Source organism: Amblyomma americanum, chromosome 5, assembly GCF_052857255.1.
Source record: "Amblyomma americanum isolate KBUSLIRL-KWMA chromosome 5, ASM5285725v1, whole genome shotgun sequence".
NCBI classification, from domain to species: Eukaryota; Metazoa; Arthropoda; class Arachnida; order Ixodida; family Ixodidae; genus Amblyomma; species Amblyomma americanum.
Window position 1 is genome coordinate 166,605,010 of NC_135501.1, and position 280,074 is coordinate 166,885,083.

Consider the following 280,074-nt stretch of genomic DNA (forward strand, 5'->3'; position numbering starts at 1 on the left):
AATGATGGTGGTTGTGACAAATACAGTAAAGAATATGCTAAAGAGATTATTCAGAGAAGGCTGTAGTGAAAAACAAGAGTGCTGTGGAATTAGTAGGCATTGAATTTGTGTCGCTTTTCTGCATTGCCTGTGTTCTTGATTCTGTTGTTGCGCTTCAACTTTCCTCAGCTACTTGGCCTTGCTTGTTCATTATGGTTCTACCACCGTGTAAAGCAATGCACATATCTTGTTATTTTGTTAATGTTAACCTTTTAGTTGCACATACAGCTGAAGGTAGCAAAACAGTAGCAATAGTTTTTCTCGCAGTGCAATCAGCTATTTGGAAATGACTTGCAAAAAAATAATTTTTCTGCTGTTGACTTAGGCTCATGGTTCAATTGTGCGCAATTAGTGGCATTTTCTAACAGAGTGTGCAGTACCATGTAATCTGGTTTGTCATAGTTTCACATGAAGGATTGATGTTCAAGTTGATTAACTTGTACAGCATTATGAACTCTGCCTAAGCAGTATTCGTTGCTGTGTTTGCATAGTTTTCACTGCAAAGGTCTTTTTTTCCACTATTACTTTTCTCATAACTGCAGGCTACACACTGCTGAATGAAGTATAAATGTGTTAATATATGCATTTTGTTTTTCTGTCATGTTCATTGCAATCTGATGTGGTAGTGTAAACTCTGAGCCAACTTGTGATCCAAGGGATTCTCTCATTGTAAAGCTGTTTGAAAGAAAAAAAATGGCGAGTGGGGGGGGGGGGGTACTTAAGCTCTGCCTTTAAGGGTATGATGCGATAGTGTTAATATGTCTCTTCAGTGACTCCACTTGATTTCATTAGTATATTACAAAATTACATGCTTTACTAATGACCAGATCAGATGACTCGCCAATGTCACGTGACACAAGCACACCATCGTTCGCACGCACTCTCCCCTCACCGATATGCACATTGCTGTTCACTTAATCACTACTCCCTTAATTAGTTCATCTCTATTAATACACACACTCATTAGCATACAGCTACCACACTATGCGAAAGACTACACGACATACTTGTAATATCCTGCTTTAACCAAGCCTTACGAATGTGCCTACATGGCCTAGGAGTAGCGTGTCTGACTCGCAATCCAAGGGTCAGGGGTTTGGTTCCCCACTAATTACCCACTAATTTTCAGCACGTTCATATGCTTATATACTTACATGTCGTAATGGCGTTTGAGCCATGTTGTGATGTTGTAATCACTTTTTGTGTGATGTTATGACCACTTTTCAATTCCACCGCTCCACGTACGCCGTCAAACTCTTTCGACCAATCCAGAGCCTCGCGACACAACGCTGGACATTGATGGTACGACGCCGAGTTTTCCACTGAGTGGGAGCCTTGAAGCTTTCTCAAGGTTTGTGTAGGTTTGTTAGGGCTGTTTGCTTCGTTGACACGGTCAACAGTTGGTCAGGACAGCATTGTTTGCAAGTCTGAACAAATGGTGATAGGGACATGCAAGAGCAAATACAGTGGCCTGGGGCAAAGAGCCTTGAGGGTTGCTTATGAGTATAGGAAAGGCACAGTTAATGTCTCACTAGGTAAATGTGTTAACTACTCCACGAGAGGAGGGAGTGAAAGGATAGAGAGAGAAGTGCCGACAATAATGGATACGGTAACATAATCTGGGGAATGGCTTCAGGCTACATTTCTGGGTTGTAAGCTGGCTACAGAGATATGTCTTTTTGAAAGAAGGAAATCTTTTTCATTGTCAATTCCCAGGTGGGCTCCTATGAATGTTTGCTTTCAGTGCTGAACATGATGTGCGGTGTGGAGGGGACGAGGGGCTTTTGTAGAGACAAGGAGTGCTGCTCAGGACAGTTTAAAGCAGGCCATTAGGTACTTCCTGCCACGGGTTCTCAAGAATCACTCTTTGCCTAAGCAGACTTACAAGGTCCCCATGCTGAAGTTGGTGATGGCACGAGGGCACTGTTCAAGCAAGCTGTTGATTTTAATTTGCTTACAATATTCGCCTATTTGCCTTGGTATTCACCGAGTTTGACATGGCTGTTACTTGAGACTGCCTTCAGCATTCTTTAGCTCATGACTACAGCGCACCAATGGGCAGACTATGGGTACCTGGGACACTGTGGTTGATTGAAACTGTTTTCGTGTCGCAGACTTGACCAGCGCATATCACGGCGATGGCACACCTCTTGGGCAAAGTTTGCCTGCTGCTTGGTGGCCTACACCCCACTGTGAGACAACTAGTCAAGCAAGTGTGGGATGTCACCAGGATGAGCATGCAGGCAGGCACCAGTGTTCCCTGTGCAGCAAGGACTTCACACAGAAGAGCAGTCTGCTGAGGCACCTGAGCATCCACAGTGGCGACCGTCCACACCGTTGCGACTACTGCAACAGCAGATTTGTGCGAAGGAGCCACCTTGTGAGGCACCTTTTCACCCACACCGGTGATCGTCCATACCATTGCAGTTACTGCAACAGCAGCTTTGGGCGAAGAGAAATCCTGGATAAACACATCCAAACCCACACGGGCGAAAGGCCGTACCAGTGCCAACTGTGCCCCATGACCTTTGCTCAAAACCACCACCTCGTCAGGCATGTTCAAGCCCATAAGGGTGAAAAACCATACCATTGTCGCTACTGCCAAGCAGCATTTCACGAGAAGTGCCGCTTGGAATGCCATGAAAAGCAGAAGCATGAAATGGAAACTGTAACTTTTTGATGCTCTGGCACTCCCCGCCGACATTCAGCACTGGCAAGCATTGCCAACAACACTGTGCCGGTACCTAAATTTGTATTTTGCCGCACATCGGCTACCTCGTTCCTCAAAAACAATGCAATGAACATGTCCATTCTTTATGGTACTCTCAGGTCCATACATTAACGCGATAGCGTTAAAGGCACCATTGTCCAGAAAATCCGGCATCAGCGTCGGCGCTGTGAGTGAAAAATCACGAGCATAACTCTGGCGGTGGTGCCCAGAGAGCAACTTAGGAGGCAGGTGGGCCACCCAGGCCACGCGAGTTTATGGTGTCATCAAAACCTGCCCACTAGATAGTGAGAAAAACCACCCAACATGGCAGGTAGTAGTGAAATTTATGATTGGTCACTCCGGAAGAGCAACCTGGGTCACATAAGGCCCACCATTGGAAGCACCTACCATCACAGACCAGTGCCAGGAGGGTTATGAGGACCCCCAGGGATCTATGAATGTAAACTCTAGAATGAACAATTCTGCATACATGGGAATTGACCCATTACACTATCACGTCATACCCTTAAGGCAGCACTTAAGTGTCCCCTCCAATTTTTCTTATGGCTGTGGGTACTCTGACACTGAGGTCATCTTTAAGAGCGTGCTGTTATGCCTCTTCTGCCCATTTACGCACATGCATATGCATGGACTGATAAGCTGATAAGCTACTAGAATGGGCAGTACCCAGTGCAGTGGCTTGGCACGTATCGCATTCCTACCCACGTACCGCTTCATCAATCCCGATACTGTAGTCCTTTCAATGCCCCTTCTTCCCCACACTGCATTTGCACCCCTGTCAGCACTGCACCCCCTTGGTGACGCCTCTGTGTATGCATATGCAAGGCTGGAAGTTGTAGTCACGGCAAAAATTTGATTTATTGCCACGTTGCTCCTATGTTGAGTCTTTTTTTTTTTTTTCAAAAAGAATGGAATTTATTTCCTTTGCACAACCACTTACTACTGTGACCACGTGTCAGTTACATAGCAGGAGCGCCGTGAATACAGCCAGGGCTGACCATCGCACTCGGGACACTGCATTTATGTGGGAAGCCGGAGCCACAAATGTGCAGCGGGTCAAACAGAAGATGAACACGCTCAGGTACTGCCCACGTATGAACTGCAGGACAAGATCCTAAGGTCCAAGTCTGCACATTTCTTGCACCAAAAGAACTCATTGCAACCTTCTGATAACATATAAACACCAATCGTCGTACTGCCATGTGTGCCGTCATCATTTCGCTAGTCACTTTGCAGAGCAGCTGGCAAAGATCGTAATACACTTTTGATTAGCAGCTGTAATTTTTATTTTTCAAAGATGCTGTTGTTCTACTGACCCATTTTTACACTAAAGCTAGTTATGAATTTAGATTTTTGTTTTATCATTTTCATGGTACCTGAAGTGCATATTATTATTGCTGAAGCATAGCTGTCCACTAGTGCATTTGTTTACCACTCGATATGCAGGCTGTGCACTTTGAAAGCATGCAATTAAGATTGCTACATTTGATCAGTTTGCAGTATTGCAGTGTGTTAAACATGAATGTTTGTGCTTTCAGAAAATTCTGATGCATCAGGGCAATTCAGCAATGCTTAAAAAGAATCACTTTTTCATCTGCAGTTCTACAGCATTGGCAGATATGTTCTTGTATGCATTATGACACATAATAATAAAGTTGCATATTCTGACTGCTCGCCTTTCATCATGATTTAGGATCTACATATTAGGGCACTGTTCATGTAGCGCTATGGCTCAGCAACAAGGTGTGCTTCAAAGTAACTGTATGCAGTTTTGAAGCCATGATGACTCTAACTATTAAAGTTACAGCATGCACATGTGACCTACCAGGAGCCACAAATGTCCACGTAGTATTGGTGGACGTGAATGGGTTGAACTTGTACATTGTTCATTCCTCCTCATAGTTTACAGAGCTTAAATTTAATAGTGGGTTTTGGTTGTTGAGTGCTACATATTTGTTTTATCCCAGCAAGTCTGAATATGCAATGTCAGACCAGAGGCTCAGAATTTCTTGATGAAAGTAGTGGCAGTGCCATCCATTTCTTAAAGCAGAACATCCCCCAGGACATGGTGGAAAAGCACAATTCCTAGCAGCACATTACAACACTGTTACTTTCCAATAGATAGTGTGGTCTCTTGTCTCACTACTGCAGCCGACATTATACTTCAAAGTGTCCACAACTGCTGGTAAGTTATCTCGTTAAAAAGTGATAATTGAGGTGCTAGAACTGCACCTTGAAGGACACTGGGTGTTTGAAACTCCACCCTAAAGTATGTATTGGTATAAGCTGAATCGAAAGGCAGGTTATGAAAGTTCACAAAGCACATATATGATCAGCACAAAAGTTAGTCTGTTATCCAGTTCACCCAGAATGTCTGAGTTGGGAGCAAAGTTTGACACAGCCACGGTGGTCACATTTCAATGGGACAAAATATAAAAATGCCCGTGTGCTGCACAATGTCGGCATGCATTTAAAAAGTCCAGAAAGGTCTAAAATAACCCGAAGCCCTCAACTGCGGTGCCCCTCATAGCCTGCGTCACTTTGGGATGTGAAAACCCCACAATCTGAAATCGTGCGTTCCTTATCCTTGTTCTTTAATTCGACAGCATTAGGAAAGCCATGAAGGCGTAAACTGTGTAGCGTCGGAATGTGTGAAGCTCCTGGCCGCCAACCGTGGCAGATGGTTTTTAGGGAGACCCTCTCTCCACCTTCCACTGGTGGAATTCCTCACTCACTTTTAGGGGTGAGGGTAAACTCACCAAAACTAAAATGGCTAAGCACGACTCAACAAATGCAAAAGAAACTAAATAAGAATAGAATCACAATTTACAATAGATTGGAGAGTGAAAGAAAAATCTAGAAGCGGTTTAAGTATGTTGCACAGAATACTAGAGCGATAGGCGTTCTTGTTAGTCTACCACACTAATGTTGTTAAACGACATGCTTTGGTTTCCAATTAAATATCAAGGCCCAGGTCAAATTTGGAGGCTACCATCATATTGAGCACATTCAAATTAGCCTGAACATAAATTCTGGTCCAAATTTTGCGAGCAGCCTGTGTCAAATTTGGAGACGGCCATCGTATTGAGCACATTCAAATTGCACAGACGTCAATTTTCGTTCAAATCAATGGTAAAATTTCAGGGGTAGACCAAATTTAGAGGCTACCATTGCATCGAACACATTCAAATTAGCCTGGACGTCGATTTTGGTCCAAATCGATGAAGATCAAATTTCGGGGGTGGGATGGGCAACACTTTCAAAGTCAAAGTATGCTTCAGCATCTGACCAATGGCTGTTGCTATGAAATTGCCAAGTCTGATGGGCATTTGAAGGTTATACGGACACACGAACTGAAACTAGAGTTTTGCATTGAGTAGAGCTATGGCTCTAAAATGCCATCACATTTCCTCTGCACCAATTCAACTGATCTCTCCTAAATATTTTTGTGTGCTAGTTTGTGAGGGGTGATGGGAACTGTACAGTACACGAGAATCTATAGAAGTTAGGACAGAATACTGAACATGTCTTCTTTACTGTGCTGCTCCTTGCAGTTTCTGGTTTGACCGCAGCAGTGGTCTAGTGGTCTGGGCACATGCCTCACATGTGGGAGACGCGAGGTTCGATCCCCAGTGCCGCCATGTACCCGCTGGTGATACAATGAGTAAAAGCTTTCCCCTGGTTTGATGCTCAGGTTCTTTAGGGAGAAATGCCTCTGAAATGGATCTTTGCCCCTAACTTGAGTAGACGAGAACATCTTTTGCCATGGTGCTCTTTTTTGCCAAAGATGCCCTTGTGCCATAAACAATTCACCAGTTTACGGTCTGACTGCGACTGCTCACCAAGCAGTCTTTGCTCACTCGTTGAATGACAAAATGACAATGCTCCTTGATTAAAAAAAGACATGCAACTGGGCTGTGTCAAGTTTTTGCACTGTATTAAGTCTCAGAAGAAAAAATACTAAAGGAATCAAATATGAAGGAACAGCTTTTGACAACATTAGTATCAGTAACTTTGAAGAAATTCTCCTGTCCGCGAAACTGTTCACTCTTAACAAGCATAACATTAAAAACTTTTCACCCTAAAATTTCAACACATCTCCCTCCCCTTCAGTGGCAAATAGCCCCACAAAACACACAACTAGAATTTGGACCTTAACAAAATGCTTCTCTCCCCCATCCCCATGAAGCCCCCTTTAAAAATGGAACCGAATAATAAAAAGAGTGCAGTCAAACTCGCAGATCGATGCAATGAAGCAGTTGCCTGCAGGTGCTCCAGCGAATGCTGGCAGAACAAGCTTACAAGTTTCAGAGAACAGCACACACCCTTGGGCAAAAATTCTGTCGACAGCATTCCAACCACTGGTTACATGCAATGCCCCGAAGAAGTGGCACTAGAGTGGTTTGGCACGCTGGTGGCTTTTCACATGTCTGAGTAAGCTCGACTTGGCTGTGAAGACCATGGGGCACAGTTGGCACTGGTGTGGCTTCTCCCCTGTGTGGCTGTGAAGATGGCGTCTCCAGTTGCCACAGGTTACAAACTTCCTGCCACACTGAATGCACTGGTATGGCTTCTCCCCCGTGTGAGTTCGAAGGTGGTCTGTCAGGTGGCCCCTCTGCGAGAAGTTCTGGGTACAATGAATGCATTGGTAGGGCTTCTCGCCTGTGTGCATGCGGATGTGGCTATTCAAGCCATGATTTGTTGAGAAGCGCTTGCGGCAATGACTGCAGCGGTATGGCTTTTCGCCAGTATGAATGCGGAGGTGGACAGTCATGTTGCGCTTACATGAGAACCTCTTGCCACACTGCTTGCACTTGTAGGGCTTCTCTCCTGTGTGGATGCAAACGTGGCTCATGATTTCAGTGTGATCATTTGTGTCATAGCCGCACTCGGAACACATAAACTGCCGCTTTCTTCCTTGCAGTTCCTGGCGAGGCGATGAGTCATGGCTGCGGCCAGTGATGTCCTTGCCTGCACAGCGCAAGCAAGCATGTTTATTAAAACATGTTCTCTATGCAGGCTTCAAAAATTAACGCATACACGAGAGCTGTATCACATCACATGAAGAGGTAATGAATAGTGAAACAGCTTTTGCTTAGCCACTGTGCTTACAGGTGTAAAGGGAGCCATATAAGCCAACATTTAAAACAACCTGGCCTCAAAGTAAAGGTTTCCTTTAATGGAGGCATGCGGGCGGCATTGCCATGGAAGGTCACGAACAGCTTATCATCACAAAATTGATAAAAAGTGCATGCAACCTTAAAACCTAGTGTGTGTGTCACATCATCATTTTGTCAATATCTGAATCCTGCACAGCAACCAAAAACGGAAAAAAGCGTCAAATCTCATCTGTGCTCTAATGCTTTCTTTCTTCCCCATGTAATGATGCTCGTAGCACTGTAGTGTCTGAATAAATAAGTAGATAAATAGATATAGACATAAAAAGAAACAAAAATAGAACACATTTTATAGGTTTCAATGGAAGTTTTCAATGTTTCCCGTCCATTTCAAAGGCATCTGTTAGATCTAAGCAATATTACAGGATGTGAAGAAGACACTGCCCAATTAATGAACATAAAGTTTTGTGTCAAGAGGGCCTCATTAGTAGTGCACATTATTTTTGCTGTGGGTACTGGGAATAGTTGATGTAATTATAAATGGGGTATGATGGAATTTGCAACACTGGCAGTCAGACCAGCATTGCTCTCGTAAGAAAGGAACATGGGCTGTAAAAGCAACAGAAGGAAGAATGGACACATCCAGCAGCTGAAATAGAAGCACTGGAGAAAATATCGGGGAGGAGCAAAGGTTGCTAAGGGCCCTAAAGAAAGAGGTAAAGGAAAGGCAGACAGTTTACATGGACATAGCAAGCACTTCGGACACTGCTACAGGCAAACAGACACAAGAAAAGCACAAACAGATCCCTCTTGAGAATGAACTGCACAGAGCACAATGCAGGTGAGAAGGGGACAATGACTGGAGAGTAGTCTGAAGAACGTCCCATATGCTCAAGTGCATGGGTTATCAAGCAATAAAAAACCTCAAGTGACAAGAATGGAGGCCACGCCAACTGCAGCAGTCGCAACCAACGTTACTGAGCCTTCCTTTAAAAAGCCAGGACCAGCAACCGAGAATATTCCCAATGCGACCAAAAAAGAAAACAGTACTGTTCTGCTTATGGAAACGACTGTGCTCTCCAACTGGAATGCTCAGTTCTTTATGTAGTCTAATGGAACAGATTCGTGCAGTTCAGAATGAAGAAAGAGGCTACTTTTTGGTAGTGGGAGAGGTGGTGGATGAGCCAGTTAACCTATCGAGCACTCCATTGGCCATGCAACCATCAATGATGTACACAAGGGTGTGTCAACAGCTGACTCCAGCCGCTCTTAAAAAACTGGTGACATGGCACAAACGGGACACGCAGCACCAGTTCCAATCTAAGCAGTGCCAGAAAAGCAGCTTCAGAGTTAAACAGTGCTCTCCCACTGCAAATGTAAATGATGGAATGAAGATTTGTCATGTGTTAGTGGATGCCTGGGAACACAGGAGGGGTTAATAAGCATGCACAGTGTACTAGATGGTGAACTAGAGGGCATACAATGCAGTCAAAAAGGCTGTGGAGATGCTGGGTCTGTCACTGGGACAACAGCTGTGCACTTTCTCTTAACATCACTAATCCACAAGCCCCCAGCAAGGGCATGAGGCAGCCTGCTTGACCCCCCCCCCCCCCCCCCCCTCTTTACGAAGGCATTGGGAGACACTTTTTTGCAAATTGTAAGAACATCACACCAACCGAGGAATGTAAGAAAGTAACATGCACACCGGCAGCAGCCCACTGAAATCTGCAATATACAAGAGGAGGTGGAGAGTGTGTGGGTAGGGCCAAGAGAGGACGCAGGCTATGAAGACAGGAATGACATGGAGTGCAATGGTGAAAAAGTTGGCTGCACCTTGGGAAAAAGTGATGTTACTTCTGACTTCTTTGTAAAAACCGATTCACACAATGCAGACAGAGTTACCATGTTGGCAATATGCACAGCCGCATATCAGGAGCACTTCAAGGTGCAGCTGCAAGGAAGCTAAACAAGAACTGGCAGCAAAGCAATTGCTTGTATGAACATGATGTGTGAGTGAGGGGCTAATCTGCACAAATATGGGAAGTTGGCAGGAGGTCATGCAAATCTCAAAGTAAAAAAAAAATAAGCGGGCACAGTTTTGTTGCAGCAGTGCTTAAAATAACAGCGCACATGATACAAAACGCTGACAATTTTCAAGAAGGTGGTAAGGACGGCTTTCCCACGACTAATCTGCAGATTGGAGCAATGGAGGCACACTCATCCAAAGTGTGAGATGACAGCTTCCAACCTGTAAAAACAACAAATGAAAAAAGGAACTATACATCATCTCTGACCTGAATTTCCTTCATCTCTTCTCGTGCATTCTTTTTTTTCACTTTTTCTGTACAAACACTGATCGCAATGTGACAGAGCTAAGTTGTTTGGTGCAACAGCTGAACGAAAACAAAAAGCAACAATGAAAAATGCAGCACAACGAACAAGGACAAAGGAATGGTCAAAATGATCCAGACTACTGCCCTAGGGCACTCGTGTTGTCCTTCCTTGAGCTGTTTTTTCCATACCTGCAAATGAACTAACTAGCCCAGATCTTGGCACTCTCAGCTGGATTGGTAACGTAAGAAAAGAGAGACTAAATCTAGCGTTTGCCCGGTAATTCAGCTAGATCTGATGGATTTGGCCACTAAGAAAAAGGGAAAAAAGTGGTTCATTCTAGTGCTTGCTAAAAGAATTAAGATCCTTGACCAGTGCAGACAAGCTTCCAGGGACTGCATTTACTTGAAAACTGCTTATCCCTGAAAAAAAAAAAAAAAGTGCTTTCATTAAGGGCAAACTCCACACTCTTATCATATACAAAATAACACAGAATACCAAAAAGAGAAAAGTTTAATTTCTCACTCCCAAATGCAGAGCATATATACTGTATATGCAAATTGTTTGCCTGCCTGGCTTTGTTACTGGAAAGTATTAAAACTTTGGTCACTGTTAATAAACATGACCATAAATTCATGACGGAAGTGTGTTGGAAAAGAGCCAGAAGAGTCTTATTTCATCAGGTTGGTATCGGGATTATGCAAACAAGAAGCTTTCACATTGCATTCTTCCCACTAAAGCTCCCATCTAAACAAAATTAAAAGTTTAATGTCGGATTATCTCACATTCCCCCTTGCAGGCCCTCTCGTCTCGTGCACAAGGCGCCGCATTGAGTCTTTTTTGTCACACAGCTGACTGCACCAGGTCAGCAAATGCTAATTGACCGCCTACGGCCCAACCGTACGTCAGACTGGCAATGTACTACAACCGCTTCTGGCACACACTGTATGCAATGAATCTCCGTGGCTCCTCCATAAGCCATCTCTCTGTGGCGACGTTTGCCTGTCACCATTGCCTGGCCCTCCACCCTCATGCCTCTCAAGTCCCAGATATTATGAAGGCTGCACAATGACTATCATATAGTCTTTCATGTTCCTCTCGCTCCTCATATCCCACATTTCATCATCCTGTATACATCCAGCTGGATGTGTATACAAAATGATGAGACGTCCTCTCCAGGTCATTGTCAGCAAATCTTCGTGGCATGGGCAGCCCATGCTAGCTTGGGCCACCTACAAAGCATTAACCAGACTGATTACACACGCTAAAATCCACGTTTCCATGATCAAGTTGTGAGCATAAGACAGGGAAAAAAAATACAGGGCAACTTATTGATGAGAAAAGAACTTGACCAAGGGCAGGTGAACCACAGTGATTACGAAAACGTAAGTAGCAACGGTCCGAGCAAAACAGAACGCTCAGGCACGGCCTGAGTGTTCTCACGGCCTTATAACACTGCCTTGTAACAAACATCATGAACAAAACAACATAGTACTGATCTAGGTGCACGTATACGCAGGACCATGGAGGAACACTAGGTTGTAGTACAATGTCCAGCTGGTTCAGTGCACAGTGAACAGATCGAGCAGCTAAAACTTCGGACCCGTCTAGACGCACGTTAAAGACAGCCTGCGACGTCTGTCATCGTGCGCACAACGGAACACGTTTTTAGGTTCAAAACAACAGGCGCTGAGGGACTTGTCAAGTGTGCTGCGGTCTGCGGTGTTTTCAAGGTAGCGGCGGGAACGGGATAAAGGCGTAAAGGCAGGTTTTAAAAGAGCGAGGAGAGGAGCCGAAGATGGCGAGGACTCGCTAACCTCACGTGACTCTACGTCACTCGCCACCGCTTGGCCGCCGAGGCAGCGCTGCCAGTGGAGAACGGGCGTCGTCTGCTTCCATGCTGCGCGCTACAATGAAGCCTTTCTGTTTTTGCGGAGGCTATGCTAAAGTTCAGCTTTTCTGAAACAACGAGTATGTTTTTGCAGGCTAGTTGGTGCCTAAGCATTCTGGGTTTTTTGCGCAAAAGACACGACACAAAAGAAACGAGGTAGACAGGACAAGCGCTTGTCCTACGAGAGATCGGCGAGCCAAAACCCGCAGAAGACGCTTTTTCGCTGAGAACCGGCAGTGGCGCTATCTGTTTTCGGCAGCGGAAAGCGTCCCGACTCGGCCGCCGAGGCGAGCATTGCAAACAATATTCTTTAAAATGTAAAGCCTCGTTAAATCATTTGTTCTGACATTTTTCCGCTTAATTAGTCGAAAATGTTGTAAGCGCTTCAGTAGAAGCAGACGAAACGACAGGAACGGCATATTCAAACGGCCCGCGCTCCTTGCAACGCTCTCGACGGCCTTGTCGTGACGCTTTGCTCTACCGCAAATAGATAGCGCCACTGCCGCCTTTCAGCGAAAAAGCGTCGTCTGCGGGTTTTGGCTCGCCGATCTCTCGTAAACGCTTACGTTTTCGCATCATGTGCGCCTGAACTAAGTAAGTACCATTGTTAAACTTGCTACGATACAAAAGTTACCATAATACGCAAGCTCTGTGTGCAGTTTCACCGCAAACGAGCCAGCGGTTGAGGCGGGGAAATTTTTGAAAGTGTCAGCGATAAAAACGCACAATACTGTATATATATATATATATATATATATATATATATATATATATATATATATATATATATATATATATATATATATATATATATATATATATATATATATATTATAAAATCTAATCTAAAATATAATATATAATATAAAATCACCAAAAATTGAAGAAACATAACAGGATTTAATTCACGACGTTTCGGCTGGAGGACCAGCCTTTTCGAGTGTGTGTATACAGTATTGTGGGTTTTATCGTGAATACTTTCAAAAGTTTCCCCGCCTTAACCGCTCGCTCATTTGCGATGAAACTGCACACAGAGCTTGCGTATTATAGTAACTTTTGTATCGTAGCAAGTTTGACAACGGTACTTGCTTAGTTGAGCCGTGCATAATGCGAAAACGCAATAGTCTACGAAGAGATCGGCGAACCAAAACCCGCAAACGACGTTTTTTTTCTCTGAATGGCGGCAGTGGCGCCATCTGTTTTTGGCAGTCGAAAGCGTCACAACAAGACCGCCGAGGCGAGTGTTGAATATGCCGTTCCGGCCGTTTCGTCTGCTTCAGTTGAAGCGCTTACAATATTTTCGGCTAATTGAGCGGGAACAAATATTAGAACGACTGATTTCACCTTTCAAAGAATATTGTTTGCAATGCTCGCCTCGGTGGCCTTGTCGTGACGTTTTCCGCTAGAAAAACAGATGGCGCCACTGCCGCTCTTTAGCGAAAAAAAGGTCGCCTGCGGGCTCTGGTTCGCCGATCTCTACGTAGACTGTTACGTTTTCGCATCATGCACGGCTCAACTAAGTAAGTACCATAGTCAAACTTGCTACGATACAGAAGTTACCATAATACGCAAGCTCTGCGTGCAGTTTCACCGCAAATGAGCCAGCGGTTGAGGCGGAGAAATTTTTGAAAGTATTCACGATAAAAACGCACAATACTGTATATATATATATGAACAGATCTGTCATGGAGGCAAAAAAACTTCCTTCCTCCATGCCGCGAGCCACTTACCTTAAAGTTCGAGCATCTAAAGGAATAAATGCACAAATAGGTAATGATGGGGCCCAACTGCATGTTTCCTAGCAGATATGGGATCACGAATTCCCTGAGATGTAAAATTGTGAAATGATTCTTCAGCTTCACTGCTTCAGCACGAAAGCTGCTTGTTGGACAGAAAATGATTCCATTTCGAGCAGTAATCTGACAGTCTCCGCAGAAGCAAATCAAAAGTAGCGCGCTGCCCAGTCGGGTGCCGTAACGAAACCAAACCTTTCTCACGCACAGTTTCGTTTTCGCGATTTTCGCGTGGCCCGCCGCGGTGGCTCAGTGGTTAGGGCGCTCGACTACTGATCCGGAGTTCCCGGGTTCGAACCCGACCACGGCGGCTGCGTTTTTATAGAGGAAAAACGCTAAGGCGCCCGTGTGCTGTGCGATGTCAGTGCACGTTAAAGATCCCCAGGTGGTCGAAATTATTCCGGAGCCCTCCACTACGGCACCTATTCTTTCTTTCTTTCCCTCTTTTATCCCTTCCCTTACGGCGCGGTTCAGGTGTCCAACGATATATGAGACAGATACTGCGCCATTTCCTTTCCCCCAAAACCAATTATTATTATTATTATTATTTTCGCGTGAGGTTTACAACCTGAACATGCAATTTTACTTATTTGCGGCTAAAACGTTCCTACATCATAATTTGCACTACATAATATGCACCATCTCTCAGCGTAGTACCAACGCAACTGCGACAGCGCTAACAGAACCAAGTTCAAGCTGCCCAAGCTGCATCGATCTTTGCATCAACGATGGCGAGCTGCTTCGAGTTGCAAATTTGAAGGGAAGTTCACACTTTTGCAACCTCATATTTGATACATTCGTATTTGTTTGCGTGTATCTGAGGCACAGTTCTGTACAGGGAAACTATTGTGTGCTCACAATACAGATACGGCTGCAGGCAGCCCGACGCTGTGCCTGCGTTTTTGTGCGCACTTTGTGAGCCCTGCGTTGCTGCTGTCTGCGTTTTTCACTCGTTCGTGCTCTTTTGGAATAAATAGCTGATGGAAGCGTTTGACACTGTAATCGAAACGCAAGGACAGTTACGTTTTATGCAATTTAGAGTGTTCATTTTAAGACTCCGCCATATCTGCGTGCGCAATTTGAGAAGCAGCTGTTCATAACCACGCAGTGAGATTCATCTACTGTGCTTATTTCCACCACACTGGTGTTGAAATACTGAGGTAAAACACAATTCTGACCTTGTAAATCTAACAGATCGTAATAGATTACCTACACTGCGACTTTTCTGCTTCCCCAAAACTTGCGCGCCAGTCTTTATTTTTATTGGAATGCATATCGAACTGAAATGCCTTGCCCGGCGGCGTACGTCGTGCTCCATCGGACGTCTCATACCGCATTTTTTCGCCCAGCCACATGCGCCCAACACCCTCATCTTATCCACCTCTTGTACTTCGCGCCCGTAAACCCTGCTGCGCATGTCATATCCTTGTAGCAGGGTGCCTTCAGTCTTCTGAGGAGCTCTGACTTTCCTGGAGCGCACTTCAGCCTTGCGTTCCTCGCGTACCCCTCCACGCACGAGGCCGCATGCTGAAGTGGTTCTTTTCGCCGAGGGATGGTTGGGTGGTCCAGATCATTAACTCATCCGCGTATGTATGGAGTGCCCGACTCACGGGATTTAGCTATAGTTTTGTCGCTAAACCCATGCTGGCTTTATGTTGAATAAAAGCGGCGAGGCTATCGATCCTTGAGGAGTTCCTTTACCCATAGCATCCAAATCCTACGAAACGAGGTAGCGCAAATATCCAGAATGATCAGAAGAATCACGAGCAAAAACGGGTGAGAGAAGAGGACGCTATGCGACTTGTAAAATCTCTCGTCAAATCTAGAGTAACCTACAGCTTCCCCTACCACGAGCTAAGGAAAGCGGAGGATGACCATGTGGGTGTGCTCATACGGAAATCGCTTAAGGTAGCGTTAAACCTACCCGACTACGCACCCACAGCAAAAACTACTAAAGGCAGAGGTGCTATCAGCAAGATATGAAACACGAACAAGACAGTTGAACCATGGACAGCGAATTACGTAGCTCCTAGCCAGGGGAAGCTCAATGCTAGTGCCTGTTTAACTTCGAAGGCGCAAAGACTCTTCTTCAAAAGTGTTATTCAACCTCGCTTGTAGTATTTCCACTCCAGGAACTAATATCTTCATGTTTTTGTGTGGCCAGCACAGTTTTCTTGTTCGCGTTTCATTCATTGCTGATAGTACATAATATCTATTCCGATTATAGGGAAGCCCTTTTGTGTACATGGAACACAAAACTCAGAAGAAGCACCACGGGCAGGTAAATCTTGTATAGGATCAGCATGCTGGCTGACCTAGACGTTATATAGTCCAAGGGCAGCATCCCAAGCACAATGCTCAAGACGATCCATGCCAGCCCCTTGCCCAAAGAATGCATCCCGAATGCGAAGCAAGACGCAGAAAAGACAGGTTTAGACGCTTTATTCAAATGAATAGAGACAAAAATGACTTCTTGTACACCGACTCGTCCCCGTATTACAGGAAGGGGTCGGTAGCAGTGGCGGTGGAACACTTACAGCATCAGATAGTGAGCGCATTCATTGCCTGAGAAAAACCATCAACAGCCGAGTCAGCCGCAATAGCTCCAGCGATTGTACACAGCTGGAGGACCAATAAAAGCCTGATAATTGTTACGGGCTCGCAGGAAGCCTGCAGGGACTTCATGAATGGCAGGATCAACATGAATGCCCTCAGAATTTTGACAAAAGTAGAAAATCCAAATTCTACACTGGTATACGTTCTTTAGATGCTGGTGCACGAAGGATTACCCGGAAACAAAGGAGCAAATAGGCTAGCTCGAGCTTACACTAACTGTGCAACACCTATGCTACCCTCAACACTGTGAGTGACGTCCTTTACTAAGTGCCTAGAACATTATCGTACCCTTAGGTCCTGTTATGATCCTTCGCACAAGGACCTAAACAAAAAGCAATTCCAGTACTGGCGAAAAATCCAAATGGGGGTTTACCCAAACCTTTTCTTATATAACCGCATGTATCCAACTAGGTACAAGGAGGATTGTCCCTGGTGCGAAGACACGCATCTCTCGCTAGACCACATTACATGGGGGTATATGGGCAACAAGCAGCTTAAGCTGATTGAACTGGTTGAGAAGGCTGCAAGAGACAGTGGGGTCCTGGACTAAGGACCCAACCCTGCTCTGCAATGAATACTTTTTGTGGTTTACAATAAATTCTTTTTCAGTCAGTCAGCCAGCCAGCGGCAACTAGCCACTCGGGAGCAGGGAAGGGAACTGCTGCCTCTGGTCCTATTTGGCGTCTACGCCGTGACCTCGAAGAGGCACGTTGGCAATTCACTCAACAGGGAAGGGGCCTGCCATGCCTTTGAGCCAACAGCGACACGACAGAAGCGGAAAGCAGACATAGACGAATCCAGTTCTTAGGGGATAATAGGGCAGTTGCTCAGGAAGACAGGCACCCTGTATCCTCCTACTACGGGTGTTCTTCCCATCAACATAGCGGACGCCTGCTTGGAACAAAAAACCACCAGCTGCGGGACTACCGACGACGTGGGAGCCTTCCATCCATCAAGTGCACATTCTTCTGCTGAGTACCTGTTTCCTTTTGTTAGATTAATGAATGCCTTCCAAGTGTGCTGCATCAGATTTTCCAAACGTGCCTTCTGAATTTTCCGCAACTGCCACTTCACAGTTGGGGGACCTGTGCTTTGAATGTGTATTGCTAGTGCGTGGCTGGTACGAAAGTTAGCCTGCTTCCCTGCTACACACAGTGACCCCCGTAACTTGAACCTGTGGAAATTCAGGTCACCTCTTGAAAAAACGATTTCTGAGTAACCCATCCCGCGTGCATGATAGCAATAGTTGCTTATGTCCCATAAAACCCAACACAATAATCCCTCATTCCTCTAGTGTTAATAAGTATTCTTTTTTGTTAATAAATATGAGCAATGCTGCTTGTGGCTGTGTATTTTCCTTGTAACCAGGGAGCTCTGCTTTCATTTCGTAGACAACAGAAGAGGCTGTAAGACACAGCCCAGCAAAAGAAGCAAGCATTTTTATACGAACTTGCTATGCTTTCTCCACCTGCTTGCACTCATAGGTGTGAGCTTTCACTCGATGTTGAAGCCACTCATGGCGTGCTTCAGCTAGTTGGCCTACGTTGACAGAAGCTAGGCAAGGAATGCTGTCAGCCAAACATGGGCCTCGAGTCGTGTTCAAAATGTCGTCTTTCGTTTATTATGGCCCAAGCGGTTGACGACAACAGCTTTTAGATGCACAGTGGAACAATTGCAGTGCTGCCCAGGATTTGCAGGTTACCTATAGAGGACATACATTCTTTGGAGTAAGCAGCATCGCTATCTTCAAAGCAGCGTCAGTGTTAGAAACCCAAGAGTTTCTAAAACTGAAAGTCTCTAGTGTGTGTGTAACCTTTAAGTTCGGTTTTTCTGTGTCCAAGCATTGCCTTCTTTTTTTTCAGGTGTGAAGATAGTGCTGTCTCTTTGGTATGCTTATTTTATTAGAATATGCTGCTGGAGTATTTTGAGCAACAATAATGCATGTATTGTTTGTTTGCAGTTTTTTTCTTAAGTGGTGTTCAGTCTTTTCATTTACATGAGAAAAAAATGTTGCCATTGCAATGCTTTCCTCTTGTACAAATGAACTGTGTTTGAACAACTCCTACTTGCAGCCTTTTCAAAGGGTAGCAGCATTGCATAAAAAGTAATAAATAAAGAAATTAGATGAATTTATGGAAAGCTAAATTTTACATTAAAAGCTTAATTTAACATTGTTGCCTTTTTTTATTGACACAATCAGCTCGCAAAAATGCTCACAGGTGCTTGCAATGAGAACAGAGCATCATATAGTAAAAACTTTATTACAACAAAAATGGTCAATGAAACTAATGGCACGGTTTCAAAGGTTTGCTTTATTGTGCTTAGCTAATTTGCCCTCAGAATCTGCAGGGGGCCACCACATTGCGATCGTTGAATTCACAAAGCACATGAGCACCATTGGGATTTTTCTTCTACTCACACTGGTTCCTGTGTTTCATTTGGCAGGCTTTGGAACTAACAGTGACAATGACAAGCTCCCCAGGCTCCCAGGCTCCCAGAGGCTCCCAGACAGGCTCCCAGAGGAAGACTGTCAGAAAAATGCTGCGAGCGCCAACAAACTGAATGGCTTTGTGTTCATCACCTGCAGCATGGCGTGTTTTGTGATCTGTATGTCTAGTGTCTCTGCACGAAGTGGGATCTACAAGATTCATTGCCTTACCAGGCTTCAATGATATCTTGACAGATTTAATGTGTGATATTCTGTGGAGTGCATAGGAAACAGTGTGCTTAAAGGAGTATAGAAACCTAATTTTTGGTTCCGTGTTTTAGTTCGAAAGCACTCATACAATCGTCAAAGCCGAGCAAAAGTCTTGGCTGTGCATCTTGATTGTGCATCGCTTGTTGCCATAGCAAATGTGACGCCAAGCGGCAAGAATTTGGCTCTGGCCACCCCCGAAATTTGACCTCGGCCAATTTGGACCAAAATTGATGCCCAACCATAATTGGGCATGTGCGACACAATGGCAACTTCCAAATTTGGCCTGAGTAATTTCCAAAAATGTTGCCCGTGCGGCCCTCGAAATGTCCAACCATAATTGACCATGCCTGACCTGATGGCGGCATGCAAATTTGACTCCGCTCATTTCCGAAAATTTGGTCCGGGCCACACACGAAAAATTAGTTCTCAGCTTTGTGATTTGCGCCATCTTGTTGCTATGGTGTCGCTTGTGGTGTCATTATTTACTTCACCGCGCTTTCGCACATCACACATCGGTTTAAGCGGAGTTAAACCCTGGCTAATTATGTTTTTCTTCTTAATGTTGTGTATGTGCATAATCATGCGATCACAACGTGGTAGTTGCCTACGACTGCTATATAATTTATATTTTAATTTCTCTTGTGCTCTTTCGGTTTTAGTTCCATCAGGCGAACAATGCATGGCTGTGACTTTAAAGGTCACCATTGGTCAGTACTGGTCACGTAAGGCATGAAAAAACTGATATAATCGCTGCTTTGTTATTTTAATTCACTACAACACTAAAGGTAGCCTGCCTTAAGAGCTGGAATGACAACAAATGAAAAGGCGGTGATTATATTGTAGTTTTTTATACCGCAGGCAGCCTACACTCGCCTTGGAAACTGAAACAGCATGAGAGAAAAAATTCTATTATAAATTAATTCGCGGTCTTAGGCTAACCTCATGGTTATCCGTGGCCTTAGTCATCATTGCAAAGAAAAAAACATGCAGCCAAATCTAGGTTTCAATACTTCTTTAAGTAACTGACCATTGGTGGAAAAAAAAAAAAAAAAGCCTGAAATAAGCCATCGTTGTGTGCCTGTGACTTTTGTGCATCATTCATGGTGTTAATACTTCTGCAGTTTCACCAGTTTTCACAAGTGCCGTGCCTTGCTCAGTCAATGCGGTTCTGCCGCCTTGTAATTTGAAATGCTTTTTAACCGATTCTTTTATTGATTTTTTTTGCTTTTTATTTGTTGCTTTTTACCTTTGCATGGAAGTTCACGGTGAATGTACTCCTGAAAAATCAGTAACAGTAGGAGCTCCAGTGGTGTCAGATATTCAGGAATGGCTTTTTTCCTGTTTCTCTTATAGCTACTGGTGTCCTAACCTTCTAATTAATGTGTGTTTAATTGCATATTTTTTCATAAAATAAAGCTTTGTAAACTAAACATTTTGACAGATTTGCCTGTCTGGTTGGGTTTAAAGACTTATAATAAACTGCACATCTCCAACCAAAATTTTAACTTTAACCCAACATTTCGAAGCCCACTCGGCTCCTTCATCAGGGGTGGCTGAGGGCAGTAGCTAGGGTATTTTAAGTATGGAAGGGAGGGGGGGGGGGGGGGGGGGAACGACAGTTGTGTCACAGAAGGGGTGGGGGAAGGGGGGTTTAGGCTGTTAGTCACGCTGGCCCACTGCAGGGAGGTGCTGAATGGGGACTTTTTTTCGTTGGGTTGAAGAGCAAAGCCCCTGGGCATATACTGGGGGCAGGTTTCCTTTTGTGTGGTTTGGATATTCCAGGATTCCTGGCATATCCTGTCGTTTTAGCTACGGCCCTCAGTCACCCCTGATGAAGGAGCCAAGTGGGCTTCGAAATGTTGGGTTAAAGTTAAAATTTTGGTTGGAGATGTGCAGTTAAAGCTTTGTAGTATGGTTCACTCTTGATTAGCATATACCATATATACATGAAAGTAACAAGAACTTATTACGCGATAGCATGTACAGCTCATTCGGTCGAAAAGCTGTCGGCTTAGTAGGAGTTGGCACAGCATGTCAGAAATAATGGGGGCTGCATAAAAAAAATCGTGTTATGCTAATTTGTGGTTCTAGTGATTGGCAATTTATTGGTCTGTGATAGGCGATGACGATTTAATGAAATCATTGTAAGTAACTGATTAATTAAAGATGAAAAAAATTGGAAAAGGGAGGTTCAAAAGTGTCGTCAAAATTCTCGAAACGAGAAGCCAATGATGCTAATTATGCTTATTATTATGCAATGATGCTTGACGATGCTGAATAAAAAAAATTAGAGTGTGTAATCGATCAGTCAATTGAAACAATTCGGAAAAATTAAAAATGTGTTCAAAGGTGTTAAACTGCTCAGAATGGAAAGGCAATATTTGCTGATGCTAAGTATTGGTGTATATTGCCATCCTAATAAAAGGATCTTGTTAAAAAAAATTTAAAGAGTCGCGTCAGCATCAGATGACGCACCAAATGGTGTATGCTATCGCATCAACTCATAAGCGCGGCGTAGGTGTCCTCCAGGTGCCAGGGTAGGGTGCCAGGTGTGTACACCTGGCAGGCCTTCACCTGGGTGAAGGCCTTCAGGTTAAAGACATTCATGGTAAATACCTTCCGGGTGAAGGCCTTCAGGTAGAAGGCCTTTATGCTAAAGGCATCTAGGTCAAATGCCTTAATTAGCATGTAAGGACTTCAAGTGACCACTGTAACTAGTGCTACTGCACGATATCCCGCACTTAGCCACGCTAAACTGTTTGCTCACTTTTTTTTGACAAACACTCATTTGAGAACTCGCCTCGCATTATATTTGGAACCAAGGTATGAACAAAACATGATTATTTCTCCAGCTGCTCTTTAAGGTAGCTGCAGTGGCCATCACCACCAGACTTGAGAGCTCCTAAGAATAACTTTATCTTAGGGCAAAGGAGAGTGTGGCATTGAACATAGAAAGAAAGCAGCACAGGCCATTAGAAAGAGACGGCACTGAAAGAGTTAAGTGCAGCAGGAAGAGGAAAGAATGGTGAACAAGTGCAGGGCTAGGCTGCACTTCGCTTTCATATTTTGTGTGCATTCTTTTTTCTTTTCGCTTTGGCTGCTGTTGGTTTTGACAGGTTCAGATCATGTTATGATCTTGGTTTTTATGGTGATGAGTTTTTTCTTTATTGTTTTCTTGAGATCTCAAACTTTTGCCACACGTTACATTCCTGTAAATATGGTGTTATTCGTGTTCATTGTTAATAGTGCACAAAATGGGACAGTGTAGAACACAGGCACATGTTTTGGGGACAGTGTAGTGCAAGCTTGATAATGAACCTTTGTTAGACAACATGAATGCAGTCATTTGGAGTGTGCTTTGTCACAAGTCATAACTCTGCCACTCAGTTCTTGAGAAATCGCGTTAGTAACTTTGATAACCCTTTTGTTTAAGCCAGTCATGGTGCAAGTACTAGAGTTAAAGCAGCTGTAGGTTTTTAGGTAAGTAGCTGTGTTCATTTTGATCACTGACTCTGTGCCTCAACTGTGTGCAGACCTAAAATAGAAAATCATATACTTTCATATACATACTTCTATTTATGGTGGGCCTATTAAATTCCACATATGCGTGTTGGCACAACCATTGTTCAAGACTGCGTTTTGCATTCACTACCTCATGGCTGTACCACTAATTGATCCGTAGTATGACTTAGGGGTGCTGTGTTTGGTTGAAAATTAAATCTCTTCCCATGCAGGCTTCGATGCCGTACTTAGGGGTCATGGCTCACCTCCTGGCGAATTCCCTACATTGCACAGTGTCACAGCAGATCAAACCAAAGAAAATGGCCCGGGTAAACATTCAAGCACATGAGTGAAAACCACTCTATGTTCTATAGTTGCAATGTTTGTTCATTTCTATCGTTGACTGTCAGTTATTTGCAAGCTGAAATGTTGGCATGAACTATCTAAAGACTTAAAACAAATTTTGTTTAAAGCAGTGTGTTTGTGGTGGGCCTGTTGAATCTAACATAGATATCCTAGTACGACCATTGTTCTAGATTGCGTTACCATCAAGTAAGCTGCGAATAGGGACGCTGTGTCTGAAAATAAAATATTTCGCAATGCAGGATTGGTTGCCGCAGATTGCAGCCACGGCTCGTCTCCTGGCAAATTCCCTATATCACGGACTGTGGCAGCTGATCAAACTGAGGTGGAATTCTGTCGAGGTGAAGACGGAGGCAGCCAGCTGCACCAGTGCACCCATTGCAGCAGGGGCTTCAAGCACAAGTGTAACCTGCTGAGGCACCTTCACAACCACAGCAGCAACCGCCCACACCATTGTAACTACTGTGAGAGCAGCTTTGCACGAAGGGACGTTTTGGTGAACCACCTCCGCACACACACGGGCGACCGTCCATACCGTTGCGACTACTGCGGTAGCACATTTTCACAAAGGGCCAACCTGTTGACCCACCTCCGTACCCACACGGGACAGAAGCCGTACCATTGCCAGCTGTGCCCCATGAAATTTTCAGTATATAGAGGCCTCCTAAGGCATATCCGCTCCCATAAGGTTGGAAGACTGCACTAGTGTCACTTCTGCCCAAAGGTGTTTGCAGAGCAGAATAGTGTAAGCTCTATGAAGCGAGAAAGTAGTCTCGGAAAGCCACAGTTTGACGAAGTGACGGTGCCTTGTGATGTGTGTTGGTCAGGTTGCTAGCTAAAGGTGTTGCTTTCTGACGTTAAACCCCGTAAACCAAACCAGTTGCCTAAATGTTGGAAGAACAGCACAGCCTTAAGCACAGCCCTAAACTGCCACAGGCACATAGATTTATCTCCTACCAACAAAGGAGAAGGAAAACAACACTAAGAGTTTTAGGCCCAGTTCCCCATCAAGGGATCTGACTGGCTACGAGAGTTTTTTAGGTGTCGCCTGTCCTGGGTCTCTATGCGGAATCAAATTAACGGCTACTTGATAAGCACAAGTTTTTCTTTGGTGCAGTCTTTTTTAAGACTTTGAACCCACAGAATTTTTATTCGGAGATCAATGATTTAATGGAGATCAACTCTGTGTGAAGAAGCACATTCTTGAATGTCCGGTAGCCTTGTATAAAATTGAGGACAGTGAACTTCATCGCATTAAGATATGCCTACGTTTTTCAAGCTGTCGTGGCCTCTGAGCTGAAATTATCTCCTCCCATAGAATCACCATTCAATTCCCTGTGTTCCCACTTTGTCATTACAACATTTGCTCTTTGACTCCTGTTCGTTGTTTTATTAATGCGAAAGCATTACTAGGCTATGTCGGCACCGGAAGTGTCCGGAAAATGTGTCTGCAAAACTTGGAAGCAAGTGTGATGTGTTGAAGTGTATAAAGTCAGTGATTATATAATATAGAGTCAGAGGCATCAACATTAGTCATTGATTAATTATCTTAGTTAATTATCATGATTGATAACACTAATCAATGATATAATTAACTAGTTATTAAATGAGATGGTTAATGGTGTTAGTGAGATTAATTTAGACCATGTGATGCCATAGGGGTGTGACATCATCCCATACATCTGATGATGTCACGCCTACAACCAATTAGTCTAAAGCAAAAAAACGGAGCCCTGAATGTCGGTGTCTGAGAAGTAAAATGATATGCAAGTTTTCAAATAGTTCTAGAACATTCCATATTACGTCATGTGGACAAGAGCTACCAGAGTCAACTAGGAGCCACCAAAGTGGCGGAAAACATGAGTGCTTTCAGATTTCTTTAGTCCAGTCTCTGCAGTGCTCTCTTAAGTTTTTTGTATAGAGTTTGGTAGTTCGTTTTCATTTTTGAAAGGTGAAGTGTTCACAATCCCTCTTGAAATTTTGACTTGTTAGCTTATTGTGAAAATGTTTGTACTGCTCACTGTTTCCTGGAAAGGAGGAGTTTACCTCTTTAATTTTTGAATCGTTAGCTCATTGTGGAAATGTTTCTATTGTGCAGTGGTTTTTACAAACTGAGAGTTTGTGATGAGTTTGTAATATTTGAATTGTTAGCTTGTTGTCGAAATGTTTGTGTTGGCCGGTGTTCGACTGAGGACGTTATGAATGTCTATACCAAGAGTTTACGTAATTATCAGTTTATTTTGTTTATTTATTTATTATCAGAAGAACCATGGTATCATTCTTTTTAGTATATTTGCTTTTCTAGAGACAAATAAAACTGATGAAATTTACATATGCAGCCTCTCCGTTTGTATCCAACGAGCATACTGGGGAGGGGGGGGGGACGAAGCAGGAAGATGGTGCTAATTGGGCTCTATCCCACCTAATTGGAGACACTGCAGTGCAAACTCGGGAGCAAACTTTTGGTTGCATTTGTGGACAGTTTCTGCAAGGTACTGATCCCCAACAGTGATTTTCTAGAAGATTATTTCATATGTACAGGTTTGTGGGTACAGATCTAAGCTTCACTAGTCAAAATCAAAAATATAGCTCGCATGCCACTTAATTTGTTTCTGAAAAGTGTTGTTGCCTCGTCAGACTTGCACAGTCGTGGAGGAAATTGGTTTGGTTGGTTTATGGGTTTTACGTCCCAAAGCGACTCGTGGAGGAAGTGGTGTTGTGTTGTGAACACATTGACTTCGGAATGACGAGGCTGCTTTAAAAAAGAAAAAAAGAATGACTGGCTGCGCGTAGGTGAGTTCGGTGGGCTCGCGAATGCGCTGCCGACTGCCGCCATCACCGTAGGTGGCAGCGGAACCATAAAGTAAGTATGACGAAGGTCGGAAACCGTAACTACGCGGCCAGGCCATTTTTTGGCTTGGCGACTGGAACTGGCTATTGTCGCCTGATATTGCGCTCACGTCAGAAGTTCGCGGGCTAATATCGTATGTGCACCATATGCGATAGGTGGATTTATACTCGATCGCATAACGTGCTAGTGACACCTCGGTTTAGGCCATGCCTGTATCGATCGTAGTTGACCAGAACGAAATGACTGAGCTCACGCTACAAGAGTTTTGAAGGTCACAGGACGAGTGTGGGAATTAAGTATGAAGCTTATTTGGTAGGATTAAACAAGAAACCTTTCGCCTTCGCGTTGTTCAAAGCAAGAGCCTGGTAAGCCTTGTTTTCTTCATGTGTGATATGTGGCGACCGGTCCACTCTATAAATTACGGACAGAAGAGCGAAGAGGGCTCATTCCTACTGTTTTCAACACAAATTTAAACACTCTCTGTGCTGTGTTGCAAAAGCCGTTCAAATTACGCGCGCCGGCTTTAGCTCCGCCCTCCTTGATTTTGTTCCGACTCGCGGAGGCCCTTGTAGGTCCTGTCTCCACGATCACGCTAGCAAACCTATGGTTGTCATATTCGTTTCTCTTGTAAGGCGAAGCTTTGGAGAAAGAAACGCATGCGCTTATTGCAGGGCTGAGTGCGGGCGGTTTGACGCATGCAAAACTCGCAGCGTGGGAGCGCATCTCTAGGCAACTCCGGTCGCTCCGGGTTTGTGCGCGCTTGGTGCGCTCGGTCAGTCAGCTTATTGTATCTCATTTGCGTTAATTGTTATAGCCTCGGTAAAGTGAACTAGAGCCGCGGTTTGTGCAAACGTCGGCTACAACAGCAGGATGAAGACACGTAACGTGTGAGCAGTTTTAAGAGAGAAATCTCGAGCCTTGCCGTCCAAGGCGACTCCTTGAACGCGTACTTGTGCACCCGCGGGCAAGTAAACGCTGCAGCCTGTAACTAAGGTTCTAGCTGCACTGACGCATGTATGTTGAATGGGTGTCTACTCATGACAGACATGCTGACACATGCTGACATGCTGACATGCTTACTACATGTAATTTCTGCTGCAGCGCCCGCTAGTAGAGTGCGCGCGGTCGAGCACGTAGTGTGCGCGCACGAGTATGTTTTAGGAGACTGCATTAATTTCCACCTGCCTTTCCTGTGAAAGCATCATTATTTCGAGAAGAGAAATATTACTGAACCAAAACGTGTTGTTCCTCTAGCAAGCTTAACAATTCATCGTGGTATATATACCTATGCTTTGTATTTTGTATGAATTCTATCATATATCACTCGATCGTTTGGTGACTGTGCCATATACATGTCCTGAAACCTGCGCAATGTCAATTGTTTGTTTGTTTGTTTGTTTGTTTGTTTGTTTGTTTGTTTGTTTGTTTGTTTGTTTGTTTGTTTGTACTATAAGAAACCGGATTGAAAGGCATTTTGGTTCTCTCTGTTCTTTCAAACTCCAGGTCATCAATCACTTGAACAGATGAGGAATTCGCCCTTTATGTAATAACCAACCATATATATATAGTGCTTTTGAGGCAGTGATAAAAAAATTAATATAAACGATGTTGCTTGTGGCTTTGGGTTTCTTCCTGTATGCAGGCTGATTTTCTCTCTTCTACCTCACAGGCGTAGGAGTCACTGCTGGCAGGACAAGCCCATAGCTTGATGCCCATATGAAGTACGCACAAGGACGAGAGAACAAGTATTGTTTGTTCTTCTCGTCTCCTTGTGCTTGTGTACCGTTTCACCTTGATATGTCAAACCAACTCGCCCATCATTTTGTGTTGTTGATGCTCATGTGCTCGAAGGCAGAATATGGATTGATATGAATGTTTGGCATTTGTGCTCAAAGTTGAGTGAATCAGATGTTAACTGTTGTGTCAAGAGCTCGGGCTGCAATGTCTGGCATTGTGAAAGATTTCATGCATTGCGTTGTAGCCGCCACGGTGGCCCAGTGGTTATAAATGGTGGTGCTTTTGCAAAACATGTTTTGCTCCATTGTGCTTAGCTAATTTGCCTTCAGAATTTACAGGGGGCCACCACATTGTGATTGTTGAATGCACGAAGCACATGAGCACCATTGGGATTTTTCTTGTACTCGCATTGGTTTCTGTGTTTTATTTTGCAGGCTTTGGAACCGGTAATGGCAAGCCAATTAAGGTGTATATGTGCCCAGAAGAAGACTGTCAGAAAAATGTTGCAAGCCGTCACAAACTGAATGGCTTGGTTTTCACTACCTGCAGCATGGCATATTTTGTGATCTGAACATCTAGTGTCTCCCCACAAAGTGGGATACACAAGATTCATTGCGAGACTTCAATGATATCATGAGAGATTTAATGTGTGACATTCTGTGGAGTGCATAGGAAACAATGTGCTTAAAGGAGTATAGAAACTTATTTTTTGGTTTTGTGTTTTTTTTCTTCATAATGATGTGTATGGTGCATATAATGATGCCATCACCATGTGGCAGTTGCCTACGACCGCTATATAATTTATATTTGAATTTCTTTCATGCTGTTTCAGTTTCATCAGGCGAATGATGGCTGTGATGTCAAAGGTCACCGTCAGTCAGCATAGGTCACGCAAGGCATGAAAAAACAGTGATATAATCACTGCTTTGTCTTTTTAATTCACTACAAAACTAAAGCTAGCCTGCCATAAAAGCTGGAATGACAACAAATGAAAAAATAATGATTATATTGGAGTTATTTTATGCCTGATATGACCTACACTGACCTTTGATGTCATAACACTGTCGAAACCGAAATAGCATTAGAGAAAATTTTGGTTATAAGTTATTTAGCGGTCTTAGGCAAATATAGCGTGGTTATCTATGGCCTTTCACACCAATTCAAAGAGAAAAACATCCAGCCAACTCTAGGTCTCTGTACTCCTTAAGTAACTGATCATCGGTGGAAGAAAAAAATAAATAAGCCGTCATTGTGTGCCTATGCCTTTTGTACATCATCCACGGTCATGATTCTTCTGCACTGGCTCCAATTCTCACAAGTGTTGCACATTGCTCAGTCACTGCGGTTTTGCCACCCTGTAATTTGAATTTCTTTGACCAAATCTTTATTGATTTTTCTCAATTTTTATTTGTTGCTTTTTACCTTCACATGGAAGTTCGTGGTGAAGGTAGCTCTGAATGTTCATTAAGAGTAGCAGCTTCAATGTTGTGAGATATTCAGGAATGTTTTTTTTTCTGTTTTTCTCATACAACTGTTGCTCTAACTTTCTAGTTAATATGCATTTAATTGCATATTCTTTCAGAAAATAAGGCTGTGTAGTATGGTTCGCTCTCAGTTAGCATATACCATATTTACACGAACATAATAAGAGCCTTTTTTCTTTCTTGAGGTCTGCACATTTGAGTACTCTCGTTGCATTATATCCGAAACCATGGTATGAATAAAACATGATTATTTTATCGCTGCTCTAATCCACTGCTCTTAGAGTAGCTTTGTCTTGGGGCAAAGAAAAGGGTGGCTTTGAGCATGGAAAGAAAGCAACACAGCCTATTAGAAAAAGACAGTACCAAAAGAGTTAGGTTGAGCAGGGTGAACAGGTACAGGCCTAGGCAGCACCTAGCATTCATATTTTTTGTGGTGTCTTTTTTTTTTTTTGCCGTTGGCTGCAGTTGGTTTTAACAGGTTGAGGTCACCTTATGGTCTTCATTTTTATGATGATTTTTTTTTTGTTTCTTTGTTGTTTTGATGAGGTCTCAAACTCATAACCATACATTGCATTCCTGTGAATATGGTGTTATTCATGGTCATCGTTAATAGGAACACGGGCGCATGTTTTGGGGACAGTGTAGTGCAAGCTTTGAATGAGACGTTGTGGACATTTGTGGGTTCGCTTGCAAAGATAATCGTATTTATGTAGGTTGGTAATTCCAATCATTTTGTCCAGTGACTCTGTTCCTCATCTGTGTTCACACCTCAAAACAGAAAATCATATTGAAAGCATATTTCTGTTTATGGTGGACCTATTAAATTTCACATACGCATGTTGGCACGACCATTATTCAAGACTGTATTTTGCATTCACTATCTCTTACATTTCTTATTGCATAAATAGTTTGTGTATATTACTTCTCCCCCTATCCTCTCTCCCTGTCCCTCACCTCTTTCATTTCATTTCTCCATTCTGCCTGCTATCCTTTATTTCCGCCGCCCCAGCTCAGGTGCTTCAGTATCATTGGCAGATGCATGCCGGGCCTAGCAAAAAATCTTTTCCTTCCTTTTTATAGCTATTTTAATAAAAACTGCCTACTATTACTACACTATCTCATGGCTGTACACTAAGTGATCTGCGGTATAACTTAGGGGCGCTGTGTTTGATTGAAAATGAAATCTCTTCCAATGCAGGCTTGGATGCCACACTTTGGGGTCATGGCTCACCTCCTGGACAAAATTCACCTCCTGGCGAATTCCTTATGCTGCACAGTGTCACTGCTGATCAAATTAAGGACAACGGCCCAGGTAAACATGCAAGCACATCGGTGAAAACCACTCTATGTTCTTTAATTGCGATGTGTCAATTTGTGTTGGCCACTGTCAGTTATTTGCAAGCTGAAATGTTGGCCTCAACATACGAATACTTCAAAATAAGTCTTGCCTTAAGTGGAAGGGGTTCTTAGAAAAAAAATTTTATTGAACAAGTCACAATTACGAAGTCTTCTGGGAACATATATTTTTGCTTGCTGATTCTAAATATGTAATTTAATCTTATGTAAAACAAGCCCTTGTGCAGAAATTTTGCTTAAGAGAACTTGTTAGATTGCATGCCACTGGTTTCTCTTGATGCCAAGCTATGCAATAAGGGTAAAATTATCATCCTGCCTGTCATAGATTGAGTTATACGATTATGAAGTTGCCACTTAAGAAACAAGAATACAAATTTTTTTTTTTTTCCCATTTGTGAAGTAGCAACTTCAAAAGCCTGTAAATCAACTCCTATAATAGACAGGATAATAATTTTATCCTTATTGCATAGCTTGCTGCCAAGAGAAGCTAATGGCAAGCATTCTAGCAAGTTCCCTCTAGCAAAATTTTGTGAAAGCTCTCTGCAAATAATTGCAAGACATATTACATAAGGACACAAGGAGCTTGGTGTACATAAAATTAAATGACAAATTTGGAATCAGCATGAAGAAATACGTACATATTCCCTGGTGTTTTAATAAATCTGACTTCATTAATAATTTTTTTTTTTTTCCCTGTGACCAGCTTCCTTACTTAAAACAGTGTGTTTGTGGTGGACATATTGAATCTGACATACACATACTGGTACGGCCATTGTTCAAGATTGCGTGATGTGTTCACTTGCTTGTGTCCATACCAGCAAGTAAGCTGTGACCAGGGATGCTGTGTCTGAAAATAAAATCTTCAACAATGCAGGATTGGCTGCCACAGATTGCTGGTCTACTGGAAAGTGGCCTATGTCACGGACTATGGCAGCTGATCAAACTGAAATGGAAAACTGTCGAGGTGAAGACAGAGGCGGCCGGCTGCACCAGTGCACCCATTGCAGCAGGAGCTTCAAACACAGGACGAACCTGGTGAGGCACCTTCACAACCACAGCAGCAGCCGCCCACACCGTTGTGACTACTGTGAGAGTGCCTTCACACGAAGGGACGTCCTGGTGAAGCACCTCCGCACCCACACCCTGCACATAACGGAGAAGCCGTACTGTTGCCATCTGTGCCCCATGCAATTTGCAAGACATGAAGGCCTCCTAAGGCATGCCCGATCCCATGAGGGCGGAAGACTGCACTAGTGTCACTTGTGCCCAAAGGTGCAGAGAAGAATCGTATAAGTATGAAGTGAGAAAGCACTCTCGGAAAGCCACAGTTTGACGAAGTTATGGTACCTTGTGATGTGTGTTAGTCGAGTTGCTAGTCAATCTTTGCTACGAAATATTCCTAGTTTCCTCCATGTTGATAGGCTGCTCGTTCCTGGTTAGACAGCATTGGCGCTCCACTTCCCTGCAGTGTTTGTTGTCAAGACAGGCAAATGATTGGCCGTTTTTATTTAGAGCCATGCGAGTTTTGCTCATTTCAGTTCATTGCACTAATTGCTTGGTGAAAATACTGAAAGGCATAGCAAGGGCAACAAGCCACACAACTGTGCGTAATATATGCACCACTCTTGCACTCTTTCCCCCCACATTGCAGTGGCACTGAGCCACACTGATGCCTTCTTTCGGAATAAAGCTCAAGCACACTAAGTTCCAACAGTTGTGGGGCCAAGAATAAAGTATTGGTATGTGCAAATTGCATCACTTGCCATTTGAACAAGGCTTTCAACAGCAGGAACAAAGAATTACACATTTGATATGTATGGTCCGCACATCTTATGCACCCCCTTCCAGCAAATGTTTGCAGGGAACAAATGAGGCCCTGACTATTCTTTGAATTGGTGAATTCTGAATATGCATCTATTTGAAACTGATTACAAGAGTCTCACATTAATGTCATTAGGCCTGTCTCGTTTCATTGTGTTGACTTGGAGGGAACACCTCCTGCTTTAAAGTTCTTTTGACTTTAGTACCCTAGCAGTGCTGCTGGAAGGTAAGAGAATGGGCAAAAGTCCTGCTTCGAAACGATATGGCTGTTTTTTGCGTGCTTGTTTGCAGGCTTCAAGGATAGTCTGTGGACTGGTAAACAGAAAAAAACGATAGCATGACAGTCTGTGCATTACTTTATTAAATCACTGTCTCCTCCATGACTGCAATTGGCATATTTCTGTGTTTCACTGTGTGACATTAGTGTTCTTGATCTCTTTTCCTGAGATGATGTACTAGTTAGATTGCTCTGTTTCATATTCTCAGCATAACAATAGTTGCTATCTCAGCATGCCACTTTGTGTGTGCATTCTGTGGAATTTTAATTTCACTGTCACCCAAGCACCTTTCTTAGATTTCTACAGAGCATTTGCCTGCAAAACAGAAATTATCATAGTGACTAAGGCTGTCGGGTATGCCCCCAGAGATGAAGATTTCTCTACTTCATCTCAGCTTGTGCAGTTGATGCTGTGAAAAACCAACAGAATGACTCGTTGGACCTTTTCCTCTTACAGAGTGAGAAATTCAGTAATGTAAACTTCCATGTATGTCTTAATGCGTGTTGTCGGCCGCTTCTCATGAGTATTTGACTGCATTTGTGTTCACAAAATGTTTGCTACAGCCTAGCTCTTTACGGTGCTCATTTCCTGCCATGAATGTCACTGTAGTTGCAACACCTGAGACTACAGGGCAGAAACAAGCACGTTTGTTTCCATGTTCTACCATGAGTGGCGTAATATTGTGTGCTTTTCCATCTGGGTGTCATGATGTCTGGTTACTGTTCATGTGGTGTAAAGCATATTACTGTTGACTTTACCTTCAGTATTTTTCCTGTTTGTCTCGGATGAAATTATGGCACTCTATGTTCATGTAGAGCAGGATGTGGTACGAATGCATTCCATTTATGCTCAGGTTTTCACTCTGTTTAGGGTGATGACTTTCTGTGTGGTAACTGAAGAAAGACAGCTTTCAGCTACTTGCAGAATAGAATATTTACTGCAGTTCAGGCAAAAAAGTGGATGCACCTAATATTTTTCCACCTGTGATGATGCAATCCATACAGGCTTGGTGTTGCAAGCTCTCATGAGAGCTGAATTCTCAAGGGGAGTAAAAGAGTAAAGGACCTCTGCTTTGGCTTTTCAGTGTACTTCAGCTTGAAGAATTATTGCTCACTATTTTAGTGACGAGAAGAAAGCAACACTTAATAAATATTTTTTGCGACATATGCAGTCAAAGAGCCCAACTACTCCAGTCTAACACACATGTGCACAAAGTTTTGCCCGTGTGCTAATTCTCCTGTGTTCCGTTCATCCTTTACACTTGCAAGGCATGAAGCTTCTTTGGTATGCTGGCAGTTCATGCAGGAAGGGAAATCTATCTAGGGAGGTCTGCTTTTGAGCAAGAACTGGCCAAGACAGTATGTACCGTATTTGCCCTCCTACTTCTAATGTATGGTAGCTGTTCTCCACTTTTTGCTATTGCGCATCACATGTGTTTGAATCAAAACCCCTTTGAGGGAGGGCTTTAGTAGTGAATTCAAGAAGAGGGCTTAGACTGGTTGGTGCACGTTGATGGAAGCAACTGAACAGCACAAGTAGACAGGACGGAAGAGTCCTGTCTGTTAGCGCTATTCATTTGCTTCAGGTTGTTTCAGTTTGCTGTTCAGGCTATAGTCTCAACATAACACTGAGCCAAAGGCACTATTTGTTTCAACTAGCCAATCCATTTACACATTTTAGTTGCGACTGCTTTGCCGTGAAAAACCTTTAGTGTCATTTCTAGTGCACCTAACTAATCTGCTTTCCATGCACTTGGGATCGCCAAATTCTAATTGTTGAGTGCATAAATCGTACAAGGAGTACTGCTTGTGGCATTATTTTTCTTTTATTATCATATTTGCAATGCCTTAATTGTTCCAATTCCATTTTCAGCCATCAGAACAGATGGCATCAGCTCAAGGAGTACAATTTGCCAGAGCAACAATTTTGCTAAGCAACTGCTAATAACCTTCACAGTCACAATGGGTTGAAGTTCATTGTCTGTAAAATGTATCTGGTGATCTGAATATCGTGCTGTATGCAAAGTGAGGCTCATAATATATTTGCTGGAACATGAATGATGGTTGTCGTTAACTACATCTCTGCTCTCTGTGTACAAAATGCAGTTTGTGATATTTATTGTTGGACCTTTGAAATATGAATTATGGTTGTCATGAGTGATCTCATCTGGTATAACATTGTGTCTGAATGTACAGAAAACCCCATTCTAAAGAGACATTGATATTTCAGGACAATCCTGATAAATAAAAATAAATAAGAGATAAATAAAAAAAGATGCAATGCGGACGTTTTACGTTTTCCATTAACTCGCTGTTCTACGTACATTTCTGCCTCAGGCTCTTTTTCTCGCAACTGCCTGTGTGCTTCTACTTAACATTCACCAGCAACGCCCAGCCAGTCCCCTTCTTGTGTATGTACGTGTCATGGCTTCTGAGGTCAACAACAGCAGAAGCCTTATAACGATCGAAGCAAGGGCTCGCACAGCCATCCTGTTTTCATCAAGTGTGGTATCGGCAACCAGTCTACGACGACGGCGAGAGCGGAGAGGGCTCCTTTGTACGGTTGTTCCTGACACAAATTTAAGCTCGACCTCAGTAAAGAAGGCGCCTGCCTCCAACACCTCGCGACCGTGGCTTTGAGTTGCATAAGCTGTTCAGTTACGTGCACCGGCTTAAGCTCCGCCCTCCGTGGACTTTTTACATGAATTCTTTGTTGCACCAGTAGACCCCAGCACAAAACCAGCAGCACACCAAAAGGCTTCCTTCTGGGACCAGATGAAACCATTAGAAACATTCCCATTAACAAATTTCCATCTGGGGATACTCGTGGAGGCCCTGCAGGACCTGCATCCTTAAAGAGCGGGCACTCGGAGAAAACTGGCGCCGAAAAAGAGTTCGCGGCTGAGCTTGCCCACCCTCCGTTTGATGGCGCCATCAGCTTTGGCGCATTCACGGGCTGCATGGGCTACATACATTTATAGATAGGGCTATAAACATTGTGGGTGACAGGGCAGACAATAGGGCAAAAGGAGAACGACAGAATGCAGCTAGGATAAAGCGTTCTTAACACTTTCCTGCCCATGGGAAAAGTAGTGGTTTTTGGGTGGTATAGGAAATATTTTTGTTCCTTTAACTGATCATGCTTCATACTCAAGTAAATAGTATCATTTTTGCGAGGAAGAAATTCTCTTTTCATTGGTATCAGTCTCAATGAACATGTTCATTGGAAAAAATATAGAAAAAAATTTATACAATTTCCAACAACACTGGACAAAATATACAAAAACATCATTTCTCCATACACACAAAACATTTTAAAAATTTCAGTGTGTACATTTTGTTTAGGAGACATCTGTACAAGGTTTCACAAAATTACAGCTTTCTATGTGCAGAACTTATTGAGGGGCAAAAAAAAACGGGTATGGCGTGTATCAAGCCAACGATCAAAACAGTTTCTCGATGTAGTGACACAAATTGGTAGCACAGGTCTCGCAGAAGACATTTGTTTTTTGTTCAACTTTTCTGTCTTCGTAGCACAGCTTACAGTTCCTATAACGCTCCATTTTTTTGGCTTGTGCTGAAGACATTGGGGTGCACCACCTGGAGGAACAATGGAGGAACTGCGGGGTCTACAGAATGTGGCTCATCAAATCCCAGCAGCTGCTCAATCAGTTCTAGACTGGAGGCGAACTGGTCGAAGTGTGAAATCTTGACAATTCTGCCACCTCTGGATGCTGTCAGCAGTGCTCATCAAACAGTATAAAACTGTTGACTACAGCAATGTAAGAACAGAGCCTTCCACCAGCACACGCACTTCATGAGGACGTAGGAACCGATGAACTGTTCCGATTTGTCGACTCCCAACCTGCCCACATTGTAGTCATTTATGAGTTGCGGCTTTCTGATTGAGAGTTCGGTCCATTTGTTCTAAACTTTTTTCTTCGTTTCGCAAGAACATAGTCATTTGCTGTGTGGACTGTCGACATCACGTGCACAACCCGCCATTGCAGATACAACACATCTTTGTCCCGCAGCCATCGAACACCTCTTCCTACATTTTTTTTTCCCCATCTTGTGTCCTTCAGTTCACTATAAGAAAACCACAGCGATGTTTTCGTGTCGTTCCGCAATCTCTAGTGTCTTGAATTCGAGTAGATGGATGAACAAAGATGTTGAAGTGTAAAAGTTGTCCAAACAAAATTAAGTATCCCTGATCAAGGCAGTTCTCACACAGCCGCGTCACAACATCAAATGCCAAACCACATGCACTGGGCTCTTTGCAATTTTCGGTATATGCACTGAACTGATCCGTGTATAAGCCAGTTTTTGAATCAGCCAGAGCCCACAATTTATACCCCCATTTTATTACTTTATCCCTCATATACTGCTGAATTCCAGAACGACCTTTGGACTTCACCATCCTCTCGTCAACGGACAGGTACCGATGCGGGTGAAAAAATTGCAGTGACGAAACGTTCATGTGTTGTATCAGAGAAGATCTGCCTCCCGAGGGTTGCGGCAGTGGTCTTCTCTGGGTCCGTCACGCTCAAGAATGTGAGTAGCGCCTTGAATCGCCTTCTCAGTATTACTTTCGGTGGTACAAGGCCTGAGAACAACCTCCCCGTGTTCCCGTATGAGTGCAAACGCGGGACTTGCACGATACCCATGTATATTATTAGTCCGATGAACTTAGCATTTCATCCGGAGTGACTTCTCTCCATGATCCGTCTCTCTCACTGTAAGTCGGTTTTTCAAAAATATGCATCCAGGCGTACTTATTTGTGTTGCTGCATATCTCCCTGATGACTTCAGCAGTGAAGAACAGCAGAAAGAAATCAACGGTGAACCGCCTCGCGGAACATCCGGAGCGCTATGCCGAGGCCTGGTTGTACAGGGGAAAACACGACACTCTGCGCGGCCGCCGGCAAATGGTCCCTCCCGAAAGACGTTGCTATCCTGCAGATAAGAAATCTGACCTTCAGCACATGGAGGATATCTACAGACCAGCGAGCGAGCGCAGCGAAACGATTCGAAGAAAGTGAAACTTACCAATAATAATAATAATTGGTTTTAGGGGAAAGGAAATGGCGCAGGATCTGTCTCGCATAGACGGTATGCGAGTGTCTAAAGAGCACTTCCTCCACCGCCGGAATGCCGGCAATGCCGGTAAGGCGAGGTACCGTGTTTGGCTCGGCTTGGCTGGTGCTGGGCCGAAAACGTGGATTTTACCTCGAAATAGGCAGTTGCACAGCGATGCTACTGATCCGGAGTTCCCGGGTTCGAACCCGACCGCGGCGGCTGCGTTTGTATGGAGGAAAAACGCTAAGGCGCCCGTGTGCTGTGCGATGTCAGTGCACGTTAAAGATCCCCAGGTGGTCTAAATTATTCCGGAGCCCTCCACTACGGCACCTCTTCCTTCCTTTCTTCTTTCACTCCCTCCTTTATCCCTTCCCTTACGGCGCGGTTCAGGTGTCCAACGATATTTGAGACAGATACTGCGCCATTTCCTTTCCCCAAAAACCAATTATTATTATTAACAAACAGAAAGTGAAAGAATAGTTCTCATACTACTTACTAGATGGCGCCGGATGCCCAAGCAAGGGGAATTGATTAAACAGACATTACCGGGACTAATATATGCGGACGATATAGTGATAATGGCTGACAACAAGGAAGACCTGCAGAAGTTGTTAGACATATGCAGTACAGAGGGAGATAGATTAGGCTTCAAGTATAGTAAGGAAAAATCTGCAGTCATGACATTTAATGAAGAGGGCGGCGAGCATAGAATACAGGAGTTCGTGCTAAAGGTAGTGAATGAGTACAAGTATCTTGGGGTGTGGATAAATAACAGTGTTGAGTATCTGACAGAGCATGAAAAATATGTAATGAATAAAGCTAGTACGAATGCAGCTGTCATGAAAAATAGGGCACTGTGGAATTACAATAGGTATGAGGTGGTAAGAGGGATCTGGAATGGGGTGATGGTCCCTAGCCTGACCTTCGGGAATGCGGTCCTGTGTATGAGGCCAGATGTTCAAGCAAGGCTGGAAATTAGGCAACGGGGAGTAGGGAGGTTAGCTTTGGGAGCACATGGCAATACACCAAATCAGGGGGTACAGGGTGATATGGGATGGGCGTCTTTCGAGAGCAGAGAGGCTAGCAGTAAGATAGCATTTGAGGAACGATTGAGAAGGATGGAGGAAAAGCGGTGGGCTAGGAAAGTTTTCAGATACCTGTATATAAAGAATGTTGACACGAAATGGAGAAAGCGAACTAGAAAATTGACAAGCAAATATCTGGACAGCAGTAAGGGGGCAAATCAGCAATTATCGGTTAAGAAAAAGGTTAAAGGAACAGAGAGAGCTTTGTGGAAAACAGGGATGCTGACGAAATCGGCACTAGAAACATACCGGACCTTTAAACAGGAAATTGTCAAAGAAAATATCTATGATAATTGTAGGGGAAGTTCTTTGTTGTTTGAGGCCAGGACTGGAGTTTTGCGGACTAAGAAGTATAGAGTCAGGTACCAGGAGATAGACACTTTGTGCATTGCGTGCGGAGAGGAGGAGGAAACGGCTGAACACTTGATACTTTTCTGTAAAGGGCTTCACCCTACAGTGGAAGGCAGCGGGGCTGACTTACCGAAGGCATTGGGGTTTAGGGATAGTGAAGGGAAAGTGGATTTTAAGAGGTTAGAAGTAACCAAGCGAAGGTTATCTGATTGGTGGCTAAAAGCAAGACAGGAGTAAAATTTCACAAGATATGGCTAGGTGGCTTGAGCCACCGCCCGATGTAAAGGGTTCAGCCGTATACATCCATCCATCCATCCATCCATCCAGGAAATTGTCAAAGAAAGTATCTATGATAATTGTAGGGGAAGTTCTTTGTTGTTTGAGGCCAGGACTGGAGTTTTGCGGACTAAGACGTATAGAGTCAGGTACCAGGAGATAGACACTTTGTGCATTGCGTGCGGAGAGGAGGAGGAAACGGCTGAACACTTGATACTTTTCTGTAAAGGGCTTCACCCTACAGTGGAAGGCGGCGGGGCGGACTTACCCAAGGCATTGGGGTTTAGGGATAGTGAAGGGAAAGTGGATTTTAAGAGGTTAGAAGTAACCAAGCGAAGGTTATCTGATTGGTGGCTAAAAGCAAGACAGGAGTAAAATTTCACAAGACATGGCTAGGTGGCTTGAGCCACCGCCCGATGTAAAGGGTTCAGCCGTATCCATCCATCCATCCATCCATCCATCCATCCATCCATCCATCCATCCATCCATCCATTCATCCGCTTGGAAAGCGCATAATTACGAACTTGCAACCATCGATAGTGGGATAGTGGGCTACCGATGGAAATAGGCGTGGGCAGGAAAGTGTTAACTAGGAGGCGGTCGTCTGCTCGCGTGAGCGTGCGGCGTCTTTGTTAGTGCGCGCAGGCTCTGCTTGTTCTCAACGCGAAAGCACTTCTAGCTTATCCCCAGCGATTACGACGATGTCTCACGCGAAGAAAATGCATAAATTTAGCATGCCGTGTTACCGGAGTACCAGGAGCCCGCGCGCCGTCAGTGCGCATGCGCAGACCGCTTTGAGGCTGTAAAGCGCATTCAAACTGCGCGCGTCTGAAACCGAAACCGAAAGTTGTTTTTAGTTTATTGGTTGTTTGGTGCAGTGTACGCTCCACGTCCGCTCTGAAATTGAAGTACTATAGCTTACAACATGAAATATAGCCTTGAATTAAACAATGAACAGAGCAAGGTTTAAAGCTTAAGAAAGGAGGGAGGCAGGTACAAAAGAAATGAGACAATTAACCCCTTTATTTTCCAGGCAAAGTGGCGAGTGCAACCGCCCCGATTCAAAGAGATGTCAATATTTATGTATCTATCTACCTTTATGAAATTTGTTTTCTGTGGAGGAAGGAAAGACAAGGCGGATGTGCTTCTTTTCTACCTTGGGAAATATTCTCTGTGGTCACGCCAGCAAACCTAATATTTTCGTTTTTGAAGAAGAAAATTCGTGCGCTTATGCTGGGCTGAGTGCGGGCGGCTTGATGCATGCCAACTTGCAGCGAGTGACTGGCGGGTGCGTGCTCCGACTTTGTGCGGGCTTGGTGAGCTCGGTCGGTGAGCTTGGTGCACGTGTAGATGTTCAAACGTCGGCTACAGCTGCAGGATGAAGACACGTAACATGTGAGCAGTTTGAAGAGAGAAATCTGGAGCCTTGTGGTCCGAAGCGGCTCCTTGAACGCGTACACCAGTGGGCAAGTAAACGGTACAGTCTGTAAGGTTCTAGCTGCCCTGATCATGTACTATGTTCAATGGGTGTTTGCTGATGACTGGCACGCTGACGCAATGAGCTTACCGCATTAAATTTCTGCTGTAGTGCCCGCTACTAGTCAGCAAATGGCGGAGAGTGCGCAACTTACGTTTGTCCTCGGGTTTATGCGGTCCCTTGTGCCATCGGACGTTGAGTGAACGCACCCTCGAGTTTATCGGAGGTTTCGTTTCCGCCTGCCTTTTCTTCTGCGAGAGGCAAGATGTGATCGCGGCCTCTGCGACATGGTATCCGGCCACAACTGATACGACTTCTAAATCCAGTGGCATGGTCAAAATAATGAATCCTTTAAAACTAACTACTTGTGCTGGTGTCGACGGTATTAACGTAGGAGTATCAAATGGGGCATTCGGTGGGAAACACACTGACTCAGATTTTCCAACAAGCTGTTTTGTATCAGTTTAGTGCATGGCTGTAAAGCAGGCAAAGCCTTTCCACTTAAAAAAAAAGGGGGGGGGGGGAGGGGAGGGGGGGCTTGTCATAATTTCTAGGCATTTGCATTGCTGATGTCTTTTCGAAATTAATTTATGGGACTTGTATATATGTTGTTACATATTGTACAGCTACATGTTTGCTAACCTGGTGGCATGCTGTGCAACGTTAATTACATCACAGCTCACCCAGCAGGTTGGAAATACAGAGACGAAGTCTCGATGGATACCTCGGGTTTATCCTTGAAAATGTCGCTCTCCAAATCCCAGTCCAGTGACCATGTTATGAACCCAATCTGCCTTTTTCAGACGGCTGCCCTACACATGCGCATCTCTCCTCCTCCAGCTCCACTGGTTGAATACAAATCGCCAGCTTCTACTGTGCATGTGTAGTTCATGTTAGTGACAGATGCAAGTAACAGATGGCAGCAGCTGCCAACCATCCAGTTGCTTCCACTTCGGAAGCGTAGCTGGCACCTCGTGGAACTGGATCGCACTTGCATAGCCCACTTGCGTTACAGACCGAGGGAAGTATTAGATACTAAGGTAATTGCAAATAGAATCAGAACAATCTTAGTCTTCAATTAATAAAATGATCAGGCAGGCTTTTATAAGGGATACTCAAAAATAGACCATATTCACACTATCAATCAGGTTACAGAGAAACGCACAGAATATAGCCAAGCACTGTATATAGCCTTCATTTATGAGAAAGCATTCGACTCGCCGGAAACCTCAGCAGTCGTACAGGCATTGCGTAATCAGGGTGTGGAAGAGCCTTATGTGAAAATACTGGAAGATATCTATAATGACTGCACAGCTGTCATAGTCATCCATAAAGTCAGCAATAAAATTCCAGTAAGGAAGGGCGTAGAGCACAATCTTACCAATGCTGTTCACTACCTGTTTACAGGAGGTGTTCTGAGGCCTGCAGATTAGGAACAGTAATTTGCAATTCGCTGATGACATTGCCTTGCTAAGTCACTAAGGAGAAAAACCTCAAAGCATGATCAGTGAGACAGGTAGAGTAGAACGGTGGATATAAAAATTAACATGCAGAAAACGAAAGTAATGTTCAGCAGTCTCGTAAGGGAGTAGCTGTTCACAATTGGTAGTAAGGTGCTGGAAGTGGTAAGGGAATACGTCTACTTAGGGCAGGTACTGACCGCTGATCCGGATCATGAAAGGGAAATAACTAGAAAAATAAGAATGTCGTGGGGCGCACATGGCAGGCTCTCTCAGTTCATGAATGGCAGATTGCCAATATCTCTCAAGAGAAGAATATGCAACAGCTGTAACTTACTGGTACTCACCTATGGGGCAGAAACGTGAAGGCTAACGAAAAGAGTTCAGCTTAAGTTAAGGACAAAGTAGCGAGATGGAAAGAAAAATGACAGGTGTAACGTTAAAAGACTGGAAGTGGGCAAAGTGTGTGAGGGACATCCTAGTCGAAATCAAGAAGAAGAAATGGGCTTGAGCAGGGCATGTAATGCAAAGGCAAGATAACCGCTGGTCCTTAAGGGTAACTGAGTGGATTCCAAGAGAAGAAAAGCGTAGCAGGGGGCAGCAGAAAGTTAGGTGGTCGGATGAGGTTAAGAAGTTTGCGGGGATACGGTGGCCTCAGCTGGCAAAGGACAGGGTTGATTGGAGAGACATGGGAGAGGCCTTTGCCCTGCAATGGGCATAGCCAGACTGATCATAATTGGTTTAAACAGCGCAAAAGACGCAGACGCAGAAGGAACACACAAGACACACACAGCGCTGACTCTCCACTATGTTTATTCATGAAATTTACATGTATATATACAGATGGCTTGATGCGCAACAGGTGGAAAACAAATACAGTGCGCGAAAGAGAGGGAAGAAAGAATGAACACTGATCGCGTTTCGCGTGCTAACGCAAAGGTCACCCAGAAGTGTGCTAACGCAAAAGTCACCCAGAGCTAAAATCCTTTGAGCTTCAATTATTTCTCTCATGGTTCGGTCCTTGCTTCTTTTGAGGGTTCGGCACTTATCAAACATGGGTTTGAAGACTTTCTTATTTTCCTTTGTGCAATCGAAGCAGTGAAGCGCCAAGTTGCGGTTATTAGTGTTAGTCAAATCCCTTTTGTGTTCTATTAATCTGTCATTCAGGCAACGCCCTGTTTGTCCCACATATATTTTGCCGCAAAATAGTGGAAGTTCATGAACGAGCCCTTCAATACAACCTGCAAACCTGCTTTGATGCTTTATCGTACATGCATCCCTTGGCTTAGTCACAGGACTGCTGATGCGGCTAAGCATAGACAACTTGCACGGAGCGGAAAAGGCTACACAAACATCTAAATGTTGCTCTCTTTAGGTTGTGGGAAAATGCATGCATCTAAGGGATTACTGCAGTCTTTTTCTGCTTCCTTTATGATTCACTCTCTCTGCCATGTTCGCGTTTTTGTTCGTGCTTGAGCAAACCCTCTGCAACAGATACCTGTGTATGCTTCGTGTAGCCTGCTGCGGATAGTCTGGACGATTGCTGAGTAAAACTGAAATCAAGTAGGTGCTCACATGATTTCTTGAGGGCATTCTTGAAACATGAACTCACAATAGCTCTCTTAACTAGTTTGGAATGCACCAAATGAAATTGAAGTAGTGGCTTGTTAGAGCGGGGTTCATATGCCCAACAAACATGGTTGTCAGTAAATACTATCTTTATATTTAAAAAACGAATTGTTTCATCTTCCAGAAGTTTGTGCTTCAGGGTTAGTGGTTTAAGACCCTCACGAAATATGGTGAGCGTATTAAAAATATCGTGCTCATAAAACCCAGAGCCGATGTTAAAAATCACTAAAAACTCTACATATCTAAAAACTCTAAAAACGTTGGTCCCCTCAAGATCGCTTGCAGTAGTTGGTCGTATTTAGCTAAAAGTAAATCGCAAATAATGGGAGCAGTGCAGGAACCAATGCAAATTCCTTCTTTTCGGAGATAAAAGCAATGTTCCCACTTAGCAAAAGTTGAAGTTAGATAAAAGGATGAAAGTTCTAGAAGCCCACCAACAGATATTCCTGCCGAATTCTGAAAACCCACCACTCCAAGTTCATCAATGCATTCCTCAATGCACTCTAACAGCTTCGCCCTCTTCCCAGAAGGCTGCCACTTGTGAAGTAGGCTGATTAAAGTTTGTGACTGTAGTTCCATGAATGGTCACATTGTTCTTAGACCCTGTGACAGTATTATAAAATTTGCAATCTCCGTTAACTTCTTTAACAGTAAGCAACAAGTCTTTCTTGAAGGCTTATCTTGCGATAGTCAGTTAGCCTCTTTTATTAACGACTTAAGCTCCAGCTCTGACCTCTTCGAATTCTTGCTGAAGGCTTTTTATGCCTTCAGCCAACTGGTTGGAAGAATCGGCGGTGTGATCTCGCATGCCTTATCCACAGTGCCACCGAGTTTTTGTGGCAGCAACAACTTCCCATTATTTGGAGCCTCGTCCCAAAGAATTCTCCTGTGTTCGTCAACCAGGCTCACAAGATAAGCGGCGCTTCACTTTCAGACCATGTGAATCTTGGCCCCAAATTCGCCATAGAGCCCCAAAAAGGTGCACCAGAGCTACGGGCTATGGTAAGGAGTATCTCCGGACGTTCCCCTGGACCTGAGGCCAGTAGATGAATCTCAGAAGGTGTTGACGTTCTGACACGATCTTGGACTCTGCCCAAGCACTTACCTATCAATAAGGCTACTGCTTGACAAGTTCCTAGCCCTTTTGACTACAGACAAGGAAACAGGTTTCGTTTTCTTGCCTAAGGATAATTTAAACCAAAAAGCATTTGATGCTGTCAAATCGGTATGTAGGGAGTGCAGAATAACAAGTCTTGCAAAGTCTACATGCAAGGTTAAAAAATTGTGAAAGCAGTATAACTTAGTTAGGCGAAAAGCCACTCAAAAAGATGAGGGACAATAAGGAGGAATGCACAGTTGAGAAAAACTAACAGCTACAAGTTGGCAACCCTTTTCAGGTTAAGTGCTTTTTCTAAAAGCTTGCCTGTGACCGTGAAGCTTGCAGCTTGGAAGTATCTCAAGCTCGCTCTATTTTCTCCGATGTTCTTGCTCCTCCAGATATAGCAAAGTTCCTGTAAATGACACTATCAGATTCCTGTACATTAGCTTGCAGTTTTCTCCTTGCTATAAACCGTTGCTCCCGTACAGTTCCTTGAACTCGAAGCTTGTAAAAAGAGGAATTATTATCTCACTCTTCTAGACTGCCCTCACTAAATCCTGTGTGCAACAAACTGAACGAAGTTTTAGCAATCAGTTGGATAGGCTAATTGGTTCGGGCTATACATTTCACATACTTTCATCTGTGGCCGATGTGCTGCTGAAAAGATTGAAATGTTCCCGAAATATCTCCTCCAGCCCTGAATGTCAAACAAGAAAGCAGGTGGCAGTCATTCCATACATTCATAAAATCACTTGATTTGAAAAAAGTTAGAAAATTGTCGGAGTGGATGTTTTTTTTTTTTTTTGGCTCGGGAAAAGCTAGCTAGTTTGTGTATATGTGTCAACGACCTTGGGAATACAATCCCTGAGTGCATGAAAAAGTGAAAAGAAATTTGTGAAGTGTCAAAAAAATCTTGTGTATTCGATTCCTTTCCCATGTAACAGTTTTTATATTGGCCAGATGGGGAAGTGTCTAAATGATAGGCTCAGGCAGCGTTGCAACAATGTTGATAATGCAGATTCTCGTAGCCTTAGCTTCCATTGTCGTGATTGCAAGTGCACCCCACAGTTAATATTGCCAAGTTGTTTCAGGAAACAAAGATCAGCTTTGTTGAGAAATAATTGAGGCCACAGAGATCAAGAAGCATTATGATAGCTGTGTAAGTGCCACGTCGATATCTTTATCGGGAAAAGAATTTCATTTCTTGAACTGTATGAGTTGGCCATTGTTATCTTGTGGGGATCCTGGTGCATGAGTGTGCTCATTGCAGTGGTTTTCATTCACTCTATTGGTTGTCGTATGTGTATTTATATGCGCAGCGCACAGAATAAATGCCATTTGTTCAGCGCTGTGTTATGTCCGTTTTTACTCTTCCCTCTGCTCTCTTTTTAGGCTGTGTGCTATTGCGCGGCTTCACATCCATCCTTTGACCAAGTTCCCCGCATTTGGCTTCTCTTAAACCTTTTGTGGCTAAGCCATAATTGCTCAGCCAGAATCTGTGCCCTTTTGACTAATTGGGTAAGAATAGTTTTCTAATGTCTGCAATACCTCAGGGTACCAGCGCTCGGACCCTTCTTTTAGTTTATATGAATGACTTGCTACTAACATATGTTTCGGTGTACGGTTGTTAGCAGACAACTATGCTATTCACTGCCATTTCAGTAATTGGAACACAAAGTGCTTCAATCTGACATGCAACAATCGCTAATTTGTTCAAAATTTAAAATTGTTACTCTTATTCCACCAGAATCATTCGCAGCCACATTCTCCGCTGCTGCTTAAACCTGCTTTTTATGCTAAGAAATCGCATGAATAAGGACTAGTTACAATACACCACGGAGCTATTTTTTAGGCAGATTTTCCCTTTGGCTTCCGGATCCATTATTTTGTTTTATTTTTGGTATCACACCATAAAGGACCATTACTGCACTCTTCCCTTATATGTAAATAATTTAATCTCCCCTTCGAAGGCTCTCGGGAGCCTATGTTATGACTCAAAGCACTCGAACAGTCGTAGCACTTGTGCCGTTGCTGTTGGGACTTCTTTTTTTTTTTCATTTAGGCTATTTTGCTGTTTTTTCTTGCAGGTATCTGAACTCGTATTGTCAGGACAGGGAGTACAAGCTACCAGTGGAAGGCTGCTAAAAAATCTGCTGCCAGCATTCATTGACTCAATGGACTGATGTTCACAGCTTGTGAAATAGTGCATCAAGCAATGTGAAATGTGGTGTTTGTGTACAAAATTTACACCGGCAAACCCTGTCTCATTGCACCAAGAGCTTGGCAGACTACAACTGGAACTATGCGCATTGTGAAATATTTCATGTGTGGCTTTGTGTCAAGAAAACTGCATGCTAAAGGAACTGTGATTATTTGTGGAATGCCCTAGTAAACCATTCCTGGTCGGGGCTTCATCCGCTTTAGTGCCTCCATTTTTCACAAGCTTTTTGCCTCTCTTGTTTACTGTGGTTTTGCCGACTTATAATGCATTTCATTGTGATTTCTTTTCTTTATACCAATGCATTGGAAACTGGTGAAAGCAGCTCAGGAGAAGCAGAAACAATAACTTGTTTTTACTGTTAAATCATATATTCAAATATGAATTGCAGGGAGTATTGTTTTAACTAGTGTCAACTAAATGTTGTAATTCATGCAAATTTAATCGCATTTGTTGAGAGAAAATCTAGTGTGTGGTCTTACCCATTCCAAGTTTGGCATGACTGTTCATGTTTTAATTACACGAATAAGATTACTGATACTACCTAAACAGTGTCTATTGTTCTCAGCATGTCGTTTCCAGCCTGAGGATGTTCTGTATTCAGGCTTCTCATAGCAGCAGGCTGTACTTTGCTGTATTACGTACAGAAGTCTTCATCTTTGAATTTAGCTGTTCATTTTTTTTTTCGTCAGAAATTTGAAAGCTCTTGTGTATGTCTGTCAGTATTCATGTATAGCAAAAGTTTAACAGGATGCAACAGACAGCCGCTGCTTTGCTCTCAGAAAAGTGCCTTATGAGGCTTATAAGGTTCCTGGGATTCAAAACGTGTTGTTTTTAACTTGGTTAAACTACATCTGCGCATTTCTCAAGGTAACCTTCATATATTTGCAACCCTAATTATTGGCCTCAGCCATAAGCAGACTTCGAGGGAGAAAATCTTGTTTCAAAGCTGACTCCTCTTTGAAGTCAAGCCATTAAATCTAATGTTGCACGTTTCTATGGCTACTGTTCTAAGAGCACCTTCCATGTTAACTAGTTTTTGGCCATAGCACCAATTAAGCTGCAACATGTGAGGTCATGTGGTTGATAGATATCAAGGCTTTTGGTTTTCCTTGTGCGCTCTTGTTTTGATGGTATTGTTGCAGACCTCAGTAGAAACAACATAACAGTGAGGACGTGAATAATTTTATCTTTACTCTCTTGAAAGCGAGAATCTGATAAAGAGCGAAGTTATGCTAATGCCTTGATTTGCTTGCCCGTAAATCTGCTCAAGCAAGCTAGCATGTCAAATGCAGTGTTTGTGTCAGCAATATGTTCACATTCTTCTATGGTGAGAGTCACTATGCTGGAGTGTTCGAAAAGGAATATTATTAGTAGTGGCAAAACTTATACTTTTGAATTAGGCTTGGCATGCATTCTCCTCATGTTGTGGTACCATGTTGTCCAGAGATGAGAGTTACAGGAGGGTGCCAAAGTTTTGTGAGGCTCCATCGTGCTTACATAAACAGTCACAACAGCAGGTGTGGGATTGTGCACCACATCTTCAGAGAAATAATTCGGTTGCTGTGGGGCATTGTGTCAAACAAGCACCAATCTTAAAGTGAAGAGAATACCATGCACTACTCGACACTGAACTGCTACAGCCACATTAGATTTTAATGAGCGTGCATTTGGAGTATGCGAGCCATGTTTCAAAAATAAAGCTGTATCATAATATGCCTCGCACACTCCTAATGCAGCGTCATTAAAATTTATAAGGCTGCTATAATTATTTGTTTTATTTATGTGATGTTTTCCGCAGAATATTGCAGATTTCCTGCTGTGAATTCACAAAGCTTTCAGTTTTACAGTGCAGAAAATTAGGGGCCTTATTAATTGCATTCTTGTTTACATTATGCAGGCTTAATCAGCACGCATCGCCAGGGCAGTGGATGTCCAGGACAAAGTTTACATGTTGGCATGTGCTCTACGGACAACTCTGTGTCACAGCACACACACAAGCAGCTCCACCAGCACAGCCCCTGCACGAAAAGGTTTGCAAATAAAAGTCACCTGGATGCACACGTGATCACCCATACCGGCAATCGCCCACACCAGTGTGAGCACTGTGGCAGCAGATTTGTACGGGCAAGCCATCTTGTTAGTCATATCCGCACCCACACAGGCGAGAAGCCGTTCCAGTGCCAGCTGTGTTCAAAGTCCTTTGCTCAGAGTCATCACCTTTCTAGGCATATGCAATCCCACAAGGGTGAGAAAGCATTTCAGTGTCACTTTTGCCCACAGGTGTTTGCAGACAGCATCACGTTAACAATCCACGAGATGAGAAAGCACACTTTGGAGATCTAGCTCCATAGAGTTGTAATGCATGTTTCCAACATTTGCTGCGACCAAGGATTTGAGCTAAGGTGGCCAAGTGCCTATAGATTTGCCTTGTTGCGCTTGTAGTAACAGGCTCCTTGTGTGAGAAGGGCATTTACAAGCTCACAAAGCACACTGGTGCTAAGCAGCACTCTGGGTACCTTCCCTACTGATGCTCAAGCCTACTTAACTCTTACGTGTATGATTGGGACTGTAGTCATGGTGTGTGCGAACTCTTTTTTTTTTCTTTTTGGAACAGGGCTGCCAGATTCAAGGTGAATATTTGCATTAGTGATTGGTTTTAACATGGAACAGAGCTGGATGAGTTGGTAGACTGGTCGCTTTGTGTACGGAAGCACAATATCTGGAAGATAACAAGCTATGTAGAGAAGTGCTTTGCCCTCGTTACTCTATTTGCCCATTCTAAATGAATGCTGCTTTTGCAGTGGTGCAAACCCACACAGATTTACTCCACTGCGAGAGCAGCATGGATGTATTGAATTTTGTTTTCTTATGTATGCAGTTAAAGTTGTAATGATTTTTTAAGTGTCGGAAAGTGCAAGAGGGTGCTTCCGGAGGCAAAAAATAAGTACAGGTGTGAACATGTTTATGAAATAGATACAGAAGCATAACATAGTGACTAGTTTCTAGTGAGTGCGGATCATGATCATATTTAAGTTGGGTTACACTGGTGTAATAACTGTAATTGTAATAAGGGAGTGTTTACTCATTGGCATCCACCCGACCACAGCCATACGGATACAAAGGAAAGCTTTACAGCTTTCTCAGAAACTTCACAGTTAAAGAAAAATTCGTCCTGGCCCGGGGTTCGAACCTAGGACGGCAGGGCTATCATAGGGTGGGAGTGAATTGATCAATAACTTGAAGTGGGAACAGTGGGAACGAACTGTAATTGTACGAAATTTGTCGAGCAGCTCTGCTTTGGCTTGACTTGAACAGTGTGGTAAAGTGTTTTTGATGAGACGATATAGGTCAAAAGAATTCCAGCTCTGGACAAAAAAATTAAACTAATTTTGGAGCACATCAACGTGGAACCAATGTGCTTGAAGTTCTCATCCTTTTGCCAAAAATAAAAGTTTAGAAAACTGAAAAGGCATCTATCTGCTTTTCGAAGCGGCGCATTTTGGGTGTGTGTTTTTGCCACTGGTTGGATAAGTCACATATTAAACTGGTTGTGGCTCGCTTAGGTTGCATTGTAACTTGGAAAGTCTCTCTGCGATGTTATTTCAATGTAGGTGTTCAAGCGTGTTAGTGGAATAAATAATATAATATCATGACTGGCTTTGTAGAGAGCGACCTGATCATTAACCACTATGCAAGAGGCTGTCAAGCAGATTTTGAAATCCGCAAGGGACGTATGAACATGAAATTTAAAAACGGAACGAGTCCATGCAACAGAGGTCTGATCAAGGGAACCTTGTTTAATTCATTTTTATTTCGTACTCTCAAATTACCATCATTGACATTCGTTTTGTTTATTGATAAGTAAGAATAGGTGAATGAACAAACGCGGGTTAATAACATCTTAGTTAAAATCAAGGGGAAGAAATTGGCTTGGGCAGTGCATCTGAGGCGAACGCAAGATAATCGCTGGTCCTTAAGGGTAACAGAGTGGTTTCCAAGAGAAGGCAAGCGGTGCAGGGGGCAGGAGAAATTTAGGTGGGCAGATCAGATTAAAAAGTTTGCGGAGATACGGTGGCTGCAGCTGGCACTGACATGGGAGAGGCCTTTGCCCTGCAGTGGGCATTGTCAGGCTGATGTCTAAGCTTACCGGCTTAGTGCATTAATCAGCGATAGCTGTTATAGCTTTGGTTTAGTTAATTCCACCCTCTCTCTTTCTCTCTTCTCTTGCACTTTTCCTCTCTCCTTCCTAAATCATGGAGAGGGGGATTTTCTTCTTTCCACTTATCTACCTGCCAACTATGGCATGTGGTGGCCATTGAATTTTATTAACTGAAATTAATTCCCAGAGTAATTAAGGTTTTACGGCTGACGCTATAGATTCCCCGATAGAATTCAGGACTATATAGCTAAATTGCTGTAATTTTCTTTTCCTGAAACCTGGGTGTCGCAGTAAAAGATAATTTTGACTCGATATGTACTTACTTGGCTGACCTACCTTCCAGTGCAAATTTTTTAGCTGCATTCTTAAGCTGCTCTATGGCAACACATTAAAGACTCCAAATGTGGGACTTCAGGCTAGTTGGTTGCACACACATTGGAAAATGTAATGCAAGAAAGACGAAGTTGGGAAAACACAGATACTCTGTGTCTTGTCGTCCTGGTCTTTCTTGCAGCGCTGTTTTTTCTAGTAAAGAGTTTAGCCCACACGCTTTCCCTGGTGTAGTGGAAACCGCCAACAGTGCTGCCAGTTTCAATAGAAGTCGACTTTTATGCCCCTTAGCCTTCTCTGTGGAAGCTGCTGACTTGTGTGCAAGTTTCAGTGACATCTAACGAGATGGCCAGTCCCTGCGGAGCAGTCGCATAATATTCCCTGGGACATGCACCACCATAGAAGATGGCAGGTTGAGCAGGTCGCCCGCTGTAAAGCTGGTCATGAATGAGGTGAAATGTCCAACCTCAATATAATGTAGTGTGTGTTTGTTTGCAGGTATGAGTGTTTGTTTTCATGGCAAAAAAAAATTAAATTGCACAAATCTGCGCATTCCACTTTGTTCATCCACTGTCTCTTTGTTAAATGCATTTCTTCTGTTGCTAAATGGATCCCCATTAACTTCTTTTTTTTTTTCCAAAAATGCTGTTGTTTAGAAAAGGTAGTTGTCTGCTGTCAACAGAATAGCAGTTTTTACTTTGACATTCCCCCATCCACTAGCCTCTGTGAAATTTGCAAGAAGCATTTTTACATTTATGTGAAGTTTGTCTGTAGTCACATAACTTGCCATGCTGTTGGGTTCATGGCCAGTGAGATGAACTTTGCTTCCATTCATTATCGTGCATGAAGTTTCAGTTGTGAAAAATCAACCGACATTTTTTTCGCGGACACTTTTGCTTGAGTACTGCGAGAAAGTGGGCTGTGTGATGCAAGCTTCATTTTTCTGTCTCCTTTTTGCGTGATGTTGCTTAGTTCTTGCAAGTATATTTTGTTGCATTTGCTGTTGTGAAATGCTGTGCATTCTGGCTCTTGGTGACGTGCATTTCTTGGATGGATGACCTTCATTAAAATTCCAAAGCTGCACAGTACTTACAAAGGCTACCAACTGTCGTGCGGAAAATAAGTGCGCTAGAATTAATTTAAGGTGAACTTAAATGAACTGCAAAAGTTGGTTCATCTTATAGGCAGTTTGTCTTCTCAGAAGTGCCCCTAAAAAGAATGTGTGAGTAGCCAGGTGTGTCCAAATATTTTTGCACAAAAGCAAGACGAGATGGCTTTGAAGCAAGATGATAAATGAGAAAACTGTTTATTGCACTACACATATTTATGAACATGTTATGAACATATTTATGTACATGATATAATCCCTGCGCATCGTTGCATGACATAATCTTGCTAAGAAACACGATTAGCAAGTTTGTTTGTTTCTTTTTTGCCATCTCTCTCTGTTCCACAGTGGCGGCTCCCACAGTGGTGGGTGTTCTGGTACTTGTGCTTGTGGAGTTTTATGTGAATGAATTTCTTAGTTATCTGATTTGTTCCTCCTAATGCCCTGACATTGTGTGTTTTGCTCTTTGGGTGTTATGGCACCTGGTTGCTGTTCATATCTGATATTAAGTTTATTAGAGTTGATTGAACATTCACTGTCTTTCTAGTCTACTTCTGGTGAAGCATTGACATGTTGAGTGTTTATGTGGAGCTACTCACAAGTACCGCATGCTGTAAACATCTAGTTATTCAGAAGCCTTGACTGCACTTTTTTCTTTGCTCTTGATGTATTCTTTGATGTACTTTGTTTTCTTTATATAATTCTGGCATAAATAATTTCTGTTCATGTTTATTCATGCACACAACTTTACTGACACTGCCCTAGCTGTATCTGTTTCTGAGTTGATGTAGTTTCCACCTGGAGGTTTTTTTTATCAACTTCTAAGTATCTCATAACAGCAGGGCATTCCATTTTATGGCATATAAAAAGATGACATTTGCTTTTTTTGTTTTGTGAATTTGTGTACCTGGTTTATATTGTTGCAGGTGCAAAACCTTTACTCAAGGTCGGCTCACGTCATGCATACCAGGCATACCGTATCAGCTCCTAGTAGCGTCTAGCTGACCCAGTTTCCACCTCTTTTCACTTCTATTACTTTGTCTTCGCTCCTCTGTGTCAATATATTCTTTTATAAACCAAGTTGGTGGAATCAATCCTAACCCAATTATATGTTAGCAAGTCTAATTTTATCATGAAGTTTTTTGTAAAGAGATGCTTTTTCTTAGGATTCTGTAAAGCTGCCTGCTTTATTGGCACAATCAATTGCTGATCAGAATAGCCCCAAACCTAATCCCAAACAAGTTGTGCTAAAACAGGACATGGTAACTGGTGCAAAAACACAAAGGACGAGGAAGAAAGGTTCTTGCAGGACATGTAGTGCTAGTAGGTCTAGCGCTGTGTCCAATGAGAGCCTTTTTTTCTTCCCCTTAGTGTTTTCACATCAGTCGTCATGTAGGAGCTAGTCAGCAAGCACCAACTGGACCGTCAGCTGTGCACAGGAGGAGTTGCCAGGCTAACAAATTGGGTAATTCCAGTTGTACATAAAGTACAGTGGAAAATAAAAAATGAACACTTGAACTGCATGTATAGACTCTGGATAGTTGGTTTGTTAGGCTTCATTAGACCAAAAGGGTGTATTTTGATGCAGTGTGAAGTGTTATTGGCCATAGCACATTGTCACTGATTTGTTTTTTTGGAAAGTTGGCTAGCCTGGGATATTTATAAGGTCCCTGTTATCATGAAGCCATTGATGGGGTAAGGACATGATCAAGGCGTGCACATTTTAACGTTGTTACATTTTTTAACTTGGTCTGCCCATTTCAATTGGCAATCATCATTTGCAGTAAAACACCTATACAGCAAACACCACTACTACGAAATTACCTGTTTAACATAGGAGTTAACGTGCTGTGGTCGGTTGCGGATTGTAGTAATGTGTTGCAGACTCCACTACAATGAAGACTTTACAATGAATTTGTCTATATAACGAAGTAATTGAGTGTTCCAGGTCACATGTCATCTTATAAAGAACATGCATGTCAAGGCATGATGGTTCCTTTGGTAAGCTAGGGATACGCCACTATTCTGGAGCCACAGGACACCGCAGCGTTGCGAAGTAAAAGCAGCCTGCACTAACAGTATCCCCACAAACATCGCTCTTTTTCATGTGCAATGTGAAAACCACTTCCTGCAGTCAAGGTTGGGATCAGTGGCATCATCTTGCACCATGGCGAACAGGCCATGTGCAACCATGTTCATGGCCACATGCAGTGCCCGTGCCTGCTATTTTCGGTGCTCAGCAGCCCATGTCTCTCTTCTTGTCACGGTTTTCCTCTCTCATCTTGTGCTTCAGCCGTGTGAGGGCAGGGTACCAACTTACTTCGACTAGCGTTTGGTTTGAATGAGGTTTGTGGCGATGTTTATTCCAAAATTTTTGACCCTAGCGCATTCGAATACTCACGGAGAGGACATAAAAATACCGAAATTATTAGCAGCGAGAGCAACGCTGCGGCTGGCGGGTAGTGTGTGAGTGCCATTCAGCAGCCCCTTGCACGAACCCTGCAAGCGGGCAGTGAGGATGAGCTGCCTGTAGATCCAAGAAAGGTAATGACCTGTGAAGTCATAGAAGCATATGACACTTGGCAAATGTTTCTTGCATCGTGCCTGTGTCTTCCGACAATGTACGCTGACAGGCTTGACAGGATTAGGTCACCGATATTTGCTTATTCTGTGAGTTGCACTATTTTAAAAAATTACCCCAGCTTCTTCCACTAATTATATGCTTTACCTGACTGAAATAAAGCCTGGTTTCTATCAAAATAGTGTTCTTGATTTATTGGAGGACATAGGGGTGTGTGATTGTTATAATGCACTGACCTCTATATGAAGCGATTTTGCAGTTTCATCCATTTCATTATAGAGGCATGTGAATGTTTTGAGTTGAAGTACAGGTCTCAACTGCATGCAGGCCTGAAAATAGGAGTTCTTGATTTGAAACTGTGTTCTCGTTAAGGTTGACCAGTCAGATGTGATTTCACATATTCCTTTGCTTAAAGGGATACTGAGGACAACTTTATCCAATTATTTCACTGTAAAAATTTATTCTCTGGCTCTTTCTGTCTATGCAACAAAACATGCATTTATCGCTGAAAATTTTTATTTAAAAGCCTTTCCCACCAGTCGATTGAAACTCTTGACATCTAACGAAAATGACAAGTTGCCGTCGTTTTAAAGTGAACTGCAGTGTAACCTAGCTTCTGGGATCGAAGCCAGAAATATCTATATACGTAATATTTTACTTGTGAAGTCGGCCAGTGATGGCAACACTTGCATTTCATATTTGGTTTTTTTCTAGCTTATGAGAGCACGTTTTTCAGTTAAAGGGACCTTTAAATGATTTCGTTGGGCATATTCTAGTGCAACAGATGTGTAGTGGTGGTCTTTGTGGGTATTCAAGTCAAATTTGAAATCTCTGCATGCACCCTGCAAATTAGAAATAATTTTTAAAAATCGCTGCTCGCACTAGCTCGCAACCAATTAGGGCGACACACCCCCGATGACGTCAGCGGGCAGAAGCACCAGCCTTTAAGTTTGCCCCCGTCTTCCCTCTGACGTCATTGGGGAAGGGGACGCGCGGTGAGGTGTGTCGCCCTAATCAGTCGCGAGCTACTGTGAGCAGCGATTTTAAAAGATTATTTCTAAATTATAGGATGCACGCAGGGCTTTCAAATTTGACTTGAATACCCACAAAGACCACCTCTACCGATATGGGTTTGGTTTATGGGGGCTTAATGTCTCAAAGTGGCTTAGGCTATGAGGGACGCTGTAGCGAAAGGCTCCGGAAATTCCGACCGCCGCGGCCGGGATTGAACCCGCCTCTTCTGGGTCAACAGCCGAGCACCATAGCCACTGAGCCACCGCGGCAGCTGTACTAGAATATGCCCATTGAAATCATTTCAGGGTTCCTTTGAAGTAGATCTTTTGTCATTAGAATGCAGTAATCTATTGATTCAAGGCAACATCAATCTGTCCTCGGCGTCCCTTTAAGGTTGCCATCCACCTCCCCTAACTGATCGCCACTGTGCCACACGAGCTGCTGCACATGGTTCCTGTGTTTTTCTTAATATATTTGCATTCATGATGCAGGCTTGTCCGTCACATATTGCAAGCAGGAATCGCCTCCTGAAGAAATCAACCAGGGACGTCAACGCGCAGGCAAGGTGGTGCATGTGTGCCGCTACTGCAGCAGGGTCTTCAAACAAAAAACTGACATGTTGAGGCATCAGCGCACCCACACTGGCGAGCGTCCGTTTCGTTGCGACATCTGCAACAGTAGATTTGGACGAAAGAGCCACCTGGTGGCACATATCCGCACACACACGGGCGACCGTCCTTACCAGTGCAACTACTGCAGCAGCAGGTTTGTAGAAAAGAGAGGCCTTACTTTGCACCTACGCACGCACACAGGCGAGCGTCCATACCAGTGTGACTACTGCAGCAGGAGGTTTACGCAAAAGACAGCCCTGAATGATCACCTTTGCACCCATACAGGCGAGAGGCGGTTCAAGTGCCAGCTGTGTCCTATGGCCTTTATACGACGTCAGTGTCTCGAAAGGCATCTACGAGCACACAAGGGCGAAAAACCATATCAGTGTCAATTTTGCCCTGAGGTGTTTGCAGACAACTGCACATTAAAATGCCATGAGCGAAAAAAGCACCCTTTGAGCCTCTAGTTACATGGAAGTCCTGCTTGCCGCCAGCATTTGCTTTCACAGGCGTGGTTAGCTAACCTGACTTGTGTCTCAGTGCTCACATTTCTATATTGCCACCATAATCACCAGCTCTTCTTGGAAAGAGTTGCATACTTTCAAAGCACCCTTTAGGTGCTTCCCTCTTGAATTCAAACGAGCCTGTTAAGCTCTCACGCAGGCTTGACTGGAATTGAAGTCAAAGTCATGTCTCAACCTGACATTTCTCTCAGGTATTACAAGACCCCAGACTCTTTGCTATTTCTGATGAAACTTTAACACTTTGTTTGCCCATGTGTAATGGGACCTGCGACCAGCATTCGTGGGCATTTAAAATGTAGTGTCCTTGTCATGCGTCATGATCAAAAGCTCTGGGGTTCGCCTGCTGCTAAACAGCAAAAGTTCTCCAGGTCGCCTCAACTGTGGGGGGCTATGCGAACCAATGTATGCGTACACTTGAGAATGCACAGTCTTTGTTCTCATGATTCGGGTGGGCTAAACAATGGATGCTATCGTGGAGTTTGTACAGCTTTCACTGCCACTTGTGCCGAGTGGTTGGGAAAGCTACAGGAGTTCAGGCTTATTCGGAGCTTCAGTTTCTGAGCTGCTCATAGCCAGAGCTAATCTGCAGCCAGTACAATAAAGAAATCTTTTTTCCTGGTTCAGCTCTAGGATATGGACCTCACTGTGTTAATTTCTTTATGTTGATATGCCAGTAGAGAAAAGCACGCATGAACCATAGCACTTATCCAGACACAGTTGTATTAAGTGCCTTTATTTCCTAAAACAATGACTATAGAATAACTTAGCTGATGTTGTTTTGCAACCAAACCTGATGCTTTTTTCCTCAGACTTCACTTAATCATACTTGTGAATAAATATCTTTATTGTCTTAACGTGTATCTTCATTGTGCATCTTTGTACATGTGTATTTTTTGTGCTTTGTATGTTTTATTGTTTATATTTTGTGCTTTCTATTTTCATTGCTTCAACTTGTATGTTTAGTTTGTACTTTTTTTCATTGTGTTCCTGTGTACGTATTCTTGCACTCTGATGTACATCATGGCAAATGACTCCTTATTCTTAATAATACTGTACGACATTTAGCCGATAAAATTCAAATTCTCCATTTTATCATCCACTTAAGAGCACATCAACCTGCACATCTTATATTTAGGTTTTCTTGTGACTTCCAATCTTCGTGATCGACACACATTAAAAACCTAACTGCCAAAGTATTGCGCATGCTTGGCCATCTGAAGTTAAATCTTTGTAGCGCACTTATTTCTAAATGCAATCTGCATGCTTAACTTTTGTCTGACTGCAGCGGTGGCCTAGTGGTCTGAGCATCCGCCTCACATGCGGGAGGTGCGGGGTTTGATCCCCAGTGCCGACGGGTGCCCACAGGTGATACAATGGGTACAAGCTTTCCTTTGGTCTGGTGCTCAACTTATTTAGGTGAAATACTTGGGAAACAGGTCTTTGACCCCACCTTGAGTAGAAGAAAAATACCTTGTGCCATGGCACTCTTTGGCCACAGATGCCCTTGTGCCATAAAAATCCATCATCTTTTGTCCGTCTTCAGCTAGAATGTGTTTCTGCTATCCGGTCACTGCTTCAGGCATATCTAATCCAATCCCTCAAAGCAGTTCAGAATTGTGCTGCACATTTCATATCTTGTGATTGCAGGTGCCATTTCATCATAACTAACATCTAGTTATCATCTTCACTTACAAATTTGCTGTCGCATAGGGATATGGCACTTACTACACAAACTGACCTAGTGGCATCATGCATCTACATTGCCACTCGCCTCACTGATTTCGCATTGTCACATGCTTTAAAGTGTTGGAATATAGTCTTCTGGAGTACATTGCTAATATTTGCAAACCACTAAAATTTATTAACAGATTTGGCACCATTTTGCAGTATAAATATCTCATGGATAAAGCATTATCCATGTGCAGGTTGATTACGTACAATGCTGCTAACTATTGTTTAATTTTCTAATTACTTGTGTGTCAGTATAGAGTTTTCTTGCTTGCTTTTCTATTTGTTTAGAGTTGAATTTTTATATTATTGTTTACTTGTGCATTTTTAGACCTTGTACCATTTCTTGACCAGAATTCTCAGGAACTCCTCCCCCTCACGCCATGTTTCATGTTTGGAACCTGTGAGGTACATGAATAAAATAAATTCTGAAAATGGAATTGCACTGTCAATAGAAATGTATGCAGATACTTTTGTCAAGTTCCGAATTCTATTTGTTTAATGCTAGTTGATGCCGTCTGTTTCATATAGTTGAGGTTGGTGCACACACGCAGTTTAGTGCAGAGCACAGGAGGGTTTATATTCCCTAAAAGTAAAGCTCGAGAGCAGATGAACAAAACGTCTTGGCTTAAAGAGGTTATGGTTATGACATGGTCTACCCCTGACAGCGGCGGCCATATTGAAGCAGCCTGAGTGACGTCTGCTGCAAAACTGCCGCACGCACAGTCGATGCTGAGCAGAGTGCGCGCCTATCCGAGCACAATCGGGTCACATTGTGATAATGTCGCCGAGACCCACAACAGGGAAAGACAAAGGCCTTTGTCGCCTTTGCCCCCCTCCCCTTACGAACTTCCTCTCTTCACCCCACCGCAACCCAACGATTGATATGATTGAAAACTTTGTTTCTACCAATATAGGAGGATTCCCTACTCGGGTACGCAGGCCCGAGCAGGGGGCTGGGACTCCGCAACTAAAAGCGCGCTAGAAGAATACATTGATTCTTCGCGGCCTCAGCCGCCAGGCGGATGGTTTCTTTTTGGTCTTCAGGGTTTGCACTTTGAAGGAGGGACTCCCAAGCTTCTGCGTCTAGGATGTTGGCCATAGTCCCAGGTGAAAAGGGGCATTCCCATATGATGTGGTCTAGTGTGCCTCTCTGTCCACAATGTTTACATTTATCGTGGTCCCTGTCATCGATCTTGAGGTGGTGTAGCCATACGGGGTTGGGGTAGCTTCCAGCCTGCAGCCTTTGAAGGCTTTTGGCCTCTCCTTTGTTTAATTTGTGTGGTGTTGGGAATATTTTCCTGCTGAGCTTGTAATATTCGCAGATGTCGTATGTGTTTAGCGTGTTCTCGGTTGTCGAGCCTTTCTGCGCTCGTCCGGTAGTAAATATCTCGGGCAAGCGCGTGAGCGGCTTCGTTTCCAGACACCGATTCGTGGCCTGGGGTCCATTTGATTGTGATCTTGCGCGTGATCTCTCTTGATTTGAGATTTTTCCTTGACAGAGACTCTTCCTTTCACTAGGTTCCATATAGCCATTTTGCTGTCACTAATTATTGTATTTGCCTTCGTGCTGACGCAGGCTAATGCGATCGCCACTTCCTCAGCGACGCCTGCATCTCTTGTCTTTACCGATGCCGTGATCAAGGGGGTGCCATTGCCGTTTACTACTGCCGCGACTGCAGGTCCTGACTTGCCAGTGGCTGCCAGTGGCTGCATCTGTGTATGCTACAGTGTTCGGCTCTAATCCATTCATTTCTCTTTCGTTGGCCTTGGCCGTGTCTTTTCTTCTTTCTTCGTTGTGGGTGGGACTCATATTTCTTGGCATGGCTGAGATGCGCAAGTTGGCTCTGCAACCTTGGCTTAGGCTGGTTTTGGGATTTGGCCCTTCTAGGATTGGCCCTTCTAGGCCGACCCATTCTAGGATTTGTTGCCCTGTTTCGGACTGGCTGAGTCTTTCTACTTATGCGACTCGCGTGGCTTCCGCCACTTCCTCCCACGTGTTTTATACTCCCATTCCCATTAATCTGGCTGTAGATGTACTGTTGGCTAAAAAGTGCGCTTTTTATGCTTTTTCTTATTACGGCATCGATTTGTTCTCTTTCTCTTGCTCTTAAGTTCAGGTAGGGTGCGCAACCCAACGAACAACTCGCTGCCGTATGCTTTGGTCGTCCATTGGCGAGCAAACACGGGACTAAGTTTATGTCATCACCACTGTGATCGTCACCATGGTCGGTGTTGCCTGACTGCCAAATGACTGAGGTGAACTTTTAAAAATTCAAATACAAATTACTCACTGCACCAAATGAGCTCATATTTTGTCCACTTGTTCCAAGATATATAGTGAACAACATGCAATAAACAGCTTGAGTCTGCAAAATATGGTATAATGACTCCTAGCTTTAAGTGAAATCTGATAACAGTTGATCACATCGCATTCAGTCTGCCTTCTCGCATTTACTGCAAAAGCAAGCCAGTAAAGTGCAATATTTTTCAGGGCGGCAGTAAACGTCTGTCGTTCTCCAAGACATAGACCTTGACCAATTAGTCTCGGAAATACGACCGTTGCGCGTTAAAGGGGCTCCGAATAAAGTTGCGGTATAAGAGAACTTCATGTTGGGCTAGTTGGTAATTGATCATTGTACTTTTAAGGCGCCAAAACCACACAAGACGAAGAGTATGGGAGAGTGCCACTCACAACCGGTTTAATTTGCAGAAACCACATACATGCATATATATACAGTCAGCCAGCGCCTGCTCAAGGAACATATTCACACATCGAAGTTGTACACGGTAAGCATATTTCAAAAAAACTGTTTTTCCGCCTTGTACAAAGATATTGATGTTTCACTGACGGACAAACTGCCTTTCTTGCTGATATAAAACGCTTCGATCAGTTCTCTTGCTTTTACATTCCTGCTCCTGTTGCTATCCTCCAGCAAGAACTTTTATAATGCGTTTTGTGGAAGCTGAGTTATCTGTAGTCACAATTTGAATTTACGCGTCATCGCGCCTTCCTCTCGTCACTTTTTGCACGCTGAAATGGCGCTCCTGCGCCGGTCCCACCCACTTGGTACCTCCGCCGGTTTCCGACGCGCGCGGGAGGAGGGGAGAAGGGGGGCGGAGCTTCTGTACCGCGGCCATGGAAGGTGCGTGACGTCAGAAAGACCACGGCGAACCAATGAAAGCCCTTCGCTACTGAGTTAACGAGCGCGGATTTCGGGCAAACTCTCGGCACCGCAGGTCGCCGCGAGGCACGGAAGCGCGAATTTTTAAAAATATATTGTAAATAATCGGCTCGCTTTTTAGTACTGTACGCGACATGAACACTCGGTGGCCTGTACTCGACACAATGCAAGGCCATTATAAGCAAACTCGGACACCATTTTCAGGGACTGCGCGATAGCCGTGCATGTGGGGAAAGCAAGATTAGTGATCACTGCGGCTATCCGCATTGGAAGGATACGAAAGCGTTGCCGCCTCCTCGGCACTGGTCGCCTTTCTAATTTGGCGCCATGGTTGTTTTCTCATTCATTTGATTGATTATCGATTAACTCTGATTATACCCTCGTTTCATCCCGGCAACCATTTCGAGTTTTCAAATTTTCCGACACGCTTCGTTCCCGCCCAGTCACTATGTATCCGTCCATTACCTTTTGCTTCTCATTAATTATTTAATTGCCTCTAATTTATGTTTTTCCTGTCCTGGTTACGTATCGATCACTGATCACGTGGTTGCTCATTTCAAGTTTTCAAACTTGGCGCCACGCTTTGGCTCCGTCCTGACTTCCGGCGTTTTCAAATTTCGCGGCACTTTTGCTCTGGCCTCACCTACTTTCTTCACATTTTTGGCCCTAATTAATTAACCATTCATCAGATTCATAAAAAAATTTTCGGCCAGCATCCTCACATCATCCTCTTTCGATTGCAACCACTCGTTTGACGCTACCTCTTCTGAGTTGCCGACAAATTGAAAATTGGTTTTTGGGGAAATGAAATGCTGCAGTATCTGTCTCATATCGGCGGACACCTGAACCGCGCCGTAAGGGAAGGGATAAAGGAGGGAGTGGAAGAAAAAATGAAGAGGTGCCTTAGTGGAGGGGTCTGGAATAATTTCCACCATCTAGAAATCTTTAATGAGCAGTGATATCGCACAGCGCACGGGCTCCTTAGCGTTTCGCCTCCATCGAAACGCAGCCTCCGCGGTCGGGTTCGAACCCGGGAACTTCGGATCAGTTGCCGAGCGCCCTAACCACTGAGCCACCACGGCGGGTTTTTTGCAGTACCCACTTTATGACCTGCGCATGCCATGCCGGCAGACGCTTGACCGAAAGTCGGAGGTCAAGGTCAGGAGTAAAAGGTCAAATGCCAAATTCGAGATGTTGGTGTAACAGCCGCTGGTGTCGCTGCTGTAGGTGACGTCATGTGCCGAACCTGACCACCGGCAGCTATGTTCATGGTTTGACCTCTAGCTACATTCAAGGTCACGCTTGCTGCCCTGCTGACATCTACCTACATTCAATGTAGCTGGCGTAGTGAAGCTTTTCGCTTCAAAAAACTTTCCATACTACGATCATAGCCCAGAGGGGAAGGAAGGCGCATAACTGGCTCCCTGGGTCAGTGGACGCTTCAATCGCGCTTTGATGTACGTGGCGGTGGTGAGAGAGATGTGGGCTGCATGCATCAGCACTGACAACGTTGTGGCAGACACGCGGCACTACAGCAATAGGCCGCAGCGTTCATGGGGTGAGCAACCAGTCACGATTTAATTTAACTGCCACCTGGCGGGTAGCAGGGTGGGCGCGCTTCCTATACAGTGTGCGGAACGCACTCAGCGTTACAGACGCCAAGCCGCGCCTGCTCTGCTCGGTCACGTGGTCTGGCAGCAGCCGCTCCGCGGCTGTGGAGCCCCTGCGCAGCCACAGTGAAGACGGCGCAGCGAAGTCACGTGAGGCGTCGCTATGGCAGCAGCGCAGCAATTATGTTCAAGGTCAAACGTACGGCGACAGCGAAATCGCTCCGACGAAAGTAGTGAAAAAAGCTTTCTCTTTTAAAAGTTTTTGCTACTGCTACTCAGTGATGTGAGGCAGGATAGTAGCGCTTCCGTAAGAGCCGAAACTCCAGCGGCCGCGGAGACCACCGCCGTGGCCAATTCCATTAGGCATTGCGAGTCCCAAGGCCAAAGCGCTCATGTGACTCGCAACACGCGTGTCGAAACTTCCTGAGAGGCCGAGTTCCCAAGCACGTCAGTCGGCTCATGGGCACTACACCCCTCACCAAGCACCACCAAATCACCTGGACCCCTGGCCACGAGGGGTTTGAGGGAAATGAGAGGGCACATGCTCTAGCTCGACGCATCATCAACCGAGCGGGGCCATAAACCGTGCTCGCTTTTACCCCTCTACCTTCTAGGTATAACGAACGCCCCGATTTTCAGCGTCTTCAAGGGAGACACTTCCCTCCACCTCATAGGAAATTAGACACCCCAGGCGCGGTCTCTTGGCGGCAGATACAGACGAACACATTTCCAAACCTCCATAGACTGCATCTCACACACCCAACATCATACTCCGACACCTGTCCTTGGTGCTAGGCCCGCCCTACACTTTTCCACATTTCGCGGGGATGTGGGGCCAAACCGAACACCCTGCAGACGGAAAACACGTCTTCTGAGCGGTGGGAGGCACGGCTGACCAGCGATAACCTACAGGACCAACGGGCCCTCATCCAACAGGTCCGCAGGGCAGCTCAAGCCAGTGGAGCCCTGGAATGAGGGCCCCACCCGTACGCTCGCCCACCTCCCATTCACTTTAATAATATTTTTCCTTCTCCTTCCTCCTTTTCCTAACGTCTTCCAGCAATGCGCACGCTTTTTCGATTTTACTTAAACCGATACTGAACCGTAGACTACAGGTATGAAATTTCATGCGTTAACCCTGTAAACTTCGTTGTGCTTCTTATTAAGGATCTCTTAATTTGTAATGATTAACTTGAAGACGCAGCATGTGACATGCAACCAGAATTCAAGACAACTGTGCCAAGCAAAAGGAAACTAGAAAAAGAAATGAATACGCTTTCTTAGAGCACCAGTGCATCTTCGAGCGTCGAGAATAGAGGCAAGGACTGTATGCAGCCTTGTAGCCTGGCTTTATTGGCGTTAAGTTGCGGGTCTCCATTTTCAAACTCTAACTGTGCGCACGAAAAACAAAACAAAAAAAACCCCTGCGGTTTGTAGTCTGGCTTTATTGGCGGTGAGCTGCCGGTCTTCGTTTTCAAACTCTAACTGTGCGCTCGAAAAAAAAAATGGCCAGGCTTAGTTAAGCCGAGAATGCGTTGCATATCTCGATGGAGTTCCGTGCTGCTCCGTTGACTCGATAGGCTATTGACTCGATCGCCATTGAAACTGCCCGTGTAGCAGCGCTCGATCGCCTTTGAGTCGACAGACTATCGGTTCGAGGGCCCTCGAAATGCCCGTGTGACAGGGGTATAATACCCCTGTCACACGGACACTGTAAAGGTACTTTGAACTAATGCTCCATTACTCTAAGGACGAACGCGCGCTGCCACACGGACGCGCCAAAGGACACCTAGCTCAAAGGAGCTTCGAAACAAGGCAGCTCGAGTTCGTCCTTTGAGGCTTCAAGGGAGTACTCTCTCTCCCAGCGAGTTAACAGCATAAATAAATTGAGAAAAGAAACGTTAAATTTTCATTTTATAAATTCACTTCATAAGATTAGTGGTGTTTTAAAATATAAGATCATTTGTTTTGTGGCAGTCTCACCACGCCATACTCTCGTTCCAGATATACGAGCCATTTGGGCTCAGTGTGGCCAGCACTGTGATGTTATGCTCTGTACTTGGAAAATCATGTCATTATTGCAGTTAAAATTGCATTGCTTTAACTAGAGTCACTAAATAAAGACTTAGAGTACCGGCACTCTTTTCTCTTATTGTTCTGTGCCGCCGCCACGATCATTGGTCAGTTTGCATCACGTGATATTTGTTTACACTGCGACGGTTCATGGGGGCTGCCATTTTGTGGCTTATGCGTTTTCAGTCGGGCAACTGTGGTAGTCCTAGTGCTGCGAGTGCTGCCGGTGACCGACTCAGTGACCAGGGATTCCGCGCCTCGCAGCATTTCAGCTGCACAAGAGCATACGAGGATGCCGTTTTGCTGCGTTGTTGGCTGTTTCAACTCGCAGAATGATGGAAAACGCTTCATGCGCTTTCCGCTTTCCATGCCGTACGGCTACGATCCCCGCCGCAGCGCAGGGTGGCTAACAGCGTTGTTTACAAAATGGCCGGGCCAAAGTTAGCGGCGAGGTCGCCGAAGCGGCAATCTGGCAACAATGATAAACAACAAAATGGCCGCCCCTGCTTACCGCCGTGCTGCAGTGACGGTACTCTAAGTCTTTATTTAGTGACTCTAGCTTTAACATAATACGGTTATAAAACTAATTTACTAAAAAAATGTGACATTTATGTATTTATATGTGCAGTGAGGTTTGCAATTTAAATAACGCTTTTCGCCGATGAGGGCGCTAAAAAGTTCTTGCGAAGGTCGTTCCGCGACCGTGTAGCACGGACGAACTCCCTTGAAGTAGTGCTCCTTTGGGAGCGTAAAGGAGCATTAGTTCAAAGTGCCTTTAGAGTGCCCGTGTGACAGGGGTATAAGACTGTCCCGGCGAAGGAGCGCAGCTCTTTTATACATATGCCGTGACGTAAATCATAGCGCAGCGCCCCTAGCGGGAGTCAGGTGGTGGCTGCGGCCACGTGCGACCGCGCCAGTTGGGGCCCAGCTTTTCCTCCGTGACGTCACGCGCCGGCGCAGCGCCCCTAGCGGGAGGAGCGGGAGTCAGGTGGTGGCTGCGGCCGCGCGCGACCGCGTGAGTTGGCGCCCAGCTTTTCCTCCGGCTGTCGTGACGTCACGTCACGTGGTTTGGTGGCTGCCCGGCCGCGCCCAAGGGCTGAACTGAGTGATTGCAATATGCAACGCATAAAAAAAAAAGCCTGCGGCATACCCTGGATATCTCGAAACGAAAAGGTTCGGTGATGCTTATGGTTTAGCTTATGGTTATGCTTTATGATTTAGCCTATGGTTATGCTTACGGTTTAGCTTATGTTTATGCTTTATGATTTTGCCTATGGATATGCTTACGGTTTAACTTTGCTGCGTCGTTTAGCGAGACGTTCATCTCGTTGTTCGGGTGTCTCGGACGCTCGTTGAGCTTTCAGCCTTCCATTTCTTCGCTCCTTTTCAGCCAACTCCCGTGGTAGCACATCTGTATCGGTAGTATCTCTTCTCCTTCCATGTTGAATGCGCACGCCTATTCTCTGGTAAGCGGTTATATAGTCGGCCTCCGCGATAAATGCGCGCTTGCGGCGAACGTCAAACGCGCGTGACGTCACGCGCGGCAGCGGCGAAAGGTCAGGCGACGGAGTCGGCGGCGGCCACCTGCGCCATGCGTGACGTCACTCGTGCTCTTTCAAACGCCGGCTCGCGCGAATCGCGGTGTTGACTAGCGTAGTGGAGCTTTTCGCTTCAAAACTGTTTGGAGAGCGATAGCTGTGGTATTTCGGTAAAACAGAGGTAGGTAGGTAAAAACTCTATTGGTGAACCGAGTACGGGAAGGCGTTAGGGGAGGTTTGATTGACTTGGTTCTTAATCTCGGTTGGCGGCCATCAGTCCATGACTTCCGGCGACCTTTTTTTTTCTTTCTTTCTTTATTCTTTCTTTATTCTCAGAAACAGTACACAAACTGTTGGTTGGACCCATAGCCTTTACGGCTAGTGAGGGGTCCAAATACAACACAAGCACAATACTACCGCAGACCGTGTAAAATAAAAAACTTCAAGATTAACACACACAATTGATTCCTACATTTCCATGGAATTTAAATAGTGTTTTAAAGATGTTGAAAAGTTATTTTTTTCTTTAACTTCATTCGGGATTTCATTCCACACATGGGCTCCACTGTATTCTAGGAGTCTCCGGCCGTACATATTGTAACAAGGTGGTAAATTAAATAGATTGTTAGTTGCAGCTCTTGTTTGTTTCATTGGTAATCTAAATAAACTAAGGGGCAGGGGGTTGTTAGATTTTATTACATTGTTTACTATTTCAGCTATCTTCAGTTTATATGCCATTGATAGGGGTAAGATACGAAGCTGCTGAAAGAGTGGCCTGCTGGGGTGTGTATTATTTGAATAAGTTATCATACGAATAGCTCGTTTTTGAAGGCGAGAAACAGGATCTCGGTATGTTTTATATGTACCACCCCACGTTTCCAGGCAATAAGATAATTGACTGTGCACAAAGGCGAAATACAGAACGCGCAGAATTGGAAGATCAAAGCAGTCCCTGGCCTTTAGTAAAACATGACAACCATAGGCTAATTTGGAGCAAACATTATTAATTTGTTCTTTCCAGTGCATATCAGACGCGAACAGGACACCAAGATACTTGTATTGAGGCACCCTCAGCAGAGTCGTGTTGTCGATAGTTACAGATATACGTTCGTAGTTCATGTTCTTCCTGCGCGAGTGAAACACGGTGTACTTTATTTTCTCAGTATTAAGGGTCAACCGATTACTTTTAAACCACTGCGAAACTTCACCAAGCTCTTCACGCCCATTCCACCAGCCTCTTCTGTGAGGCCGGCTCTGAGCTGGAGACCGCGATCCCCCACCTTCTAGGTCTGTGAGGTTCCAGCGAGATGGTGGTTGGAGTTCTGGGCATATGAAGAGCACGTGTTCGAAGTTTGCTCTCGGAGCCCCACAAAGAGAGCATTCGGGCTTGTATTGACCCGGGTGAATTAGTGCCAGATAGGCCGGTGAAGGAAACGTTCTGTACTGGAGTGTCCTCCATATAGTGTGTTGTTCCTTCGTGAGGGTGTGGTGTGGTTCGTGCTGGACGTTGTCAAACGCTTTCGTGAGGTCTAGGGCTAGTAGTGCTCTCTTGCGCTTGCCGTGTCTGGGGGGTAGAATTTCTTCAGAGATTTGAAGCACCACGTCCCGCGTGGACAGGTTGCTTCTAAATTCCAGCATCGTATGGGGGAAGAGGTCCTGTTCGTGCATGTGGGTTTGGAGACGGCCGAGAATAACGTGTTCGAAGAGTTTTCCTAGTCATGAGGTGAGCGAGATGGGACGGAGGTTCGCCAATTGAAGTGGTTTTCCGTACTTTGTAATAAAGGTGACCTTAGCGTGGGTCCATTCCGGGGGGAGGGTGCCCTCCTTCCAGTGTATGTCGAACAGTTTGGTTAAGCGTCCTGAATCGGGTTTTCGTCCAGGTTCTGTAATGTTTTGTTGGTAATTTTATCTACGCCAGGCGCCTACGTGATGCACAGTTTGTGCATGGCTGGCTGCTCTCACTTCGTCGAGCTCGATCGGGGTTCGGAGGGCCTGAGTATTGGGGTATTGGGTTTAGCTAAACCGCCGTAGTCCGCGTGCCGGCCGGTCGGGATCTTTAACAAAACTAACGAAACCAGCACCCGCCAAACAGCTCCGTTATTTCCGTTTCACGTTTTGCCCGTGAAGTCTGCACAATCTGCATTACAGTGCTCTCTGCATGTCAGCGGTTTGTGCGCCACTACAGCGTCGCTGAATCGTACGCCGAGTCAGATATGATTTGCATCCGAAGTTATTTATCTATTGTGGCCAGCTTTATGCATAAGAAGCGCATCTGCAGGGCGGCCGCGCGTGGCAGATAGCCTGGAACCCCACTTCTGGCGATACCAAGACCTACTTGGGTGATTAGCGTTTTTTTTTTCTTTCAGAAAGTGGAAAGGGAGGTGAGACCCTCCATTGCCAGGAGCAGCTAGACAATGCAGCGGAATCCTTTTCACCGCGTTGCGAAAAGCGGCCGCCGCGTATCGCCACAAGTAGGTCACGCGCTTGATCCCGCGTTGTGTTTTTCCATAAAGCTGACGGCAGTACATAACCACGGAATTTTTAAAGCGAAAGCTTAACTACGCCAGCCAGCGAGCCGTTTCGGCTCGTCGTATGCCGTGGCCAAACTTGAGCCGCCGTTGCCTAGCAACACCGCAGCCGCGCTCCCACAGATGGCGCCGCCGTCGATGCCGCTGCCGTCGCCGCTCGCTCCACCAGCCGCAGCCAATTTTTAGCATACCAGAGACGTATCAGTGGAGACGTATACCGGTTTACCGGACGCCTCCTGCGCACGCGCAGTGGCATAGTAGGGTGAAGCGGGATCACTGCGCAGGAGGCGTCCGGGAGACCGCGGTATACGTCTTCGCTGATACGTCTCCGGAATGCTAAAAGCGTACTGGCATCGTGCCCCGCCGCGGTGGCTCAGTGGTTAGGGCGCTCGACTACTGATCCGGAGTACCCGGGTTCGAACCCGACCGCGGCGGCTGCGTTTTTATGGAGGAAAAACGCTAAGGCGCCCGTGTGCTGTGCGATGTCAGTGCACGTTAAAGATCCCCAGGTGGTCGAAATTATTCCGGAGCCCTCCACTACGGCACCTCTCTCTTCCTTTCTTCTTTCACTCCCTCCTTTACCCTTCCCTTAGGGTGCGGTTCAGGTGTCCAACGATATATGAGACAGATACTGCGCCATTTCCTTTCCCCCCAAAACCAATTATTATTATTACTGGCATCGCCGACAGTAGTGTTCCTGTATATTCTCCCGCAGGGAGCAGAGTTGCGCGAAGGTCCGCCATTTTGTTCCAAGCTGTGCGGGAAAGCAATTCCTCGAGCGCACAGGCGCTGGGGTTATGACGGGGCTGGCGTACGGTGCTGGCGTTGTAGAGCAGTTCGCTTTTTTTTAAAAAGCTTACAAACGGTGCTCGATTGCGGGCATCCCTTTTTCCTTTTACTGTCTCAGGGATCGATACTAAGCCCATCATACTTCGTTGAAAAAACGTCGAAAAATAATCTGATTTGCCGAAAATATCATACAGCATGACAAAGATCGCGGAATGACAGCGATAGCTCGCAGTACGGACAATAATGGCGCAGAAATGCTTGGAAATGAAAAACCTGCGTGAGTTGTGCGATGAAGAGAAGTGCGGTAATGCATCTCCCTGCAGAACCACATTGAAATACATTATTCTATAGGGTTGCGACCGCCGATGTGGTACGAAGCTTGTGAAACCAAGCTGCATGCGATGTGAATGCGCGCAGTCGAAAGCTATGCATTTTGCACGCAAGTAAATCTGACCAACCAAAGGCACAGATATCGCAAGCTCGCGCGCTTATCTTTCACAAAATATATGTATCATTTGTCGCTCTGACTTCGGGCCCTCCATTGCATTTTTCCTATGCCATGGTCATCTTTTCAAGCCAAACACATCACGTGCCGTACTTCTTTAATATCCAAAAGTTAGAGAAGCCTGCCTTAAGTCACTGCAGCTGAATTGTGGTATACGAGTTTCCAAGGATCTCGAAAAGTGATCTCTTTCTGATGCTGTTATTTAATTGCTCGTTTTTCCCTAAGCACTATTGCGTTTTCTCTTGACCTACTTGAATTATATGTACCTTCACTGCATTCTGAAATATGTTTGGCTTGGACTGCTCAATGCTTTCACTCAAAGTAAAATAATTATGTGAATATCCAATTTTGCTTTTTCAAATTTCATGCTATTTTTGTTCCCCTCTCCTCCAGTTTTAAAATCCTTTTCAGTGAAACCTTAAGGGTATTAACAAATAAAATAGTTAAAAAGTCTAGGCAAAGCTTGTTCTCATGCTGAGAGACTGGCCTCCCACTTCTGTGTAGTGAACTGGGACTAGAACAAAATTTCACATACAGTTTGCTTGACAAACATTCTGTATTTCACAAAACAAACCATTTCTGCAAAATGATGGAGGTGGCAGCAGAATAAGCAAAAGGGCTGGCAGCGGTTGCACATGAGAAATGCTCTGTCACGTGCAGCCAGGTTAGGAACAGAACCTGTGTTCACATTTTCATTTGGAACTTGTAGCGTTGCAGGAAAAATGAAGATAATTTGTTGGCGACAAACATGAGTCGCCGCATAGAGTTTGAGCGTGCCTGCTGAACAATTTATAATTTATATTGAACTAATTTTTATCAGACAAGGCACATAGCCAAATGATGGTTGCAACGCCGGAGGGAGGTATGAGACAATGGAGGTTATGTGGCTAAGTGAGTCATGCAAATACGGTAAAGTTGTGCTGTTCATTCTCTTACCTCGCATATTCGAGTTCCTTTCGGAGCTGCTTTCACGCGTCCCATACGCAAAAGCCAGCGCAATCGCTGACGTACAACTGACCGTCCGGACGACACTGCGTAAAAAGCTTTGCCGCTTCGGTACGGTTCTCGCAGTTTGGCGCACTGCACCCCGTCATAGTTTGAGGCTGCCGTCACTGCACACTATCAAAATATATACAACTGGAGCGCACGGAAAAGGCGGGAACACACCGCACCGGACGCGTCCGATCACGATGGCAGCCGAGAGGGTACTGGGGGTAGCGAGGAACCGGCGTTGCGCCTGGAAAGTCGGCTCTTCCACTTCAAAATGGAACAATTAAACGTCGTCTGCGCAATCACGTGACGGCCGCTTGGCGAATGGCGTCAAGAGCGGCGCGAGGAATACAGTCGCGCAACTCTGCTCCCTGCGGGAGCATATACAGGAACACTAGCCGACAGCTGACTGTAACGCCGTATCGCGGTAAGTATCGAAGATGGCGAATTTCGAGGCCCGAACTTTGTGGTGAGTTCGCACTTTTGCACACTTGAGCTTTGGCATTTTCATTCTTGTCGTCGTGCGTCTAATTCGAAGCTTTGCGCTAGAAAGCCGGCGTTACGACAGTGCGGGCGGCTCAGCTCATGCCAAACAGCTGTGTGTGACTAGATAAGCGTCGGCCGTCTTTGTGCGCGTTTGCGAGTCTTTCGTTGGCCATCGAGGTTGGTTTCAAACTCGTTCACCATTTAACCAGTAACTGCAGTGTGTTACATGCGGAGCCGCAATTGTAGATAGGCAATTAAGGATCTAAACTTTTCCCAGGCCCGGGTTTATGTGGACTTTGCTGCCGTTTGATGCTGGACGCGTAGGCTGCACGCGCGCTTTGGGGGAATAAACTCGACAGCTGCTAGCTGCAATGTTCTATAGCTCATTCTGACGCATAACGTACCCATGAAAGTTAATTGAATATGTGTGAACTGCCTTTGATAATCGCGCTGACACTGTCGCCATGAGCCGGCCGACGCTTGATTTCCACTTTAGCGGCCTCAAGTGTGGTCTGCTCTGTAATTAATATTTTGGTTTAATTCTCAACGCCCTTGGCCTTAGCTGTAATGCCTGCATATCTTGTACAGCCTTCCTAATTTTTAATAACAGCGCGAGCGTCGACCAAACTGCTGGTCAGCGCCTTATAACGGCGATAAGCATGCAACACGGCGAGAGTTGGCGCACGCGCAAGAAAGGAAGAGCGTCGTCTGCTACGCTGTTCCGATCACGAGGACACACGCCCTGCCACAATTTATTTATTTTACCCTCAGGGCAAAGCATTACAGAGGGGAGTGGGTAATACATAATAACACTGAAAATACAAACAACAGCAGAGAACAATAAATTATCACCACATAGATAAGTCAGAACAAGTGATCAACACAATATATCATTCAATAGAAGCGGTAACAGCAGACCTAAACAATACAGGGTCAGGAATTGTGGCAACTGAGGAACGAAGGTGGTTCCAGTCATATGACGTGCGAGGAATAAAAGAATCCGAGAATGTTTTAGTTTTGCATATAGAAATGCCTACCTTATGTATGTGATCTGTGCGGCGTGAAATATATGAAGGGGGAAGAAGTAACGCGTAGCGAAAAGACTCATGATGAAATATTTTGTGAAAAAGGCACACGCGTGCAATTTTGCGTCGTGATGCAAGTGAAGATAGGCCTAGGGTAGTTTTCATAGCGGTTACGCTTGATGTACGCCGAAAGTCAGAGAGAATAAACCGCGCTGATTTGTGTTGTACCATCTCCAGTAGGTCGCTCAAACTCTTAACACCAGGGTCCCAGATTGATGAAGCATATTCTAGTTGTGAACGTACGAGTGTCGTATAGAGTAGAAGTTTGATTTTAGTTGGGGCTGCGTGAAAGTTACGTCTCAGATATCCGAGCATGCGATTAGCTTTATTAGTGATGTGCTCAATGTGCGCATGCCAGCTAAGGTCAGACGTGATATGAATTTCGAGGTACTTATATCTTGTAACTGGATCAAGCAACACATCATTAAAAGTATATACGGGCAATTCACTATTAACGCGAGAAATGCGCAATAGTTTGCACTTTTCAGCATTTAAAGTCATATTCCAAGTTTTACACCATGTTGAGATAGCGTTAAGGTCAGACTGAATCATGTGCTTGTCACTATCATTTGTTATTTCCCGAAAAAGGACGCAGTCATCGGCAAAAAGATGTACAGAAGAAGAAAGGTTACTGGGTAAGTCGTTGATAAATATAAGAAAAAGCAGGGGCCCCAAGACGGTGCCTGGGGGCACACCGGAAAGGACAGGGTGAACGGCGGAATTAACGTTGTTGACGACAACAAATTGCTGACGATGGGTAAGAAAAACTTCGAGCCATTTTAGAATGTTAGTTTCTAATCCCACCATGCGCAGTTTTAGTAACAATAGATGATGGGAAACCTTATCAGATGCCTTCGCGACATCTAGGAAGATGCAGTCGGCGATTGAGCGGCAATCTAAAATTTCGCGGAGTTTGTGCGTGAATAAGAGTAACTGTGTTTCGCATGAATAGGATTTCCTAAAACCGTGCTGAGAAGGATGGAAAAACGAGTTTGGTTCAAGGAAAGTGACAATATGTGTAAAGAGTATGTGCTCTAAGATTTTGCATGGGATGCTGGTAATAGATATGGGCCGGTAGTTAAAAGGCAAATGTTTATTACCAGGTTTATGCACAGGAACCACCTTACCTATCTTCCAATCGGCCGGTAGTTCACCGTTTTCCAAAGATTGCTGAAATATTTTAGTTAAGGCAAGCGATGAATACATTTTAGTACTTTTCAGAATCTTTGTAGTAATGCAATCAACACCAGCACTGGAGGATATCTTAAGATTATCAATTATTTTAACTATACCGTCAGGATGGATGACGACAGGGTGCATTGGGAGGAAGTTATTATGACACAGTTGCGGGAAATCCGTAGTTTCACCACTTGAAAAAAAGCTCGAAAATACATCATTCAGTACATTTGCACAGGCAGTGTCAGATATAGGTTCGTCACTTGAATTCGTTAGTATTATTCTAGACGTTTCAGAGGGGTTAATGACGCTCCAAAATTTTCTTGGGTTATTGAGCAACATACCCGGTAGAGTGCTATTCTGGTAATTTGCTTTAGCGTTCTTGACCGCAGAATTGTAAGTGTAAGCTGCAGAGCGATAACGGGACCAATTATGTTCAGTGCGTGATTCTTTAGCTGAACGGAAGAAGCGTTTCTCTTACGGTTAGACAAGCGCTTAAGATACGCGTTATACCATGGCGCATGCTGCTAATATTACGCGAGTGGGTATGAAACGGCTGGTGAGATATAAGATTTTGTTCTTGAATAAGAGCCAGTTTGCGTTCACCGATCGCGAGTCGAATTCGTCGAGAAAAGTGGCCAGGAAAGAACATAGTTCATTATTAACTTTGTTCAAATCAGCGCGATGATACATGCGTATTATTTTAGTGTGACCAGCCGACTTTGCGGTATTCTAATTGCGGTATCCTGACTTTGTGAGTTTTGCTTTCGGAGTGTGTGTGACGCCTGTTTGCTCTCCATATGCGACTTAAAGGTATTAGCATTGAACTTACATTTATCCTCTTAAATGTTTGTGATGAACGCTTGACACCGTATATGTTCATGTGGAATAGGGTTTCCTACAAGCATTGTGTGGGTATATGCAAGTTGAGGTGTCTTCCAGTGACTACTGCTTTGTGGACTTTTTCTGTGGTAAGCAATGTTCCTATCATGTTTCTGCAGGCAAGACAGAAGATTGTCGAGGTGCACTCAGCTCAGGGAAGCAGTTTTTTTCTTCCAGTGTACGTGTTTATCGTTTGGTGACATCTCGTGATAATTAGTGTTTTTTTTTTATTCGAGAAGTGTGCCATGAGGCATAAGTTGAAAAAGGAAAGGGGGGAAGGAATGCACGGGATTGAAAGTTAAAAGAAGGAGTGAAGAACCGTTGCGCTGAGGTAGTCGCAGAGGTTGTTAATGAAACGGTTGTCCATTGTCCACTTCACGAAGTCACTTTCGCGGTTCCACCGCAGGCCCACCTCCCTGAGGAGCCGTTTTCTGATAGCAGCCGTCGCTGGGCACGTCCACAACAAGTGCCGCACATCACAAATGTCCGGTGCAGCGTCACAGTGAGGGCACCTGTCAGGTAGTGGCAGATCTTTGGCACGCCACCGATGACGGACAGATGGTGTCAGAGCCGCCCCTGCCCGAATCCGGCGCACGGATACTTCCTCCTGCCGAGTAAGACGACGGGGGAGAGGGTGCGAACACGGAGGAATTAGAGCGCGTGTTCGCTGGCGCAGAACTTCGGAATCGGAAACGTGGGACAGGAACGGATCTGGGGGAAGAGGGGAAGGTGGCGGATCGTCTAATGTATGAAGATGAGTCATAGCATCCGCTTGAATGTTATGTGGATCCTGGGCATGGCCGCGAATCCAGTGTATGCGCACAGGACATGGATACTTTGCGCAGAGCACATGAATAGATTGTGAAATCTGGAACGTTCGTCGAACAGCCTTCAGCTGTTTAAGGGCGGCGCGGGAGTCGGTGTAAATGTGAACTGTATTGAATGTTGGAACGAGCGGAAGGGAAGCAATGGCATTGTAAATGGCTTGAAGTTCCAATGCCAGGGGAGTGCACGTATCCGCAGTATACGTCGCGCGAGAGTTGAGATGCGGATGAGATGGACTATACACAGCAGTAACTCCCCTCTCTGCAGAATGAGATGCATCCGTGTATAATATGCACCCTTCAGGCAGATACGCTGCTGATACCGACGGGGAAACAGTGGGGCGATTGTCAGTGAGCTGGCAATAGGACCACGGTGGAAGTGTCTTTAAACGATGAAGTTTGAGAGACTGTTTTCGAGCTCTATTTGCCACCCGTTGGTCGATGATCTCACTGAGTGTATTAAGTTGGGCGAACTCCTGTAGCACAGGTATGGGTGTTAAACGAGGCAGATATGTTATGACGCGCATAGCCTCACGATTGATAGCTTCAAGGGAGTCCCACTGTCTGCGGGTGAGACGTTGAAATTGAGCCTGATATACTATCCGTGGCTGAAGGATAGAGCGCACAAGCTGGCGGGCCGTATGAGCACGTGCGCCACCAGAGCGCATAGCTATGCGACGAATCAGACCTAGAGTAGCGTGAGCCGATTTACGGGTGGCTGTCAGCCACGGGGTGCCAGTCCCAGATGTATGGAGGAGAAGACCAAGAATACGAACAGTTTCTACCTGAGGAATCAGAGAATTATGTACCGTAAAATTTAAAGGGGGAGCTTTCCGTAAGGCGGCTTTATTTCCAATTCGAATGAAACATGATTTAGTAGGAGAGAGTGTTAGACCCAAAGGTGGGAGGCGAGATGTCAATACATCCAGCGCGTGTTGAAGGACCGACTGATGAATAGACGCATCTGGATGACAGCACCACAAGGTGATATCATCGGCATATGCAAGCACGCGGATAGAAGGGATGGTCTCTAGGGCTCGAACCAGAGGAATTAAAGCCACATTAAATAATGTGGGGGCGAGAACGGAGCCCTGCGGCACTCCTCTATTGGAAGTGAAATTACCAAAGGGCTTTCCGTGGACACGCACGCTGAAGGTTCGATTTGCTAAAAAGGCGTGAATGGAGAGGAGGAACCGGTGAGGGAGACCAAGAGTTTGAAGGGAGGCAAGAATGGCGGAGTGAAGGATGTTATCATATGCCTTTGTTATGTCTGTAGCGATTACGGTTCGTACAAGGTGACTCTGTGGAGAGTGGTCAAGCACGTCAGCAGCCAAAGTAGCAAGGCCGTCCTCCGTTCCAATATGTGGGCGGAAACCAATTTGGGAATCTGGGTAACAATCATGGGATTCCAGCCACCATGATAAGCGTGCGGCTAGAATGTTTTCATAAAGCTTGCAGATGGTAGGGGTAAGGGAAATTGGACGAAGGGCCGAGAGAGATACTGGAGGCTGACCTGACTTGGGGATTGGAACCACAATAGAATGCTTCCAGTCTCCCGGCATGACGCCAGAAAGCCACACTTCGTTAAAAGTATCAAGTAGGGTTTCCAAAGCCCTCCCTTCCAAGTTACGGAATAAGGAGTTAGGTATGCCGTCGTGCCCGGGAGTAGTAGTAGTTTTTAAACGGTCAATGGAGGCCAGCAGCTCTGCCATGGTGAGGTCAGAAGTAATCCCATCGTGGGGCTCTGTTACCGATAAGTCAGGTGGAGACGTAGCGGTGCAGTCATGGTTTGGAAAAAATTGACGGGCCGCTTGTTGTGCAAATGTGTCCTCATCCACATTTAGCGCGAGGCGAATGCTCTCTGTGTAATCTGCAACCTGAGAAGGGCGCTCCATGGCGTGAAACACTCTCCAAAGATGTCGATTGCCCTGCGTAGAGGACAGGCGGGCACACCATGCAGCCCAGCGTTGCCTGCCTAGCCGCTTTGCATAGCGCCGCGCCCGTGCGGTAGCGCGGTGAAGAGTAGGAAGAGCCGAAGGGTCATCGGGGTGACGAGTAGCGTAAAGATCCGCCTGGCGACGAAGAGCCCACAGATTCAAGAGATGTATGTCCGGGTTTGGGTCATCTTCATTTACAGTAGTGGTAATAGTGTGAGTAGCGAGAACATCAGATAGAGTAGACAATGCTGAAGAGGGGTTGAATGTAGATAAATGATTGTCTGCGCGTACAGAATCCCATGATGTTATTCGTACAGTGCGGCGTATTTTCGTAGACGCGTAGGCGTGAGGGAGATAAAAATAGGGCTGTGATCGCTACCCCAAGTATCAGAATCAACAGCCCAACGAGGGTTACCGGGGCCTAACCACCAAGTCAAATCAGGTGAATACGGGCCACCTCGTGGGCGGGTAGAAGTATTCGGGTGGTTTAAAAGTTGAAAGGAATGATCTGAAAAGCTCCCTTGGATGTGTGAACCCCTTGAGGAATCCGATGGGTAACCCCACGCAGTGTGTGCGCCGTTGAAGTCACCGCCAACTAGAATAGGGATACCCGAGTTGGTAGAACGTAGAAAACGAACCCATCCCAGATTGGGAGATGCGGAGCCAGGACGACTATAAAAAGAAACTAGAATAAGGGGTGTGCGTGCAGGTTTTACGAGAAGGGCGACAACCTCTTGACGTGTGTTGCACCACCGTGAAAGGTCGAGCGGTGTGTGCGGAACTGAACTGTGAATATAAATTGCAGATTTACCTGGGCTGAGGGAGGAGGCGGTGCAACGGCGATCAGGGATAGATGGTGAATGGTATGCGCAGAAACCTGAAAGGCGTGGGAGTGCATTATGCTCTTGCAGTAGGAACGCCCATGCCCTCAGCTTTCCGTCGCGAAGGCGGATGTTCACTTCAGAGGCCTTATTAGCGAAACCGCGACAGTTCCACTGCACCACCACCGATGATGATGCGCTAACCATGACGAGGCCGAAGAGCTTCCACGATGAGGGATGTCACCTGCTTCATCAGCGCTAATATCTTGTCCACTGTCGGGGTAGTCACGGCTAACAGGTGGTCGGCACCTGATTGTGGGCCAGTGCTTACCCTAGGTGATTCCTCTGATGATTGCTCCCGAGTTATGAGAATTCTTCGAGAGGATTGAGAACGACGCTGTTCCCGGCGCTGGGTGAGTTCGTCTAGTCGGCGGCGAGCCTCCGCGATTGCATTGTCTAAAGCTGTGTCTTCATCTGTAGTATCCACATGTGATGGATGCACTGGACGTTTGGGCGTACCATTTGATCCGGGAAGGTGAGCCGCTTGTGCATATGTACGCTGGCGAGGAGACATATGGTGAGCAGCAGGCTCAGATAAAGGAAGTTCAGGGAAGTCGTTGTCGTCACATGCGAGAGCTGCAAAGCGATTACTTGTAGGAACATCCATTTTTGCAGGCGACTTGTGAAACTTCTTCGCTTGCTTCTTCTTTGGGCAAGCAGGGGAGCGAATGTCATGGTCCGGCGATTTGCACAGGGCACAATGAGCTGTTGGTTCATTCATGTCGGCCACAGCTGCTGGATTAGGGCAGGTATTTTGCATATGTCCTTCTTTGTGGCAGTGATAGCAAAAAATACGACGAGGTCGGAAGGGCTGTGGTTTGACGATCGCACCGTAGTAGGTAAGGTACTTCGGGAGAGTCAACGGGCCTTGCAGGATGAGCAGGTATGAGCCCCGGCGACCCATAGGCCGTGCTTGCAGTACAACATGAGTTGAGCAGCGAATATTTGCGCGCACCTCCTCGGGAGGGCTCGTGCTGTCGACATGATAAACCATGCAGCGGAGTGTGTCAGGACCAGATGCAAAATATATTTGCACCGGGACATGCTTGCTGTCATCCAGGGGGATCCGCGTAATTAGTGTTTTGTTGTTGGTACTTACTCATGTGGAGATTTATCATTTGTTGTTTATTTGATTTCTTTGCTGTACCTTAACATTGCATTTTACTTTGAGTGTGTATGATGTCAGCTTGCTCGCATGTGTGATATTGATATATGGCAGCAAGGCAAAGAATACCGCGCCATGAGAGATGGTGGAGACATGATTTAATCACTGACAACCTTAGCATGAGAGCTTCATCCCGCACCACTGCTCATATAGTCATCTTTCTCTAGAATGCCAAGAGATCATCCTGATCGACAATGAATAGATTGGCAGAAACAATGGCACTGAGCACAGTGGGCATGACATGATGGGCGAACAGGGAAGAGGAGGGAGTGAAGGGCTTCAACCACCATTTCGATGGCACTGCCATAAATTTTTGCGGAGTGCCTTAATGTGCCAAAAAGAGTGCCTTTTTTAGCACCTTCACAACTCTACACATTGGCGTGCCAGTTAGTGTGATGGGCGCTTTCTCATGTAGAGCTTCACATGATTTCCCTTGTTGATTTGTTCTGCGTGTATACTGCCCTACATTGCGTGTCTTATTCTTTTAGTGTTTATGACATTTTGTTGCTGCTCATGTGTGTGATGTGCATGTTATTAAATGATTTAGACTCAATCTCTTATGTGTCTGCCTTGGTGAAATCTTGGCACCCTCTCTATTCATATTAATTGGCATGATTTAGTTATATGTAATCTCGGAGTGTGTTTTACCACGAAAGCTGTAAATGTGGATTTTTGGGGAGAAGTTGCATTGTGTCACCATCATATGTCATAGAAGAAAACTACAAGCTTCATCAGCTGGTTAAAGAGAACGTTGTTAGCTTGGGCTGCTTCCACTATTTTCTGTTCGTATTTCATTACTTGCATGAGTTAAGCTGACACTGTGCAGTTAGGGCACGATATTATGGGCCAACGTTAGACAGAAATCCACATAAGAGAAAGAACAGCCTGCAATAGTGTGCCACATGTATTCCTAGTTCTGTTTTATTGTACTTAAAGGGGCTCTGTGACATTAAACAAGCATAAGGTCTTTATTAGTATTATGCAATGTATAGGACGTACATTGACGATTGATGCCTGAAAGGTCAAAGGATCACCGAAATTGTAATATTTAGTATTTGAACCGCTAAATGCTCATTTCGAGCTGACAGCGTCGAAATGCAGCAGCGATTTTAGGCAGCGGAAATCAGCTCATGACAGCCAGATTGGGTGCTGCCTTTCTGATTATAATTGTTTGGGAATCTTTGAACAAGTAGGATGTCTCCGAGTGCCTTAAGCTTTTCGCATGCCACAAAAACTGAAAAAGCAGTAAAAGTAGACGAAAACTAATATTAACGTTTTTCTGATCACAAGCTCAACGACTTACCGCGCACGTACCGCGCCCCAGCAACGAGAGCAGCGCGACTGCGAAATCTAGATTACATTGGACTAGATGGTACTCTGGCTGATTTTTTTTCCTTCGAGATGCAACTTTACGGAGTCGCTGAGAGAAAACCCTACACAGAAGCAGCCGATAAATTTTCAATTTAAGGCGCGCGCACCGGCCTGTCAAACGCAGTAAAGAATCGGAACTGACCAAACATCTAAAGAAGCTTCCAAACGCAGTTTCGTTTCTCGTTTTGCGCGCGAAATTAAAATTATTAACTGCCATAAAGTTACTTTTTATTGGTGTCTGCGCAACTGAAGCTATGCTGATAAGTTAGCTGATAATTTTCACTTTACATTTGTTTCTTTTACGCCAGATCGATGTGAATTGGGGCAAACCGCATTGCGGCCCGCATCAACGATGGCGATCTGCGCAATATGCCAAGTTGGCGGCCAAGACGGATTGAATATGCGTGTTGCGTGTGTATGAGATATAGCGGTTGTGGCATCGAGAGAGAAATTATGTTTATGGTTCATTGCTATGGCGGCTGTGGTTTGTGTCGCTCAAGTCATGTTCACACTTTTCCGACCTCACGTTTGACGCGCTGGATTTTTCTGTGTGTCTAAAAGGCAGATTCGCAGAAGAAAATGTGTTTAGTGCTTGACTGCAGGCAGTTCAGCGCTTGCCAACCAGCTGCGTAGTACAGTACGACTGGGGAAGCTCGCCGAGCTCTGCTTCGGCGCTCAGTGAACGTGGTTTCATATTCGCAGCGCTGTGCAACCGTTCAGCTACACAATTGCAGGGTAACTTGTAAGCAGTTTGAAGAGCTGCAGGACGTAAGCTTTCTAATCCATTGGCGCATAACTTATAAAGAGCATTGAATGAGGAAATGAGTCCCATACCGCGTTCGCCATTGCGGTGCGTGCTCAAATCAATGACGGCATATTTTTATTCCTTTCAGTGTTTTTTTTTTTAATTTCCACACTTTCCCAAACCTCATGCCCAACGCACAGTAGCATCTCTGCCTTTCATTAAATATCTTCTGCCACTTTATTACATAAAACACTAATAACCTGTCGTGTTGCAAGGAAGCGCTGCTGTTGCTATAAAGTTGAACGGGTTATAATAATATGGTGATACGCACAAGAACGAAAACACTAGTAACACAGCACCTTTGAAACATATTAAGTGACAGCTAGTGCCATGCGTCCAAGGGCTACAAGTAAATAATTTGGTCTGTGCACGAGCCTGTAAAGGAGCTTAAAAACTGTGATGACGGTGACACCTATTTGCAAACATTAACTTGAATGCATCGCTATATCCCAGAACACATCCAGTGGCCACAGTGAGCACAGTGCATAGGTATGATATGACATGCATTGTTTTTTATGTGAAGGATATGTGAGCATTCGGAATGGAAACACCAGTGAGGAAGAAACGGATTATTCACAACTGCTCCATGCATGTGCGAATAAATTTCTCGGAGGATGCGTTATGTGGTGCAAACGGTAAGCACCTTGGCTGCTTCTCAATTGTACTGGGTTGCAGTGATCATAATGCACTGTGAAAGGCTGATCTGTGGTTATTTTAAGGTGCACTAAGACTTCACTGTAGATTCTCAAACACACTTTTGCTGGTGTTGACTACAAGTCTCCTTTGTGGTACATACAAACTAATGGCTGCATATTTTTATTTGGTTTAATGATTTTTTTCTTCAATTTTACTTTCCAATACCCCTCTCCAACGCAGAGTAGCATGTCAAAAAGCAGCATGTGAAAAGAGTAGCATGTGTTGTCTACAGAATCAAACATGCATTTCCCCGAGCTTCAGCTCTTCAGTGCTGCTGAGGTTGAGTTTGGGGCAATAGTGGCAGTTCCACTTCGTGGCGCGAGGAGGGGGTCGAAAACTAGTTCGCTTTATGTAGCAAGTGCTGTAGACCGGTGGGTGGGTGGTGGTGGGAGCTACCTCAGTTACATTTTTCTGCTGGAGCACGTGCCGATTAGGCAGGCAGGAAAAACCCTCTGCTGCGTGCCTGATCTAGGTGGCCGTGATCTTGCTACATTTGTCATTTTCTCTATCTCTTGTGAGTGTAATGCACTGATGATATGCATTTTGCTTTTTTGTTTGGTTGTGCTTTATATCCTTTCACTGTTCATCTTTTGCGTAGTATAAGCATACTTGGATTAACTGTGCATTCAGTCTTGTCTGTTAGAAATTAACTTTTTGCTCCTTGTGGGTCCACGTAGAGGAGGATCTAGTGCTAGTGTTGTGATTTAGTCTTAAGCGTGAAGCTTTTTTTTTAACTGTGATAAAACAGAGGGCTTTTTCTCCAGGGTAAACGCTGTGGCAGTCGTATACAAAAATTTAATGCTCTAGTTTTCGCCTTCTGGTAAATGAGGATGTTCACATGGGCTTTAACAATGAGTGCCGTTTGGTGCAGGCAGTGGTTGCTCGTGGGAATGTGCCGTATACTCTAAACACAAATATGCCTATATGGGAGTAAAAAGGGAGTAATCTGTCCTATAGCGCATTCCCTTTTATAAAAGAGAATGCACCAGAGGACAGTTTACTCCCTTTTTTACTCCTTTCTGTTAAGAGTGCACACGACTGAGTGGTTTGTGCTAGCCAAGGGCAGGAAACTCTGGTTAGTTTCGGTTTAAACTTCTTCAGCACACCTGGTGAATTGAGCTTATGCTCCAAAGTGAATGATTCCTGTGCACGCACGATAGGCAGTGGCCGTGGTTACGAAGCTGCTGTATTTTCGTCGGCTTTTCTGTTGGACGACGATGCGATGCTCCAGTTGCCTCCTCTCCTGCTACTATGGGAACAATTCGGTCTGACGTCTGTAATGGCTGGACAATGGTGTATATCGAAGTTTTCTACCCCAGTGTGGGCTGCGAAGGTGGCTGTTTTTTGGGGTGTGTGGTGCACCTGTATGGTCACTTTTTCCTATGTATGGGAAAATTTTGGGAAATATTTCTGCGCCTTTTCATTGCTTTTGGACAGACGAATTGCTCACATATGTTACGAATGAGAACTAAGCTGAACTCTATTAAAAGGCTTTAATCTTGTCAGCCGCAGTCAAGCAGATTAATTGCACTGTTTAAACTTTAAAAGACGTCCATGTTTGTAGATTTTAGCTTTGACTGATTCTGTGGTGTTCCTCCTAAGACAAAGTTTAAATTGTGGTGCCATTTTTTAAAGCCCAGGTTAAAAAATATAGATACAAAAACAGTGTTGAAGTATGTTTCGCTATATAAAAAACTTTTGACTGTGGGTTAGGTGACGTCCAGTTCATATAAAATCGGTACATTTCTGAGGCATATGGGATAAGTGCAGGCCTAATCTCTACAATTTCAGTTTTTTTTTTTTTTTGGTGGCGCATGTAATGGATGATACGATGTGCTTCAAAATGCTTTGCTGCATGTTAAAATGCGTGCGAATCTCCTAACTTTTCGACTGCTGTTGTTAACCATACTTGCGTTTTGGTAGCAGAAGTTGTAAAAGTGCACGAGAAAGTTTTCTATGGGACGATACCTCCATGGCTCCTGCATCTCTTAGTCTGTTGTCCGAAAGATTACGTACATGCTGTGAATGCGAGAGGTCTCATCGTGGGCTACTAAACTATATTTGTTCACTAGTTAGTACTCATTAGTACTAGTTAGCAGCTTGTGGTAGTGCCTCAAAGGCCTTTGGGGTAAAGGCCTCTAGGTTAAAGGCCTTTGCAGTAAAAGCATTTAGGGTGAAGGCCTTTATGTCAAAGGCTTAAGTGTCTTTACCCTAAGTGCCTTTGATTTAAAGGCCATTGAGTGCCTAGTATGTATTGGGTCCTTTGTTGACACTCTTACGATTGCTATGGCGGCTGTTTTGGACCGTTTCGTCTGGACAACAATTGCGGGTTTCATTGGCGATAAGCCATATAGTGCCTTGTTGCTTTGGTGTGAGAACTTACTCGGGTGGAGCTTCATGTAAATCAACCTGTTTTTTTTTTACCAGTGCAGTGCACTTAACGCAGCGTTTTTTTCTTTTTCAGAGTTTATGACATCTGGTTTCTCTTCATGTGCAATGAAAAGTATATTAGATACTTTTTTGTATTTATTTATGGTGTTTTGCTTTGTTTTACTTTGCAGGCCTCTGGGACAGTATCGTCAAGGCATGGAGTACAAGCTGCCAGATGAAGAATCTTTTAGTAGAGTTGCTATTGTCCCTCGACCCAGTGGCTTGTTGTTAATAGTTTGTGGTAGTGCTTGAAGTTGTATGGTTTATGTTTGTGCACAAAATGGGGCCGCATCAGACCCTGTCTGATCATGCCAACAGCTCAGAAAGTGATGTGTGATGTAAATGTCTGCTTGTGACATTTTGCGTGAAGGTAGAGAAAAACCAGATGCTAAAGGAACTTTGTGATTGTTTGAGCAAGGCTGTGATATAAAGGGTACACTAATGCATACAAAGCTTTAGTGCGCCATCTGTGATCTTGCTTTCATTGCTGTATTGATGATTTTGACAGAATTGGCACCATTCTTTGGCAGTCCTGCAAACTAGTCTAAGAACGACTAGCACATGCAGAACCACATTGTTTGGTTCGTTGCCTAAGTTGTTTGCCAGCACACAGAGACATTGTTATCAAAGTTTTCCAGTAAACGTATATTGTAAAAGGGCTGTTACATAGATGCTTCCACAGTCTTCAATGTGAGGCACTATAGACAACGGAAAGAGCATTACTTTTCATGAAAGGGTGCACTAGAGAAATTGTGGACTAAAATTATGACACATTCCTAAAAGAAAAAATGCTGCACTTGACAGCAAATGAGTAATGTTTTACCTAGATGTCACGGAGTGGTATGCAACAATAATAACGAGTTTCACTGCATTTTATGCGATTCTCAGTGCCAAATTAAAGTTGTAAATCATTTCTTCGATATGACTGTGCTCAATTTTTACAATATAAGGCTAAAATTTTTCCCACCATAATCTCGTGATGCATTTTGGTTGGTGGTCGGTTCTTTTAAGAGCCTTCCTAGTGCAGTCTGCGTTTGAGGGAAAAAATTTCTTGAGGAGTATTTTGTGGCTGATGGTAGATGGATTGTGAGCCTCAAATGGACGACAGTGCTAGCCATTGAGAGAAGAGAAGGCAGTGAAAGAGCCATGAGGTACGTGTAAGGAAAGGAAAAGGAATCGAAAGGTTTGCCTTCCATTTTCACAAGTTTGTGGCTTTATCCTGTCATAAGCTGTGACATATGTGGAGTGCTGTTTTGCACAATGCAGGTTTGGACACCAGACATCCCATGGACAGCCCCTCTCCTGAAGAAAGTTCACTTGCTGGCATGCTCTCTCCAGCCTGCTCTCTGTCAACTGTTCAGATCAAAGTGGAAAGTCAGCCAGGTAAACATAAAGGCAGTTGGCTGCATCAGTGCGGTCATTGCAACAAAAGCTTTGCATAGAAAGGCTACCTGGATGAACACCTTCGCAACTTAAACTCTCGCACTGTGCAATATTCATCATCGTCATCTCCTAATATGCATGTGCTGTGCATTGGACATAGTCGTCGTCTTCAGCTAATACTGCTATCAAACTAATATCATTTCCAGACGTGCCGACAACCCAGTGAAGCAAAACAGTAAACCTACAGAGCCCGAGACACTGACAGAGCTGCCCTCAACTTTCACGTTAAAGAGAATTGTAATTGTCCTTAGAATTTTTTTCTCATCTATAGACTTTTAGCATGAGAGCTTCACTATACAGTACAAGTATGCATTCAGTAACAGCCTAACATGTTCCAGGCCATAACACACTACCAAGGGTTTTGTCCATAAAGTAATCTTGGTGTCAGAAGGTTTGCAAGGCTTTGTCAAGAATCCACTGACGGACGAGTGCAAGAGACAGAACATGTACCTGTTACTGTGGTTGCAGCTTAAAACTTTGTCAGAGCATTTCTCAGGGTGATCGTTTGTTTTCTAGCTGAATTGTTGACATAAACTGCAAGAGGCTTCTATATACGAGATCTTGTCTCCAAGCTGACTTCTGTGCGACCAAACTATTGAATGCGATACTGCATGTGTTTGTAGGGCTGTTCTTTAAGATCTGTTTTCCATTTTCACAAGCTTGTGGCCACAGCATAACGAGGTGTTACACTTTTGCTGTGCTCCGATTGATGGAAAGTGTTGTTTTTCACATTACAGATTTGGAAGCCACACATTGCAGGGACAGCCCCTCTCCTGGAGGAAGTTCACATCCTGGCGTGCACTCTCCAGGCCCCTCTGTGTCAGGCGTTCATGTCAAAGGGGAAAGTCAGCCGGATAAACATAAAGGCAAACAGCTGCAACAGTGCAAATACTGCTACAAAAGCTTTACAAAGAGAGGCTACCTGGTTGGACACCTTCGCACCCATACCGGCGAGCGTCCATACCAGTGTGATCACTGTGGCACCAGATTTACTTGGAAGAGTGCTCTAGTGCAACACATCCGCACTCACACGGGCGAGCGTCCATATAAATGCGACTCTTGTGACAGCAGCTTTGTTGTCCAAAGTGCCCTGAATGCTCATCTGCGCACCCACACTGGTGAGCGTCCTTACCAGTGTGACCACTGCAGCAAAAGGTTTGTACACGTGAGTGCCCTGAATGATCACATGCGAAATCACACAACCGAAAAACCATATAAGTGCGAGCTGTGCCCCATGGCCTTTGCACGAAATAGCCAACTTGTCAGGCATGTGCGAGCTCACAAGGGCGAGAAACCATTTCAGTGTCAGTTTTGCCCTAAGGCATTCAGAGGCAACTACGAATTAAAATGCCATGAAAAGCTAAAGCACAATTAAGAAACCTTTTTTCCATCATTTGCTGGTGTAGGTTTGCGAATTGTCTCTATGTTGACAAATTTCTTGTGTGTGGGAAAGATGTTCAAATTACTTCAAAGCATACTAGACCGCCGAAGCGAGCCTGTCAAACATGTAATTTGTTTTACTCTAGCTTTCTCTTGAGGCGTTTTACAGCGAACTTTCAGGAATGAACTAATGAAGAGGGGCAGTTAGGGCTAGTTTTTTCATTGATTACGAAGGGGCAGGCAAGCGGTGCAGCGAACAAAGATGACAAAGAATGACAGCACAAGCACCTTATGCAACAAGATGCTCCTTTGCACTCGGGCATGGGCAGTATCGAAGATGCATCTCCGATGCTATCTTTTGATACATTTTGTGTATTGGTATTAAAGGAGCTGTGTAAGGGGGTCTCAACAAAGGTGCGATGTGCCTAGGATGCTAAAGGACGTCGCTTCACAAATGTGCTCCAGCAAGAATTTTTTAGATTTTTTTTGTGGAAGCTGTTATCTGTAGTCAAAATTTGATTTTCCGTGTCTTTGCGCCTTTCCCTCTCCTCTCGTCACTTTTTGCACGCTGAAATGTTGGCGCTCCACCGCCGGTCCCTCGCACTCGCCCCCTCCGCCAGCTGCCGGCGCACGCGAACCAATGCTGACAGTCCGCTGCTGACGTAACGAGTGCTACTTGAGGCAACAAGCATGGATGCTGACGTAACGAGCGCGGATTTGGGTAAAAGCCCACCACTGCAGGTCGCCACTAGGCGCTGAAGCGGGAGTTTTTAAAAATTGTATTGTAAATTATCGGCTCACTTTTGAGATCTTGTACGTGGCATGAATGCTTGTTGGCCTGTACTCCACATAATGCGAGCATTGTGTAGACAACCTCAAACTTAAGTATCGCTTGCTAAATATGAGCCTATCGATGTGTCAGTAATGCATTTTTAGTGTATCGTTTATTTTAACGATACTTTATTCTCGACATAAGAATGTGCCGCAGAATTTGAGACAGCTGTAGGCCTGACTTTGGGTCGTTGGCGCTTGCTCTGGTGGTAGCATCGTAAAAAATGGAAAGAATTAGGAAGAGGCAATGTCAATGCTGTTAATTCGGTCAGTCGTCTTTCTTCCTACATTCGTTGTTTGGCAGACAGACGACATATCTGTTGCGTTTCTGCACACTCGGTGACAGAAAGGACAAGGAAACAGGCTCACCGTTGCAGTAGGAACAACACTGTCTTACCTCTATATTTCAGGTTGCGGTGATTGTGAACAGAAATGGGAGAGTTTCGCCTTCATGCTCAGGAGCTTACTGAACATTTGTTTACTCTGTGAGGACGATAAAGGTCACGCACTTTTCCACACAGGGGTCAATGGGGTGATCAGCGCCGGCAGTGTCAAATTCATCAGCTGAGGGATTCCTTTCATTTGGACCAACAACGCTACAACAAGCTGTAGTTCTCTAGGGAAGCTAGTGAAACTTCAGTTTCTTAACTTTACTACGTCGAGGATCCTTGAGTCGATGTGGCTGTGCTTAGCTCTGATGCATTGATAAAAGGCACCATCATAAAATAAAACACGGCAGCATACTCATGTGATCCTGCAGAGATTCTTTCTTTAATTTGCTGCGATCGTTTCAACATCACCATGGCTTCACTCCAATCTAAAGTTTTAACAAAACCAGCTGTGCTGACACTGGAGCTTGAAAGAAATAAGATCGCAAAGAAATCTGTGTTGCCAGATTCATTTAAACCCTGTCAAATACAGTGCTCTATATCAAATGCACTACAAGTTCTAGAAACCATGGTGAAATTTCTCAACTTAGCAAACCATATTACCACCTTTATTAATATTGGATATTTCAGTGGAGTACCGAATTATTGATGCTACAGAGTATCTATATCGGGAGCCAGATTTGGTTTGGCAGTTTGTATCGGTATCGCAAATACAATATTGAAGTGTATCGATTTCGCAGATACCTTTTTCAAGTATTGTGCCCAGCTCTGTTTGCACTGCTTGACTGTTCTAATGCGAAAGCATTGTATGGTTATGTCGCGTCAGCATAAAGTGTTCGCAAATTTTGTCCACACGATTATGTTGTTCTGTGGAGATAAATGTGCAAAAGTTTGATTTTGCTAGATAGTGCGTGAGTAGATCTTGAAATGGGAAAAGTTTGACTGATAGGTAGTGCATGAGTAGATCTTGAAATTGGGAAATGTCGGGTTGATGAATTGTAATTAGTTAAGAATTAAATTGAATTAATGAAAATAAATGCTGTGTTTGAAGCAGCTTTTGTGACTGATTCAATGAAAAACGATGTAAATGCATGAGAAGGCTTACTTAGTATAAAAAATTACAAAAAGACTGGGAAAATGAAATAAAAATAACAGAAAAAGAAAATTTCAAGAAATATAAGATAATAATAAAATGACAAATGGAAGGAGAAAGTGAGGAGAGGAAAAGGCTTTCGCATTTGCGCTCTTAAGCAGACCTAAGCGCAATCCTGTAATTTTTTTATTTAAAAGATTTCCATTTAAATCCTTATGGAAGTTGGTTTTTGGCAATTGAGAATGATGATGTTGTTGCATATAATATGCTAATGGTAAAGTGGTAATGGGTTTGCATAGCATATGGAAACGTTGATTGACTGTTTGCGATGCTGATTCTCACTGTCAAAGGTATTACCTAGTATTTTGGGTTCTGTTCACCATATCATAGAGGTCTCGAAAACTCAGTCATTAGTACCAAGTGTGTAAGTGTACTGGAGAAAGTGAAAAACTTTAACCATTTATAGGTAGCGCCACTGCCTGTAAACTGGCTCACTTTTCCGATTCAATCTGTATTTTATTTTGTGAAAATAAAGGCAAATAAAAACCGTGATGGTCTAGTAGTTTAATAATACGCCATACATTCGGGAAGTCTGCTGGGTTCGATCCCCAGTGCTGCCGGGTACAAGATTTTCCCCTGCCTTGGCTCTTCTGGGCAGAAATGCCTAGAGAAAGCTTTTGGGCCAACCCCTCTCCCTGTCGACAGATCATCGATCCTTGAGTGACTGAAATCCCTTGTGTGGTAAAGACCATTGTGGTCCCTTTTTTTTGTGGCAGCGGCTGCTAATTCTGCTGCAGCAAAGAACTAGTGTGTGCGCACACACTGCCTATGCATGTCGCGTGAGGAATCACCTTTGCAAGGTAGGAGGTCGTTTGAAGCTGTGCTTTGTCGGCGAAGGGCGTATTGTGTTTCCCGCAGAATTTTGTGAATTCTTTGTTCTAATTTTCCAGGATACAAATTCTCCAACACGGAAAGTTAGGGTCATTAAGCACGTTCTGTGACTGCACAGAAATAGCACAAATGAGACAGCCTGCCTCGCAGTAGAATCACTTTAAAATAGTGCATCCTGACTGATTTCTCCATTGGAAAGATCGCTCCGTTGGCTTGCAGCTACCAAGCAAACATTTCCACTGTCAGCTTGCTTCAAATAATACGAAGCTCGCAAAGTTTGAAAATTTGTTACATTTTGCCAAGAAGTTAGGCCATAGTATATTACGGGTCAACTGGCAGATGAAGAAGATAAGGGATGTTTCCTGTCTACTTAATCTCTCTCTTGTCCCCAAAGTGATTAATTTAGTGGTGCAAGGGCAGCTTAGCCAAACAGTGTCTTGGCACAAGATGTTCTTGTTTTCATATCGTGGGGTTGAAGATCCATCTTCCAAAGATTTCACCCCAGGGAACCCGAGCACAAGGCCAGCCTGAAGCTCAAATACAGTGTTGTGCGTTTTTATCGTGAAGACTTTAAAAAGTTTCCCCGCCTCAACCGCTGGCTCATTTGCGGTGAAACTGCTCACAGACCTTGCGTATTATGGTAACTTTTGTATCGTAGCAAGTCTGACAACGGTACTTACTTAGTTGAACCGTGCATGATGTGAAAACGTAATCGTCTACGAAGAGATCGGCGACCCAAACCCCGCAGACGTTTTTTCGCTGAGCTGCGGCAGTGGCGCCACCTGTTTTTAGCAGTCGAAAGCGTCACGACAAATCGAGGCGAGCGTTTCGAGAAGTGCGGCTCTTTGAATATGCCGTTTCGTCTGCTTCAACTGAAGCGCTTGCAACATTTTCGGCTAATTGAGCGGAAAAAATATCAGAACAACAGATGTAAAGAGGCTTTACCTTTCAAAGAATATTGTTTGCAACGCTCGTCTCGGCGGCCTTGTCGAGACGCTTTACACTGTCGAAAACAGATGGCGCCACTGCCGCCTTTCAGCGAAAAAGCGTCGTCTGCGGGTTTTGGTTGCCGATCTCTACGTAGACGATTATGTTTTCGCATCATGCACAGCTCAACTAAGTAAGTACCGTTGTCAAACTTGCTACGATACAAAAGTTGCCATAATACGCAAGCTCTGTGTGCAGTTTCACGGCAAATGAGCCAGCGGTTGACGCGGGGAAATTTTTTAAAATGTCCACGATAAAAAATTTGTACAGACAGGCCTAGTCTCACATAACTACAATTTATGAATATTTTCTGGATGCAACAACCTAATGGGTCCAGTTGGTTCCAAGTGGTCGGGAAATTAACTGGTTCACAAAAACACGGCCGGAACCAATCGGAATATCAATTCGTTCCAAACGTTTTTTTTTTTTTTTATCAGGCGTATATATTGGTTCGGTGGAATCGACCAGTACACCAGCCTACGCTCATGTACTGTACGTTCGCGCCATATATGCCCGCCTATTTCCTCCCTTGGCCCGTGGCGTGGTGACGAGCGCTGTGCGATGTAACCTTCTGCGCACTCGCATGACTATGTAGTCGTATATAGTTCCGAACTCGAATGCGTGCCATCTGCCCCTTCGGCGCTCCAGGCAGCCGCGGCACACAAGTGTTAATGAAGGTGCATTATTTCAAAGGGCTAGAGTAAACGCCTTTCGTTTTTCAACGCACAAGTTCGAAACAAGGAATTGCAGAAATTTATGCGTGGTGTGCATGCTAACATCGGGAGCTTCTGATACTGCTGATTCTGCTCCTGCGCGATCGCTGCGTACGCGTGGGAAAAACTTGCCGGCAACGCACGCGGGAGCGAAATTTAGGTTAACTAGAGTCTTGTCGGCCCGATTTTCCTTCGAGAAACAATTTGACGCAGTCGCTGAGGGCAAACCTTCACACAAAAGGCACAAGTTGTGGCCGATAAGATTACAATCCGCGCGCACCGGCCAGCTGGGTGCGGTAACGAAACCTGTTTCGTTTCGCGTTTTGAGCGTAAAATGTCCATTTTTTAGCCAATTTTCTGTTTACTGACGTACGCGCAGTTTGTTTAGGCATTACTGCATTGTTGGCCAGCTTAAGTGGCTGAAAATTTTCATTTTTCTTTAGGAGGAAACCGCAGTGGCAAACGGGCAAACCGTATTGCGGTATGCATCAACGATGGCGATAATTTGGAGCAAGAGAGATTGTAAAAACTTCGTGTCGCAGGCTGCGTTTGAGTCAGGTTTGGTCACACTTTTCCAACACTGCGGTTTAGGCGCTGGTTTTTGTTGTGTGTCTAAGCCAAAGCTTCGCAGAAAAAAATGTGTGTGTTTGCGATGAAGGCTTGAGCTGCGTGCGACTGGTGAAGGAAGCCCGCCGAGCTCTGTAGCATTCAGTCAAAAGCCTCCTCTATTGCTCAGTGAGCGTGGTTTCGTATTCGTTTGCACTGTTACCAGTAGCACCAGCGCTGTGCAGCCGTCCAGCTACAGTCGCAGGCTAACACATAAGCATAAGTAAAGCAGCACGAATGTAGGTGCCCGAAGGCCTGTCCCATTTTCGTTACGCCTTCCGGCACTTTCATTCGTTCAAATTTACTTATGTCAGAATGGAACTAGCCCCAGCAAAAGGTGCTGTTTATGACTTCGCCGCCGTTATATGGTCCATATAGTTTCGCGCTATGGCTTTAATGCGTGCACCAGGTATGATTACAGGATGTAAGGTTCCTACTGCACTGACGCAGAAGTAATGGGCGTTGAATGGGTGTTTGTGCGCAGCTGTGGCAGCTACGTTGACGCGGTTGACAGTGAACCTCCAACGCCCAGCTTTTACTGTACCTGCATGATCGAGTATCAGTAGTATGCATTCTACTGTGTCATTAACCGCTGAGCAAATTCCGCTGTTCAGTTTTATCATGCTGTTCACTTCCATGCGGGCACCCATTGCAATGAAGCATGATTTCATTGCATCAATGAGCCATGCATGGTGCAGGATGATGATATAAGGGATCCAGTGCAGGAGGTACCGTTGCCAGTACTGGCAGCCAGCAGTTTACGTCGGGAAGCCTCAAGGACAGCCACCATTTTTCGTGCACATCCAGGTCTTCCACTGCATTAGGTAATATGTTGTACAAATATACAAGTGGTTGCCATATCATGTTTGTTGAATACCTGTTGAGAAAAATCCCTGGTGCTTATGACATTAAAGCTCATCTTATTGCACTGCTTTGCTTTCTTGCAGGCACGAGGGTCAGTATTTGCAGGACAAGGAGTACAAGCTGCCAGAGGAATGCTGCCACACTACGAAGGCTCATAGCCTGGTGCTCGTGCTCTGAGAAAGGATTCGCAAAGTATTCATATATGTATCCCTTTTTGGGCAACATTTATACTGATGCAACTGCCGCAGCACCATTTGCTCGCAATCTAGCACCTTGTGATGCTTCTGTACGCCATCACATGGGTGAAAAACCATTTCAGCTGACATTTATTTAAGCACTTACAATGAAAAATGAGAGGAAAGGAAAGAGATAGAAAAACTTGCTTAGCTGTAAAGCACTGATTAACTCTTAACGCAGACACGAGAGGGAGCATGACGTGTGATCTTGTTTTCCCGTCCTGTCCTGTGTTGGTGCCAAAAGTGGCATATGTGCATAACGAACTTGCTCAAACCATCACACTTAAGTGAAGGCACATGGTCTAAAGAGTGCTAGGCAATCTTGTCACATGTCTAAAAAGGTAATTTCATCACTGAAGAGCATTAGAGATGGGGAGTTGTCTTTACGTATGAGACAAACAAAGGCAGAACTAATTTGATTCTTATAAAAAGAGCTGTCAGCAGCTTAACCTAGCTGCTAAACTGCATTCATCATTTGCACAATCGCTGCGATTGAAATTATATGAAATGACTGTACTGGGCAAGTGTCACTCACCCAGGGTGTCTAACAACCGTGAAAACTGGGAATTCTCAGGGAATTTGGATAATCTGGAAAAACTCCGGGGATTTGTGCTTATATCAGGGAAAATTAGCTGCAGTTCTACATAAAAGGAACCAAAGTCATGATAATGCTGCCTCGTGTGAAAAATGCGGACTGGCATTGCACAGATTGTCCATTGCGGCGTTACGCGTCCTCTCCTCAGGGACCACTGGCCTCCAACATTGCGCTGTCAAGTGGAGCATTCCAGCAAGGCGGCAAAAAGCTTTGTGGCGCCAGCAGCGCTTCCAATTTCGAAGCGTACTATGTCGAAAGCAGACACTTTCCTGCGCTTCCATGGCACTGTGGCTGATGGCAGAGCGCGCACTTCCTACGGTTCGCACGTGCGCTGTTCGGTGGCCCGAGGCCTCCCCTTGTTTTCCTGTGTTTCTGAGTGGACAGCTCCAAGAAGGTGGCAGAAAACGTTGTGAGAACTTACAATGGTCCCAGATGAACGCTTCCTCCCTGCGCATCTCCTTGATGGAAGCGTCCATTTCTGTCGCAGGGGGTGCATGCACACGATGCAGGCAGTGCAGCTTTGGGAGAAAGGGAAATAGTTTTGCGCCTTTTCGGGATCAGCCGACGCTAGCAAAGGAACGAATTCTGTCCGTACTTAGCTGCGCTATTTTGGACCGACTTAGTTTTAACGACTGCTGTGGTGCCCCAGGCAATCCGTGTCCAACATGTCAAGCACAACGTCCTACAAGTTCACTTTCATCCAGGGCTGGACGAATGCGAAACATTGCAAGATTGCAGCCTGGATTAGGCCCGTCAAAAGTAACCCGAACGCAGTGTACTGTGTGCTGTGCAGAAAGCAGTTTTCGCTCAGCAACATGGGAAGAAGAGCGGTGACAAGTCACGCTGAAAGTAAGAAGCACCGACTGGCCATTACCGGAGCCGGCGCACCGTCTGTAGCCTCACTTTTTGACACCTCCGGCCACCGTTGTGACCAATGCTGGGCCAGTGCTTTCAGTTTCTGCGCATCCTCCGAGTGCTTCAACTACTGCAACAGACATCCAACCCGATCATAGAGCAAAGGATATCTTTCAGTGTGACTTAGAGGTCATAAATGCTAAAGTGATGTGGTGCCTCAACGCTGGTATGACGCACGCATCACTCCGTGCTGCCGCGGCATCGGCTTCTCTGTTCCCTTTGATGTTCCCATCATCAGCTACAGCCAAGAAAATGCAGCTTGGCAAAGGCAAGGAAGGATATACTATTATCTATGGCCTTGCACCTTTCTTCTAGGAGAACCTCACGTCGGAAGTAAGCCAACCCTCCCACCTCGTCGTGGCGTTTGACGAATCGTTAAACAAAGTTGCACAAAAAGAGCAAATGGATGTGATGGTTCGCTTTTGGTCGGACGCAGAGCAGAGCATGAAAACGCGCTATTTGACGTCATGCATTCTGGGGCGCACGCGGGCAGAAGAATTGGTTTCTGCTTTTAAAACTTCCACAGATGGACTCTCCCGATCAAAAATTCTTCAGATCTCAATGGATGGGCCAAATGTAAATATAAAATTTCTCCATGAGGTCAAACAAGAACTTTGTGAATCCAGCGATGGCCGTCGTATTCTCAAAGCTGGTAGCTGTGGCCTTCATGTTGTGAACGGTGCTTTCAAAACCGGACACGCGGCAACAGGTTGGCAACTCGTGGAACTTCTTCGTGCTTTGTACAACTTATTCAAATGTATACCTGCCCGACGCGCTGAATATGCACGCAGAACCGGGACCAACATTTACCCTATGAAGTTGTGCACTGTGCGGTGGCTAGAAAATGTTCGTTTAATTTCAAGACCTATTGAGATTCTGTCGTACATAAAAGTGTGCGTCGAGTCGTGTGGAAACGAGAACAACCGACCGACCAGCTCCAGTTACTGCGTGGTTGAAACAGCCATTCGTGATCCTCTGCTGTCTGCAAAGCTAACCTTTATGCTTGGCATCGCAGAGGAACTGGAGCCGTTCCTGGCTCAGTTGCAGACCGATTCGCCTATGCTTCCATTTCTTGGCGCAGCATTAGAGAACCTTCTATTGTCACTAATAAGTAGAATAGTAACGAAAGAAGTAATAATGGCGGCGGACAGTCGGTTGAAGTTGATCAAGATGGACATGGACCTTACTGCGAACATAGTTGCAACGCCCAAGGTTGACCTTGGATTTGCTACGAAGAATGCACTCCGAAAGGCCCCGAAATTTTCAGATTTGGCTATCCTAGGGTTCAGAAGGGACTGCGCCACTTTCGTGAAGAACTGTGCTAAAAAGATCGTGGAAAGGTTGCCATTGAGGTTCAAGCTGGTGAGGGGATCGTCATCTCTGGATTCCGCTTGCGCGCTGATTCCCGATCTCGGGGAACGGCGTCTAAATGATGCACTTGAAGTTCTAACGGAGCACCAATGGATGACAGGAAGAGAAGCTGACCGGGCGATGCGGTCCTACAAGCATGTGTGCTCCCTAGCCTTGGCGCAAGCAGCATTGAAAAATTTAGTAGGAGCACACATCGGCTGGATGCCCTTTGGGCAGGCATCTGTGGTTCGAACAAAGAACTGTTCACATTTGTGAAGGTGATTCTGTATCTTGCACACGGAAATGCGTCTGTCGAGCAGGGATTTTCTATTAACAAGGAATGCCTTGTTAAAAATCAGGAGGAGCAATCTTTGGTCGCCCAGCGAATCGTGTGTGACGCCGTAATGTCGGCAGGAGGAGTTGCCAACGTTCAGCTGACCAAGAGGGTGCTCCAAATAGTCTGTGGGGCGAACACACGGTGGAAAGAGGAGCTGGAGTGGACAAGAGCAGAAAGGGCCGATGCAGTGAGGAAGGAACAGGAAAGGAAGCGTGCCGCCGCTTCTGTGAAAAAGCTTGAGCTGAAAAAACAGTGTTGGCTGACTCCGAGATGCAAGTGTCCCTCATCCAAACGAAAATATGCTTTAGTGAAACAACACTGAAGCGTTGTGGACAAACTTGAGGTTGACTTTCCAGTGTTAGTTTGAGGTTTGTCGTTCTTTCACTTTTACAAACTAAGGTTTCTATAATCTGCAGTTCGTCTGAATAGACTTGCTGAGAGACAATCACACTTGTGATGCTAAACTTCAGGTCCCACACCATTGCGGTTGCTATCAGTAGATAGAAATATCTAACATTTGAAAATATTTGCTTCCGCATGCATCTTCCTTTTAGTTCGTATTTGAAAATGTTCAATTCGATTCTCAGTTTGTTTTAGCATTTTTCAAAGATATTCAATTTGTTATGCATTTTGCTAATCTCTCCCCCTTTTTTTTAAATGAAGTAAACACTACTCTTTACTTTTCAAATAGGATTAAAGCGTTTTTATTTTTTAACATGCTTACTGGAGAGTGATACCATCAGGCGGCTTTGTGTCAGCTTGTTTTCACATAAAACAAAATACTCTGTTACTCAGGAAATTTTACAAATGCACTCGGGGAAAAATTTGGGAACTTCAACTTCGTAGACACCCTGTCAGGCCCCAGTGTGAGTGTCTCATGAATGGGGTAAGTACATGGGAGCAGAACTGTGTTCTGTGGATGTATATACTGAGCTAATGTTATTCGTGTTATGTGTTTCTTGTGTGTGATGTGTCGTGATTTCCGTAACTGCATGTGCAATTCTCACAATTTAAATTCTCCTGTAAAAATGATGCCACCAGGCTGAGCGTTGCCTTGAAGTCCTCACAAATGAATTTTTCTTTTGCACCTGAATAATATCTACGTTGATTAAAGACACTATTGGAGTCAGTTTCAGAACCAATTGGAACCAACTGAAATATCCAATTGGTTTCACTTTGAATTTTCAATGTCTTTTTCAAAGCGGGAAGTTCCAAAAGGTTCCTTTTGTCAGGTGGTCCATCTTTGCTAAATGGTCCCACTTGCAAGAGTTCCCTGTCCAGTAATCCATTTTAAGTGGTCCCATGTTCGAAATATACAATGGATTCATTCATTGGCTTTGGCGTTGGGCTGCACTTATCCAAGGCCTTGAAACTGAATTCCGGCCAAGGTGGCTGTATTTAGGTGGAGGCAAAAAAAAAAAAAAGCCTCATGTGCTGTGCGATGTCAGTGCACCATGAGGAACCCCAGTTGGTCTAAATTAATTTGGAACCCTGCACCAGGGTGTCCCTCATAACCCGTGTGCTGCTTCGGGACATTCAACCTGACTTAACCAACCAAGGCATGGGTGCAGCCAAGGCCAAACATATCAGACCCAGATATTTCAAATTATTTCTTATATCAAACACACACATTATCTCTAGAAAATTGTGTGTAAAAGTACAGGAAAGGTGCACAGTATATCGAACTCCTGTTTCGCCAGTTTGATACATTGAACTGCACGCCGTCCTGCAAGTGGCGCTTCTCCTAGTGGCACTGTGAAACGTGTTCAGATATATCCACGTGTGTCGATTTCAGCTTTGATTGATTCTGCCACATCTCCTGAGACCCGGAGAGTAAATTATGTCGACGTATTTTTTTTTTTTTTCAAACATTCAGGTTATAACAATTTTTCGATGCAAAAACAGTGTTAAACTATTTTTCACTGCGTTAAAACTCTTTTACTGTCTTCGGTGATGTCCGGTACATAGAAAACTGGGACAGTTCCAATGCGCATAGGAAAAGTATAGCACTCATTCTCTACACTTTGGGTTTTTGCTTTTTGTTAGCACTCTTGTGCTGTTGGGCCATTTCTTTTTAACTTGTTGTTTTGCTTTATTTAATTTTGCAGGTACTGGAGCCAGTATTAACAAAGGTGTGCAAACTTCCCGAGGAAGAATGCTTGAAGAAAACTTCTGCATGCCTTCATTGCCCAAATGGATCGATGTTCAGGGCCTGTAAATATTTTGTCCATATCCAGTGATCTAAACGACTGGTGTCTGCGCACAGCGTAGGGCGTGTCAAGGCCAATCTTGTTGCGCCATGAGCAGCTGATATTTCTAAACTGCCATCACAGTTAGGTTTTGGTTGTCGGTTTGTTTCGCAGCATTTTTATTTATAAGCTATGTTTTTTGAAGCACTTTGTAGCATACACAATCAAGTGTGACATACCAGGCTGTATAAAATGCATGAGAGGTGTCTGCTCTTCTAATTGGGTTATATCATTGCCATCGTTACTTCGCTTCCTTTTAATTAATTCACGTGACAGGAGCTGAGTTCTTAGCTATCAAAAGTGCCAGCTTTAGTCATCACCTGGGCCACATCGATGATCATCCTATAACTTTTGCTCCAGTTGAAAATTTCAGGGGCAGCTCTGTATAGTCTTAATACGTTAAAAAGCAGAATTCCTCTTCCAACACTTCTACCTCATGCATGAACCCACATAGTGCTTATTTGATTTTATGTGAGTACTCGTTCAAGAAGAGCTTCGTGCAATTCCACCTGTGATTTAATAAAACAACCTAAATTTTACCAGCATATGTTTCATGAAATGTGTTTTGTTTGTCTAGAGTTTGTGACATCTGGTTTCTGTTCATGTGCAATATGAAGGATATTAGAGATTCTTTTTTGTATTTATTTAAGGGGATTTCTTTTTAACTTGTGTTGTTTTGCTCTATTTAATTTTGCAGGAGTCAGTATTAACAAAGGTGTGCAAACTTCTTGAGGAAGCTTTGTGCAATTCCACCTCTGATTTAAAAAACAATTTTACCAGCATAGGTTTCATTAATTGTGTTTTGCTTTTTCAGAGTTTTTGACATCTGGTTTCTCTTGTGCAATGTAAAGTATATTAGAGATTCTTTTTTTGTATTTAGGAATTGCTCTGCTTTACTTTTCAGGCTTCTGGGGCTGTCATCAAGGCATGGAATAGAAGCTGACAGATGAAGAACCTTTTAGCAGAGTTGCTACTGTCCTTCGACCCAGTGGCTTGATGTTAATAGTTTGTGGAATAATGCATCAAGTGATGTGGTTTATGTTTGTGCACAAAATGGGGCTGCCTCAGACCCTACCTGATTGTGCCAACAGCTCAGCTGGATGACAAATACGAATGATGCATGGTGTGAAATTTCCATGTGTGAAATTTTGTGTGAAGGCAGAGAAAAACCAGATGCTAAAGGAACTTTTTGATCGTTTGGGCAAGGCTGTGATATGAAGGGTACACTAATGCATACGCAGCTTTAGTGTGCCATCTGTAATCTTGCTTTGCTTGCTATATTGATGACCTTGACAAACTTGGCACCATGCTGCAGCAGTTCTGTAAACTAGTCAAAGGATTGGCACGTGCAGAACCACATTGTTTGCTTTGTTGTCTAAGTTCACCAGCACATCCAGATGCATTGTTGTCAGAGTTTTACAGTAAAAATATATAGTAAAGGGGCTGTTACATAGATTCTTCCGCAGTCATGAATTGGAAAAGTCACTGTCATCATGGGAGCTTGCTAATGCTGGCAGTACGCAGAAAAAATGGGAATAGCAACTTTCCTCTCTAATGGAATGATTGCAGAATCGTGATGATGCATTTGAGATCAGTGATGGCAGCTAGGATGATGATTTACCAAAGTGCTTATATAAATGTGAGGCACTATAAATAACGAGAAGAGCATTACTTTTCAACGGAGGGTGCACTAGAGAAATTGTGAACTAAAATTAAGATGAACACTCCTGCCCACTGCACTTAACAGCAAATGAGCAACATTTTATCTAGATATGGCCATGTGGTGGCGTACAACAATAATGGCAAGCGTTTCACTGTAAAATGGCACTTCAGTTTATTTTGTGTGATTTTCAGTGCCAAATTAAAATCATAAATAATTTCTTCGATATTGCTGTGCACAGTTTTTAATATATGAGGCACAATTTTTTCTTTTCCACCAATATCTCTTGACATGTTTTGGTCAGTGGTCAATTCCTTTATGAGTTTTCTTAGCGCAGTCTATGTTTGAGGAAAAAAAATATCTCGATTTTCACAAGTTTGTGACTCTAGCCTGTTTTGAGCTGTAATAAATGAGGAGAGTTGTGATCAATGGAAACTACTGTGTTTCACAATGCAGGTTTGGACACCATACATTGCATGGACAGCCCCTCTCCTGGAGAAAGTTCACATCCTGGCGTGCACTCTCCAGGCCGCTCTGTGTCAGGCGTTCATATCAAAGTGGAAAGTCAGCCGGATGAACACAAAGGCAAGCAGCTGCAACAGTGCAAATACTGCAGCAAAAGCTTTACAAAGAGAGGCCACCTGGATGAACACCTTCGCATCCATGCCGGCGAGCGTCCGTACCAGTGTGCCCACTGTGGCAATAGATTTGCACGGAAGGGCAACCTGAATCAACACATCCGCACCCACACGGGCGAGCGTCCGTATAAATGCGACTCTTGCGACAGCAGCTTTGTTGTCCAAAGTGCCCTGAATGCTCATCTGCACACCCACACTGGCAAGCGTCCTTACCAGTGTGACCACTGCAGCAAAAGTTTTGTGCGCGTGGGTGCCCTGAATGATCACATGCGCAATCACACGACCGAAAAACCATATAAGTGCGAGCTGTGCCCCATGGCTTTTGCACAAAATAGCCAGCTTGTTAATCATGTGCGAGCTCACAAGGGCAAGAAACCATTTCAGTGTCGGTTTTGCCCTAAGGCATTCAGAGGCAACTACGAGTTAATATACCATGAGAAGCTAAGGCACAATTAAGAATTACGTTTCCTAGTTCTGCCTTTTTCCATCATTTGCTATGCTTAGGTTTGCTTGCCATTTTTCCTCTGTATTGAGAAGTTTCTTACGTGAGAAAGATGTTCAGATTACTTCAAAGCACACTAGGCCGTCGAAGCGAGACTATTGAACATCTATTTGTAAGTTTTTATACTATAGCTTTATTTTTGGGCATCTTGCAGCAAATTTTCTAGAATGAACTAATGAACAGGAACAATTTGGGCTAGTTTGTTCATTGATTAAGATGAGGCAAGCGGTGCTACGAACAAAGACTGTATAGAGAATGAGAGCACTAGCACGTTGTGCAACAAGACACTCCTTTGAGCTCAGGCATGGGTAGTATCGAAGATACATGTATCTTCGATACTATGTTTTGATAAATTTTGTGTATCAGTATTATGCATCGCTAGCCAAATATGAAACTATCATAGTATTGATCCTTGAGTGATCGAAATCCCATGTGTGGTAAAGACCATTGTGTCTCATTTTTTTTTGTGACAGCTGCTGCTAATGCTGCTGCATCAAAGAACCAGTGTGTGGGCACACACTGCATGTGCGTGTCGCGTGAGAGGCCTCCTTTGCAAGGTTAGAGGTCGCCTGAAGCTGGGCTTTGTTGGCAGGGAGCACAGTGAGGCTTGCAGGCATTGTGTTTCTCTCAGAATTTTCTCTCGAAATTCTCTAGTACAGGAAGTTGGGGGCATTAGGCATGTTCTGTGACTGCATAAGAATGGTGAAAATGAGACTGCCTGCCTCACATTGGAATCAGTTTAAAATAGTGCGTCCTGACATCTCTCTCCTAGTTCCGGGACGAGGCTTGCAGCTATGAAGCTGACATTCTCACTGTCGACTTGTTTCAGATGGTACGAAGTTTGCGGATTTGTTACATTTTGCTAAGCTTTTAGGGCCCTAGTATATGGGAGTCAATTGAATGCAGTAGATAAGGGATGTGTCCTGTCTACTTCACCTCTCTTGTCCCCAAAGCCCCAAAGTGATTATGAATTTTAATGGTGCAAAGGCAGCTTAGCCAAAGATTGTCATGGCACAAGGTGTTCTTGTTTTCACAAGGTGAGGTTGAAGACCCATCTTCCAAGTATTTCACCCCAGGGAGCCCAAGCACCAGGCCAGTCTAAAGCAGCTTGTGCCCTTTGGAAAGCCAGTGGGTACTTAGCAGCACTTGTGATTGGGCCCTATATGTGTCGCATATGAAGCTGATGTTCAAATCACTTGACCACTGATGTGGTTTGTCCTCAAAATACTACGTTTCAGTCTGCAATGAAATGAATTATTTGTAAGGCAACCTCTCATCCTTTCACTCAAAATAGCTTTGACAAAACAAAAAGGTGCTTAACCATTGCTCGAATTGGCCCATTCTGAGGACATGCCTACGTGTTGGCATTGGTGAAATGCTTTTAAAGTAGGTAGCTCTCGCCTGCCACATAGTACCCAAGGAAAAACCTGCTTCTGTGATGTTCTTGAAAGAAGGCCGAGGTCTTCATGTTGTGCATTCTCTTGTTCGCTGTCTTTAAGGGTGATCAAATGTTGTGTGCAAATAAAAAAAAAGAACTTGTGCACGCCGCTCTCTGTGCTGCACTTTTAAATCACTGCATGCTGTAAATTATGTCCATCTTTTACGGTCTCTTTTTTATTGTTGCTGTAGTTTAGCTGATGCTGCTTCTAATTAGCATCAGAACAGCGGCTGTTGTTGCAGTATGCAGCTTTATGGTTTCAATATTGGGGTACTGTAAATGCATCACTGTGTTGAATTTTTTTTTCTGTAATCAGAGAACATGTAACACCGACAGAGCTGTTCAGTTTGTGGTTGCAAAATCAACATTTCTCTAATTACTTGCAGCATGTGCATTTTCACTTATGACAAACCAACTGATAAGCTCTTGATCAAATGCTGTGAGGAAGTGACCAGTGTATATTTTTATTTCCATTTCATGTCTGCTTGCTGCATGACACTGCTGAGATCATTTTGATTGGAAAATCCTCTGTACACTCTTGGTATTTCTGATGTACTCATATTTTAATTGATTTGCAGTACAGTTCCAGACCTGTGCAGTGTTTATGAACATAACGCTTGGCTTCCAACTCTCTTGCATTGTGCCGAACCATGTGGCAATAGTATTTCAGCAATATGCGGCGCCAAGTTGGCACTTGTCACAATTAATGTACTCTCGATTCAAAGTAACAACGAAAGGCCCATGAAAGTTTGTTTGTTCAGTCAGAAGTTATTCTCATCAGAACCCCACCAAAAAGTGTGTGTGAGCATGCTACGTGTGCCGAGACTTCTGTTGCGCTGAAACAGTGAAAGAAGGATTTTTTCATCAAGAAGACTGTTGCAAAATAGAGCAATTTCTTCAGTGTGCATGTTGACCAAACGCCTTTGAGTTAAGGCATATGATATAAGCTCACCTAATCTCGTTTGGAAATGGCCTTGGTCAAGCATTTTTTTTGGAAACTCTTATCCTTTCATCCACATTGGATGCCTTTTGTTCTTTTTTCCCCCCCTCTGTCTCCAAAAGTCGCTCGAGTTCTGGTGTGGGTACTTAATTGCATTTGTAAATGATTTGTTCTACCTGTACTTGCCCGACATTGCATTATAAATTTTGCTTTCTGGATGTCGTGACATCTGCTTGCTGTTTGTGTCTGATATAAAGGGTGCTACAGCTGGCTATACATTCAGCGTCTTGTCTGTTTTTAATGAAATCTTAACTCCATATTTGTTAATAATGTATAGAGGGATCTTCCCTAGCCTCAGTTGTGTGCATGTTATGAGAGGACGGCAGAGAATTAAATGGGCGCATAAAAGGAAGAAATTTCCTTGAGTAATGTGGCCACAGTTTTTGAAGATTAATGGTAGAGGCCTTTGTATTGCAGTGCATATAGTGCATTTTTACATGATAGCTTTGCAGGAGATTTCATCTTGTCTAAACAGTGTTGCCGTCATTGTTTCAAGCAAAAGCTCATGTGTTCGCCTGTGCTGACAAGCGAAAATGTTTTCTCGTTATCTCCGAGCTAGGAGGGCCACATGTTGGCCAGACATTAGATTGGTCACACTAGGAAATTTTCCATCTGTGGTCATGTGGCACAGCGGCTCTCTGGAATCGGTGCCGTTACAAAGGGTGCAGTAAGGTTTTTAAAGGTTCTTATCCTACACCTCTTCTCTGAAGTGCAGGTCATTTGGCGGGTGACGTGTAGCACGAAGTGCAGACGATGGGCACATGGAAGACGGGGCAGGTACATTGAAGTTCAACGTTATCAAACGTTTAAACACATGACAGGCACACACACACAGAATAAAACTGAAAAAGCACACTTGCCACTACAAACACATGAGCTCCAAGCTCTCTTCTCACCGCTTATGGAAGCCGGGGCTTGCCACTTGGCTCGTTTGAAGCCTAACGCATAAAATGAATGAAAACATGCAGCGCGCACTCTTATAGCGTCATCCGAATGTTCGAGAGATGAGCGAGGGCACTGACACTGTTGTTCCCCTCTGCGTCCATCTTCAGGAAGCTGCTCGCGGCTTCTAGAATCCCCCAGCCGCGCGCCGCTAGGTCAAGGTCGTGAGAGAGGAGGACCCGGGCCGTGCGCTGGAATGCGATCGGGAGCGCACGTGCACACGAGAGACTTCCAGAGAGTTCCACACTTTCTCTTTCGGCGGCGGGCGCGCTGAAAGCACTCGGCGCTAGCCGCGGCGGCCTTACACGCCCCACCATAAGAAGATTGCTGGGCTTTTTTGTCCGGCCAATCTGAACACAAACTCAAGGCCGCTACTCGTCAGCTGTACATATGAAGTTCACATGCACAGTTCTAATGTACTGTCGATTTCCGACTTGCACTGCTTTTGCGGCAAGTCCAATATCTTGCTGTTTTCAGTCTTACGAACAATGTCTTCGGGCGGTTTGCAAATCATCCACGCACACAATCGCAAGCATATGCATACAGGTGAGCGGGAACGTTCACGCCCACCAGCGTGCGCGACTCACGCTTACATAATGGACTAATTTCGCCAAGTAGAATTCGGGAGCCGGGAAAGCGCGTCGGCGTTTCCGTTGGACGACCCTTTTCTGTGGCTGACTGTGACATTATACCGCTGCAACGCCAGTGGCCACCTGGCGAGTTTGGTGCCATGTGCCGTACTCATGTTCAGATAGGAAAGATGGTTATGGTCTGACACTATGTGAACCTGCACTCCGAATACCCAGTGCTCAAATTTTCCTAGTGACCAAATAATTGGAAATGCTTCTCGTTCTATTGTGGACCAACGTGCCCGAGTTGGGGTGAAGCAGTGGCTGGCAAATGTGATAGGCTTCTCCCGGCCATCTTTTCCCATCTGCGCGAGACAAGCACCAGCCGAGATTTCGGAGGAATCTGTAGAAAGCCAGAACGGCTGTTTTAGGTCTGGCGTGCTCAGAGACGTCGTGTGGCAAAGTGAATTTTTCGAGCGCCCCAGCGCCCGCTGTGCCTTGGCCGACCATGGAATCGAGTTGGGTACCCCCCGCTTCGTCAAGGCTGTTAAAGGGACTATGCAATAAATTAATTGAGATTACGCAAAGCAGACGAGAGATAGGCATTTCATCACTCGTCACCCCAATGCAAGAATTTTTAAGCTAGCATCAATAACAACGAAGATATGGACGATTAAAAATTGCGCTCCTCTTCTGGGACTGAGCCCCGCCCATGATTACGTCATCCGCTGACGTTCCTTTTGCAACTTCCGGTTGTCGCTCCTAGCACCCAGCCAGCAGCAGCGTCGGCGGCGTGATTGCGGCGCGCGTCGGGTCTCTTTGCTTGTCGTCTGTTATAGTTAGCAGTAATGGACCCGGACCTCGAGGTGTGACTGCTCGCTCTCACGGCCGCGATGGGTATCGAGCCCTATGCGTTCACGCCGTACCGGCTGAACGCCAGCGACGACAGTAGCGACTCGGCGAGCCACTGCGAGTGGCTCCGGAACTCCGGGGAGTCCTGACAGAAGGAGTAATTGATAATTGGTTTTTTGGGGGAAAGGAAATGGCGCAGTATCTGTCTCATATATCGTTGGACACCTGAACCGCGTCGTAAGGGCAGGGATAAAGGAGGAGTGAAAGAAGAAAGGGAGAAATAGGTGCCGTAGTGGAGGGCTCCGGAATAATTTCGACCACCTGGGGATCTTTAACGTGCACTGACATCGCACAGCACACGGGCGCCTTAGCGTTTTTCCTCCATAAAAACGCAGCCGCCGCAGTCGGGTTCGAACCCGGGAACTCCGGATCAGTAGTCGAGCGCCCTAACCATGCACTGAGCCACCGCGGCGGGGCAACGAACAACGACGCCTCCTCAGCGTGCAAAAAGTGACGAGGGGAGGGAAAGGCGCGAAGACGCGGAAATTCAAAGTTTGAGTACAGATAACTCAGCTTCCACAAAGCGCACCTAAATAAATTCTTGCTGGAAGATATTTATGAAGCGGCATCCTTTAGCATCCTAGGCACATCGCATATTTGTTGAGGCGCCCTTTCACGGCCCCTTTAAGGAGACAGGAACCAGTCTATTTTCTGACCGCGGTCGCCCTCACCACGGAAACCGATTACCAGCTCGCTGCTTCAGAAATGGACCGCGTCAGTACAGTTGTACTTTAGAACCAGCAGTGTTTGCCTTTGGGTGCACGCGTTCGGGTACGTACGGAGAACGGAGCACTTTTGGAAGACATCGCCTCACGCTCGACGCTTCCATTCCACGACTCCACTGCGAACAACCGGAACACGCCACTACGCCGGCCGAGAGCAGACGCGCGCCGGGCAGCTGCCCGCACTCAAGCCCTGCAATGTAAGCATTTATTGCTGCAGTGCTCTGGTAGGGCACATCGTATGTAACTGCACGAGTGCTAACAAACTTTCCACAAACGCAGCTTTGAACGTTTCAACTCGTTATCAGATCGATCTCATCACGCATCATCAGCTTTTCCTTCATTGTTGTTGTTGACCTCACACATCTCTGAATGTTGACTCCTCGCAGTTGCGTACTACACTTAAAAAAAAAAGCAAGGTAAATGTAGAAATATATTTTAGCTGTCGTATAAACTAGCAGTTCTTCAGCTGTTCATGAAATACTAAAATTTAGCCGTGAATCACAGATTTCACTCAAAAGTCGCGAAAACGTAACTGCAAACGTAAATTTTGGTTTCGTTATTACACTCGACTGGACAGTGTGCATTCAGCTGTTATCTGCCACGTTTTCTGCTTTTTTCAATGAAAATTTGCACCCAGTGACTGTTTAAAATTAATGTTTGAACTAAAACTAGCGCCACCTAGTTATGACTCGTAATGGGGAGCGCTCGGAACCACTGCCGGTCTCAGCGTGGAACGCTTTGGAACGACTGTACTGCTGAGTGCGAATGAAATTCCACTCTTGCTTTGATTTTAGCCATCAATCACATAACCTTCGTTAATTTCTACCCGTTTAAAATCAATTTTTCTTTTCTCCGCTGTCCTTAAACCCCAATGCTTTGAATAAATCCAGCGAACCAGCACCGTTGCTTTAGTGTGAAGCAGTGGCGCCTAACCGGTGAAACAGGCTAGCAGTGCTTGACAGCTGGCATCTTGGCTGGCATTATTGTTGTGTTGTTGTGGCCGTCGAAATGGGAACTCAAAAGAAAACATTTGACAGAAGTCTGTCTGGCTTGGAAACTTAATTTAGGAGAAAGATGACTGACGGCAACCAAGTTAATTTTGCAGAAAAAACGCGACGTTTCGGACCGGCTCGGTCCCTTCTTTGCAGAGAAAACACGACGTTTCGGACTGGCTCGGTCCCTTCTTCATGGTGTGACGGCGAGGCGCAGCTTGGCTATGATGGCTAGTTTGGCTTTTTAAGCCCTGCCGGAGGTCAGTGGCCGCAAACCATGGATGTAAGAAGAGGGAAGTGTCCCAGGGAGCAATTCACGTTAACGCGCCCGTTCTCGAGGAAGAAGTTGTCAAGCGGGATTGGCTAAGTATTGGGCGGCTGATCCTGTTTTCCTTTTCCCTGTGCGTCTTTTATCTTGTGTGGATAACGCACGCGGTGAGTTTGTAAATCTGAGGTAATGTCTACGCAGTCTCCCGGCCAGGGGAGGTCCCCCTGTTCGGCTTCCCTGTTGCCTCATGAGATGCCTCTGGAAGCTTTTCAACGCTCTGGCGTCCGCAGTATTCCTGTGGCGCTGGTGCCAAAGGATGGTGGTTCTATCAAAATCAACAATCCGGGGCCTGTTCGAGCTGCTCTCCAGGTGGCCACTTCCCTTTATGAGGCAATCACTGAGGTAAGGCAGTTTGGACGTGGCGGGATTCTGTGCCGTTCACCAGACCTGTCGTGCGTTAAGCATCTTCTCAGCTGCTTTTCTTTTGGATCTCTTCCGGTAAACAACTTCATTCTGTCTCAGCTGGCTTCCACAAAAGGTTTGCTTTGCGGTGTGGACTCTTGCTTGTCTCCAGTTGAGACCCTCGACCGTCTCTCTGCAGCGGGTGTTGTTGCTGTGTATCGCTGTAGCCGGGAGGTGAACAATGAGCGGGTGCCAACGGAAACGGTTTTTGTCACTTGTGGGTACTGCCTGCCCCTCAGAAATGAAAGCATGGCCTTTAATCTTTCGTGTAGATCCCCTTCCGTCTAAGCCACTGCAGTGCAGCAATTGCTGGCGATATGGCCATACTGCTCGTGGCTGCAAGTCCACCTTGTGGTGTTGCAAATGGGGCAGTGACCATCCATCAAATTTATATGCTCCGATCAAAACGAGAAGTGTTGCTTTTGCGATGAATCTCACGCTGCAAATTCCACGGATTGTCCTTCTCGGGATCATGAATGACAAATTCTAGACATAACCGACTGCAAACGCTGTTCGCAGTGCTAGTCAATATCAGAAATTAAAGAGAGAGCTCGCGGCTATGCAGGTGTGTCAGCCCGTTCAAGAGTGACACTAGATTCGTCTATCTGTCAGGCAATAATGGCTGCTGTGGAAGCCTCTACGGCTAAGATGGTTGATAGGATAGTCTCCACTGTCACAGAGTGCATATCTAATGCTCTGGCAATGCAGATTACCCAGGCCATGCAAATTGGAACGGCTTCTGCCATGTCAGCCATGCCTTCGTTAATGACCCAACATTCCTTGCTTGCGCTGTCTCAGCCCCAGGAACAGGTTACTGCTGTTTTACCACTTCCTCAGTCTGCTAATTCAGATAGTGCTCACATTATTCATGATGCAGAGATGGTGGATTCGGATACGCGAATCCTCAAACGCAGCGGATCCGCCATGTCTAACCCTTCTTCACATCCTCAGCCGAAATCAAAGAAGCAACAGATTGACCCTAAGCCGAAAGGAACTATTTTGGTGCAGGCAGTTGCTGCTGCGCGGATTTCTCAACCATAGGGGTGTTAAGAGTTCTCCAATGGAACTGTCGGTCACTTCTTCCAGCTTCAACAGACTTGCCGTACCTTATATCCCAACATAATCCAGACACAATTATTTTACAAGAAACTTGGCTTACATCTGAAAAACATTTCCATTTGCAAAATTATTCTTCATTTCGACAAGATCGACTGTCAAGAGGAGGAGGCTTACTCTTTCTAGTTTCTTCTAAATTTTGCATATGGCTAACATTACTTTTCAGTCCTCTACTATAGACTGTGAGTTATTGGCTTTAGACTGAATTTCTAGGGTGCTATCCCTTTTCATTAGTAAATGTGCTTTCCTTGCGGTGTGCTGGATACCAGGCTTCTAGATCTCCTGCTACTTAATTGTCAGAAGTTAGTTCTCTTGGCTGGTGACTTCAATTCTCATCATGTGTCGTGTGGCTTTAAGACAGATTTATGTGGTAAGCGCCTTTGGGATTGGGTTACCTTTCATGCATGAATTCAGGTTCGGCCACATTTCTCTGCGCACAAATCCAATCTGTGTTAGATTTAACTTTCACCAGCCCTTGTCTTCCTGTACTCAATTGGTCGACTGTGGATCGTGGAACATCTAGTGATCACTTACCTGTCATTTCTGATGTTAACTGCTGCTTAACTCCGGCGTGCTCTCAGTTGAGGTCTCAGTTGAGGTTATGACCAATTTCATGGTCCAACTTCAGTCCACTTTGCGCTCCACTCTTGCTTCAGCGGTTGATTCTGCTGAAGAGCATGCAGCAAGAGGCATATCCTTGGCTATTGAGGAATGCCGAAAGAAGTCAGAATTTTTGATACGTACATCAAGAGGGAACACTTCAGCTAGATGATGGAATGCAGATTGTTCGCTGGATTACAGACGCAGAAAGGCTGCATGGAAGAAGCTCCTACACAATTAGTGCCCGAAAAATTGTCATGATTATAAGTTCATTGTGGCTATTTTTAAACGCGCAATCTCACAAACGAAAGAAAATTATGAATCCGAGCATTTTGATTTCCTAACAAAATCAGGAAATCATCGTGCACTTTTCGGATTCATAAGATTGTGGAAAAAGGTTCCAGTTTCAGAGAATTCACCCTCATGTGTTTTGACCCCACAAGAAGCAATAGAAACAATTGAGTCAATTGCCAAAGGATTAGAGCAGCATATCTCCTCTGTACTTCCTTTGCGCTCCGCGTTTGTGGCGTCAGTGGACCAGGTTCAGCATGTCCCCACTATTACCCTTCCCGAGCTTTCCCCGATAGCGTTGAGGTTACCTACTGCTGCTCCTGGCCCTGATAGGGTAACATCAAAATTGTTAAGGATCCTCTTTGAGGACTCCCCTAACTCCTTATTGTGGCTGGTTAATTTTGCCATCAGACATGCATGGATCACTCCTGAGTGGAAAATCGCCAAAGTGGTCCCTTTACCTAAAAACAATGGCGGTGGCTATTCTCTGGATAATATTGGACCCATTTCATTGACATCAAACATGGTTAAGTTAATTTAAAGGGTCATACTCCTATGTGTTTCGGAGTTTGTGGACCACGATAATATCCTTAGTCCTTGACAAATTGGTTTTCGTCAGAAATGTTCCATATGGAATGCGCACAGCGACCTTGAGAGTCGTATTCTTCTTGCACGGCACCAAAAAATGCATGCTGCATTGGTGACATTAGATGTAGCCAAAGCTTATGACAGCATGGAACACTACATATTATTGCTAAGGTTGCATACTCTGAAGCTTCCGAATTACTTAATTGTGTGGATATCTGCGTTCCTCAAAAACAGACAGTTTTTTTGTATATTAAATGGTGTGAATTCTGGAAGATATAAACAATCCAGAGGTGTTCCACAAGGGGCAGTCCTGTCGCCTTTGCTCTTTAACATTCAAATGAGCTCTATTCCCAGCCATCAACACATTTGCATGTACGTCTATGCGGACGACATTGCATTTTTCACTGCTGCCGCTGACATTCATTCTCTTTGTGTGCCTGCAATCGTATCTGAATTTGCTTGAAAGTTGGTTGTGTGACTTACGACTCACCTTAAATAAAAACAAGTGTGCTGTACTTTTTTTTCAAATGAAAGATCCTGTTCATCTGTCTCTCATTTACCAGCGACAAAATATTCCTCAAGTTAAGTCGTTAAAATATCTCGGTGTCATTTATGATGAAAGCCTCAGATGGCACTCTCACATTGACCATGTCGCAGCGAAAGGGGCTCGTGCTGTGGGCATGTTGCGTAGATTAAGTAATCCCCTGCCTGGAAAGCGGAGAGATGCACTTTTGCTGATTTATGTTTTGTATGTCTGACCAATTTTAGAATTCGGATCTGTGCTGTTTTTTGGTACAGCTGCTTACAAAATTCGCCTGCTCGTTCTTTTGGAGTGGGAAGCGCTTCGGTTGTGTCTTGGCCTCCCCAAATTTGTGGCCAGTAACATGTTTTATCTTGAAGCTTGTATTCCTTCTTTATTATCTAGATTTCAATTCCTAACTGTTCAGACGTACCTAAGGATATATGAATCAAATTTACACCGCTCTTTGTATGTTTTTTGTTGCCAGCCGACTTCCTTTTTTGGAGTCCACTGGCCTAGATTTCATACCCCGTAGGTAGTTATGGTACAAAATTTGCTTGATCCTTTAAATGTTCTTTTGTATAACATCCTTCCGACAAAAAACAGTGGGTCCTGTGTAGAAATTGTCTATGATGACATTTTCCCAAAAAACGCTAAGCATTTACCACCCCGCATTTTAAATTGATTATTAGAAGACCATTTACAAAGCCTACCTATTAGCTTAACGATAGCTACTGATGCTTCCCAATGTGATGAAAAGGCAGGGGTGGGCATATATTGCCCGCTTCTAGATTGGTCTTCTTCTGTCTGGCTTCCCGACTACACCCCAATTTTCCAAACGAGTTTCTGGTGGCGGTGCTTGCTCTTTGCAAACTAGAGCCAGCTTTCTCTTTAGTGGCTATCATTACAGACTCTCTTTCTTTGCATTCGTCCCTTGCTTCGGTTGTGGATTTGCCAATCTTCAACACCTTCCATTCATTACTCCCTCCGCATTTGAGCCTTGTTCACATGATATGGGTGCCAGGTCATAGCGGTGTAACAGCCAATGAAGTTGCGGACTGCCTGACAAAGGTGTCCCTCAATGGCCCTGTGCTACCTATTGTTCCGGCTACAGCGTACATCACAGCAGCGAGGTTTCGGAGACAGAATTTGTTAAGAATGATAGCTGGGTCTCTTTTAAGATCTGATGATTAGCTGCACCTGAGGTATTCGTGGAGCAGGCAATCATGCCATTCAAGGTTAGCTTGAGGTATCTCTATCAAGGCTCCACTGCCAGATCCTACCCCTAAAATTTTATTTGCACAGGTCTGGGTTGGCACTTAATCCCGTCTGCGTATTCGTGGTGAGCACGAAACCATAGACTATTTTTTGTTGTTTTGTCGCCACTAGAGAAGACGGTTTTTAGAGAAACCATTACGACAGCTTGGCCTTTGTTTTAGCAGCCCAGTCATATTGTCGTTTGGAGCCACCATACTTGGGTACAGCCACAAGTCTGTTTTTATCACCGTCCAAATTTTTTAATGGAATCTAATCAGCTTCCTTGGTAGCTTTTTTTTCTCAATATTATATTTCTTCTTACAATTATCATTATCGTTAAACCGCTCGTCTATAAACCTCAGTGTCGATCTGCTGCGTGCGTTATGCATTTCCCCTTTCATTTTGCTGTTCCTTTTTGTTTACTTCTTCCTTCCCCAGCATTCATTTTATTTTCGTCCAGGAAATATTTACCTGAAAAACTCTCTGTGCCCCCAATTCCTGGCCAATCCCCCTACGTGGGCATGTGCCATTGTGTGAGGGTAACAACAACAACAACAACATTCTCCCGTGTCTGTTGGATGTGCCATGACTCTAGTCGTGGTGGGAGGCCAGCGCGAGTTTCTGAAGCATTGTTGGTACCGTGTTGCGACGCGCCAGACTGTAAAAACGACTCAAAAAAGTGCTCTATGCAAGGAAGTGCTCTATGCAAGGAAGTGCTCAGTGCTCCAGGCGCCAGCTGCGCCCACTTGTCAACACCGCGGGACTGGTGTGCCGGATCGGAACTGCGCCGAAACGAGTTGACAACTACTGCCAGCAGTAGGAAACAGAGTTTCTTAGGTAATATTTAGAAACTCTATGGTAAGAAGCTTCCATATTGACCAGCCAATACAGGCATGAGCGCAGCCAACTAAACTTCTGTATCGCCGTCTTGACAACGGTATCCAGCAGAAAGAAAAACAAACAAAAAACTTAGGTGTGGTTTAAACTTTAGTTAACCGTGGTGAGAGGCGAAAGCTTCCTTTGCATAGCTTTGTTCACAAACGCCACACACACTGCCGAACGGATTGTCTGTAAAGCGTCGATGAAATGCCCGATGGGGCAGTTGCCACCTGCCACGGTGGGCAGATTGTGATGACGTCAGTAGGTCACATGACCTGTCACGTGACACCTGGCATGACATCATGCAACACCTAGCTGTCACGTGACTGCACTGATGCTGCCCTCTTGAAAACCTAGCGTAGTGAAGCTTTCGCTTTGAAAAAACCTTTCCCTGAGCGTGGTTTGAACTGGTGAAAATAGAGCTGGTGCACTGAAGTAGTTGAAACCCAAACTAAGGTGAGTTGCCTTCCCCAGACTACTGCTCTGAGAACAAATAGCTCAGTTTAAATCTTCTCACACGTTGAGCAACTCTTATATATCATCGCACTGACGCGGACGCAGTAAACTCATTCTTCGCCTGACGGGCAGCAGTGTGCATCTATAGGACCAGGTGCAATGCTGGTCGAGACACTTAAAGGGACCCAGAAAGGGGGTCTCAATAAAGGTGCGATATGTCTGGGATGTTAAAAGACGACAGTTCATAATTATCCCCCAGCAAGAATTATTTTAATGCGTTTTGTGGAAGCTGAGTTATAAGCAGACAAAATTTGAACTTCCGCGTCTTCGCGCCTTTCCCTCTCCTCTCGCACGCCAAAACGGCGGCGCTCCTCCGCCGGCCCCACTCACTCGGCCCCTCCCCTACCTCCGCCAGCTGCGGCGCGCGCCGAGTGGCCGCGGCCGCTGTAGCACGTAACGTCTGAAAGAATTTGGCGCTGTGAACTAATGATAACCCCCGGCTGCTGACGTCATGTGCACGACGTGACGTCGTCTGCAAGGTTTTCGTGCGAAAGCCCGGCACCACGCGTCACCGCGAGGTGCGACAGCGGGAGTTTTTAAAAATGTATTGTAAATTTTCCGCTCGCTTTTGAGGTCTCATACGCCGCATGGACGCTCAGTGGCCTATACTCTACATAGTGCAAGCATTTCAAAGCCAAGCTCAAACACCCCTTTCTGTGGCCCTTTAATTGGCATCAGCCATGGGGACGGAATGTGAGCACTGGTGCTAGCTTTGGCTTTGCGTTAGAGCATTGTTGAACAAGGAAGGTCCTCCTCAATACTGGTGATGCTTTTTGTAAGAATCAAACGCCTAGTTCTGGTTGTCGTTCTAGCTCACTGAAAGCCGCACAAGCCCTTTGTGCTATTTGCGAATAAGTAAAGGCGTTGGAATTCGTATTAACAAGGCAAAAAAAAAGCATTGCTTCAGAACATGTCGATGTACGTATTTAACACCCACCTTTGTGAACATAAGTTGATTGTAGAATAGCACGTGCAGTGATTTCAACATGTGCTGCACGTGCATACTGCTATGCTTAAGGACTGCAGCTGTTAGCTAGGCTGCACAAGTTGCTGAGTACTCGTGCATGCAACTGCTATGAAAAAGAGCCCAGATTTCACAATCATATCATAAGGAATGCTAAGGTTTCATTCTTGGTTCTTTTTTCATAGTGTTTGGCATTTCTTGACTAAAGCATTACAAGACAAGATTTCTTACGATGAACCTGTGTTTGTGGTGCCATCCGTGCCTAAAATTTTGGTCTTGTGCTGTTGCTGCTGCCATTTTCATAAATGACTACCTCGCTCATTCCTTCTGATCGTTTTTCTATGCCTTCAAAGTCTTGTCACATAGGGCTGTCCTGATATTTTTTTCTTGTGTCATACTGGCATTCTGAACTGCAGTGCCAGTGAAGGATGCGAGAGTTTGTAAAGAATTGGAGAGATATGCCAGGACTGTGAATTGTGGATAACATGTTTCTCATAAGCTTACAAAATCTTTAATTTGCTTTGGATGTAGCTGTGCAGCACTGGTATCCAGATTGTTCAGCAAGCACCAGGTTGGTGCTGCATTCTTCAATTGCACCGTGACACCTCAACCCGTCACACTTCAGTGTTAATATGAGGAAAGGCTGGAGAAAAAAAAGAGAAGAAACATTTGTGAAAGATGAAAGTCCTGAGTTGGTATGGTGTGTTTTTTCTTTCAGATTTTAAGGCTATCTGTTGACATTTTTTATTTTAGCACTTAACCTTTCTAGCAGTTCCTCTACCAAAATCAGGACGACACCAGTTCCTGTGCCTTGAGTGTGGTTGCGCCATGAGTTTTCACAACACCATCAGGAATCACGCACACCGAAGAGTGCCCTCTTCCAATTCACCAATTGCATCAAGATCTTCAGAAGGAGGGTCGTCCTTGCAGAGCACCTTGTACAAATCCACGTGGGCAAGAAGCCATAGCAGTGCGTTCATTGTGGCCAGTTCTTTCTAGTGAGGAACAGTCTGACAACACAGCTTCACGTTCATACAAGCGAGAAGCCATACCGGTGTCAACTGTGTCCGTGAATCGCACTCTACAACATATGCAGACTCACAAGAGTGGTAAACCTTTCAAGTGTCACTTTTGCATGAGAGTGCATGAGAGGGGGCAACTGCAAAGTCACTAGAGAATGATCACTTATATACCTCCTCCGTTTCTTGAAGAAGCTTTGGCGTGTGCTTCCAGTATTCGGTGAAAGTTGTGATTTTGGTTAGTTTGTTATCCTATGGTATCTTGAGGATGTGGTGCTGAAAGATGGGGCAAATGAAAGGCACAGTTGTGACATGGCAGCCGCTGCGTTAAGAAGCATGGTGCAGTATACTATGTGGGCTTAACGTCCCAAAGCTGTATGTGGGCTTTAAAAGAACCCCGCAGGGATGGGCCATGGATTTATTTAAACCACTGGTAGTTGTCCAATCAGCACTGACATCACACAGCACATGCATTTTTATATTCAGCCTCTATTGAAATTTGGCTGCCATGGCCAAGATTTGATGTCAAAGCCTCTGTGACTTGTATGCTTGAAGGAACAACACAAAACAACAAGGCAAACAAAGGCACAGTTAAGGCAAGACTGGTGCTGAAACAGGCAATGCTGAAAGACCAGAAAAACAACGATGACAGGCACTGACAGAGCCTGTCTTATCAGTGTGCCTTTTGTAGATCCTGTATTGTTTTTTTGGACTAGGTCTGTACTGCATGGTGTTAGTACATGGTGCCATATTGACAAAAATAAGTGAGATGTGCTAAGATTTTAGAATAAACAGATTTGGCTTTCCACTTGGCAACTGTGTACAGTAGCATGGAAGAAGCACTACCAATGGAGAAGTATATTTGGCATGTGGGGAGGCTTTGTTTAAGTATAGAATATTCTTTTTCTTCGTTGTGACTGTTGTGTGCTTGTGATAGCAAAGCTAGTCATGAAGTTATCAAATGTCATAGAGAACAACTCACAGTGCTTCGGATATTTATTTCTGACGCAAAATTTTTAAAATGGCATCAAAAATACGCATATGTTTATTTGTATTGTTCTTGTATCCGACCATTGGTCGAAAGAGTTTGCTAATTCTTTCTTATTAATACGAAATGTAATTCCCGTCCCGAGATGATTGTTGTGAAAGAAATGTCATGTTAATCTTTGCTTTGCTTTATGCTTTGCAGTCTAAGGAGGTGAGCCTTAATGTTTGTTGTTGTGTTCTTTACTGGTTTTTTCTTGATTAAATGAAGCCAAGTTCTTCATGTGCATTTTTACGTCATGGTCGTAACAGGAGTTCTGGCATTGTCATTTCATCTCGTACTAGAGCCTGAATGAGGTTCAGTCTGCGGCTTTGTTTAATCTGCAGCACTTAACAATGGCCAGATTTTAGCGGGCAGCTGCCTTGCTCATGCATACAGCTATTACTGAACTTTACTGACATCATTATGACTCTCATTCTTTCTTACGTTCCTCCACTACGGCGTCCCTCATAGCCTGAGTCTCTTTGGGACGTTAAACCCCCATAAGCCAAACCAATCTTTCTTACGTTCATTATGTCTGTATGTTGTTATAGATTGCTTAGTCTGCTCTTACTTTCTATGACTTGTCTTGAATAATTCATTTTCATGAGGAATCACCTGCATGGCCAATTTATATATTTATGTCTTCTCTTGGGTGAAATGCTTTGAAAAATAGGCCTTTGACGTCGCTTTGTGCAGAGCAAAAAACATGTTAGCCATGCTGCTTGTTGCTAAGCTCTCCGTGTACAAATTATTGGTTGAACAAAAAGACATTGCTTGTTAAGGTTAGTGTTTTGTGTAAAATAGTGACAATTTCTTTTTTTTCGTGCAGCTAATGTGAGCAGAACAGCAAAAACAAACATTTGGGACTCTGTCTGATCTATAATGTTGGATTTCAGATGCTGATGGCCTCACGTCATGCTTGATGAGAAGCTTCTAAACCTTGTTATATATCAAGACTTATCCTGGCATGTTCACGCTATGACCAGTAACAGCAGGCAGAAGCTGTGAAATGTTTCGCTGCTAGTGCAGATTAAATTGCTGCTGTCATGGCTGCCTGAGTTAGAATTGTAAAGACAACTAACTTGTCATTGTCACATAACATGCTTACAAGACAAAATTGCCGATTGAGATGTTTTTCTGTAGGACTTATCGAGTTGTCCAGCATAAAACTTCATTCTGAGATTGAGAAGTAGGAGGAGATACTCTTTTTACAATTTGGTTGCAGTTTACCAGGCATTTGTCGTTCTCTCTGAGCTGTTGTGCGAGAGATCAGATCGTGTGTCAGCTTGCAAACACAAAAGCATGCTTCTTGTCAGTGATTTTAACAGCTATTGATTAGACAGATGACTTTTTAGAATTGACTCCACCTCTTGGGGTGGCCCAGCCCAGATCAAGTGTTTACACTGAGAAACTGTAAAAACGGGCAGCAAGTAGTTCCAGTGTATCACAATCTGCTCCCAAATACATTTCAGTAGTCTTTAGTAGGAGTTTGCACAGTATTAAGAGCCCATTGTACGTCTTAACTAAGTGCTGCCGTGGTGCACTTGGGGCCACCAAATTGCTTTTGTTGAATACATATCTGACGTATAAGTGTGGCTTGTTGGATTGGGGTTGTTTTTCTTTTACTGATGCTGCTTTTCTCCGTATTGCAGGAAGTTGGTTACTGTTGACAATCCTAAGTATAAAAGTGTGGCGTCTGTGCACAGTGCGGGGGACTCTGGACTTTTTCCATCATGCCAAGGAATGACGGTGACTCTGAAAGATTCCATGTCTAGCTTGAAGCTGGACACTAACAGAACATTCTAGTGTATTGGTGAAGGCTCTGATTGAGGTATGAAATGTGCTTATGAAACATGTGACCAGTATGATTGTGCACTTTGTGCAGCATTCCTCATCCGGCTTCTTTAGCTCTAGTGCATCACCCTTGCACAAGTGCCCTGATTATTCATTGTGGTTCTACAGCCCTGTGATTGAATTCCTTTGAGTTGTTACCATCATATCTTTTTTTTTTTTTGTCTGGCTTTATACCAATGCTTCTTAATGAAAGTGGCTCTTGAAGGGAAGTAGAAACTGCTTTTTTTTGCAATGCAGTCAGTTATTGGAAGAAAAACCCATAACATTTTGACTAATTTAAAATGAGGGTCGTGACTAATACAAATTTAATATAGCGGATGCTTTCTAAATTCAAAAGCCAGTTTATTCGAAGCGAGTTTTTGGTCCTGTCAACATGAAATGTATAAAAAGGCTCCCATTAATTCAAAGTCCGCATAGTTTGAAAAAATTTTCAGTTTTTTTTTTTTTCAGGTAAGAATTGGAGTGCCCTGTAGCATTTGTTGGTAGAAAATATACCAAACTTTTCCTGGATTGTTGTCGTTTTTCATAAACTGCTCAAGTTCACGTTTAACCTTGAGTATAACATTGGCAACGCTGCCTGAGCTGTCCCTGTTGCTGTGTGCGTGTACCTTGTAGCCATGCATCTTCTGTTCCTCTTTTTGTTTGGCTTCTTGTCACTGCTGGCCACTTTCTGTTGTAATAAGGAGAGAAGTGTTGTCTCTGTATTTATTTTGTCTTTTCATTTGATGGCTGTACGTTGAAAGCTCTGAAGTGTGTTATCACATTCATTGCTAACTATATAGGATGGGAATTTTTATTTTATTGTAAAGCTGTTGAAAAATGATAGCCTCTCTAAGCTTTCTATAGACCTCCTTGCTTTGTTGTTGTCATCAATTGTTTCTCACAACAGCCACGAACCTAAGCCCTAACAAATAGTGGAGACAGGAGCAGGCGCCAAGCTATACCGTTTCTTGCATGTCGCTCAACGCTGCGGAGGCTGCAGACCTAGTGCACGTGTTAAACCATATTACTTCGCCATGTATAATTCCTTCTTCTCGAAGCCTTGTGAGTGTTTGGATGAAAACAAAGAGCGGTACAAAAATGAAGTGCTAGTGTTAGGAGACATGGTTGAAGCCGTGAGGCGCTCACTGTTCGGCTGCCTTTTTTCACTGAGTGTGAACCACTATTTAGGCGCATATCGAGTCAGCGATTTGCCATACCAGCCACATATCGTACCGCCACATGTCATTTTTGCTTCTCAAAGTCCCGGTGAGTCGCAGGATAAAAATGTGGTGAGAGGGAAAATGAAGTGTAGGGGGTTGCCAGTGACGGTACTTGAGATTTGTCGCAACGAAATATGCCTGTGTTCACTTCGTTTTTGGAAAACTACTTTTTTGGCGCTGACTTAGCCTGCGTGAACTGGTGCGCTAGCTTTGGCAGCATTGACTGCTATGTATGAAACGGAGTGTAGTGACATTGCTAATTTTATTTTTTGAGACACTGGAGGAGCACGGTATCCATATTGAACATTTTGACTACATTTGTGGGTAGTCGTGGGATGACTTCCTAAGAAAATAAGTTTCAGTTTCTTCCCTGTGGCCATTTTCTGAAGGTATTCAGGTGTGCAGGTAGTGAGCATAAAAGTACAACTAGCAGGAGCTTCTATACTACAGGTGTACTTAATGGCAATCTATCACTAGTTTGTTTTTGAAAAATGGTCTTAGCCTCATGAAATTTATAAGGCAGTATTAGGGAAGCCAGGGATGTTGTGAACACATGGGCTAGGGCATGTGTGGCTTGTAAGTTGTTCACCATGGGTGCCTATTCTCAAGGTAGTCTTGAGGTAGCTACAAGTTATGTTGGCGTGAGCTGTGTGCAAATGTTGAATTAGAAAACCTTGTCTGAAAGGTGTGTTTTCTTCAGGTTGGACCATCTGAATCGGAATGTGCACATCCTTACACAGCTGTTGTTTAAGGTTGCCTTCCACATTCACTGTGCATTCATTGCCTCGCGGCCAATATTCTGAGTGACTGTGACGTAAGGGGTCCAGTTTTTATTGAAAGTGCTCTGGCTTTCACGATGCAGGGACGGGCGCAACACCTTACGGGCCTGGCGAGCCTCCTGGGCAAAGTTTGTGTGCTGGCGAGTATCTCGCACCGTGTGCTGTGACTTATGTTTCTACCAACATGGGAGATGACGTGGATGAACACACAGGCAAGCAGTGCCACCAGTGCTCCTTCTGTGGCAGGGGCTTCCCACAGAGAGGCCACCTGGTTAGTCACCTTCGCATCCACAGTGGCGAAGCTCCACATCAGTGCAGCTACTGCGGCAGCGGCTTTACACGAAGAGGTACCTTGGTGTCACACATCCGCACCCACACAGGCGAGCGTCCGTATCAGTGCGACTACTGCGGAAGGGGCTTTGCTGACTCGAGTGCCCTGAAAACACACCTGCGCATCCACACAGGTGAAAAGCCATTCCAATGCCAGCTGTGCCCCATGGCCTTCTATCGAAAAGAGCATCTTGTGCGGCATGTGCTAGCCCACAAGAACGAGAAACCATTTCAGTGCCAGTTCTGCTCAAAGGCTTTCATAGACCGCTACCGATTAAATTACCACCTAAAGAGAAACCACATTTCATAGTCTGCCTTTTACTAACATTCACTGTGGTCACATTTGCCCTGTTGTGCTAACGTTAACCAGTTCTTTGTGTGAGAAAGGTGTTAACATATTCTCAGAGAACACTCGCACAGAGCCACTGTTTGGGTGCCATTGCTTCATAAGAAATAAGAAATGCGGGCCTATTGAGCTCCCACACATGCATGACTAGGATTGAAATCGTACCATGTGCAGGTAGCACCTCTTTCCATTGGTACAAGGTTTTCCACTATGCAGTGCTAAAATTGACATATTGGAGCTGTTTTAGGGCACAGAGATGGCAGATTTGGTTAACTTGTTTCTGCAGGTGTGTGAATATGAAATTTTTCTTTGTGAAGCAAATAGGAGTTATAGAAATTGGTTGCAAATTGAACCTAGTATTTTTGAATAAATAAAAAAACATTTTTTTTTTCTCACAAAACCAGTCTACTGAGAAAAAAAAGTGCACTGCACACAAAGTTTATTTTACTTGTTAGCATAACTTATTATACCCATAAGGCCTACCAGGAATTAAATAAATGGGGAGCGTCATGCGGTAAAGGTAGCATGCTCGCAAATTACTTAGTTGGGTACAAATCTGCGCATAACATAAATTTGTTCAACAAAAATGGCTAATATGACAGTTTGTGACGGCAGCTGTTCTTTCTACGCTGATCCACTTAAAGTGAATACAGCTTGGAATGCTTGATGACAGCGTTCGGCAGCCTTCTTTAAAGGAGATTGCTGAATGCTATCGTGGGCGTAATATTTTTTGAAGCGTTGTCGAGATATCACCCACTAGAGATGTGACATCTGAGGTTGTTATCGGAGGGGCATGGCAACTTGGGTGACAATGTCAGCAGAACCATACCTTCTGAACCCCATTGTGTGGCATGACAAGAAACTGACAGTTGTGAAAACGCAGCGTTCCACGCTTATCATAACCGCGACTGCAGTTTCGCCATTTTCTGGCAGTCGATTCAGGCAGGGAAGAACGGATTAATTGAAGTGAGGAGTGCGATATACTGTAACTGGTGAGTGCCCTTTGTAAATGCTGCGATGTTTGAGCACAAATTCAGCTAGATGAACTGAAAATTTCATTGTTTTTGAATAGTTGGGAGATCCGAATAACTTGCATAGTAAAAGTGTGGTGCGAATTGATCCGAATTGCGAATACTATTCGCAAACTATTCGAAATTTAAAATATTCACACACCCGTATTTGTTTCATTTCAGACAAAAGTGTAGTTGAAGTTCTCAGCCTTTTTGGCACTTGGTTTGGTTGTGTCGGCAAATATAAAACTGTGCGAAGAAGGCATGCAGCTTTATATTTGCTGATCTCATGAACCATCTAGCCCAACATCATGTCTTACTTTGGCAATTTTTTGCAAAATCACACCTTAATGTCACTTTAGCTATTTCAATACGTAAAACTGCAGGAGAAGCTTGCTGCTGTAACATTTTACTGTGAATGTGCTCTTTCAGCACCAATGTAAGGTATGATAAGGGAAAAAAAAGATCTCCTCTATCAGTGTGTTGCATGCTCTTTTGCTGGCAGTCATTGAATGTATCTTTTGCATCTGCGTGTTGCCATTCATGAAATTGCTGTCTCTTGTTGGAATGCAAATTGTATAAATGTAAATTAAAATATATATTTCGCTTTGCATCTGAAACATTTGAAACCCATTTCTGTGTTGCTTATCTATGCCTTAAAGAGAACTTGGTATCTGTAGCCTCACACAGAGGTGGCCTGGCCATTATGACAAGTGTCATGCTGATTGACAAGCATTATAGTCAGAAACAGCTCACAAGATTGCAGTCAGCGATCTTGCACCTGGTAGCCACCTGTGCCATCACACTAGCATGTTGAAGGCAGTTGACAAAGGCATCATGACAGTTGGTGTACACCATTGGTTGGAAGGTCTCCATTGAGGGGCATTTGCTGCTCTGTTCTTGGGCTGTTTCTGACTACAGTGTTTATAAACACTGTAAACAGGATATTTTGTAGTGGCAGAAAAAAAAAAAAGGAATATTCATGTGAACTAGCCAATTATAGCAGACAAAAACATGAGAGTGCACAAAACGGACAATTGCTCACTCCACTGGTGTCGAATTTTCTGAAAGCATAATATAGATTGTTTTTAACAGCTTCAGTAAACTGCGCATGGTGTAACCAATTAAAAAACCTCCCCGCACAGTGAGGAGGCCTGGTCAGCATGGCAAGTTTTGTACTGGTAGACAATCTATCAGTACAAAACTTGCCATGCTGTCCAGGCCTCCTCACTGTGCGGGGAGGTTTTTTTAAATTGGTTACACCATGCGCAGTTTATTGAAGCTTTTTGAAACAATCTATATAATGCTTTCAGACAATTCGGCCCCAGTGGAGTGAGCAGTTTTCCGTTTTGTGCACTCATGTTTTTGTCTGCTATAATTGACTAGTTCACATGAATATTCCCTCTTTTTTTTTTCTGCCGCTACAAAACATCCTGGATATTAGGGCATCAGTGATATTGCTTTCCATGACTTATTATCTGAGTTAGAATTCAGAAGCAATGCTGTGCCTTCATAGACAATGTCTGGCTGCCAACTTTTACAGTGGACAGACCATACGTGCACTGGGGTTCAGTGATACTACATGCACGCTTAGTAATGGTCAAGTTTCAATAACGGGGCATCTGCGTGCTTGGCAGTGGATGTGGTTATTATTTCCAGTGGTTTGCTTAAAGCACAAAAGAGCACTGAGGTATCAGATACACATTGGCAGCTATGTGGGTTTTTTTGTTGTTGTTTTTTCTGTGGAGAATGGGCATAATTTCTTCTTATCAGCAAAACACTAACTTGTTTGCAGTAAAATCTGACAAAATCGAGGCACTTTGGTTCTGAGTGTTGTTACCACATGTTTCGCCTGGAATGGATTAAACCGTGCAGTGGTATGCACTGCTCGTGGACGGTTTACTCATGCTTGATGCTTTTATAAGCACACTGGCATTCCTACCATTAATTTCATTGAAACTTCAGTACCAGCAATTGCTGTACAGTGTCTCAGCCTGCAAAAAACACTTTCGTTGCTTGCAGTTTTACTTCCTCTAAGTGCCTCATGGTAATTTGTGTTCTGCGGTTCTTGCATACTTAGGTGAAGCCTATTGTCATTGCATTTGACATTTTGTTTTATTTATTCTCTGCCTGTAATACCCTGACATTGTATGTCTTGCTTCCTGGGTTTACATGATGTCTGGCTGCTGTTTATATGTCATATACAGTGCATTAAACTTTAGTTTGTTAATCCCTTTCTTGTGTTCATCTGCTGTGTTCATTGGGCAGCTGAGGATGGTCTTTTGTGGTGAATGATATTGTTATCTATTGTATTTGCTTAAATATTCAGCATTTATCTGCAGGCAAAAGGTAATGTTGTCTAGCTGGGCCTCGTTGATACTATTGAAGCCACAGTGTCCACATTTGTATTGAGTTGCTTCCCTAAGATCACAGCAGTCATTGCGGTCACCAGGGCTATCGGGTTTCTAGCCATGTAAACGGTGATCACTGTATTTGATCTATACAATTCCAGTAATTGAAAGTCAACTCCAGCATTTTCAGATGCCTGCATTTCTGCATTGATATCAGAAAGGCAGCAGTGTATTGTACGATTCAATTTCCTGTCTGATGTTGCGTAAATCACAGTGATTCTTAAAGGGCCACAGAAAGGGGCGTTTGAGCTTGGCTTTAAAATGTTTGCACTATCTAGAGTACAGGCCACCGAGCGTCCATGCGGTGTACGAGACCTCAGAAGCGAGTGGGAAATTTACAATACATCTTTAAAAATTCCCGCTTTCGCACCTCGTGGCGACGCGTGGTGCCGGACTTTTGCACGAAAACCTGGCAGACGATGTCACGTCTTGCAAATGACGTCACCAGCCGGGGGTTATCATTGGTTCACAGCGCCAAATTCTTTCAGACGTCACGCGCTGCCGCGGCCGCGGCCACTCCGCGCGCGCCGCAGCCGGCGGAGGTAGGGGAGGGGCCGAGTGAGTGGGGCCGGCGGAGGAGCGCCGCCGTTTTGGCGTGCGAGAGGAGAGGGAAAGGCGCGAAGACGCGGCAGCTCAAATTTGGTCAGCATATAACTCAGCTTCCACAAAGCGCACTGAATTAATTCTGCTGGGGGAAAATTATGAACTGTCGTCTTTTAACATCACAGACATATCGCACCTTTAATGAGACCCCCTTTCTGGGTCCCTTTAAGTGAACTCTATCGCATTTGCTGTTAGGCAACATTGTTTATTCTGGCAGCCCACTGTGCATTTTAGTGCCCATGTTTGTAATATTCCTTCAGTTGATTAACTGTACCAGCTGTCGCACTATAGAGAACATGACCACATTAAATGGTAAACTAAAATGGTGGGGGGGGGGGGGGGGGAGGCACTTAGTTGCATTATTCATTTAAATGCATTAGCATTAGAAGCCTTCATGCACTATGTAGCAATTTGTGAGCCATTGTTTCATTTTTCTTACTCATTTTTGTCATTATTAGCCGCTCTTCATTTTACAAAGTCATTTCTTTGATCACGGTTAATTTTTTTTGGGGGGGAAAGGGGGTGGGGGTTCTTCCTGTGTTCCTGTGACAGCCATTCCCCCCCAAAGCCTACACAGGTGGAGAAGGGGATTTCTTCACTCCCGCTTGTCACCTGCCTGCCAACCATGGCAGGTGGCTTTTCTGTGTGCACAACCTTACACAGCCAAACCTCGTTGCCAATAGGCATAAAGGGGCTCTGAAACGCCTTTCGAGGAGAGCACATTAACTCACTTAATCACTGCTGTGTGTTGCCATGAAAACCAGTGCCAAATAATACTCTTCTACACGCAACAGACGACCCACAATCGTGTGTCAAAGTTGGCGAGCCCTTCCCGGCGACCTTTTTATGCTCGATTTCCGACTTGCACTGCTTTTGCGGCAAGTCCAATATCTTGCTGTTTTCAGTCTTACGAACAATGTTTTCGGGCGGTTTGCAAATCATCCACGCACACAATCGCAAGCATATGCATACAGGTGAGCGGGAACGTTCACGCCCACCAGCGCGCGTGACTCACGCTTACATAATGGACTAATTTCGCCAAGTAGAATTCGGGAGCCGGGAAAGCGCATCGGCGTTTCCGTTGGACGACCCTTTTCTGTGGCTGACTGTGACATTATACCGCTGCAACGCCAGTGGCCACCTGGCGAGTTTGGTGCCATGTGCCATACTCATGTTCAGATAGGAAAGATGGTTATGGTCTGACACTATGTGAACCTGCACTCCGAATACCCAGTGCTCAAATTTTCCTAGTGGCCAAATAATTGGAAATGCTTCTCATTCTATTGTGGACCAACGTGCCCGAGTTGTGGTGAAGCAGTGGCTGGCAAATGTGATAGGCTTCTCCCGGCCATCTTTTCCCATCTGCGCGAGACAAGCACCAGCCGAGATTTCGGAGGAATCTGTAGAAAGCCAGAACGGTTGTTTTAGGTCTTGCGTGCTCAGAGACGTCGTGTGGCAAAGTGAATTTTTCAAGCGCCCCAGCGCCCGCTGTGCCTTGGCCGACCATGGAATCGAGTTGGGTACCCCCCGCTTCGTCAAGGCTGTTAAAGGGACTATGCAATAAATTAATTGAGATTACGCAAAGCAGATGAGAGATAGGCATTTCATCACTCGTCACCCCAACGCAAGAATTTTTAAGCTAGCATCAATAAAAACGAAGATATAGACGATTAAAAATTACGCTCCTCCTCTCCCGCCTCAACTTGTACACGCAGAGCACCCGACAAAAATGAAGAGAACAACTCTGGGACTAAGCCCCGCCCATGAATACGTCATCCGCTGACGTTCCTTTTGCAACTTCCGGTTGTCGCTCCTAGCACCCTGCAGCAGCGTCGGCGGCGTGATTGCGGCGCGCGTCGGGTCTCTTTGCTTGTCGTCTGTTGTAGTTAGCAGTAATGGACCCGGACCTCGAGGTGTGACTGCTCGCTCTCACGGCCGCGATGGGTATCGAGCCCTATGCGTTCACGCCGTACCGGCTGAACGCCAGCGACGACAGTAGCGACTCGGCGAGTCACTGCAAGTGGCTCCGGAACTCCCGGGAGTCCCGACAGAAGGAGTAATTGATAATTGTTTTTTTTTTTTGGGGGGGGGGAAATGGCGCAGTATCTGTCACATATATCGTGTGACACCTGAACCGCGCCGTAAGGGCATGGATAAAGGAGGGGGTGAAAGAAGAAAGGAAGAAATAGGTGCCGTAGTGGAGGGCTCGGGAATAATTTCGACCACCTGGGGATCTTTAACGTGCACTGACATCGCACAGCACACGGGCGCCTTAGCGTTTTGCCTCCATAAAAACGCAGCCGCCGCGGCCGGGTTCTAACCCGGGAACTCCGGATCACAGAAGGAGGCGGCAGAGGAAAATTGAAACCATATGCGCGAAGGCAATGCCCTGGCTCGCGCTTGCCCGAGAGGGTCACGCGGCGGCACGAGCAGACGATTTTCACGGCTACCGGAAGTGTGCCCGTGACGTCGCTGCTGACGTGGCTCCAACGAATGACGGCGTGTGGTGGCCTGGTGACTTCATGGGTATAGTGCCGTCTTTTTTCACGATTTTAGTTTCAAAATCGGTCACTACGAGCACACCATTCGGCCCGCGAATTTTAAAAAAACACGGTTTTTTTAAATTTCATAAATTGCCTGCTCAGTTCCGAAGACTCATAACTGGTGTGAATGCTTCTTAGCATCATTTCTAAGCATTGAAAACATTTACAAGCGACTTTTTATTCATTGTATAGTCCCTTTAACGGCGCTGCTACCTCTGCGTAGTTCTTTACGGGCTCGTGGTAGTAGCCGCAGAGCCCAAGGAGACTGCGAAGCTGTTTTTTGGTGGTTGGTGGCATGATATCTCTAATCGCCGCCAACTTTTCCGGGTCCGGCGAATGCGTTCCACCACCTACAACATGGCCGAGGTATTTAATGTGACTTCGCGCAATTTGGCATTTCTCCGCGCTAACCCGAAACCCTGCCTCGCGTAATAGGCGGAGAACTGCATCTAGGTGTTTCAAATGGTCGTGCTGTGTCGCGGAGAATATGGCTATATCGTCTAGGTATGCCGTGGCGTAATCTTGATGTTTTGCCAGCACGGTGTTCATGATCCTTTGAAACGATGCTGCCGCATTCTTCAAGCCGAATGGCATATGACGCGCCAAGCATATTGACCGTCATGCGTGACAAAAGCAGTCATATGCTGACTCTCTGGGGCCATAGGTACTAGCCAGTGCACACGATGTAAGTCTACTAGCGTGACGAACTTAGCATGTCCGACTTTCAGTACAAGCTCTTGTGGGTGCGCCATAGGAAATGCATCGGCGCGTAGCCGCATTCAAAATGCGATAATCTATGCAGAGGCGCACTGACCCGTCTTTCTTCCCGACGCATACGACGGGGTGTGCGTACTCGCTCGCGATTGGGTAAATCAGTCCCAGTTCCAAGAGTTCGTCTACTTGGCGGCTGACTTCGGTCTTTAGGAGCTCTGAGACTCTATACGGGAATGACCGTTTAGGTGGGTGCCCATCTTCTAGCTCGATGCGATGCTGTCCGACCTTTGCAATGCCCGGCATCTCGCGAAACAGGTCCGGGTATTTGGCGAAGACAGTCCCTACCTCCGCGCGCTGCTTCCCGCTTAAGTGGGCTAGTTGTTCCTGAGTCAGCGGAGCAATACTTTTACCATGTGGTACGCGGGGTGTGTATTCTACTTCCCCGAACTCTGCGTCTCCGTCAAAAACGACACCCACTTGTCCGGTTATAGCGTAATACGGTTGGAGGCGTTTTGCATGTACAATGGAGCTTGTACGCCCTCCGGTGTCGATCCGGTAAGAATGCTCCCTTTCGCGCGCAAACTGTAAAGGGGCCCCGCCACTTTGGCGGTAGTTTTGCGTCACTGTCGGTGTCGAAGAGCAGTACACGGTCCCCGACATCAAACGTTTTGTGCCGTGTCGCCCGGTTGTAAGCCTGCGCGTAGCTACCTTGCCGCACGCTGGCTGTGAGCCCGGCCACGTCCGCGGCGATCTCGAGTGGTTCGCGTAACTGCTTCAGATATCGCGCTAGTTCCTCCCGTAAGGTCCCCGGGAATGGCACTTCACGTAGAATCGCGAGCGGTCCTGTCGGGTTTCTACCATGAAGCAACCTGAATGGTGCGACACCCGTTGTGTCGTGGGGAACTTCTCTATATGCCCAAAGAACATAAGGGATCAACCTGTCCCAGTTTCTTGAGTCCTTTTGAATGAAGTGGTACAGCATATTTTTTAATACGCGATTCCACCTCTCCACCGTCCCATTGCTCTCGGGATGCTCTGGCGTAGAAAAGCGAGGTGAACAACCTAGCCTAGCCACCATTTCCTGTGTCAGTTGTGATTTGAAGTTCCTCCCTTGGTCCGAACATATCACTTCCGGTACGGCTAAAGATCTCTAGCAAGGCACTGCATGTTGCCTTCGCTGTTAACGATCGCAAGCACACAACTTCTGGCCAGCGGGTACAAAGGTCGACTAAGCAAAGGGCATACTTGTGTCCTCGGGCCGACGGTACCTCAAGAGGTCCAATCAGGTAGACGTTTACGATCTGGAAGGGGTGTTCAGGTCTGGTGAGCGGTGTAATGGGAATTCTGTGAGTTCGGCGTCTACCCGACCGAATCTGGCACGCGTGACACGTTTTACAATGCTCGGCCACGTATGCTGCTAGTCCAGGCCAGAAGAAGCTGTATTTTATTCTGGCTTTGGTCTTCTTCGGGCCCAAGTGGCCTCCCCACAGTGACTCGTGTGCCAGCGTCAGGACTCCTTTCCGCCTTTCAGCTGGCAAAACCAGCTGCTTCACTTTTGTGTCCTGATGGAAGAGTAGCCCGTCAGACAAAAACATTTTCCCTTCCTTTCTCTGGCATCGGCCCACGCTTTTGTCAAGCTGTCGTCGCCAATTTGAGCCTCGCGTAATTTTACACGTCGACTCGCCGCGTCGTGTACGTCGGCGTCTTGTTCGATCAGCGTATCGGGGGTCATATTGAGGCTTTCCTCGCACTCTGTCGCCTCAGAGTGCTCATGGGACGTAGTCACCGGAATATTGTTTGTGGGCCCAGTTGCAGTGAGCTGGTTTACGGCCCGTGTCTCACTGTCGTGGTCCAGTTGCTGTATTAGCTCCCAGTCCTCCCGCGTGATCAAGCAATGCAGGTCCTTCGAGAGCTCGTTGGTAAGGGCGCACACAATGTGCGCTCTCTGAGGGGTCTCCACAGTTAGTCTGACGTCTCAAGATAGGTATAGTGACCAGCGCTGCATCAACCTTCTTGTCAAAGGCGCAGACCAGTTTAATCCCGCCTGCAGGCTTGCGATATTTGCTCGGCACAATGTCTTCCCTAACCACAGTAATCTCCGCGCCCGTGTCGACGACGGCGCACCGGCGCATTCTATCTCGACTTCTTGTAACTTAGAAGCAGTGTTGTAGGCGTTACTGAAAAAAGTAACTAAATACGTTACTCTAAAGAAAAAGGAACGCGTCACCGCCCTACGTTACCTACAAAGAAAGGTAACGCGTTATCGTACGTTACTTTGCCGTTACTTCATGGCCATTACTTTTAATTAGTCTTCGCCTTAAGAACTTACGATAACAATTGCATAAAGCTCACATTTCACATAAAACTTCTAGCTCGAACACGATTTTACGCGAAATCCTGATTTAACGAGAATACTTTGAACAAATGTGCAGGAGCTTAGCAATGTTAAAGCGCCATCTAAAAACGGCGCCTAAAAAACACGAAACAGATGTTATAGTGGCCTTAAGGTCCCTGTATAGATACATGTTGTGGCTTCTAACTCTATGGCACATGGTAAGTATAGTAAGTGGTCTTTATTAAAATAATAATAAGGAAGGAAAAGATTTTTGCTTGCCCGGCATCTGCCATCGATACTGAAGCACCTGAGCTGGGACAGCGGAAATAAAGGATAGCAGCCACAATGGAGAAATGAAATGAAAGGTGAGGGGACAGGAAGAGAGGATAGGGGAGGAGTAATATGTACAAACTATTTACACAATAAGAAATGTGTCCTGGTTGTGCGCGTGATTAGTTCGTTGTAGAGGAATTAAAAACACGCGCACAGCACTGTGTTGGCTACAACTGGAGTGGGGCGTCCAGTTATTAATCGTTCAAGGTATCACTCGCGGAGCGTTCGGTCACTGCGTGTAACAACCTGACGGAGAGCAGACGGGACGTCAAGCCCGTCTGTTCGAGGAACGCACAGAGGCTCACCAAGGTTCGCTCACGGGTGCGCGCACTGCCCTGCGGCCATAATAGCGTCTTGAGGGATTCTGGTAGTATGCCCAGCGCCCTATAGGCCTCAAGCATATCGCGACGAGCATCGGCTTACGCGGCACAGTGAAGGAGCAGGTACTCTAGTGTTTCCACCGTACTATGGCACATGGTGAGGCCATTTTCTGAACGTGACGTCACAATACTTGTAGCGTTTCGAGAAGGCACGTAAGGGGAAGGCCGAGACTTGGATGCAGTTCGCCCCCCGTACGCGTACCAACTTTGATTATTACCTCCGAGCCAGGAAGGCGGAAACAAAAGATAGTTTCTCTAATGATAGCAGACCGCATAAAATGCGGCCTTAGGCTGAAGGATTAGAGTATATCCGTCTGCGCGAGGGGGAAAAGTGGCTTACACCTAAGGAGCTGGCGCGCGAGCTCGACACGTTTGAGGACGCTTAGGACAAAGGAAGAGCGGTGCGGCCAACGTCGGCATCGCCTGAGAGCCCCAAGGAGAGCGAGGTAAGCACCAGAAAGCGGACGGGCTGCTTCGCATGCCACAAAGAGGGGCATATCGCTAGAAATTGTCCGGCCTCTGGGCAGATCGCCAATCGCAAGAAGGACAACGTCACCGCAAAGGGGGCACGAACCCACAGGGTGGCAGTAGCAACTGAGGAAAGCAGAGAGGCTTGCGAGATAGTTCAAGGTGACGCCGTATTGGTCACCGAGATAAAAACACAAGCAGAGAATGACGGCGTGCGGCGGTAACGCCCCAGGCCCGTTTCACATGCATGCGATTTTCGCCTGCGACAGTGCGAATTCTGTCGGTCTGCGACTGGGGAGAGCCGTCGGTCTAGTCGCAGACGGCTTGCGATCGAGTTCCGTCCGGTTGGTATTCAGTTGCAGCGTCGGTGTGTTCGCTCTGCGACTGACCATTGGGGAGCGTCGAGACGGCGTGCGACGTGGGGTCACGTGGGAGCTGTTTCCACGGTGGAAGCAAAACTGTTTATTCTAATCAAAACATGCGAAATATTGCCTTGCATCTAAAAATACGCTGGTCATAAAATCATCAACACATTCCGTGTGACATTTCTGTCGCGTTTAATAATGGGTTGCCTATGCAAACATCAAGAAACCTTGCCTGTCCCTCCGACAGAATTCGTTGTGTCGGTGTCGCATGTGAAAGCAGTGACCGAAAATCGCAGTGCGGCCTCACCGACTACACCGGATATTTTCGGTCCAGAAGCAGCATGTGAAACGGGCCTTACAAGTAACGGCGTTACCGGTAACGCGTTACTTTTTTCGGTAACTTTGTAACGTACTCGTTACCATTCCGGAACTGTAACTGGTAACGTACTTACGGTAACATTTTTCGCTAACGTGAGGTGTCACGTTGCCAGTTACTTTTTGTTCCAACTGTAACCCAGCTTTGCGCAGAGGCAGTGTCGCATCCCATGAAGTCTCGTAACCCATTCTGCCCCCTTTGATAGAAAAAAAAAATCGCAGAGCACCTAAAGTGATGTTGTAAATAAATAAAATGTACAGGTGCTCTCGACGACGAAAACACCTGCCCTTGACGACGCACCCAGCTAAAAAAAAGAAAAACAATACCCATAAAGCACGAAACGCGTGCACGAACACGCATTCACACACTTGCCTTCACCTACCTCCCCTTCCCACACCACTCAACCACTCAACTCTCTAAAGAGTGGAAGCATACGGAGCATTTTGGAACATCACGTTTTTCAGAATTACCTTAAATTTCTCGAGAGTTCAGCGATATTTTCTTTGTGAAGTTAGAATTGATGATGAAATGTCATTCTGTGTTAAAACTTGAGGAACGAAACACCAGCGCAGTCTTTTTTTTGTTTTTGCTGTTGGTGGCATTCTCAAACTCGAGGCAGAAATAACGAATCTGGTGGTCCATGCACCGTAACTGCACCTGTTTCGGAAAGCAAAAATCAGCACGAGCGTTGCTTTCTTGCTGCGCGCAATGCTCCGGTGGCTCGCTCTGACGACGCCGGTCGGTCAGGCACTCAGTTGTTGACAGACTTTATTTGCACAAGGGTCAGGCACTCAGTTGTAGACTTTTTTTTTTACACGAGACTTACGTTTCATTCTGAGTAAAACACGCTTAATGCAAGTCCAAAATAGTTGCCCATATTTATTTTTGAGGACGAGTTACGTAAACCATAATGTGTAGCTGTTTATAGATTCATGTAGCGGTAACCGAGGACAATAAACTGACTTGGGCTTGAAATATCTATAGGCGTGTCTATATCTCCAAACCACAAAAAAAAACAAGAAAAAATACCAGCGATATTGCGTATTTAGCTTGATAATATATGCACGCTGCCGAGGTATATATGCACACCTTAGCAGGTGAAACTGGATCATGACTTCATGTAATCAGAACTTTCGAAAAGCCCATTTGAAAGGTTTGGTTTTTTATACCCGTTGAAATCTTCGGCGCCACAACATTCTGAAACCAGAATTAATTCAATATGCTTGGGTCTTTGTCACATGAAAATGTCAAGACGGCGATGCAAGTTGCAGATATACCCGCATCGATGGTGCGACTAAACTTTCAGCACTTTCCGAGATGTTGACTTCTGAGCTATTCTTTTCACCCTACCTTCCTTGGCGGTCTTGTCGGCTACGTAGTTAGCGAAAAAGGGCGTACTGAACTTTTCGAGAACAAAACGCGTGACCACTTCCTGGTGTCTTCTGGTCGTCCCGTCGTGCCTGAAAGGTCTGTTCTGGGCCGCTGCTGGAAGTACGCTTTGCACAAAAAGTGACACAGGTTTCTTTTGGCAAATGACCAAGGGCGCGAGGGCTTCTGCTGCTTTCACTAACGCGGAGACGAAAGAAATGAACTGGAGGTTAAGATATGACAGTCCTCCGCGATCCATATGGAATATCACGGCTTTGGCAGGGCCGGATGATAGCGGGGCCTTGATGTTTTCAACGCACTGGAGACAGTCGATCCCATCTTCCACTGCCTTGACCAAAAATCCTGCTATAAGGCCCAATGTGCTGGCCCTGATGCCGGAATTGGGGCACCTGAAAAAGAAAGAAATCAGAGGCCGCGGGATGAGGTGACACGATGAGGTTTACACGCACAAAGAAAGTGCAGTCAGGGAAGAGAAACTGAGCAGACTGACTGCGAAGTAAAGAGAGGCGTTTGAAATACATGATGCACTCAGTTATTCCACAGTCCTCAACTGCGGCACATTTTTCTTCCTTCTTTGACTCCCTCCTTCATCCCTTCCCTGCCTGCCTGCCTGCCTGCCTGCCTGCCTGCCTGCCTGCCTGCCTGCCTGCCTGCCTGCCTGCCTGCCTGCCTGCCTGTCTGTCTGTCTGTCTGTCTGTCTGTCTGTCTGTCTGTCTGTCTCCAGGAAGAAAGAAAAGGAAAGTGCACAGGTCTGCCCACTGGCTCAAGCCGAGCCACAATCGCTACCACGTGCAGATGGAAGGAGAGTTGAAAGATGGGATAGAAAGACAGGATAGTACACACGCGCTAAAGACAAGGCCGATCCCGGAGGCAGTGCAATACCGGGCCAACCGGTGGCGGAAGTGAAGCAACCTTCAAACCTTCCGCCACATTTCCAAAAATAAGTCCATTGGACCCGTAACAGATACTCTACGGGGTCCGGACAGAACGCAATGCGGTGCGGTTCGGCCTGATGTCCACCGAGATAAGCGAGACAGTTGCGTCATTTCTTTTCCTCAAAAACAAAAGCAAACCAAGTAGACTATATAGTTATGTTAATCTTATCATTTTGTTTCTGTTGCTATACTGCAGATAACTTTTTCTTTAGTATAATTTTTATTTGTACGAAATCTGCGGCTCGCATGGGTCACGATGAGTTAGTAACAAATAGGGGGCCTATACATATGTGCTGCTTTGCATGTAGGCTCCCTGCTAATAAATATGCTTCCACACAGACAGCAGCTCTGCGAACACAGTCATTTAGGAACGCGGTGAATCACTATATACGAATGATTTTTTTTTTAGTGCGAAAGCACATTTAGCCTACCCCAGCGATTTCGACCATATGTGTCTCGCGCGAAGAAAATGAAGCCTCAGCCAGACTCAGTAATTAAGGGACTGTAGGTATACGTGCCGCTACAACGGAGGAAAACAACAGCAAGGAAATGGGTGTAGTGAACCTCTCCAGGTGCATTACACCGGCGCAAGGTCTAAACTCCGTTAACTTTGAAGAAAGGAAGGGCGCATAACTGGCTCTCCCTAGGTCAGTCGAAACCTGAATCGCGCTTTGAGGTACGTGGCGGTGGTGTGCGTCTGCAAAAAACGTGCTTTTGCACAATCTTTTCGCTTTAAAGCATGCATCGGTAATTATATATCCGCTTGAAAGGCGATGCATGTACATGGCTGCAAACGAAAATGTTCACCACACGAGATCCTCAAAGCAGCAAGGTGTGGCTGCAAAACCCGTTCCATTTCAATAGCAGGATCGGCACTCGTTGAGACTCCTTCTGTGCCAGATCCAGTGTCACTGCATCCGCGACGACAGTTGGCCATGACAATCGATGATTGGATCCTGTGGCGGCTCGTGTCCCGTATCAGTCCCAGCTGGTACCATCTGTGGCGCCCGGTTGCCCGAAAATGTCTGAATGGAGTTTAGAGGGGCCACTACTTTCCCGGTGGTACCGCTCGCTGAAGAGTGAACAACACCCGTGACCAGCATTTTCTGCAATGACGAAAGTGCCGCACGAGCATCTGTCTGGTCATTGCAGCCGTTCATGCGCCGGATTGCAGAAAACAGGGCCTCCCCAGAATCGCTAGCGAATTTTGCTGTTAAAACATAGCCGAAGCCGGATTGGATAAGGTATCTGGTGCACAGAACTGTTGAGATCGTCGTCACCTGCAGCGCTTTGTAGGTTTCAAGCGACAAGAATGCACTCTTGTGGGGTGCTGCTTTCTTCCATGCCGCAAAGATGGGACGGAACTCGTTCTCCAGCCAGTATAGCCTGAAATAAACATCATTGTAATGATACCATGCCGCCCGGTCAAAAAATGATAGATACCTGTCATCGTCAGGACAGCTGAATGGCATCCTGTTTGGATCTCTGTTCACAATGTAAAAGGTCGTGCTTCGTGAACCACTTGAAAATAAGTTCCATCAATTAATTGTATAGCTGGCAGACTGTCTTCAAAGCCGATCACCCCAAATCTCTTTCCGTGTTGTTGCAGATACCGAAGGACGGCTGTAACCTTAAAAAAAGCGAAAAAAATGTGAGGCATGTTGCAGAGGAGTACTATTCATTTTCTCTTCTATTTCTTGTTCTGGTTTCGACACCAATGGTACGTGCCTGCGGAGAAAATATGTCAAGAGCCTTCTTGACATTCATTTTCTTGAAAGTCGTAGGAAAGACATGTTTCCGCGTGAGGTGTCTCACCAACTTGAAAGAAGGATGCCGTTCAGTGATTTCGAGCAGCATTCTAAAATATTTAGGGCTGTAGTGTTGATCCCCGTTACACAGGGTTCTTTCGTTCGGGACCAGTAGCTGGTTCCGCAGATTTTTGAGAATGTGGCAGTGATCAAACGCCAGGAACAACTTTCGCCCACTGTTCACGGGGTGTCTGCAAGCAAAAAGAGAAAAAAAGAGGGAAAGCGTCAGTGGACGCAAGATAATAAAAAAATGCCGTATTTCATTCTTTCGGCTAATGCATGCAAAAAAAAAATGGTAGTGATGCTAACATGAACATGCATATACGCTTATGCGTCGCAGCTTAATCTGCTCCTACAAACGTACATAGTACCGCTCTGCGGGACGTTAACAGAATAATAATAATGTTTTTTTTTTGGGGGGGGGGAGGAAATGGCGCAGTATGTCTCATATTGTTGGACACCTGAACCGCGCCGTAAAAGAAGGGATAAAGGAGAAAGTGAAAGAAGAAAGGAAGAAAGAGGTGCCGTAGTGGAGGGCTCCGGAATAATTTCGACCACCTGGGGATCTTGCAAGGAAACCAAGACCCTACAGCTCAGGCCGTCGTTGAGGTAGATAAGTACCTCAACGAGCCGTACTTGAGCCGTATGAATGATCCACTGATGTGGTGGGAAAGTAGAAAATTCACCTACCCGAACTTGTATGCACTGGCTTTAAAAAGGCTTTGTATTCCCGCGACAAGTGTACCCTGTGAAAGAATATAGTCGTCTCACTTCTGATAAAGTCAGAAAAATATTGTTTATGAACCATAAAGTACATTTGATGTAGAACTTTGTTACTGCGGATAAGTTTTGTGGACTAAGTACTTTGCTGAATGCATTTTGTATAGTACTTTAAGAAATTTTTTCGACATTAAATTTGTATGTGTTTACAGCTCACTCATATTATAGTGAGCATGCGTATGTGAATAAAGTTGAAAGAAAATTTACGTGTTTGTTCTCATCTTGACAAAGTGGATTTTAATGTACCACAAGAACAGAAAGCTCCTGTAATGATGATTAAGTTATTTTTTTTCTGGAAAAATACATCGCATTCTGTATGTTAGAGTATCATATATTAGCGTTCTATCGCCAGTATCAGAAAATAAAGGTCAATTACAATTCAAAACTCGCGCTCTTAAAATAAGTAAATAAGTAATTGATAAATATTCTCGGTACATAGCGAAAGTACCTATAACACGTGTAAGGCCGCGCTTCATCAACGAGTTTTTCTTCTTTTTTTTAGCGCGAGTCCACTGCGAGCTTCCGGTCTACGCTGAGAGTTCCTATTAAAGCAGGGAGCTCCCCACCCGGTTGTCTCCCAGTAAACATTAACAAAGGCGTAGGAGTCACTGTCCCCTTCACAGCATCCCGGTGACAGCCCAAGTACATCCACCTATGCAGCAAGAAAGCAAGCGTGGCGCACCCAATGAGCACGTGACGCCGCTCGTTCCGGTGCTCCATTCCCACGGAAGGGGATCTCCATGCCGCTTATTCAGCGGAAATATGCGAACTGCCACGTGTTCCGCGAAGGGCCCTTCCCTTTGCTGGCATTCTTGAGGGCGTCGAGGCGTCGCGGGCCTCCGCCATCTGACATTTCCACGACGAGCCAGTGGGTTAGTGGTCCCGCCAGTTAGCTGAGAAGAAAAAAAAAACTTGTCATCTTCGAGAGGCGACGCGCAGGTGCGGTGGGGAAGGATCCCAAAAGAAGAGCATCACGTGATCAGGGCAGGGGCTCCCGTAAGGAGAGGTTTTTCGGAATTTTCTCGTTGTGTGTGTTTTTCTTTGAGCCAAGCCCTGCGCTCGAGGTTGTGGCAAACTTAAGGGGCTGCGGCTACTGTAAGGTCGTCAAGCCCTGCGCTCGAGGTTGTGGCAAACTTAAGGGGCTGCGGCTACTGTAAGGTCGTCATGAGCTTCAGCTTTTGCATTTGCACCCCCGAGGCCGCGTCGCCAAGATGCCAGGCGTCTTCGGGGGAAACTTTTGTTTGTCTTTGGTTTGTGGTTCGCAGTCGCGTTCTGTACAGTTGCACCCCCGAGAGGCCGCGCGCCTCCGCGGGGGAACTTCGGTTTGTATTTTGTTTGTCGGTCCGCGCGTTCATCACTCGGCTTTCGATGTGTTTGTTAACGCGGGTCAACTCCGACTTTGCGCAGAGAGAGCAGGAGTGTGCCGGGTCTTGTTCTCGCACTGACATGGGAGGCACCATGTGTCTCCATAGAAGGCGCTTCGCGCATCATTTAGAGCACGGGTCTCCGAACGCCTTCGGCGAACCACACCCCGCGCGTTGGTTAGGTGGCTGGGTTTGCGCTCTTCTTTGCTGAACCTCGGAGCCACTGGTCGTAAATTTGCGCTTCTCCGCGGGAATGGGTTTCCTGACATGGCGCACCGAGGCCCAGACGCGTCGGTGTCCCAGCCCCGTCTGCGATACATCCATTCCCATAAATCTGGGGGAAAGTGACGTTGGGAATGTGGGAGTGCCGAAAGAATGACTGCTTTTGGGAAGAAACCCTGTGACGGCCCCGAGCTCTGAGCGGGGCGGCAGTGGAGGCCGGAGCTCGGTAGGAGACGGACTTCCTCCCGCATGCTCGCTTAGGACGACGGACTGTCCTAAGTCCAAGGGCGGCCCAGCTCAGTTATTCTGTATATATGCTGTTGTCGTCATTTTAACTGAACTGTATTTTTTATTGTTGTCATCAAGTGTATAATTAAATCAGTTTTCTCAGTTAATCCGGCCAGTTCGAGAGATTTATTTGGCGAAGCAGGGAAACGGGACCTACGAAGAAGAGAGAGAAGAAAGCGAAGGTGAGCAAGAAAGAAGTAAAAATCTTTACTCATGCCGCCGGTGGGATCCGAACCCACGTCCTCAGAATATCGCGTCCGGTGCTCTACCAACTGGGCTACGGCGACGGCTGTCCAATCTGCTGCTTTCGTGGGTATTTATGTTTTGCTTGTAAGCGAACCTTGAGTGTGTTCACCAACGCCACCCTCGTCCATAGCGGTGGACGTAGCACTTCCTGTAATACCGCAAGTGTAGAGTCACTGGAATTCCAGTGACTCTGCGCGAGTGTGACGTAGAACGTCATCTAACGGCGAGGGCGGAAACTATGCAAGAACCCTCTTATGCTACCTATGGCATCAAGGCTGCCATGTTTGTCAAACGAGCCCCTCATTTCATTTGCCTTGCCTGCTATATATATATATATATATATATATATATATATATATATATATATATATATATATATATATATATATATATATATATATATATATATATATATATATATATATATGCAAAGTTGAGAAATGCTTCATTTAGACAGATTTATTTTGATTCGACGTTTCGGACAGAGCCTGTCCATACTGGCCATTAAGTGAGCGCACAAAATAGACAAAGGGGCCACAATACCACTATGCATAACACTTCAAAATGCTATGTTGTTGCAGTACTGTAGAATCTGCAGAAAGGGCCACACAGCATTTCACTGAGTGAATAGATAAGATGGATTAGCCTGCATTCATAGTGACAGTCATTAGAACAGCCGCATGGCAGACTCTTTAAGAATGCATGTAAGTCGTCACAGCCTTTTTTATGAAATAATTGCATTAGCACTGCACAAATATTTACTGTTTACATTGCAATAGACTACATTGGTAAGAAAAGCTTGGATGATAATCTCCTGATATGCGTATAGAGTTGAGCTTAAAGAGGTATAGACACAAAATTTTTGCTTGCATCTTCTTTGTAATGATGCATATTAGTATAGACGGGTCGTCACTTGGCATTTGCCTACGGCCGCTAAATAATCTAACAAATTTCTTCTTGACACTGTTTCAGTTCCGGCACGTAAGGTGCATTTAGGTCACGTCGTGCATGGAAAAAAATGGAATATAATTGCTCATACATTGCTGTGATTCCAGCTATTGAACCAGGCTGGCTTAAGCATTGTAGTGGAGTAATAGTGTACTTTAGTGCTTATACTGTACTTTTTTTTCTTTCATTTCTGGCATGACCTAAACACAACATACATGTCATGGCCATCACCGAGTAGCTGAAACCAGAACCAAAAATTCATCAAGAAGAAATCCAATTATAAATTATGCTAGCTGGAAGGGGAATACCACGGGGTTATTCATGCATACTAATGTCCAAGACATTATTTGAAATACGAAAACACAAAAATCTGATGCCTGCACTATTTGAAAATTAAAAGGTTACGTAGCTATGCAACACAAAAAGCCAATATTTCAGTGAAACAGAAGCATGCATCAAAATCTTATCCCCCTCACAATACTACTTAATGGAGCATGCTGTTTCAGCAGCTACATGCACTACTTATGACTTCATAATGTCTCATTTGCCTAAAGCCATAACTCGATGCACACATCCTAGGCGTACGGCGGAGCGCCTACGCGCCCAGCGACGCGCCGTGCCAAGCGTCGAAAAAAGTCATAAGCCCCAACTCGATGCACACATCCTAGGCGTACGGCGGAGCGCCTACGCGCCCAGCGCCGCGCCGTGCCAAGCGTCGAAAAAAGTCATACACCTCCATGCTCCCTGTGCTGGGGCGTTCCCCCTCTCGAGCCGACCGAAGGAATTTCAAGCGTGAAGAAAGGGGATTTGGGGGGCGCTGAAAGGACAACTTAAACCGCGAAGAAAAGTTCCAGGAACCTGGGATAGGTTCAAGCCATAAAGAAAAGAGTCCCCGAGAGCTCCCGCCGTCCTCCTATTGTTGTAAACCGGACCCCGCTTCCGACGCGCGCGCAAACGCAAGCGCTCAGGCGCGGATATCTGACATGGACAGATATCTGCCCCTGCTCGCGCCTGCGCGCGCGTCGCGCTTTGCGCATGCGCAGACAGGATCCAGCGTACGCCCGTGCGCGTAGGCGCTCCGCCGGTACGCGTAGGATGTCACCTAACTCATACAGCCACTAGCAAAAAAAATTACCGCACTGTTCCCTTTTATACACTGTAGTCGGGCTTTCAGAAACCCATCAAAATCCTAAGCTAGAATGATGTTGGTTATCGCCTTCGAGATACTTGGTGTTCCGTAAGTAAAAAGGACGCAGGGCTTGGCCCACAATGAAATGCATTGACTGTGCATTTTAATGTGGATTCATTTTCTGTCTGACATAATTTAAAGAGTGCTCAGTAGCACCGCACCCATCAGTAGAGGCGAATGTGGCAGTTGCTTTTTTAACAGAGACAGCGGTTAAAGGACCATTCCCTGGGCTTCGCGTCTTACTTGACCAGAAGGTGGCTGCCACGGGAACGACACGGAGGGTGCCTACCATGGGAAGAGGAGGGTATGGCGATAGCGGCGCAATGTCTAACTAGAGGTATAGTTACTTGCAAGTAGGACGGCATGGCAAGTGGGAGGAATTCGTCACCGGAGGGGGGCGAATTCGCACACCCTTTTACAAAAGGGTGAGGATGACGTTGGCCCTTGCCTTCGAGAGACTTGGTGTTCCACAAAAGTGTGTGCGATAGAGGACAGCTTAATGCTTTTTTTTTCAGGGTTTCTACCAAGTTGACGTTTCCAAATTCCCCGAGTTTTCCAGGTTTTCCCTGATTGCATTTGTAAAATTCCCTGAGTGACACATTACTTTGTTTTATGCAAGAACAAGCTGACACAAAGCCGCTAACCCCGTGTGCTGTGCGATGTCAGTGCACGTTAAAGATCCCCAGGTGGTCGAAATTATTCCGGAGCCCTCCACTACGGCACTTCCCTCTTCCTTTCTTCTTTCACTCCCTCCTTTATCCCTTCCCTTAAGGCGCCGTTCAGGTGTCCAACGATATATGAGACAGATACTGCGCCATTTCCTTTCCCCAAAAACCAATTATTTATTAAGCCGCCTGATGGTATCACTCTCCAGTAAGCATGTTAAAAAATAAAAACAACGATTTAATCCTATTTGAATAGCAAGGAGCAATGTTTATTTCATTAAAAAAGGGAAGAGATTAGAAAAATGCATAAGAAATCGAATATCTTCGAAAAAATGCTGAAACAAACTGGCAGTCGAATTGAATATTTTCAAATACGAACTAAAAGGAAGATGCGTGCGGAAACAAATATTTTCAAATGTGAGATATTTCTATGTACTGATAGTAAATGCGATAGTGTGGTACCTGAACTTTGGCGTCACAAGTGCGATTCTCTCTCAGCAAGTCTATTCAGACAAACTGCAGATTATAGAAACCTTAGTATGTAGAAGTGAAAGAGCTACGAAGGGAGAAACTTCATTGGGTAAATGCTGCTCCCGGTTATGCGTGAGTATTCACCGTCACGCTTGATACGTCGCACACGTCTTGCCTGCGGCACCACAGTAGTCAATAAAACTAAGTCGGTTCAAAATGGCGCAACAAAGTACGGACAGAATTCGTCGCTTTGCTAGCGCAGGCAGATCACGAAAAGGCGCGAAACTATTTCCCTTTCTCCCAAAGCTGCGCCGCCTGCATCGCGTGCATGCACCCCCTGCGGGCAGAAATGGACGCTTCCATCAAGGAGATGCGCAGGGAGGACGAGTTCATTTGGGGCCATCGCAAGTTCTCACAACGTTTACTGCCGTCTTGTTGGAGCTGTCCACTCGGAAACAAGGGGAGGCCGCTGGCCGTCGAAGAGCGCACGTGCGAACCGTAGGAAGCGCGCGCTCTGCCGTTGGCCACAGCGTCGGGAAAGAGCGGGAAAGTGTCCGCTTTCGACGTAGTACGCTTCGAAATTGCAAGCGCCGCCGGCGCCGCAAAGATTTTAAAAGCGCTAGCTCTTACTCGTCACGTTTCTCGATTTCTTGGGGTCTGGTACCACATCCCTTCGGCGTGCAATTTTCCAAGCCCGAGGAATTCAAGATTGTGGCCCCCAAAGTAAATCGATATAGCAACCCAATTGGCGATTAACTGGTGACGTCATTAGTATATAGAATTTTGGTTGATTGGTGGCATCACTTATAAACCCAATATGTCAAATTGGTATTACCTCACTTTAATCTCATTCATATCAATTCTAGTAAACAGACAGCTAACGCTCGTTGCTTCAACGTCTTCCAGATGGCGGCGGCATCTCTTCTGCCGCCTTGCTGGGATGCTTCACTTGACAGCACAACGTTGGAGGCCAGCGGTCGCACTGGACAATCCGTGCAACGCCAGTCCGCTTTGTTTACACGAGGCAGCATTATCGCGGTTATAGTTCCTTTTATGTAGAACTGCAGCTAATTTTCCCTGAACAAATCCCCTGAGTTTTCTCTGTGTTTTTCCAGATTATCCACATTCCCTGAGAATTCCCGGTTTTCACGCTTTTCCCCGTTCGTAGACACCCTGTTTTCACTCTCACATAGGCGTATTTTTGTTTAGAGCATGGTATGTGCGTTGTGGTAACTAAGCAATCGTCGATTTCAGTTCACTGCTGCCAAAGCTACACTCGATCCCTAGTTTCATTCGCTGTAACTTGTCACTTACTCCCTACAGTCGCCGATATCGCACGCAAACCCCATGTACTCGCTAAGCCTACTCGGCGAGGAAAGGGACTGGCATCGACTAAAATTTAATGATTCTGCTGGTAAGGGTTCACCACTAATGAGGATCTACGTGCGAACGCTGGAGATAAAGTTCCTCGTTTGGCTTAACTGGCATTGGGATAAGGCAGAGGTATACGCAGCTATCCAGGTTGTCTCATTGGTGTGAATTTTCGCTCGCCAGCCGATATTCTGAGGTGTGGTTGGGTGACCGTCCAGTCCACCGAGTATTTCATCGGCGCAGATCGCTAAAAAGCCTTTCACAGTGCGGGAATAATTGGCCAGCTATAGTGCTCTGTGTGACCACGGTGATCTCTGTGTGACAAACCGGTGGGGGCTAGTTGATGCGGCATTGTTTAAGCATAAAAGTACACAACGAACGGGACACAGAAAAGAAACACACTGGGCGAGCGCAGCCTGACAACTGGCTGACTGTGCCATTGTCTCCTTTCTTCGTCAACAAAGCGTATGCGTTCCAAACAAAAAACGCCATCAAACGCAAAACCACCTTCTCAAACCAAGAAAATCAAGTTCCTTGCTGTACCAGTAAATGGAAGCCTCATTGACACATTTGTCAGGGGCATATCTCGCTATGTGCCAGGCTTCAAGAATATCTCGCTCCTTTCGTTCCTAAAACATAAAACGTACACAAAGAAACTGGGACAGAGGATCTTTGGGAGACTCTAATGCACAGCTCAGACTCTGAGACTCAGCTGAGAATCGTCCGACTGGCCGAAAACGCCTCCCGGGTCCAAGGACTCCAAGCCGTCGTCTAGGAGTATACGGGCTAAAGCCAATCCTGTATCTGTCGGAAAAATATAGTGTCCTACTACTTCTATTACTATTACTACTACTGCTGCTACTACTACTACTACTACTACTACTACTACTACTACTACTACTACTACTCTTCCTTTCGTTCCATCGCATCGCAGATAATCTATATTTGGCCGAAAAGCGGCGTGCATTCTTCATAGTCATGCCTGCAGGACTTGCATTGTTTAGGTAGATGCTGTACACGTGCCGCATCTAAGGTGTTGGCATGCTTTAGTAATAGTTTGCTTATGCAGCGGCCTGTCTGGCCTACATACACCTTGCCACAGGTGATTGGTTTATGGGGGTTTAATGTCCCAAAGCTACTCAGGCTATGAGGGACGCCGTAGTGAAGGGCTCCGGAAATTTCGACCACATGTGGTTATTTAACGTGCACTGACATCGCACAGTACACGGGCCTCTAAAATTTCGCCTCCATCGAAACACGACTGCCCCGGCCGGGATCGAACCCGCATTTTTCGTCGGGTCAGCAGCCGAGCGCTTTAACTACTGAGCCACAGTGACGGCTGCCACAGGTGAGCGGGAGCTTAAGGTGAGGTTCGTTCTGCAAGGAATAATAATAATAATAATTGGTTTTTGTGGAAAGGAAAATGGCGCAGTATCTGTCTCATGTATCGTTGGACACCTGAACTGCGCCATAAGGGAAGGGATAAGGGAGGGAGTTAAAGAAGAAAGGAAGAAGGAGGTGCCGTAGTGGAGGGCTCCGGAATAATTTCGACCACCTGGGGATCTTTAACGTGCACTGACATCGCACAGCACACGGGCGCCTTAGCGTTTTGCCTCCATAAAAACGCAGCTGCCGCGGTCGGGTTCGAACCCGGGAATTCCGGATCAGTAGTCGAGCGCCCTAACCACTAAGCCACCGCGGCGGGTTTCTGCAAGGAATGAATTTGTTTCTGTGGTTGGCGCCAAACCCAACCTTTTTTTTTTGCCTATGTTTCTTGGTTAATGAGCACAAACGGGACAGCTTGAAAGGAGCAGAAAAAGGGACCTGAACACCCAATTTTCCGGAAACCCCCTTCAGGCTGAGCGAGACCTTTTGAGCATAAGGTGTCACTTCGAACTTAAGCCTCTCGCACGTGTCATCCCTTAGAGCCTTAGAGTTTGGGCGTTAGGCTAGACAAGGCTTTCAACAAGGTCTTAGCGACAGCCTGAAGAAGAGCATGCGGTAAACAGGCAGGCTGTAGGAGACCGACTTGAGCAGCAAAACTAACCTGAACTTTATGCGAACAGCAGGGGCGTAGCAAGGGTGGGAGGGGGTTATGGGGCTTCAAGACCCCCCCCCCCCCCCCCAACGGAAATTTTTTAGAACTGTCACGCACCGCTGACCAAAAACAACCACCGGCGCCGGAAGTCATTCTGATTTTGTCACCTACAGTGTCTTTTTCAGACTAGAAAAGTCATTTTGGCGCGAACATTGCTAACTCAGGTTGGATTTCGTGGCAACGGCCATGCACCTGGAGTCATGTAACTCAAGAGGCCCCATACTAGAACCAACGTTCAAGGGCCTACCGATGGCTCGCTGTTGCGACTAAAATATCGCTGCAATTCCTCGCAATACATGACAGCTGACAGCTGCTGCTGCGCAGTACACTGGAACGAAGGACAGCGCCATTGAGATATTTCCCTGCCGGCTGCAAATGTACAGAAATGTAAATGTTCTTGAACGACAAACATTCGTTAAAATATTTGTCCTCTGCTTGGTAATTTCATGGCCTTTACATTTTTCATATCAGCAGCATGCACTGTATTGATGGTTCTGGACCGACATAGTTCTAGACTTCGTGTGAAACTTTCTTTACTTATTAAATACGCAAAAAACATGGAAGCATTGGTATCAGTTATGTCTGCCACGAGTGAACGATAAGGGGATAGTTGGTATGACATGATTACAAGACATAAAACTGAGCAGGGGACAAGACACAGAAGAGAATCAAACAGGACGAGCTCGTCCTGTTTGCTTCTCTCCTGTGTCTTGTCCCCTGCTCAGTATTATGTTCTGTAATCATGTATGCCACGATTTTTAAGACATACGAATACATTATTTTATTTAAAAAAATACATATTTCACTTCTATAGAGAGTGCGTAGCGTTATCTAATACACAATGGCGTTGTCAATGGCAATGGAAATGCAGTTATTGTTGCGTTTGAACATTCCACAAATTCTATCACGAGGCCGCGCCGCAACATGAGCCCCCCCTCGCCTCGAACAATATTTCCGGCTACGCCACTGGCGAACAGGATTTGACAAGTGAATACCTAAATAACAAAACTCTTCCATTTCTGCTGGCAGCCACCGCAGCTTGGCATGAAGGTGAATGGGGTATTGTTACTAGCGGTGAGCCTGCCTTCTAGCATATTCTGTCACCGAGTTTGCAGAAGGCAAACATATATTCCGTCTCTCTGGCAAACAACGAACGTAGGAAGAAAGACGACTGACCGGGCTAAGGGCATTGGCATCGTCTCTCCTTATTTCTTCCCTTTGTTCAGTGCGCTACCACCTGAGCCAGCGCTGGCGGCCCAAAGTCTGACTCACAGCATCCTCAAGATCTGCGGCACACTTTTTTTTTTACTATCCAGGGTCGTTAAAATACAGTACGCATTAAAATATGTGTTTTGGTACCGACAGTCCCATAGTTTCGTTCTGTCAAGCTATGCCTAATACCGATACACAAAATGTACAGAAGAATAGCATCCAAGACACATGTATCTTCGATACTGCCAATGGCTGATGTCAGCCCTCATGCTCACACATACCTGCAGTTTGTCGAAATGGCCGCGAGGATCCGGAATCCAGCATATATCCACATCCACTGAAAACGTTTTCTTGTCCAGAGGACAGATAGAGCGGCCGTCGTCTGTGATGCACTCATTGAGGCAAGCCGAGCACAAAACGCCCCCAAAGTGCAGGATGGCCATTTTCATGCTAACGTAGGCGCACAGGTCGCACACCCACACCGACGGAAGTGATTCTTTGAAGGTGACGGGCTTCCAGTCGATGCCGGTGGCGAAGCCGCAGAGGCGATACGTTCTGTCCGCCATGTTTGGTTGAGTGTAAAGCCCCAACTCGATGCACACATCCTAGGCGTACGGCGGAGCGCCTACGCGCCCAGCGCCGCGCCGTGCCAAGCGTCGAAAAAAGTCATACACCTTCATGCTCCCTGTGCTGGGGCGTTCTCCCTCTCGAGCCGACCGAAGGAATTTCAAGCGTGAAGTAAGGGGATTTGGGGGGCGCTGAAAGGGCAACTTAAACCGCGAAGAAACGTTCCAGGAACCTGGGATAGGTTCAAGCCATAAAGAAGAGTCCCCGAGAGCCCCCGCCGTCCTCCTATTGTTGTAAACCGGACCCCGCTTCCGACGCGCGCGCAAGCGCGCGCGCTCAGGCGCGGATATCTGACATGGACAGATATCTGCCCCTGCTCGCGCCTGCGCGCGCGTCGCGCTTTGCGCAGACAGGATCCAGCGTACGCCCGTGCGCGTAGGCGCTCCGCTGGTACGCGTAGGATGTGTCCATCGAGTTGGGGCTTTATGCATATTTTCAGTATTCAAGATGATACCATACAACTTGCTTTTAGTCGAGCTATGTTTCATTGTATGCAAGAAGGTAGCCACCCTATGCTATGGTGTACAGGTGGTCTCGAGCAACTCCTCAGCGTGCAAAAAGTGACGAGGGGAGGGAAAGGCGCGAAGACGCGGAATTTCAAAGTTTGAGTACAGATAACTCAGTTTCCACAAAGCGCACCTAAAAAAATCCTTGCTGGAAGATATTTGTGAAGCGGCATCCTTCAGCACCCTAGGCACATCGCATATTTGTTCAGGCGCCCTTTCACGGCCCCTTTAAGGAGACAGGAAGCAGTCTATTTTCTGACCGCGGTCGCCCTCACCACGGAAACCGATTACCAGCTCGCTGCTTCAGAAATGGACCGCGTCAGTACAGTTGTACTTTAGAACCAGCAGCGTTTGCCTTTGGGTGCACGCGTTCGGGTACGTACGGAAAACAGAGCACCTTTGGAAGACATCGCCTCACGCTCGACGCTTCCATTCCACGACTCCACTGCGAACAACCGGAACACGCCACTACGCCGGCCGAGAGCAGACGCGCGCCGGGCAGCTGCCCGCACTCAAGCCCTGCAATGTAAGCATTTATTGCTGCAGTGCTCTGATAGGGCACATCGTATGTAACTGCACGAGTGCTAACAAACTTTCCACAAACGCAGCTTTGAACGTTTCAACTCGTTATCAGATCGATCTCATCACGCATCACCAGCTTTTCCTTCATTGTTGTTGACCTCACACATCTCTGAATGTTGACTCCTTGCAGTTGCGTACTACACTTTAAAAAAAAAGCAAGGTAAATGTAGAAATATATTATTTTAGCTGTCGTATAAACTAGCAGTTCTTCAGCTGTTCATGAAATACTAAAATTTAGCCGTGAATCACAGATTTCACTCAAAAGTCGCGAAAACGTAACTGCAAACGTAAATTTTGGTTTCGTTATTACACTCGATTGGACAGTGTGCATTCAGCTTTCATAGGCCACGTTTTCTGCTTTTTTCGATGAAAATTTGCACCCAGTGACTGTTTAAAATTAAAATTTGAACTAAAACTAGCGCCACTTAGTTATGACTCGTAATGGGGAGCGCTCGGAACCACTGCCGGTCTCTGCGTGGAACGCTTTGGAACGACTGTACTGCTGAGTGCGAATGAAATTCCACTCTTGCTTTGATTTTAGCCATCAATCACATAACCTTCGTTAATTTCTACCCGTCTAAAATCAATTTTTCTTTTCTCCGCTGCCCTTAAACCCCAATGCTTTGAATAAATCCAGCGAACCAGCACCGTTGCTTTAGTGTGAAGCAGTGGCGCCTAACCGGTGAAACAGGCTAGCAGTGCTTGACAGCTGGCATCTTGGCTGGCATTATTGTTGTGTTGTTGTGGCCGTCGAAATGGGAACTCAAAAGAAAACATTTGACAGAAGTCTGTCTGGCTTGGAAACTTAATTTAGGAGAAAGATGACTGACGGCAACCAAGTTAATTTTGCAGAAAAAACGCGACGTTTCGGACCGGCTCGGTCCCTTCTTTGCAGAGAAAACACGACGTTTCGGACTGGCTCGGTCCCTTCTTCATGGTGTGACTGGGCGAGGCGCAGCTTGGCTATGATGGCTAGTTTGGCTTTTTAAGCCCTGCCGGAGGTCAGTGGCCGCAAACCATGGATGTAAGAAGAGGGAAGTGTCCCAGGGAGCGATTAACGTAGCGTACGCGAGGAGTTTGCGGGGACGGTAGTGCGCATGCGCAGAACGCAAGCGCAAGCCTTGCGTCTTGCGTACGGTAGCCTTGCGTACGGTAGCCAGCGGAGTTTGCGTTGCGGCGCTTGCGTGGCTTGCGTACGCTAACCTTGACAAGATGGCGGCGCCCTGCTCGCCCGCTTCGGAATAAATACATGTCGCCGCTGGATTCTTCGACGCAATAGCTCGCTCAAATGGTAGCGGTTCGCTTTTATTTCGCCTAATCTTGCCCACACGTAGTGGTATAAGCGATAACTAGCCCCTTTTTTTCAGATAATTTGGCGATCTTCAAGCTCCTAGGCCTAACTATATTCAGTGTGTTTTCCTCGTAGCAACGACACCTGGCGAAGCAGTTTTCTAACTTTTAGCCAGATCTTGCATTTTCTTCGGTTTTCATAGTTTTTCTTCTTGGAACAAAAAAGGCTCCTAATGCACACACAGTAGTTATCAGTAATCACGGATGAAATTTTCTTCAACCGAGCGTTGATGTGGTTTGACTTCTTGTCACTAGATGGCGCCACGTGCGCCTGAGGGACGCTACGGCACGGTCAGCTAAAACTATACTTCGGAGCGGACAGCGTAACGCACGCAGCGCCGTAGCTCTTTGGGTACGCAAGCACTTGCGTACGCACAGCTAAAACTGTCTGTTGTCAAGCGGGATTGGCTAAGTATTGGGCGGCTGATCCTGTTTTCCTTTTCCCCGTGTGCCTTTGCGTATTTTGTCTTGTGTGGATAACGCACGCGGTGAGTTTGTAAATCTGAGGTAATGTCTACGCAGTTTCCCGCCCAGGGGAGGTCCCCGTGTTCTCTGGATGCTTTTCAATGCTCTGGAGTCCGCAGCATTCCTGTGGCGCTGGTGCCAAAGGATGGTGGTTCTATCAAAATTAACAATCCGGGGCCTGTTCGAGCTGCTCTCCAGGTGGCCACTTCCCTTTATGAGGCAATCACTGAGGTAAGGCAGTTTGGACGTGGCGGGATTCTGTGCCGTTCACCAGACCTGTCGTGCGTTAAGCATATTCTCAGCTGCTCTTCTTTTGGATCTCTTCCGGTAAAGAGCTTTAATAAGCTGGCTTCCACAAAAGGTTTCGTTCGCGGTGTGGACTCTTGCTTGTCTTCAGTTGAGACTCTCGACCTTCTAACTGCAGCGGGTGTTGCTGTGTATCGCTGTAGCCGGGAGGTGAACAATGAGCGGGTGCCAACGGAAACGGTTATTGTCACTTGTGGGCACTGCCTGCCCCTCAGAAATGAAAGCATGGCCTTTAATCTTTCGTGTAGATCCCCTTCCGTCTAAGCCACTGCAGTGCAGCAATTCCTGGCGATATGGCCATACTGCTCGTGGCTGCAAGTCCACCTTGCAGTGTTGCAAATGGGGCAGTGACCATCCAACAAATTTATGCTTATGCGAGAAGCGTTGCTTTTGCGATGGATCTCACGCTTCAAATTCCACGGATTGTCTTCTCGGGATCATGAATGACAAATTCTAGACATAACCGACTGCAAATGCTGTTCGCAGTGCTAGTCAATATAAGAAATTAAAAAGTGAGCCCGCGGCTATGCAGGTGTGTAAGCCCGTTCAAGAGTGACACTAGATTCGTCTATCTGTCAGGCAATAATGACTGCTGTGGAAGCCTCTATGGCTAAGATGGTTGATAGGATAGTCTCCACTGTCACAGAGTGCATATATAATGCTCTGGCAATGCAGATTACCCAGGCCATGCAACTTGGAACGGCTTCTGCCATGTCAGCCATGCCTTCGTTAATGACCCAACATTCCTTGCTTGCGCTGTCTCAGCTCCAGGAACAGGTTACTGCTGTTTCACCACTTCCTCAGTCTGCTAATTCAGATAGTGCTCACATTATTCATGATGCAGAGATGGTGGATTCGGATACGCGAATCCTCAAACGCAGCGGATCCGCCATGTCTAACCCTTCTTCACATCCTCAGCCGAAATCAAAGAAGCAACAGATTGACCCTAAGCCGAAAGGAACTATTTTGGTGCAGGCAGTTGCTGCTGCCCGGATTTCTCAACCATAGGGGTGTTAAGAGTTCTCCAATGGAACTGTCGGTCACTTCTTCCAGCTTCAACAGACTTGCCGTACCTTATATCCCAACATAATCCAGACACAATGATTTTACAAGAAACTTGGCTTACATCTGAAAAACATTTCCATTTGCAAAATTATTCTTCATTTCGACAAGATCGACTGTCAAGAGGAGGAGGCTTACTCTTTCTAGTTTCTTCTAAATTTTGCACATGGCTAACACTTTTCAGTCCTTTACTACAGACTGTGAGTTATTGGCTTTAGACTTTGAAATTCTAGGGTGCTATCCCTTTTCATTAGTAAATGTGCTTTCCTTGCGGTGTGCAGGATACCAGGCTTCTGGATCTCCTGCTACTTAATTGTCAGAAGTTAGTTCTCTTGGCTGGTGACTTCAATTCTGATCATGTGTCGTGTGGCTTTAAGACAGAAAGAGATTTATGTGGTAAGAGCCTTTGGGATTGGGTTACCTTTCATGCATGAATTCAGGTTCGGCCACATTTCTCTGCGCACAAATCCAATCTGTGTTAGATTTAACTTTCACCAGCCCTTGTGTTCCTGTACTCAATTGGTCGACTGTGGATCGTGGAACATCTAGTGATCACTTACCTGTCATTTCTGATGTTAACTGCCGCTTAACTCCGGCGTGCTCTCAGTTGAGGTCTCAGTTGAGGTTATGACCAATTTCATGGTCCAACTTCATTCCACTTTGCGCTGTACTCTTGCCTCAGAGGTTAATTCTGCTTAAGAGCATATAGCAAAAGGCATATGCTTGGCTATTGAGGAATGCCAAAAGAAGTCAGAATTTTTGATACGTACATCAAGAGGGAACACTTCAGCTAGATGGTAGAATGCAGATTGTTCGCTGGATTACAGACGCAGAAAGGCTGCATGGACGAAGCTCCTACACAATCAGTGCCCGAAAAATTGTCATGATTAGAAGTTCATTGTGGCTATTTTTAAACGCGCAATCTCACAAACGAAAAAAAAATTATGAATCCGAGCATTTTGATTTCCTAACAAAATCAGGAAATCGTCGTGCATTTTTCGAATTCATAAGATTGTGGAAAAAGGTTCCAGTTTCAGAGAATTCACCCTCATGTGTTTTGACCCCACAAGAAGCAATAGAAACAGTTGAGACAATTGCCAAAGGATTAGAGCAGCATATCTGCTCTGTACTTCCTTTGCGCTCCGCGTTTGTGGTGTCAGTGGACCAGATTCCGCATGTCCCCACTATTACCCTTCCCGAGCTTTCCCCAATAGCGTTGAGGTTACCAACTGCTGCTCCTGGCCCTGATAGGGTAACATCAAAAATGTTAAGGATCCTCTTTGAGGACTCCCCTAACTCCTTATTGTGGCTGGTTAATTTTGCCATCAAACATGCATGGATTCCTCCTGAGTGGAAAATTGCCAAAGTGGTCCCTTTACCTAAAAACAATGGCAGTGGCTATTCTCTGGATAATATTAGACCCATTTCATTGACATCAAACGTGGTTAAGTTAATTTAAAGGGTCATACTCCTACGTGTTTCGGAGTTTGTGGACCACGATAATATCCTTAGTCCTTGTCAAATTGGTTTCCGTCAGAAATGTTCCATATGGAATGCGCACAGCGACCTTGAGAGTTGTATTCTTCTTGCACAGCACCAAAAAATGCATGCTGCATTGGTGACATTAGATGTAGCCAAAGCTTATGACAGCATGGAACACTACATATTATTGCTAAGATTGCATACTCTGAAGTTTCCGAATTACTTAATTGCGTGGATATCTGCGTTCCTCGAGAACAGACAGTTTTTTTGTATAATAAATGGTGTGAATTCTGGAAGATATAAACAATCCAGAGGTGTTCCACAAGGGGCAGTCCTGTCGCCTTTCCTCTTTAATATTCAGATGAGCTCTATTCCCAGCCATCAACGCATTTGCATGTACGTCTATGTGGACGACATTGCATTTTTCACTGCTGCCGCTGACATTCATTCTCTTTATGTGCGCCTGCAATCGTATCTGAATTTGCTTGAGAGTTGGTTGTGTGACTTACGACTCATCCTAAATGTAAACAAGTGTGCTGTACTCCTTTTTCAAATGAAAGATCCTGTTCATCTGTCTCTCATTTACCAGCGACAAAATATTCCTCAAGTTAAGTCGTTAAAATATCTTGGTGTCATTTATGATGACAGCCTCACATGGCGCTCTCACATTGACCATGTCGCAGCGAAAGGGGCTCGTGCTGTGGGCATGTTGCGTAGATTAAGTAATCCCCTGCCTGGAATGCGGAGAGATTCACTTTTGCTGATTTATGTTTTGTATGTCTGACCAATTTTAGAATTCGGATCTGTGCTGTTTTCTGGTACAGCTGCTTACAAAATTCGCCTGCTCGTTCTTTTGGAGTGGGAAGCGCTTCGGTTGTGTCTTGGCCTCCCCAAATTTGTGGCCAGTAACATGTTTTATCTTGAAGCCCGTGTTCCTCCTTTATTATCTAGATTTCAATTCCTAACTGTTCAGATGCACCTAAGGATATATGAATCAATTTTACACCGCTCCTTGTCTGCTTTTTGTTGCCAGCCAACTTCCTTTTTTGGAGTCCACTGGCCTAGATTTCATACACCGCAGGTAGTTTGGTACAAAATTTGCTTGATCCTTTAAATGCTCTCCTGTATAACATCTGGCAAAAAACAGTGGGTCCTCTGTAGAAATTGTCTATGATGACATTTTCCCAAAAATCGCTAAGCATTTACCACCCCGCATTTTAAATGGATTATTAGAAGACCATTTACAAAGCCTACCTATTAGTTTAACGATAAATACTGATGCTTCCCAATGTGATGACAAGGCAGGGGTGGGAATATAATGCCCGCTTCTAGATTGGTCTTCTTCTGTCTGGCTTCCCGACTATACCCCAATTTTCCAAACGAGTTTCTGGTGGTGGTGCTCGCTCTTTGCAAACTAGAGCCAGCTTTCTCTTCAGTGGCCATCATTACAGACTCTCTTTCTTTGCGTTCGTCCCTTGCTTTGGTTGTGGATTCGCCAATCTTCAACACCTTCCATTCATTACTCCCTCCGCATTTGACCTTGTTCACATGATATGAGTGCCAGGTCATGGCAGTGTGACAGCCAATGAAGTTGCGGACTGCCTGGCAAAGGCGTCCCTCAATGGCCCTGTGCTACCTATCGTTCCGGCTACAGCATACATCACAGCAGCGAGGTTTCGGAGACAGAATTTGTTAAGAATGACAGCTGGATCTCTTTTAAGATCTGATGATTACCTGCACCTGAGGTATTCGTGGAGCAGGCAGTCGTTCCATTCACGGCAGCTTGAGGTATCTCTATCAAGGCTCCGCGGAAGTATCCCACCCTTAAATTTTTATTTGCACAGGTCTGGGTTGGCGCTTAATCCCGTCTGTGTATTCTGTGGTGAGCACGAAACCATAGACCATTTTTTGTTGTTTTGTGGCCGCTGCACCATAATGAGAAGATGGCTTTTAGAGAAACCATTACGACAGCTTGGCCTTTGTTTGAGCAGCCCAGTCATATTGTCGTTTGGAGCCACCATACTTGGGTACAGCCACAAGTCTGTTTTTACCACCGTCCAAACTTTTTTAATTGAATCAAGTCACCTTCCTTGTAACTTTTTTTCCTCAATATTATATTTCTTCTTACAATTATCATTATCATTAAACCGCTCGTCTATAAACCTCAGTGTCGATCTCCTGCGTGCGTTATGCATTTCCCCTTTCATTTCGCTGTTTCTTTTTGTTTACTTCTTCCTTCCTCAGCATTCATTTTATTTTTGTCCAGGAAATATTTACTTGAAAAACCCTCTGTGCCCCCAATTCCTGGCCAATCCCCCTACGTGGGCATGTGCCATTGTGTGAGGGTAACAACAACAACAACAACATTCTCCCGTGTCTGTTGGATGTGCCATGACTCTAGTCGTGGTGGGAGGCCAGCGCGAGTTTCTGAAGCATTGTTGGTACCGTGTTGCGACGCGCCAGACTGTAAAAACGACTCAAGGAAGTGCTCTATGCAAGGAAGTGCTCAGTGCTCCAGGCGCCAGCTGCGCCCACTTGTCAACACCGCGGGACTGGTGTGCCGGATCGGAACTGCGCCGAAACGAGTTGACAACTACTGCCAGCAGTAGGAAACAGAGTTTCTTAGGTCATATTTAGAAACTCTATGGTAGGAAACTTCCATATTGAACAGCCAATACAGCCATGAGCGCAGCCAACTAAACTTCTGTATCGCCGTCATGACAACGGTATCCAGCAGAAAGAAAAACAAACAAAAAACTTAGGTGTGGTTTAAACTTTAGTTAACCGTGGTGAGAAGCGAAGGCTTCCTTTGCATGGCTACGTTCACAAACGCCGCACACGTTGCCAAACGGATTGTCTGTAAAGCGTCCATGAAATGTCCGATGAGGCAGTTGCCACCTGCCATAGTGGGCAGATTATGATGACGTCAGTAGGTCACATTACCTGTCACGTGACACCTGGCATGACATCATGCAACACCTAGCTGTCACGTGAGTGCACTGATGCTGCCGTCTTGAAAACCTAGCATAGTGAAGCTTTCGCTTTGAAAAAAACTTTCCCTGAGCGTGGTTTGAACTGGTGAAAATAGAGCAGGTGCACTGAAGTAGTTGAAACCTAAACTAAGCGGAGTTGCCTTCCCCAGACTACTGCTTTGAGAACAACTAGCTCAGTTTAAATCTCGCACGTTGAGCAAGTCTTATATATCATCGCACTGGCGCGGATGCAGTAAACTCATTCTTCGCCTGACGGGCAGCAGTGTGCATCGATATGACCAGGTGCAATGCTGGTCGAGACACTTAAAGGGACCCAGAAAGGGGGTCTCAATAAAGGTGCGATATGTATGGGATGTTAAAAGACGACGGTTCATAATTATCCCCCAGCAAGAATTATTTTAATGCGTTTTGTGGAAGCTGAGTTATAAGCAGACAAAATTTGAACTTCCGCGTCTTCGCGTTTTTCTCTCTCCTCTCGCACGCCAATAGCCCCGCTCACTCGGCCCCTCCACAACCTCCGCCGGCTGCGGCACGCACGGAGTGGCTGCGGCCGCGGTAGTGCGTGACGTCTGAAAGAATTTGGCGCTGTGAACTAATGATAACCCCCGGCTGCTGACGTCATGTGCAAGACGTTACGTCGTCTGCAAGGTTTTCGTGCGAAAGCCCGGCACTGTGCGTCGCCGCGAGGTGCGAAAGCGGGAGTTTTTAAAAATGTATTGTAAATTTCCCGCTTGCTTTTGAGGTCTCATACGCCGCATGGGCGCTCAGTGGCCTGTACTCTACATAGTGGAAGCATTTCAAAGCCAAGCTCAAACACCCCTTTCTGTGGCCCTTTAATTGGCATCAGCCATGGGGACGGAATGTCAGCACTGGTGCTAGCTTTGGCTTTGCGTGAGAGCGTTGTTGAACAAGAAAGGTCCTCCTCAATACTGGTAATGCTTTTTGTAAGAATCAAACACCTAGTTCTGGTTGTCGTTCTAGCTCACTGAAAGCCACACAAGCCCTTTGTGCTATTTGCGAAAAGGCGTTGGAATTCATATTAAGAAGGCAAAAAAAAGCATTGCTTCAGAACATGTCGATGTACGTATTTAACACCCACCTTTGTGAACATAAGTTGATTGTAGAATAGCACGTGCAGTGATTTCAACATGTGCTGCACGTGCATACTGCTATGCTTAAGGACTGCAGCTGTCAGCTAGGCTGCACAAGTTGCTGAGTACTCGTGCATGCAACTGCTATGAAAAAGAGCCCAGATTTCACAATCATATCATAAGGAATGCTAAGGTTTCATTCTTGGTTCTTTTTTCATAGTGTTTGGCATTTCTTGACTAAAGCATTACAAGGCAAGATTTCTTACGATGAACCTGTGTTTGTGGTGCCATCCGTGCCTAAAATTTTGGTCTTGTGCTGTTGCTGCTGCCATTTTCATAAATGACTACCTCGCTCATTCCTTCTGATCGTTTTGCTATGCCTCCAAAGTCTTTTCACATAGGGCTGTCCTGACATTTTTTTCTTGTGTCATACTGGCATTCTGAACTGCAGTGCCAGTGAAGGATGCGAGAGTTTGTAAAGAATTGGAGAGATATGTCAGGACTGTGAATTGTGGATAACATGTTTCTCATAAGCTTACAAAATCTTTAATTTGCTTTGGATGTAGCTGTGCAGCACTGGTATCCAGATTGTTCAGCAAGCACCAGGTTGGTGCTGCATTCTTCAATTGCACCGTGACACCTCAACCCGTCACACTTCAGTGTTAATATGGAGGAAAGGCTGGAGAAAAAAAAGAGAAGAAACATTTGTGAAAGATGAAAGTCCTGAGTTGGTATGGTGTGTTTTTTCTTTCAGGTTTTAAGGCTATCTGTTGACATTTTTGATTTTAGCACTTAACCTTTCTAGCAGTTCCTCTATCAAAATCAGGACGACACCAGTTCCTGTGCCTTGAGTGTGGTTGCGCCATGAGTTTTCACAACACCATCAGGAATCGTGCACACCGAAGAGTGCCCTCTTCCAATTCACCAATTGCAGCAAGATCTTCAGAAGGAGGGTCGTCCTTGCAGAGCACCTTGTTCAAATCCACGTGGGCAAGAAGCCATAGCACTGCGTTCATTGTGGCCAGTTCTTTCTAGTGAGGAACAGTCTGACAACACAGCTTCATGTTCATACAGGCGAGAAGCCATACCGGTGTCAACTGTGTCCGTGCAATCGCACCCTACAACATATGCAGACTCACAAGAGTGATAAACCTTTCAAGTGTCACTTTTGCATGAGAGTGTTTGTGTGTAGGGGGCAACTGCAAAGTCACTAGAAAATGATCACTCGTATACCTCCTCCGTTTCTTGAAGAAGCTCTGGTGTGTGCTTTTAGTATTCGGTGAAAGTTGTGATTTTGGTTAGTTTGTTATCCTATGGTATCTTGAGGGTGTGGTGCTGAAAGATGGGGCAAATGAAAGGCACAGTTGTGACATGGCAGCCGCTGCGTTAAGAAGCATGGTGCAGTATACTATGTGGGCTTAACGTCCCGAAGCTGTATCTGGGCTTTAAAGGAACCCCACAGGGATGGGCCATGGATTTATTTAAACCACTGGTGGTTGTCCAATCAGCACTGACATCACACAGCACATGCATTTTTATATTCAGCCTCTATAGAAATTTGGCTGCCATGGCCAAGATTTGATGTCAAAGCCTCTGTGACTTGTATGCTTGAAGGAACAACACAAAACAACAAGGCAAATAAAGGCACAGTTAAGGCAAGACTGGTGCTGAAACAGGCAATGCTGAAAGACCAGAAAAACAACGATGACAGGCACTGACAGAGCCTGTCTTGTCAGTGTGCCTTTTGTTGATCCTGTCTTGCACTTTTGGACTAGGTCTGTGCTGCATGGTGTTAGTACATGGTGCCATATTGACAAAGAGAAGTGAGATGTGCTAAGATTTTAGAATAAACAGATTTGGCTTTCCACTTGGCAATTGTGTACAGTAGCATGGATTGGATTGGAAAACATTTAATTCGTCAGAAAAGGCAGAATGCAGACGATCCGTGCTAGGTGGCTATCAGTCCACGGCTGACAGCGACCTGGGTAGCCCATTCAATGACCCGGGTTTGAACTCCCAAGTCTGAGCTGACCAACACGGCCTCCCACTGCTCGGGAGTAGGAACCTGCATTAGAGATTTCGGGGGCGGCTTTTCTTTACAATTCCACAATAGGTGATCATAAGTGGCTAAATCACCACATAATGTACATGCAGGGTCGTATTCACTGGGGTAGAATTTTGACAACAGGTAAGGCGTCATGAAGGATCGCGTCTGGAGTCGCCTCCAAGTGGTCTCCTGCTCCTTATTAAAGGCTTTGTCTGGAGGAGGGAATATCCTCCTTTCAAGTTTAAAATGATTAGTAATATCGTGAAAAGATGATAGGCCGTCCTTTGAAAAACTCTCAGCAACGACAGCGTCCCCTGCTCGGCTGACGAATCCTCGAGCTGTTATGTGTGCCGCTTCGTTACCAGGGTTCCCCGAGTGAGCCGGGACCCATATCAATTCAATAATTCTGTCTAAGTCTTTGGTTTGACCCAATATGCTCATTGCTGCCTGAGAAATTCTGCCCCTCGCATAATTGCGTATGGCAAATTTAGAGTCGCTGAGTATGGTAGTAGCTTCTGTGTTAATGATAGCAAGGGCGATTGTCGCCTCTTCTGCCGTTTCCGAGGATTTCGTTATGGTAGTGCCGGAGACTATCAGTCTACCTTGCGTATCCACCGCCGTGAGTGCGAACGCTTGTTTCTGGGGTTATTCTGCGGCATCTACATATATTGCATGTTCATCTTGGTTGTATATGTTGTGTAAAGCTTTTGCCCTAGCCCTTCTTCTCCCCTCGTGGTGAGCAGGATGCATATTCTTAGCTAGTGGCTTAACTCTTATTACCTTAGCGATGCGTTTAGGTATCTGTGTTTTGGTATCTTGGGGTGGCAACTGTATGCCTAGTCCTAAACGATCAAGTATGGTTCTTCCTGCTTTGGTGCGGGAAAGCCGGCCTCTCTGCATTGTTAAGTGTGCCTCTGTAAGCTCGTCTAAGGTGTTGTGTACTCCCAAGCCCAGAAACCTTTCGGTGGAGGTACAGTTCGGTAGCCCTAATGCTACCTTGTATGCTGTTCTAATCATAGACTCTACTTTGGCTTTTTCACTACTGTCTAATTTTAAGTATGGGAGTGCGTAGACAAGCCTGCTTATTACAAATGCTTGTACTATTTTGCAAAGTTCTGTCTCCTTCACTCCCTTCCATTTGCTTGCAATTCGTCTAATTAGTCTTACCGTCATATTGACGGTTGTCTGGAGTTTTTCTAGTGTTTCCTTGTTCTTCCGGTTCGACTGAAGGAAGAGTCCTAGGATTCTTATAGTTTGAACTTCCTTTACAGGGAGCCCTTCCACCCAGATTTTCAGTGGAGGCGGAGGTTTGTAATTTTGTGCTCGAGGGCCCTTTGGTTTGTATCTGATTAGAAATAATTCGGACTTGGAGGGCGAGCAGGTTAGCCCTGCTTTACCCGCCAGGTCTTGTATTATGTCTACAGCGTGTTGCAGGGTATCCTCTATCTGACCATCGCTGCCAGTTGTGGTCCATAAAGTGATATCATCTGCGTAGAATGTGTCTTGCAGCCCCGGGAGGGCTGATAATTTAGAAGGAATTTTAATTAGTGAGAGATTAAAAAGGAAGGGTGACAGGACTGAGCCCTGTGGCGTTCCTTTACCTCCAAGTGAGATAGTCTGATGTAATCTCTCCCACTGCTATCTCTGCCGTTCTGTTACTGAGAAATGACGATGTACTGGAAAGTTCTTTCCCCTGGGTTGATGTCCGAGAGATTCCTTAAGATAGCATGGTGCGTGACGTTATCAAACGCCTTGTTCAAATCCAAGCCTAATATGGCTTTAGTTCCTCTGCTGCGTTCCATGTCTATTATGTCTGCCTTGAGTTGCAGCATAACATCTTGGGTAGAAAGATTAGCCCTGAAGCCTAGCATGGAGTTAGCGAGTAAGTTATTGTCCTCAGCGTATTCTTGTAGCCGATTGAGAATTATATGTTCCATTAACTTTCCTAAGCAGGATGTTAAAGAGATTGGGCGTAGATTCTCTATACACAATTTCTTGCCTGGATTTGGAATGAATGTAATCTTTGCATGTTTCCATGGAAGTAGCATGGAAGAAGCACTACCAATGGAGAAGTATATTTGGCATGTGGGGAGGTTTTGTTTAGGTTTAGAATATTCTTTTTCTTCGTTGTGACTGTTGTGTGCTTGTGATAGCAAAGCTAGTCATGAAGTTATCAAATGTCATAGAGAACAACTCGCAGTGCTTCGGATATTTATTTCCGACGCAAAATTTTTAAAATGGCATCAAAAATACGCATATTTTTATTTGTATTGTTCTTGCATCCGACCATTGGTCGAAAGAGTTTGCTAATTCTTTCTTATTAATACGAAATGTAATTCCCGTCCCGAGATGATTGTTGTGAAAGAAATGTCATGTTAATCTTTGCTTTGCTTTATGCTTTGCAGTCTAAGGAGGTGAGCCTTAATGTTTGTTACTGTGTTCTTTACTGGTTTTTTCTTGATTAAATGAAGCCAAGTTCTTCATGTGCATTTTTACGTCATGGTCGTAACAGGAGTTCTGGCATTGTCATTTCATCTCGTACTAGAGTCTGAATGAGGTTCAACCTGCGGCTTTGTTTAATCTGCAGCACTTAACAATGGCCAGATTTTAGCGGGCAGCTGCCTTGCTCATGCATACAGCTGTTACTGAACTTTACTGACATCATTATGACTCTTATTCTTTCTTACGTTCCTCCACTACGGCGTCCCTCATAGCCTGAGTCTCTTTGGGACGTTAAACCCCCATAAGCCAAACCAATCTTTCTTACGTTCATTATGTCTGTATGTTGTTATAGATTGCTTAGTCTGCTCTTACTTTCTATGACTTGTCTTGAATAATTCATTTTCATGAGGAATCACCTGCATGGCCAATTTATATATTTATGGCTTCTCTTGGGTGAAATGCTTTGAAAAATAGGCCTTTGACGTCGGTTTGTGCAGAGCAAAAAACATGTTAGCCATGCTGCTTGTTGCTAAGCTCTCCGTGTACAAATTAATGGTTGAACAAAAAGACATTGCTTGTTAAGGTTAGTGTTTTGTGTAAAATAGTGACAATTTTTTTTGCAGCTAATGTGAGCAAAACAGCAAAAACAAACATTTGGGACTCTGTCTGATCTATAATGTTGGATTTCAGATGCTGATGGCCTCACGTCATGCTTGATGAGAAGCTTCTAAACCTTGTTATATATCAAGACTTATCCTGGCATGTTCACGCTATGACCAGTAACAGCAGGCAGAAGCTGTGAAATGTTTCGCTGCTAGTGCAGATTAAATTGCTGCTGTCATGGCTGCCTGAGTTAGGATTGTAAAGACAACTAACTTGTCATTGTCACATAACATGCTTACAAGACAAAATTGCTGATTGAGATGTTTTTTTCTAGGACTTATCGAGTTGTCCAGCATAAAACTTCATCCCGAGGTTGAGAAGTAGGAGGAGATACTCTTTTTACAATTTGGTTGCAGTTTACCAGGCGTTTGTCGTTCTCTCTGAGCTGTTGTGCGAGAGATCAGATCGTGTGTCAGCTTGCAAACACAAAAGCATGCTTCTTGTCAGTGATTGTAACAGCTATCGATTAGACAGACGACTTTTTAGAATTGTCTCCACCTCTTGGGGTGGCCCAGCCCAGATCAAGGGTTTACACTGAGAAGCTATAAAAACGTGCAGCAAGTGGTTCCAGTGTATCACAATCTGCTTCCAAATACATTTCAGTAGTCGTTAGTAAGAGTTTGCACAGTATTAAGGGCCCATTGTATGTCTTAACTAAGTGCTGTCCAGGTGCACTTGGGGCCACCAAATTGCTTTTGTTGAATGCATATCTGACGTATAAGTGTGGCTTGTTGGATTGGGGTTGTTTTTCTTTTACTGATGCTGCTTTTCTCCATATTGCAGGAAGTTGGCCACTGTTGACAATCCTAAGTATGCAAATGTGGCGTCTGTGCACAGTGCGGGGGGCTCTGGACTTTTTCCATCATGCCAAGGAATGACGGTGACTCTGAAAGATTCCATGTCTAGCTTGAAGCTGGACACTAACAGAACATTCTAGTGTATTGGTGAAGGCTCTGATTGAGGTATGAAATGTGCTTATGAAACATGTGACCAGTATGATTGTGCACTTTGTGCAGCATTCCTCATCCGGCTTCTTTAGCTCTAGTGCATCACCCTTGCACAAGTGCCCTGGTTATTCACTGTGGTTCCACAGCCCTGTGATTGAATTCCATTGAGTTGTTACCATCATATCTTTTTTTTTTTGTCTGGCTTTATACCAATGCTTCTTAATGAAAGTGGCTCTTGAAGGGAAGTAGAAACTGCTTTTTTTTGCAATGCAGTCAGTTATTGGAAGAAAAACCCATAACATTTTGACTAATTTAAAATGAGGGTCGTGACTAATACAAATTTAATATAGCGGATGCTTTCTAAATTCAAAAGCCAGTTTATTCGAAGCGAGTTTTTGGTCCTGTCAGCATGAAATGTATAAAAAGGCTCCCATTAATTCAAAGTCCGCATAGTTTGAAAAAATTTTGTTTTTTTTTTTTCGAGTAAGAATTGGAGTGCCCTGTAGCATTTGTTGGTAGAAAATATACCAAACTTTTCCTGGATTGTTGTCGTTTTTCATAAACTGCTCAAGTTCACGTTTAACCTTGAGTATAGCATTGGCAACGCTGCCTGAGCTGTCCCTGTTGCTGTGTGCGTGTACCTTGTAGCCATGCATCTTCTGTTCCTCTTTTTGTTTGGCTTCTTGTCACTGCTGGCCACTTTCTGTTGTAATAAGTAGAGAAGTGTTGTCTCTGTATTTATTTTGTCTTTTCATTTGATGGCTGTACGCTGAAAGCTCTGAAGTGTGTTATCACATTCATTGCTAACTATATAGGATGGGAATTTTTATTTTATTGTAAAGCTGTTGAAAAATGATAGCCTCTCTAAGCTTTTTATAGACCTCCTTGCTTTGTTGTTTTCATCAATTGTTTCTCACAACAGCCACGAACCTAAGCCCTAACAAATAGTGGAGACAGGAGCAGGCGCCAAGCTATACCGTTTCATACATGTCGCTCAACGCTGCGGAGGCTGCAGACCTAGTGCACGTGTTAAACCATATTACTTCGCCATGTATAATTCCTTCTTCTCGAAGCCTTGTGAGTGCTTGGATGAAAACAAAGAGCGGTACAAAAATGAAGTGCTAGCGTTAGGAGACATGGTCGAAGCCGTGAGGCGCTCACTGTTCGGCTGCCTTTTTTCACTGAGTGTGAACCACTATTTAGGCGCATATCGAGTCAGCGATTTGCCATACCAGCCACGTATCGTACCGCCACATGTCATTTTTGCTTCTCAAAGTCCCGGTGAGTCGCAGAATAAAAATGTGGTGAGTGGGAAAATGAAGTGTAGGGGGTTGCCAGTGACGGTACTTGAGATTTGTCGGTACTTGAGATTTGTCGCAATGAAATATGCCTGTGTTCACTTCGTTTTTAATAATAATAATAATTGGTTTTTGGGGAAAGGAAATGGCGCAGTATCTGTCTCATATATCTTTGACACCTGAACCGCGCTGTAGGGAAGGGATAAGGGAGGGAGTGAAAGAAGAAAGGAAGAAGGAGGTGCCGTAGTGGAGGGCTCCGGAATAATTTCGACCACCTGGGGATCTTTAACGTGCACTGACATCGCACAGCACACGGGCGCCTTAGCGTTTTTCCTCCATAAAAACGCAGCCGCCGCGGTCGGGTTCGAACCCGGGAACTCCGGATCAGTAGTCGAGCGCCCTAACCACTGAGCCACCGCGGCGGGGCACTTCGTTTTTTGAAAACTACTTTTTTTTTTGAAAAACATAGCAGTGGAAAACTACTTTTTTAGCACCGACTTAGCCTGCGTGAACAGGTGCGCTAGCTTTGGCAGCATTGACTGCTATGTATGAAACGGAGTGTAGTGACATTGCTAATTTTATTTTTTGAGACACTGGAGGAGCACGGTATCCATATTGAACATTTTGACTACATTTGTGGGTAGTTGTGGGTTGACTTCCTAAGAAAATAAGTATCAGTTTCTTCCCTGTGGCCATTTTCTGAAGGTATTCAGGTGTGCAGGTAATGAGCATAAAAGTATGACTAGCAAGAGCTTCTATACTACAGGTGTACTTAATGGCAATCTGTCACTAGTTTGTTTTTGAAAAATGGTCTTAGCCTCATGAAATTTATAAGGCAGTATTAGGGAAGCCAGGGATGTTGTGAACACATGGGCTAGGGCATGTGTGGCTTGTAAGTTGTTCACCATGGGTGCCTATTCTCAAGGTAGTCTTGAGGTAGCTACAAGTTATGTTGGCGTGAGCTGTGTGCAAATGTTGAATTAGAAAACCTTGTCTGAAAGGTGTGTTTTCTTCAGGTTGGACCTTCTGAATCGGAATGTGCACATCCTTACACAGCTGTTGCTTAAGGTTGCCTTCCACATTCACTGTGCATTCATTGCCTCGCGGCCAATATTCTGAGTGACTGTGACGTAAGGGGTCCAGTTTTTATTGAAAGTGCTCTGGCTTTCACGATGCAGGGACGGGCGCAACACCTTACGGGCCTGGCGAGCCTCCTGGGCAAAGTTTGTGTGCTGGCGAGTATCTCGCACCGTGTGCTGTGACTTATGTTTCTACCAACATGGGAGATGACGTGGATGAACACACAGGCAAGCAGTGCCACCAGTGCTCCTTCTGTGGCAGGGGCTTCCCACAGAGAGGCCACCTGGTTAGTCACCTTCGCATCCACAGTGGCGAAGCTTCACATCAGTGCAGCTACTGCGGCAGCTGCTTTACACGAAGAGGCGCCTTGGTGTCACACATCCGCACCCACACAGGTGAGCGTCCGTATCAGTGCGACTACTGCGGAAGGGGCTTTGCTGACTCGAGATCCCTGAAAACACACCTGCGCATCCACACAGGTGAAAAGCCATTCCAGTGCCAGCTGTGCCCCATGGCCTTCTATCGAAAAGAGCATCTTGTGCGGCATGTGCTAGCCCACAAGAACGAGAAACCATTTCAGTGCCAGTTCTGCTCAAAGGCTTTCATAGACCGCTACCGATTAAATTACCACCTAAAGAGAAACCACATTTCATAGTCTGCCTTTTACTAACATTCACTGTGGTCACATTTGCCCTGTTGTGCTAACGTTAACCAGTTCTTTGTGTGAGAAAGGTGTTAACATATTCTCAGAGAACACTCGCACAGAGCCACTGTTTGGGTGCCATTGCTTCATAAGAAATAAGAAATGCGGGCCTATTGAGCTCCCACACATGCATGACTAGGATTGAAATCGTACCATGTGCAGGTAGCACCTCTTTCCATTGGTACAAGGTTTTCCACTATGCAGTGCTAAAATTGACATATTGGAGCTGTTTTAGGGCACAGAGATGGCAGATTTGGTTAACTTGTTTCTGCAGGTGTGTGAATATGAAATTTTTCTTTGTGAAGCAAATAGGAGTTATAGAAATTGGTTGCAAATTGAACCTAGTATTTTTGAATAAATAAAAAAACATTTTTTTTTTCTCACAAAACCAGTCTACTGAGAAAAAAAAGTGCACTGCACACAAACTTTATTTTACTTGTTAGCATAACTTATTATACCCATAAGGCCTACCAGGCATTACATAAATGGGGAGCGTCATGCAGTAAAGGTAGCATGCTCGCAAATTACTTAGTTGGGTACAAATCTGCGCATAACATAAATTTGTTCAACAAAAATGGCTAATATGACAGTTTGTGACGGCAGCTGTTCTTTCTATGCTGATCCACTTAAAATGAATACAGCTTGGAATGCTTGATGACAGCGTTCGGCAGCCTTCTTTAAAGGAGATTGCTGAATGCTATCGTGGGCGTAATATTTTTTGAAGCGTCGAGATATCACCCACTAGAGATGTGACATCTGAGGTTGTTATCGGAGGGGCATGGCAACTTGGGTGACAATGTCAGCAGAACCATACCTTCTGAACCCCATTGTGTGGCATGACAAGAAACTGACAGTTGTGAAAACGCAGCGTTCCATGCTTATCATTACAGCGACTGCGGTTTCGCCATTTTCTGGCAGTCGATTCAGGCAGGGAAGAATGGGTTAATTGAAGTGAAGAGTGCGATATACTGTAACTGGTGAGTGCCCTTTGTAAATGCTGCGGTGTTTGAGCACAAATTCAGCTAGATGAACTGAAAATTTCATTGTTTTTGAATAGTTGGGAGATCCGAATAACTTGCATAGTAAAAGTGTGGTGCGAATTGATCCGAATTGCGAATACTATTCGCAAACTATTCGAAATTTAAAATATTCACACACCCGTATTTGTTTCATTTCAGACAAAAGTGTAGTTGAAGTTCTCAGCCTTTTTGGCACTTGGTTTGGTTGTGTCGGCAAATATAAAACTGTGCGAAGAGGGCATGCAGCTTTATATTTGCTGATCTCATGAACCATCTAGCCCAACATCATGTCTTACTTTGGCAATTTTTTGCAAAATCACACCTTAATGTCACTTTAGCTATTTCAATACGTAAAACTGCAGGAGAAGCTTGCTGCTGTAACATTTTACCGTGAATGTGCTCTTTCAGCACCAATGTAAGGTATGATGAGGGAAAAAAAAGGTCTCCTCTATCAGTGTGTTGCATGCTCTTTTGCTGGCAGTCATTGAATGTATCTTTTGCATCTGCGTGTTGCCATTCATGAAATTGCTGTCTCTTGTTGGAATGCAAATTGTATAAATGTAAATTAAAATATATATTTCGCTTTGCATCTGAAACATTTGAAACCCATTTCTGTGTTGCTTATCTATGCCTTAAAGAGAACTTGGTATCTGTAGCCTCACACAGAGGTGGCCTGGCCATTATGACAAGTGTCATGCTGATTGACAAGCATTATAGTCAGAAACAGCTCACAAGATTGCAGTCAGCGATCTTGCACCTGGTAGCCACCTGTGCCATCACGCTAGCATGTTGAAGGCAGTTGACAAAGGCATCATGACAGTTGGTGTACATCATTGATTGGAAGGTCTCCATTGAGGGGCATTTGCTGCTCTGTTCTTGGGCTGTTTCTGACTACAGTGTTTATAAACACTGTAAACAGGATATTTTGTAGTGGCAGAAAAAAAAAAATGAATATTCATGTGAACTAGCCAATTGTAGCAGACAAAAACATGAGAGTGCACAAAACGGACAATTGCTCACTCCACTGGTGTCGAATTTTCTGAAAGCATAATATAGATTGTTTTTAACAGCTTCAGTAAACTGCGCATGGTGTAACCAATTAAAAAACCTCACCGCACAGTGAGGAGGCCTGGTCAGCATGGCAAGTTTTGTACTGGTAGACAATCTATCAGTACAAAACTTGCCATGCTGTCCAGGCCTCCTCACTGTGCGGGGATGGTTTTTTAAATTGGTTACACCATGCGCAGTTTATTGAAGCTTTTTGAAACAATCTATATAATGCTTTCAGACAATTCGGCTCCAGTGGAGTGAGCAATTTTCCGTTTTGTGCACTCATGTTTTTGTCTGCTATAATTGACTAGTTCACATGAATGTTCCCTTCTTTTTTTTTCTGCCGCTACAAAATATCCTGGATATTAGGGCATCAGTGATATTGCTTTCCATGACTTATTATCTGAGTTAGAATTCAGAAGCAATGCTGTGCCTTCATAGACAATGTCTGGCTGCCAACTTTTACAGTGGACAGACCATACGTGCACTGGGGTTCAGTGATACTACATGCACGCTTAGTAATGATCAAGTTCCAATAACGGGGCATCTGCATGCTTGGCAGTGGATGTGGTTCTTATTTCCAGTGGTTTGCTTAAAGCACAAAAGAGCACTGAGGTATCAGATACACATTGGCAGCTATGTGGTTTTTTTGTATTTTTTTCTGTGGAGAATGGGCATAATTGCTTCTTATCAGCAAAACACTAACTTGTTTGCAGTAAAATCTGACAAAATCGAGGCACTTTGGTTCTGAGTGTTGTTACCACATGTTTCGCCTGGAATGGATTAAACCGTGCAGTCGTATGCACTGCTCGTGGACGGATTACTCATGCTTGATGCTTTTATAAGCACACTAGCATTCCTACCATTAATTTCATTGAAACTGCAGTACCAGCAATTGCTGTACAGTGTCTCAGCCTGCAAAAAATGCTTTCATTGCTTGCAGTTTTACTTCCTGTAAGTGCCTCATGGTAATTTGTGTTCTGCGGTTTTTGCATACTTAGGTGAAGCCTATTGTCATTGCATTTGACATTTTGTTTTATTTATTCTCTGCCTGTAATACCCTGACATTGTATGTCTTGCTTCCTGGGTTTACATGATGTCTGGCTGCTGTTTATATATGTCATATACAGTGCATTAAACTTGAGTTTGTTAATCCCTTTCTTGTGTTCATCTGCTGTGTTCATTGGGCAGCTGAGGATGGTCTCTTGTGGTGAATGATATTGTTATCTAATGTACTTGCTTAAATATTCAGCATTCATCTACAGGCAAAAGGTAATCTTGTCTAGCTGGGCCTTGTTGATACTATTGAAGCCAGAGTGTCCACATTTGTATTGAGTTGCTTCCCTAAGATCACAGCAGTCATTGCGGTCACCAGGGCTATCGGGTTTCTAGCCATGTAAACGGTGATCACTGTATTTGATCTATACAATTCCAGTAATTGAAAATCAACTCCAGCATTTTCAGAATCCTGCATTTCTGCATTGATATCATAAAGGCAGCAGTGTATTGTACGATTCAATTTCCTGTCTGATGTTGCGTAAATCACAGTGATTCTTAAAGGGCCACAGAAAGGGGCGTTTGTGCTTGGCTTTAAAATGTTTGCACTATCTAGAGTACAGGCCACTGAGCGTCCATGCGGTGTACGAGACCTCAGAAGCGAGTGGGAAATTTACAATACATCTTTAAAAATTCCCGCTTTCGCACCTCGTGGCGACGCGTGGTGCCGGACTTTTGCACGAAAACCTGGCAGACGATGTCACGTCTTGCAAATGACGTCACCAGCCGGGAGTTATCATTGGTTCACAGCGCCAAATTCTTTCAGACGTTACGTGCTACAGCGGCCGCGGCCACTCCGCGCGCGCCGCAGCCGACGGAGGTAGGGGAGGGGCCGAGTGAGTGGGGCCGGCGGAGGAGCGCCGCCGTTTTGGCGTGCGAGAGGAGAGGGAAAGGCGCGAAGACGCGGAAATTCAAATTTTGTCTGCATATAACTCAGCTTCCACAAAACGCATTTAATTAATTCTTGCTGGGGGATAATTATGAACCGTCGTCTTTTAACATCACAGACATATCGCACCTTTATTGAGACCCCCTTTCTGGGTCCCTTTAAGTGAACTCTATCGCATTTGATGTTAGGCAACATTGTTTATTCTGGCAGCCCACTGTGCATTTTAGTGCCCATGTTTGTAATATTCCTTCAGTTGATTAACTGTACCAGCTGTCGCACTATAGAGAACATGACCACATTAAATGGTAAACTAAAAAGGGGGGGGAGGCACTTAGTTGCATTATTCATTTAAATGCATTAGCATTAGAAGCCTTCATGCACTATGTAGCAATTTGTGAGCCATTGTTTCATTTTTCTTACTCATTTTTATTTTACTGAGCCATTTTTGTCATTATTAGCTGTTCTTCATTTTACAAAGTCATTTCTTTGATCACTGTTAATTTTTTGGGGGGGGAGGGGGGGTGGGGGTTCTTCCTGTGTTCCTGTGACAGCCATTCCCCCCCCAAAGCCTACACAGGTGGAGAAGGGGGTTTCTCCACACCCACTTGTCGCCTGCCTGCCAACCATGGCAGGTGGCTTTTCTGTGTGCACAACCTTACACAGCCTAACCTCGCTGCCAATAGGATTAAAGGCGCTCTGAAACGCCTTCCGAGGAGAGCACATTAACTCACTCAATCACTGCTGTGTGTTGCCATGAAAACCTGGGCCAAATAATACCCTTCTACACACAGCAGACGACCCACAATCACGCGTCAAAGTTGGCGAGCCCTTCCCTGCGACCTTTTTATGCTCACACCCTCCTCCGCCTCCCGCATCTGCGTAGACAAGGGTAGAGGTGGCCATTGGTTAGATTCTTTCAGACGTCAGGCAGCTACCGTGGCCGCGGCCAATAAGCCGCTTAGCTCCAGCAGGTCGGGAAGCTCCGCTCCCAGAGGAGCGCCTACCTGCAAGAAGTGCAGGTAGGCGTGCAAGAAGTAAAAAGAGGAGAGGGAAAGGCGTGAAAACGCTGAAACTCGAATTTTAACTACAGATAACTCAGCTTCTACAAAGCGCATTTAAAAAATTCTTGCTGGACACTATTCGTGAAGCGGCGTGCTTCAATATCCCGGGCATGCCGCAACTTTATTAGAGCCCCCTTTAAAACTTGACCAGTTAAGCTATGGATGGACCGGGGTTACTCAGTAAGAAACTGTCACGGGAACATTAGCTTGGTATCTCCTTGGTAAGCTTGGCATCTGTTTACCAAGCACGACAAGCTTGGTTGTTGGCTGTTGTCAACATTTCTCATTTTTTTCTTCTCGTTCATCCTTTCCTTCTATAGTGGCACCGTAAAACGACTGATTACATTGACGGCTATTCTGGATGATGTTCTTTAAGCAGCTTCTCGCTGTAAAATGTTGGGTAAAGAAGGCTAGCTTACATCACAGGTGCATTTCCTTGCATAGCAATATTTTCGATTCCATATTTTCAACACATTGTGAAAACTTCGGAAGAGTTCCCAATATACTGCAGAATCCTGACTGTTGTGTGATTGTGAGAATTAAGTACAGGTGCTTCCCACAAACTTGCTTATGGTGAGTTCTTTATTTTCCAAATGGAGCATCCAGTATTGTCTTTTGCATGATGGTACATCTGTGTGTGGCACAGGCCTCTTTTTTTTTTTTCCAGCATGAGGTGAGTATGGTATTGTACATAGAGTGGTGTTAACTAGGATGGCAAGACAAGCATTGTGAAGGTAATGCCATCAGTCTTTACGCTGAGAAAATTTGGATGCCTGTAGCATTGCTGCAGAGAATGCCTTACTTCTAGTTAATCTACTAGGTGAAACAGTAAAGTGCCACACCCAGGTGCAGTGATGTAGCAATAAACAAAAACCACAGCCTAGCACTATTTCTGCATGAAGTCTGTATTTTAGGATGCTAGCAGTTTAGCTAAGAGAAGTGTATATATAGCCCTCCTAGTGCAGTACAGGACTTGGTATTTAGAACCTCTTCTCGGATGCTGTTCGCTCCAAGATAATAAATGGTGGTTTAGTAACAGTGGTTGTTGTAGCTCAGGCTCAACATTCACAAATTTCGATTTACTGATGACATTGATTGAAGATTGATTATGAAGTGGACATTGCAAGTGCTGCCAGTTGGCAAGGCAAATTACTAAGGTTTTTTTTTTAAATGATAGATGTGCATGAGACATGCTTCTGTTGTCTTGGGTAGTAGCGAGTTGCTGTGAGTGGACGCACCAGATTGAAGGGTTTCTTCCCACCTTTAGCACTAGTACGCCCTCGTTGCTCATGTGGACATATTTTCTGTTTCTTGGAGATATGTCTTTAGTTGGGAGCAGAACTTGCTTTGTCCAGCTCTTAGTCGCCCTTCATCGACAGTGCTGTTCACTTCAAGAAACTGGCAGGTTGCTGCACATCTGTGAAACAGAGCAAACGAGAGGTGACTTTCATTTTGCTTCTTATTGTCTGTCCGGTATGATACCTTGATTCCTCTGTGATCGCATGAAAAGGGACTTGGTACAACCCTCAGGTGAGTTATTCGCATGGTTATTGCATTTTTCCTGCAACTTGTGTGATTGCCTTAATGCTTCCGAGAAAAGTGTGTCACATTGTCATCTATTGCCATGTGAACCTAGTACGCAAGCAGGTAGTGAACGAAAAAGAATAATTTGTGCAGTCGCTTTTGCCTGCAGCTTTAACTATAGACTGAAATGAAACAGTGCGTGAATATAACTGTCTGTTTTTAGACGGCATGAAATGTATATACTTGTATATTTGGGGTGGTTCCATTTTTCAAGGATTGGATGCTTAGCACGAGACGTTTCACAACTCATATGGCCATTTACTCCTTAAAATGCTGGCAATCATTGGCAAACAATGCAAAAGCAAGCAGATACGTTTTTGCTAAGAAATTATGCTCTGTGTCCACAGTTAGATCATTCATTCATCTATTGCTGCTACATTGCCGTCTTGCATAATCAGCAGCAGCATGGTGACATGTACTTCATGGCAAAGTCTTAAGATTAATAATTGCCAATTAATCCTTACTACAATTAGCTTTAATAGTTGGCTTTCAGGATAGAACTGGCTGAAAAAGTATGCACCACATGTACTCTTCATACAACAGCACAGAGAAGAAAAAAAAACGCTGCTTACAAGACAAACTGCACGAGTTCAACTGAAAAAAAAAAAAAAAAACGGACCCAGCATCTGTCCTGTTCACACCTTTTTCCTCATGTCTATCAGAACCATTTGTAGTTTCCCACTTATTTTTTTATTGCACTTAATCTGGCCTCGTTCTCTCCTTTATCCATTCCCTTACGGTGCGGTTCAGGTGTCTAACGATATATGAGACAGATACTGCGCCATTTCCTTTCCCGCCAAAAACACCAATTATCCATATAAGGTCACCAAATTGCAGCTTTTGATTAGACGAACCACACGCGCATCACTGCCTTGGCATTGAATTTTTCTTGCACTTTTCTTGAACTTCAGCTACCTTGCCCTTTTTTATTTTGCAGGCATCACAAGCAATATCAACAGTTCAAAAAGTACAGGCTGCTAGATGCTTCAGCACGATGCCGCCTTTCAGAAACCAATCTCTGTAGCTTGTTGAATACCATATTCGGTGCTCTAAACGGCTGGTGTCTGTGTCAAAGTGGGGTTCGTTTCACCTTATTTCTTTGCCACATCTTTGCTACTGCAGTGGCTCATTGGCTTCGGAGTAACGGTCTGTATATGAGCACATCTGGTGATTTCAATGCATGGTGTATGTAGACACAAAACCTTGGACACAAAGGTATTGGCACATCTGTGCACATTGAGTATGACTGAAAGCTGGGCATTGTGCAAGTGTTTCTCTGTGTCCTTGTTCATAACGCTCCCAGAACAGTGTGGTGAAACTTACTGGCCATTCCATAAGGCATGTATGACCGCCCTTGTATTTTTCATCTTAATTGTTTCAAGACTATGCTTCTTGGAATTTCTATTGGTGCTACTCTCCATGCCAGAGTTTTTCATCATGTTTAGGTCATTGCTGCTTCTATTTTCATAAATGGCTGCCTTCCCGATTCATTTTGTCTGTCATGCCCTGTAATCTAGTTGTTTTCATGTGAAGTTGTTTTGGTATCTTGTTCTCTGATGTCTTCCTTTTACCTGCTGTCAGCTTTAATGCTAAAGAGTAAATTGATTTTGGATATTTATACAACCTTGCAGATGTTGGAGCCCTAATTTCTTGAAGACATGTTTCCAGTATGTAACATGAACTTTCTGCTTTTGTTTCAGTGGGAGTTGCAACGGGAAGAATTAAGCAAGCTAGCTGTGTGCATAATCCTAGTGCCAAGCTGTTGTGATAAAATATCTCGTTCTAGCACCTGTGTACAAAAAAAGAGATGTTGAGGCTCTGGTGACAAAAAAATCACTTCAGTTGTCTCCTCACATAGCATCCTGGAATATTGCTTCCATTAATTAAATGTCTTGTAGCACATGGCAAATACTCAAAAGATGTAGGCATGTCCTACTTACAAAATTTATTCTATTTGATGTTTTAGTTGGGCTTTGAATTTCTTTACGAGACTAGGCTGGTGATAAAATGAAAATATGACAGGCACTGTAGAATGCAGTGCTGCTAGCACTTTTTGTCAACTACGCTGATTCGAATTCAGACACTGGCTTAGGCTGTTTGTACGTAGCTTTAATTTTACACCATGATTTTGTGCTGATTTGCTGTTTGTTAGTTGTAATGATCATGGATGTCGATTGCAATATGCAGAACCTTATTTTAAAGACCAAGTTGTCTTATATTTCTGTCACATGGGCACTTCCAGTCTTGATCTAATCTGATCTCGATTGATGCTTTGGGCACACAAGATGTGTAAATCTAGTACAGGTTGCCACTCACTTCTGATCACAGAATTGGCCTGCTTATTGCCAGGCAGTGCTACATGTGCACAAACTTGTACTAGAAGTGGTTGCAAAAATTACATGATTGCACTTAAGTTTGCTTAAGAGCGGTATTACAAAAGCCTTTCTCTTTCCTCTCTTTCTGTCTTAAGTTTTTAAATTTTATTATTTTAAAATTTTTGCTTTTATTTTTGTTCCCTTGTCACCTTTTATTTCATTTTTAAAATTTTATGTTTTTATTTTTCAATTTACTCTTTTCTTTATTTTTGTCATCTCTCACACACTGCAACTTGTCTGTCCATGACCTTGACATTTGCATTAATTAAATTGTTTATTACTTTATTAATTACAATTTTTGTTGGCAATCTAACCACAGGATATTTTTTACACACTTAAGTATTTTTTTTCACCAACACATTCACACAAAACGATGCCTCGACCGAGAACATTAAAATAATGAAGTCAGTGTAATTAACTAATTACAACTGGTCAGTCTCACCGCTGCATATTGCACACTCATTAAAGTATTACCCAACACCATTAAACTTTTTCACATTCATCCATATGGGGCGATGTTGCTGTGCTGACACATTTTGCCGACAGGACATAGCAATATAATGCTTTCGCATTAAAAATAAATGGGACTTAAAATCCAGTAAAAGTAAGAGAAAATAATGTGATCAAAAATTTTGTGGCTTTAATTGACGAGGCTGCACCAGGCTTCATAACAAACGTATGCAAATCACTGTTGTGTTTGCGCCTGCATGCTTTTTTGCTTCTGTGAAGGCTGGTGAATGAAGTTAAGAGTGTTATGGAAGTGTTGAGACTGAGGTAATCAAGCCGCACCTAATAGACTTTTTCCATTCTGTGTAATGTATTCCGCGTACACTTGTTTTAGCCTGCATTTGAATGTTTGCTGAGCACGGAAATAGCAGCTCTTGACCAGGTATGAAAACCGTGATTGCACTTCAATAGCTGGCTAGTAGTCGAGCAAGATCAGGCTCGATCGCAATTTGATTGGCCCTGTAGCGGCACTACATTTGCTTTGAGCTTAATACAAATTTACTCTGTCAAGATCGAATGTGCCTATATAACAGCATTATTATTGAATTTATCACCACTTGTGCCTGCAAATTAAGATGGCATATGCAGGAGTGGCTTCACCACTCATTAACTCTCCTTGAGATGTGATCCATTTGTTTCCTATGTATCTTTTTACTATATTGAATTGCGTTAAGAAACATGCTTTCTTCCACTGCGCAGGCTCGGACACTACTGATAGCAGCCGTGACTCATTGCGTCATTGTGAATTGCAAGCAGGAGGGCGACAGTTGGTGTGTCCCGAGTGCGGCTGCAACACCAATAATCGCACCGAGATCATGCACCACCTCTGCGTCCAAACTCCAGAGAAGCCCTTCTTGTGCAACGTCTGCGGCAAGGGGTTCTCAAGGAAGGGAAACCTGGCTGGCCACCTTCGCACTCATACTGGCGAACGGCCATACTGCTGCAGTCGTTGCAACATGCGCTTCGCACAGAATTTCAGCCTGAAAAAGCACATGCTCATCCACACAGGCGAGAAGCCCTACCAATGCACTCATTGCAGCAAGAGCTTTAGAGCAAAGAGTGACCTGACTAAACATCTTCGTACTCACACAGGCGAGAAGCCGTACCAGTGCCAGCTGTGTCCCATGGTTTTCAAATTTAAGCATAACTTGAACGTACATGTGAAGAACCATAACCGTGCGAAGCCACTGTAGTGCTGCTTTCGCTTCATGACATTTTCAAGCAACCTGCGGTGTGCAGGGTAATGGCAACCACTGTTCCCTAAAGCTTTTTGACTCTTCTGACAGCCTTGTTTACAGCACCTATAATAAACTGTTATACATTCCAATAATCTGCTGCTTGGTCGCAAGGTTTTTGTATTCGGAGTTCAGGAGGATGTTCTGGTAAGGACCGTATTCCTACCTGCTTTGTGGTACCATATTGCCATTGATGGGGATCAAGACGAGATATAATCATAGAATGAACACTTGCGAACAATTTTTCATCTTGTATCTTGTACTCGTGAAGAGTGAACTAATGTGTGAAGGGGAGGCATTGGCCATGGAAAGATAGGTTTGCCGTGTTGCGTGCTTTTGTTCTAGCTCGAGATATCCTTTTGCTGTGTACCTTCTGAATTTTATGCTTTCGGTGGCAACAGTGGTTGTGATTATGGGTATAGGTTGGATTTCCAGTAAAAAAAAAAGACACCGAATTGATTTTTTGTAATTCGGTTTTAACCAAAACAGTTGGTATACTTGGCACGCTTGTCACAGCTGATTGGCTGTTCAGCACATGTTGCAGTTTTTTCTAGAAAAAACTGGCATAACAAAGTTTGAAAACCAGGGATGCGCAGTGAGACAAGGGGATTATTGTGTAAAGTAAAACACGGCTGTAGGTTTGGAAACATTGCACGATTCCCTTAAGAGGCGCCATCTGCTTTTTGGGTTTTGTTTATTGGTGTTCCCTCGTCATCTTGCAGACCATTGTCACTCATTCCTTTATTTTTCATCACAAGGATAAGGAAAGTGGAGAGAAAGCTAGAATTGTAGTTGGATGTACACTTGCCTTTCTGAAGGAAAACACATAATTTGTTAAAAAGGCAAACAGTGTGAGTACACCTGCACGTTGAGAAATAGAAAAAGAACATAAACAATGCAAAATAAAAAGACTGAGCTTAACACAAGTGCAGTTCTTTTGTAATAAAATTAACGTGCATGCAATCATGGACACATTTTTTGCACTGTTGGCTACATTCATACATGTAAAGCTGAAACAAAATATGTGCAAATGTTTTTGTTGTGTGCACTCAAGAACTAAATTTTACTGTGGCAGAGGTTCAGGAATTCTGGAAGACTGTCTTAACATATGTTGACCATAAACTGTTCAGTATGAATATATGTGCCAGATACCGATGAGCCTTGTGTTTCTGATGCTTCTGTATAATGAAGCCAGTTGTGCAATAAAAGAGGTTTTTAAGCTCAGGTTTATATTTTGAAAGTAAGCAGAGTGTGTGTATACAGATCGTGGGTCAGCATTATGTTGTCTTAACGCAGCGGTGGCCCAATTGTTTGATCATCAGCCTTGTGCGCAGGGCTCGATTCCCAGATTTGCCGAGTACTTGTTGATTGTGCAGTGGGTAAAATTTTTCCCCTGGCCTGGTGCTCGATTTCTGCTCAGTGAAATGCTTGAAAATTGGTCTTTGGCCCTGCTTTGTGCCATGAATTTTTTTGGCCAAAGCTGCCCTTGCACCATTAAAATTCCCGTCATCATAATTATCGTGTTTCATGCAAAAAGCGGTTTAGAGTGGTTGTCATATGAGACGCTGTATATTATTCTAAGCATTATTTTTTGTTCGATGCTTAGTTAAGAACAGAACAATGAGTTATAAAGCAGCATTTTCATTTTCACAGGGAAGATGTGCTTGTGAGAATAAATGGATCCAGTGACACAAGTCAGTAATTTTGTGATCATTGCATGTCATTTAAGTTTTAAAAGAATTCAGTATTTCGATCTTGGAATGATTAGGCATAACCTCATCATTAATAAGAACATCCTTGTTTTTTGGGTGGATAAAGAATGGCTTTTAATTGTTTTCAAAGCGTTAATCTTCGGAACATTACTGTGCCTCCTTTTCAAGATGCCAGAATATTGTGTTTGGTATTTGGTTTCAGAATTGTGCACGATGGAGATATGAGGCTTGTTTAATGGTTTGATGGTTTATGGGGTTTAATGTTCCAAAGAAACTCGGGCTCTGAGGGGTGCTGTAGTGAAGGGCTCCGGATCTTGAGCGTGCACTGACATCGCACAGTACACAAGTGTTTAGAATTTTGATTCCATCGAAATTCAACCGTTGTGGCCGCGGCCGGGGATCAAATCCGAGTCATTCAGGTCAGCACTGAGCCATTGCAGCGAGTGCAGATGAGACATGAAGCAGTAAAGCTGTGTCATCTGCATGTATGACCTCTTTTGTTTCTTCATCTATTTGTGTAATGTCTTTCATGTATATTGCCAGATAAGATCATTATGGTCAGCACTGAGCCATTGCGGCGAGTGCAGATGAGACATGAAGCAGTAAAGCTGTGTCATCTGCATGTATGACCTCTTTTGTTTCTTCATCTATTTGTGTAATGTCTTTCATGTATATTGCCAGATAAGATAGTTTTAACATTTGACTGATGAATGTTTCATTCAACATACTGTTGCCGAGTTCTGAGGTTGCAGCTTAAAAGTATGAAGGATTTTTCTCAGAAACCATATACTTCAAGCTTTTCTCAATGGTTACCTGCGATTAAGGTTACCTTAAAAAAAATTACGCATATTCGTGTATAGTATATCTTATCAAGATTAGTTTATGGTTTATGGGTGTTTAACGTCCCAAAGCCACTCAGGCTATGAGGGACGCCGTAGTGAAAGGCTCCGGAAATTTCGACCACCTGCGGTTCTTTTCTAACGTGCACTGACATCGCACAGTACATGGGCCTCAAAAATTTCGCCTCCATCGAAATTCGGCCGCCGCGGCCGGAATCGAACTCTCGTCTTTCGGGCCTGCAGCCAAGCACCATAACTTATCAAGAGATTTTAGACTGAATTCTTTTTGTTATAATAGAGAGAGTTCAATGTAATGATGTTTCAAAAATCTAATTAAAATATGATGTTATTAGGTCATAATTATTATAGGAATTAATTAAAGACAGACTATAATCACAAAGGCCAATAGTTAGCTAACTCATTCTTATTACCCTTCTTGTAGACAGTTGTTACCCTTGCAAAGTGCATATAAAATCAAGCTGCATTATATAATCTCGCAGAACTACTCAAGAGTAAGTCATGAGCACAATGTGCTTCTGTTTCGTACAAGGCATTGCTTCAATTTAGAGTTCTCCACTGGAAAAGCATGCACTGCATGTTGTTTGCATATGTATTGTTGTTCCCAAGTTACAAGATTATTCCATTTAGTTTGATTTTCTTAAAGGCCTCAGGAGTGGGTTTTATTGCGTAATGGGCGGAAGCTATTAGGAAAACATTGTTAGGACAGTGCATATTTTTTTTACATTTTCAATGACATTGAATGAGCAGGTGATGACAGCGATGTCGCTTGTAAGGCCGTTCTGCAGTCTGTAGCTGTGCGGGAAAAAATCAGGAAAGGCGAAAGTGCATGGGAGTAGGGGGCATAACTGATGACTGGTGCAGGTGAAATGTGTGCCAGGGGCAGAATACAAGTCTTGATGCGCACGAGGATGTTGAAAATGAAGATTTTAGGAAAAACGGATAGGCTGGAAGTGTGACGGTGGAGTGATAAGGGTGGCAGGTGGCAGTTAAATTAATGACTAGTTGCCAGGAAGAGCTACCTGGGTCACACAAGGCCCACCGCTCTGAGCACCTGCTATCGCAGGGCAGTGACACATCACACCACTGCGCCAGGAGGGTTACAGGACTCCCAGGTATCTATGCATGTAAATTTAGAGAATGACATATATATGGGAATTAACCTGTTACGCTATCGCATCATACCCTTTGGGTGGAGCTTAAGTGTTCCCTCCAGTTTTTAAAAATGATGATGATCTCTTGCCTAGCTGATGATATCGTGTTAGTGACATACAAACTTCAAGAAAGATCATTAGAAACTGTTATGCCTAAATGCTTGAATGACCGAATTGGTTTTATGGACAAATCAGATATATACATAGGAATTAAGGTATGGATAAGAGGATTATGGTGGCAGTGAGAGGATAAAAGCTTATTGCTTCTGCCGGTTAAGTTTTATTAGCCGTTGCTTACACCACATCTGGACAGTTTTGAGATCACTTCAAAGTGATGATTGATTAGTGCATGTGGGGTTAGTAATTCCACGATGAATTACACTGTCGTCGGCAAACATGCACATTGGAGAGGACGTGTGATGGCAAGTGATTAATTTTTGAAAAGGAGCGAGCCGAGTACAGATCCTTGAAGACCACCTCATGTTATGGGGGGAAGTTAGAGGTACTTGTATTGATTAGATACGAACCCTTCAATCCATTGTGGAACGTAGGGGTGGAAATTTAGGCAGGAAAGTTTTGTCAGTAAGCGTTTATGAGGTACTTCATTGAAGGCTTTAGCAAAATCTAAAATATGACGATGGCATTGGGGTCCTTGATGCCTGTGCATATTACTCCTATTGCTGCAACAAGCTGATGTCAAGCAGCTGTTCGTGCAGATGCGTGGGTAATCCGGGTAAGAGAACTGATAACATCGGTGCACCCATAAGACAGAATGAGCTGCATCATTTCCCTCTTAGTGAGAGTATCAGTGAGCATATTAATTTCAAAATCTCTGCCGATAAACGCTGTACATGTTATCACTGACAAAGGCCAGTAAGAATCGAGAAAAATAATTGAAGTCTTGGAGTCTCTGTAAGCTACTGTGCAGCCTGGTCTATTTTTAGTGACAAAATTTCATAGTTTGAGTTATGTATTAACAGGTGGGCAAGATTTCATATACAGTATTTTGCGTTTTTAACGTGAAGACTTTCAAAAGTTTCCCCGCCTCAACCGCTGGCTCATTAGCGATAAAACTGCACACAGAGCTTGCATATTATGGTAACTTTTGTATCGTAGCAAGTTTGACAACGGTACTTACTTAGTTGAGCCGTGCATGATGCGAAAACGCAATCGTCTACGTAGAGATCGGCGAAATGAAACCCGCAGACGAGGTTTTTTCGCTAGATAGATAGATAGATACTTGAGGCCTTGCCCTTTGTAACGGGTGGGCACCACTAGGTTGGGCACCCGAACCAAAAACAAAAACAAAAAAAACAAGAAGATGGAAGCGCACAAGGAGAGAAAGAAAAAGAAAACGCACAAAAAAAGGAAAAATTTTTTTTAAAAAACACGCAAAGGCTAAAGTCAGGAGGTGGGGGGTTCGCTCATCGACCTCGTTCACTTCCGACTCTGCGGTTTCGCACTTTTAGACACAGTGCTCCACCAAAGTGTTAGTCGACGCTTGGTTCGCAGCACCCCCTCGCTCTTGACCTTGGAGCTGTCTCCTTCGTCGTCCACTGCAGGACCGTGAAACACGAGCGCCTGTGGGAATGTGGTGCCCTCTGTCGGCATCAGATGGAGTCTCTGGCACGACATCACCAGGTGCTCGATGGTCTCCTCCGCGTCGCCACACGCTCGGCATATTGCTGCCCGTGCTTCTGGTGTTGCATCGAAGCGACGGCGGTACACCAGTGTTCGCAGTGCTCCGGCACGGGCCTCAAACAGCAATGCGCTACCCAGGCCGTTGTCAAAAATCTTTTCGGGTCCGATGCTGTTTTTGCACTCGCGGTACACAGCCAGTGTCGGTTTTTCCGCGAGCGCCTGCAGCCATTGGCGATTCTCTTTTTCCTGGACCCGTCTCCTTGCCTCCTGTTTCCATGCCGTTCCCGATTCGGCACTTATGGGTGTCTGGAAAAGTCCATACTTGCCTTCTATCTTGTGGAGGTGCTTCACCCATGTAGTGCGTAGGCATGTCACAGCGAGGTATTCGAAGACCCGCCTTGCCTATCGGTTGCGGCTCATGAACTGCAGTCGACCGCGGTACCCCAGCTTGCTGCATGCCTCCCTTGCCTCAAAACTAGACCATCCCAGGTCGCCTTGAATGGCTGCATTGGCCACCCGTCCATGACATCCGACTGCAGTGCGGCCGACCTCTGTTTGTCTGCGCACTAACCAATTTCTGGTGGCTGATGGGAGGCAGACCACCGCGTTGGCGAATGTGAGTCCTGGCACGTGCGCGAGCTTCTAGAGGTCGCGGACCATGGTGTACTGGTGGCACCCCCACAGGCACCGACGTTGGAGGATGCATTGCGCTCGAAGTGCAGATTGACGGACCTTGGCATCGTGCAGTCTGAACATGTCAGTCTCAGCACACAAATTTATGCCCAGGTATTTATAAGATCTGTCGACTGTCAGGATCTCTTCATTCAACATCAGCGATAGCTGATCAGTCGCCTCGCCTGCCAGCTGAACAACCCTGCATTTTCGCTGGTTGAACTTGAGGCCAAGGCTTCGCAGCTCCGCGGCACAAATGTCTAGCATTTTTTGCACATCCTCTGTGTTTTCTCCCATAGTTACCAAATCATCAGCAAAGGCAAGACCCGGCAGTCGGCTGGAGTTGTCGATTCCTGTGGTGCTGTGCTTAAGGCCGAATCCCAGGTTTGCCTGCAGGAGTGCCTTTTCCAGTCTGGACACATACAGGAAGTAGAGGAGGGGAGACAATGGGCATCCCTGCCGAAGCCCCCTGTGTACGTAGACCCGTTCCAAATGCACATTGCCAAAAACGGCTGTGACTACGTTTTCCCTGTACAACCTCTTTATCGTCTCGAGAAGTGGGGGTGCCATTCCCAGAGTACCAAGGCGATGGAAGAGAGTTTCGTGCGGGACGTTATCATAAGCCTTTTCGACGTCCAGAAAGCAGCAGATGTCTCCTGCCTTCCTTCCTGGCAATGTCTGTAGAGCTGGTGAGTACGAAGAGGTTGTCTTCTAGCTGTCTGCCCAGACGAAACCCATTCTGCAGCTCCGTTAGGACGTGCGCTGATTCTGCCCATCCGCTGATCCAGGCTTTCAAGACTTGCATGAAAACTCGGTACACCACGCTGGTGACCGTGAGTGCCCGGTAGTCGCCGATGTGGGCTGCATTGCCGCCGGGCTTCAGCAGGAGCACCACCCTGCCATTGCGCCAGTCCTCGGGTATGTCTCCGCCATTAATAATGGTGGTAAACAACTCGGCCAGCTGTTCTCTCGAGTTTGGACCGAGTAGCTTTAGTAGGCGAGCTGGTATTCCATCGGGTTCCGTGGCTGTGCAAGCCCTGATGCGGCCCAGTGCCCGGTTCATGCCTGGCAGTGTGACCTCCCATGCGATGTCTGGTTGGTCCTGGGATGGAGCTGAGGGCGATGACCCTTCAAGCTTGTCCTCAGGCATGTAGGCTGGTGGCCCATAGAGGCCGGACAAGTAGTCAGTGACGTGCTGTTGCAGGTCGGTGATGGGCTGTCCAGTGGCACTATCGACCATTTCTGTTGGCCCCACCCTTTCCCTGTCCAGGGAGCTGACATACCGCCAGAATTTCTGAGCCGCCGACTTGCCCTCTGCCCGCAGGGTTTGCATTTGCTTGAGATTTGCGGCAGCCAACTTCGCCTGCACCAGTGATCGCATTTCATGTTTGCGTTGCAGGTACATGTCCCACGCCACTGCTGCTGCACCCTGGTCCTTATCTTTCACCGCCCTGCGATGGGCGCGGTTTGCGTCCCGGCGTGCTTGCCATGCCTCTGCCACCTGCCTGTCCCACCATGGCTTCTTGTAGGCTTGCCTATGTCCCTTGTGGACCATGTGCGAGCGCATTATCGCACGCAAGGCTTCCATGTACTCGCCGTATGTAGGGGCTCCTAGCCACCTCTGGCTCTCTTCGAATTCCTTGGCGACGACCTCCATCTGCCTTACCAGAAGGTAGAGAGCTTTCGACCGTTGGGGTCTGTTTTTCCGACGATGTGTGTGGGTGAAGTCCAGACGCAGGCGGTTATGGTCGCTGCCCATGCTAACCAACCCGTCTTCATCAATGTGGAGGTGCTGCATAAGGCTCAGAAGACGAGGCGATACCAGCGCATAGTCAATACATGTTGCACTGTTTCTGGCGCACCACGTATTATTGACCGTTGCATCTCGAGTCTAGATTGGCGATGTTGAGCTGGAGCTGTTCCGCCAGCCAGAGGAGAAGGTCACCGTTAGCGTCAGTGTACCCGTCAAGCTCAGAGAGGTGGCCGTTGAAGTCCCCAAGAATGATCACCTCCCTGTCCTTTGCAATCAGGTGAGCGTCTCTGCATACGCACTCCACTAAACCACGGTTAGTGTCGGGACGACTGCTGCGTACGGAAAGATATACCACGCATAGCGCTGTGGGGACCCCAAGAAGATCGCCTACCACCCATAAGTGGTCGCTGCATGCCTCGTCATGACCCACATGATCACTGCACTCTTGCGCCTGCCACTCCAAATCATGGCGCCACATCAATCTCACACCTCCACCTTTCCGACTTTCACCCAATCTGTTCTTTCCCGCCCAACACCAGCTCGGGTCGATGGGAGGCTCCTCAAGCTGAATTGCGGCAGTGGCGCCATCTGTTTTTGGCAGTCAAAAGCGTCACGACAAGGCAGCCGAGGCGAGCGTTTCGAGAAGCGCGGCCCTTTGAATATGCCGTTCTGGCCGTTTTGCCTGCTTCAACTGAAGCGCTTACAACATTTTCGGCTAATTGAGCGGAACAAAATATCAGAACAACTGATTTAACGAGGTTTTACCTTTCAAAGAATATTGTTTGTAACGCTCGTCTCGGCGATAAAAACGCACAATACAGTGTGTGTGTGTGTGTGTGTGTGTGTGTGTGTGTGTGTGTGTGTGTGTGTGTGTGTGTGTGTGTGTGTGTGTGTGTGTGTGTGTGTGTGTGTGTGTGTGTGTGTGTGTGTGTGTGTGTGTGTGTGTGTGTGTGTGTACAGTGTTGTGCGTTTTTATCGTGAAGACTTTAAAAAGTTTCCCCGCCTCAACCGCTCGCTCATTTGCCGTGAAACTGCACATAGAGCTTACGTATTATGGTAACTTTTGTATCGTAGCAAGTTTGACAACGGTACTTACTTAGTTGAGCCGTGCATGATGCGAAAACGCAATCGTCTACGTAGAGATCGGCGAACCAAACCCCGCAGACGTTTTTTCGCTGAGCTGCGGCAGTGGCGCCATCTGTTTTTGGCAGTCGAAAGCGTCACGACAAGGCCGCCGAGGCGAGCGTTTCGAGAAGCGCGGCCCTTTGAACATGCCGTTCCGGCCGTTTCGACTGCTTCAACCGAAGCGCTTGCAACATTGAGCGGAAAAAATATCAGAACAACAGATTTAAAGAGGCTTTACCTTTCAAAGAATATTGTTTGCAACGCTCGTCTCGGCGGCCTTTTGAGCGCGGGCTCGCCTCTTTAAATCAGTTGTTTTTATATTTTTCCGCTCAATTAGCCGAAAATGTTGTAAGCGCTTCAGTTGAAGCAGACGCAAATGCCGAACGGCATATTCAAAGGGCCCGCGCTCCTTGCAACGCTCGCCTCGGCGGCCTAGTCGTGACGCTTTGCGCTACCGCAAACAGATGGCGCCACTGCCGGTTCTCAGCGAAAAAGCGTCGTCTGCGGGTTTTGGCTCGCCGATCTCTCGTAGACGCTTACGTTTTCGCATCATGTGCGCCTGAACTAAGTAAGTACCATTGTCAAACTTGCTACGATACAAAAGTTATCATAATACGCAAGCTCTGTGTGTAGTTTCACCGCAAACGAGCCAGCGGTTGAGGCGGGGAAATTTTTGAAAGTGTCAGCGATAAAAATGCACAATATTGTATACTTGTGGCATCTATGAGCTACTTGGATCAATTGCATTTCAGATGGATGCTGAATGGCCTTGGCAATAAGCATGGCATCTTTGTTTTATGACAATGTTTCTTTTGCACTGCGATTTCCTTATTTGTCTCTGATTAACGTTGCTAAGCTTTACTATTACTCCATAAAATGCAGACCACAGCTGAGCTTTCAAACATGCACAGCAAACCGTACATTGAAGGAAGAGCCTTAAAATCCTTAAAGAGGCTAGATTACCTGTGAGGCTAAGGTACCTGTATATGTGACTATGTCTAACGCATGTTCCCGGTCTGACGCAAAACTATTCCTACCATAGCATAAGCTCTGATCCCTGTTAAGGATGTGCCAGAAACACCAAGCCTATCTGCTTAAAGCTTAGAGCGCGACAACGTGCATCACAACAAAGAGCAGAGTTGGCGACGCAAGCGCAACGGGACGAGAGCTGAGCAGACGAGGCTTCGTAGGTACTATGACCCTTATGTTTGAAACGTCTTTCCCGAGGCCTTTGCTGCTCTCCTCAGGCAGTTGACGGCGCAACAGGTAGGCATTGTCACGAAAAAAAGACGAGAACGTCGAAACGACAAAATGCTAAGAGGAAAACGAAAACTAAAACAGAAAAACCGTGCTGAGGTCCGATTTCGCGCACTCCCAAAGGCTGACTTCCGGGACATGCAGCCCAACTTCCGGTGGCTTCACTTTCGAGCGCCCAATGCGGAGTAGTAGTACAGTGTACTAGAATATACTTTGGGTTTTTTTGTTTTTTTTATAGTACACTGTAGTAGTAGCTCCATGGAGGAGAACTCCATGAGTAGCTTTATGCTATGCGATGCGGCATCCAGCCCCCTAGTGGAGATCAGTGCTCTCTCCCTCCTCCATTGCCCCTTCCTTTTTGGGATAAATAAAGTTGTTAATAAATCAATCCCAAGCGGTGTTGTCTTCCATTATTTGCGCAGCAAATGTTCCATTCGTCACCGTTGGTATTTATGCATCACCGAACCAATACCTACAGTAGGTCTGTCCCCTGTGTCGTCTAGAGCGGTAGGTTTACAGCCGTCGATAGCCAAATCCAAGTCCGGCTGTGAAGGTCTTGCGTCTACTTTTTCGTCTGGCGTCGGGTCACAGCTCCGTCGGGTGCGTAGATCATGGGCAAGGCGGGTCGTCGGTGTTTTTCTGTTTGTCGGCGTCATTCTGAAGTCCGGTCGCATCGTGGCCGAGCTCGTGTTTGTGTTTACCGTACAATGTATTGGATGACATCCCGCAGGCTCCCTCCGAATGCTGTGCCATTGGCGAGAAATGTTGGGCTTGTGCTTCCAAGGTATTCTCTGGTGGCCGCTTCGCTAGTGAGTTCAGCGACGCTCTTCGGTGGATTGCGGATCAGAGCACCGAATAGTGGCTGTTCAGCACCTCGCATCAAACGCTTACGTCAGGATCCGCACGTCGAAGAAGGCGCTTCATGTCTAATACGTATGAGCCAGCGAGGCCTGCCTGCGATATCAGAGTTCTGGGGTGTCTGCAAGGACCTCGGTTTCAACCCCAAGAGTCCTAGCTGCGAAGGGGAAGTAGTGACGTTTAACAGGAAATCGACGAAAGGGAAGCGACCCAGCTTCCGCTGCAACAAGTGCAGAAGACAGCTATCACAGCTGAACGGAACCGCCGTTTTGCAAGGCGCACAGGGTGACGGCTCTTTCTTTGCTTGCAAAGACCGACTCGGACGCCCCAATGTCAAGTTGGCGACGAGGGAAATAATATGGATTGCATATTGTATGGCGAAGGGCCTGACTTCTGCCCAGACACGGGAGGTCGTGCTGAAAGACTTTAAGCTGCGGAACGACGCCCGGAACGATTGGAGGAACTATATTGGAGGAACTATAGCTTCAAGCGCGGCCCCCCATGGGAGGAGTCGGCCAGGAGGTGCAGATTGACAAAACACTTTTGCGGGGGAAGAGGAAGGCAAACAGAGGTCGGCTCCTGACCGACGACGCAGTACCCCCGAGGCACCGCAACAATTACGGTGGTGTGGCCGACAAGGGCCCGTGGGTGTTCGGGATGGCGTGGTCCCCGACTGGCGAGCTCCGACTTTTCGAAGTCGAAAAAAGGGACGCCGCAACGTCGGGCCCAATCACCGCCGCCAACATCCAGCCAGGCACCACTGTATACAGCAACGAATGGGCCGCCTACAACTGCATCCCCAGCCTGCAAGACGGAAACGGAGCTCCTCTCAACTTAGATTGGCACACAGTGAACAACACCACCAATTTCGTCGACCCGGTGACAGGGGCCAACAAACAAAGGATTGAGAGTGCGTGGCAGAAGGTGAAGCGAAAGCTTTTCTGGAACGGGCAGAAGACCTCCCGGGCCCTGCTGCAGTCGCACCTATCCTGGCAGTGGTGGCAATCGATCAACGGTCGCACCAAGTGCCAGGACCCGTTTCTGCGGCTGATGGAGGCGATTGCACGGCGTTACCCGCTGTAAACCATCACCACCCAGCCGCTGTTGCCGATCTACACTCCCCTTTGAAGTCGACTCTTTAGTGACGGCACCTGCTGTCGCTATCTTTTTTTACCGGCTCCTCTCGGAGCCACCAAGAGCTGCCTAGGCAGAGGCGCTGCTGCCCGCTCCGCACGAATTCTCTCTCATGTCACAGTAATAATTTCTTGCGGGTCTCACTTATGCAATCTCACATCAGAGGCGAGTAAAACACGATTATTTTACTCTCAGTACCTTGCAGGCTCGTTAAAGAGAAGTGAGTATACACGGAGAAAAACGTTATAAGATCACCGATTCGTGTAATGTATGCAATCTTGCATAAGCGTCCACGAAACAAGCTAGCACATACAAAATTTCCTGCCTTTTAAAAAGTGGTTAAAATGCCGTAGTAATTGCGGTTCTTGGAAATATATAAATTTTGATGGCCAGTCTTGTTCTTTACATGAAGCCGCCCCAGTATGCGTACACCGGCTAGCGGTTCACCAGCTCAGACAGAAACTGGGCGCTCGCGAGACCGTCGGAAGCGTGCTGGAATTATGCAACGCCTGCCGGATTCGTATGCATGCCGGCTATAGCGGCCGCGCAGACCGAAAGTTTCGGTCGTGTCGGAGCAGTGCAGCTGAAATTGGGCTCTCCCGAGACCGTAGGAAGCACGCTAGATTTATGCAACGCCTGCCGGATTCATATGCATGCCGGCTATAGTGGCCGCGCAGAGCGAAAGCTTTGGCCGTGTTAGAGCAGTGCAGCTGAAACTGGGTGATCCCGAGACCGTAGGAAGCACGCTAGAATTATGCAACACCTGCCGGATTCGTATGCATGCCGGCTATAGCAGCCGCGCAGAGCGAAAGTTCCGGTCGTGTCAGAGCAGTGCAGCTGAAATTTGGCGCTCCCAAGACCGTAGGAAGCACGCTAGATTTATGCAACGCCTGCCGGATTCGTATGCATGCCAGCTATAGCGCCCGCGCAGAGCAAAAGCTTCGGTCGTGTCACGCTATAGCGCCCGCATTAAGTAGCGTGAAACGCGGTATCTCAATGGGGGCGTGCGTGAGGAGGCGGGTGGAGGAGAAGTGGCAACGCCGCTAACAGCAACACTGTGGCTGTCAACTCAGCTGTACTAAATCTGCCGTGCAGTCTGGCAACATTGGTACTGCAGTCTGGCCGCCATTTAAGTTACGCCAGCCGGATCCCTGCCTATGAGGTCACTGTCTAATTCAGGTGCTGGATGCGTGACTGTAGCTGCGCGCTTTCTTTCCTGACGATGGTAGTGAATACCTTGAGGAACTCTCGCCTGAATGATTCCCACGCCATAAGAGTTGGTTTTTGTACCAAATTTTGGCTGGGCCTTTCAGAGCGATGAAAACGTTCCCAACTTTCGTCTGGCCATCCCAGCTGTTGATTACGGCTACGCGCTCAACCCGCCGCGGTAGCCCAGTAGTTAAGGCGCTCGTCTACTGAGCCGGAATACCCGGGTTCGAAGTCGACCGCGGCGGCGGCGTTTCGATGGGGGGTGCAAAAGGTGCCCGTGTGCTGTGCGATGACAGTGCACGTTAAAGATCCCCAGATGGTCAAAAAAATTATTCCGGAGCCCTCCACTACGCCGCCTCTTCCTTTCTTCTTTCACCCCCTCTTTTATCCTTTCCCTTAGGGCGGTTTGTTCCCTGACCACCGACATATGTGAGACAGTTACTGCGTCATTTCCTTTCCTGAAAAACCAATTTTACCAATTTTCTAGGTGCTCAAACTGTTCCAGCCATTCTTCAAAATTCTCGCCCTGTGAACCCTTGAACGTGGCCGGCAGTCAGGGCTGGTGCAAAATAATGGAGGCTGGTGCCTCAGCGCTGAGGAGTCCTTTATCACGTCCTGTCCGGTAGTAGTCCGTATTCACGTGAACACCTCTGGAGACTATGGATGCTTCGCTGTTCCTCTTCGGTTGGGACAGCTTCTGTGGCTTTCTCGTGATCTGCTTCTTCGAGATGGCTCGGCCCGTTTTCGTGGCTCCCAGGGGGTGAGGGTGACAGGACATCTGTTAGCAGCTCCACCAGATGTCACCTGGTGATGGCAGCCTAGGAACAGGAAGATGACGAAAAGGCTCCGAAACAAAACTTTATTGGGCAGACCTGTGCTCACAAGGAACTAAATGACTTGGCGGCGGTGTAGTAACAAGTGTGTTCACCGGTCGTCGAACAGAATGCCTGCAGTTCTTAGCCGTGCTCAGTTTAAAGCTGGCAAGGAACCTTCGAATTAAGAAACCAAATGCAACTACAACAATCTGGAAAAATGTGGAAGCTGTTGCGCGTGGCCGCGTTCAATCGAGATAAGTCTGGTTGCATCACGCGTCGCAAACAAAATGATACAGCAGCCTGCCGCTGCCTTTGAGCATGAATGAAGAAACTGTACAAAGATGCGTGGCTATTTTATTCCTGTCTACCATCACAGGCTGATCATGGAATTGGAGTCGTGATCTCTAAAGGTGCATGCCTGGTGGATTCAATGCCAAGGCCTATGTGGGTGCAAAGCCGTACTTCAGCTGTAATCCCTTTGTGTTGAGAGTATTTGTGTATCTGTGCAGATAGAGTGAGATTGAAAATTGAACCTTGTGCAACTGTTCTAACTCCCTGTGCATGAGTGCTCCCAGAGCTCAGCATTCAGACTTTCCAACCACATCATATAATGTACTGTGTGATCTCCCTTGTTTTATTCATGATGATTGACATTTCTTACCTTACGTATTACAAGGTAGTATTCACATGAGGTTGTCTAGGTCGTTTTTTTCATCCTTAATTATGATCTCAACATTTATCCTTGCAAATACATCAATTTCAAGGCATGCAAACATTCTGGTGGGTGCTGGGGCCTTGGTTTGTTGAGGACATGTTTCTCATTATTAAAAAATATTTCCAATTTAGTGTCAGTGGGAAGAATGCAGCATAAAAGCTACTTCTTTTCATAATCACAATACCAAGCTGTTGTGATAAGCGTTTTGTTCTTTCTCTCCGCCAACATTTTTCCTTGGAATTCATTGTCGTGATAATTAACTGGAGGTTCAGTTACTTTTCCTCAATATCAAGTGCCCGGGAGGGAAACAAGGCAAACATTTTGCGTGTACTGTGTGCTCTGCATTTGGGAACGACAGATAGGACTTTAAGGCGTAAGCCTTTCTTCGCTTATGAGTGGTGTGGATGGAGGTTGTAGATGGAAGTTGTCCGCAAAAGTGTCCGCACGAACTGTCAATTATAAGTTGTATGGTAATTAAAATAAAATGTAAAAGTTGATTAAGCAACAGTCGATAAGCTAAATGTAATAATAGTAGTGATAGTAAGAATAGTGCTATGTATATGTAATGATAATAGTGATAGCAAAAAATAGTGATAATGATAGCTGCTAGTAGTGCTAGAGATGGATAGTGATGGTAGTGTTAATGATAGCTACTGATAGTGCTAGAAATAGTGAGGATACTGATAGTTGAGGATAGTGATAATGGTAGCAAATGGAAAATAATAAAAATTAAAGTAAAAATAGAAATAAAAAGAAAAACGGAGAGAGAGAGGAAAGAGAAAGGCTTTCACGTTTCCGCTATTTTTGTTTTTGACACTAATTTTTATGCAATGAGAGCACTGAGCTGTCTCTATTTTTTGCCTCTCGTTTGTGGTAATGAAAAAAAGAGTTGTTATTCAAAGGTAGGCAGCTTTCAGGTGAGCACAGTCTCTGGAAGCTAGTGTGCACTGGACAGACATCTGAATTCTTTAGCAAACATTAGAATGAGCCCCTCTTTTAGTGTTCACTACTGCAAACGCTGTGACTCTCCTTTTGGGCAATGTCGTTCTTTTGTCACAGGGAACTTCATCTTGTCACATTCTGATTCGTCTTTGGGAAGAAAAAGTGGTCTAGAGAATGATGGGAAGGGACAAATGAAATTTCTGGTGAAAGATCTCACTTTTTTGGTGTCTTTTTTTTTTTCAGGTTGGAAGCAGCCATCTCACATCTTTGCTAAGCTAAGCGTGTCTCCACTGGACCAATCTACGGATTAAGCATGGGCAAGCCAATCTTGTTATCCTCTCGAAGATTATTCCAGCATTTTCTCCTATGTGCACTGTTCTTTCACAACACTGTTGCAACACTCCCCAGTGCCGCCGGGTACCCACCGGTGACACAATGGGTACAAGCTTTCCCTGGCCTGGTGCTCGGCTTATCATGGGTGAAATGCCTGGGAAATGGGTCTTTGACCCCGCCTTGAGTAATCGAAAATACCTTGTGCCATGGCGCTCTTTGGCCATAGATGCTGTTGCGCCATAAAAATTCATAATCATCATCGTCGTCATCATGATCACTGTTGCAACAATCTACGGCTGCTTTGCTTTTATTTTCCTTCTTTCAGATTTGCAGGATCTCCTGCAAATTTGTGCACATTTGCCTTACATGTTAATGCTATCTTTACAGACACAGTTACTCTCCTGTCAGTTCTTTACTTTCCTTGCAATGTTCTAGCTGCACCATGAAGTATTCCTTATGTGTAACTGTGCCTACTGCCAACGTGGTAACTGTGTGTGCTCACAAAATTTACTTGTTATAAGCAGACTGGTTAGGCTAATAGGTACTTAAAGGGGAATGAAGAGTATTGAGTGCAGAGCATTTTGCCAAATTGCGTCTGTGCATCACCTGCTACCCCAGCACATGGCTTGAGTTCATGATTGTTGTGTCCGTTTTATGCTCTTAGGGACACCTCCTTTAGGGACTACTGTCTATTTTCTTGACCTTCACGACGTGTACGTACTGTTATGAAAGGTTTCGTGCTGCACCCTTTTTCCATCCCAGGTATTAATAGTTTGTTGTGCGGAAGTGGAGTAAGTAATTTTATATGTGCTAAAGGGACGTGCAAGCATCAGCAGCAGGATGCCAAGCATCTGTGGCAAAGCAGTGATCAGCTTTGGTAACGGTGTGTGTTTTGAAGTGTTTCGTCATCCATAGTTTCAGCACTTCATTAAGAGCCGTCGCAGTGGCTGAGTGGTTACGGTGCTCGGCTGCCGGCCCGAAAGACGCGGGTTCGATCCCAGCCGTGGCGGTCGAATTTCTCTAGAGGCCTGTGTACTGTGCGATGTCAGTGCAAGGTAAAGAACCCCAGGTGGTCGAAATTTCCGGAGCCCTTCACTACGTCGTCTCACATAGCCTGAATCACTTTGGGACGTTAAAACCCCATAAACCATAAACCAAACAGTACATTATGCTGCTATGTTTATAGATTTATAGTTAGTTACTTGTAATGGTACACTTACGTTAATAGTACTTGAACTGGTAGAGTATGGTTTTAATAGCCTTACAAATGCAGCATATACTCTGTGTGGAACCCGCCATGTTAATAACCTAGGTTGTAAAAGATTGAACTCTCTCATAACTAGAAGTTAGTGTTTAATGGAGTATATAGCTGCGTTTTCTCTCATTGTAATGGTAGGCAGCACATTAGAACACAGAAAGCCACGTGGATTACACTAACAGGCGGTATATTTCATAATTGAATTTTTTTCTCATGCCGTTGCGGTTTTGGCTTTAACAGCCAGATGACGGTGGTCATGTAAAAAATGCATTCAGGTTACATAGATATACAAAAACTGCAGTATGGTTGCTGCTTTCTTTACTTCAGTTTAAGTAAACTTTTTTCCCCTACGCAAGCCTGCTCAAGGGTTGGGATTACAAAAAATGAACAGTCAGGAATTGTGTCGCAGTTTCTTGTGTGCCTGAAGTGCCCTGAACAGTTCTTATACTTAACAGTCGTCATTCAGCTTTTGAAATAGAAACATGAGAAAAAATAGTTATAAATAATTAAGTTGCCATGGGTGAAGTCCACGTCGTGACTTGTATACCATTGTCCAGCGGATCACTCCTAGGGAAAAAGTATGCATCCTGAAATTTGGTGTCTACTAATTTAAAATGGGCAAGATGCAAATGAAGTTTCATTTCATACCGTGAACACAAATTTGAGCGTACAATAGATTTGAATACATATTCGAATGCCTGTTGCATGCGTAATGTTTTCTTAGTCATAGTGATGGTTCTGATTATAGTTAGCTGTTAGTTGTGATGGTATGTATTGTAAAAAAGAGAGTGACAAGCAAGGGTGGTTAAAAGGTCTAAGCAATGTACGTTCCAAATGGTGCCTGGAATTGTATGAAATACTGTCCCTTTTTTTGCTTGCTTCTAATTTTCCTGACGTTTCTTCTGTGCTTTCAGGTGCTTTGTTTCACTTTCGAACTGTGTACAGGGCTCATTTGCACTTGTGTTGCATCCATCACTTTCACAGCTTTTAATGCGAAAGCATTTCTTGTCTCATGAGTGGCGTGTACAGAATCTGTCAGCAGAGTGTGTCGGCAGAGCGTGTCCGCACGAAAATGACCTTTCGAAAAAAGAAATTTGCCGGCACTGCGGTTCAAACCCAGGCCCTCTGTGTGCCAGGCGGGCATGCAACGCATGCACGACGAAGGGTCATGTGTTCAAGCATGTTAGAGGGGCACGATGTGAGCGCGTTGTGGTGTGTACAATGGTAAAGTGCATTGGGGATGTGTACTGATGTTAGACAGCGATGACTTTGCAAGCAAAAAGTTTTTCACATAATCCAAGGGTCACATGATAAGTGTGGTGTGACAACGACTTGCATAAAAGAGTTGCTGACGTTCAAATGCAAATGCTTTCACATTTCTCGAATGCAGCAGACTACAGTGCTCTACAATATTTTACCACATTTTCCATAAGTTTCTGATTGGCCACATTCGGCAGATACTTAAAATAGTCTGTATTGTTATTAAAGAGGACTGAGGACAACTCTGTCCAGATATTGTTCCCAGAAGAAAATTGTTCTCTGGGCCTATCTGGCTACGCTGACACTTGTCTGCCAAGAAAAGACTGTCGCCGAGAAAATCTGATGTAAAAATTTTCTCATGAGTCAATTTTAACTCGTGGTGCACTTACCAAAAGGGTGGGTTGCCGCCGTATTGAAAAGAATTGCGGTGTAGCGTAGTCTCTGTGGTCTGCACCCAAAAATTGGGTGGTAGCCGTGACAGTTGCATTTTGTTTTATGGCATTTTCTTGCTAATAAAAGCAGTTTCTGGTGAGAGTGCTTTCCCTGCGATTAGAGGGGCTGTGAAACATTTTCCGAGGAGAGCACATCAACTTGCTCAATCACTGCTTTGTGTTGTCATGATAACCTGAAACCAATAATTCATATCTACACACAGCGGAGAATCCACAATCACGTGCGAAATCTTGCGAGCCATTCCTGGCGACGTTTTCATGCTGACATCCTCATCCGTTGCTCGCACCTGCGTATGCAAGTTGAGAGGTGGCTATTGATTAGATTCTTTCAAGACGTCAGGCAGCTACCATGGCCGCGGCCACTAAGCTGCATAGCTCCTGCGGATCAGCAATGTCCGCCCTCGAAGGCAGGGACAGCAGAGGAGTGCCGACCTTCCAGCATGCAAAAAGTGCCCAGAGAAAATGGAAAGGTGCGAAGACGCTGAAACTCAGATTCTGACTATAGGTAACTCAGTTTCTACAAAGTCCATTAAAAAAATTCTTGCTGGAAAATATTCGTGGAGCAGCGTGCTTTAATATCCCAGGCATACGGCAACTTTATTAGAGTCCCTTTAAGACACGGTACAGTAACAATGCAACCCACTTCTGTTTGTCTGCAGTGTTCCTCTAATATGCAAGCCTGACTGTGATTGTTACATATACCACGAAGCACCATATTATAACCCACATTATCTGGTGCCACCAATACCTGCAAGAAAAAAAAGATTTACACATAATGAGGCTCTGTTGGCACTAAGTAATTAGATATTTTTGGTCATGCATTACACAAGGCAGTGTCATTTTGCTTGACAGCTTTTAATGCTGCTTCCATCAGATAACTTTTATGGCAGTCGGGGATATGGCAACTGCAGTTTCTGTGGAGGCGGCACGCAATGCCCCTGTGTGCTGTGCGATGTTACTATGTTAAAGAACTACAGGTGGTCAATTATTCTGGAGCTCACCACTGCGGCATTTTTCACAGCCCGTTGCATCTTTGGGATGTATAACCCTATATATCAAATCGGATATCAGAATGCAGAAAAGTTGTTGGCCTGGCACACCTTGCTTACAAAATTGGTTTTGTTGGAAATTTTTAGTTTCAGATTTGCTCTTGAGGTTAAGGTGGTGACAAAATGAAGCTGTACGAAGCATACCGGTCTGGAGTGTTGCATGGACTTTGTGTCAGCAAGCTGATTAGAAGTCATCAGTGGCTGAGAGTGTGTAGCTGTTCACTCAGTTATATTTTCAACCACTTTTCTGCAACGATGAGCTGTTTGTGGCCTGCCATGATGATACCAAGTACATGCCTACTTCAAAGCTAACCTTTAAGGCCAGTTTGTATTGAATGTTGTTAATTAAATTTGACCTCGCTTATGCCTGTAAAGAAAAGACCTAAGCCAGGGAACCTACTCTATCCTTTAATCCTTGAGAACTGATCCAGCACTCGTCTTATGTATTTTTCTAGAAAACATGCATAACAAGTATGTTTTAAAAGACTTGCTTTCTTCCGCTGTGCAGGGTCAGACACCTCTTATAGCAGCCGTGACTCATCGCCTCAGCGAAAATCGCAAGCAGGAGTGCAGCAGTTTTCATGTTCTGAGTGCAGCTATACCACCAATAATCACACCCAAATGATGCATCATCTCTGTATCCACACGGGGGAAAAGCCCTATATGTGCAAGCATTGTGGCAAAGGGTACTCACAGAAGGGAATCCTTACTAACCACCTCCGTATTCACACTGGTGAAAGGCCGTTCCGCTGCAGTTACTGCAACAAGCGCTTTCCAAAGAGTGACAACCTGAAAAACCATGTTCGCACCCACACTGGTGAGAAGCCCTATCAGTGCGCTCACTGCACCCAGAGTTTCTCGCAGAGGTCTCTCCTGGCAGTCCACATTCGCACCCACACAGGTGAAAAGCCATACCAGTGCACTCATTGCAGCAAGAGCTTCGCGAGGAGGTCCTTCCTCATAGAACACGTGCGGACCCACACGGGCGAGAAGCCATACCAGTGCATTCATTGCAGCAAAAGCTTTAAAACGAAGACCACCCTAAATGGCCATCTTCGCCTCCACACAGGGGAGAAGCCATACCAATGCCAACTGTGTCCCATGGTCTTCTCAAATAAGACGGGCTTAAGCGCACATGTTAAGCGCCACAAGCGTGCAAAACCACTCTAGTGTCACTCTTGCTGCATGCCTGCAGTGTAAATTCTGTGAACAGAATTGTCTTGTAGGTTGTTCTACCTGCATTCAGTGGAGCGCATGCAGGCAGCCATTGTACATTATATGAATCTGCCACTCTGGCTATAAGGTTTTTCTTGTTTGGGTCCATAATGGTTTGCATGGGGGACGGGAAGGGGCATTTCGGTAAGGACCATGTCTTTGTAATTTGCTTTGTGTGTTCGTATTGCCAGTGAGGGTGTGTGAGATGGCCTAAAATGTTAGGGATTCTACAGCTTAGAATAAACTTGAAGTAAACGGTGTTGTCGCGTAGGTACATTGGCTGTGAACAGACGGCCGTGTTGCATGGTTATTTTTCCTTTTTCTTCATGCTTTTCCACTTACGTTTGCAGTGGCAGAAATGTTTATGAAGTGTTGGAAAACCAGGCTCTCTGTGCCATATGCTTTGAATGTTGGTTTCTTTTAAAAACCATTCCCTTAGTGAGACATCGTTGTTTTTTTACTTGCCATTGCATCCATAAGTTCACTTAGATAATGCATCATGCTGCAAAAGAAATGCAGTAATGTTTGCTGTACCATTACAGTGGTACAACAAATATCTTTGAGAGAAAACTGACGCCAACCAATATTTTAACTTTGCCCAACATTTCGGGACCAACTCGGTCACTTCTTCAGGGGTGGCTGAAGTGTGCCAGCAGCAGCGTGGTGCTGCCTTCACTCCTCCTTTGTTAGCACGTGGCGCTGTCCACTAACATACACAGAGCAGAGCATTCCTGGAGTCCTATTCATCGCTGCCTTTGTGAGTCAGATGTGCCATTACTCCACATGTTGCATCTTGAACAGGCTTGGCTCCATGGCCAAGACGCTCACCTCCTTGAAGGCTATTCTGTGGTCAGCGCACGCTCACAGAGTTCGGCAAGGGGGTTGGATTCTGAATTCATTAGCCGAATGTCATTTTTGTGTTGCCTTATTCTTTGGTGGAGATTTTTTGTTTCGCTGATGTATGACGCCGGGCACTTGGAGCATGGGATTTTGTAAACGAAACCCAGTTGTTTTTCTCTGGGGACGCGGTCTTTCAGTCATGGTAAGAAGCGGCTTATTGTCGAAACAGGTTTGTGAGCCACGTAGATTCCGTGTTTTCCCAGAATGCGTGCAAGTGCCTTGCTGGTTCCCCTCACGTATGAAAGCACAACGCACGCGTTTCGTTGTTTCATTGTTTGATGGCCCCCCTGTCCTCCGAACCTGATGCCAACCAACGCGTTGAATAAAGCCATGTGTGTAGCCATTCTTCTGTAGGTCGGCGGAAACGGTGGCTTCTAATTTTTTCTCCACTTCGCTGGAGCAGATTCAGTTTGCTCTTCTCACAAGAGAGGAGACAACAAATCCCTTGTGGCTAGTAGGGTGGTTGGAATTGATATTTAGGTTGCGGCTGGTATGGTTTGGGTTTCTATAGACAACGAACTTTAGATCTGCCCCTTTCTTCTTATGAAGACGTCCAGGAATGGCAGTGTGTTGTTCACTTCTCATTCCATTGTGAACTGAATAGAAGGCTTGATTGAGCTGAGGTGTGCAAGGAAATTTTCGACCTGCGATGTCTCAAGAATGCAGGAGCAGTCGTCAATGTAACGCATGAAATCTTTTGGTTTTTTTTTAAACGGCATCAGTGCTTCCTCTTCAGTGGCCTCTATTGTCAGGTTGGCAGCAGTCACCGAGATCGCGGCTGCTATGGCAGTGGCGCTGGTCTACTTATAAAATTCTCCTTTGAAGGAAAAAGCTGTGCTGCTTAGGAAAAACTCCAAAAGCAGGCAGAGTTCTTCTGGGTTCAGGCTCGTTCTGGTGCCTAGGTCAGCGTCCGCTTCAAGGGCTTGCTTCGCTGCGGAAACTGCAAAGGGTACAGGAATGCTGGTAAAGAGCGAGACCACGACGAATGAAACCATGCACGCGTCCGCTTCCAGTATTACGTGGGAAAGACGTTCGACAGAGTGGCTGGAGTTGCGCACGTGCGTTGATGTGATGCCTGTCGGGCGATAGGACTCGGTGGAGGTAGGCCGAGAGTGCCTTAAACGGTGAAGTGGTGGAGTGTGGCCCATCGTCGACTCAGCACTGGCCTCTTACGGGCTGAGAAAATTCATAAACCTGGCGTTCCGCTGTGCCTCATCGTCGACTTCACCCCCTCACTGCTTCAGGCACTCTCGGTCTACCTCCACCAAGTCCTATCGCCCCTGACAGGCAACTCATCAACGCAAGTGCGTAGCTCCAGCTACATCGTCGAACGTCTTTCCCACAGAATACTGGAAGCGGACGAGTGCATGGTTTCATTCGACGTGGTCTGGCTCTTTACCAGCGTTCCTGTGCACTTTGCCATTACCGCAGCGAGGCAAGCCCTCGAAGCGCACGCTAACTTAGGCACCAGGACGAGCCTGAGCCCAGAACTCTGCCGGCTTTCGGAGTTTTGCCTAAGCAGCACAGCTTTTTCCTTCAAAGGAGAATTTTATAAGTAGACCAGCGCCACTGCCATAGGCGCCGCGATCTCGGTGACTGCTGCCAACCTGACGATAGCGGCCACTGAAGAGGAAGCACTGATGCCGTTTCAAGAAAAACCAAAAGTTTTCATGTGTTGCATTGATAACTGCTTCTGCATTCTGAAGACATCGCAGGTCGAAAAGTTCGTTACACACCTCAACTCAGTCGAGCCTTCTATTCAGTTCACAATGGAACGAGAAGTGAACAACAGTCTGCCATTCCTGGAAGTCTTCATAAGAAGAAAAGAGCCTTCTATTCAGTTCGCAATGGAACGAGAAGTGAACAACACACTGCCATTCCTGGACGTCTTCATAAGAAGAAAAGGGGCAGATCTGAAGTTCGGTGTCTACAGAAACCCAAACCATACCGACCGCTACCTAAATATTAATTCCAACCACCCTACTAGCCACAAGGGATTCGTCGTCTCCTCTCTTGTGAGAAGAGCAAACTGAATCTGTTCCTACGAATCGGAGAAAAAATTAGAAGAAGCCACCGTTTTCGCCGACCTACAGAAGAACGGCTACGCAAGTGGCTTTATTCAACGCGCTGGTCGCCGTCATGCTCGGAAAACAGGGGGACCAGACAACAACGAAACGCGCTCGTGTTGTGCTTCCATATGTGAGGGGAGCCAGCAAGGCACTTGCACGCATTCTGGGACAACATAGAATCTATGTGGCTCACAAAACCTGTTTCGACAATTAGCTGCTTCTTACGACGACTGAAAAACAACCGGGTGTCGTCAACAAAATTCCATGCTCCTTGTGCTCAGCTTGATACATCGGCGAAACAAAAACCTCTCCCAAAGAATAAGGCAACACAAAAATGACATCCGGCTAATGAATTCAGAATCCAACCCCCTCGCCGAACACTGAGAGCGCGCCAACCATAGAATAGCCTTCGAGAAGGTGAGCGTCTTGGTCGTGATGTCATGGCAGATCCGACTCACAATGGCGGCGATGAATAGGACTCCAGGAACGCTCCCTTCCACGTACATTAGTGGACTCCTCCACTTGCTAACAAAGGGAGAGTGATGGCAGCACCCCGCTGCTGCTGGCACATTTTAGCCACCCCTGAAGAAGGGACCGAGTTGGTCCCGAAACGTTGGGCAAAGTTTAATATATTGGTTGGCGTCAGTTTTCTCTCAACTATCTCAAGAACCCAACCAGACGGACTTCCATCGAAGATGTTTTCGTTCAAAACATATCTTTATTAATTTGTCTTAATGCTTGCAGTGTATAACAACATGCTTGAAACCTTCCTGGTTAAAATTAAGGTACAGTTTTTCCAACACTTTCTTGACTTGTTGTGTTGGCTTATTAGTAGCATACAGTCTGCTGCTCTGTAGTATGAAAAAGTGCTTATACGTTTGTGCCTCATTAATAGAGACACCTTGACTCCAGAGCAAAACTGTCCATAAACAAGTCGTCCAAGTTCATGAACTGTGAATAAGTATATATTAAATTATAACATTTGTGAATAACATCTGCTTCTGTGCATAGCGGTGTGCAGTGCACTGAAAATTAAACGAAATCTTTGGAGCTACTGGCCTATTGTTTTGGTTGCCATTCTCTTATACAAAGTACTACAGTCCAGTTATAAGTGCCTAACCACCGGTGCACGTTGGCATCTCATAGCGCACAGATGTATCCCCTTCTACAGATATTCATGCCACTTGGACCGGTTGCGCAGTTTTTTTCCTAAAATTAAGCCTTCAGAAACGGGTGTGCAAATTACGCGATTCGGAACAACATCCTGAAGTACTCTGCAAGGGTCATTACCCGCAACATATACAGTACATAACCACATATATGTTGACCCTGCAACTCGTGCCCCTGAGTGGTGAAAAAGAAAGATAACTCCAAATATAAATCGACACATGCCCCCCCTCCCACTATGCAAAAAAAAGGGTTCCAATTAAACTTGCAAATCAATTAGAAAATTAGTTCACAATGTGTATTTTCAAGCAAGTGCAAGCTCCAGTTGGAATGTACAGTGTACGCCTTGAGCACTGCAAGTGAGCCTACAGGAATGACCATTTGCCTTTTCCACTTGGTTCCAAATGCGCAACTTAAAATTATTCATTTGAAAAATGTCCAATCACTGTATATAGCTACTCAGTCGGCTGACAACTGCTGAACGCGTATCAGCGTTGCAGAAACTGCTGAGAGCTTCCTGCGCAGCTATTCATGCAATACATCAATGGAACAGTGTGTAAACCAGGCACCTTACCATTTTCAAACATGGAACCATGAAACAAAAAAGACGACTGAGGCAGTTGCGATTTTGCACTACTTTTTGCTGGTGTCCTCTGCTCAAAACACTAGAAAGGGACCATCTGATCGGAGCAATCGAACATTTGTTGTGATCTTTTGTCCATATAATGTGACAAAAATGTGCAGTTTGCTAATTGGCTGTGTTCAATTGACTTTCTTTAAAAAAATGAAAGTTTTCGGAATATCGTATCACACAGCGAAGCTAGCCGTGATGTCATTTCATGGCCGAAGCCACAACTATGCTGGCTGTACCTTTCATTGTATAGTGAAAGCTCTTTATGGGACATGGCTCCGTTCCGCGCGGGTGAGTTAGGAATCTGGGAGAGGAACTTGCAGCCCAGCACGCTTGGCTCTCCTATGAGAGAGTGAGTGACGGAAATAGTGATTGAATCTGGTTACGGAGGGCAAGGTTATGTAGCCTTTATTGGTAACATTCACAAATATCACACGAAGTGGCAAAAAGTTGCGGAACATCTGTCACTATGTTTAGCACATTACTCCACAACACAAGATGTCAATTTTATTCATAGCCACCCTCTCGTCTGGTGTCGCCATGCCTGCTATGCATAATCTTAATTGTTTGATTGACGTAGACACTGTTATTTGTTAGCGCAGCGACATCCGATCGCCACACCAATTCGGAAAGCACCTGACTCACCTATAGCACTTTTTATTCCTAAAGGTACGTTTATTTTATTCATACAACATGACGTGCGGACAGATTTTGTGCAAAACTGACAAAGACATTGTGGCTGCAACTGGTACAGTACGCTGTCATTGCTTCTGCTTGGGACGTCACGATCTTCCCTCTGACGGAAGAGGGAAAAAAAAGGATCTGTAAAGGCAGTAAAGGCTTCCTTGCAGCCTGCACAAAACTGTAGCACTGAAGCACATTTTTTTGGTGGCACACGAAATGCAATAAACTGCAGTGCAGATCATAGCACGCAATTACTCGGAAGATCGGTGTGTGTGCTCAAATGGAAAATCACGTTGACAGTTCACATGACCACAGATGTTAATTCTGTGATATGCCGTACTCTGTTTTCTGTAGGCTTCGTAATAAAAGATTATGCAGGAATAGAATGAGCTTATGTTTTTGTTTTTGTTAGGTTTTTTGATTAATGGAAACGTTGCGCAGCACTTTGCTCGCGCCACTTTCAAGTCTCCGTTGTCCGGTGCTTCTGCCAGTGATTTTGTGGTGTTTCCTCTTCAAATGGTAGCAATATGCATGCATTTCCGATGTAAAAGCAAAGGATCTTGGGAAAATCGTTTGCTACCACTACTATCTGTTTCTACTTTCTTTGCATGCTTCATGCTATCCTCCATGTTTAGATGCTTCATCGCTGGCAGTCGTAGTGCGCGGTCCCACCTTGGCGCTCTCAGTCGGCGCACTAGCTGCTACTATTAATGCGACAGCATTAGAGCTGGAATTTAAAGAAAAACCATTGTCACAGTAATTCAGGATTGGTCAGCGAAGGTTGTGACATCACACCACTGTCAACCAATGAGAGCTGAGGTGTAACACAGACATGAAGAGTCGAGGGGTTGACAGCACGCCAGCTGTGCAGCAGGCGGAGCGTGTGGAAAGATTGTACTTCTCTTTGTTTGGCGCATGGAGTCATGTGACGGGTTGCATATTGCGGCTGCTGGGGTAGAGGACTGGCGAGAGAGTGCTTCTCAAAAGGAGGCTCCAAGATGGATGCGTGTGTACCATAATGGTTCTTGGGGAGTTGTGAAGTAGGGCTAAGTGACCTGTAATGCTATCGTGTGTAGCTTCCTTGGTGTGGAGTTCGCAACTCATTCTAGGCATTGTAGCACTATGGTGTGAAATTGAAAGTTGGTTTCTGGGGAAAGGAAATGCCGCAGTATCTGTCTTGCATATCGGCGAACAGGTGAACAAGGAGAACTGTGTCATAAGGGAAGGGATAAAGAGGGAGCAAGAGAAGAAAGAGGTGCCGTAGTGGAGGGCTCTGGAATAATTTCGACCACCTGACCACCTGGGTATCTCTAACATGCACTGACATCGCATAGCGCACTGGCGCCTTAGCGTTTCGCCTCCATTGAATTTCATCTGGAGCCAATTGGACATTAGAATTGGTTACAGTTGTGTCTTTTGCCAAATGGACCAAACCAACTGGACCCATTAGGCAGTTATTGCATCCAGCAAGTAATCACAAAATGTATCACAGTTAAGTCGCACAAAATACAGTATGTAGGAAATATTTCTACCACTGAAATTGCATATTATGAATGTGCAAAAGGGAAACTGATTTGTGCAGACACTCCAAAATTGTTCCAATCAACATTGTTATAGGGGAGTGAGAATTACTCGCTTTTCTGTAGACATCAAGGCCGACACTTCAGACACACATACATCAAAGACAAGGTACTACAGTAGAATAGGCTTAATATGTACATCAAGAAAACACTTCTGCTCACACTTATGTATACCCTTTTTATGAGACGCCCATGCTGGGGCTATCCCCGCAGGGGGGCGCCTGCAGCTTGCAGGCGTTGGTGAGTGCCGACTCCACGGGTTCCCGAGCATCCGCAGGGAGACTGCAAGGGGATGATGGTGAACAGTGCATCACCACGGACCCGAGCACCCGCGCCTAGCCGTGAGTGGCATCGCCGTGTCCGGAGAAAAGGGGATCCTGGTGGTTGAGCCGATGCCGAGCGTTTGGACCCTTAAGTCTCCTCGGCGGAGGCAACACACCACTTTGGCCCCAGCTTCCGCTAGACGGCACCTCCGGCCTGACCCGACAGGGGGGAATCGGCAGTCGTCTTTTCCTTATCCTCCCCTCCATCTTTCGTTTTCCCCATCTCTGTCTCACAACTCTCCTATATCCTACTCACTTCTTGGTTTTTCCTTTTTTCCTGGCGGCGAGGGTTAACCTTGTGTGACCAACTACCCTGAGTTGTGTCATATTTGTTTATAGTTGAGGTGTACAGCTGGCGTGGGCAGTACTTGCTTTCAAGTTCCTATCCCGTCCCCTTGTTGGACTCCGTGGTGGGTGGCTGGCACCATGACCGAAAAACTAAATTTTTTTATGGCTCCCCCTTATCCAAACCTGATCGCTTTCTAAAAAGAGGGTGGAACGAAGCGGCTGATTTTTTCTCAAAAAAGAGACAAACATTTTCAAAGTTCCACGTAATCCACAGTGAAAGTGACGGAACACAGGCAAGAATAATATCCCCATTCCTTGTGTCAAAATGCTTAACCGATACCTTGGGTCCTGGCTACAAGGTCTCAAAAATGGGCAGCGGCGACTTACTTCTTGAACTGTGCGACAGCAACCAGTGTTCCAAACTCTCAAATATTGCGTCTATAGGGGACATCTCTGTCTCTGTAACCCCCCACCGATCTCTAAACACAGTTCGAGGTGTAAACTCTGAATCTGACTTATCCATCTCACAGAAGCCGAAATGCTTGAAGGACTCACCGACCAGAATGTTATCGACGTTAACCGAAACAAGATCCGCAGGGATAAAGAAATAGGTACCAAACACATGGTCCTCCTATTTAAGACCTGTACCTTGCCCGAAACGATTGAAGTTGGATACTTGAAATTCGACGTCGGACATTATATACCCAATCCCCGCCGATGCTTCAACTGTCAAAAGTTTGGCCACGGCTCACAAAGTTGCCACGGCCGCAAATCCTGCGCAAAATGCGCTTCGAAAGACCACCATTCTGAGGAATGTGACACAGCACCGCGCTGCGCAAACTGCAAAGGAGACCATGCCGCGTACTCCAGGGCGTGTCCATCTTGGAAAAGGAAGAAGAAATAATTACTATAAAGACAAAGGAAAACATTTCATTCAAAGAAGCAAGGAGGCGTTTTGCACTTACCAACACATTCTCTTCACAGCAAAACCCAACTTCGCTGATGTGGCGCGCGGGGGCGTAGCACCATACAGCACTATGGCACCTGCTGAGGCCGCTTTCACAGAGCCTATGGCAGGGCCATCAACGCCCCAGGCAGGGACAGCGAAGGCTGCTCTGCCACACTCAAAGCAGGGAGCACCGGTCCATGGGTCGGCATCTCGCAGGACCTCCCCTCGTCGGGAGAGGCCTGAAACTAACATAAGTGCGGCCCCTCCGCGGTCTTCCAGCACCTCGGTTGAGGTGATGGATACAACACCCACTCCGCCTCCATTACAGAGGCGGAACAGCTCTCTTGAGCGGAAAAAAGACAGGCCCCTCATACCGGGCCCACCACATTAGTAAATCCCCCTTCATTTCCTCTCAAAAACATAAACATGGCTTTTTTAATTCAGTGGAATTGCAGAGGACTTATGCGGAATTACAGTGGCATAACACATAGCTTAGGGTCACTGTTACCTACAGTTTTATGTCTTCAGGAGACCAATCTTTGTCCACAACATGTGCATATCCTAAAGCATTATAAAACTTTTAGACGCGATCGAGAGCAGGCAAATCGACTCTCGGGAGGCGTCGCGATTGTCGTTCAAAGCGGCGTCTCTGCTCAAGAAATCAAGCTCAAAACAAAACTTGAGGTGGTAGCAGTCAGCATCGTCAGCTACAAAACACTAACAATCTCTTCCGTATACATTCATCTACACTTTACATTAAGAGTTCATGACCTACAAGAACTGATAGATGAACTTCCAGAGCCATATCTGGTAGTTTGGGATTTTAACGCGCACTCCCCTTTTTGGGGAAGCGAGCGATGCGGCTCTAGGGGGCAAACAATTGAAGACTTTATTCTCGCAAACAATATATGTCTTAAACACGGAAAAGGCCACATACTGCTCTCCAACCTCAGGCAATATGAGCAGTTTAGATTTGTCTTTTAGTTCACCATCTGTTTTTAACGATTTTAAATGGAACATTATCGACAACCCATATGTCAGTCATCACCTTCCTGTGTTAATAAGTTTGACATCCGCACCAGAAATCATCCCAACTTAACCGCGACGTTGGAAGCTGCATTTTGCAGACTGGAAAATTTTTAGAGCACAAGCCAATTTAGGAGATATAGTTTTAGAAAACCTCAGTATCGACGAGATAAACAAAATGTTCACGAATTGTATAATTACTGCTGCACACTTAGCTATTCCTCAGTCTTCAGGAGTGGTACGGCAAAAACACAAAGTGTGGTGGACGAAGGAATGCAAGGAAGCAAAAAACATCAAAATAATACTGAGGCAAATTTCGCAGGTGTCTGACACATGAGAACCTCGTACGTTTTAAAAAGGCAAGAGCAAAAGCTCGGTACGCCCGTCGCAGTGCTGAGAAAGCTTCATGGCGGAGTTATTTCATCTATAAGCTGTCAAATAACATAAAAGAAAATGTGGGAACAGGTGCGGAAATTAAATGGCTACTTCTCACCGTTCGCGACTCCTCTTTTGACAACTCCTGGCATACAAACAAGCATAGGGGAACAGGCAGACATTTTGGGGGGACACTTCGCTGCAGTTTCTAGTTCATCTCACTATACACAGTCCTTCCTGAAATACAAAAGTATTGCTGAAAAACAGACTTCCAACAAGTGGAGGTGCAAACCAACAATACAACAATTTAATCACTCTCCAAGAAATCAATGCTGTACTGTCTGCCGGCAATAAAACTTCTCCAGGACCCGACCAGATACACTATCAAATGCTTGCCCATCTTTCCCAGCCTGCCATAGAGGCACTCTTGAATTTCTTTTACAAAATATTCACAGAAGGAAAAATACCTAAAGAGTGGAAGAAAGCCATCGTAGTGCCATTCCTGAAACCTGGAAAACCACCAACTTCCCCAAGTAGCTATAGGCCGATAGCCCTCACGAGCTGTCTCGCGAAATCTTTCGAAGGTGTCTTTAATATACGATTAACATTTGTCATTGAATCCCACGAACTTCTTGATGTCCATCAATGCGGTTATAAAAAGGGGATGCTCAACAACAGACCATTTAGTTCGCCTCGAAAACACAATAAGAGATGCTTTTATACACAAACAGCAGTATCTTGCCGTTTTCTTCAATATGGAGAAAGCGTATGATACAGCCTGGAGGTTTGGGATCCTCCGCGACATGGGCAACCTAGGTATCCGCGGTAGGATGTTAAACTGCCTCACTGACTTCCTTTCAGACCGTTCATTTCAAGTGCGCCTGGGATCAACCCTGTCTAGGAGCTTCATTCAAGAGAACGGGGCTCCTGAGGGGTGTATTTTAAGCACGACATTGTTTATTATAAAAATGAATTCGATAAGCAAAATAATCCCAGTCCATCCTGTACTCAGTGTACGTTGACGATCTTCAAATAGCCTGCACATCCTCAAACGTAGCAACATGCGACAGACAAATACAGTTGCCAATGAATAAACTAGTGACATGGGCAGATCAGAACGGTGTCCAGTTTTCCACAGAGAAAACAGTCGCCATCCTTTTCTCGCTGAAACGAGGCATACAAGCCGACCTATTCATACATCTGAACGGAACACAGATGCCCGTGAAAAATGAGCACATATTACTAGGGATAACCTTTCATAACAAACTCACTTTCCTGCCTCATATAAACGCACTGAAAAAGAAAGCCTCCGGATCCCTAAATATACTCAAAGTACTGTCACGTAAGCGTTCGGGTGCTGACAGGACATGTCTTTTACAAATCGATCACTCAGTGGTGCGCTCCACCTTAGACTAAGGGCGTACTGTTTATGGGTCAGCGAGACCTTCGTACCTGAAACGACTAGATCCAATAGATAATTTTGGTTTGCGCCTTTCCTCTGGTGCTTACAGGACGTCGCTGATAGTCTTTATGTAGAAATCGACGAATCGTCACTTACAGATAGAAGAACCATGCTCACCTCCTCAGACATTTTAAAAATCCGTTCACTGCCCAAACACGTATGTTAACCAATAGTCACAAAGTGCCCATCTAGAACATTGTTTAACAATAAACTGCTCGCTATTAGGCCACTCCTCCTGCGTTTTGAAGAGATGTGCCAAAACCTCAGCGTACTAGATACATTACCTGACATTGCTCAGAGACGAGATCCACTACCTCCTTGGTAGAATTTTCCTGCAATCTGTGATCTCACTCTTACTCAGTTCCATAAAAAACAAACTCCGCAACAGCATATACTGCAAGAATTCCTTGCACTCGAAGAAAAATACACTAGTTTTCTGCAGTTTTATACAGATGGTTCAAAAACAGATGTTTACGTAGGAAGTGCAGTGGTCCGAGGGAAGTCGGGGAAAACAGTACGACTTCCACGGTGCTCATCCATCTTCACTGCAGAATGTTACGCAGTCTGTGTGGCCATAGAAAAAATATAAAACGATAACCTCACCAACAGTATTATTTACACAGACTCTCTCAGTATACTTACAGCTCTGCACTCTAGAAATGCAGTCACTCCGATTCTTGGTGACATCATACACAAGATAGTAACAGCGACAGCTCGAGGACAAAACATAAAATTCTGCTGGGATCCCTGTCATGTCGTTATAAGAGGCAACGAGAGGACAGATTTCTGTGCTGCTAGAGCTCGTGGCAAGGAAATAAAAAAAGTAAACATACCTTTTGGGGATTGCATGAACTTGGTACAGCGTAAATTAAGAGAAAAATGGCAGTCCGCATGGAACGGCGAAGTGAATAATAAGCTACACTTGGTAAAACCGGTTTTAGGTGAATTTAAATCGTGTTCACCAGGAACATTTTAAGGAAGTGATTTTATGCCGTCTCAGGATAGGCCACACGTACCTTACGTGTAACTTCCTGCTAGCAAAGCAAGACAAACCTGTTTGCGAATGCGGAGATGATCTTACTGTTAATCACATTTTATTTTCATGTGTGAAACTTGAAACACTAAGAAAAAAGTATTTCACTCAATTTTATAATGAATGCATTCCTTTTCATCCAGCACTGCCCTTAGATGATAATGCCATTGTTAACATACCTTCCGTTTTTAGCTTTTTGAAAAAAGCAGGGTACTTAAAAAACTAAATTTTGAACTCTAGTTCGCTTTATTGCATGGTACACCTCGGCCACTTTCTCATTCCTGAGAAAAAGGCTGAGGCTATTTATTTGACCACTTGGGACTCAGGATCCTTGCCCAGCCAAGGATAGCCGCTGAGGCTACCTTACCTTCTCTGTGGCTTTTACCATTAGCTATTTCCAGATTTCTTCTCCGTTTTTTACCAGGCAGGTCAATATTTTTATGCCATCTACACCATCGACGATTTTTCATATTCCTAAACATTCTACAGAAAACCATTTCTATACCTTGAGCTTGGCACATGATGGCCTTAGCTGCCGCTGCCTATGTGCCATAAAACCCAAACAACAACATCATGCTGGGGCCAGTGTTGCTGCCCCATTCAGCACAGTTATTGCATTTAATTTCAACCGCTGCGATAGCGAAGAGGTTAAGCTGCTGATAGCTCTCATTATAAGAATCATATTAGTGCCTTGTTTGTCGAATATGCAGATGTTCACATTGAGTGCAACTGGGCAGTCTAATTGATTGTAATTGGTTCATACGTTTCATCAGGATTACCCTCTTGGAACACCGTTCCAAGTGAAACTGGTTGGAAACTCAATTTATCCAGTGGGAAACACATTTGGTTTCAAAAGTTTTCTTGACTGAATTACGACAACGTGCTGCAGTCAGTGATGCCGGAGGATAAATAAATTAGCAAATAAATGAAGCATGTACTGCATTGACTGCTATGCAACAAGCAAGCAGTGGAAGAAAATTGGAACGAAAAGTAGCAAAAGCATGGAAAAAGTACTGAGAAGGCAATTTTTTATGATTTTTTGCATTTTTTGGATATGGGCCTCATCCACTGTGAGCCATTGACTGACATTTAAAAAATATATAGAAGCAGTGCTGCCAATAATAGAAAGTTTTGATAACCAATGAGAATAACCGAGCCCTCTTGATCACCGCCCTGCTAATATCTGGCCACTTCATCCAACCTCATCTCTCCACAAGTGCCACGGGTGGCAGTGGCCAATGGGAGTCAAAGGCAACATTACCAGATAGGATAACGTTGGCCGGATGTAGCCGAAAGCAGTAAATCCCTCGGCTGCCCGGTTGCTACTGTAGCAGTTTGGCATTCTTTGCTTTGACCACCGAGTTATATCATTTGTACTATACGTGTGAGCTAAGAGTGTTCACACTGAAGCTTGCAAACAGATATTGCAATGACTGTTGTCGGGACGATAAAAAAAAATAGTCTGTTCTCTTGTGCATGCGACAACTAAAAGCATTCGATGACAGTCGTTGGCGGGCGTTTCAGGCTGTCTCAGCGATGAGAGAGAGCTCGTAAGAGAGATCGCTGCTATCAAGGGACTGCTGCTGGACTGCCTGTGCGTGTGATAGTGAGGCTGTGTTGACACAAAACTAACTGTGGATAGTTTTTACTCTTTTAATAAGTATAATGTCTTTTCATATAACATCCTGCAATAATGCTTACATTAAATAGGTGCCTTTGGAGCGCATACGGAATGTTAAAACCTTGTAAGCTCATCTGACCTGTAATATTTCTGGTTTGTTTATTTCTTGTTCTATGTATATATATTTGTTTATTTGGATACTACAGCAGCCTTACTGAAGAAAATGCAGAAAAAAGCATTAGAGCACACGTCACATCTGGTGCTTGTTTTTAATCATTTTTGATTTCTATGCAAGTTTCAACTGTTCATGAAAAAAAGATGTGATGTGCACACTGGGTTATAATGCTGTCTGCATGCATTTTTTAGTAGACAATGCTGATTGGAAGTCACACAGTGGCTGAGACTAACTCTTATTTGGTTACATTTTTAACCACGATTTTATGATGATAAGGTGTTAGTGGCCTGCCGTGACAATGCCACGTGCATGTCTATTTTAAAGCAAAGCTTTATTTTGAGGCCATGATGTTTTGAACATTGGCATGTTGGCCTCGTTTATGCCTGTAAAGACAACGGCTAAGCAAGAGCTTCTTCACCATTCATTAGCTTTTCCTGAGACGTGATGCAGCTGTCGTGTCCGTAATGTTTTTTAGATAGCCTAGAGAGCATGTTTTAAGAAACTTGCTTTCTTGCACTGTGCAGGATCGGTCACCACTTGCAATGACCCATCACCAAGCGAAGAACCACAACCATCACGGCGGCAGTATATGTGTTCTGAATGCGGCTTTGACACAGATAATCGCACTGAAATCATACTACACCTCTGTATCCACACAGGAGAAAAGCCCTATGTGTGCAAACATTGCAACAAGGGGTTCTCTAGTAAAAGCAGCAAGAATTTCCACCTCCGCATCCATACTGGTGAAAGACCGTACCGCTGCAGTTATTGCAGCAAGCGCTTCCCAAAAAGTGACAGCCTGAAAAAGCACCTGCGCTCCCACACTGGCGAGAAGCCCTATCAGTGCATTCACTGCACCCAGAGTTTCTCTGAGAAAAGCCTCCTGACAGTCCACCTTCGAACTCACACTGGGGAGAGGCCATACAAGTGCACTCATTGCAGCAAGAGCTTCATAAGGAAGTCCTTCCTGACAGTGCACATTCGTACCCACACGGGCGAGAAGCCATACCAGTGCATTCATTGCGGCAAGAACTATAAGACGAAGAGCACCCTAAATGGCCACCTTCGCCTCCACACAGGGGAGAAGCCATACCAATGCCAACTGTGTCCCATGGTCTTCTCAAATAATACGGCCTTAAGCGCACATGTTAAACGCCACAAGCGTGCAAAACCATTCTAGTGTCACTTTTGCCGCATGACATTTGCGAGCAACCTGCAGTGTAAATTCTGTGAACAGAATTGTCTTGTAAGTTTTTCTGCCAGTATTCAGTGGAGCTCATCCAGGAAGCCATTGTACATTACATGAATCTGCCACTCTGGCTATAAGGTTTTTCTTGTTTGGGTCCATAATGGTTTGCATGGGGACGGGAAGGGGCATTTCGGTAAGGAGCGTATCCTTGTAATTTGTTTTGTGTGTCCATATTGCAAGTGAGGGTGTGTGAGATGACATAAAATTTTAGGGATTCTACAGCTTAGAATAAACTTGAAGTAAACGGTGTTGCGGAGGTACATCGGCCGTGAACAGACGGCTGTGTTGCGTGGTTCTGAATTCTTTCCTTTTTCTCCATGCTTTCCCACTTATGCTTGCAGTGGCAGAAATGTTTATGAAGCTTGCTTTGGAAAACCAGCCTGTCTGTGCTATATGCTTTGAATGTTGGTTTCTTTTAAAAACCATTCCCTTTTTTAGTGAGACATCTTTATTTTTTTTTACTTGCCATTGCATCTATCAGTTCACTTAAATAATGCGTTGTGCTGCAAGAGAAATGCAGTAATGTTTGCTGTACCATTACAGTGGTACAACAAATATCTTTGTTAATTTGTCCTAACCCTTGCAGTGACTAAAAACATGCTTGAAACCTTCCTGGTTAAAATTAAGCTACAGTTTTTCCAACACTTTGTTTACGTGTTGTGTTGGCTTATGAGAAGCATAGTGTCTCTTGCTCTGTAGTATGAAAAAGTGCTTATACATTTGTGCCTCATTAATAGAGACACCTTGTCTAAAGAGCAAAACTGTCCATAATCATGAACTGTGAATAAATATATTTTCAATTACAACATTTGTGAATAACATATGTTTCTGTGCATAGCGGTTTGCAGTGCACTGAAAACGAAATGTTTGGAGCTACTGGCCTATTGTTTTGGTTGCCATTCTCTTATACAAAGTACTACAGTCCACTTATAAGTGCCTAACGGTGCACGATGGCATCGCATAGCGCACAGATGTATCCCCTATTAAAGATATTCATGCCCCTTGGCCCGGTTGCACAATTTTTTCCTAAAATTAAGCCTTCAGAAACGAGTGTGCAAATTACGCGATTCGGAACAACATCCTGAAGTACTCTGCAAGGGTCGTTACCCGCAACATATACGGTATATAGCCACATATATGTTGACCCTGCAACTCGTGCCCCTGAGTGGTGAAAAAAAAACCTGACTCCAAATATAAATTGACACATGCCCCGCTCCCACTATGCAAAAAAAAAGGGTTCCAATTAAACTTGCAAATCAATTAGAAAATTAGTTCACAATGTGTATTTTCAAGCAAGTGCAAGCTCCAGTTGGAATGTACAGTGTACGCCTTGAGCACTGCAAGTGAGCCTACAGGAATGACCATTTGCCTTTTCCACTCGGTTCCAGATGCACAACTTAAAATTATTCATTTGAAAAATCTCCAATCACTGTATATAGCTACCCAGTCGGCTGACAACTGCTGAACGCGTATCAGCGTTGCAGAAACTGCTGAGAGCTTCCTGCGCAGCTATTCATGCAATACATCAATGGAACAGTGTGTAAACCAGGCACCTTACCATTTTCAAACATGGAACCATGAAACAAAAAAGACGACTGAGGCAGTTGCGATTTTGCACTACTTTTTGCTGGTGTCCTCTGCTCAAAACACTAGAAAGGGACCATCTGATCGGAGCAATCGAACATTTGTTGTGATCTTTTGTCCATATAATGTGACAAAAATGTGCAGTTTGCTAATTGGCTGTGTTCAATTGACTTTCTTTTAAAAAATGAAAGTTTTCGGAATATCGTATCACACAGCGAAGCTAGCCGTGATGTCATTTCATGGCCGAAGCCACAACTATGCTGGCTGTACCTTTCATTGTATAGTGAAAGCTCTTTATGGGACATGGCTCCGTTCCGCGCGGGTGAGTTAGGAATCTGGGAGAGGAACTTGCAGCCCAGCACGCTTGGCTCTCCTATGAGAGAGTGAGTGACGGAAATAGTGATTGAATCTGGTTACGGAGGGCAAGGTTATGTAGCCTTTATTGGTAACATTCACAAATATCACACGAAGTGGCAAAAAGTTGCGGAACATCTGTCACTATGTTTAGCACATTACACCACAACACAAGATGTCAATTTTATTCATAGCCACCCTCTCGTCTGGTGTCGCCATGCCTGCTATGCATAATCTTAATTGTTTGATTGACGTAGACACTGTTATTTGTTAGCGCAGCGACATCCGATCGCCGCACCAATTCGGAAAGCACCTGACTCACCTATAGCACTTTTTATTCCTAAAGGTATGTTTATTTTATTCATACAACATGACGTGCGGACAGATTTTGTGCAAAACTGACAAAGACATTGTGGCTGCAACTGGTACAGTACGCTGTCATTGCTTCTGCTTGGGACGTCACGATCTTCCCTCTGACGGAAGAGGGAAAAAAAAGGATCTGTAAAGGCAGTAAAGGCTTCCTTGCAGCCTGCACAAAACTGTAGCACTGAAGCACATTTTTTTGGTGGCACACGAAATGCAATAAACTGCAGTGCAGATCATAGCATGCAATTACTCGGAAGATCGGTGTGTGTGCTCAAGTGGAAAATCACATTGACAGTTCACATGACCACAGATGTTAATTCTGTGATATGCCGTACTCTGTTTTCTGTAGGCTTCGTAATAAAAGATTATGCAGGAATAGAATGAGGTTATGTTTTTATTAGGTTTTTTGATTAGTGGAAACGTTGCGCAGTACTTTGCTCGTGCCACTTTCAAGTCTCCGTTGTCCGGTGCTTCTGCCAGTGCTTTTGTGGTGTTTCCTCTTCGAATGGTAGCAATATGCATGCATTTCCGAATTAAAAGCAAAGGATCTTGGGAAAATCGTTTGCTACCACTACTATCTGTTTCTACTTTCTTTGCATGCTTCATGCTATCCTCCATGTTTAGATGCTTCATCGCTGGCAGTCGTAGTGCGCGGTCCCACCTTGGCGCTCTCGGTCGGCGCACTAGCTGCTACTATTAATGCGACAGCATTAGAGCTGGAATTTAAAGAAAAACCATTGTCACAGTAATTCAGGATTGGTCAGCGAAGGTTGTGACATCACACCACTGTCAACCAATGAGAGCTGAGGTGTAACACAGACATGAAGAGTCGAGGGGTTGACAGCACGCCAGCTGTGCAGCAGGCGGAGCGTGTGGAAAGATTGTACTTCTCTTTGTTTGGCGCATGGAGTCATGTGACGGGTTGCATATTGCGGCTGCTGGGGTAGAGGACTGGCGAGAGAGTGCTTCTCAAAAGGAGGCTCCAAGATGGATGCGTGTGTACCATAATGGTTCTTGGGGAGTTGTGAAGTAGGGCTAAGTGACCTGTAATGCTATCGTGTGTAGCTTCCTTGGTGTGGAGTTCGCAACTCATTCTAGGCATTGTAGCACTATGGTGTGAAATTGAAGGTTGGTTTCTGGGGAAAGGAAATGCCGCAGTATCTGTCTCACATATCGGCGGACATGTGAACCAGGAGAACTGTGCCGTAAGGGAAGGGATAAACAGGGAGTAAGAGAAGAAAGAGGTGCCGTAGTGGAGGGCTCTAGAATAATTTCGACCACCTGACCGCCTGGGTATCTCTAACATGCACTGACATCGCATAGCGCACTGGCGCCTTAGCGTTTCGCCTCCATTGAATTTCATCTGGAGCCAATTGGACATTAGAATTGGTTACAGTTGTGTCTTTTGCCAAATGGACCAAACCAACTGGACCTATTAGGCAGTTATTGCATCCAGCAAGTAATCACAAAATGTATCACAATTAAGTTGCACAAAATACAGTATGTAGGAAATATTTCTACCACTGAAATTGCATATTATGAATGTGCAAAAGGGAAACTGATTTGTGCAGACACTCCGAAATTGTTCCAATCAACATTGTTATAGGGGAGTGAGAATTACTCGCTTTTCTGTAGACATCAAGGCCGACACTTCAGACACACATACATCAAAGACAAGGTACTACAGTAGAATAGGCTTAATATGTACATCAAGAAAACACTTCTGCTCACACTTATGTATACCCTTTTTATGAGACGCTCATGCTGGGGCCATCCCCGCAGGGGGGCGCCTGCAGCTTGCAGGCATTGGTGAGTGCCGACACCATGGGTTCCTGAGCATCCGCAGGGAGATCCTTGCAAGGGGATGATGGTGAACAGTGCATCACCACGGACCGGAGCACCCGCGCCTAGCCGTGAGTGGCATCACCGTGTCCGGAGAAAAGGGGATCCTGGTGGTTGAGCCGATGCCGAGCGTTTGGACCCTTAAGGCTCCTCGGCGGAGGCAACACACCACTTTGGCCCCAGCTTCGTGTAGACGGCACCTCCGGCCTGACCCGACAGGGGGGAATCGGCAGTCGCCTTTTCCTATCCTCCCCTCCATCTTTCGTTTTCCCCATCTCTGTCTCACAACTCTCCTATATCCTACTCACTTCTTGGTTTTTCCTTTTTTCCTGGCGGCGAGGGTTAACCTTGTGTGACCAACTACCCTGAGTTGTGTCATATTTGTTTATAGTTGAGGTGTACAGCTGGCGTGGGCAGTACTTGCTTTCAAGTTCCTGTCCCGTCCCCTTGTTGGACTCCGTGGTGGGTGGCTGGCACCATGACCGAAAAACTAAATTTTTTTATGGCTCCCCCTTATCCAAACCTGATCGCTCTCTAAAAAGAGGGTGGAACGAAGCAGCTGATTTTTTCTCAAAAAAGAGACAAACATTTTCAAAGTTCCACGTAATCCACAGTGAAAGTGACGGAACACAGGCAAGAATAATATCCCCATTCCTTGTGTCAAAATGCTTAACCGATACCTTGGGTCCTGGCTACAAGGTCTCAAAAATGGGCAGCGGCGACTTACTTCTTGAACTGTGCGACAGCATCCAGTGTTCCAAACTCTCAAATATTGCGTCTATAGGGGACATCTCTGTCTCTGTAACCCCCCACCGATCTCTAAACACAGTTCGAGGTGTAAACTCTGAATCTGACTTATCCATCTCACAGAAGCCGAAATGCTTGAAGGGCTCACCGACCAGAATGTTATCGACGTTAACCGAAACAAGATCCGCAGGGATAAAGAAATCGGTACCAAACACATGGTCCTCACATTTAAGACCTGTACCTTGCCCGAAACGATTGAAGTTGGATACTTGAAATTCGACGTCGGACATTATATACCCAATCCCCGCCGAGGCTTCAACTGTCAAAAGTGTGGCCACGGCTCACAAAGTTGCCGCGGCCGCAAATCCTGCGCAAAATGCGCTTCGAAAGACCACCATTCTGAGGAATGTGACACAGCACCGCGCTGCGCAAACTGCAAAGGAGACCATGCCGCGTACTCCAGGGTGTGTCCATCTTGGAAAAGGAAGAAGAAATAATTACTATAAAGACAAAAGAAAACATTTCATTCAAAGAAGCAAGGAGGCGTTTTGCACTTACCAACACATTCTCTTCCCAGCAAAACCCAACTTCGCTGATGTGGTGCGCGGGGGCGTAGCACCATACAGCACTACGGCACCTGCCGAGGCCGCTTTCACAGAGCCTATGGCAGGGCCATCCACGCCCCAGGCAGGGACAGCGAAGGCTGCTCTGCCACACTCAAAGCAGGGAGCACCGGTCCATGGGTCGGCATCTCGCAGGACCTCCCCTCGTCGGGAGAGGCCTGAAACTAACATAACTGCGGCCCCTCCGCGGTCTTCCAGCACCTCGGTTGAGGTGATGGATACAACACCCACTCCGCCTCCATTACAGAGGCGGAACAGCTCTCTTGAGCGGAAAAAAGACAGGCCCCTCATAACGGGCCCACCACATTAGTAAATCCCCCTTCATTTCCTCTCAAAAACATAAACATGGCTTTTTTAATTCAGTGGAATTGCAGAGGACTTATGCGGAATTACAGTGGCATAACACATAGCTTAGGGTCACTGTTACCTACAGTTTTATGTCTTCAGGAGACCAATCTTTGTCCACAACATGTGCATATCCTAAAGCATTATAAAACTTTTAGACGCGATCGAGAGCAGGCAAATCAACTCTCGGGAGGCGTCGCGATTGTCGTTCAAAGCGGCGTCTCTGCTCAAGAAATCAAGCTCAAAACAAAACTTGAGGTGGTAGCAGTCAGCATCGTCAGCTACAAAACACTAACAATCTCTTCCGTATACATTCATCCACACTTTACATTAAGAGTCCATGACCTACAAGAACTGATAGATGAACTTCCAGAGCCATATCTGGTAGTTTGGGATTTTAACGCGCACTCCCCTTTTTGGGGAAGCGAGCGATGCGGCTCTAGGGGGCAAACAATTGATGACTTTATTCTCGCAAACAATATATGTCTTAAACACGGAAAAGGCCACATACTGCTCTCCAACCTCAGGCAATATGAGCAGTTTAGATTTGTCTTTTAGTTCACCATCTGTTTTTAACGATTTTAAATGGAACATTATCGACAACCCATATGGCAGTCATCACCTTCCTGTGTTAATAAGTTTGACATCCGCACCAGAAATCATCCCAACTTAACCGCGACGTTGGAAGCTGCATTTTGCAGACTGGAAAATTTTTAGAGCACATGCCAATTTAGGAGATATAGTTTTAGAAAACCTCAGTATCGACGAGATAAACGAAATGTTCACGAATTGTATAATTACTGCCGCACACTTAGCTATTCCTCAGTCTTCAGGAGTGGTGCGGCAAAAACACAAAGTGTGGTGGATAAAGGAATGCAAGGAAGCAAAAAACATCAAAATAATACTGAGGCAAATTTCGCAGATGTCTGACACATGAGAACCTCGTACGTTTTAAAAAGGCAAGAGCAAAAGCTCGGTACGCCCGTCGCAGTGCTGAGAAAGCTTCATGGCGGAGTTATTTCATCTATAAGCTGTCAAATAACATCAAAGAAAATGTGGGAACAGGTTCGGAAATTAAATGGCAACTTCTCACCGTTCACGACTCCTCTTTTGACAACTCCTGGCATACAAACAAGCATAGGGGAACACGCAGACATTTTGGGGGGACACTTCGCTGCAGTTTCTAGTTCATCTCACTATACACAGTCCTTCCTGAAATACAAAAGTATTGCCGAAAAACAGACTTCCAACAAGTGGAGGTGCAAACCAACAATACAACAATTTAATCACTCTCCAAGAAATCAATGCTGTACTGTCTGCCGGCAATAAAACTTCTCCAGGACCCGACCAGATACACTATCAAATGCTTGCCCATCTTTCCCAGCCTGCCATAGAGGCACTTTTGAATTTCTTTTACAAAATATTCACAGAAGGAAAAATACCTAAAGAGTGGAAGAAAGCCATCGTAGTGCCATTCCTGAAACCTGGAAAACCACCAACTTCCCCAAGTAGCTATAGGCCGATAGCCCTCACAAGCTGTCTCGCGAAATCTTTCGAAAGTGTCTTTAATATACGATTAACATTTGTCATTGAATCCCACAAACTTCTTGATGTCCATCAATGCGGTTATAAAAAGGGATGCTCAACAACAGACCATTTAGTTTGCCTTGAGAACACAATAAGAGATGCTTTTATACACAAACAGCAGTATCTTGCCGTTTTCTTCAATATGGAGAAAGCGTATGATACAGCCTGGAGGTTTGGGATCCTCCGCGACATGGGCAACCTAGGTATCCGCGGTAGGATGTTAAACTGCCTCACTGACTTCCTTTCAGACCATTCATTTCAAGTGCGCCTGGGATCAACCCTGTCTAGGAGCTTCGTTCAAAAGAACGGGGTTCCTGAGGGGTGTATTTTAAGCACGACATTGTTTATTATAAAAATGAATTCGATAAGCAAAATAATCCCAGTCCATCCTGTACTCAGTGTACGTTGACGATCTTCAAATAGCCTGCACATGCTCAAACGTAGCAACATGCGAGAGACAAATACAGTTGACAATGAATAAACTAGTGACATGGGCAGATTAGAACGGTTTCCAGTTCTCCACACAGAAGACAGTAGCCATCCTTTTCTCGCTGAAACGAGGCATACAAGCCGACCCATTCATACATCCGAACGGAACACAGATACCCGTCAAAAATGAGCATAAATTTCTAAGCATAACTTTTGTTAAAAAAATCAACTTTCTGCCTCATATAAACGCACTGAAAAAGAAAGCCTCCGGATCCCTAAATATACTCAAAGTACTGTCACGTAAACGTTGGGGTGCTGACAGGACATGTCTTTTACAAATCGATCGCTCAGTGGAGCGCTCCACCTTAGACTATGGATGTATTGTTTATGGGTCAGCGAGACCTTCGTACCTGAAACGACTAGATCTAATAGATAATTTTGGTTTGCGCCTTTCCTCTGGTGCTTACAGGACGTCGCTGATAAATAGTCTTTATGTAGAAATCGACGAATCGTCACTTACAGATAGAAGAACCATGCTCACCTCCTCATACATTTTAAAGATCCGTTCACTGCCCAAACACGTATGTTACCCAATAGTCACAAAATGCCCATCTAGAACATTGTTTAACAATAAACTGCTCGCTATTAGGCCACTCCTCCTGCGTTTTGAAGAGATGTGCCAAAACCTCAGCGTACTAGATACATTACCTGACATTGCTCAGAGATGAGATCCACTACCTCCTTGGTACAATTTTCCTGCAATCTGTGATCTCACTCTTACTCAGTTCCATAAAAAACAAACTCCGCAACAGCATATACTGCAAGAATTCTTTGCACTCGAAGAAAAATACACTAGTTTTCTGCAGTTTTATACAAATGGTTCAAAAACAGATGTTTACGTAGGAAGTGCAGTGGTCCGAGGGAAGTCGGGGAAAACAGTACGACTTCCACGGTGCTCATCCATCTTCACTGCAGAATGTTACGCAGTCTTTGGGGCCATAGAAAAAATAGAAAACGAAAACCTCACCAACAGTATTATTTACACAGACTCTCTCAGTATACTTACAGCTCTGCACTCTAGAAATGCAGTCACTCCGATTCTTGGTGACATCATACACAAGATAGTAACAGCGACAGCTCGAGGACAAAACATAAAACTCTGCTGGGATCCCTGTCATGTCGTTATAAGAGGCAACGAGAGGACAGATTTCTGTGCTGCTAGAGCTCGTGGCAAGGAAATAAAAAAAGTAAACATACCTTTTGGGGATTGCATGAACTTGGTACAGCGTAAATTAAGAGAAAAATGGCAGTCCGCATGGAACGGCGAAGTGAATAATAAGCTACACTTGGTAAAACCGGTTTTAGGTGAATTTAAATCGTGTTCACCAGGAACATTTTAAGGAAGTGATTTTATGCCGTCTCAGGATAGGCCACACGTACCTTACGTGTAACTTCCTGCTAGCAAAGCAAGACAAACCTGTTTGCGAATGCGGAGATGATCTTACTGTTAATCACATTTTATTTTCATGTGTGAAACTTGAAACACTAAGAAAAAAGTATTTAACTCAATTTTATAATGAATGCATTCCTTTTCATCCAGCACTGCCCTTAGATGATAATGCCATTGTTAACATACCTTCCGTTTTTAGCTTTTTGAAAAAAGCAGGGTACTTAAAAAACTAAATTTTGAACTCTAGTTCGCTTTATTGCATGGTACACCTCGGCCACTTTCTCATTCCTGAGAAAAAGGCTGAGGCTATTTATTTGATCACTTGGGAGACTCGGGATCCTTGCCCAGCCAAGGATAGCCGCTGAGGCTACCTTACCTTCTCTGTGGCTTTTACCATTACCTATTTCCAGATTGCTTCTCCGTTTTTTACCAGGCAGGTCAACATTTTTATGCTATCTACACCATCGACGATTTTTCATATTCCTAAACATTCTACAGAAAACCATTTCTGTACCTTGAGCTTGGTGCATGATGGCCTTAGCTGCCGCTGCCTATGTGCCATAAAACCCAAAACAACAACATCATGCTGGGGCCAGTGTTGCTGCCCCATTCAGCACAGTTATTGCATTTAATTTCAACCGCTGCGATAGCGAAGAGGTTAAGCTGCTGATAGCTGTCATTATAAGAACCATATTAGTGCCTTGTTTGTCGAATATGCAGATGTTCACATTGAGTGCAACTGGGCAGTCTAATTGATTGTAATTGGTTCATACGTTTCATCAGGATTACCCTCTTGGAACACCGTTCCAAGTGAAACTGGTTGGAAACTCAATTTATCCAGTGGGAAACACGTTTGGTTCCATTTGTTTTCTTGACTGAATTACGACAACGTGCTGCAGTCAGTTATGCCGGAGGATAAATAAATTAGCAAATAAATGAAGCATGTACTGCAGTGACTGCTATGCAACAAGCAAGCAGTGGAAGAAAATTGGAACGAAAAGTAGCAAAAGCATGGAAAAAGTACTGAGAAGGCAATTTTTTATGATTTTTTGCGTTTTTCAGATATAGGCCTCATCCACTGTGAGCCATTGACTGACATTTAAAAAATATATAGAAGCAGTGCTGCCAATAATAGAAAGTTTTGATAACCAAGGAGAATAACCGAGCCCTCTTGATCACCGCCCCGCTAATATCTGGCCACTTCATCCAACCTCATCTCTCCACAAGTGCCACGGGTGGCAGTGGCCAATGGGAGTCAAAGGCAACATTACCAGATAGGATAACATTGGCCAGATGTAGCCGAAAGCAGTAAATCCCTCGACTGCCCGGTTGCTACTGTAGCAGTTTGGCATTCTTTGCTTTGACCACCGAGTTATATCATTTGTACTATACGTGTGAGCTAAGAGTGTTCACACTGAAGCTTGCAAACAGATATTGCAATGACTGTTGTCGGGACGATAAAAAAAAATAGTCGGTTCTCTTGTGCATGCGACAACTAAAAGCATTCGATGACAGTCGTTGGCGGGCGTTTCAGGCTGTCTCAGCGATGAGAGAGAGCTCGTAAGAGAGATCGCTGCTATCAAGGGACTGCTGTTGGACTGCCTGTGCGTGTGATAGTGAGGCTGTGTTGACACAAAACTAACTGTGGATAGTTTTTACTCTTTTATTAAGTATAATGTCTTTTCATATAACATCCTGCAATAATGCTTACATTAAATAGGTGCCTTTGGGGTGCATACAGAATGTTAAAACCTTGTAAGCTCATCTGACCTGTAATATTTCTGGTTTGTTTGTTTATTTCTTGTTCTATGTATCTATATTTGTTTATTTGGATACTACAGCAGCCTTACTGAAGGAAATGCAGAAAAAAAGCATTAGAGCACACGTCACATCTGGTGCTTGTTTTTCATCATTTTTGATTTCTATGCAAGTTTCAACTGTTCATGAAAAAAAGATGTGATGTGCACACTGGGTTATAATGCTGCCTGCATGCATTTTTTACTAGACAGTGCTAATTAGAAGTCACACAGTCGCTGAGAATAACTCTTATTTGGTTACATTTTTAACTACGATTTGTGATGATAAGGTGTTAGTGGCCTGCCGTGACAATGCCACGTGCATGTCTATTTTAAAGCAAAGCTTTATTTTGAGGCCATGATGTTTTGAACATTGGCATGTTGGCCTCATTTATGCCTGTAAAGACAACGGCTAAGCAAGAGCTTCTTCACCATTCATTAGCTTTTCCTGAGACGCGATGCAGCTGTCGTGTCCGTAATGTTTTTTAGTTAGCCTAGAGAGCATGTTTTAAGAAACTTGCTTTCTTGCACTGTGCAGGATCGGTCACCACTTGCAATGACCCATCACCAAGCGAAGAACCCCAACCATCACGGCGGCAGTATATGTGTTCTGAATGCGGCTTTGACACAGATAATCGCACCGAAATCATACTACACCTCTGTATCCACACAGGAGAAAAGCCCTATGTGTGCAAACATTGCAACAAGGGGTTCTCTAGTAAAAGCAGCAAGAATTTCCACCTCCGCATCCATACTGGCGAAAGACCGTACCGCTGCAGTTATTGCAGCAAGCGCTTCCCAAAAAGTGACAGCCTGAAAAAGCACCTGCGCTCCCACACTGGCGAGAAGCCCTACCAGTGCATTCACTGCACCCAGAGTTTCTCTGAGAAAAGCCTCCTGACAGTCCACCTTCGAACTCACACTGGGGAGAGGCCATACAAGTGCACTCATTGCAGCAAGAGCTTCATAAGGAAGTCCTTCCTGACAGTGCACATTCGTACCCACACGGGCGAGAAGCCATACCAGTGCATTCATTGCAGCAAGAACTATAAAACGAAGAGCACCCTAAATGGCCACCTTCGCCTCCACACAGGGGAGAAGCCATACCAATGCCAACTGTGTCCCATGGTCTTCTCAAATAATACGGCCTTAAGCGCACATGTTAAACGCCACAAGCGTGCAAAACCATTCTAGTGTCACTTTTGCCGCATGACATTTGCGAGCAACCTGCAGTGTAAATTCTGTGAACAGAATTGTCTTGTAAGTTTTTCTGCCAGCATTCAGTGGAGCTCATCCAGGAAGCCATTGTACATTACATGAATCTGCCACTCTGGCTATAAGGTTTTTCTTGTTTGGGTCCATAATGGTTTGCATGGGGGACGGGAAGGGGCATTTCGGCAAGGAGCGTATCCTTGTAATTTGTTTTGTGTGTCCATATTGCAAGTGAGGGTGTGTGAGATGACATAAAATTTTAGGGATTCTACAGCTTAGAATAAACTTGAAGTAAACGGTGTTGCAGAGGTACATCGGCCGTGAACAGATGGCTGTGTTGCGTGGTTTTGAATTCTTTCCTTTTTCTCCATGCTTTCCCACTTATGCTTGCAGTGGAAGAAATGCTTATGAAGCTTGCTTTGGAAAACCAGGCTGTCTGTGCTATATGCTTTGAATGTTGGTTTCTTTTAAAAACCATTCCCTTTTTTAGTGAGACATCTTTATTTTTTTTTACTTGCCATTGCATCTATCAGTTCACTTAAATAATGCGTCGTGCTGCAAGAGAAATGCAGTAATGTTTGCTGTACCATTACAGTGGTACAACAAATATCTTTGTTAATTTGTCCTAACCCTTGCAGTGACTAAAAACATGCTTGAAACCTTCCTGGTTAAAATTAAGCTACAGTTTTTCCAACACTTTGTTGACGTGTTGTGTTGGCTTATGAGAAGCATAGTGTCTCTTGCTCTGTATTATGAAAAAGTGCTTATACATTTGTGCCTCATTAATAGAGACACCTTGTCTAAAGAGCAAAACTGTCCATAATCATGAACTGTGAATAAATATATTTTCAATTACAACATTTGTGAATAACATATGTTTCTGTGCATAGCGGTTTGCAGTGCACTGAAAACGAAATGTTTGGAGCTACTGGCCTATTGTTTTGGTTGCCATTCTCTTATACAAAGTACTACAGTCCACTTATAAGTGCCTAACGGTGCACGATGGCATCGCATAGCGCACAGATGTATCCCCTATTAAAAATATTCATGCCCCTTGTCCCGGATGCGCAATTTTTTCCTAAAATTAAGCCTTCAGAAACGGGTGTGCAAATTACGCAATTCGGAACAACATCCTGAAGTACTCTGCAAGGGTCGTTACCCGCAACATATACGGTATATAGCCACATATATGTTGACCCTGCAACTCGTGCCCCTGAGTGGTGAAAAAAAAAGCTGACTCCAAATATAAATTGACACATGCCCCGCTCCCACTATGCAAAAAAAAAAGGGTTCCAATTAAACTTGCAAATCAATTAGAAAATTAGTTCACAATGTGTATTTTCAAGCAAGTGCAAGCTCCAGTTGGAATGTACAGTGTACGCCTTGAGCACTGCAAGTGAGCCTACAGGAATGACCATTTGCCTTTTCCACTCGGTTCCAGATGCACAACTTAAAATTATTCATTTGAAAAATGTCCAATCACTGTATATAGCTACTCAGTCGGCTGACAACTGCTGAACGCGTATCAGCGTTGCAGAAACTGCTGACAGCTTCCTGCGCAGCTATTCATGCAATACATCAATGGAACAGTGTGTAAACCAGGCACCTTACCATTTTCAAACATGGAACCATGAAACAAAAAAAGACGACAAGGCAGTTGTGATTTCGCACTACTTTTTGCTGGTGTCCTCTGCTCAAAACACTAGAAAGGGACCATCTGATCGGAGCAATCGAACATTTGTTGTGATCTTTGTCCATATACAATGTGACAAAAATGTGCAGTTTGCTAATTGGCTATGTTCAATTGACTTCTCTTTCTTTAAAAAAATGAAAGTTTTCGGAATATTGTATCGCACAGCGAAGCTAGCCGTGATGTCATTTCATGGCCGAGCCACAACTATGCTGGCTGTACCTTTCATTGTATAGTGAAAGCTCTTTATGGGACATGGCTCCGTTCTGCGAGGGTGAGTTAGGAATCTGGGAGAGGAACTTGCAGCCCAGCACGCTTGGCTCTCCTATGAGAGAGTGAGTGACGGAAATAATGATTGAATCTGGCTACGGAGGGCAAGGTTATGTAGCCTTTATTGGTAACATTCACAAATATCACACGAAGTGGCAGAAAGTTGCGGAACATCTGTCACTATGTTTAGCACATTACACCACAACACAAGATGTCAATTTTATTAATAGCCACCCTCTCGTCTGGTGTCGCCATGCCTGCTATGCATAATCTTAATTGTTTGATCGACGTAGACACTGTTATTTGTTAGCGCAGTGACATCCGATCGCCGTACCAATTCGGAAAGCACCTGACTCACCTATAGCACTTTTTATTCCTAAAGGTATGTTTATTTTATTCATATATAATGACATACGGACAGATTTTGTGCAAAACTGACAGCTGCAACTGGTACAGTACGCTGTCATTGCTTCTGCTTGGGACGTCACGATCTTCCCTCTGACGGAAGAGGGAAAAAAAAGGATCTGTAAAGGCAGTAAAGGCTTCCTTGCAGCCTGCACAAAACTGTAGCACTGAAGCACATTTTGTTGGTGGCACACGAAATGCAATAAACTGCAGTGCAGATCATAGCACGCAATTACTCGGAAGATCGGTGTGTGTGCTCAAGTGGAAAATCACATTGACAGTTCACATGACCACAGATGTTAATTCTGTGATATGCCGTACTCTGTTTTCTGTAGGCTTCGTAATAAAAGATTATGCAGGAATAGAATGAGCTTATGTTAGGTTTTTTTATTAATGGAAACGTTGCGCAGCACTTTGCTCGTGCCGCTTTCAAGTCTCCGTTGTCCGGTGCTTCTGCCAGTGCTTTTGTGGTGTTTCCTCTTCAAATGGTAGCAATGTGCATGCATTTCCGAAGTAAAAGCAAAGGATCTTGGGAAAATCGTTTGCTACCACTGCTATCTGTTTCTACTTTCTTTGCATGCTTCATGCTATCCTTCATGTTTAGATGCTTCATCAGTGGCAGTCGTAGTGCGCGGTCCCACCTCGGCGCTCTCGGTCAGCGCACTAGCTACTACTATTAATGCGACAGCATTAGAGCTGGAATTTAAAGAAAAATCTAGCGCATTGTCACAGTAATTCAGGATTGGTCAGCGATGGTTGTGACATCACACCACTGTCAACCAATGAGAGCTGAGGTATAACACAGACATGAAGAGTCGAGGGGTTGACAGCACGCCAGCTGTGCAGCAGGCGGAACGTGTGGAAAGATTGTTCTTCTCTTTGTTTGGCGCATGGAGTCATGTGACGGGTTGCATATTGCGGCTGCTGGGGTAGAGGACTGGCGAGAGAGTGCTTCTCAGAAGGAGGCTCCAAGATGGATGCGTGTGTACCATAATGGTTCTTGGGGAGTTGTGAAGTAGGGCTAAGTGACCTGTAATGCTATCGTGTGTAGCTTCCTTGGTGTGGAGTTCGCAACTCATTCTAGGTATTGTAGCACTATGGTGTGAAATTGAAAGTTGGTTTCTGGGGAAAGGAAATGCCACAGTATCTGTCTCACATATCGGCGGACAGGTGAACTGTGCTGTAAGGAAAGGGATAATGGGGGGACTAAGAGAAAAAAGGAAGGAAGAGGTGCTGTAGTGGAGGGCTCCAGAATAATTTCGACCACCTGGGTATGTTTAACGTCGCCTTAGCGTTTCGCCTCCATCGAAATGCGTCCTGATCGGGTTTGAACCCAGGTACTCCTGATCAGAAGCCGTGCGCCCCAACCACTGAGCCATCGCGACAAGTCGGTGTGGTTTGTATGGGTCGTTTAATTGCTAGCCCATCGGCAGCCATTGCAAGCTGAGAATGTATCGTCTGCTCGATTTGAACTTATTGCAGCAGTTCACAGTGTGACAGAAGATGATTTATGTATAATGACTGATACATTACACTTAAACGCGCTGAAAACAGGCTCCAAAATATATATGCAGTAGCTGCCAACCGAACACTTGGTGATTGTCTTATTTATGTTCTCTCAACGTGCACATGCGCAGCATATGCAAATCTTTCCATTAGGAAATTTCAGCTGGAACCAATTGGCCTTTAGAATTGGTTACAGTTGTGTTTTGCCAAGTGGACTGAACCAACTGAACCCATTAGGCAGTTATTGCATCCAGCAAGTATTCACAAACTGTGTCACAATTAGGTCTCGCAAAATACAGTATGTGAGAAATATTTCTACCTATGAACTTGCATATTATTATTGTGCAAAAGGGAAACTGATTTGTACAGACTGCAGGGAGACACTCAGAAATGGTGACAATCAACATTTTTAAAAGGAAGTGATAATTACTCGCTTTCTATAAAAATCAAGACATCACAGACAAGGTGCTACAGTAGAATAAGCTTAATATGTACGTCAAGAGAACACTTCTGCTCACACTTCTGTATACCCCTTTTATGAGACGCTCATGCTGGGGCCAGTGGTGCTTGCCTATTGAGCACAGTTGTCACATTTAATTTCAGCCACAGTGATAGCGAAGAGGTTAAGCTGTTGATAGCTCTCATTATAAGAACCATAATAGTGCCTTGTTTGTCGAATATGCAGATGTTTACATTGAGTGCGACTGGGCAGTCTAATTGATTGTAATTGGTTCATACGTTTCATCAGGATTACCCTCTTGGAACACCGTTCCAACTGAAACTGGTTGGAAACTCAATTTATCCAGTAGGAAACACATTTTGTTTCAAAAGTTTTCTTGACTGAATTACGACAACGTGCTGCAGTCAGTGATGCCGGAGGATAAATAAATTAGCAAATAAATGAAGCATGTACTGCAGTGACTGCTATGCAACAAGCAAGCAGTGGAAGAAAATTGGAACGAAAAGTAGCAAAAGCATGGAAAAAGTACTGAGAAGGCAATTTTTTATGATTTTTTGCGTTTTTCAGATATAGGCCTCATCCACTGTGAGCCATTGACTGACATTTAAAAAATATATAGAAGCAGTGCTGCCAATAATAGAAAGTTTTGATAACCAAGGAGAATAACCGAGCCCTCTTGATCACCGCCCCGCTAATATCTGGCCACTTCATCCAACCTCATCTCTCCACAAGTGCCACGGGTGGCAGTGGCCAATGGGAGTCAAAGGCAACATTACCAGATAGGATAACATTGGCCAGATGTAGCCGAAAGCAGTAAATCCCTCGACTGCCCGGTTGCTACTGTAGCAGTTTGGCATTCTTTGCTTTGACCACCGAGTTATATCATTTGTACTATACGTGTGAGCTAAGAGTGTTCACACTGAAGCTTGCAAACAGATATTGCAATGACTGTTGTCGGGACGATAAAAAAAAATAGTCGGTTCTCTTGTGCATGCGACAACTAAAAGCATTCGATGACAGTCGTTGGCGGGCGTTTCAGGCTGTCTCAGCGATGAGAGAGAGCTCGTAAGAGAGATCGCTGCTATCAAGGGACTGCTGTTGGACTGCCTGTGCGTGTGATAGTGAGGCTGTGTTGACACAAAACTAACTGTGGATAGTTTTTACTCTTTTATTAAGTATAATGTCTTTTCATATAACATCCTGCAATAATGCTTACATTAAATAAGTGCCTTTGGAGCGCATACAGAATGTTAAAACCTTGTAAGCTCATCTGACCTGTAATATTTCTGGTTTGTTTGTTTATTTCTTGTTCTATGTATCTATATTTGTTTATTTGGATACTACAGCAGCCTTACTGAAGAAAATGCAGAAAAAAAGCATTGGAGCACACGTCACATATGGTGCTTGTTTTTCATCATTTTTGATTTCTATGCAAGTTTCAACTGTTCATGAAAAAAAGATGTGATGTGCACACTGGGTTATAATTTAATATTTAATTTGGTATTTTGGGGAAAGGAAATGGCGCAGTATCTGTCTCATATATGGTTGGACACCTGAACTGTGCTGTAAGGGAAGGGACAAGGGAGGGAGTGGAAGAAGAAAGGAAGAAGGAGGTGTCGTAGTGGAGGGCTCCGGAGACCACCTGGGGATCTTTAACGTGTGCGCTGACATCGCACAGCACACGGGCGCCTTAGCGTTTTTCCTCCATAAAAACGCAGCCGCCGCGGTTGGGTTCGAACCCGGGAACTCCGGACCAGTAGTCGAGCGCCCTAACCACTGAGCCACCTGCATGCATTTTTTACTAGACAGTGCTAATTAGAAGTCACACAGTGGCTGAGACTAACTCTTATTTGGTTACATTTTTAACCATGATTTTATGATGATAAGGTGTTAGTGGCCTGCCGTGACAATGCCACGTGCATGTCTATTTTAAAGCAAAGCTTTATTTTGAGGCCATGATGTTTTGAACATTGGCATGTTGGCCTCATTTATGCCTGTAAAAGACAATGGCTAAGCAAGAGCTTCTTCACCATTCATTAGCTTTTCCTGAGACGCGATGCAGCTGTCGTGTCCGTAATGTTTTTTAGTTAGCCTAGAGAGCATGTTTTAAGAAACTTGCTTTCTTGCACTGTGCAGGATCGGTCACCACTTGCAATGACCCATCACCAAGCGAAGAACCACAACCATCACGGCGGCAGTATATGTGTTCTGAATGCGGCTTTGACACAGATAATCGCACCGAAATCATACTACACCTCTGTATCCACACAGGAGAAAAGCCCTATGTGTGCAAACATTGCAACAAGGGGTTCTCTAGTAATAGCAGCAAGAATGCCCACCTCCGCATTCATACTGGCGAAAGACCGTACCGCTGCAGTTATTGCAGCAAGCGCTTCCCAAAAAGTGACAGCCTGAAAAAGCACCTGCGCTCCCACACTGGCGAGAAGCCCTACCAGTGCATTCACTGCACCCAGAGATTCTCACAGAAGTCCCTCCTAGCGATCCACCTTCGGACTCACACCGGGGAGAGGCCATACAAGTGCACTCATTGCAGCAAGAACTTCATAAAGAAGTCCTTCCTGACAGTGCACATTCGTACCCACACAGGCGAGAAGCCGTACCAGTGCATTCATTGCAGCAAGAACTATAAAACGAAGAGCACCCTAAATGGCCACCTTCGCACCCACACAGGCGAGAAGCCATACCAGTGCTATCTATGTCCCATGGTCTCGTCAAGCAGGTCAAGCTTAAACACACATGTGAAAAATCATAAGCGTGCAAAACCACTATAGTACCACTTTTGCTTCGGGGCATTTGCATGCATCTTGTTATTACTATTCTGTGGACAGAATTTTTCATAGGCACTCGCTGTACCCTAAAGCTTGCAGCTTGTACAGTCAGCATTCAGTGGAGGACCTGCAAGCAGCCATTCTACATTGCATGTATCTGCCAGTTTTGCTGCATTGTCTCTGTTCTTTGGTTCCATTTTTAAGGGAGTTTCAGGAGAGCCATATTGGTGAGGTATGAATTGTTGTGTTGTGGGGCCGTATTGCTAATGAAAGGGTGTGAGATGTAATAAAAGTTTGGTTTGAACAACCTTTCACTTTATACTTACTAAGAATATACAATTTTATGAAGGAGGTGCATGACCATGGTCGGACGAATTTCTTCAAATTACTAATATACTAATGTCTTTTTCTTCACATTTGATTCTCAAAAAGTACATGTGCTTTATTGTTCTGCTCTGAGACTCTGTACCAGTTTTTTTTCAAGGGATTGAAGACTAGCCAGTGAGCTCTCCCCCATTTTCTATCAATTTAAGCCTTTGATTTGAATGTAGCATCTTCATTGGCTTCTCATTCATCCAGAGCTCCGAAGTCAGAATCACTCATGTCGCATAGTGCAATTCATCTTCACAAGCTAAATTGGGTATTTTTCACGGAGCATCAAGATGAGTTCAGCCATTTGGTGAAATAATGTTTGCACTGTTTTAACTCGCACAAAAAGAAAAAGGCAGCAGACAGAAGAGAGGCAGTGCATGTCCCAGCTTTTGTCCATCTTTTTGTTTAGATATAATGGGCCTCAAGCGACAGGTGCAGAATATTTTACTGCATGCCGTTGATTATTCACAAGTCTTTTCAATCCTGTCCGAGGAATGCACTTGTTGGAAGTCACAGACCCTGCCGTGGTGGCTCAGTGGTGAGGGCGCTCGGCTACTGATGCGGAGTTCCCGGGTTCGAACCCGACCGCGGCGGCTGCGTTTTTGTGGAGGCGAAACGCTAAGGCGCCCGTGTGCTGTGCGATGTCAGTGCACGTTAAAGATCCCCAGGTGGTCGAAATTATTCCGGAGCCCTCCACTACGGCACCTCCTTCTTCCTTTCTTCTTTCACTCCCTTCCTTATCCCTTCCCTTACTGCGCGGTTCAGGTGTCCAACGATATATGAAACAGATACTGCGCCATTTCCTTTCCCCCAAAAAACCAATTAAAAAAAAAAGACAGAGTAAAACTGTGCATTTAGAAAAACAGTTATTCTGAGAATTTATCTCTACTAGGTATAGCCATTTTGGGCTAAAAGACAGGTTTCACTTCCTGAACACTTTGAGAGTTTCTGAGATGCAATAGCTCATTTGGATCATTGAGATAAAAGCTCCAACTGCTGCACAGCCCAGTGGACTCTTGACTGCCGGAAAGAGCGGTGAGGAATTTGTTTGGTTGCTTGTTGGCAGTGCCCAAGCTTGTTTCATTATAATAATTTTCATTTGACTCGATATTTTTATTTATTTCTATTTAATAAGCATTTCTTCAGAAGCACTCTAATTTTTCCTGTACATAGTCATTGTCACTTCTGTATTTATCATGTAAGAGAACTTTCTTGATCCAATGATCTCATTCTGTCTTTGCGAAGTATATGTATTTGTAAAAAAAATGGCTCCCAGAAGCTGCGGACCTTCTTACCATGCAGTCAAGAGAATTGGAAATCTTAAATGTGTTTCCAATCGAGTGCCTGGACGTCTGGTGCCATCTTGGCTTTTAATTTGCAAGCTACATAAAACAGTGAATTAAGCCATTGCCATTGGCTCTGCTGAGCACAGGAGGCAGTGCACAGCAGATTTCATTTCTTGCAAAAGCCAGAGCGCTATCTTGGGATTGATGATTGGTGAGTGATAGACGATGACAAGTCATGAAATCGTTGTAATTAATTGATTATTTAAAGAAATAAAAAAATGGAAAAAGAGGGTTCTAAGGTGTCAGAATGTTCAGAATGAAAAGCCAATGCTTGATGCTGTTAAGAAAATTTTGAGTGTGAAATTGATCAGTATAATGAAAACAATTAAAATAAAATGAAAAATACGTTCAAAGGTGTCAAACTGCTAAGAATGGAAAGCCTGACCCACTACGCTATCGCCCTGTGTCCTCTCCAATTTTTTTTGGGAAACTCCACAAGCGCGTCGCCAGGACATGGTGAGAGCCGGCTCTTTACGCGAGCATACAACGTTCTCATAGAAAGGTGGTGTGTCTGGGTTTGGGAAGTTTTTAATGTCAAGTACGGACATAGAGCGCGAACCCGCAGTGTACATATAACGGCGCATTGAAACAATTGAACTTTTCGTTTATTTCATGAAACCGACGCTAAACTTGGAAGTTTTAGCGTTAACAGAATTGGAAAATATTGAGTGTCAATTGGGGAAAGGAAATATGGCGCAGTATCTGTCTGGTATCTCGGCGGACGCCTCAACCGCGCCGTAAGGGGAGGGGTAAAGGAGGGACTGAGAAAAGAAATGAAGGAAGAGGTGTCATAGTGGAGATATCTGGAATAATTTCGACCACATGGGAATCTTTAACGGGCACAGACATCGCACAGCACATAGAGCCTTTTGCGTTTCACTGGTTTCGCCTCCATCGAAACACGGTCGCCGAGCTCGGGTTCGAACCCGGATACTCCGACTCAGTATAGGCGAGCGCCTTAACCACTTTGAAAGCTCTGAAATTGGTTTACGGTTTATGGGGGTCTAACGTCCCAAATCGTCTCAGGCTATGAGAGACGTCGTAGTGAAGGGCCCGGAAATTTCGACCACCTCACTGACATCGCACAGTACACGGGCCTCTAGAATTTCGTCTCCATCGAAATTCGACTCTGAAATGTGACACCATGTGCAAACTGGGTACTTGTTTACACTTATCTTTTATGCCGCTAATTTATTGCAACTTACAGTAAACAGATATTATTATTATACGTTTCCTTGCAATATACGTTTCAGAACTAACACTAGCCAAGCCAAGCCACGTAAAAAAAAAAAAGTTTGGCTGCTTGGAGGGAGGAAAATTATGTTTGGCAGTTTGGTAGCAGCTTTCCCTCTGGGTAATATCAGTACTATTTAGAAAATCTACGGGCATAGCGGCTGGTCGTAGTTGTTGCCAAAACAGCTGTCACAGCGCACATGCTGGCCGTTATGGTCCGTCCACTGCGCTTTTTGCCGCGCACAGGTAATCGCTTGAGTGCGACTGAAAACGGCCTGCCGGGCGTTCTGCAAGCGTTTCTCCATGGTTTTGTGTATAAGTGCGCCTAGAGCAGTGTGTTTCGTTCCTGATGCTTGGCATTGCTCACTTTCACTTGTTACAAGGCAATGTTCCATGGGATGTAATCACCAATTACTACAGGGGGGTAAAGGAAAAGGTATCCGGAACCGCACTCTAGCCTGACTCCAAGAAGATGCGGTCATATGGAGGAGGCTCCAAACAAAAACCCTTGCTAATCTTCTCATATTAAATAAGTTGTATCCAACGCAGTACAGGGACACGTGCCACAAATGCGGAGGCAGACCCACGGTGTATCACACAACGTGGGAGCCCAAGGACAATTATAGTTTCCATAATCAGAAAGAACCGTGTCGGGAGCAGTGGGAGGAAGCGCTTTCCAGCCACCATCCAGCCATCCAACGAATGCTGGTGCAACTTGCCGTGAAAGCTGCCAGATCCAATAGGGCCCTCGAATACGAGCTCCACTCGCTCAAGAGGGCGAAGACATCGCAAGATGACGACCTCTGCACTCGGAAGTGTACAGAAACTAGAGCAGTAAAGTTTATCCTATCCTATCCGTGGAATGCACCAGTATTTGTGATGTCCTCCATGCCCGAGATTTTTGTTCTTTCTGGGATCGTTGCTTCTTGAATTGTCACGAAATATGGTTGACTTACCCAATGACTTTTTTTTTCTCATCAAGCTGCCGCTTTTTTTTTTCTTATGCTCACAACTTTCATGCTGCTGAATGCGTGGATATGGGGGCATGTAATCAATCTGGCTGACGCCGGGCATAGAGTTTCGTACTAGTAATATTTAGAAACTCTGTGATGCTGGTACCCAGATTCGCGGAGGATGTGTTTTTCATGATCCAACATTAAACAACCAATTTTGTTTAAATGGCAGCTTCTTGTTCACATAATCCCAACTCCAACCTGATGCTACAAGCCTTGGTTCTTTTGACACTCTTCCTCTGTGAATTTGGGTTCATAACTATGACCAAAGTTTAAATATTTCTAGATAAGCACCAGGGAGACAAACAAACCAAACATTTTGCATATGCTGTATGCTCTGCTTTGGAGAGTGACAGATACTTATTTTTTCTTCTTGATACTGTGCGCAATTTTGTATGTGATAAGATTGGTTTATGGGGGTTTAACATCCCAAAGCGACTCAGGCTATGAGGGACGCCGTAGTGAAGGGCACCGAAAATTTCGACCTCCTGGGGTTCTTTAACGCGCACTGACAGCACACAATACACGGGCCTCTCTAGAATTTCGCCTCCATCGAAATTTGCCCGCCGGGGTCAAATTCGCGTCTTTCGAGTCAGCAGCCGAGCACCGTAACCATTGAGGCACCACGGTAACTGTATGTGATAAGAGAAAGATACCTGCCCAGTGGAGACAAGTTCCAGGGACTGCATAACTGGAAAACACTTATCCATCATACCTTTGTATGTTATAAGAGAAAGGCAAGATGGATAAGTGTTTTCAAGGTATGCAGTCCCTGGAAGCTTGTCTCCACTGGCCAGGTATCTGAACTCTTTTTAGGAAGTACTATAATGAGCCTTGGTCCTTTTTAGCATATAAATCGATCAGATCTTACAGAATTACTCAGCAAATACTGGACTTAGTCCCTCTTGAATTTCGATTGTGGCTGCGTCAATCTGGGCTAGTTTGTTCATTTGCAGCAATGGAAACAACGGCGCTACGGCCTAGGATGACGGAACGGACAACACAAACATACTAGGACGGTAGTAGTCTGTGCTCGTTTTGTCTGCTCCTTTTTCAAATGCCGTTTCCATTCAGGTGTTGCGCTGAGCAACTTCGCCCTATCACATACTGGTAAGTGTTTGTGCAGAAAAAGTGAAAAAAGAAAGATGAAAAGAATGCATTAGAAGGAATGGAAGAAAATTCAGGTCAAAAATGATGCTTGGTTTGGTTTGATATGTGAGGTCTAACGTCCCGAATCGACTCAGCAGTGCTTCTTTTCATTTGTTATTTTTCAGGTTGAAAGCCGTCATCTCGCACTTTGGATGAGTACGCCTCCACTGCTCCAATCTACGGATTAGTCATGGGTAAGTCATTCTTACTATCTTGAAAATCCTCATAGTAGTCTTTATCATGTGCACTGCTATCTTACACACTGTTGCAACAAAACTTTTTCTCTTTTTTTCATTTGAATATTTCCATGACCTCCTGCCAACTTGCCATATTTGTGCAAATTGGCTAGTTCCACACATTGACACAAGCAAATACTTTGATGACAATTCATTCACGTTTAGCTTCGTAGCAGCTGCACTGTCTGAAGTATTCCTGACGTGTAATTGCACGTATTTCCAAGATGGTAGCTCTGTTTCTGCATTGCATGAGCGGGTTTCTGTAAACCAGGAAGCAGGAATATCGCTTTTTCCATAGATATGGTACAGCTCCTCCCACTTTTGCTTCAAGCAGCTTCCATGAAGGTTTGGACAGAACAACACCGGTTAACCCCTGCCCTGCTTCTTGCGTTGTGCTGTCCTTGGATCTGGTCTGTGCTTGCTGTGAATTTTTCACAAGATCACTCCATGTCACGTCTGTCTTGGCAGCCTGCGGCTTCGCTTTGCTCTGTCTGCGCACTGTTTGCCCTCTCTCGCACAATGGGGACTCAGATGGCCGCTGTCCTGCGTTTACCTCCTTACAGTCCTTAGGGATTGTACTTTGGGAACAGTATGTTGCGTTTTTGCATGAACAGGCTATAAGGGATCGTTTAGACTCCGTCTTTTTGCTCCCTGAATTACCTTTAACCATCAAGAAATTGCATTATATTAGCTAAGAGGCAATTTTTTTAGGTTTCGAATGAACCTGAAGATATTTAAAGAATACGTGTGTGCTGTGTTGGGACGAGAGCTAAAACAGCTGTCCGAGCAGTAGCGACGGCAATTCGGACTACAATCCTGCTCACGAAGCGGATACTGCTGATGGGGCGAACTTCGCATCGGGAGCACACGAGACCGAATTCCTTGCTGCAATTTTGACAGTGGTGCTAAAATGAAGAAAAAAAGGAAGGGGAAGTTGCGAAGAGAAAGGTGATTCTGCCGATGGAGTAGGTGTGACAGTCACAAAATGGTACGACAATCTAGGCGGAACACTCACCAGCACAAGCGGTAGTGCTGTGCCAATAGGACAGCGCAAGAGGTACGACAAGGAAGGAAAAAGAAGGTCTCGGATGTGCTTCAGCCAGCAGTTGTTGCTACATACAGCTTATTTATAGATGGTGTTGATTTATTTGATGGGCTTACAGGATTTCGCTGAAGGGTTGGTGGTAATAATAATTCATTTATTGAGAGAGATAGAGAAATGTTGCTGAAGACTGATGGGGCCCTTAGTCCAGGGCTGCAGTGCCAAGGACCGCACAGCATTTCAGAGTGGTCAGCCAGAAATGACAAATAGCAGTGCTTCAAGATGTCACGATACGAAGGTCAGCCAGGGCTGATCTGTGCAAAATGTAAGCATCACCTAATACAGCTGTTTCACAAGCTATGCAAGATGCAGCTTGTCCAAGCAAAAAGGAAGCACTGCAGTGAGTGAAAGTCACTGATTAGATTTTTTTTTGCACACGATGCCTGTGGTGCCTTTTACGCGACAAACCTTCAAAATGTACATCATGGCAGCAAATTATCAAAAAAATTTTGTGATAATTTGCTTCCATGATGTTCTGGGTATGAATAAAATTTTTTTCATCAGGGAAAAAAATTTCAGGTCATAAGAGGTAAAGAAACATGCTTTCTTGCTCTGTGCAGGCTCGGACACCACTCGTAGCAGCCGTGACTCATCGCCTTGCCAAGAACCACAAGCAGGAGGGCGACAGTTTTCGTGTTCCGAGTGCAACTATACCACTGATAACCACACCCAAATGATGCACCACCTCTGTATCCACACGGGGGAAAAGCCCTATGTGTGCAAGCATTGTGGCAAGGGGTTCTCTTGGAAGTGCAACATGACTGCCCACCTCCGCGTTCATACTGGCGAAAAGCCGTACCGCTGCAGTCGTTGCCACAAGCACTTCTCCACGAGTGATGGCCTAAAGGGCCACATCCGCACCCACACAGGCGAGAAGCCCTACCAGTGTACTCAGTGTGATCAGAGCTTCTCACAGAGGTTCCTCTTGTCAGTCCACCTTCGAACTCACACGGGGGAGATGCCATACCAGTGCACTTACTGCGGTAAAAGCTTCATACGGAAGTCGCCTATGACAGTGCACATTCGTACTCACACAGGCGAGAAGCCATACCATTGTGTTCATTGCGACAAGAGCTTTATAACGAGTGCTTCTCTGAGAACCCATCTTCGCCTCCACACAGGGGAGAAGCCATACCAATGCCAACTGTGCCCCATGGTCTTCAACGCCAAGTCGAGCATGTATAGACATCTAAACAATCACAAACGTGCAAACCCACTCTAATGCCCTGTTTGCTTCGAGGCATTTGTATGCAACCAGCAGTTGGAATGTTGACACCAGAATTGTTGCCTAAGGGCATGCACTGTTCTCTGCAGCTTGTTCTGCCAGCATTTGCTGGAGTACCTGCAAGCAACCGTTTTGCATAGCGTGGATCTGCCAGTAGTGTTACGGTTTTCGTTCTTTGATTCCCCTTTCAAGGGGGTTTCAGGTGGGGCTGCATTTTGTCAAGGTCCTGATTCTTGTGTGCTTTGTGGTGCCATATTACCAGTGAAGGGGTGTGCAATGTGATGAAATTTTTTGGGCAGACAATTTTTCAGTTTATACTTGTAAGAGTAAAATTGTCATGAACAGATGAACTGCACAGTTGTTGATACTGCTGTTGCTAGGGCTTTTTCTACGCATTTGATTCTCAGTAAGTACTTGGGTGTTTTGTTTTGATACTCAGTACAGTGGAAAAGCTTTTCGTGCGCTATCAAGACCCCCACTCTCCGATTTCGCCGCTGTCTGTCTGGCAACACGGGTTGCTCAGTCGCCGCTGTCTGTTTGGCAGCACGGGTTGCTTGGTTGTCTGTCTGTCTGGTGATGAGAGTTGCATGGGAAGAGCAGCCTGGGTATCACAAGCCCCACTTGCCATTGCAGGCCAGTGACGCTTAAACACTGCACCAATATGCCATGAGTTGGGTGAGGACTCATGACGATCTATCAGTGTAAAGTTGAACATGACCGATTCCGCATATATGGGCATTAACTCAAACACTATCCTGTCATACCCTTAAGGCGGTGCTTAAGTCCCCTCCAATTTTAGTGCGCTTGCATTAAGGCCCCTGCTCGCCCATATCGCCAATCTTTTTCTGAAGCCTCCTTGGCCTTGAAAGCAGAGCTTCGAACCAAAACCAAAGTGAAAACCAAAGTGCTAGTGCACATAATTCACATTCCCTGCCTAACCATACTAAATTTCATTTTTTACACAGCCCAGTTCGTGTTGTCTGGTTATTAAGGAGCGATGTCAGTGTGATGTCCAATGAGTAAGCAAAGGCTGCTTGCTGGACAGTCACAGTTAGACTAGAAACTTTCCTGAGAGGAGCACAGTAAAGGAGACACATTCAAAATACTGCTGTAACTTGTGTTTTCTGATTTACTGTTCAATTTCTATCACCCCTCATAGCCTAGCACAAAAACACAAAGGACAAGGAATGAAGGTTCTCACAGGATGCAGCATAACATCATTAAATAACCTGGAAACGACAACCAGGCATTTGCATATAGCATTAACGGTCATGAAAATCAGAAGCACAAAATAGTTTAATCTAATTGTATCCATTTAATGAAATCTTTGAGTTAAACTGTACAGTGCCTCTAAACCCTCTTGCCTGTAATGCCTTTAGATTTATAAAAACATAAAAATTTATGAAGGGAATGATTTATATAGGACTTGAATCCATTATTTCACACATTTCTTTAATTCTTGTAAGAGCTCATAGCAGTTTTTTTTATAATAGGTGCAGCATCCTTCTTGCCAGAAATCATGCCGAGACTTTCAGTAGCTTTGAGAGTTGGACAAAAGCTCTTGTGGTCGAGGACAAACACATTAAAACGTGAAACTGTTAAGTCGACAATAAAATTAAAAAAAACCAGCGCGATAAAATAATGCGAGATGAGATATGGGTTTCAAAATATGTGATAAGGGTTGCAGGTAGTCTGTGTATACAGAGGTTTGGTTTCCAGCATTGCGACTGAGGATGTGGCTAGCTAGTATTTTTACCATTATTGATTCCAGGTAAAGGTGAGGAAATCTCTTCTTTTTGGTTTGCTAGTACATGTGCCTGACCCCAGTTGATATTCATGACCTCTTGATATGGCGTGTTCGGTGACAGCATTGTAGTCCAGTTTTGTTTCTAGCATCATTACTATGCTCTTTAGGCACCGCTCAAAGTTACCAGTTTTGCCAGTGTAGATGTAGTCGCAGCCAGAACAAGGGATGCTGTCAAGAACAGCAGGGTTTGCTTCTTTGGTAAGAATGCCTTTTGCGAAAACCAGTGCGTGTTGCAGTATTTTTGTCGGCACATGGGAGACATGGACTTGGAACATGAGGAGGATGCACTCCAAGGCCTCGATCATTCTTTGGGTGTACGAAACAGCGGCACGGTTCAGAAATAGCGATAAGAGAATTCTACGTGTTGGACGAGAACTTTTTTTCCCAAGATGCCACAAAAGAAGTTGGGTACACATTGCATTAAAATTCTTGCTGTGCAGTTTCAAAATCACTTGCCCGGTATTCAGGAGACCTGTAGATATGTTGTGTTAATTTGAATATGGTAGCTGCCACTACAGTTTCTTGTGTGTCGCCGGGTGAGCAGAAGTGATGAGGTATGTTCTGGTGTGGGTTCGTTTTCTATAAAAACTGAATGGGAGCTTCCTGCTTTCACATTTTACCAATACGTCCTAGTAATAATAGTAAAAATAATAATTATGATGTTTGTTGTGCAAATCGCATACAGCTGCACAATGAGGCAGGCTCATCAAAGCTAACACAAGGGTTGTTGGACTTCGCCCCCCCCCCCCCCCCCCCCCCCCAACAAAACAAAACATTTCAGACACAGCCAAAGGCACAATCAGATATAGATAAAACATTGAAGGAAAAGAATCGAGCTGCTATTTAAGAGATGCATATCAACAAACCAAGCAAAAGAAAAGTACAAGTGAGAGTAAGAGAGCAGAATTCAGGCAGTCGGGTTGACATATCGGAGGATTGCAAAACTGAGTTTTTCTTTTAAAATCTTAACAAATTTTTAGCTTGATGTTGAAAATCAACTGCGATGTAATCATCTGGAAGAAGATTGATAACAGGTGGTATATATCGCTTGGGTTCCCTTAGCAAAGTATGTCAAAGTGGTGCGGTACAATACATCGTGAGGATTTTCTTGATGCGCAACATAGGACATCGACATTCTTGATATCACTACTGCGGAAGTAGCGGGAGATGAGTGTCTCCATAAAAAGAAGATTAAAGAAAGGCATTCCAAGAAAGTTAAACAAGGATACATCTTTTGGAAGCGTGCAGTGGTATGCTGCGCTCTTCAAAATCCCTTTTAGCATGGCATCAACGCTCTTTTGAAGATGCACAGAGCAGTTCAAAAAATTGCTATGAAGTAACAAAGAGTGCTGTACGCGATGGCGAAAGTGACCATCTTGTGAACAGACAAAGGAGCGAATGATTTGATACTGAATATAAGCCATGATACAGTGCGGAACTTGCTACCAACGTACCTGATATGAGTGCTCCATGTCAAATCGGTGCCAAAATACACTCCCAAGTGTTTAAAAGAGTCCATATATTGAACAGGGCTACAACAACAGGGAAAGATGTCATCGATATGTAAAAGCAGACGTATATCCATTTAGGCCTCTTTATGGGGTGATCGAAGGCACATGATCTTTGTCTTAGAGGCGTACACATGAATGTAGTTCTTGCAAAACTTCTTGACAGTGGCTGTAACATTATCTGGCAAGATCTTCATTGTTGCCCTATATTTGATATGTTGTGTGACCAAAACAGTGTCATCAGCATATTGAAGAATTGTGCAGTTTGGCAGATAGTCAGAAAGGTCATTAATAAAAAGATTGAAAAGGAGCGGGGAAAATCGGAGCCCTGTGGCACACCCATTTTAAGGAAGACTTCCTTTCTGCACTCATTCCACACTACAACCCGGAAGCAACCCGACAGGGAATTGTCAAGCAGGGCGTAAAATGGGCCATGAAACCCCAATAGATGGCAAGGCATTGATCTCTAGATCGGCCTTCTGGCTGTATTGCTCAAGCTTGTTTAGATCATGCAAGGACTAACTGCGTTGCCTGGACAGAGACTGTGGCCTTGAGTTTGTGTGCCTTGCCCAATGCCAGTCCAGCTCTCATTTCGACAAAGGTGGAGTCATATTGGTCTGATATGAAAGCTACAGATGACATCAGCTCAGAGACTGAGCTAGCCAGCTGATCCACTCAAGTCGAGCATTAAAGGAGAGTTCACTTGCATGACAAGCTTTTTGTTTATCAGGGCAAGTTGCCCAGAAATGCTGTTTTCTTCATGTTCCTCTGGACTGACCATACAAGACCACTTTTTTCTGACCTGCAAGCCTTGCAGTGCCTGCTTACTCTCGCTCATCACATTGAGAGTGCCTGACGCAGTGCCTGAACAGCTCTGGCCAAGGTGGTAAGCACCTTTCCAGTTGTCACAGGTCATGCATCTACCGTCATCGGGCATAGGTTTTGCGCACATCACACGTGCATCCAAATCGCCCAGCTTGTTTGTAGGCATTGGGAGAGGACTGATGGGAACAGAAGAGACTAGGAGATGGCAGCCTAAACCACGTTGAACTTTGAGGGGCTAGGAGTTGGAAAACGTGGAGTGGAAGGATCTTGTGCTCGTCACTATAGAACTGGTTTCCCTCGCTGGCAGGGACAGGAGGCCTCTTGGTGGGGGTGGAGGCTTGTAGGTTAGAAGGAAGGCCGACACTGCAGACGTACATAAATCACACACAAGACACTACACTAGAAAAAAAAATCACAGGATTGCACTTGTCTCCTTACAACAGTACGGGCACACAGAATGAGGAAATGGACAAGGAGTTCACTGTCTGGGAGGTGTGTGCTGCTCTCCTGGTCGTGAGAAGGGATACCTGCCCTGGCGGAGAACGAGTTACCACCAAAATTCTAGCTGACTTGGACGACTAGTCATTGGAGCCTATCATGGAATTCTTTAACAAATGCTGGTCTAAAGGAAAAATTCCTGAGGCACGGAAGACTGCAGAAGTTCTATTTATTCGAAAGCCCAGTAAAGAGATCGGTATTGATAATTTGAGACCAATATCCCTAACACTGTGCACCAGCAGTTGGTGGAAAAAGTTATATATAAAAGAATTTACATTAAACTGGCCTCTTCCCAAACACGATGTTCTGGTTCAGTCCAAACCTTTCGACTCGAGGTGTACTTTTATAGCTAGGAGAAGAAATCATCGACAAACCTAGAGGCTATCCGACCAGGGCAATTCTATCATTAGATCTCAATGGTGCTTTTGACAATGTCAAACATGATATCATACTCAAAAATTTACAGGACTGCAATTGTGGTGTAAGGACATATAATCGTATCAAAGAATTTCTTTCGAACCAAGGAGTTAGGGTCAATGTCGGAGAAGTAAAGTCGGAGTTCGTGCGGCTAGGAAGTAGGGGCACACTGCAGGGGCCGGTGCTGTCCCCTTTGCTCTTGAACATTACCCTATTAAGACAATATTGAAGAGCAACGTAACCCTATCAGGACCTGGAGTAGCATGCCAGGCTGACAACCAGGCAGACCTCTCCTGTTCCATTAAAGTTCTCCTCCTCTTATTAGGACTACCGAGTAGGTTGGACAGCATACAGGGTGTCAAGCACGCAATGTATGCTGATGACATTATGATTTGGACCTCTGGAGGGTCAATCGGGAGCATGCTGGAAGGACTACAATGTGCGGCAGATACCGTGCAAGAATACGCCAATAGCTGTGGACTCCAATGCGCACCCAACAAATCGGAGTTACTAATATTTAGGAAGAAAGGAGACTCTCACCATGTTGTAGTATTTGTGGGGGGAGCGCAAATTCAAGAGGTGCCACTTGCAGAAATCTTAGATCTGTTAATAGACGCCAAGGTCAACAACGCGGAATTGATTGGACGGTTGCAGGCAACAACTGAGCAAGTGCCAAGAATGATTAGTAGGGTATCAAACTACAAACATGGACTTAAAGAAAAAAAAAACCATAAAGTTAATACAAGCTTTAATTGTGAGCAGGATAGCTTACACAACACCTTATCTGAAATGGAAGAAAAGTGAGAACAAGCTAGACAACGTAACAGGAACATGAGCATTCACAATACTGTGGATGAAATTACTGAAGGCCATTCGATATCGCAGAAGATACGGCTGTCAGGAAGCAGGACAGGAAGGGACGCACTCTATAGATTAGGGTCCTCATGCATTTGGTCTATGGAGGACAGAGAGGACTTGGGAGATCAAGTTAGAAGTAATATCGAGGTGCAGCCCATTCTGAGAAATATGCACCCCGAATATCATAAGAAAAGAAGAAAGGCTAGGGCAAACACCATCAGGAGAACATGGGGCGTGATGGAAGAGGAAATTTACGTGGACGTGGTAGGACCGGTCAACTGGATATAAATGATAGCATGCATGGATGCGCGAGGGAAATTAGTTAATGGGCATCAATTTGATAGCAGTGGATCGCTCAAGCTGAGGAAGCGGCGATAGCTTTGGCGATGGTTTCCAGGAACGTCTTGTGTGCAATAACGGACTCCCAGACTTCATTCAACTATACAGAGAGGAAGGATTGATAAACACGCAAACAGAATACACAGAACTAAAGAGGATACAGACTTTAAATCCACGATACAGACTTTAAATCCACAACCATATGGACTCCAAGACACACTGGGGATGTTGGAAACGAAGGCGCTCATGCCGCTTCCCGCACGCTATTACCCCAGGTCCTCCAACATTTGCAGGAACATTTGAAATTGACGAGGAAAATATATGCCGACTCTCACAAGAATCTAAACGGAGCAAGGGGTCATTTTCAGGACATTGTAATCGAATACTTATATAGATCCTGTGAAGTTCGGCTATATGTTTCCAAATATGTCCAATCCACCCTGGCTGACTTATACCATATGGTATGAGCATGCCAGAAAACCCAGATATACCAAGAATCAATAACCCAACAACTGAGGACTGGGAGGCGGCGCTGTCCAGCTCGCATTCGGATGACCAGCTTTCGCTGGTGAGCCCGGCAAGAGCGGTGGCAAAAGCCAGTAGGCTCCTGGAATGAGGGCCCACCCAAACATTCTATGCATTAAACGTTTCTCTCCTTAAGAGCGGAAATGCGAAAGCCTGTCTCTTTCCTCTCTTTCTTCCTCCATTTTTATTGTTTGCAATTTTTATAATTTTTATTTGTTATTTTATTCCTTTATTTTGTTTTATTTTTTCTACTGCACCAGTGTGACGTCCAGATGTTATGTCGGCGTCTGTGGCTATTGTGACGGCGAAGTATAATTTTCATGTTTAATTAATTACAACTCAACCAAATTTTTCTCACAGAACGACGTAATCGTGCGGACAAGTTTTGCGGACACGGAACATAGCCTATAGTAGGATACCACAACAACAACAAAAAAAAAACAGCAGTTAACACTGGGCCACGGTCCGCGGCGTACTGTATCACTCCGCTGTCCAGTCACAAAAGTGAACGAAATAAGCTTTTTAATGTTTGACTTCATGAAACAAGCCAAGTATCAAAATTCTAGAGCTCATAACTTTTTTCTCGTGATTAGCTTCTTGTTTAGGTGACAAGAGAAGTTTTAACAACGGCGCGAACACAAACAGAACACAAGGAAGGGAACGGGACAAAGCTTCCTTTGTGTTCTGTGTGTGTTCGCGCCTAGTACCAAAGATGAATTGTGACCAACTCGCCCAAGAAGACGTTCTTTTAACAACGGACTACTTTTTTTTCGTTGAGGAATTCTGTGCGCCGGTCCTGAATGTGGGCGGAGTTTAATGCTTTCGCATTAATAAGCTCAATATGTACACCAAGAGAACACTTCTGCTCACACATATATATGCCGATTTTATGATATGCTCATGCTGGGACCTGTGGTGCTTGCCCATTTAGACAGTTATTGCATTTAATTTCGACCACAGCGATAGCGAAGAGGTTAAAGGGGCTGTGAAAGGGGGTTTCAACAAAGCTGCGATGTGCCTAGGATGCTAAAGGTTGTGCTTCACAAATACCTTTTAGCAAGAATTTTTTAGATGCTCTTCGCAGAAGGTGAGTTATCTGAAGTCAAAATTTGAATTTCTGCGTCTTCGCGCCTTTCCGTCTCCTCTCGTCACTTTTTGCAGACGCGCGCGAATGCTAGCCATTTCCTCCATGATGCTAGCAGTCTGCTCCTGACTTAACGAGAACGCGGATTCGGGCGAAAGCGCAGGCGCAGCTCCGCAGGTCGCCGCTAGGCGCGGGAGTTTTAGAAATTCTATTGTGAATTATCGGCTCACTTTTGAGGCCTTGCACGCGGCATGAATGCTCGTTCAAGGGCCACTGGCGCCGGAAGCCATTCTGGATTTTGCCAGTGTCTTTTTCAGACTAGAAAAGACATTTTGGTGCGAACATTGCTAACTCGGGTTGGATTTCATGGCAACCCCTATGCAAGAGTGGCAGATCGGGCTAGTTGGTAATTTTCCATAATGCGATACAGCGCGAATAAAGACGGGGACGAAGCGAGACAAGACACCACAGCGCTGGAGCCATGTAACGCAAGGGGGCCCATCCTAGTACAAACTTTCAAGGGCCTATCGATGGCTCGCTGCTGCGACTAAAACTTCGGTTCAAGTACTCGCAGTACGTACATGACAGGTGACAGCTGCTGCTGCGCAGTACACTGGAGCGAAGGACAGCGTCAATGAGATTTTTTCCTGGTCATTGCATATGCGCAAAAATGTAAAGGTTCTTGAACGACAAACATTCATTAAAATGTTTGCCCTCTACTTGATAATTTCATTGCCTTTACGTTTTTAATATCAGTGGCATGCACTGCTTTGCTGGTTCAATCCGGACCGATATATATATAGTTCTAGATTTCGTGTGATATTTTCTTCACTCAGTTAATACGCAAAAACATGATAAGGGGATAGTTGGTATGACATGATTACAAGACATAAAACTGAGCAGGAGACAATACACATAAGAGAAGCAAAGAGGACAAGCTCATCCTGTTTTCTTCTCTCCTGTGTCTTGTACCCTAGCTGCTCAGTTTTATGTTTTGTAACCATGTCTGACGTGATTAAGACATACGAATGCATTCTTTTATTTAAAAGAATACATATATTTCACTTGTCTAGACAGTGCGTAGCGTTATCTAATACACAATGGCAATGCAGCTATTATTGTTGCGTTTGGTCCTTCCACAAATTCTATGAGGAGGCCGCGCTGCAACATAAGCCCCCCCCCCCCCCCCCCTTCCAACAAAATTTCTGGCTACACTTTGCCCTCTTGACCTCCTCATCCCACCAACTCTTTTGCATCTTTTCCCTTTTAGCTTCACTCGCACCTTAACTAGCTCTAGCTCCAGTAATCGAGTGTATTTGATATATGTCCATTCTGTTTCACTATCTTCAAAAATTACTTTCTCGATTTGTTTGGCTGCTGCTTCCAATTGCTTTTCTGAGTAAAAGTTCCCCTCTGTTTGTTCATCTCGCTTCAGTCCTACATTGATTTTTCTTCTGAAGCTCAACTTGATACGCTTGTGGTCACTACCTAGACCTCTGGAACCATGTTCATCTGTGCTCATTACCCGTAATCGATTATACATCCCCTGTGACATTAGTGCATAATCTATCGTCGAGTGCAGACTCCCCGCCTCCCATGTTATGAGCCCTTCGCACTTCTCGGTGCTGTTGCATATAACTAAATCATGCCTGTCACACATGTCCTGCAGCATGCTTCTTGTCGAATCATAGTACCCATCCAGGTCTTCTATATGTGCATTCATGTCGCCTAATATATAGTTATCTCCCCCTGTCCTCCTAGCTCATCAATGTCGCTTGCAATACATTCTAACATTTTCCTGTTTTCCTCTTTGGCATTAGCTCCTGTCCACAGGTATACAAAGACAAGGAGTGTTTGCTTGGCTGCCACTGTTCCTTTTAGCCATAAATGTTCCCTGCATCCCAGTCTAACCCTTTGAAAATTCATACTTTTATGAATGAATGCCCCAATTCCACCCCCCTTTCTGCTGCCCTCACATCTCTCCACAAGCGCCACTGGCGGCAGTGGCCAAAGGCAGCCAAAGGTAGCCAAAAGCCGTAAGTAAATCCCTGGACCGCCCGGAGGCTACAGAGGCACAGAGGCTAGCTAGCCTCTATACGGAGGCCGTACGGTTCCGCAGGCTTCGCTTCGACCTAGTTGTAGTACCAGTTGTAATACCGCGTGAGCTAAGAGTTAGAACAATTGCCTTTGTTGTTGTGTTCACGCTGAAGCTTGGAAACAGACGCTTCAATGCCCCTTGATAAAAAAAAAAAATGCGCGCGACGACTAAAAGCGCTCAGTGAAAGACGGTGACGGGCGTTTCAGGCTGTCTCAACGAGCTAGAAGCGTTGTTTTAGCTGTACTGGTCGCCTTTTTATGCGCAGCTGTGTCGTTTCTGCCTACAGCCGGCAGATCCACCGGGTTGAAATTCCCCCGCATTCGCCTGTGATTGGCTGCTTAGTCGAGAGCAATTTTTGTTTAAATTATTTTTCATGGTCCCCGATTACTACTACACATTGTTTAGCAGCAGTAAAGCGCCTTGATTCGGCACTCCTAGCAGCATCGTGTGGCAGAAGAGTAATTCCTTGACATTTTCGGTCCCCTTTCTCGGGTACGGTGAAGCACGCAATAGCTGAACACAGCCGAAGGCGCTAGCAGCGAACGATCGCGGCCCTCGAGAGTCCCTGCTACTAAACAGTTGCTGAAGAGTACATGAAGAGAAACAGGGGCCTTGAATGTAAGCTATCTCACGGGCACATGCACGCACGCACGCGCTCTCGAGTCGCCCAAAGCGGCCACTAAGAACAGCGGGCCTGTCTCCCGGTAGATTAGACTGCGCGTGCGCACTGGCTCCCTGCTATGCCACTAATCGTAGGGCCCCCCTATTCTAGAAGGCTATTAATTGAGCGCTATCAAATCCCTGCTAAGACAGCCCAGGGTGCACTGAAAGAGCTGAGGATGTACACACATCTGGAGTTTAGCGGCCACTTGCCCCGCTGAATCTTGGTACTCTAAATTAATGTCGCACGGCCCGTACGCGGCAAAGCACATTAGCACGAGCTCCTGACTACTGCTCTGAGAACACTGTCCAGGGCAGTATGAGCTTCCAATTCATGTGGGTTTGCACCCGCAGACACAGTGGGAGTACGGAAATCGATTTCCCACCTGGATTTCTGCACAAATGGTCCATGCCATATACAGAAAAGCCTATCGCTACCATTACTATGGTACTATCGACTTGGGCGCACTTATGGCAGTGCGTGTCAAGCCAATCAGAATGCGACTATGACAGGCAGTAGAAATTATGGTGGTGAAACATCTCTCGAATACACATGGGACAGCTGCCAGTGCCAACAAATACAAAAATGGATGCTGCTGTCTTTCATGTTCTAGCATCCGTGCATTATTGTGAAAGGCCATGTTCAGTGCTGCTATGCTGTTCAAAAATTGAGCCTACTAAAAAACTTTGCCACTCTTCCATTCTGCCTTATGAATATGCATACCAAAGACATCTTGGCACTCAACACATGCTTGTGGAATGCTTAGTGCCTGTTATTGAGGAGAAATATCTTAACTTCAGGCACGGGTAATCAACAGCAGTCCAAAGCTGTGCAGTTGTAGCTGTGCAGTTGTGGCCCATAAAGGTGCATGTCTGGTGACTTCAACATCTGATGTATGTGGGCGCAGTAGGGTGTACTTCAGCTTTCATCCTCTTGTGTTGCTCCATGCTCCTATGCATGGGTGCTCTCAGAGCAGTGCATTCAAGCTTATCAATCATACCATAAGGCATAATATCCCATGCTTTGTTCTTTACGTTTGGCATTGCTCACCTCCCATGTTAAAGTACATTGTTCCCTGGGATTAATTTGTGTTCGTAATACCCTTGGATGGACTACTGAGCATTTATGGTAAGGGAAATGACGGTAGTTTTGGCGGCTGTTTACTTCCTTCATATGCTTCCAATTCTTATGTGCTCCGACAGACAACTGCATTTTAACGACAGAGATGCTACTTTCACAGATGACTGAGCTTTTATAATGTAGAAAAGGCCAAAAAATATAAGTGTCACCATCACTGTGTGATATCTCAAGTAAACTGTAGTGCAAGGACAGTTTTTTGGGCAAGGATGTTTTCTATAATGAAGCATAAAATTCCGAAATTTGTTTCAGTGATAGTTTTAGATGCAAAAAATGCACTGTGAAAGCTACCTAGTTGTTTGCATAATCTCAGTATGAAGCTTTAGCAATGAGTGTTTCTTTTTGCTCTTCTTCAACACTTTTCTCTGTCCTGATGTAACGGTCACGTTTATTGTGTGGGCCTTGGGTGCAAACAGTTCTCAATAGCCAGCACCAGCAAAAGAAACAAACCAAATGTTTAGCAACTACTGTATGCTCTGTGTTTGTGAGTAGTAGACGAGGCTTTTTTGTGTGTGTTTTGGATAGACTGTGTAACTCTGTATCTCAAAAGAGCGCTGAATTCACCCTCTGTTGTGTGCCTCTGATATGTGGTAACAAGGAAAGTAGTTCTTTTGAAAAGATAGGCAGTTTTCACGTGATTACGAATACAGTTCCTGGAAGCTGGCCTGCACATCTTGGGAGTCCCAATTCTTCAGGAAGCAGTAGAAAGGGCCTCGTGCTTTTAGCACCCAAATTTATCACATATACTGACTAATTCAGCCAACATTGATCTCTTCTGTCGCCATTCCGTTCTGCTGTTGCACTGAGCTACTTCACTTAGCAAGCACATTCTGGTCAGCGTTTGTGTGGAAAAATTCAAAAATAAGAATGCATGAGAAGGGATGAATGAATTTCTGGTCAGAGATGATGCGTTTCCGCTTTTCAATTGATATTTTTCAGGTTGGAAGCTGCCATTTCACATTTCCGATGAGCCCACCTCCACTGCACCAATCTGTGGATTAGTCATGGGCAAGCCATTCTTCATTGTCTATCGTGTGCACTGCTGTTTTACACACTAATGCAACAAAACTGTGGCAGTTTTTTTTTTTTTTTCACTTTAACTTTTATGTGACCTCCTCCTAGCATTCCTAATTTGTGCAGATTTGTCCCACACAATCGCACCTTGTTCGCAAACCAAATTTTTCGCAACCAATTCATGTTTAGCTTCCTTGCGACACACAGCATTCCTGATGGATATCTGTGCATCCTGCCGACATTACTCTGTATGCTCAAAAAAGCAGCTTTTGTAAGCAGACTGGTCAGGTTAATGGGTGTAATAGGGGAACAAACAGTGTTGAATGCATAGCATTTTGCCGAATTGAATCTGTGTATCGTCTGGTGTTCCAGCACTCAACTGAGGCCGTGATTGTTGTGTCCATTTTGAGTTCGTAAGGACACTTTTTCAACAGTGTCTTTGTGACTGCTGTCCATTTTCTTGACGTGTTGCAAAACCCCTGATGACTTGGGCTGCTGTTTGGAAAAGGTTTGGTGCTGCACCAGTATTTTACAACAAGGATTTGAAGATTGTCAAGCACAATCGAGACGAGCACTTTTATAGGTGCTAAAGTGAAAACACCAGCACCAGAGACATAGAATTTTAGTACCATCCCATGTGGTAAAGCGCTAATCCTGTTTTGATTCCGGATGCAGTTCTGAAATGTTTTGTCTGCAATGAATTCAACAGTTCAACTGCTCAGAGTTTGCACATTCATAGTTGCATATACTTGTAATGATACATTTTACTTGAGCAGATAGGGTATGGTTTTAACAGCCCTATAATAGGCAGTGTGTACTGGATATGAAATGCACAGTGTTGATGTCTTTGGTGGAAAGATTAAAGTAGCTAATAACTAAGGAGTGTGTGTTCGAAATGGGGGATGGTGCCAATAAAAATTCATTTTATACGGTGAATAGAAATTTCAGTGCAAAGCGTAGATTTTGTATACATTTTGAAACCTGTTTCATGCATGAGATTTGCTTTCAGTGGTCCTGTTGTCTCTGCTCATGCATGATAGTTTGTGTAATTGTACATGGTGTACAAAAGAAAGGGTGAAAAGTAAGTTTGGTTGGAAGGTCTAAGCAAGGTCCGTTCCAGATGGCATCAGGGGCTGTGGGAAGAACAGTTTTTCTCTTACTTCCAATTTCTGAGTTTCCCGACATTACCTGTGTGATTTCTTGTGCTGTTTTCTGCTTTCGAGCTATGTGCAAGACTGTGAACTGCTTTGCATGGCTTTCATTTATATCACATTTTTTATCGTGTTTTTCATCAGCTTGTATTAGGCCACAATTTGTGATGGTGATGGTTGCCGATCCTTGGGGCCAGGACCTTTAGGATACTTGTCATTTCGCCCGTATCATCGAGGAGACACCATAATTTTGACTCCGCCTCCTGATTGTATGGACACAGCCTTCTTTTTTTTTTCTGCCAGTTGTATCGGAACTGTTCTCAGCAGTGTTTTCTCTAAAGAATTAGCATCATGCGATATAGACAAGCCATTATCACTGTCACGTGCTTCTTTGTTATCTGATTGAAACCGGTTTAACTGAAGCTTTAGAAAGTGACAGAAAATTTTTTCGTCTTCAGACATTTGGGCCTATTCTTAAGTACCTTTATGACAAACCACTTGCTTTCCCATGGATTATTGCATGCTTTCGACCAATTTTTTTTAAAGAAGTGCAGAAGTTCAGTTTTCCAAAAATGCAGCATGTTTTTGGCACCGATACAATAGTGTGGGATCTTCCTTGTTGAGTTTTCTGTTTGTTTAGTGTGTTTCTATGGCATAATTTCAGGTTCGCAGTTTTTCTCGCAGTCATTGGGGAGGTGTTGCGAAAAAATAAAAGGCAGGTGGAAACGTGCTGAGTCGGAGGGCATGGTAACCGCTCGAAGCTGCCAGCAGTCCTGTCAAACGTGCACGAAGCATACATTGCATAAAATAAATGCTTCAGTGGCACCCGCGATAAAATCTGCACTGCTGAAGATAAGTCGTGTCAAAACTAGCGACATTGTGTGCATGCGCTCTACAAGCCAGGCGGCCATTTTTGAGACCCATTAATTCTGGGAATGACATGGTTCTATCACGCAAGTCAGAACACGGAGGAAGCAAAGCAGTTCAAGAGGCCCATGTTGTTGAGTGCATCATCTGTGATGGTATGGACGAGCCCTCAGAAAGTTTGTCATTTAGAAATGGTGCACCATGAGCTTCAGAAGCGACCACTGAATCATGCAAATGAATTATCTTTAGACTGTGCACTGTTGTTTCTACCTCACGCGACATGAGGCTTGAAAAATTAAAAATGGAAGGAAAGGTTGGTGATGAGCCCGCACGTTTAAAAATGCCTTCAGAAAAGCTACTGTGGCAAAGTTTTGAAGTGTGCAAAATCTTACCTGGGAAAAGTTGCTAAGTGCAACCCCTCGAAGTGTGCACTTAATGTTTCCTGCTTCTTCTGCCGCTGCTATCTCCCTATTTTGACACTGGCAGGTTGGCAAGCATCCTTTAAAACAGGCGATCCACAAGTTTCACTCAGGTCAGGCCAAAAGAAGAGTAACAAGGAGATTCTTTCTTGTACGTGTGAGATACTCGCATGATAATTATGCACATTCTAAATCTATGTACAGTGGTCTACGCTTCAAGTGTGCCACCAGTACTCCAGCCACCTGTCCATAACTTGGATGGCCTCGCAGTGAGGTGGCTGTCCTTCCTTGCAAAAACCATTTGTTGGTGGCAGCAGGTGCAAGTTGTTGGCGATGTTTGGAAAGGTGCGCTTTATGACAAATGTGAAATTTGACAGATAACCTCATTTGCACCCTTGCATTGTAGGCAGTTTGTGCTTAGGCCCTCTGTGTACTTGGTCTGCAGCAGATGAGTCCTGGAAACTCTATTATGAGCTTTGTATGGTAGACTGCTGCCTCGAGTTTTCATAGAAGCTCTCCTGGTCAATGATCACTTTGTTGACACCGTACGTAGTCATTGTCTTCTCCTGTTCTAAAGCCTTCCATCTGTCGACCTCAGCCTTTTTTACGACCTTGTGCACCTTTAACGGCCGTATTGGGGAGGAGCAGTGATATGCACGGCAGCAGCGGTCTACCCTTCGCCAAGATGCTTGGTTTTTATGACCTACTTGGTGTATGTATTGTAGACCTTCCAAGCTAGCGAGCCTCTGGCATTTTGCTCAGGCATGACTAGAAAGTCAGTTTTGTCACTTCACCATACATTAGTCTTCTTGATATGTGATTCACCTGTCGCCTATCTGTTGTTTTTAGAGAACGTTCATAGAGGGCATGTTTCAAGAAACAAGCTCTTTTTTCCTTGTGCAGGCTATGACACCATCCGTGACAATGATGACTCATCACCTCGACATGAATCGCAAGAAGGAAGGCGGCAGTTTGTGTGTTCAGAGTGTGGCTTCGACACTGATAATCGTACAGAGATTGTGCGCCACCTCTGTATCCATACGGGGGAAAAGCCCTATGTGTGCAACCATTGTGGCAAAGGGTTCTCAAAGAAGGGTGTCCTGAATGAGCACCTCCGCATCCACACCGGTGAAAAGCCATACCGTTGCAGTCGCTGCAGCATGCATTTCGGGAAAAGTGACAGTCTGAAAAAGCACATGCGCACCCACACAGGCGAGAAGCCCTACCAGTGCACACACTGTGCCCAGAGTTTCTCGCAGAAGTGCCTCCTGACGGTCCACATTCGCACCCACACTGGTGAAAAGCCGTACCAGTGCAGTCATTGCAGCAAGAGCTTCGTAAGGAAGTCCTTCCTGACAGAACATGTGCGTACCCACACAGGCGAGAAGCCGTACCAGTGCATTCACTGCGGCAAGAACTTTAAAACGAAGACCATCCTGAATGGCCACCTTCGCACCCACACAGGCGAGAAGCCATACCAGTGCCAACTGTGTCCCATGGTCTTCACAAGCAAGTCTAGCTTAAACATGCATGTGAAAAATCATAAGCGCGCAAAACCACTCTAGTACCACTTTTGCTTCGGGGCATTTGCATGGAACTTGTCATTAATATTCTGTGGACAGAACTGTTCAAAGGCACTCACTGTACCCTAAAGCTTGTAGCTTGTACAGCCAGCATTCAGTGGAGCACCGGCAAGCAGCCATTGTACATTGCATGAATCTGCCAGGTTGGCTGCATGGTCTTTGTTCTTTGGTTTCATTTTTAAGGGAGTTTCAAGAGAGGGATATTGATGAGGTTCAAATTTTTGTTTTGTGGGGCCATACTACTAGTGAGAGGATGTGAGATTTAATAAAAGTTTGATTTGAACAACCTTTTACTTTAGACTTACTAAGAATAAACAATATTATGAAGAAGGTGCAGCACCCATGGTAGGACGAATTTCTTCAAATTACTGATACTGAGTGCTCAAGGGCTTTTTCTTCGCATTTGATTCTCAAAAGTACATGCATGTGCTTTAGTGTTCTGCTCTAAGACTCTGTACCATTTTTTGTCAAGGGATTGAAGTCTAGCCAGTGAGCTCTCCCCCTTTTTTCTATGACTTTGACTTGAATGTAGCATCTTAGTTGGTTTCTCATTCATCCAGAGTTCTAAAGCATTGCAATTCATCTTCACAAGCTAAATAGCTATTTTTCACAGAGCATCAAGAAGATTTCAGCCATTTGGTGAAATAATTAATGTTCGCATTGTTATAACTCGCACAAAAAGAAAAGGACAGCAGACAGAAGAGAGGCAGTGCATGTCCCGGCTTTTGTCCATCTTATTGTTCAGATAATGGGCCTCGAGCAACAAATGCAGAATTTTTTACTGCATGCAGTTAATAATTCACAAGTCTTCAATCGTGTCTGAACAATGTGCTTATTGAAAGTTGCAGAGTAAAACTGCACATTTAGAAAAACATTTATTCTGAGAATTTATCTTTACTAGGTATAACCATCCAGTATTTTGGGCAAAAAGACATATTTCTATTCCTGAACACTTTCAGAGCTTCTGAGATGCAGTAGCTCATCTGAATCATTGAGATAAAAGCTCTGACTGTTGCATAGCCATGTGGACTCTTGACTGTCGGAAGGAGTGGTGAGATGTGTTTGGTGGCTGAATTGTTGGCTGCACCCAAGCATGTGTCATTGTAATCGTCTTCATTTGACTATATTTTATTTATTTCTATTTAATAAACATTTCTTCGGAAGCACTCGTTTTTTTTTTCCTGTACATAGTAAGTGTCACTTCTGTATTTGTCATGACCTGAGAACTTTCTTGATCCAAAGATCTTATTCTAGTCTTTACTAATTGCATCCTAAATAGGCTACATGTGTCTGTGTAAAAAAAAAGGCCGACAGACGCCGAAGACCTTCTTTAAAAGTCAAGAGAATCTGCAAATCTTTACGTTTTGCCGAGAGGCTGGTCTGGTGTCATCTTGGTTTATAATTTGCAAGCTATACATAAAACAGTGAATTAAGCCCTTGTCAGGGGCTCTGCTGTGTGCAGCAGGCAACGGCAGATTCCAATTTTTGCGAAAGCTAGAGCACTATCGCTTCATAGTAAATTGTGGTGCTAGTGATTTATGACTGATTGGTGTGTGATTGGTGATGTCATGTCAATGAAGTCATTTTAATTGATTAATTAAAGAAATGAAAATTGGAAGGGAGGTTCAAAGGTGTCAAAATGCTTTTTCGTGGCACGGACATAAGGCGCGAACCTGCAATAAACATTTCGATCGATCCACAGTGCTGAAACGGATGCTAAATTTAGTCTGATACAACTTCTGCAGTGAAGCTCCGCCCACATTTAGGACCGACGCACAGAATTCCTCTACGATAAAAAAAGTAGTCTATTGTTAAAACTTCTCTTGTCACCTAAACAAGAAGCTAATCACGAGAAAAAATTTATAAGGTCTATAATTTTGATACCTGACTTGTTTAATAAAGTCAAATATTAAAAAGCTGGTTTCGTTTACTTTTGTGACTGGCTAGCGGAGTAATACAGTACGCCGCGGACCGTGGCAAATGTCTCAAGGCCGCCGAGGCGAACATTGCAAGAAGCGCGGGCCGTTTGACTATGCCGTTCTGGCCGTTTCGTCTGCTTCAACTGAAGCGCTTACAACATTTTCGAATAATTGAGCGGGAAAAAAATATTATAACGACTGACTTCGCCTTTCAAAGAATATTTGCAATGCTCGCCTCGGTGGCCTTGAGACATTTGCCACTGCAAAAACGGATGGCGCCACCGCCGCTCTTCAGCGAAGAAACGTCGTCTGCGGGATTTGGCTCGCCGATCTCTACGTAGACTATTACGCTCAACTAAATAAGTACCGTTGTCAAACTTGCTACGATACAAAAGTTACCATAACACGCAATCTCTGTGTGCAGTTTCACCGCAGGTGAGTGAGCGAGCGGTTGAGGCGGGGAAATTTTTGAAAGTCTTCACGATAAAAACGCACGCTACTGTACGTTTCAGAGCTAACACTAGCCAAGCCAAGTGAGGAAAAAAAAAAAAAACGTTTGGTTGTTTTGTTTGGCTATGGTTTGGCGTCAGCTTTCCGTCTGGGTAATATCAGTAATATTTAGAAAATCTACAAGCATTGTGGGCGGTCACAGTCCTCGCCATAACAGCTGTAACAGCGCATGTAAGGCGTGATCTTATGCTTGCCGTTGTTGAGTACTGCTTTTTAGTTTCTAAAGAAACTATGTTCCGTCCCCTGCTCTTTTTGCCGTGCACAGGTAATCCCTAGAGTGCGACTGAAAACTGGGCCTGCCGGTCATTGTGAAAGCGTTCCTCCATGACCCTGTGTATAAGTGCAGCTAGTGCAGTGTGGTGGTTCGTTCCTGATGCTTGGCATGGCTAGAGTGAACTTCTAGTTCACTGTTCACTCTAGCATGGCTCGCTTCACCTGTTACAAGGCAGTGCTACATGGAATGAACCCTCCATGTCCGAGTTTTTTTTTGTTCTTGCTGGTATCGTTGCTTCTTGCATTTTTATAAAATATTGTGGTTGACCTGCCCAAAGATTTTTTTATCACCAGGTTGCCGTTTTCTTTTCTCTAATATATCTTATGCGCACAACTTTCATGCTACTGAATGCGTGCATATTGGGGCATGTAATCAATCTGGTTGATGCTGGGGCCCAGATTTGCAGAGCTTGTGTTTTTCTTAGTCCAAAATGAAACAACCGATTTTGTTTAGACGGGAGCATCAGTGTAGAATGCAGTGTCAAAGCTACTTGTTAGCATAATCCCAATACCAACCTGGTGCTACAAGCCTCCTCTTATGGCTCTTTTGACACTCTTCCACTGTGAATTTGTGTTTATAACTCTGACCAAAGTTTAAATATTTCTCGGTAACAAGCGCCAGGGAGACAAATCAGACATCTTACATATACTGTATGCTGTACATTGGAAAGTGACATGTCTTTTTTTTCTTCTTGACAGTCTGTGCAATATTGTATGTGATAAGGGAAAGGTAAGATGGATAAATGTTTTCAAGTTATGCAGTCCCTGGAAGCTTGTCTGCACTGGCCAGGTATCTGAACTATTATAGGAAGTACTAGAATGAGCCTCTTTTTTTTTTTTGCATACAAATCAATAAGATTGAGCGGAATTACTCGGCAAACACTGGGCTTAGCCTCTCTTGCATTTCCATTCTGGCTGAGGCAATCTCGGCTAGTTGGTTCATTTGCAGCAACGGAAACAACGGCGCTGCGGCCTAGGACGAAGGAACGGACAACACAAGCACGCTAGGACAGTTGTCTGCATTCGTTTTGTCCGGTTCTTTTTCCAATGTCGTTTCCATTCAGCTGTTGCACTGAGAAACTTCACCCTATCACATACTGATGAGTGTTTGAACAGAAAAAGTTGAAAAAAAAAATGCATTAGTGGAAGGGATGAAGAAAATTCAGGTCAGAGATGATGCAATTCCTCTTTTCTTTTGTTGTTTTTCAGGTTGAAAGCTGTCATCTTGCACTTTGGATGAGTGTGCCTCCACTGCTCCAATATACGGATTAGTCATGGGCAAGCCATTTTTACAGCCTTCTTGAAAATTGTCTGAGCATTTTTATCACGTGCATTGCTATTTTACTCATCATTGCAACAAAACTCTTCCTTTTTTCTTCATTTGAAGCGTTGCATGACGTCCTGCCAACTTGCCATATTTGTGCAGACTAGCTAACTCCACACATTCACACATCATGGTCACACAGCTAATTACTTTGATGCCAATTCATTCACATCTAGCTTCCTTGCAACTTCACTCTCAGAAGTATTCCTGATGTGTAATTGTGCACATTGCCAAGATGCCCTCCTTTTTGCGTTGTGCTGTCCTTGGATCTGGTCTGTGCTTATTGTGGACTTTTTCACAAGATCACTCCATGCCACGTCTGTCTTGGCAGCCTGCAGTTTCGCTTTGCTCTGTGCACTGTTTGCCCTCCCTCGCACAATGGGGACTCAGATGGCTGCTGTCCTGCGTTTATCTCCTTAGGGATTGTACTTTTGGAACAGTATGTTGCGTTTTTGCATGAACAGGCTATAAGGGATCGTTTAGGTTTCGTCTTCTTGCTCCCTGAATTACCTTTAACCATCGAGAAATTGCATTATATTAGCTAAGAGGCAATTTTTTTAGGTTTCAAATGAACCTGAAGATATTTAAAGAATACATGTGCGCTGTGCTGGGACAAGAGCTAAAACAGCTGTCTGAGCAGTAGCGACAGCAATTCGGACTACAATCCTGCTCACGAAGCGGATACTGCTGATGGGGCGAACTTCACATTGGGAGCACACTAGACCGAATTCCTTGTTGCAGTTTTGACAGTGGTGCCGACATGAAAAAAAGGAAGGGGAAGTTGCGAAGAGAAAGGTGATTCTGCCGATGGAGTAGGTGTGGCAGTCACAAAATGGTGCGAAAATCTAGGCAGAACACTCACCAGCACAAGCGGTAGTGCTGTGCCAATAGGACAGTGCAAGAGGTACGACAAGGAAGGAAAAGAAGGTCTCGGACGTGCTTCAGCCAGCAGTTGTTGCTACATACAGCTTATTTATAGATGGTGTTGATTTACTTGGTGGGCTGATGGCATCTTACAGGATTTCTCTGTAGGGTTGGTGGTGAAAATATTTATTCATTTATTGAGAGATAGAGAAAAATTGCCGAAGACTGGTGGGGTCCTTAGTGGAGGGCTCCAGTGCTAAGGACCGGACAGCATTTCACAGTGGCCAGCCATGAATGAGAAACGGCAGCGTTTCAAAATGTCACGATGCAGAGGTCAGCCAGGGTTGATTGGTACAAAATGCAGGCATCACCTTTGCATTAATAACAGCTGCTTCATAAATTCCACGTGATGTGAGATGCAGCTCGTCGAAGTGAAAGGAAGCACTGCAACAATGAAAGTCGGTGAATAGATTTTTTTTGCACACAACACCTGTGGTGCCTTTTGCACGACAAACCTACAAAATACGCACCAAGGCAGCAAATGATCTGAAAGCTTTTTGCATGTTCCCAGACCACAAAGAGTTCCAGGGATGAATCAGATTTTTTTTCATTAAAGACAAAAATTCAGGTATAAGAGGTAAAGAAACATGCTTTCTTTCACTGTGCAGGCTCGGACACCACTCGTAGCAGCCGTGACTCATCGCCTCGCCAAGAACCACAAGCAGGAGGGCGGCAGTTTGTGTGTTCCGAGTGTGGCTATGACACAGATAAGCGAACAGAAATCGTGCGTCACCTTTGCATCCACACAGGAGAGAAGCCCTATGTGTGCAAACATTGTGGCAAGGGGTTCACGTGGAAGAGCAACATGACTGCCCACCTCCGCGTCCATACTGGCGAAAAGCCGTACCGCTGCAGTCATTGCCGCAAGCGCTTCTCGACGAGTGATGGCCTGAAGACCCACGTCCGCACCCACACAGGCGAGAAGCCCTACCAGTGTACTCAGTGTGATCAGAGCTTCTCACAGAGGTTCCTCTTGTCAGTCCACCTTCGAACTCACACGGGGGAGATGCCATACCAGTGCACTTACTGTGGCAAGAGTTTCATACGGAAGTCCCCCATGACAGTACACGTTCGTACCCATACAGGCGAGAAGCCGTACCAGTGTGTTCACTGTGACAAGAGCTTTATAACGAACGCTGTTCTGAGAGACCATCTTCGTACCCACACAGGTGAGAGGCCATACAAATGCGAACTGTGCCCCATGGTCTTCAAAACCAAATCGAGCCTATACAGACATGTAAAAAATCACAAGCGTGCAAAACCACTGTAGTGCCCCGTCTGCTTCGGGGCATTTGTATGCAACCAGTGGATGGAATTTTGTCACGAGAATTGTTGTCCAAGGGCACACACTGTTCTCTGAAGCTTGTAGCTTGTTCAGCCAGCATGCACTGGAGCACCTGTAGTCAACTGTTTTGCACAGTGTGGATCTGCCAGTTGTGTTATGGTTTTTGCTCTTTGGTTCCTCCTTCAGATGAGTTTCAGAGGGGGCTGCATTTTGTTACAAGTTCTGATTCTTGTTGGGTGTTTTGTGGGGCCATATTGCCAGCGAATGGGTGCGAGATGTTATGAAATTTTTAGGGCCAACAATTTTTCACTTTACACTTGTAAGTGTAGACATTATCATGTGGAGATGAATTTCTTCACAGGTAATGGTACTGCTGTTGCCAAGGGCTTTTTCTACGGATTTGATTCTCAATAAGGACTAGTGCTTCATAATATTCTTTTGGTACTCAGTATAGTGTAAAATCTGTTATTGAGCTTGCACTAAGATCCCTGCTCACCCGTCTTGGCATCGTCTTTCTGGTGGTCCAGGTTGCTCGCTCGCCGCTGTGTTTGGTGACACAGGTTGCTCGTGAAGAGCCCTACTGGGTGCTGCAGCACCTGCCAGTGCAGGACAATGGCGCATCGCTTAACCGCTGCACCATTGTGCCAGGAGTGGTATGAGGACTCCCAGCGATCTGTGAATATAAAGTTGAAAATGATAAATTCTGCATATATGGGTATTAACTAATTCATGCTAAGCAGAACAGTGCGAACTTCACAAAAGACAAAGGAAGGGAAGACGAGACACTGGCTTCCCTTATTGTGTCCTTTGTGAAGTTCGCACTCTTTTAACGAGTCGTCGGTGTCGGCGTCTTTGGCGGTGAGCAAGAAATGGCACATCTCGGTGGACACCTGAACTGCGCTGTAATGGAAGGGATTTTTACGCGACAGTGTTAAGGATTGATTGATGGATTGATTGATTGACAGATTAATTTATCGATTTTTCCTTCCCTTACAGCGCCGGGTGTTGAGTGAGAAATGTGAGACAGGCGTCATTTCCTTTCCTTAAAAGCAATTGTTCATTTCATTTTCCTTCCCTTACAGCCTGGTTCGGGTGTCCACCCAGATATGCGAGACAGGCGTCCTTTCCTTAAAGGGACTATGCAATGAATAAAAAATCTCTTTTAAATGTTTTCAATGCTTAGAAATGATGCTAAGAAGCATTCACACCAAGTGTGTGAGTCTTCGGAACTGAGCCGGCAATTTATTATGAATTTTTAAAAACCGTGTTTTTTTTAAATTTGGGGGCCGATTAGTGTGCTCGTAGCAGTGTTGTAGGCGTTACCGGAAAAAAGTAACTAAATACGTTACTCGTTACGCTAAGAAAAAAGGAACGCGTTATCGCCCTACGTTACCTCCAAATAAAAGTAACGCTTTACTGTTACCGTTACTGGAAAAAAAAAGTTTTGCACGTTACTTTGCCGTTACTTCATAGCCATAAATTTTAATTAGTGCATCTTCGCCTTAAGAACTCAAGATATCAATTTTATAAAGCTCATATTTCACACGAAACTTCTAGCCCAAACAACCATTTTACGTGAAATACTGATTTACGGTGAATACTTTGCACAAATGTGCAGAAGCTTAGCAATGTTATAGTGGCCTAAAGTTGCCTGTAGAGTTACATGTGATGGATTCTAAATCTGTAGCACATATTGAAGCCATTTTATGAATGTGAAATTAAACATGAAATTACACTTCATCATCAACTCTAAATTCACAAAGAAAACATAGCTGAACTCTCAAAAATTTACAGTAATTCTGAAAAATGTGATGTTCAGAAATGCTCGGAATGCTTCTACTCTGTAGGGAGTTGTGTGCGTGAGTGGTTCGGGAAGAAGAGGTAGGTGAAGGCATGTGTGTGAATGCGTGTCCATGCACATGTCTCGTGGTTTATGGCTATTCTGTCTTTTTGTTTAGTTGGGTGCGTCGTCAAGGGTAGCTGTTTTCTGGCATGCATGCGAGCCCTAACAAGGGTCGCCGAGAGCACCTGTTTGTTTATTTGCAACCTGACTAGGTGCTCTCTGCTTTTTTTTTTTGTAAAGAAAGGGGGCAGAGTGGGGGACAACTGGAACAAAAAGTAACTAGTAATGTGACGCCTCACGTTACCAAAAAATGTTAACATAAGTATGTTACCCGTTACTGTTCCGAAATGGTAGCGAGTACGTTACTAAGTTACCGAAATGGTAGCAAGTACGTTAATAAGTTACCGAAAAAAGTAACGCGTTACTGGTAACGCCGTTACTTGTAACGCCAACACTGGCTCGTAGTGGCCGATTTTGAAACTAAAATCGTGAAAAAAGACATCACTGTACCCATGACGATGCCAGGCCACCACACGCTGTCATTCGCTGGAGCCATGGCAGCCACGGCGTCACGGCACACTTCCGGTAGCCGTGAAAATCGTCTGCTCGTGCCACCGCGCGACCCTCTCAAGCAAGCGCGAGCCAGGGTATTGCCTTCGCGTATATGGTTTCAATTTTCCTCTGCCGCCTCCTTCTGTTGGGAGTTCCGGAGCCACTCGCAGTGGCTCGCCGAGTCGTTACTGTCGTCGCTGGCGTTCAGCCGGTACGGCATGAACGCATAGGGCTCGATGCCCATCGCGGCTGTAAGAGCGAGCAGTCGCGCCTCGAGGTCCGGGTCCATTACTGCTAACTACAACAGACGACAAGCGAAGAAACCCGACGCGCGCCGCAATCACACCGCCGACGCTGCTGCTGGGGTGCTAGGAGCGACAACCGGAAGTTGCAAAAGGAACGTCAGCGGATAATGTATTCATGGACGGGGCCCAGTCCCAGAGCTGTTTTCTTTATTTTTGTCTGGTGCCCCACGTGTACGAGTTGAGGGGGAGAAGAGGAGCGTAATTTTTAATCGTCTATATTGAAGTGGGAAGACGACGACGAGACTGAGCGAGTGAACGGGTGGATGAAGACAAAGACGACAATGAAGTTCTGACTGTGTTCTGAGTGCCGCTCGTAGCTGTTCCTTCGCTGGTGTACATAGCTTTAAATATATTCTTTCCCGCAACATATTTGGTGGAGGTGCGCCTTTCCCCTACGTCTACAGACGGAGCTCCGCAGCGGCCGACAGCTTTCTTCGCTCATCATGACCCAGGATGCCTGCCGGCAAACATCACCATCGGCCATGCCATCACTCATTCTTTCTGCTCCTCGTGACCCTGGGACATTTTCTGGCACCGACAACGTTGACGTGGACGACTGGATCCAGATGTATGAACGCGTGAGTACATACGACCGCTGAGATCCAACCCTTGTGCTCGCCAATGTCATTTTCTACCTAAAAGACACCGCCCGAGTCTGGTACGAGACTCACGAAGATGACTTGACCAGCTGGGACGTCTGCAAGCAGAAACTGCGCGACCTGTTTGGACGGCCGCTCGGCCGAACACTCGCCGCTAAGAGGGACCTTGCATCCCGAGCTCAAACTTCTACGGAATCCTATGTTTCGTACATTCAGGACGTGTTGGCCCTTTGCAACAAAGTTGACAGTAGTATGCCCGAATCTGACAAAGTGGGTCACATGTTGAAGGGGATCGCCGACGATGCCTTCAACCTGCTCGTCTACAAGAATTTCACTACAGTCGACGACATTATTAAGGAATGTCGCCGCTTCGAGGAAGCTAAAAGCAGGCGCATTAGCCAGCCGTACACACGCCTCCCCAACACGGCTGCCACTTCTTCCTGTGAAGACCTGCTGCAACCGGCAAACTCCTGCGCCTCCAGAAAAGGTGACCCGCATCATTCGACGCGAACTCGAAGCCATGTCCCCTGCCTCCCTGCACCTACGTGATGGTGACAGCCACTTGCCCACCATCTCTATGGTACAAGCTGTCGTCCGTCAACAGCTTGCAAATCTTGGCCTCCAACCCGTCAGCCCCCGTACGTCCTTCATCCCCACCCGACATCACGGCGATTGCTCCTGACCGACCTTCCTACTTCGCTCCACGTCGACGTAACCCTAACGACTGGCGGACACCCGACGACAGGCCCATCTGTTTCCTCTGCCACCTTATTGGCCACATCTCCCGTCACTGTCGCAATTATTGGTTCCGTCGTAGCGCATACAATCGTCTCTGCTCTCACCGCAACGACGAACAGCCCAGCCACTTCACGCACCATCCAGCCCGGCAGAGTGCTACAGTCAACAGCCAGTTTTCCCACCCCAGCCGCTCCCCCGTCCCCCCTGCGTCGTCGCTCCTCTCTTGGCCCCTACGTACGCTCGCAAGCGGAACACTAGACACTGCAGTGTCTGGAGGTGATGCTGCAGTACAGCCCCAGTCCCAAAATCCTTGCTTAGCCCTCCGCGCCCACCAAAATTTGCTCGCTATTCATGTCGATGGAGTCCCTGTGAGAGCCCTGATCGATACGGGTGCGCACGTGTCCGTCATGAGTTCAACCCTCCGACGCCGCCTCAGAAAAGTACTGACCCCTGCACCCACAGCCGTTCTCCGCGTTGCCGACGGCGGAACGCCTCCTGTGGTTGGACTATGCACAGCCCGTGTGACCATTTCCAGCCGCCATACATCGTTCTATTCTCTGTTCTGGACCAGTGCCCTCATGACGTCATTCTTGGCCTCGACTTCCTGTCTGAGCATTCAGCCCTCATCAACTGCGCCACCAGTGTTGTCCAGCTTGACCTTCCCCTTTCTACTGAGTCACTGTCCCCAGTTGTACCTCGCCTTTGTGCTGTCGACTTTGTCCAAGCCGCCATTTACATTTATTTCTCATCTGTTCCTCCTGTTCCTGATGGTCCCTACGTAGTCACTCCCGGACCCTACGTCCCTCTCCGGCAACAAGTGGATCGCTGTCGCAACTGATTATACGACTCGGTACGCCGTCATGCGTGCTTTGCCTACCAGCTGCGCTACCAGTGTCGCCGATTTTCTTCTCCAAAACGTCATTCTTCACCATGGCGCCCCTCGTCAACTGCTCACCGACCCGTGGTCGTTATTTTCTGTCCCGAGTGATTAATGACATTCTTCGTACGTGTGCCACGCAGCACCAGCTCGTGACAGCTTACCATCCACAAACCAGCGGGCTTACGGAATGGTTCAACCGCACGCTCACCGGCATGTTAGCAATGTACGTCTCGCCAGACCACCGAGATTGGGACGCTGCCTTGCCTTATGTGACTTTTGCATATAACCTCTTCATGGCATGACACAACCGGCTATTCCCCTTTCTACCTTTTGTTTGGTTGGCACCCCATCTTGCCTTTGGACACACTCCTGCCGTCTTCTTCAGTCGCCACCACTGCTTACGCTCAGGACGCCATCGCCCCGGCCTCACTGGCGCGCCAAATAGCCCGTAGTCGGCTCCGTGCCTCACAAGCTTCCCAGAAGTCCTCCTCTCTCCATTGATTGAATACGTGTACTATTTTCTTCTTAGTGACACTTGAGAATGTGAAATCAATTGATGCTGCAGTTTGTGCTAGTTGGCATGATTTCATGATTGTGAAGAAAAAAAATTGGAGGGACACACTTAAGCTACACCTTAAGGGTATGACGCGATAGCATTAATGGGTTAACGCCTATATATGCAGAGCTGATCATTCTCAACTTTACGTTCGTAGACCCCTTGGAGTCCCCATACTACCGGTGCAATGGTGCAGCTGTTAAGCGATGTGTCACTGGTGTGGCTTGTGAGACCCAGGTTGCCCTTCCCAAGCAACCTCTCGCAATCAGGCATTGTTTTAACTGCCACCAGCCACGGTGGTCAGTTTTCTCACAATCTGGTGGGCAGGTTGTGATGATGCCACAAGGCCGTGTGACCTAGGTGGCCGACCCAGGTTGCTTCTCCAGGGATTTTTTGCTCACAAAGCTGATGCCGCTGAATTTTGTGCAGAACGGGAGCCTTAATGCTGTCGCTTTAAAACTTCAGGGGACATTTAATCTACGCCTTAAGGGGGGAAGCAGGGATCAGATCGCGAAAATTGCAAAAAAAGACGAGTTTTGAAAAGTACATTTTTTGGCATCTACAGCACTCTTTCTGTGTTGTACTGAAATATTTCATCCAACGGCATCTACACATATACGTGTGTGTTAGTTTAGAACTTTTGGGCTTGTTCTCTCGAAAGTTTGTTTCGAGTTTATCACCATGTTCGTGGAAAGCATAGCACAGTAATTGGTGCACGGATTTTTATTTAGTTTGTTTTGTCGTAATTGCTGAAATAAGGTTTTCATCGAGACAGTCTCAGATTTAGCGTTTAGGCTCAGATGTTTTTATTACACGGTAATTAGAACATAATACATGCTAAGCATAAGGAGAAGGTGCATACTGTGCTTTAAAAAAAGAGCAGATAAATAAAAAAAACTATGATTGTCTTGATTTACACTACACTCCTTAGTAAATACTAAAACCGCTTACAGACCCATAGCCCGTTTTGTTGTCATGCTAAGCTTTCCACAAGCAAGTAACATGTGAACAACATGTAAACAATGATAAAATAAAACCTACTTAAGATATTATTGAAACACTTATATCTGACTATTTGATGCTATTTCAAGCCAGTCTGCCAAATTTCTTTGCTTTAAAGGGGCTGTGAAGGGGGCTCTAATAAACTTGCGGCATGCACGGGATATTGAAGCATGCTGCTTCACGAATAGTGTCCAGCAAGGATTTTTTAAATGCGCTTTGTAGAAGCTGAGTTATCTGTAGTTAAAATTTGAATTTCAGCGTCTTCGTGCCTTTCCCTCTCCTCTCGTCACTTTTTGCACGTTGGAAGGTAGGCGCTCCTTCGCCGACCCCCCCCCCCCCCCTCCCCCCCCCCCCCCCCCCCCCTCTGGGAGCGGAGCTTCCCGACCCGCCGGAGCTAAGCGGCTTATTGGCAGCGGCCACGGTAGCTGCCTGACGTCTGAAAGAATCTAACCAATGGCCACCTCTCACCTTGTCTACGCGGATGCGGGGGACGGAGGAGGGTGCGAGCATGAAAATGTCGCTGGGAAGGGCTCGCCAACTTTGACGCGTGATTGTGGGTCGTCTGCTGCGTGTAGAAGAGTATTATTTGGCACTGGTTTTCATGGCAACACAGTGCAGTGATTAAGTGAGTTAATGTGCTCTCCTCGGAAGGCATTTCAGAGCCCCTTTAAGTCAAAAGATAGAAAAGTTCCCTCTTCCCCCTTAAGGGTATGATGTGATAGCATCAATAGTTCCCTGCAGCGGCCTGGGGTCCTCTTTGCATATCACTTCGAAGACATCATCATTTGCTGCTTTACATTCATAGATTGCTGGGAGTTCTCATTGCATGCCTTGCCCAGTGGTTAAACGGTGCACCACTGCCCCGTCATTAATTTAACTGCCACCTGTCATAGTGGGCAGTTTGCTCACAATCCGGTGGGCAAGATGTGATGACGTCTCAAGGTCACATGGCCCGCTTTTCACTCTCAACGCTGATGCCAGATTTTCTGCTGAACGGGCACCGTAACGTCATAGTGTTAGGACCTGGCACAGAACACAAGGAGGACTGTGTTTGTCATCTCCTTGCTTCAGCCTTATGCTTTGCACAGGTTCTTAGCAATCACGAGCACCTTGAAAAAAAATATAAAAATATTTTGCTGTCAAAGAAACCTCAATACACATTGGGGAGCCCCTTATGTGCCTACATATACAAACATTACCAGAACTGCTGGACAGCGCCCAGCCAGTGCTGCTAAGCCTAGTGGCCTATCAAGTTCTGTTCTGCTGCCTCTCAGTCATATCTTTTCTTTTTATGCCACAGGTGATGTCGATGTTATTTTTTAGTGTTCAAAGAAATGCGCTACTTGATGGCCGCCAAGCAAGCTATAAGCACTTGTCCGAAATTCCTGGTAATGGGTTGACGCCGGAGACCAGCGGCAGGCACAGTTTACAACAAGAGTTTCGGCAAAGCTTCGTCTATCTGCATATTGATTTTCAGCGAATCCGGACTTGTTTGATTTTCCACCTATTTATAGAAGGCCACTCACCACTGGAAGGTCGCTCCTGGTGTACATTTATGCGGAAGTTCATTTGATGCTTCTCTAATACCTTCCATACCGTAAATAATTTTCCATCCGCCATGGCGGCTCAGTAGTTATGGCGCTCCGCTGCCGACTCGAAAGACAGGGATTCGATCCCGGCCGGGGCAGTCGAATTTCGATGGAGGCGAAATTCTAGAGGCCCGTTCACTGTGTGATGTCAGTGCACGTTAAAGAACCCAAGGTGGTCGAAATTTCCGGGGACCTTCACTATGGCGTCCCTCAGCCTTAGTTGCTTTGGGACGTTAAACCCCATAAACCAAACGAACCTTAGTTAATTTTCCACCATGCACTAACCAAAATCTGTGGCTCTCGCCTCTGCATTCAATGCTGTGAAGCCATGAATGCTGATCTTTCCATGTTCGCCCACTAAAGCTGAAGCCTCGAATTCTGCATAACCAATCACAAAAAAAAAAGATTTTGCAAAACATCTCGATGACAAACCTTTGTGAACTCTGTATTGCAAGCGCTGGAGAGCAGGCATGACAGTAATTAAGTTACTGTAATGCAATTACAATAATTTACTTTTCCAGTACTTAGCAAAGTAATGAGCTATCTTGTCATATGTTGACAGCAAACAATTACTTTGCAAAGTTAAGACAGTTATGAAATAAGACTTTTAAAAGAGGAATAGCGTCACTGTGCACTCTCGAATAGTAATGCCTACATCAAATGCTCCAGAGCCATAATAATCAGATAGGCTGGCTTTGGGCTGCAGGATGCCTTTATTTGGTGCTGACTGCCGTTTCTGAAACCCTTCTTCGTGCAACAGGAAGAAGAAAAATGGTTTAAGGTCTTCGGACGGCCCTTGGGCCTTCGAAAGATGACAATTTAGCGTGGCCAAATGAGATATAGGTGCGCTCGCACTTTAGTTTTCACTTCTGTTTCGGTTCAAGTCTCAGTTAGGGCAATGCGACCGCAGTATATTCTGGATTCCTTGCGCACGGATAGAAGTTGATGAAGACGACGACATCCAAAGCACGGCAAGAGAGATGGGCAGTTAAACATGTGGGATGTTCGGCTGTGATGATGACGTAGTGGTCAAATGCAAGTGGCCAGTGAACCTTATCTGTTCGTGTCGCCTTGGGTTCGAAAGCTACTCACAGCCATAGGGTGTTTTGCCATAAGCCTGCTGGCAGGTTGGCCACGACCCAGTGGAGAGGTGGGCCACCCGTAAGATGCTTCGGTTGGACAAACATCGGTGGATTCTGAGATTTTGGGTTTTAGTGCACTAGCACTAAAAAGTGCCAAGCAGGCATGGTGTGCCCATTGTTTTCTTGGCTCTCAATAAGTTGGGAAAGTTGTGCCCGTGTATTTGCAACACTGGAAAATGTTGATGTGAGAAAAATCATAAAAAACAGTTTGCGAAGTGCTCTATTTGAGTGGTGTATTCTATTCCTATGCCATGTGGAAAGTTTTATATAGGCCAAACTGGACGTTAATTGTGTTAGTGACCGTTTAGGGGAGCGCGCCTAAATATTAGAAGACCTAGCTGACAGGTATGGACATTAGTTGCACATGTCAGGAAGTGCAAATGATATGTGGCTCAAAGGGAGAAAGATTCATGGCAGGTGTACAGACAAGACAGCGTGGATACGTTTAGAAGACTATCACATAAAGAAATGTGATAGTGAGTGCTTTAGGAAGTGTCTTTATCGCTGATTGTGGCTGAGCTTGACTTTCTAGAAGTGACTGCCTGCTGACCGAATTAAAAATAAAAGGAAAACTAAAGAACATTTATTTCGTGTGCTACACCTTTGCTTGCCTGCACGTGTTCTGCTATACTGGTTTTTCTCATCAACCCTTGTTATGCATATTTTCCTCCTTTTTCATGCAGAACTTCGGCCTATATAAGGTGTGACCTCTTACCAATAAAACCAGTTGTCAGTTGTGTGTGTCGTCTTGTGGTTTGTTTCTGCGGTAAAACTTCTTTACAAGATCGATATGCGCCAACTCACCCACAAAAGGGTTTTAATTCATGCCTAATCATCTACAAAAAAAAATGGTCAGGTTTTAAATTAGTTAAGCCGAGTAGACACGTAAAAGCGTGTTTTTGGGGCTCACGGTGTCTGCATGTCTGGCGATGATATGGAGATATTTTCGCAATTTGATAATGCAGCATGAACCAGAGAATTGAATGGTGAGCTGCTTTCATGGCAACAAAAGTTGTAAAACATTGGCCCACAGTGTATTTTTTAATTTTTTATATAGTGTACTGTGAGGTTTGCAGTTCTAGGAAATATTGGCCACTAATTTTATGATAGAAAAGGAAAAAAGATCTCCTGCCTAAAATAAGAAAAACTTCCAGGCTCAAGTAGCCCACTTCCGTGGCAGAAAAGCTGCCCGTTCTTCGTTATAGGCTTATTCAAAGACCCGCACGAATCATACTAAACATTTGCAATTTGTCAAGGATGTGGACTAGTCTAGCCACCTAAGTAACATTTTTAATGTCTAGGTGTAAACATGGCAGTTCTCTTTCGACAGACTACGTCACAGACCTTTGACCTTCAATGTGATTATGGTTGTGGTAGTAGTGTTTTTTTTATGGCGCAAGGACCCGTGACAGTCTTGCATACAGCTGGCAATATAAAAATTGCTGTTTTATTTATTCATTTAATAGACATTGCAGCAGCACCTGAAGATATTCTTGCAGCAGGAATGCATGCAGTTAATTTTGACCAATGATGTTGATGTTATTTGGCCTGGAAAGGTCAAGTCTACTTGGTTTCCGTCACTTCCCTCTATGCGTGGATTACATCTTTGAAAGCTATGCAAACTTTATTTGCATTACATAGGTGAAAACAACTAGGCCATAGTCGCATATAGGCGGCTCTGTCTGTCAAAATCTGCCTAAGCGAACTCTCTCTCCAAGGCGCCAAAACCGCCGCTTAAGCGCACACAATACACAGAAGACCTACAGGACTGCAATCCACAGCCTACATTTACACATATTTCGGGAACCGTTTCTGCAACCATTTTGAGGCTAGGTTCATAAAACCAACCAAATTTACACTGGCGTCGACAACACTGTTTATCCACAAGCACAGCATGCATTCCGCAAAGCAGTTTCCACCTTTACGGTCATAGTTACAGTGCATACATACATAGGGGACAGTGACAATGGACAGGAAGCGATCACAATGAATGGACCACGAGTCTCGCCCTGGACAAGCTCCCTCCTTTTCAACCAGTTTCTGGTGCATCTGGTTTTGTCACATGGTACGCTGCCGAAATGGCATGATATAAACCCAAAGTTCCCCAACCTAGTAACAACCATTTTTAGTGCAAAAGCATTTCTTGTCTAATGAGTGGTGTGTACAGGACCTGCAGTCAGGGTGTGTCCCAGCGTGCGTTGGCAGAGTGTCTGCACAAATGGTCAGTCATCCATTATCGAGGTAATCAATGGAAT

The 280,074-nt window shown here is 45.0% G+C and overlaps 9 protein-coding genes and 2 pseudogenes across 16 annotated transcripts in view; 10 read left to right on the forward strand and 1 right to left on the reverse strand.

Annotated features, from left to right (window-relative positions):
- LOC144132965 (uncharacterized) overlaps nt 1-3,465 on the forward strand; it is a 4,249-nt gene extending 784 nt beyond the window's left edge. The window contains exon 2 of the mRNA XM_077665730.1: nt 2,154-3,465. Coding sequence (XP_077521856.1) covers nt 2,154-2,719 — 566 coding nt within the window. The 3' untranslated portion in view covers nt 2,720-3,465. The remainder of the gene's footprint in view (nt 1-2,153) is intronic.
- Nucleotides 3,466-27,332: 23,867 nt separating this feature from the next.
- Nucleotides 27,333-31,762, forward strand: LOC144132966 (uncharacterized). Its single transcript, XM_077665732.1, has 2 exons — nt 27,333-30,464; nt 31,383-31,762. The coding sequence occupies exons 1-2, from the start codon at nt 30,419-30,421 to the stop codon at nt 31,760-31,762; spliced, it is 426 nt and encodes a 141-aa protein (XP_077521858.1). The 5' UTR covers nt 27,333-30,418.
- Nucleotides 31,763-40,494: 8,732 nt separating this feature from the next.
- Nucleotides 40,495-106,625, forward strand: LOC144134315 (uncharacterized). The gene is made up of 8 exons (XM_077667253.1): nt 40,495-40,874; nt 46,455-46,580; nt 47,150-49,313; nt 56,967-57,552; nt 86,270-86,484; nt 87,561-87,677; nt 88,475-89,106; nt 103,262-106,625. The coding sequence occupies exons 3-8, from the start codon at nt 49,232-49,234 to the stop codon at nt 103,925-103,927; spliced, it is 2,298 nt and encodes a 765-aa protein (XP_077523379.1). The 5' UTR covers nt 40,495-40,874; nt 46,455-46,580; nt 47,150-49,231; the 3' UTR covers nt 103,928-106,625.
- Nucleotides 94,528-102,903, forward strand: LOC144132967 (uncharacterized; annotated as a pseudogene). Its single transcript, XR_013314953.1, has 2 exons — nt 94,528-95,451; nt 95,575-102,903. The product of XR_013314953.1 is annotated as an uncharacterized LOC144132967 (transcript).
- Nucleotides 106,626-110,298: 3,673 nt separating the features above from the next.
- Nucleotides 110,299-126,575, forward strand: LOC144132968 (uncharacterized). 4 transcript variants are annotated; one of them, XM_077665736.1, is made up of 2 exons: nt 110,299-111,221; nt 123,977-126,575. In XM_077665736.1, exon 2 carries the CDS (start codon nt 124,078-124,080, stop codon nt 124,531-124,533), a length of 456 nt encoding a protein of 151 aa, XP_077521862.1. In that variant the 5' UTR covers nt 110,299-111,221; nt 123,977-124,077; the 3' UTR covers nt 124,534-126,575. The 4 variants fall into 4 exon arrangements, with proteins under 4 accessions (XP_077521862.1, XP_077521859.1, XP_077521860.1 ...); XM_077665733.1 differs by lacking the exon at nt 110,299-111,221 and adding an exon at nt 111,233-116,490; XM_077665734.1 differs by lacking the exon at nt 110,299-111,221 and adding an exon at nt 111,233-116,469.
- An 11,769-nt stretch (nt 126,576-138,344) lies between these two features.
- On the reverse strand, nt 138,345-138,490 carry LOC144135606 (U2 spliceosomal RNA; annotated as a pseudogene).
- A 17,903-nt stretch (nt 138,491-156,393) lies between these two features.
- On the forward strand, nt 156,394-219,458 carry LOC144134316 (uncharacterized). Its single transcript, XM_077667254.1, has 11 exons — nt 156,394-160,099; nt 167,493-167,519; nt 170,133-170,429; nt 180,978-181,467; nt 187,849-188,080; nt 189,445-189,579; nt 200,983-201,130; nt 202,218-202,878; nt 204,984-205,128; nt 205,531-205,747; nt 217,732-219,458. The coding sequence occupies exons 1-11, from the start codon at nt 159,865-159,867 to the stop codon at nt 218,385-218,387; spliced, it is 3,243 nt and encodes a 1,080-aa protein (XP_077523380.1). The 5' UTR covers nt 156,394-159,864; the 3' UTR covers nt 218,388-219,458.
- LOC144132973 (uncharacterized) lies at nt 192,294-197,593 on the forward strand. The gene has a single exon (XM_077665746.1). It carries the CDS (start codon nt 193,044-193,046, stop codon nt 193,623-193,625), a length of 582 nt encoding a protein of 193 aa, XP_077521872.1. The 5' UTR covers nt 192,294-193,043; the 3' UTR covers nt 193,626-197,593.
- Nucleotides 219,459-230,095: 10,637 nt separating the features above from the next.
- On the forward strand, nt 230,096-231,649 carry LOC144132975 (uncharacterized). Its single transcript, XM_077665749.1, has one exon. The coding sequence runs from the start codon at nt 230,183-230,185 to the stop codon at nt 230,771-230,773; it is 591 nt and encodes a 196-aa protein (XP_077521875.1). The 5' UTR covers nt 230,096-230,182; the 3' UTR covers nt 230,774-231,649.
- Nucleotides 231,650-240,764: 9,115 nt separating this feature from the next.
- Nucleotides 240,765-248,150, forward strand: LOC144132971 (uncharacterized). 4 transcript variants are annotated; one of them, XM_077665744.1, is made up of 3 exons: nt 240,765-240,786; nt 243,150-243,218; nt 244,923-248,150. In XM_077665744.1, the coding sequence occupies exons 2-3, from the start codon at nt 243,215-243,217 to the stop codon at nt 245,582-245,584; spliced, it is 666 nt and encodes a 221-aa protein (XP_077521870.1). In that variant the 5' UTR covers nt 240,765-240,786; nt 243,150-243,214; the 3' UTR covers nt 245,585-248,150. The 4 variants fall into 4 exon arrangements, with proteins under 4 accessions (XP_077521870.1, XP_077521867.1, XP_077521868.1 ...); XM_077665741.1 differs by lacking the exon at nt 240,765-240,786 and adding an exon at nt 240,903-241,108; XM_077665742.1 differs by lacking the exon at nt 240,765-240,786 and adding an exon at nt 240,924-240,983.
- Nucleotides 248,151-255,559: 7,409 nt separating this feature from the next.
- LOC144134317 (uncharacterized) lies at nt 255,560-278,556 on the forward strand. Its single transcript, XM_077667255.1, has 5 exons — nt 255,560-261,140; nt 261,699-262,359; nt 265,780-265,810; nt 266,298-266,358; nt 267,937-278,556. The coding sequence occupies exons 1-5, from the start codon at nt 260,966-260,968 to the stop codon at nt 268,596-268,598; spliced, it is 1,590 nt and encodes a 529-aa protein (XP_077523381.1). The 5' UTR covers nt 255,560-260,965; the 3' UTR covers nt 268,599-278,556.
- Nucleotides 278,557-280,074: the final 1,518 nt, after the last annotated feature.

Excerpts from the sequence above, each read along its gene's own strand:
- LOC144134316 (XM_077667254.1), top strand. The coding sequence starts at position 159,865 with ATGACTCTAGTCGTGGTGGGAGGCCAGCGCGAGTTTCTGAAGCATTGT. Across the intron at positions 160,100-167,492 it reads TAGGAAACAGAGTTTCTTAG|GAAGTTGGCCACTGTTGACA; the intron begins GTCATATTTAGA and ends TCCATATTGCAG. Across the intron at positions 205,748-217,731 it reads AGGGGCAGATCTGAAGTTCG|GATCGGTCACCACTTGCAAT; the intron begins GTGTCTACAGAA and ends TGCACTGTGCAG.
- LOC144132975 (XM_077665749.1), top strand. The coding sequence starts at position 230,183 with ATGTGTTCTGAATGCGGCTTTGACACAGATAATCGCACCGAAATCATA.
- LOC144132966 (XM_077665732.1), top strand. The coding sequence starts at position 30,419 with ATGCTGCACAGTGTCACTGCTGATCAAATTAAGGACAACGGCCCAG. Across the intron at positions 30,465-31,382 it reads AATTAAGGACAACGGCCCAG|GATTGGCTGCCACAGATTGC; the intron begins GTAAACATGCAA and ends TCAACAATGCAG.
- LOC144134317 (XM_077667255.1), top strand. The coding sequence starts at position 260,966 with ATGATAATTATGCACATTCTAAATCTATGTACAGTGGTCTACGCTTCA. Across the intron at positions 261,141-261,698 it reads TGTTGGCGATGTTTGGAAAG|GCTATGACACCATCCGTGAC; the intron begins GTGCGCTTTATG and ends TTCCTTGTGCAG. Across the intron at positions 265,811-266,297 it reads TTGTATGTGATAAGGGAAAG|CTGTCATCTTGCACTTTGGA; the intron begins GTAAGATGGATA and ends TCAGGTTGAAAG.
- LOC144134315 (XM_077667253.1), top strand. The coding sequence starts at position 49,232 with ATGTTGGCATGTGCTCTACGGACAACTCTGTGTCACAGCACACACACA. Across the intron at positions 49,314-56,966 it reads CACAGCCCCTGCACGAAAAG|GCTTGTCCGTCACATATTGC; the intron begins GTTTGCAAATAA and ends TTCATGATGCAG. Across the intron at positions 89,107-103,261 it reads GCCATGAAAAGCTAAAGCAC|ATGGAAACTACTGTGTTTCA; the intron begins AATTAAGAAACC and ends GAGTTGTGATCA.
- LOC144132973 (XM_077665746.1), top strand. The coding sequence starts at position 193,044 with ATGGGAGGAGTCGGCCAGGAGGTGCAGATTGACAAAACACTTTTGCGG.
- LOC144132968 (XM_077665733.1), top strand. The coding sequence starts at position 116,037 with ATGCATTTCCCCTTTCATTTTGCTGTTCCTTTTTGTTTACTTCTTCCT. Across the intron at positions 116,491-123,976 it reads TAGGAAACAGAGTTTCTTAG|GGACGGGCGCAACACCTTAC; the intron begins GTAATATTTAGA and ends TTCACGATGCAG.